This window comes from Salarias fasciatus, assembly GCF_902148845.1.
Source record: "Salarias fasciatus chromosome 7 unlocalized genomic scaffold, fSalaFa1.1 super_scaffold_4, whole genome shotgun sequence".
Classification (NCBI taxonomy): domain Eukaryota; kingdom Metazoa; phylum Chordata; class Actinopteri; order Blenniiformes; family Blenniidae; genus Salarias; species Salarias fasciatus.
The window spans coordinates 22,451,935-22,727,091 of record NW_021941229.1 but is presented as its reverse complement, the minus strand read 5'-3'; the positions used below and the strand labels follow the sequence as shown (position 1 = coordinate 22,727,091).

At 43.1% G+C, this 275,157-nt stretch overlaps 5 protein-coding genes across 6 annotated transcripts; 1 reads left to right on the top strand and 4 right to left on the bottom strand.

Moving 5' to 3' along the window:
- Window positions 1-30,728: 30,728 nt before the first annotated feature.
- Window positions 30,729-36,276, top strand: ptger4b (prostaglandin E receptor 4 (subtype EP4) b). The gene is made up of 2 exons (XM_030085491.1): window positions 30,729-31,854; window positions 32,957-36,276. Exons 1-2 carry the CDS (start codon window positions 31,042-31,044, stop codon window positions 33,497-33,499), a joined length of 1,356 nt encoding a protein of 451 aa, XP_029941351.1. The 5' UTR covers window positions 30,729-31,041; the 3' UTR covers window positions 33,500-36,276.
- A 1,314-nt stretch (window positions 36,277-37,590) lies between these two features.
- On the bottom strand, window positions 37,591-50,050 carry ttc33 (tetratricopeptide repeat domain 33). Of its 2 annotated transcripts, none has more exons than XM_030085500.1 (5): window positions 49,962-50,050; window positions 49,167-49,388; window positions 44,418-44,499; window positions 41,541-41,672; window positions 37,591-38,502 (listed from the first exon to the last, which is right to left on the bottom strand). In XM_030085500.1, the coding sequence occupies exons 1-5, from the start codon at window positions 50,009-50,011 to the stop codon at window positions 38,134-38,136; spliced, it is 855 nt and encodes a 284-aa protein (XP_029941360.1). In that variant the 5' UTR covers window positions 50,012-50,050; the 3' UTR covers window positions 37,591-38,133. The 2 variants fall into 2 exon arrangements, with proteins under 2 accessions (XP_029941360.1, XP_029941361.1); XM_030085501.1 differs by lacking the exon at window positions 49,962-50,050 and adding an exon at window positions 49,702-49,903.
- A 525-nt stretch (window positions 50,051-50,575) lies between these two features.
- On the bottom strand, window positions 50,576-62,576 carry prkaa1 (protein kinase, AMP-activated, alpha 1 catalytic subunit). The gene is made up of 9 exons (XM_030085488.1): window positions 62,398-62,576; window positions 59,880-60,021; window positions 57,517-57,610; window positions 57,132-57,276; window positions 56,054-56,141; window positions 55,735-55,959; window positions 55,134-55,647; window positions 54,930-55,056; window positions 50,576-53,382 (listed from the first exon to the last, which is right to left on the bottom strand). The coding sequence occupies exons 1-9, from the start codon at window positions 62,492-62,494 to the stop codon at window positions 53,099-53,101; spliced, it is 1,716 nt and encodes a 571-aa protein (XP_029941348.1). The 5' UTR covers window positions 62,495-62,576; the 3' UTR covers window positions 50,576-53,098.
- Window positions 62,577-69,224: 6,648 nt separating this feature from the next.
- Window positions 69,225-82,814, bottom strand: aif1l (allograft inflammatory factor 1-like). The gene is made up of 6 exons (XM_030085509.1): window positions 82,666-82,814; window positions 82,436-82,497; window positions 80,520-80,586; window positions 76,022-76,063; window positions 74,952-75,117; window positions 69,225-71,277 (listed from the first exon to the last, which is right to left on the bottom strand). The coding sequence occupies exons 1-6, from the start codon at window positions 82,682-82,684 to the stop codon at window positions 71,190-71,192; spliced, it is 444 nt and encodes a 147-aa protein (XP_029941369.1). The 5' UTR covers window positions 82,685-82,814; the 3' UTR covers window positions 69,225-71,189.
- Window positions 82,815-111,879: 29,065 nt separating this feature from the next.
- On the bottom strand, window positions 111,880-235,883 carry lamc3 (laminin, gamma 3). Its single transcript, XM_030085467.1, has 28 exons — window positions 235,357-235,883; window positions 222,142-222,446; window positions 207,353-207,483; window positions 205,026-205,192; window positions 188,461-188,649; window positions 186,893-187,010; window positions 181,063-181,161; window positions 179,092-179,228; window positions 178,306-178,425; window positions 167,334-167,532; window positions 150,761-150,870; window positions 147,296-147,523; window positions 135,069-135,257; window positions 133,451-133,696; window positions 131,656-131,809; window positions 131,391-131,533; window positions 131,039-131,217; window positions 128,540-128,720; window positions 127,384-127,628; window positions 124,745-124,821; window positions 124,405-124,539; window positions 120,365-120,575; window positions 119,690-119,836; window positions 117,820-117,922; window positions 117,280-117,482; window positions 116,026-116,166; window positions 115,811-115,910; window positions 111,880-113,756 (listed from the first exon to the last, which is right to left on the bottom strand). The coding sequence occupies exons 1-28, from the start codon at window positions 235,721-235,723 to the stop codon at window positions 113,512-113,514; spliced, it is 4,869 nt and encodes a 1,622-aa protein (XP_029941327.1). The 5' UTR covers window positions 235,724-235,883; the 3' UTR covers window positions 111,880-113,511.
- Window positions 235,884-275,157: the final 39,274 nt, after the last annotated feature.

Sequence of the window (275,157 nt, the reverse complement as noted above, 5' to 3'; positions counted from 1 at the left end):
CTCGCACATGAAAGAAACCCCACATCAGAAGGGCGGGGTCAAAGATGAGCGACTACAGATGAATATCAAATGAAAAGAAGCCAGATCACAAGTGGTGCAGTCTGTCGTGTTTCCTCAGAAACCAAGCGGGCCTCTCCGTGGACGTTAAACGCAGTTGGCAGCATCGAGTCGCTCCGTCTTGTGATATGAACATAAAAGATGTTCGGCTTTTTCTCTGAGGGATAATCCAACTGCCGAAACACTGATCTCCGCGCGAGCAGACAGATTTCAGACGTGTAGCCAACTGTAGCTGAAGTCGAGGTTTGAAAATGAGCGGAGACGGAAAGTGTTGCCTCACACACACACACACACACGTCCTGATCCATGGATTTCCCTCTGGCGACCCCCATCGACGCGCTGCAGTCTGGATGGGACCACTGCAGGTGTGTTATTGACTTTGGGAATGCAATCAGGAACACAGGTCCAGTCAGCAGCTCCTGGGTGTGAATATTTCAGCACCTCTGTGACCTGGCGGGGCGACTTAGTGGGGCGAGATCCACCCGGGGTCACGGGGGGTGGAATCAAACATTCATTATACACAGCTGGGAAAAGAAGGGAGACATTAAAAATACAACAGGGTGCCGCCAGACGCCTCTGCAATACAGAGAAGGATGAGACGGACACGTGTGTGTGTGTGTGGGTGTGTGTGTGTGTTTGGGGGGTTGTCACAGCTTTGGAGGGAGGATTGATGGACAGGTCTGGCAGGATTTGTGCTTGTCTTTTGAAGGGCAGAGTAAAAATGAACAAGGGCTCGTTTTAATAATTCACAAACCATAAACTCTGAGGGGGTTCCACAAAATATCAGAGCCGGCGTCGCCCCAAGGTCAGGGGCGGAGACATCGAGGGCCGGAAATTCTGTCTGTTTGGAAAAGAATGTCAGAATCAAAATATCAGATTTACTGAGAACAAAAACTAAAATGGCCCAGCAGCTAAAATGATTAAAATAGCTAATGTGGCTTAGAAACAGAGACGAAAACAAACCAGACCAAAAACAAGAAAGAAAAGTGAAAAAGGAAAAATAGCTAAAACAGCACAGAGGAAAAACACAGTCTGTTAAAATAGTTGCAATATGTAAAACGTCTATTCGTAGTTATGAAATACCATAAATGCAACATAATTTACTGTTTTGGTTTGAATATCAAAACTAATCAGTTCTTTTTGCTGTGGAGTCCTCATTTTATGGGTTAAAAATGTTAAATGGTTCCAAGCAAACTTTATTTAAAACATAAATGGCTCATTTTGGCATAAAGCTTTGCTTAAAGGACCGGCGTCAAACTCCAGCTTATCTGAACTTAAATGAAATATAAATAAAATCTTAAAGTCCACAGTATGAGATGGAAGATCCAACAGTCTTACTTGGGATTTGAAGAAGAGACCAGCTGGACAATGAAACCTCATGTGATTGGAAATGATTGTATTTAAACACGTAAAAACAGTCAGTGTCATTATGTTAAAGCCCAAGCAGGCTTCAGGAGAAAATATAAGAGACCAGTGAGACCGGTGAGGTTGGACCAAGCCTTTCTTTAGTCCTGCCAGAACCTGCACAGGTTCCTCCTGCTCTGGTTTTATCATATTACCCAAACTGCAGCAGAGATAAATAAATGTACCATCGAATTCGATCAAAAAGAACTAAAAGTACATGTTTGACTTTAATTAGCACGCATGCATTTTTCAAAAAACTTAAAATCAACTTGTAAAACATAGATTTTCTGTTTTTTCAATGAAAGCTGAACCAAACTGAGCAGCATCCTGCAGCTTTTCAAAACTGGCTCGAAGGCTGCAAAGTAGGAGTGTGGAGCTCAGTCACATGCACATCTGTGTACATGATACATACATGCAATGACTTATTTTGAATATGTTCATGTTTTTATTTCAGCAACAGTGTGACCCTGTTCATACCACGAAAAGACGGAAAAATGCAAGAAATGTTCACTTTTCACAGATGCATGAACCTCTGCTGAATAATTTAGCGATCTGAGAGGTGAAGCTGTGCACTTTCTGTGTTAGCTATAAAATATAAATCATCATTACCAGGCAAGAAAACAAAAACAAACTTTAAACTGATGCAGATCAGGAACAGTAGCTCGTAAAAAAACACGGTTTCCTATTAAAAATAGTTTAATGCTGCATGAAGCGCAGCATTCCCGATTCTCATGTTGCTCCTTGGGAAATGATCGTGTTCAGACTCACATCTTAATGCACCTGCCGCCAATTCTAAAATTAATATTTTCTCTGACTGCTCGCCAGCGTCTGTCTCTTCTCTGGGCCAACAAATATCCCTAAATCACATTTATCAATGACAAATATCCATAAAACAACAGGAGCTTTCTTTTCTTTTCTTTTTTTTTAAGTTTTGATAATTATCTTGGCATGAACACAACCATCTGCACTGAACTGGAACCGAGCCACGGTGGAGTTGCGAAGCGGCTGCTGGTTTGTGGGCTGAACATCTTTTTCGCAGGCTGCAGGTCGGAGGCTCCTCCTGTGCCGATCTGGCACAAAATGTCCCCACAGATGTCAATAATCTGGTGGGGGAGTTTGAGTGCCCACGTGATCCCAGGAGCTATGTTGTCCGGGGCTTTATGCCCCTGGTAGGGTCTCCCATGACAAACAGGTCCTGGGTGATGAGCCAGACCAAGGGCAGGTCAATAGCCCTTATGAATATATTACAATCGAGGCCCGTGACGTCGCCCGGTATGGCGCAGCCGGGGCCCCACCCTGGAGCCAGGCCTGGGGTTGGGGCTCGCAAGCGAGCGCCTGGTGGCCGGGCCTTTGCCCACGGGGCCCGGCCGGGCTCAGCCCGAAGGGGCGACGTGGGCCGACCCTCCGGTGGACCCACCACCCGCCGAGGGAATCGTAGGGGCTGGGTGCAATGTGGATTGGGTGGCAGCCGACGGCAGGGTGCCCGGCGACCCGATCCTCAGACACAGAGACTAGCTCTAGGGACATGGAATGTCACCTCGTTGGGGGGGAAGGAGCCCGAGCTTGTAAGAGAGGTTGAGAGATACCGGCTCGATATAGTCGGGCTCACCTCCACACATAGCCTGGGCTCTGGAACCCAACCTCTCGAGAAGGGCTGGACTCTCCACTTCTCTGGCGTTGCCCGCGGTGAGAGGCGGCGGGCTGGTGTGGGTTTGCTTATAGCCCCGCAGCTCAGCCGCCATGTGTTGGAGTTCACCCCAGTGAACGAGAGGGTCGTATCCTTGCGCCTTCGGGTCGGGGATAGGTGCCTCACTGTTGTTTCGGCTTATGGGCCGAACAGCAGTGCAGAGTACCCGGCCTTCTTGGAGTCCCTGGGAGGGGTGCTAGACAGTGCTCCGACTGGGGACTCCATTGTTCTACTGGGGGACTTCAACGCCCACGTGGGCAGCGACAGTGAGACCTGGAAGGGGGTGATTGGATCGCATGGCCTCTCTGATCTGAACCCGAGTGGTGTTCTGTTATTGGACTTCTGTGCTAGTCACAGTTTGTCCATAACGAACACCATGTTCGAGCACAGGGGTGTCCATAAGTGCACTTGGCACCAGGACACCCTAGGGCGGAGGTCGATGATCGACTTTGTTGTCGTGTCATCTGACCTTCGGCCGCGTGTTTTGGACACTCGGGCGAAGAGAGGAGCAGAGCTGTCGACCGATCACCACCTGGTGGTGAGTTGGATTCGCTGGCGGAGGAGAAAACCGGACAGACTTGGCAGACCCAAACGTGTTGTGAGGGTCTGTTGGGAACGTCTGGTGGAACCCTCTGTCAGCATGGTTTTCAACTCCCACCTCCGGGAGAGCTTCTCTCATGTCCCGAGGGAGGTTGGAGACATTGAGTCCGAGTGGACCATGTTCTCCACCTCCATTGTCGAAGCAGCTGCCCGGAGCTGTGGTCGTAAGGTCTCTGGTGCCTGTCGTGGTGGCAACCCCCGAACCCGGTGGTGGACACCGGAGGTGAGGGCTGCCGTCAAGCTGAAGAAGGAGTCCTATCGAGCCTTGCTGGCTCATGGGACTCCCGAAGCAGCTGACAGGTACCGGCAGGCCAAGCGAACTGCAGCCCGAGCGGTTGTGGAGGCAAAAACTCGGGTCTGGGAGGAGTTCGGGGAGGCCATGGAGGAGGACTATCGGTCAGCCTCGAAGAAATTCTGGCAAACCGTCCGGCGCCTCAGGAGGGGAAAGCAGGTCTCCGCCAACACTGTTTACAGTGGAGGTGGGGAGTTGCTGACCTCAACTGGGGATATCACAGGACGGTGGAAGGAATACTTCGAGGACCTCCTCAATCCCGTCGCCACGTCTTCCGTGGAGGAAGCAGAGGCTGAGGTCTCAGAGGTGGACTCATCCATCACCCAAGCTGAAGTCACCGAGGTGGTTGGTAAGCTTCTCGGTGGCAAGGCACCAGGGGTGGATGAGATTCGCCCTGAGTACCTCAAGTCTCTGGATGTGCAGGGACTGTCTTGGTTGACACGTCTCTGCAACATCGCGTGGCAGTCGGGGACAGTGCCTCTGGATTGGCAGACCGGGGTGGTGGTCCCCCTGTTTAAAAAGGGGGACCGGAGGGTGTGCTCCAACTATAGGGGGATCACACTCCTCAGCCTCCCCGGGAAAGTCTATTCCAGGGTACTGGAGAGGAGGATCCGACCGATAGTCGAACCTCGGATTCAGGAGGAACAATGCGGTTTTCGTCCTGGTCGTGGAACAGTGGACCAGCTCTATACCCTCCATAGGGTGCTCGAGGGTTCATGGGAGTTTGCCCAACCAGTCCACATGTGTTTTGTGGACTTGGAGAAGGCATTCGACCGTGTCCCTCGTGGTGTCTTGTGGGGGGTGCTCCGGGAATACGGAGTCCGGGGCCCCCTGTTAAGGGCCGTCCGTTCTTTGTATGACCGGAGTAGGAGTCTGGTCCGCATTGCCGGCAGTAAGTCGGACCTGTTCCCGGTGCATGTTGGACTCCGGCAGGGCTGCCCTTTGTCACCGGTTCTGTTCATCATTTTTATGGACAGAATTTCTAGGTGCAGCCAGGGGCCGGAGGGGGTCCGGTTCGGGGACCACAGGATTTCATCTCTGCTTTTTGCAGATGATGTTGTCCTGTTGGCTTCATCGAACCAGGACCTACAGCATGCACTGGGGCGGTTCGCAGCCGAGTGTGAAGCGACAGGAATGAGGATCAGCACCTCCAAATCCGAGGCCATGGTCCTCGACCGGAACAAGGTGGCTTGCCCTCTCCAGGTAGGTAGAGAGACCCTAGCCCAGGTGGAGGAGTTTAAGTATCTTGGGGTCTTGTTCACGAGTGGGGGACAGATGGAGCGTGAGATTGACAGGCAGATCGGTGCAGCGGCTGCCGTGATGCAGTCGTTGTATCGGTCCGTCGTGGTGAAGAAGGAGCTGAGCCGAAAGGCGAAGCTCTCGATTTACCGGTCAATCTACGTTCCCACCCTCACCTATGGTCATGAGCTTTGGGTCATGACCGAAAGGACAAGATCCCGGATACAAGCGGCCGAAATGAGCTTCCTCCGTAGGGTGGCTGGGCGCTCCCTTAGAGATAGGGTGAGGAGCTCAGTCACCAGGGAGGAGCTCGGAGTAGAGCCGCTTCTCCTCCACATCGAGAGGGGCCAGCTGAGGTGGCTCGGGCATCTGTTCAGGATGCCTCCTGGACGCCTCCCTGGGGAGGTTTTCCGGGCATGTCCCACCGGGAGGAGACCCCGGGGAAGACCCAGGACACGCTGGAGAGACTATGTCTCTCGGCTGGCCTGGGAACGCCTTGGGATCCTCCCGGAAGAGCTGGAGGAAGTGTCTGGGGACAGGGAAGTCTGGGCATCCCTGCTGAGACTGCTGCCCCCGCGACCCGGCCCCGGATAAGCGGCTGAAGATGGATGGATGGATGGATGGATGTCAATAATGCCACACTCATACGCATTTTAACATGAAATGCATCAAACGTGTTTGGCCTAATTCAGTCAGGTTCATTCCTCCAATCTCAACATCCGGTGCACTGCAGAAAAAAAAAAAGAAAAAAAAAACATGCAACGGAATGAAGTAAAGGCTGACGTGGATGGATGCTGCATGAGTGATCAATACGGTTCTTCCAGTAAATGTTAGATTTTATCCGTTGCAGGAACACACAGGTGCAGGCAGACCGCACTCCATCACAGAGGAGTCTCCGGCTGTCCACGCCTGCCATCTCCGTGGTTTATCTCTGGGCTCGTCTGCACCCTGCTGAGCTGACAACACCACTCTGTCACTCTGCAGTGAGTGTGTGAGTGTGTGTGTGTGTGTGTGTCTGGACATGCAATTGACCGAGAGAGCCAGACACCGAGAGGCAGTGGGAAGAGAGTTCAATCAATGCCGTTCATATGACTATAATGAGGTCTTTCTGCTTCCAGTTCAGCATCTGACACAAAGCGTTTTTAAAACCATCTTTCACTTTTTATTATCGCTATCATCACGTCCACACGTTTCATTAATTTCAAGATGTTTCCTTTGTCGTGCTTCACAAACAGAGGCTAAATAAGAGGAGGGTGTGTGTGTGTGTGTGTGTGTGTTTGCACGAGCCAGCTGAACCCTGTTGTGAGGACTGCTGTGCAGCCAACATGGCTGTTTAGAAGTGATGAGCCTGCAGTGCAGTGAGCACAGTGTGTGTGTTTGTTCACCACTTTCATCCTAACTAAAATATCTGCACTTTGAATCTTGGAGGAAACTCTTATCTCCGAAGGATAAATGCAGCGGTTCTGGAGGATTCCTGAGCAGATCAATAGTTTGACCTACGGATTTGGATTTACTATAAAACTGCAGCAGTTCATCCACTCAAACAGCTGGAAAGACAGATTTCTGTCATGTGATATTTTCTAGAACAATCACTTTATTCGATAAAATGGCTTAAAGATTTTGCCACTCAGTTATGGGTCTGCAGTGGTTATAGAATCACAGTTTTGCGTTGTGACTTATTTGATCTTATTTGCTGTGAATGAAGTCATTTCTGAACAAATTTGAAGGGTTCGGGCTACATTTGGAAAATGACCCCTGGTTACCAGAAACAGTCCCCGTGGGACTGTCTTCACCCATCAGGCTCTTCTTATGTATATTTACAACCACAATAACATCGAATTAAATAAATACATTTTAAAAATAGAATAAAGGTTTGGAATAACAATGAATTTTGACAGCATGAGAGAAACACGCAAAATTTAGCAAGAAGAAATATCTTCTCATTACAGCACCATTGATTTTTATCTATTGGATTCCTGATAATCATGTCTTGACACCAGTTCATCCATCAGGTTAGAATAGAACAGAAATGCTGATTTAATCCCAGAGGGAATTCTTTAAAGTTCTGCACTGAAAGGCGCCCAACAGACTCCACCTGGGGACACGGCAGACCACAACACCATAAAAAAGCAGGGCTCACTCTTGTATATTACACATCTGGCATGTTTTGTTACCTGTGCTCGTCACCCAGATGTGCTATATATGTATATTCGGCAGAATCCCACTGCTGCACCACGATCACTTCCCGTGTTGAGATCAATAAAGCGCCTCCATCCTCTGATCCCTGCTCTCCTGCTGCAGGATTTAAACCCTGTAAAATGCTGCTGCAGCCGTGTGGATTGTGCTTGACGCTGCGGAGGCTCTTTGTTCCTCCAGGTCGGAGCCTGCAGTGTTTTCCAGTGCCGAGCTCTCGGGGAGACGAGATGACAGGCAGTCACCGCAAAGTCAACAGCCTCCCTGCACGCTCCTCTAATCTGCACTCCACTAAGTGATATCCTGCCAGGACGGAGGGAGCAGGGCTATTATTGGCTGCAGGAAGGCGAAATGGCTTTTTGGTATTGATCCAGGGAGACATTATTTTTGATTTGAGGAAGCAGAGTAATAACCACGTGACACCGAGGTTTCTCCAGTGATGAACTGTGATAAACAAATATTGAGTAAACTATATATATATATAATGTTTGCATTGTAAGTCCACAGGTTTTGAAAACAACAACCGGATGTTTCCTGGTGAAGAATGGTTCAAAACTGAAACCCTGCAGCTGCACAGCACGTCTCTCTCTTTTCATCTCCTTTTCCTTCTACCTCTGACCCTTGTTTTTGGACTTTAGGGGGAAGTCACAGTAAAACCCAGGAGGAATAATCACAGAAGCCTGAACTCGAACTGGGGAATTTCTCACTGTGAGGCAAGAGAGGAACCCACTGCTCCCCTTTCACCTGTTTTTATAGACAAATGACTGATTTCACTGAGGTTTACAGGGTTTACAGCTGTTCAGGAGATTCCACTTCATGATTGGACTCACAGCGCCCTCTTGTGGTGATTTAATAGAAGACTGTTAAGATTTTTTTTACCCGCTTAATGAAAGTGGTTTTGGTTTGAATCATTATGTGGTTACTTTGATCATGCTGCAGAGGGAAAAAACAGAGTTCACTAAGATTTATTGTACATTTCATTGAATCAACGCGCAGATTGAAAATGAAATTGATTTTTACAATTTTCAATGTTTTTTTTTTTATTCATAATATTCTTTATTGAACTTTAGTGAATGTTATCTTACCTAAAACAACTGTAATAATGATTTAGGAACTAATATTTATGAGCTCTGGATTGCAAAAAAGTTGAGTAAACTTTTTCATTATTTAACTGAGACGCGCAATGTTTTGAATATAAAATAAACTGTGTCAGATTCAGTTGAGGTCACGTCACTAATAACCATGTTCACCCCACTTACATATGACTGAATTACTCACTGTTGATATTATCATTGTCTCTACAACCACTTCAGAAGTGCCAGTTCATCCTGTGTTTGTTTGGGTGTGGATCCTGATGACTAAACGTTGTGTAACCGAGAAGTTAATGTTGCTAAATCAGCATCTTTCTCCTGCTGCGGCCTCTTTCGGGGGGCGATGACCTTCCTGCTGCTCCTTACCGATGCAGAGAACATTTCAAAAGGTCGATCACGACTAAAGATCAGCTTATTATCTCTCCAAGTGACCACCACATCGCCACAGCTTGACCTCGGCGAGGCCTTTCCTGTTCCTCTCATCCTGAAGTATCTCAACTTGTCTCTGCCCGAAATTCACACACGGAGCGGCGACCTTTCATAGATTACAGGAGGCAGTGGAGCGCAGTCTGTGAGGTCTTGTTATTGTGCCACGCTCAGCTTTTATCATCAGCCAAACGTGTGTCAGCGGTTCTTTTACATTTTTTTCAACAGCAGCAAATTAAAAGAGATGAACTGCAAAGTCAGGCTGCTTATTATCTGGGTTTCTGTGGAGGGCTGCTAGTTCTAATGAGAGCTCGACCAGCGAGTGGAGCTGTAGCTCCGTGGCATGATGGGAAATGGAGGTTTGGGCGAGAGTCAGACTGCCGTGCATTCTTAAGTATCAGAGCAGTTAAAGGTTAAACGTCAGAGGACCACCCGGACGCTGAGAGCTCTTTGGCAGGTTCATCCCACATGCCCCGAACGCAGCTTCAATAAGTCCCTGGAAAAAGAAAATACTGTTAATGTTTGTCAAGACAGCAGGAAGTCACAGATCGGAGCCAAGCGGCAGCCCCGTCGAAAACATGATGGTATCTTTATCCGAGCAGCAGGCAGCGGCTGTTCGCCGGCGAGCAGCCGATCCCGGCACAAAGGCAGGACGCAGGAGCAGCTCTCGTCCAAAGATAATAAACACTGCCTACATGCAAATCAAACAACAAGTTAAGAGTTTTTCTTCGAGACCTGGAGAGATTCCAGCGTCTTGATATCTCATTGATCACCAAAAGATAGTTATTCCTTGCCGGTTAATATACAAATGTTTGAGATGAACACAGCTGAAGAGTACGTTTCCGTTTCCTCACTTAGCTTCCATGCTATATTTTTGGTTTTTCTCTGGATTTGTGAGAAGAACTCTGCTGTTCTGAGTAATTGACCGCTTTCTCAAACAACTGGAATTCGATGAATCGGCTCATCTGTCTGGTGCCGTCCAGCAGGGACGTTTCATCGTTTACCATACCTCCTTACTGGAAACACCATTAAATGGGAAATGCTCATTAAAATACCATTAAGTTACACATAAACAGTGACTGTAAAATAGAATTAGGACAACAGAAAGCAGACTGTTACAGGATTGGGAACATGTAACATAACCTACACTCCTTTCTGCTTCATATTGCAAGTTAATCCTTTACTGAAGCACCTAATGGACGCCAGTAAACTAAATAAAAGTGCTCTTCTGTCAGATGCTTCATTAAACCACAAAGCATCAAAGAGCTGAAGCAAAAGTCGAGGCGTTGCTGCTTCCAGCTGGTTACTGACACCCGCTGAAGGATCGCCCTGAAACATCCCCTCTTGGAGCGTGGCGTGTGAAACAGACCCCGCAAATAAACATTAAAGATATCGCCGTGACAAATGAGACTCGGCGATTTCCATAAAGGGAAATTATGGGAGCGACGACCTCAACGCTGAGCCGCAAGAAGCAAAATCAAGGGCCTGTCATCAATCAGCCCGGGCCTTCTCCGCTCTCAGCCCGGGTTCCGAGCGAGGAGACGCGACGTTCTGTTCAGATCAGGAAACGCTCACATGCTGGGCTGCCGTCTGCTCCGTGGGGCCCCGTCCGGTCCCCGGCCTGTCCCCGGCCCCGCCACTCCTGATCGGACTTCTTGGCTGTACGTTATCCGCCAGGAGGCCGACTGATGTCCGTCCAAAAGCATTTACACACACACACACACACACACACACACACGAAAACATGCATTCCTCTGGCTGACTTTCCATTGACCGGGCCATTAAGATAGCATTAATAGGAGTGGCATTGGCTTTTACCGCTGCACTACGGTATTAATAGCAATACTTTAAAAAAAAAAAAACAATCCCTCCACCTTTCTGGACTTTCCCTCTGGGTAAAAACACTTTGATGTTTTTACAGTCCAGGTTCAGGCCAGGTAACGTGTGTGTTATCATGTTATTGCAGCTTTAACGATTGTAATGTAACAGCATGAACTTCATCATGAAGATTCACAGTCGTTCAGGAACTTCATGTAAGAGTAGCTTCTTTTCTCTTTCAGCAGACAAGTTATTCAAAAATAGAAATTTTAGCTTTTTGCAGGATTTCACAGTGGTTTGCACTGTCACCTCACAACAAAAAAACTTGTTTGATTCCCGGAAAATGAACCTTTGTGTCCCGTTGGGGCGTGAACTGAAGGACACTGTGGCTGAATTCCACTTTCCTAATATGTGTGTGTGTGTGTGTGTGTGTGTGTTAGCCCCTTTGTTGAACCAACCTCGTGGGGATATGCACAGTATCTGTTTTTACCCTGCAGCCCTCTGATCGCAGCCCGACCCGGTGCCTGTCTGGCCAGCGTCGGGCCTCAGAGGAGACGTCAGTCCACTCAGATAATCTCCAGTCGAGGCTTCGAGCCGGTCAGCAGTCATGTGAACAGCCCAGTCAGTCCCTGCTGACCGTTCCTGAAGGCTCTGAATCACGACCGGGAGCTTAAACACGAGCCGTTCACGTTCTCCTCTCCCATTTTAAACTCCAACAGACAAAACCTTGCTGTTTTTGTGCCTTTAGGCGAGCGGCACACTGATCTGTTTGATCTGCTCTCCATGCATCTAATGCCGAGTTTCCAGGAGGATCGGACTGGAACTGCTGACGAAAAAGACAAGAAGAAAACCACAATTAGCATATTGCAGGGAAAAGACATTTGCAGTCACTCAAATGCATGTTTTTGGACTCATAGCTGGAGAAAACCTACACACACACACACACAGAGAACATGCAAACTCTACACAGATCCTGAACTCCAACCAGACTGATTCTAACTACAATCAAGATGTTTTTAGATGTAATTTTACAGATTTAAAACTCTGCTGCCAAGACTTCATAAAAATACAAAAACGTCTCTCTCACACAGAATGTTTCTCTTTTTTTTTAAACGTTACTGACAGTCCGCTTGATTACTTAATCAGTTTGGGTTTTATCTCCGTCTTTCTGTGTTTTCACTTCCTGCTTTCCCAGAAGAAACAGGAAGGATCGCTCTAAACTTTCTCATTTGCCAAGCAAAACTCTGCAATGACACTAAAGGAAAAGGAGCGGATGGTTGAACTTGTGACTCTGAATTGACTGAATAACTAATAAGATACGGACATATAAAGAGGATATAAATTAACTCTAACTTTGTTATTAGGAATAGAGACACAGTGAGCTAACACTACTGATAATACGTTTCTATATTTAGGTATAAGAGGCAGTTTAGGTTAAAGGTCAGTCTGTTTACCATTATCTGTGTTCTCTCTAAACTCTCTTTTTTCCACAGTGTGTGTGTTTATGGTATCTGGGTGTGTGTGTGGCAGCGGCGGTCGGGCCTGGCCAGCGTTTCTGTCCTCAGACAGCGACTAACTGCCTTCCAAAACCCGCAGTGTGTGTTTTTTTTTTTTTTATTGAAGCATGTTTACAAAACCGAGCGAGGTCGTCCTTTAAAAGACCAAAAAATAAAAAAAAAAAAATAAAAAAAAAAAATCAGGGAACCTTTGGGAATAATTCCTGATATAGAAACTGAACGGGCACAATTTATAAAACATGGGAGAAAACAGACGAGTAATTTGTCAAGCAAGCCGACACAACATTTATCAAAATCACTGTGTATTTTTTTAATTTTCTCCTGAAAGAAAACGTGAGCGATGAGCAAAATAGATTCACAGAAATGTTGAAAATTTTGACCACTGACTGGATCTTTTTTTCCTGTGATGAGTGAAAATCTTTAATGGGATTGAGATGTACATTTGTGACAGTAAAGGTGATTTCTATATGTATTATTCAAAATATTAAGCATAAGCAGGTGACCCTCCTACTCCATTTTTTTATGCTAATGTTCTCTGCAAGGAACTGCATGTAATCTTCATTTTCAAAGCATAAAATCCAACAATCTCATAGTTTAATAATAAGTGTGTAATGTGCACATCAGGAGCTTATATAACAGGAGCTTATTTCTCAATTTCTCCAATTAGATGATGAGATGTCAACAGCCCCATGACTGCTGGGTAATCTTTAACCGATGGTGTTAAACATGTGAGCCTCAAGCCAAACTGTCTGCAAGGAGGGATCTGCTGGGTCTGTCAGTCAATTCAAAAGTCAATAACGGCAGTTTTTCAGTAAAAATAACTTCTAGTAAAGTTCCAGTAAGAGAGGAATAATAATGAAATGATGAAATCCAATGAATACAGCCACGGGATTTCTGATAGAGCCACAAAATGGTTTACAACAAGCAAACAATTAGCGGTAATATGAGGATAAATTGAATTAAAAATTAATATTTTCACTATATACTCATATTTTTTTTTTTTTGCCTTAAAAAGCGAGTGCAAATTTTGGACAATGTGAGTTCTTCTGCTGCTTCACTCCTCTGGTCCAGGTGAGGACTAATTGAGCCATATTTGACCTCTGACCTCATGCTAGTTTTGCACTTCATCTTCATGAACACTGCAGAAATCAAGCAACATGCGACACAAACAGACATTTTTACAGTGAAAGGTCAAACATCCGACACGCCTGCGGCCGTTTTCACTCCACTGGCATTAGAGGAGCATTAGATGTTCTCTGGGAAAGCGCGTTTATCTCCAGCAGAGAGTTCCTGGTTCCTGATCGGCGGGTGGGGGGGACACCAGTCGCCGTCGCACGCGTGGTCCAGCCCGGCCCGGGTCAGCCAAAGTGTGTAGCTGCAACTCTTTTCCCACAGAAACGAGAAACAGCGGCTCCGAAGACGTCAGACAGGCTTTCTGCTGCTCGATTTCACAGTATTGGCTTTTTTTTTTTTTTTTTTTAAAAAGATCTTCGACGCGCAGCGTGGCATCTCATGAGGCGCCAGGCCGAAACAGTCATCGGTCTTCATATATGTGACTCTGGGTTAAATTTATTTACATCATGACATTATGCTTCCTTCCTCTCAGATATAAATGATCGGGCGCTATGTACTGCATTACTGACAGGTTCCGTCAGATAATTCAAGTTCATATCTAGTTCAACACAGATATATGTGTTATATATGTAGTAAATATATTAAATAGAAATGCAGAAATGATCTTTTCTGAGTTTTCCTATCAGAAGTGTAACACTTTTGTGAATAATGCCTCTTTCATCGGTTTGTCTTTGGAACAGCAGCACATGCCTTTCTCCTGATACAGCGTTACTTTGTTTCATAAATCCAACGTATAGCGCGCATTCTTCTCCGTGTCTCGACCGGTCGTAATGTCGTAAGACTGTTTTATCTGAGATATTGCACAAAGTGTCACAGTCGGAGTCATTTATCATCTCGACGGCACATGAACTGAGCCTTTTTTAAAAAATGGGAAACAATCCATGCTTGTATTCTTATCATTCAGTGAAATCTCTGTTTTCGTTCCAGTTTATCGGTTGATTGAATTTGTTGCCCAACATTAAAACTACACGGTCTTGAGTTTTCCTGTGCAAACGGACTTCGTTTTAAAAACGTTCTGGCGCCAACGCAAAACTGTTCTGGGTCGAAAACGACGCGTTTTCACTCGAAACATTGTTGTGTAATATAAACGGTGCTTGAGTTTGATAAAATGGTCTGAAAGACGATTGGACAGATGGAAAACAACAGGAAGACTCAGTTTTGACCTGGTTGTGATCATTCTGGTGTAACTCAGTGGAACAACGCGCCGGGACACCCCGGACTGTTGACAGGCTTGTTCAATCTTGAGTCGATTTGCTTCTTATCGCTTCTGCTGTGAAACTCTTCTCCCTTCAGCCCACGGTTGTTCTCAGCTCCGACTCGTTCCCTGGAATTTCCTCACACTTGCCGATGCCAGTTGAAATCGTGTTTTTGCTTTTGAAAACATCCCTTTCTCTGGAAGCGAAGCTTTTCCGTATAAAAAAAAAAGACGAGATCTGTAGTTTGGATCACATCCTCTGTTCAAGCAGTGATTCTTATCATCTGATAAGCACAAATAAAAGCACACTTCTCAGAACCAAGCTTTAATTGCTGCATGAATCCAGCGCTGTGGATGTTTTCCACATTTCTTTTCTCTGCATTAGAAACACTCAGGGTTGAAGTCATTAAAGCAAACACGCTGTAATGAGTTCTAGATAAAGCACAGAGTCCGGCTTATCAAATAATCTGCTCAATTCCCAACAGGGGAGCAGTTTTTTGCTTTTGTTTTTTCCATTCTAGACTTCTTAATAAACAAGCACATTCCTCGAACTCAGTGTGTCCCAAACGACGGATCGAGACCCAGCGTGGGTCACGGACTCATTTCTTTTTTCGGTCGTCTCATTGTAGTAAAATTCATAACGGCGTTTTGAATTTATATTCTAAATGTGCAATTAACGTGCGTTTTCCATTGCAAAGTCACCCTCTGGGCCCAATTCTGGGAAAAGTTTTTATACGCCTGCAGATCAGAGGTTTGTTGTTTCTGAGGAAAGATTCATTTTGCTCGATCCTTGTAAAAGTTTCTACAGTCTTTATACAAGAAAAAACACTAAAAGGTACATTTTTGTCACTTCCTAAGTGAAGTGAGCACACAGTCTCGAAATTCAAACATGAATCAAATAAAAAAAGATAAAGTATTGACATCAGGGAGTCAAAATGGAAAGTAACAACCCTCCTAATCTGTTTTTGATAGAGTTATCATTTTTATTGTTCTGTTCTCTGTCTGCACTGGAACACACCTCATTTCCACATGAGCAGGAAATGACACCTGTGGACGCGTCTGAAGGATTTAGTGGACACAAAGCAAATGAACTGCGGGAAAGTTCACAAGGTGGCGTTTGACTTGTGACCGTCGGTGTGTACCGGAGTGTATCGTCATCTCCGCCTTCTACAAATATGCCAAAGCAATAATTTACTGAAAAGGGGAAATTACATTCCGATATTAGAGCACAGGACATTCCTTGTTAAAGAAAAATAAAAATCTGACCTTCATTGGTTTGGCTCATGGGTCTCGTAAAGTAAAAGTGTGTTTATTTTTCGACACACAACAAGAAGTTGAGTCACAACCGTTCAATTGAACTTTTGGAAATGAATGAATGTGAAGCATTTTCAAATATGACAACTTCTGAGGTTATATATTTTAATTCCCACATTTGTAAATTTAAATCTGAACCAGTTACGGGTGGATTTAATCGTCGAATCTTTATCTTCCCCTTTTCCTTCTGGTTGTGCGCTTCAGCCGGTGTCATTCTTTAAATTATGATCCGTCTGAGACAAAAGATAAAACGTATCAGACAAAGCTCACATGATCCCTGCTGCAGCCACTTGATTGAGGAAGTTCGCTTCACAGTGTGAAGATCTGAACCAGGGGAGAAAACTGCAGCTGAATGAACCCAAACAATCATAAAAAAAACAAAAAAACAAAACACACATTTTTACAGTTTATCTCTCAAATGAAATAATGCATGAAGCACCTTCAGCTTCTGGTGTTGTTTAAATAAATGCAGAAACTGTTGATCTTTCAAATAAACAACAAGATTCTGAACATTAGAAATACATGTTACAACACATCGACGGGAGGAATATCAGTGTTTTGTCACTGTGGTTGAAAAATCCCAGTAATTGCACTCAATCAGCTGCATTAGTGCTGATCAGGGGGAAACAGGAAGTGGCTCTCGATGGAAAAGGTTCCCTGTTTACCAAAACATCCCAGGGTGAGTTTTTAGTGCATCACATTAGTGCTGTTTGTTTTCAGATAATGCATTGCACGGCGGTGTTAGTGCGTGTTAGAGAAGTCAAGAGAGAAACTTATTGAATTTAAAATGGATTTATTCAGCTAGGAAGGAATAAAAAACATTCTGGTGGCATGACTTCAAGATGAAAACGTTTTCAAGTGAAAACTCAATTTTTTTGGATGACGTTCATGCGCGTGTTCCATTTTCTACTAGAGGGAATCAGCGTGTTTCGTTGCGTCATGTCTGACAGAACCAGGGCGGCGGAGGGTTAATTTCTATTAATTACACACCAGGAAACATTTCTCGGTGCACCTGACTCCTCAGCATACTGATCATACTGTACAACCTGCTAACGACCGGTGTGTTCTGTACCATTAACTGATCCGGTAGAGGGCCAAAACAGGGTGTGTGTGTGTGTGTGTGTGTGTGTGTGTGTGTGTGTGTGGAGGGGAACTGGAGTGTGGAAAAGGTGAAAGTTAAAAGGACATGCTGGGAATTAACGGCTGTGCAGCCTGTTGCCTTCCAGCTGACAGTAACCGTTTTTTTTTTTTTAATGCTAATAAAGCAGCCGTTGAGAATAAATGTTAGTCTTTTATTGATGATAAATCAGATTCACCTCGCTCATCCTCATATCAGAGGGCATTTGATGGTGCTACAGTTTACGAGGAGCTGTGTGGGAACCCAAAACAAACACGCGTCCAAGTTTCAGTCTGTTGGCTTCGACTGCAACAGACGCACGTGAGCGAGGAGGAGAACACGCAGGTACAGTAGGTTCAGCCAAGTGGCGAGGCTTATTCAGAAACAAGGTCAGACCTGAACCGTCGGAACGCGGTTGGAAACATTTGCATACACGTGTAAACATTCGGCGGACGAAATGAGACGTGGCGTTGGGATCAGAGCGGGGACTCTGGCTGCTCGGCGATCCGTGGACAAACTGATACACATCGCACGGCCGCCGCCGCCCAGGCGAAACCTCACACTTTGTGTTTCGACGGCCTCCTCCCCTCACGCCTCCGCGATGAAGATGAGCGGCGTCCGGCCGGGCCTCGCCCTCTGGGTTCAGTCGGTTCTGAGAGCGACCCGGGTCGGGCCGGGCCGGGCCGGGCCGGTACCGCACTCAGGAAGCCGCCTACACGAGCGCCTCGCCTCAAAACGGGAAGTTCTTTGTTTTTGCTCTGCAAATATTTCAGCGCTCTGCCTGCAAGCCCCAACCGACCCCCGACACACTGAAGAGAACACACACACGCTCACACACACAAACACACATCTGCTGCATAATAATCCATCAGTCACCGGTCAAGGGTGTTTTCGGCAATCACTCCTCACCTAATTCCACAAACTCCACATTTTCTCACCAAATTCATTTAGATAATCTAGATTTTCTCAAATAATGCTGCACATCACAAGCTCAGTAATGTAGGTCAGTAAGTCACGGCGGAGGCTTGATTGCCGTTAATAGCCTGTTGTTGTGCCCCGTCTTCTTTTTAGGAAGTTGATATCAGGAAGTTAAAGTTATTTAAAGTCGGGGAGAGAACAAGCGGCGATTGTGTTGACAGTCACGTGGATTTTGTGCGACGCCGACTGTCGAAGCCGTTCGTGACGAAACTGGAATGAAGTTTTTATCAGAAAATCTTCAGTTAGATCCGAGACAAACTTTCAGAGTTTGACCGAAACTGAAACGTTTGAGGTTAGAATGCCTACAAAACGCGACACAAGTGGAAATGTACCCAACCACACAAGTGAGTGTGTGTGAGTGTGTGTGAGTGTGTGTGCACATTGCATCAGCTAATCAGCTCATGATCAGCTATTTTCTTCTTGCAGAACTTTAATTCAGCCTGTTGTGGTACAGATGTGCATGAACACTGCAGATATCAACAACCTGGGAAAAGATTTCAGGATATTAAAAAAAATAAATAAATAAACATGCTCAAAATCTGAACTTTTCATTTCTTTTTGGCACAAAGTTGAATTATTTCATTTCCTGAGAAAAACTCAGGACAAATGAAGTCAGGAGGTGATTTGTTTTTGAGCTTTCTGGATTTTCACTCCTACTTTACTTTCTCGTCCTCCCAAAGTGTGTTTCACCCCAAGTTTTCACTGATATCAGCCACAGATTTGATGGACTGCTCAGCAAAGCCGATAAGGGCTGCATGGATCATTTCTGCGGAAAGCTTTTCAAATGACAAAGCTTTTGGGAAGAGATCTTTAAAACTTTATTTGTTAAACGTGTGTCTAACCAAATGCATTTCATTGACTTATTATTTTGAAGCAAGAACAGGCGAATGTGTTCATTATACACAAACATTTCATCGAGTACATCGGCCACAAGGATTAAACAGAAATTCCAATCATTTATGTGTGAGTAACTGAATATACGTGCGCTTTACCATGCCACAAGAACGTTTTCTGAGTATTTAGTCTGGAAATCAACTTCCACGCACAGCTTTACGCCCACTCTTCTGCTCTCAAACCTTCAGTCATTCAGGCCCTGGACGTCAAATCGAATCCTCTCTGCCTACGGCGGTTTCCACAGTCCGTCCTCCCAGGTTGACACTTTTACCCCAGATGCTCTTCCTGGTGAAACCCGGTGCTTCACGCCTTTCAATACGGTAACAATGAATAAGACAATTTACACAGAAAGTCCTTGTAGCACAATGTTCTGCTTCCCTCATGCTGTCATTTCCTTTTCCGGGTGCCAGAAGTTAATGTCTGTCCAGAGCTTTGACACTTTGATTCAGGCAGGCAGGAGTCATACCTGTGTGTCGGGATGTGAGAGTCATTAAAAAAAAAGAAACACAGCGTTCATCGAGGCTCCAGAAAGCTTTCTATGACGATTCGGGGCAAAACTCACGGTACAGACACATCCTGTCCTCACACACACGCGTTGACCTCAAAGAGTCGGTGTTATGACGAGAAAAGTGTCAGTGATGTGGGATGATGCTCATTTGAGTTTCCCCACTTGTGTCTTTCAGCGCGCGTGGTAATTCAGCTCCTCTGTTCTCGTCGTCAGCAGCAGCAAACAGCTGGTTTCAGCCAAAGCGCTCAGATTTAACGACGGCTTTCAGCACCAAATGGAAGACTGTCAGAGTTAGAGACGAGCTGCTGAACGTAATGGACTCTTTCACACCTCCAGACCCAGATGCCTCCAGCGGGTCAAACTTCGCTCCACATGGAGCCAGAAAGAACAAATCCACTTCATCATTTCCCACACTTTGTTTTTGTAAATAACAAGATGTAGAGATTCTTTAATCCTTTCTGTTTCTGAAAAATCCACACAGGAAGTCACGATGAATATAGTTTTGTATTTTTTCATTTCCTTTGTGTTATAACTTCTGATTTGGAAACAAAACCAAAAAAAAAAAAAATCCACCCTTGCATCTTTATCCAGTTCAGGGTCTGAAACACAGACTTTTGGAGAGCTCGACCACAGTCGAGGGAAATGGTTCAAAAATGAGCTAAAGACAGAATTAGACATTAAGTGGACATGATCCAAATATTCTTTCCCATTTTAAAAGTAACGAAGGGGCTGGAGTATGTTTATCTTTAGAGCCTTTTCACTCAACCACGACTGTGACTGAAAAGAAAACAGGCCAAAAATCCCACATTGTCATTTTCAACATTTGGAGACTGTGTGAAAAGATGAGCGCCCGAGGGAACACAGTGGGGTAAGATGCTTATTAAAGTGATTATTTTCTGAGGTAAAACTGCAATTCAGATGTGTTCTGATTTGGACAAAGGCCTCTTTGTGTCTCTGCATTTAGTAACAGGTTTCTTTTATTGTTGTGTTGAGTTGTTTGACGGGCTGGGAATACAAAAAGAAAAAAGAACAAAATGTTTGCAGCTGTTCACATGTGTGAGATCTCGATACAGACAGGTGAGAATCTGCATGTGTGTGTGGAACTCGCAGATATTCTCACACACGTGTGCACACGCATACAAACACATACGTTTGTAAACAGCTCTGCAGTGAAGCCGTGATGATCTGAGCAGGTTGGAGGAATGCAGAAGAGGACAGGTGTGGCACTGCGGCATCCCGACTGGCAGCAGAACCACTGACATTCAATCCCGACCAGAAACACTGGAGAGCAAATCCTTCACTCTTTCTGAGAGTTGAGACACTAATCAATCAAGGACGATTCGTGAACATAACGTACAGAAAGCAGTCAGATTGCATTTCTGGGGATCTGAAAGCCCAAACATACAGAAACACAGACTGGAGAGCTCCTGACACAGAAACAGACACACAGGAAAAACCCAAACAACTGAAGACGTCCGATTTATAGCGCAAGCAGCAGGTGCAGACAATCACACACTCTGGCACAGGTGAAAGAAAGACGTCAGGCCAGAGCAGCAATCAGACACAAATCAAGGAGCTTGAAATGAGAGACAGACGTCGTGACGATATGATGTTTAAAGTGTCTTGAAGCCGATTATTGGTTTCTATCTTAAACATTTGAAACAAAATGAGCAAAAAAAACAAAAAAAAACAAAAAAAAAATCCGAAGGCAGGATCCAAAGCCATAATTCACTTGATTCATAGCTGCTGGGTTGAAGTTAGAAAAGCTGTTGGACTTAATCCAGCCTGGTTTAAAATTCATCCAGAACAAGCTGAAACCGAGTCTAAAACAGTGCAAAATTAGCATCAACTCACTCTGAGACAAGCTATTCTCAGTCATGTTACACAAAATAATAGATTGAAAACACTGGACTGTATTCATCACTGTGATCAATGTCAATAAAGTATTATTGATGAAATATGTTTATGATTTCTACATGAAAATTAGACACAAAATAGAAGTAAACACCTCAGCTAATCATTTATTAATAGAAAGAAAATCTACTTACTAATTACCCTCAAACTAATGTCTCTGTGAGTCATATGTCAGGTCATGTGTTTCCATTTTCTCAAATAAACTGGCTGAACATTCACCACCGACAGGATCACGACGAAGAGAAGGCGGCATTTAAGCTTCAATCACACCAGTTGATCCTTCATTTGTCCTTCAAAACAAAATCATTTCTTCATAACCGGGTCGGGTCATGCTCAGGGTAAGTCCTTGAGGCGACCGATCCCTCCCACCGCCGCCGCCGCCGCAGATACGTACGATCATCCCACTGATCCTTCTCTTGGACGCAGTTCAGCCTATGAGACTAGTCTACCACAATAAAAGCCCCACACACACCTGAATTCTATTTTAGACAGGAGTTATCTTCTATTTGTTGCTCAGAGCGACAGGCCTCACTCCTCTTAAGACACGCCAGGTGACGGGGAATAAACAGTGGGGTCAGCCGGGGTCGTGGCTCGCCGGTAGCCGGTGTCTGCCGAGGCCTGTTGGGCTGCGGGTCGTCCCAGGTGAAGCACCACGGTGACTCTTGCTGGCTTGTTTGTGTATAAAACGAAAGGTAGATGAGAGGTTTTGGCATGTGTTTTAATTTTGTAATTATATAATGCGCCTCTCTCGCTCTCGCTCTCTCTCTCTCTGAGGTTCACACTGAGCAGGCTGTGGGACATGAAGTACTTGAGGTTTGCTTCCCGGGCCGCCGCGGGGTAATACTTTGCAACTGTCGGGACTTGTTCCTCTAAAGCTTATGTTAAAACCGCACCTGAGCGGTGAACTGATGAACATAATTATAGCCGTAAGTGTCTGAAGATCTTTATGAATGTACTGATTGAGAGGGGAAAAACTGGGGCATATTAAAAAAAAAAAAAACAAGTTTAAAAGTGAGGAGAAGGAGAAGAAGGATCTCCATGCATGGCCAGAAGTCAGCTGTGTGACGGTTCAGCTTCCTTTGCAGCTCATATCGGTTCTCTCTCTCTCTCTCTCTCTCTTTCTGAAACACATGCGAACCCAGGCTGCTCCTCCATGCCACATGCAGCAGGAAGAGATAAACATGTCTGCAGTGTGCATCTGAGAGATAGAGCAGAACAAGCTGTATGTTCCCCGTGCAGTGAGTCACAGCTCAGAAACGTTGCATCTGCTCAGCGCTGGGAGGAACCGACAAGGATTCCTGTGTCTCCTACAGCGTTCTGGAGCAATGTGCTGTGCAGGGTGTTGAAAATGTGCATCATTGAGGTTCTTCTGTGGTTGTTCTTGCCTTATTTTTTCATTGATTATAACTTCTTAATCTTAACAGGAAGGTTTGTATGTCTGTGGGGGAGAGGAGAGTCTCTGTTCATCCTATGAGAAGTGCTTTTTAAATAAAGTTTGATTGATTGATTGGTTGGTTGGTCGCTCAGTCAGTTCAGTGTTTCCATTCCCTGTCGGGCTTCTCCATCCAGCTTGTCTGACATGTTTCCTTCTTCCAGCACATCTGATTCAAATGATCTGCTCCTCATCAAGCTCTGCAGAAAGTGCTGGAAGAGAGAAACATCTCAAACATGCTGGATGAGGAGCCCTGAGGACTGGAACTGGGAAACACTGATTCAGTTGGTTGGTTGGTCGATGTTTGATTGGAAGGTTTGTTTTGGTTGGTTGGTTAGTTTATTTAAAGTTTATTAGGTTAGTTTGGTTTGATTTAACTTGATTGGTTTGTTTGTTTGGTTGTTTGTTTGGTTGGTTGGTTGAAGCTTTGTGTTGGTTGGTTGGTTGGTTGAAGGTTTGTTTTTTTTTGGTTGGTTAGTTTATTTAAAGTTTGTTTGTTTGGTTGGTTGAAGGTTTGTTTTGGTTGGTTGGTTGGCTGGTTGGTTGATTGATCGGTTGGTTAAAGGTTTGTTTTGGTTGGTTGGTTAGTTTATTTAAAGTTTGTTAAGTTGTTTGCTTTGGTTTGATTTAACCTGATTGGTTTGCTTGGTTGGTCGGTCAGTTTCTATTAGTTATTTGTTTTGGTTGATTAATTGAAGGTTAGTTTTGGTTGTTTGGTTAGTTCAGTTTAGTTAGTTTTGTATTTGATTTAACTTGACTTTATTTGACTTGAATGATTGGTTGATCAGTTTAAATTGAGTTGGCTCACTGACTCTTAAAGTTATTGTAATTTTGATTTTAATGCTGAAAACATTTTGCATGATGAAAAAGTTAAAACATTTTTTTCCTTTTTTTCACCATTTTCACCTTCTCGTTTGACTTACATCATTCTGTCGCCCATAAATCTCTCATTCAGAAACTTTTTCTGTTTCGTAATGCAAACGAGGAGACGATGCAAGTAAGACAAGGAAAGAGAATAACTTGCATAAGGCTGGCTAAATCATGAGTAAATTAGGGGCTTTAAGAGGACGATCATGTAACCAAAAGTGATTAAACATTAACATCTCAAGGATTCTGCAAATGAGAAAAAAACCAAGGACATGCAACATGCAAATGGAAGGCCTCAAACCTGGGGCTGTCTCACCATGAGGCGAGTCAATATATCCCAGAATACCACTGTGCAGCTCTAAACAGATTCATGCTGAGATCAACAACGAATATAGAAGCGAACTGCTGAGGGAAAACTAAAAACCGGCCAAAGCCTCGAACCAGAACCAGGGATTTTCTTTCTCTGAGACCAGAGCAAATCTTTTGACTTTTTTGACTTCTTCTCTCTCTCATTGTTTTTGGATTCACTGATAATCTCTTTTAAAGAAACTAAGTCCACAGCGGATACAGATTTTATAGTTATTTATTGGGGTAAATCCAGGATGCCTCCCCATCTCGTGGGATCCACCTTTGACCCCGGCTGTTCCACAAAGAGCGGGGGAGTAACCTGCCTCTCCAGGGGGTTTCCTCCCTTCTGACCACATGGGAAATTCTAGCGAGATGTGCAATCAGCTGGACTTCTACTGGAACGATCGTGCAGAGAAACGCGATTTATGGCGCTTGGAAGTTTAAGAATTTCTGACTATCAATATTGAATTTGATGGAAGGGGCACAAGAACTGACAGGGGAGTATGAACATATCGCGGCTTTCTGTTCCAAAATCCGTTCCCATATTTAGAAAAAAAAGGTTTTCTTCTGTTGGCACTGTTCACCATGTTAGAAAAAAAAAAAACTTGCCTAGTCCAAAACCACAAGAGTAAAATAAACAGCAGAATGCAGATCTGCACCCATCGGAGAGAAACCGTGCAACAGCAGCGAGCACAAGTGCAAACATGATGCTCATAATTATTTCTTTGTGTTAAGCTGAAAATCTGTTATTATCGTTGCTCATGGCCGCCTTGTGAGCGTGGTCTCTTTGGGAAATGCTGCGAGTGCGCTTCACAAGCCATTAAACTCCTATTCAGTAAATGGTGCTTTCATTGGGTCTCTGGGGACGTCGGCAATTCCAGGGAATCTGCGGTTTGGAAATGTGACCTGATATAAACGTGACCCGCATCCCCGCAGCTGACCTGAGTGAAGACGACGAGGTGGAAGGTGGAGGGCGGGGGCAGGCGGTGCTGATCCGTCCCCGGGGAACGCAAACATTTCTCGAGGTTTTCCCAGGCTGGGACAGGGTATCTTTTTAGTGTTTTCTCATTGAAGTGCCAGCAGGTTTTTATTTATTTGAAGTTTTTTTCCCACGTAAACAGGCACCCACACTGATCCACACAGGTTTGGTAACTGGAGCCTGCTCACTGGTTATTGTTCTACATGTTTTTCGTTCGCTTCTCACTTCAACATCGCTCTAAAACGACTTTCAAATATCACAAATAATGTGTCTTTGTTCGTTTGTTTCAGGACAGCACTAATTTCTCTAATTAATACTTTGATTTTAAACATCTGATGATGAAACCTGAAAAAATGACGAGACTGTATTGAACCACAGGACCGGTTTAGCAACCTTTCCTTTTAAATAGCAATGAGAATAAGACTCGTCAACAAGATCAATTTCACATTTGTACACCCCATGAAGACGAGCTTCTAATCGATAAATTGTGAAAATATGAACATTTTTGTTCAGTTTTTTTAACTTCAAAAATAGATTTTATTCCATATAAATGGCAGGGCCTTTGGTAGCTCCGTTAAAAAGAAGGAATCCAAAAGTGATGTGTGAGAGCAAAAACGCTTCTCCTGCTGACGCCAGTGTTTTAAAGGAAAGGCTGCTCATTTTTCCTGCTTCTGCTTCAATACATTAATTCCAGTGTATTGATTCCATTGCCGGCACATATTAGATCACAGTTTATCTCCCGAATGAAGAGGATTTCGGGATTAACATGTCGAGAAGAACCTGTCTGCTTCTTCAGAAGACTGGAAAACATCCAGGCTCCTTATTTATACTACATTTACAATGGAAAGCAGAAAAAAAAGAAGAAGAATGAGAAGATGGATGCACTTGTTCTAATTGAAGATTCACTCCAATTCCTGGTCATGTCTGGTTCCGGGAAATGGACCACGAAGGTGAATCATGAGGATGGCCGTCTGTGTCTGTGATTTCATGGTTTGAAATTACATTTCCTCCTCTTCAAGCCATTCGGTGCACAATGCGCCCGAAAAGTAAATAGATTAGGTAGATTTACAATCAGCTACAAAGGGAAGAGAGGACAAAAAAAAAAAAAAAAAAAAAAAAAAAAAATCAATTATCCGTAATGTGCTCTGGTGAATAACTGTGCAGTTTTCAGAGGTGAGCAGCGTCACTAAATCTGCTTTCTAACTTCACAGCGTACAACAACACCAACGTGTGCTCTGTCAACCAGCCGGACTGGTTTCTATTCCTGTCGGTCCTTTAGGTTTGTGCCAGCTCGTCTTGTACAATAGTAACTCAGTCGGGTTCTGGTACATCCACCCACAAAATGTTTTGTTTTGTTTGGCTGCAACCTGCAAAAAGAAAAAAAGAGAGAGAGAAAACTGAAAAACAGTGTGAAAATGTCACAAAATCGAAGCTTTCTAGCAAGTTGAAGCTGTTTTTGCTTCCGTCATCACTTTCACGGAGCATTGTATTGGTAAATAGTAATTAAGAAGGAGCTCAAATAATCTACCGCTGTGATGAACTCTCGGTGCCGACCGACCATGAAAGATTTGTTCCACCTCAAATATTTGGCTCACGTCTCTGAAAGCCACAGCAGGCATGTCCCTGAGCTGACATCATTGTTCTTGTTTTGCACTTCGGTTTTGCACCCTTGGGTGTTTACGAATTTTATCTGCTGCCAGAAGTCATGCCTCAACAGTTTGGTGTTTGTTTGCCTCTTTATCGTTGTGCCAAAGCCACATGAAGAACGGCGCAGACTGCGCTACCTGCTCGGCCCCTCTTGTTTGGAAAGCCAGGTAGCTCCTGGCCCGCGGGCGGAAAACAAGCACAGCCCACAACGCCGCCATTATCTAGCAAGATGAAAAAAAAACTTGATTCAAACAAGTCTATAAATAGTCAAAACCTTCTTGTTTTCAATGTAAAAAGTTGGATTATTTTTGGATTGAAGTTTGATGTGATATGGATGACAGTTTAATATATAACAAGTTAAAGAGTACATGTTGGACATCTGAAATGTGATTGGTTTAAACTCTATTTCTCTAGTTTTGATCCATCTTGAGCATGAACAGAACCCTAACTCTGATCTAACTATGAACTAAAACCTTGACTGTTGCCCAACCCTGATCTTTTCTGAGCAATTCAAGGTGTTCTTGTTCGGTTCTGGTCTAACCCAGACTTCAAACCTGCAACCTTGAAAGCGCTCTTTCATTGACTCTGATCCTGAGCATCAGCAGGGTTGCTTAATGCTGACTGTGATTCTATCTGAGTATCAGTAGTTCTTGTTGGGAACCACAATTCAGATCTAAACAAACCTCTGGCAGCGGTTCTGAGAATCCATGTTCTCTCGTTCCGTCTTTCAAGTCGTGGTCACGTATTGAGTAAAATCTGACTACAAGACTTTTCAGATAAATAAACACAGGTCTGATTTGAGCATTCGGATTCACGGACAGTGCCAGGGAAGAAATGTTTTCCCTGGCAGTTATCAGAGAATCTTTTTTAACTCCTGAGAGGCTGCTGAGCAGATGAGTCAGACCTTAAAGGAGCTCTGAGGTGAAGATGTTTATTTACAGATGAGTCCATTTCCTCTTCAGCAAAATGCATTTCACAGCAATTCCAGAAACTCTTTGGTTTTGAGTTGTTTTTGTTGCTATATCAGCTGTGTAGCTGCTCTTATCTCAATAAAACATCAATGTAACCATTTATGTTTCTTGTAATTACCCAATCATCTGCTTTGTTTATCACAAAACGAACCGACGATGCGGGGATTTTTCTCTAATGCATCCAAAGAAGGCCGGTGTGCGTCTTTTTGTTCGATCGAATGCCACACTGAGGTCACAGGAAGTGGCGTGCTGGGTTTCAGACGTGTTTTGGCGGAGTACATTTGCTGGTTAGCCCAGAGAACATCACACCGCTGCTTTGCAGTCATATACAAACACAAACTTCCTGCTCTGAAACATGTCGACGATGAGTGGCATGATTTATTTCTTAGTCATTCTCCAAAATGAGTAAACACCATGAATAACCCGAAACGCATCTGAGATAAACATTGAGACATTTACAATAAAGTTCTTTACTTTAAGGTTTAGAAAAAAAATATGAAAAAAAAATTAAATATAGAAAGCATTAATACAAAATGGTTGTTTTTTTCAGAGTTTATGCTTCTCAGTTGCTTTTATTTTGTTTAATTCTCTAAAATGTGCTTTGCAGTTTTGCTAAATCTCAGCATGACTCAGTGTTAAAAACCAAATCTGAAGGACAGCACCATGAGACACAATCTGTAGCTACTATGAACCAAGTTTAAGATTTTTTTTTTTAAAGATAATCAGAACACATACAGTGCAGTAACTTCCTAACAGCAACAAGAAATGATGCTTTCGGGAGAACAGCATCGACATTTTCATTACATCAGCTGCATAACTAGTCAATGGAGGAGCGTATTTATAGAATTTAAAAAAAGAAATGAATGTGAAAGTGTACAAAAGTCTCCAGAGGCCGTTTTATTGCATTCAACAGAATGCCTATGAAAGTATATGTATCAACAAGTACAAGCGCAGACATCTGGCAAAATAACTGCTGCCTGAGAAAAGTTTCATTTGTTTTGCCCGTTTTGTGATTTCAAAAATGAAACGTAGGGAAAGAATACAGAATGTACTTAATCTGTCTCAATAAGATCAACCAGATTACATTAAATTAACAGATGTTAATACGGTAAAACAGAATTGATTCAAAGCAACATCCTCACAAACAAAGATCTCTAAATAATTATCCAATACAATAACTGTAAAAATCATTCAATTTGAATTGAACTGATTAAACTCAAAGATTAAGTAATTCTGATTAATTCCTCCATCTTGTGTTATGGGGAAATGAGAGGAAGCCTCTCAAAAGGCGGAGCGGTATTTCTGCTAGTCATCTGGAAATCAGTACCAATAATCAGCAGTAGGAAATAAAAATGATTTGTGTCGTTTAATTTTCTTTTGTTTAATTTTGTCAACTTATATTTTTCAGGAGCGTGGAAAGATAAAGACTAATTATTATCCTAAGACAACTTTTTAATGTACTGAGGAATTAAACTGACAGTAAAACTAAATTACTCAGAGAAGGGAAAACATGCAAACTCTTCGCAGAAAGGTCCTTAAGCCTGGACTCAGATCTGATATTTTCCCTTAAGAGGCCAAAGTGCAAAACCGCTTTTAGAGATGATGAGCATCGGCGTTGGGAATAACAGCAACATCCATTCTTCAGGCTGTAACATATTGATTATTGTTACAGTAGTTCCAATCAATTTTGTCATGGCCTGAAAGAAAAAACCTGTGGCACTAAGTGAATAGTGCACGTTATCATGCTCGCCGAAAAGATGCAAATCTCAGTGCATCCTGTTAATAGATCAGATTCCACAGTGTGTGTGTGCGTGCGTGCGTGCGTGTGTGTGTGTGCACAATATAGTGTTTGCACCAGGTTTTATTTGTGCTACCATCTCATTATCTTTGCATGCAACATCACTTAATATCCAACTCTTGGAAATTTGCTGATTTACACATCAGACTGACTCTCTCTCTCTCTCTCTCTCTCTCTCTCTCTCACACACACACACACACACACACACACACACACACACACACACACACACACACACACACACACACACAGTCTTGTATTTCTATCCTTGTGGGGACCGTCCATTGACTCCCATTCATGTCTAGCCCCTAACCCTGACCCTTACCCTAACCCTAACCCACACCACAACAAAGCCTAACCCTAAAGAAATGTTTTTGCACTTTTACTTTTTTCAGTAACAACAACATGGTCAAGAAAACACTGTTTCTCCTACTTAGGACCGGAAAAAGGTCCCCACAAGGCACGTCGTTCCACGTTTTGCTATCCTTGTGGGGACATTTGGCCCCAACAAGGATAGAAATACAAGAACACACACACACACACACACACACACACACACACACACTCACACACAGTGCTGACAGTTTCGCCAGCATCTTCACAGTAACACAGTACGCGCACGTCATCACTGGCACGTCCTGACAAAAGACAGCTCAGTCAAAGTAACATGAGTTCCTTTTGCAAAAAGTTACAGTTACTTTTTGATCTTCTGTAACTGCTGATGGTGTGACCACATGAGTCTGGGCCTTGTGTTTGCATGTTCTCCCTGAGCTTGCATTTCTCTCTCCCTCGTCGTGAATGAGATTAGATCTGAACTCAGGTTTGATAAAGCCTTGTAGAAGATAAATGGATCCTCAGATAAAGCTTCTGATCTTAAAGCATAAAAACTAACATGTTCATAGATGAACCAAATCCCCTGTAATTGTAGTGGAATAAAATATCTATTACATCTTCTAACTGTAATTTGTTAAAAAAAAAACCACACTGATTAATTAGTTTGGCATGTAGTTGAATAATATAATAATTATTATCATAATATTGTTGAGTAATTACAGTTTTTCCTCTGCAAAGTGGAGAAAAGTGACTGAAAGTGGAGACACGTCTTGCCTTTGGCCAGATTTGAAGGACATTTGATGCCATATTGCATGAAGCCCATTTATTTGGGAGCTGTTGAGACTTCTGCGGTGCAGAAGATGACTTCAGGTCCCCGGAGCTGCGTGTGCGCGCAGCAGCAGGTCGCAGGGAGCCGACCTGTGGAGGCTTTCCGCTGCGCGTCCGTGAAACGAGGAGGAGCCGCAGTCAGTGGCCTGAAGAGGAAACTCCCCTGTCAGCTCAGAGTGTCACAACAACGTGAAGCGCAGCCCTCGCGTGCACGGAGCATCTCCATCGGACCGAATACACAAGACTTAACTTTGTTTTTTTTTTTTAAACTCCTTTTAGTGGGTTTTTGTTTTTGAGAAGGATGTGAAGTTTGGACTTCGTGCGTAAAAGCGACATTTGGAGACTTTATGGATTCCACTTTAAAGAAACTCGGAGGACGTTAATGGAAACTGTTACTCCTTCAGAAATGAAAGAGAAGCCTTTACTCGGTGTGAAAGAGTGAAAGTTATCTTCTGCAGGCATGAACAACAGCAACAGCAGCAGCGGCGGCGGCGGCGGCGGCGGCGCGTCGGGGAGTTTCCAGCCGCCCACCATCCCGGTCATCATGTTCATTTTCGGGGTGGTGGGAAACGTAACCGCCATCGTGGTTCTGCGGATTTCACGAAAGGAGCAGAAGGAGACGACCTTCTACACGCTGGTGTGCGGCCTGGCGGTGACCGACCTGCTGGGCACCCTGCTCGCCAGCCCAGTCACCATCGCCACCTACATGAAGGGCGCGTGGCCGGGCGGGGAGCCGCTGTGCCAGTACTCCGGCTTCATCCTGCTCTTCTTCTTCTTGGTGCAGCTCAGCATCGTGTTCGCGATGTCAGTCGAGAGGTTCCTGGCTATAAACCACGCGTATTTCTACAACCGGTACGTGAACCAGAGACTGGCCGCACTGACTCTGCTGGCCATCTACATCTCCACCATCGTGTTTTGCGCGCTGCCCAGCCTGGGGCTCGGACAGGTGAGGCGCCAGAGGCCGGGCACCTGGTGCTTCATCGACTGGCACAACCACAACGACACGACCTTCAAGACCTTCAACCTGATGTACGCCGGCGTCAATGCAGTCGTCGTGCTCTCCACCGTCATCTGCAACGTGATGGTGTGCGGCGCTCTGATCCTCATGCACAAGCGCTTCATCCGGCGCACGTCGCTGGGCACGGACCAGAGGCGCATCGCGGAGCTGCGGCGCAGACGGAGTTTCAGGCGGTTGGCCGGAGCGGAGATCCAGATGGTGATCCTGCTTATAGCCACCTCCGCTGTCGTTCTCATCTGCTCCATTCCTTTAGTGGTAAGTACTGGAAAATCTATAGCGCGAGTATTACGCACGGGATTCGTGCGCACTAGAAGCCACCTCGAAATATAAAACCCAGAAGGCAGAGAAGTAAGCTCAATAGAGAAGTGGTTAAAAGTAGTCTGTGCATTGAAATTGACATTATTTGGATCCTAATTAGGGGAAAGACCTCGTAAAATGCGCTTTGGAATCAGAATCAGCAGATAGTGGGCGGGTGGCTGTCACTGGGACATGCCTGGTGAACTCTGTGTTCTGGTTTTAGTCATTAGCTTTTCAATGACGCATTTCTCTGAGAAAGTGAAGTTGATCACTGTGCTGCTCGTTCACACGCCATCCACTGTTTGCATTGTTGCAAACTGAAGGAGTCTGAAGTGGATTTTTCTGTCAGATCGTCCTCCTGCTCAAATCAGCTCCGATCATCAGCATTTAGATTTTTCAGTAAAGTTTTGGGGTTTTTTGGTACAAAGTTCCCTTTCTAAGTTACTGTCCCTAAAATTCTGCACCAAAATCAAAAATATTGATAAGATTAGCTAATTTATGCCATACACACTTTAGATCCATTTTGAGGGACTGTCCCATTTGGATCATTTCCACGAGAAATCATCTCATGGTCCCTGAAAACATGATCAGAGGAAGCAAAAACCAGATTTTAAATACATCAGAGCCCATCCTTCAGGGGCCCTCTTTTCAAAACTCTAAAAATAATAAACATCGAGGTGTTTACGAGTTTGGCTTGATAAGAAATCGACTGCTGATGAGACTTTGGGGAAGCCCAATAGCTGAAGGCTGACGTTTGATGACAGTTTGAACTGTTTCCTTTGGCCTCCTGCCATTCGGTGCTGCTGTGGTTCCACAGAAATCACACAGTCCGGCCTCTGTTTACATGTGACCGCTTTGTGCCAGCCATGTACAAATACGTCGAGTAAACAATTATCTGACTCTTGTAAAATGAAGTGCAGACAAGTCCGGGCTTGTAAGAAAACACGGAGAAATAATTTCAGCTCCTGAAATGTTGTTCCATGGTTCTTCCATGTGTCATTCAGCAATTTGTGAATGCTCATTAAGTTGTTTGTTTCTTTGATTTATTTATTTTCTTCAGTTGAGGATCTTTGTGAACCAGCTCGACAAAAACCAGACAGAAGAGCCTTTGGGGTTAAATAAAGACCTGCTGGCGATCCGCATGGCCTCCGTCAACGCCATCCTGGACCCCTGGATCTACATCCTGCTCAGAAAGACGGTGGTCCTCAAGCTCATGGAGAAGATCAAGTGTCTCTTCTGCAAAATGGGCGGACGGGGGCGGAGGGGGGGCGGCCAGTTCCGCTGCGCGGACGGCCCGCTGTCCTCCTCCATCGTGTCCCGGGATTCGCCGTCGCTGGTGACGCGGGGGCTGCGGGAAGTCGTCAGCACCTCGCAGACCTTCCTGTACCCGTCCGAGAGCACGGGGACGGTGCAGGCGGGGCCGCCGGGCGACTCCAGCCCACCGGCCGCCGTGGAGACGCCCCAGAGGGGGCTCCTGCAGCCCCAGGCGGAGGACGGCACGGCGAGCCGGGCGCTCCGGGGGCTTCCCATGTGCCCCAAGGACTCGTCTCTGCAGGTGACCTTCACGGCCGAGACCACAAACATCCTGGAGAGGTGCATCTAACCGCCGCCGGCATGACGGGACTGAGCAGCACAGGAGCGGCCATGTCTGTAGATACGGACCAACATTATCTATCATCTATGTTACAGCTCACAATACCACTATATACAGTTTAACCGAGGCCCCGTTTACACGACAACACTGCAGGTGAAAACGCGTCGATTTTACGTTTGCATGACGACGCTTTGGACATTCGCATGGACTGGGAGTCATGACCCTCCGGAGGAAAACACGGTTGTCATCCATCCTCTCACAGAAGCAGCGTTTCCACTGCAAACATGAAGCGTTTTCGAAAAGTTCCACCGTTTCCAGCGGCTCCGAGCTCCGCTGTCGTGTAAATGAAAATCTCTCATTACCGTGTAAACAAGGCCTCCACCACAAGAGTGATTTCTCTTCAGAAAAAAAACAAAAAACTCAAAAAACAAGTATAGGACTCCTCACTGGAGCTCTTCTGTTGCACTTTGTGAATTTTCAAACCACTTCTCGCCCATTTGTGTTGTCCTGTAAATAATCCATGTTGAGAATGTGAAACAGTATTCCACTTTATTAACTTATTTGAAGTGTACGTTTGTACGTCTATTCTCTTCTCCGTGAGAAGGTCCACATCCTCTGGAGCCATTTTAAATCGGTACAAGATGAATATGTTCACAGTCATTTCCCCCCCCGCCCTCCTTGGTATTCGGGACATTTGCAAACAATTTGGTCAGTTGGTGGACAAAGCAGTGCGATTTTACCGCCACCCTTGCATTTCATAACAAAAGGCAGCTATACTGATGCTTTCTCACCGCGCAGATGAAAAAAAATGCTCATTTACTCTGTTCAGAATGAATCCAAATTGATCTGATTCCTTCACAGAGAGGCTGAGACGATGAATAAAGTCGCTGTTTGCATTGATTTTCAAGTGGATCTCCTGGTTTAATATGACATTAATATGGTGCTGCTATAAACATTGGTATGAATATCAATGCATGTTCCAGTGTCAGATCTATTCATGTGAACAAAGTGTCGTGCCGATCTCATGAACTTAAAATAAAAGTTGGAAAACTTTGAAGAGTGATTCTGAACTTTTTGGGGATTCACACTGTGTCTGGTAAAGGAAACTGAATTAGAGAAAAAAGGGGAAAAAATAGTGTTGTGTTTCAGCTGTATTTTTTTTATTGTATAACTCCTAAACAGAGTCAATGCCACCTGATGAGAAAAATATAAAAAGTATACTGGAATATATGCACTTTAGAGACAAAAAACACACTAACAGTATCGATTTTAAACAAAACGTCTGTATAACTGTATAACTGACACATAATGATTGTATCAGTGTGTTTTAATTACAGAAAAAAATCTCCAAACAACACCTTACATTTAAAATGTTCACCACATATTCAACTGGGTGCCTTATAAAGCAGGAGTGTGTATTTTGTGCAAGTCAGAAGCGAATAAACAATTAAAACTGTACAGTTTTAGAAAGCGGAAAAGACTGAAAAGACTCAATGAAAACTGATGATGTGAAAAGCAGCAACGCCTGATCTTATCCAGTGGTGAAACTGAGCTAAAAATAAACATTTCAGTTCCACAAAAGCCAAAGTTTGCAGTTGAGTCGGTGACTTTATGCTGAACACTGCAAAAATCGTGCAGCCATGGCAGCAAAATGTTAGAAATACTGTGGCGGGGAAGGTGCCGAGGTGTCAAACTCATTTCAGTCCAGAGGCCACATTCAGCCTGATTCCAGCTTCATGTTTTGACCCACGGGCCTTATGTTTGACACCCTGGTTTAATTTTTGGTGGCTCATCCAATTAGGCTGTGGAAGTAACAGATGTTTGAGCTCTTGCTGTGAAGTACTGATCTAACTGGAGAAAGCCTGGAAATGAAATCCTGATCGTGAAGGATCCTCATTTTTAAGTGGCACTTTCAGAAATAACAGAGGCGATTGTTTATTTTTCTCGCAGGCCACCGATGTGCTGCCAGAAAACTATGTCACACATCATCCCCATCTCAGCCCTGAAGAGTGAAGCAGACGTCCAGTCACCCCGACGGCATGGCAGGGCTCACCTGCACTCACTGACACATGCTTTCCTCGGGTCCAGAGCCGGGAAAACGACCCCGGGAGAACAATAACCCCGTTAAAGAGGGAGCGGTGGCCTCATACCAGGAGATCTGCTAAAGCCGTGCAGTCTCGGGGGGGGGGGGGGGGGGGGGGGGGGGGAACGGTGACGGAGAAAGCAGCTGCGATCGGACTGTAGCTGAGGATGAAGAAGGGGGGAAACCACCCTTCTTTGGCAACTCGCCCTGGTCTTTCCCAACTGGGAATACTCTACTGATAACGGAACGCAGCAAAAAAGATCCATCAGAAACTGTCACTCAAAGAGGAGCGAGTCTTTAAACTGTCAGAGAAAGACAAGAAGCCACTGATGTGGAAAATACGGTCCAAACGTTCACGTGAAATGAAGCTTCGGCTAACGTCAGGTTTTGCTTCGCCAGAGAACAGAGGAAGCATCGCGCTGTGTTCTCCACCTGGACAGCCTCACGCGCCTAATAGATAAGATTTAATTACTGCGATATCCTGTTTTCCTGCACATGGAATTGAAGTTTAGCTCATTATCTTTCTTTGGAATACATTCAGGAAATACCAGAACGGTGTTTCTGCTGTTGCAGCGCTCACGTGAACGGGTGTGGAATCAGATTTACTGCTGAAGTCATTACTCAATCCAGTTCAGACTGACCGCTTCTGTCAATCTTCTGAGGAAATAATGAAAAAAAAAAAAAAAAAAAAAGGCGAGGGAGGTAGTTTTCTGACTGGAAGTGAGCCAGACGGAAGTGTCTGGGAAACCCGACCAATCTGGGTTTCTGAGCAAGAACACTTCACGCTTTAACAGGAAGAGCCTCCTCCGGAAAACGTGCAGATCAAACCTGCTGATTAGACCGTCCGACTCCGGAAAAGAGAGACAGACGTTTGTTCCCCCCCACATATAAATCTCATCTCGTAAATATTCTTGTAAAAACTTAAAAAAAAAGACTATTTACCCCCTTCGTGAATTTTAACACTTGTTTTGTCTTGTTCCACCAGGATTCATCAGTTTCAGTTTAAATTAGATGAAATATATCGTCATTGTCACATCCTTCCTAAAAGTGCAAAAAAGTTGCTTCATATTGTGCAAAACTCCAGTTTTTTTTCCCGCCTTATTCAAATGAACCTGAACTGCACAATGCATTCATTCTAAAATGATGTTGCACATAAAAATTAAAAACTCTGTACTTCACAATAAAAGCAGGCGTGTCTTCCTGAATAAACATGAAAGGTGTGTTAATTGTGTTTTTTTTATTTGTTTAGAGAAAAAAAACTTCTTTTCCACTGTGTGCTGTGGTTTTCATTTGCCAAATTAAGTCCTATTTTTTAATGTTTTGTTCCAATGTGAATGCTTTTACTTAACAGTGAAACATTTTCAAAAATTAAAAATGTTAAAACCTTTCTGTTGTTGCTTCGTGTCACAAACTAACTGGTTTCATGCTGTGAAGAGTTTCTAGTCCAGCAGTTTTTTTTTTTCCTGAGAAGACCGTTATAAACCTGAACTGAACATGATGTTCTGTATTAACAGAAAAAAACCTGAACATGATATCACACGAAACTTTAATGATCTACTAAACACGATCACACTCCCACTGAGTGTGTGTGTGTGTGTGTGTGTGTGTTGAGTCAAGCAGTCCATGATGCGGTTGTTAATTTTTGACTTGACAGTCCTGGTGCTGCTGAAGCAAATTGTTTATTTTTATTAAACAAGGTGAGAGACGGACGACAGGAATTTCTTTGTCTTGTGATTTTGACACAGACAGACGAGCCTGTGCAGAATGCACCTGCTCTATTTTCCATTTTGTCACGACTTCCTTCACGTTGTACCTGTGAGGCTCGGAGCAGTTTGAAGAAGTGGAGCAGAGGTCACGCAAAGGTGACGCTGGCGGCGCTGCGACGCTTCAAAGCATCGCAGCGGGAAGAGGCAGAACAAAGGCTATCGTCGGCAAGGGTCGCGACCTTTCAAACCCAGTTAACAATGGATTCCTATTAGAGCGAAAATCAAACACAATCAGCAGGAAACACGAAACAGAAACTTTAAACCAAGTTTATTTGTCAAATGTACAGTATTTACTGAGCGTTCCTGCTTTCTCCCAGCAGAAACATGATTCACGTCAAAACCTGATGATTGATGATCGAATTTTTCGAAATTAACTTTTATTCTTCTTATATTATTTTTGTTACATAAGACTCGACCGAGTCTCTACAATCCCACAAGCAGCTGCTGTGTGAGGTCCTTTTATTTTCATAAGAATTTAAAGAGTGGGAGTTTAATTGTGCTCCAGATGATTCATCCAAGTGTCCCTGACGTATCAAAAGCGTCCGTAAGCCACCGGCTGAAAGCCATTCTCCGAGCAGGAACTCGAGTCCGACTGGAGAAGCAGAGGAGTGACGACTGGTCTGGAAAAGAGAAAACCTCAACATGCTCATTTATCACAAACAGCAAAGAGATAAAACATTTAAACAACAACACAAGTCAAACGTCCTTTAATCCCCGACACACCGAGCAGGGCAGAAGTTCTCTCTTTCCTCTGATCGGAGGGTTTTAAGCACTCAGGCCTCCACGAGTCCGGTTTAAAGGCCTCTTGCTTTGACGAACTGCTCCTTGGCGGGCGCCGCTGCGTCTCCCGACCCCTCCGCCTCAGTCACTACGTTCCCCTCGGCGTCGACGATCACGGCGGTCCTCCTCATCTCCTCGTAGCGCGTCTGCCGCTCGGCGACCGCCACGCAGGCGGCCAGCACCTCGTCCGACTCGAAGTCATCGTAGTCCCGGCTGAGCTCGGGGGCGTTATCGATCTGCCTCTTGGTCTCCTCCTCTTGCCGGATCTTCTCCTTGGTCGCCGACTGCTGCCTCTGCAGCCTCCAGGCCCACCGCAGGTCCTCCTGCCACAGGGTTCGCTCTGACGGGCAGAGGTGGATGGCGACCTGGAAGGACCGCACGGCCTGCGGGGACAGAGCCGACATGAGCTCAGGACCGAACCGCTCACTCACCGCTGTCACGCGAACCGAAACTACTCTGATCAACGCCCCGATCCGACGATCATGGAAACACGTCTGTCTGATTGATTTGGCCCGATCCAAAGGAACGGACGGTCGGGTTGGGAAGAGGTGGCGTGACCCCGATCATGACCTGTGGTCAAAACTGCTCTAGAGCATATTGGAAGTTTTTAGAATAGTGAAAGAACTTGACGGCTGTAAAGTTTGCAGAAATAACCCGTCCATCTTCAACACTGATCCACTTCACCGAATCCCTCGACTGCTCTCGCAGCGATTAAACCAGCACGCCTGGCGGCTTCAGTCAGCCTCCATGTAAACAGGGCGAAAACAAATCTCTCGATCAGAAAGAATTCCGTCAGATTGGAAAAACGAAAGAGCGCTGATGAGAAGTTTATCATCTTCAAACACGGAGCAGAAAGCCCGACGTGATGCGATCCCGTCTGCCGGCGTCCCGTAATCCTCACATTACAGAGTCGTTAAACCGCCATCGGTACAAACGCCCAACACATGGCTGCATTATCACCACGTCAGCGAGCGACACCAGAGCGATCTCCAAGCCTGACTGATCTCTTTCATTATAAGGAGATCAATATCTTCCCGCTGAATGTGCACTCGCGCGTCGGACTGAAAGTTATAGGCCCACTGAGCAGAAGTACAAACGGCCTCGTGCGATCTTTACTGCGATCAGATGGCGGTCGTAAGATCTGACCCGTTGACGACTGCCGGCTGGTGAAAATAGGCGCAGCCGCCGCGGACCGGGGGAAATATGCTGAGAATATTCCAGAAAACTCTGCAGTGTGATTCAACAGCTGCATAACCTCTTGTGAGCCTCCGCAGGACTTTTGGTAAGTCTGACGAAAGACGTTGAGATGATTAAAAACGTGATTCTGGTGTTTGGATTACCTCCGGCTGCTTTGATTCTGGCTTATTTTTCAATTTTGACTCATGCGAGGCCGCTGGTTATTATGGAGTTTACAGATGTCCCCCGAGCCTTTCGGTCCAAACCCTGATCTAAACACTGAAATGCAGGCTCAGTTTTTCTCTTGATCCATATACAAGAGCTCCTAGGAGCAGCAAAAGGGTGAATTATTGACACGTCGGAAAGATTAACTGAAGAATGTGACTGTTTAAACCGATAAAGGTTGGACCTTGAGAGAAAACGTTAAAGATAAACTGACAAAGTGCAAATCTGCTCGCTCTTGTCAAAGACGGCGGCAAGGTGACCGGACTGGATTACTGACAAATAAACCATCTGTGCAGAAAAAAGGCCGATCGAGTTTCGTCTTCAACAGACTCGAACCTCATCAGCTCTTTATTTTTAAAGGAACGGCTCAACAAATGGCATGTCACAAGAGAAAATCCTGGCTAAACAAACCAAATGTTGACACAAGATGATGAATTGTGACAGAGTTGTCAAGCTGAGGCGGATTCCAATACGCTGAAAACAAAACCAAAAAGAAGAAAGAAGAGGAGACGAGAAAAGGTTAGGCTATCCGAGAGTTTATATGGGTGGTTTCCATTTCTGTCCAATGAGACAGAGAGGAATGAAAATTAAAGAAATTAAAGACGGGCAGGAGCAAAAACATGCAGCAAAAATGGGGAATCACTGGATTCACGTTCGCACAAACAGGCTCCACTCGAACAAGTCGGTGCAAATAACACTTAACAACTCGACCCAACAGGTCCGGCTATAAATAGATGTACTCTTTTTTTTTTTTTTTTTTTTTCTCGATCCGTCCCAAGAGGTGTGTCTATATTTGGTTAAGTTTGCGCTCCAGCGACTTTCAACACTTCCCTTTGTTGTGATCGGTGCCACAGGACAGGTCTTTAAGCTTCGGGGCTCGCATGGGTGACAACGGCAGACGGGTTTCTGCGTTCGGCCATGTTTGTTTGGTGCTGAAAGTGTTGTTGGGGGGGCTGCGACGAACTGTGCAACTGCGATCCGCAGGCTTTGCTACGCCCACACAGGTCCCGGCGTGTTCTGGGGGCAATTTAAGGCAATCGTCCGAGCCGCAGGCGGCTGGGCGTGCTTTGAAAGACGCGTTTTGTCTCAGAGGTAGGGAGTTCACAAAAAGTAGTAAACACAAATACACCGAGTATCCGTACGGCTCTTCAAAGGCCGAGATGATTTATAAGCACCTACGTAAACAGGCCAAGTTCATCGGGATATAAATCAAACACGAGTGAACTTTAAAGCGAAGTTCACCGGTGGCTGAATGGGAAACCGTGTCGACCAATCAGCGCGCTCGCGGACACCAAGTGACACCAGTGAAGCATTTAGCTGCAGTCACTGCAAATTGCTTCAACATTTTATTGTTTGTTTGCAGCTCTTGTGATTTTCCGGTCTTTGTCATTGTCTTTGTCTTAATTTGGTTTGGATTTTGCAGGTTTTAAGGCTGTGCAACGTTTTCTAGCAGAAAGGAAAATCTTTAAATTGTCTTTTGGGTGTTGTTGAAATGACAACGGTGCTCAGAGCCACTGAAAATGCAAGTTTTTTGAAAACCAACAGCATCAACTTGTAGCCTGACATGCTAAATATATCATTGTCAGTGTTTATGTGCAAACACGGAAACTTTCTGTAAAAAAAAAAAAAAAACCCAATATGTTTTCATGTGTTGTTGCATAAAAGGACTAAGTTTGCATGTTCTACCTGTTTTTTCACATTCCAAAAGCTTTTATTTATAAGTAAAACTTTCGATCAAGCACTTGTCCACAAATTTTTCATCGTTTATGGCTCCACTGCCAACAATGATGAGTTTTATTTTTTAAATGCAGAAAATGGAATTCAGAAAATGCACTTCTGGGTTTGGGAACCATTCATGAATTTGAGTTTAAAGCTATTCACATAGGTTCACTGTCGACGTGCCACTTGATTAAAATCTAAAATGCATTATTTGATTTGTTTTTTTGTCATGGATGGATGGATGGATGGACGGACGGATGGATGGATGGATGATGGACGGACGGACGGCAGCCAGACTCACCAGGTCCACCTCTCCCAGGTTGAGCTGCGCCCGGCCCAGAGTCTGCCAGCCCTCCCACCACAGAGGCCGGAACTTCACGGCCATCTCAGCGGCCTTCACAGCAGGAAACACCTCCTGCAGGATGGTCAGAACCTGCAGAGGAAGCAGGCAGAGTCAACACTTTTGGTTGCGAGTGTCTCGATATTGGTGAATTTTTATGTATGCTAAAGATCCTGAATGATCTACAAGTATGAATATTAGGGAGTGGATGTATGACATATGACGTTTTAGTATTTTCTGTTATTCTCAGAGGGAATTCGGTCCGGGTCCACAGCTCTGCAGTCACTCATCGCTGGAACACGTCGAGTGTCTGACGTGCCATCTCTCGGCGTGTAATTCACTTTCTCGCCGGAGCTCACATTGAGCAGCGTGGATCTGCGCTCATTAACCTCTCCGCCCTCAGCGAGCCTCACAGCTCATCTCCACTCAGATCCTGAGTGAGTGGAGGCAGCCTTCAATAAATCTCCTTCGCTGTCATGTCGGAAACGAGCTGCCAAGAGAATCAAAGTGTCTCCATTATACTCTCAGCAAAAGTTATTCTAATCACTGGCAGTGCTGGAAGGCGTTTATTGTCCAGTGCCAGTGTAGTTTTCCACAAGGAGAAGTAATTAAAAAAAAAAGAACCTGTCAAACTGCCTTTGCGAATGCTTCATTTATGGAAAAAGACGATGTTCTTTTGACTGAGCGTGTTTTAGGGAAAATACTCTTTGTTGTTAAACAAGAGATCAAAGACGGCCAACGTGGAGCAGCGCGGCCTCGGCTTTTCTCAGCTACACCTCAACAAGAGATAAAGACGCAGGAGCAGCGTCAGATAAAGCGGCTTTACTCTGCACCCGAACCATCGCTGCACAAGCTTTAGTATTACAGTCATCAGGCCACAACAATAACAACAAAAATAGCTTCAGATCTTTCAAATTACTCACACTTAGCGCTCAACGCGGGCCCTATAAGTTAGAAAAATGTGTTTATTACGGCAGCGGCTGCAAAGATATTGGATCGCCTCCAGACGGAGTTGGACGTATTCAACAGAATCCTGATCGAATTAAACAGGAAGAAAAGAGACGAGGGGAAGTGAGTGACCAGCGTCAGTGTAACTGCTCTCGTCACCGGGCGCAGTAATGAGGATCTGATGACAACAGGCCCATTTTCTGCGCAGTGATTGTGACTGACGACCACGCCGGTCATCGCTTGTTACAGGGTACTATCCGACGTGCGGCGTGGTTGGATCGCTGTAAATAAAAAAAAAATAAAACCTGGAAAACGTGTTTTTGAAAGAAAGTTTTGGTGTGGCGGTTTCACAGGCGCGGTGGTGCAGTGGTTAGCTCTCTCACCAGTTTGGGCCTGGATTCAGGGGAACTTTGCATGGTGGGTTTTTCCAAGGTACTCAGATTTCCTTCCTCAGTCAAAAACAAGCATTTGAGGTTAATTGTTGACTTTAATTGCGTGTAGGTGAGAGTGTGTGTGGTTGTTTGTCTGTAGAAGGACTGTTGACCTGCACTCTGCCCTCAGCAGGGGTCAATCCAGAGCCTAAGATCTTTATTTACCCCGAGGGGCAATTAAGAAGAGTAAAAATACCTCACAGCTGACAAGGCAGTCTGATTAATGCCATTTTTCTTATTTTTGAAGAGTATTACATCTTTTTCCCACCATTTAGATTCACTATTGGTAAAAATGTTTTGGCACACTCCACTTTTCACTGTTTTCTTGTGAGAACTATTCAGCGTATCACTGCACTATTAAATGAAAGCCCGGAACAAAGTTGAAAAAGAAACGACGCAGTGAATCTATGACCCAGAATGTATCCTAAACTGACCTTTCTTTAACCGCTGGCACTTGGCCTTTACCTCTTCCTCACTTCAAGCAATCCGTTGGACTTGATCGACTTGAATCGCAGTAAAGAACTGGAAAAACTGGGCTGTTCTGAAACTTTGCCCTCGTACTGTGAAAACACCTGTTATGTAGGAAAAAAAAACCCCAGGAAGATGTGTTTATCATGTCGGGAACATAAATTTTTAAGATGGTTGTTATTGCACTTGGGAGTTGCTGATTTGTTGAGTAATAAATAAAATGGAAGAGAGAAGATATTATCTATCATATGGTGAATAACTCGAAGATATTTTATTGATTTAGATTGGGATTCATGAATAAGAAATAAAACACAGAGCAACAATCAAAAGGCCTAAATTCCTCCCATATTATCACTGTTTAATTGAAACAAATATGACTTTTTTTTCTAAAGATATAGTGCATTTTTAAAAAAAAATACAAAGACGTCTCAAAGGGCCAAGAAAAGAACGAGCGAGAGAAACAAGCTGCTGAAACGTCGTGGAAATACTGTGTTCAAATCACCAGCTGAGCTGAAAGAATTCCGGAGCGACCGCAAAAGGAAAAGGAGCCTATATGGCCGCGATGAAAGGGAAAAACCGTTAAATAGGAGTTAAATATTTAAACCTGCTGAGGACTTTATCAACAAATGAACTGAAGCGATCCTCTGCGGCTGAGAGATAAACGCCTCCCCAGCATGTTTATTATGAAAGACTGAAGCCTCAAAGCAGAAGAAGGTGAGCTTCTTTGGTCTGCAGCAGCCACAAGACCTGATCTGATTGGCTGATGTGATTAGTGCACGTCTGACACCGATGAAAAGGATCTGCGCTCACTTAATGCACCTCAGATAAGATCCACACATCTGAATATGAATTCATTCAATAGAGAGAAACTGATTTTCTGTGGAACACGGAGAAGAAAAAACTATGATTTTATGACTTAAAACAAAAAACAAATTGACTCTGCACTTGAAAGGAAGCAGGCCTTTTGAAAAAAATCTGATCCCTGACATACCTGAGACTTCATCTCGTACAACACGGGGTCGTCAGGGGTCATCTGAATGGCCTCGTCCCACTTCTTCAGAGCCTCCCAGTGCCTGAGAGAAACACAGAGAACCCGTGAGCAGAGGAGAACTGGCGCGGAGGTGCGTCCATTGTCCGGCTTGTTTGTGAAGACATTCATCCACGTCCCGCTCAGACAAGACAAACACGGGACTTCGCATTGATCGCCGTCGAGACCGGATGATTCACCTCCAATCCACAATCAATTGAAAACGGTAAAGCACGCGGGACGGCGGTGAAACCGGACACCGGGGGCTTTGTCTGAACCCGCCGGGCCCATGCAGGTTACGTAACCTCCCACACTACTCAGTGTTTATTCAGAGGCTATCAGAGTGATGTTCCGCAGATTAGTTCTCTCGCCGCTTTTTATAGAAATGTATTTTATGTAACTGGAAAGTTTTGTGAGTTCCGCTTTTTCCGTTCGTTCAAAGGATTCCTCAAAAGATAAGAGGACATCTCGAAACATGACCAAGCGGTTTGGTTTCCTGAACTTTATGTGTTCGCTGTTTTGGGTGGAGTCAAGATTTTTCAATTAAAGTGATTTATTGAGGATCCACGAGGTTGGAGAGAAGCTTTTGGGTGACTCAGTGTTGAGGGGGAATATTAATGAAACTGAATGAAAAAAGAGAAATAGAATTTAAAAAAATACAACAGATTTATGAGTTTGAATGGAAACTGACAGGAAAAAGTGATAAGAAGTAAAATAATTTCATGCAATTTTAAAGAAAAGGAAAACGTTACAGCCATTAGGCGGAAAACAAACAAAATGACGTCTCCGCAGTCGAAGTGTCGTCCGACCCAGCGAGGAGCTGGAGTCGGCCGGGGGTCACTCTCAGGGAAACCCTCAGGATTTGCATACATTTGGGCAGAGTCTGCACCGGAGCCTCGCTCCACGCAGCTGTCATCACTTCAGTCCGACTCGTTTGCGTGAATTTGTCTGCCAGGATTCCCGGTTCTTTCAGGATTCCGTCCGGCAGACGAGATGTTACGACTGGAGACGGACTGAAGGAGGCGCTCTCCTGACAACCCGAACAATTCGGGCAGCAGTTAAAGGACAGGCGACCGCTTTCAAATAAGTGATGTTTAAGCTATTTATTTTCCTGCAATCTCTAATCTCAGTATATCTAAAGGAGGGGAAGTCAAAAATAAAAAGTCAAAAAATTCCAGCAGAATTTCAGGCATTTTAAGCAGAGCCAAGTAGATTAAAGAGACACGTTCAGGCTTTTATCAGCTGATTAACGACACACGGAAACTTCCAAACTTCTTTCAAAATTATTATTATTATTTTTTTTACTTGAAATTATGTTAAGAAAAACATCATGAAGACAACTGAGTTCAAGCAGGAATATGGCTTTTCTTCTTGATCATGTAGCCCATATTATCTCAAAACAAGCCATAAATACAGGCTTTCTCTGCATGTCAGACCATCTATGTTACATCTTCCAAACATTTCGAGCAAGAAAATCTTTTAATTTAAACATTTACATTACATCGGCTTTAAAAATCCTGCTCTTCAACTTTCAAAAGCCTCCAAAAAAACCCTCAAAACTCCTTCACTGCCTTCTGATTCGTCAGACATCTTTCACTTCCTCTTCAGAACCTCCAGACTCCGACATCTTGACCTGATTTCACATCATGTCTGAAAACACACCTGTCCAGGCTGAACTTCCCCTCATGATGCACTCGGCTCTCATTTCAATGAGCCTGATGTATTTTTACCGTTCTGTGTCCCGTTTTATTGATCCAGTCTGTATCTATGAGCTATTCTAATGAATGATGATCTAGTAGAGAGCCTGAAAAATGAGCCTGAAACTAAAATGCATCCTTATTATCCGCAGCAGGTGTTTTTATTGTGTTAAAGTTGTTTTCGACAGGTGGATCGATTAACTATTAACACTAATTACAAATTCATTTGACTTTTATGGGAAATTAGGCCCAATGGTTTGGTTTCATCAACATTTTGCCTGTTCTTTCTCTGATTGTAATAGAGTTAATTAAAAAAAAAAAAAAAACTAATGTAAATGAAAGAAAAGATTTCGGCAGACTATAAGAACAGACTGTCACTTTTTTTTTTTGCAGTAGCAGAAAGAGGACAGAGGAAATGCAACTGAAGCAATGTGGAAATTTCACCATCAAATGAGAAAAAAAAAAATCTGCAAACTCATGAGGAAATTAGGCAATAAGCCACACCGGGTGGAGCGCGACAGCTTAAAGTGACTTACAGCCTACTTTTACATAAATGAAGCCTGCTGGGAGCAAAGGGGAAAAGAACAATAACTAACAGCAAGGGATCAACTCAAATCAAACAGCACAAATGCTCCATCAGAGTTTGAGGGGAAAAAAAAAAACAGTATAAGAGCACGAAACAAGTAGAATTAAGAAAGAGTGAGACGCTTTCCAAAAGGACAGATAGAGCATGTTCAAAGCGCGCTCATTCTTAACTATGAAAAACTGATTTGGCTGCAATTTAGAGAAGTCTGCAAAAATATTCGTGGAACGAGGAGGATGATGTGAAGCGCAGGCCGCCACAACTCCCACGCCTTCGCAAAAAAAAAATAAAAAAAATACAACTTGACAGTTGAAACCATTGTAACTTTACAAAACAATATCAGCAGCTGTTTTCTAGAGTTAGTGTGACGCTTTTCCCGAAGCAATCAAAAACACAAACAAAACCTTATTTTCCTCGTCTTGAATCCAGTTTGCGAATAAATGCGGCGCTCAGACGAGTCGGGACACGACGACGGGACATCCGTCACCCTCCGTCGGCTCCCTGCACCTGCTCACGCCAATAAACACACTCCGGAGTGTGTGAGTCTCTCAGCCATATGGAAAACTCTTCAATCTGAATCAAAAAAAAGGCAACATCAGTGAGATCCAGTGAAGTTTTGAGAGAAAGTGGTTATATTTGACTTTAGGTCAGAGGTCATCGAAGAGTGGGTCAGATCTAATTTTAATATTGTCCAAATTCAGCACTGTGACTCAACATATTTACTGAAGCCTTAAACCAAGCAGGGTGATTCTTTTTTCACAGATTTTTCATGTCAGCGTCATGATGAGCTGCTTGATCTTCTCTGATCCCATTACAATATCTCTGCATAAACAGAGTCCAATCAGCCCCAGTGTGACAAACCATGTGGGGCAGTTAATATCTGAATGCTTGAGCTGAGTGTGATTCCAGGTAAGAGACTGCAAACCCGTTTTTTTCTGACGCGGCCCACATGCTGAACTGTTTTCACTCCCCAGGCCAAAGTACTGACAAACTCTTTAGAGCGACAGTAAACTGGTACACTGCTGAGATCAGGGCTCACGTAAAGAAGCCTGTATTCATATTGTCTGAATGACCGCAGCACAGTCTTGAAACTCAGCTATTTAAAATCAGTTCAGGTCAAGACGCTGCTTCAAAAGCTGCTCGTTTAACACCAGAAACCTTTGAAATGGCAATCTGACATCGGAGGTCGATGCGGTGACAAGAGCTCAAACCCTGACCTCCATCACGGACCAGGCACCATCTCAAACCTTTACAGACCATTACAGAGCAGCACGGCATCATTTCCCCGGCAAAATCCATTTTATTCCCCTAAACGCGATTACAGGCAGTCAGGGAGAGAAACGATACAAGCCGGACCAGAGAGCTTCCACAAAGTGACGCTTATTTAGATGAAAAGGTGAATCTTCATGAGGGAAATTTCATAGATTGCCTGTTTTATCGTTTTATACCACTACAGAAAGTGACACAATTCTGGATGTTTATGTGAAAGAAAAAAAGTGTGTGCGGAACTCATAATACATCAATAATATAACATAAACTCAGCACATGAGTTTACTCCATTAGCTCTTTCAAAAGCTTTAGAGCTTTTTAGCAGTTTAAACATTTAGAAATCGTCTTCCGCTGGAAAAGTTTACATAATGTTTCTTTGTTTATGTTTCCCAATCTAATATCAATAGTTACACTATTAGGCAATTCCAGTCATAACTTTAATTATAGTTATTTCCTTTATTGAGGGATCACAGCCTGAGAAGAACAAAAGCCTTTTTGCTTTTGAAATTAAAATACATTACAAACCCTGGCATGTCTGCAGACGCTGGAGCAAAGATTTACAACCAAAAAAGATTTAGACTTTTAATCCCTCTTGATTGTTTATCTTCATAAGCAAGGCATTATTAACCTTACAGTTACCACGGGACTGTGTGTGCTGTGCAATGGCGCCCTCCTCTGGAGAATCATGACAACACATGCACATACACACCACTTAAAGAACACAATGCTCTGACCACTGTGGGTCCAAACATTGTGCACTCCTGCAATTATGCAAATTTCAGCTAGTAATTCAGCTACTAATTTATTGAAAACGCCTAACTACATGTCTACAAGCTTATTCAACTCGGATATGTTTATTATTTTTGTATCATCACCTTTGAAAACATTTTTTTTTTTTTTTTTTTTTACTTTTGTAAATTCAGGTGCGGGTCATAAAATCGGACACGTGCAATCAGTCTCCTCGTTCACCTGCTTTATCCAGACTGATGTCGCACCACTGAGTGTCATTCCAATACTGTACGATCTTGTCAATAATTAATTTCCACTGACAAAAACTTTCGAGATATTTCATGAGCTTCTTTTAGAAAGCAGCATACCAAATCTGACCTGCTGATGGTTCCATGTGTTTTCAGTGTTGCCGCTGGCATGCTGCAGTATCCTCACCTGCCCTGCTCAGCCAGAGCTGCACCCTCATCCTTCAGCCTCTTGCTTCGGGTGGCACAGTCCTCCAGCAGGAGCTCCCTCCGGCGTTTGACTGCGTGCACCCAGTCCACCTCCTCATCTCCGGGGTCCTGTGCAGCTTTGTCCTCTTCTGCCTCAAACTTCTGCACCACCGACTTGGACACCTTCTCACCAGCTTTCCTCTTCCAGCCAAAAGAGGCCATCCTGGAAGAGAAGATGACTCAGTGATCTAAGGTTGCTTCTGAACACAGATTAATATTAAAGTCTGCATGACTTCCAACACATTACGATGCGTGTCTTATTCAACAGACATGTAAATATCATATCTATGGTAAATATCTTCCATATGAACCTCGTCTGTCAACATAAACAAATCATCAATGCTAACACGCGCTAGCTGTGACAGCTTAGCACATTGCTGTGAACATATTACTACATACGTTGTTTAAAAAAAAAACTGCATTTTATTAATGCTGAACACACGATATCCCTGTTTCTTTACAAAATATATACCCACACGCAGCAGCGGCTGTCCGTGACAAACAACGGAGAAGCTAACGGAAGCTAAACATTAGCCGTAAGTCCCAGCATTCATGACGCATTCACGGAAATTGGATATATAATTTCAAAGGGGTCTGAAAAGAATAAAAATGAATATTTGTCAGTTTTATCAACCTGTGTACTAGTTAAACGCGCTTTTTATCCGTTACAATCACAAATTTTAAATAGATGAATTTGTTTTATGTCTAAATTGGTATAAGTGATCTCCTCTCGTACATCTCACATATAAACTTTTTCCCATCCTGCGGAGAACACGAACGCAGCATGACTCGGAAGCTCTAAAACGTGTTTACATCTTTTCTTAAAGAGACACGAACCAAATTTTGGAGATTGGTTTATCGCTTTTTCTTTAATATATCCGATTACATATCGAATCTGTGCACGTGATTTAATTATTATAAATGATGTGATCCCACCACAAATCTATTGAAATTCCTCATGAGAGATGCATCTTTCCTGTTTATCTTTAAAAGATCTTTAAAAAATCCCCCACCTTCACCTTTTCCCTCTGAGTTGTCAAAATGGTATAAATATACAGACATGCTTGAGCAAAACTGTGCAGTTGAGCAGTTTATTAGGCAGTTGTGTATACAAATGATTCAACACTGTCCATTCAGATTTACACTGGTCCACCTGGTAGGGTCCCCACACACACCAGACAAATACAGAACAATGTTCCTTTAAAGCAGTTCAGATACTGAATTGAACACTCCACAAAAACATCATTCTGTAATCTGGCAAAAGGCTCACACTTTTGCAGACATTCATCTTTTCCTCCCAAAGAAATCCATCATGCAGACCATGGTTGGTTTTTCACAGCCAGAACTTACAACTGCCTTTTTAAAACTATATGTTTAGTTTTATAATGTTTTTTTCTTTTTTTTTTTTTCCAGGACCATAGTGTGCGTCAAACCATGAACATATATCATTCTAGTGAAATTGAGACATAAAGGTCAATTATCAACAAAATATTTCAGTCCAGAGATAAACAAGATGATCGAATGTGTCGTCACTCTTAACTTTTGCTGAAATATACCGATGAAATGTAAATTTAAACAAGACAGTTCATATTTTTAAAGCTGTGGAGAGCTCAACACTGGAAATCCAGGCTTCGGCTATAGACACCTTTTAGCAAAGAAAAAAAAAAATCAAAACTTTCAAGGTACAGTATGTGAGATTGGAGTAATGCCACTTTGATGCACTGGGTGGCAGTGGTGAGCCACTGTTGGTTAAACTTCCTTGTGGTACAAAGTGGTATTACAACACTGACTGCTTTGATGCTAGCTGGTTAGATTTATCCACATGATTATTTTCACTAATATTGCATACTGTAGCTTTAAGGCCTTTACAGTAAGAACATGCAAAGTTATGAAGATGACTTAAAGAGAAAGAGAGACCCAATTTACCTCAAAGTGTTGCTTTGGTTTTCATATCGCCATTATTGGAAATGGTCAAGTATCTGGTTTCAACAGTGGTTTGAAAACATAAGCACATATTTACTTCCACAATTAGGAATATTCATATTCTTTTCTGCAATCCCCAGTGACTGGAATATTAATGTAACTTAACACTGACGCTAAAACTTTGAGGATTTACACCTTTATAACTGCAAAAAAAAAGTGCAAAAGAAAATTATGAACCTTTTAAAATTTCCACTTTTACTAACATAAAAAACAAAAAAAAACAAACAGTACTGATAATGATAAGGCAGCCAGACAGACACCACTCAAAGGTTTTAAGACCGTAGACAGAAAACGGAGTGAGATGCATTATACTTACAAATAAGACATATATAAGACTTACTGGGCTTGCAAGTGTAATGTAACAGTTGGTTATAAAATATAAATCTGCCACACACTTAATGCTCGTGTGTGGTTTTCTACTGTTCTACCAGAGGTCTCAGCACATCCGTCTGTACCGCCTTTAATCACAGGTAAACCTTCACTTTAAGGTCAAAAACTCGGGGGAATGTGTGGCCATTCAAAACATAAACATGTCAAAAAATTGACAATCTCTGGGATGTATTCACCTGCCAACAGACTCTGTCCATGCACTGCATGTAATTGCTACTACTCACGTTCAAACTGAGCCCAGAGGACTGTACACGTGTGATGGATTGGCATTTAAGAAGTGAATGTAGGCAAAAGGCATTTCACAAAGTAATCATATCCAAACTCTAGATAATTAAATCTAATTAAAGAAATACAGGAAATATAACAAAAAAAAAAGTCAAAATCAACTTGTCATTTTAATATGTGACACTGAAAATGATATATTTCTAGGTTTTGACTTTCATGGCAAAGAAATTAAACGGTAAAATCAGTCTATAGTTATCTGGGGGGAAAAAAAACAATCAAGTATCAGAAGAATTGTGATTGAAGGAAACAAAAGTGTGATATTGGTTGAAAAACCAGACAGTTAAAAAAAGAAAGAAAGAAAAATACATAACCATCCAGCAATAGATCTCAATGCAAGACAGAAAAATTCAATTTCCATTAGAACCAACACTCCATCCACTGAACGCACTGATAAATATATTCATGTCTTTATATATAAAAATGCAGGGGACAGACAAATTCAAACAATTTTTACAACAAGGACAAAACCATGATTTTTTTTTGTTTGTTTTTCTTGACAAATTAAAAAAAAAGAAAGAAGAAATAAAACCATAAATGTGATGACGCATTCTTTTGTCCCTGACGGGCGACAGAGATAGCGGGGCCACCGCACTTCCTTCCTCAGTCCCGTGAATGTGACGGGAGCGACCGACGCCAAGTTGTGGCCCCGATACGTCTGCGCCGCCTCTCCGATCCCCACTGAGAGAATAAACAAGAGCAGCAGGAAATGAAAGAAACTTGTGCAAAAGTGCCTCCTGCGTCCTACAACTGCCACCCAGGTGTGTCTCCTGAGCTCCCGACGCGCGGCTTCCTTCTCTGCAGGCAGAAACGTGGTCTTGTTCTCTGTACTGGAAAAGCAGTGCTCACTGGCTACAGTACAGCAGGTTCAGTGTAATCACTTGCGCGCGTGTGTGTGTGTGTGTGTGTGTGTGTGTGTGTGTATACGTGGGACGTGGACATTTGTTATTAGATTGATCAGGAAACTGTAAAAACCCCCTCCTAGATGCAGTTCTGTCCTTGCTGATTAAGTCGCTTGTCATTCATCTTTCCCCAGTTATGGCCCCTCCCCCTCCCTTTACGTCGCCACTCAGCTCTCGGGGAAACGCCAACCTGCATCAGTGCCATGGAACAATCACTTCATCCTCAGCCGGGACGAACTGAGCCATGAATCGGTTGCATGCTTATTGCTATAAAGACACTCGGAGAGGAAATAAAGGCTAGCGATTGTTTTGCGAGCTATCGTGCAAGTAGCTTAATAAGATTCGCACACATCTCAAAGAATTCGATGGTGTGGCTTCCCGGCCGGGGGACGCACGCGATGTCCGCCCCGCCCGTCGAGTCGATGGATGAGGTCAACGACGAAGCTAAGGAGCCCTCTGCCGCCTTGGCAGGGTGCACAGTGCTGGAAGTGGCTGGAATGTCCGCCCCGTCTACATCGTTCTTAATAGTGGTGCGGTAGTTGCCCACGGACCCGGAGCGGAGCGGGGTCGCCGTTCCAGACTTAGCCTCCATCATGTCATCTGAAAAGACACAGCAGAAGCTCTCAATCGGTCACGCGTCAGGATTCAGCGCTCTCGAAGCACTTCACACTCACATTCACACATACAGGCAATGCTTCGGTGGACTGAGTGAGATCGAACCTGCAACCTCCCAACAGGAAGACGAGCCGCTCGGCCAGCTGAGCCAGAGCCGCATGCAGGGCGTTTCAGCCGTCACAAACCTGTCAGACGCACTGCAAAGTCTCTACAACAGCTCGATTCTTCCCTTTACTGCATTATCTGCTGGAACTTTTCAGACTTTTTTTTTTTTTTTTATCACAGTGGATTACTAAAATTAAAAAAAATAAAAAAAAGGAAAGGAAAGAATGTGTTCACTGTAGTCTGTCTAATCTGATCTGTCTAATCAGGTCTAGTTTTTGTTAAAGATAAATCTCATTTAGCTTCATAACGAGCATGTGACCATATTAAGGAAACTTGTGCAACATCAAGCTTTCTTGAAAACTAACAAAATGATATGAATACAAAAAAAAGTCTGCTGTGCTCATTGTCGGTGTTTTGTTTTTTTTTGTAGTATTTCTTGTATTTCACAATGTGGCTTCTTTGCTTGATGATTTGCTTGTGTCAGTTGGTGCACCAGATTGATCAATTTATCTTATTGAACATAATATTGAATATTGAACAAATGCACACTGGTTTGTATAATTGTTATAATATCTCTTTACACTGACTTTAAGGTCTTGGGACTCTACAAAAACCACCACCCTCAGAGTGGAAAAATTCAATGTAGACATTTTTAATGAGATTGGTCTAAACAGGTAAGATTTTATTTTTCTCCTGCTGTTTTTACTGGTCATAAAATGTTGAATATATCTGAAAATGATTAAAGTTGTACATGCAGATGATGCAAATGCACTACAATGCAGATCGTGTGGATGTTGGAAAGCCTGACAAAAGAAGAGGCATTTCACTTCTTTATGTGGCATTTCAACAATCGCAAAGTGCTAAGTTAAACCAATCAACACAGCAGGATCTGTTTATAACTTCACACCACTCATTAGTAATCAGCTTTTCATTTCACTGTGGAAAAAAAAATTAATCTTCCACTTCTCCTCTTCTCAGAGTCTCTACGCTTCAGATCCACAGGAGCTGACTCGGTTCCGGCCGGGAGTCACATTTTGGCCTCGCAGCTTTTGTACAGCATGCCTGCACAACATCAATGGCCCGGAACAACAGCCTTATCTCACATTTCCCCTTTGAGGTAGCGCGAAAGCACCTACGCAGACTTCCTAAGCTCTGAGTCAATCATTTATGAAGGCTGCACGGAGGCAAGCACACAGCAGGGCACAATCCTGACAAACAAAACCCGAGTCCAGACTTTCCACAGCGTGAGGCCGAGCTGGTCATGAACTTTACAGTCAGCGGGATGAGATACGACAGGATATGTGATCACAGTGAAAAAAGAAACAAAAAAAAGGATCAAAACTCCTGAAAAACAATGGAAATAGTTTCACACTAGATCAAGCTGCATGTGGGTCAAACCTTATCGGTTCAATCAGATTAAAACTCACCGTCTATGCTACGGAAGTCGAGGAGGTAGGTTCTACTGTCCACTTGGTAGAGTTGAAGGCTCATCTTGGTTTGCATCCCGGTGATCGGATTCTTCCTTCTCACGCGAAGATAATACGGATTGACCACCTTTGAGACAAAGACGGCTGTGATGAGGCCACATCTTCCGAGGCTGAATGAATCCGGGGCGTTCTTCTCTTTCTTACCTTCCACTCGTAATCCAGCTGCTTCATGGCGCGACACACTTCCGACATGATGTCGTTGGGTCGACTCTGGCTGCGGATGCCCAGGTGCCACTTGGCGCGTCTCACGCCCTGGTGCTTGGACTTCTGGGGGTTGAGTTCGTCCAGCGTGTGGCGGGGCCTGGGGGGCGTCTCGGCCACGAGGAAGGGCACCCGCTCGGGGTGAGGCTTGATGGCCACGGCGCCGCCGGACGAGGTCAGGTGCTGGTCGTCCAGGAAGGAGTCGGGCGGGCTGGACGCCAGGTAGAAGTCCTTGGCTTCGCTCATGATGCGGCGATTGTCAATGATGAGGTGGTAGGCCACGGCCAGCGGGTCCTGATGATTGCGGCTGTATATGCAGGCCAGGACCTCCTCCTCCGTGCACTCGAACTTGTCGCACACCTCCTTCAGGGCCTCGTCGTCGATCATGTTGTTGCTGTACGACGGGTCCTCGGGGAACAGGTACTTGGGGAGGTCCTGCTTGAACCACTCGTCCTCTCTACGGTCGAACAGACAGGCGCGGCTTTACACAGACGCCTTGAAAAATAAGAAACATTTACAGGAACGTTGTCGCCAGTTTCCTTACCGGATCTCTTTGATCGTGGCTCTTTTCATGGGGTCCACCTGCAGCATGTGTTTGAGGAGGCTTATTACAGAAGGGTTCAGATACTGAGGGGTGAAAAATATCCCGTCGCAGATCTTCTTGAAGAGCGTTGGCACGTGGTCGTCATCGAAGGGGAGCGTTCCGCACAGCAAGGCATAGAGGATGACCCCGCTGCTCCAGATGTCCACCTCTGGGCCAGCGTATAACCTTCAGGTGAGGGGAAAGAAGCAACATTACACCAGTTACAACTATAAACAGTGTAAGTTCTTGGTGCTGCTTCTAATAAGAAAGAAAAGATTACCTTCCTGAAATGACCTCAGGAGCAGCATAGTTTGGAGAACCACAACTTGTTCTCAGGAACTCTCCGTCTGACATCATGTTTGACAAACCTGAACAGGATTTCACATAATTAAAGAGCACATGTGTGGATTTTCAATACTTCAATGTCTACTTAACCACATTAAAAGCCTTTGTTGCTACGATTCCTCTTCATCCAGCTCACACTATGGGGTTGGGGCTGAACAGACTGCCTCGCATTTACCTCCCAAATACCATGACTCAAAGCATCCATCTATGATCAACTTTGATCTGCTCAGGAAGAGTTCTCCTCCTCGTTCTTCAGGAACCGGTGAGATTCGTCATGACAAAATGCGGATTTAGTCAGCTGCGTTTCAAAAACTACATTGTTGTGTTTATTTCACTTTTTTGGGCTCAGCCTCACAGCAAGGAGAAAATGTCTCTTCTCTGGTGGCCAAAGTAAAAATGAGTCACTGAGGAAAAAAACCAAATCCACAACAAAATGCAAATATATTCACTCAGGATTCACAGTCAGTTGGAAAAAAACGTGCTCGGATGGAGCAGTAAGAAAACCACAGTCGGTGTTTCAACAAAGCAAACTGTGATAAATGCTTTGAGTTTGAAAAACCAATCCTCGCGTTGAGTCATAATATATTTACACTCTGTTTTTAGGTATCAATGTATCTCATTCTACTTCCTCTAAACTTAATTAAAAAATTACCCATTGGTGTTTGGCTGCCATAAAAGCTGTTCACACACCAAAGTTCAGTGTTGCCCGAGGACACTCCAACACGTGGACAGGGCATGACGAGACACTGAACCACCAACCTTGGGATGACTCGCTCTCCCAGCTGAGCCACAGTTCCCCCTTAACCATCACAACCGTAACATAACCTGACAGTAATCTGATTGGACAGGGAGAGATGGAGAGGCCAAACCTACAACCTGGGACTGTATGGTAACTGTTGAACACGTGATAGGAAAATGTTGATATAAGGACAGAGTCATGCTAAAGTACACACGCAAATCATTTAAAACAAAAAACAAAAAAAAACGTGTTTTTAGACCAATTAAAAACTCACCGAAGTCTGCAATCTTGGCATTCATGTGTGCATCAAGCAGCACATTTTCTGGCTTGAGGTCTCGGTGCACCACCATGTGCCTGTGGCAGTAGTCTACAGCTGAAATAATCTGCTGGAACAGTCGCCGGCTCTCCTTTTCATCCAGCTGTCAAGGCAGAAATTATCCATTAGGTGTGATCTCTTCTCCGTGACTCAGTTAACACATCGCTGCTGACTGAGCAGCGCTTCATGTTCAATTCTCATATCTTTTCCAGCCACGGACAGCACAGTTTAGAGATCACCGCCTCTCCACAACAGGTTGGAAATATATAATATACTACATCTGTGGTGCAGGAAAAGATGGAGACGGTGAGAGAAAGTGTGGGAGATAAGTATGTGTGTTTACCTTTCCATTTTTGCAGATGTAGTCAAAGAGCTCTCCGCCTGAGACATACTCCATCACCATGAAGATGTCAGTCGGGGTGCTAATAACCTGATACCTGGTGTGAACACAGAGATGATGATTCCAGCATTTATTTCCTTTCTGCAACTGAACGCATCAAAGCTGAGAAAAGAGACAGGAATGTGCTCTGGGCGAGCAGCGCGGTTATACTGGTAATGTTTAAGCTTTCAGCGTCACACATGTACTTAGCGGGTCCCTCGGTGGGAATGACTCAGCAGAAATGCTGCAAATATGCAACAAGCACCGACACAAATCCACCATAGTCCCACATGATAATCCTGCCTTTCATTACACCATGTAAACAATGCCTGTACTGTCCCCCTGCACTCCAACGCCAATTAAACCACACGAGTGTCCATATATGAACGAACGAACCTGATGTCTCTTGGCTAAAGCAGGGCAGCGACTAACCTAGTTCCAACCCTGGTCAGGGATTGTGTGTAGAGCAAGCAAAAAAAACTGCATCCAGCTTAAAGAGTATGTTAAGAAGTGACCTCTTTTTCTCTAATGTGTGGCAGCAGAGAGAAATATATGTAAATGAAAACATGAAAATCCGCAAGAGAATCCCTTTCCTCTCCGTCTTTCCTGCAAACTATGAAAATCTAGTTTTCGCCGTGCGCGAGCGAAGTTGAAAATGAACTTCAAACGTCAAAGGTCAGAGTCACTGCTGGCATCACATTTGCATTTCAGAGGCGATGTTTGCACGGAGCCACATTGGCTCCTGTGGTAACCATGATCAACATTGAGTAACGAAACTTATCTGCATGCAGAAGTAACAGTGTTCTCTGGATACGACCTCTGGATAAACACAGGAGCAACAAAATAGCTGTGTCAGTCTAACCCTGAAAGCAACACTGATGGTCTGCAGAATGTAGAGTTGAGGCGTTAATAGAACCATAACAACCTTTAAATTTGAACTGCAAAGGCTTTTCTCTGTTGTGGCGTCAAGCATAAGTTTTGAGAAAGGTCTGCAAAATGTTGTGCAAATAGCAGCAAAAAGGACTAAGATCTCAACATTAAATTGTTTTTAATTCTTGCTGCAAAATTCATTAAAAAAAAAAAAAACTCCTTCATTTTGCATGCATGGTTTCGATGCCTTCACTGCAATTCTTACAGTTTGGTCGTATCCTGGTAAAGATCGGAGCCTCTCGCGGCCCGGTCTTGACAAACGGGCCTCATGTTTCACACTGCTGGCTTCCTCCATGCCAGACTAGCTTGAGTGTGGGCGGTTGGTATCGTGTGGTGCAGGTTTATATACAAATGCTTAAGTGGAACGTGATTGTTGTGTGTTGCTACAGTGGAGTGATTACACACTACCTTGTTTTTCTTGTCTCGATAAGCACTGCGCCAAACCAAGTTGGCACAGCCAGAAGACATCTCAAAATCTTTTCAAAATCTGACGAAATTTTATTGCAACACAATTCTAGGGGAAAAAAAAAAAACTGGACTTGTTATTATTGATATATTTAATGCACTGAAACAAAGGTTACATGCAGCTAAAATAACTTTGACACCTAGGATGGTTTCCTGTAGTCAACAGATGTTCAGCCAACTTTGCTGCAGACGTCTAATAAAGCAGCGTTCCGTCACATTTCCTAATCTGTTTTTATTCAGGCTGGACAAGTATTGAGATGAGCTTTGCCCCTGTGGTTTGTTCTCCCTGTCACAGATCGAATCTCTCTGTCTGAAATACCAGCTCCATGTCATGCATGCCCAAGAATGTAAACTCTGTGTGTGTGTGTGTGTGTGTGTGTCAATCTGCCACGCCCCCTGGTCAGTTTAATGACCCTGTAACTGTGCTGTTTGCCTTGTGGACATTTGCACGCCAGACAGGAAGTGCAGCCACCACCCCCCTTTCCCCCCAGTTTTCAGACAATATTTTTAGATCGCGGCACTAACGTAACACAACAGCACGTTAGGGCTTACTATGCGAGGTGTTCACCTCTGCTTGAGGGTGGCCGATATGGCATCCTGATTATTGTCAGCGTCAGGCCTGACAGCAAAGCTAAACAATGACGTGGCGCTCGAAAACATAAAAAAATAAAAACAGAGAATGCATATTTAGGAATTACATTTAAGACGATGTGGCCCCCCACTGCTATACACTGAGATGAAAGGCTGACAGAGAGGACAAACAAAACAGGCGCGGCTGGCGGCGGAACGGCCCGTGTCAGACACATATTGTCCTACATGGATGTAGTTTAAAACGCGTCTTTTTAAAAGCCTGGAAATAGCTGGGTGGGAGGCATTAAAGTGGCGGCGGGGGGGATTACGGAGCAGCGAGCAGGGTGTAATCTACGACTTACAGTTTAATTATGTGAGGGTGCCTGAAAAGCTTCAGGTTTTGGATCTCCCGGCGAATCTTTCCCACCACGTCCAAGCTGCGGATCTTCTGCCTGTTTAGGATCTTCACCGCCACTTGGTGCTTGGTAAGCTCATGTTGGCCCACTGCGGGATAAACAGGATGAGAGTGCATGAGTAATACCGACTACAAACCAAGGACGAAAAAACAGTGACAAACAGCACCGACTGAAGAGTGTTAAAGGTGCAAAACTATCATCAGAAAATCAGGTTTAATGAGTGATCACTTTTCAGGAATTACAAAAAGAAGCATCCAGTGGAAACAACATCCATGTAAAGTCATCAACCTGAGATATGAAAGTCCAAAATTCAGTCTGTGTTTACTTTAAAACAGTTTTTCTCAAAGCAGTAGTTTGTACAGTCCTTAAATCACTGATAGGGAAACAGACTAAAATAGACTAAATTACAACTTTATGCAAAGACCTGTTGCCTACTTAGGCAACCTACAGTTAGAGACAACAACACGAAAGCAAAGAGCTGGAAAAAAAAAAAAACACAAAATGTTCTGCCGAGAGGAAACGAACACAGGAGTTGAACATTAACCAACTTCACTGCGTTTGTCATTTTGTGGATTTCCTTTCTCAAACAGTCAATAAATCATTTGTGAATTAACCATTCATAACTCTAACAAATGGCCATTGATTTATATTGAGGGTGCGCTCATGGCAGTTCCTTAAAAAAAAAAAGAAAATTTCAAAGATTGTGCAAAAATACTTCTATGACAAAGAAGAGACCCTGCGCACAACTTTTTGGAAGGAGTGACACAAGGTTCAAAAACAGAAGTTAATAGTTAATTTTTACCACCTAACATGATGCCAAGTGACTCATATTTATATCCCTAGATTGCAAACATGAAGCCCGTGGGCCAAAACTGGCCCGCAGGAGGCATAAATCCAGCACAGCAAAAGGTTAAATAATTAATTTTTTTTTTTTTTAATTTCTTAAAAGTAGCAGACACAATACAACATTGAGACCCAAGCTGAGATATCCTTGATGGTGGTTGTAAAAGCTTCCATAATGCAATAGTTTTTAGACGGGATATTTTAATGCATTTTGCACCAGAAGGCATTAATAAAATCAGCTTTACATTGCCATTGTAGTAAGCTGCAAAAGTATTTTCATCATGCCACAGCAAAAATGGACATTATAGCACTATTTTATTGATCAGGCAAACTAAAAGTGGAATTGCGCTGTCCGTGGCCCCTGATCTAAAATGTGTTTGACAAACATGCTGACAGCAGCTTATTATTGTGATCATTGCACTCTGCTGATGAGTACACATGAAAACAATTATTCTGTCTTTATTGAGAATTGTATAATCTACAGCAGCATTTTTTTTTTCAAACAAGCATGCTACTTTAAATCCAAAACCCCAGCTGGCATGAAACATACCCTAACTTTTTAGGAATCATAAAAAAAAACTGAACTTTGAAGAAAGTAGCTCCCTGTTTACTCACATTGACAAGGGATGACTAAACAGCTGTGGTCTATGATATAACAATGTAACAAGACAAACAAAGTGTGGTGACTTAAAGCAAAACAGGAAAGTGAAAATAGCATATGTCAGTAAACAGCTGCGTTTGATTAGCTCGTTGTGTCCCTAATAAAGCCAACAAGCACTCAACAACTGGCCCAGTGCTTTTCCTCTCTACATCAACAAACACTGGAGCCCAGCAGTGACTCACAGGGAAATGGACTGACTGTAAACAGAGCTAGTGGCTGTCGGATTTTTTTCTTTTTTTTTTTTAAAGAGAGGCTGAGTGCTTCACTTCATTTGTATGCATTAGGACTTGATTGGAGGTTCCTAGGAAACGAAAGGTAACGCGAGGTGAACCAAGAGAAGAAATGTAAGAGATTTACAATAGGAAACAGCGAATAAATATGCTAGTTGATTTCATGTTAACGCATGCCAGGATGTGAGTTGACACAGGTTTGTGATCGCACCGCCCTCTGGACTGACAACACAGGGCGTAGATTGGTGCCCAACTCCCTCCTCACACACATCTAAAAGCAGTAATTGTTCCAACAGGAAAGCAAATATGGAAACAGCTCGGAACCAACACTATGCCCTGGCGCAGAACTTTCTAATATCATGCAAAAATGGAGGGAAAGCCGAGAAAAAAGTATCCATTAGTATGAACACTAGTCAAGACGGTTTACTTCCCGGTGTCTATCTTGACGAACGACTTGTGGCTCGCAGGCTAAGCTAACAACGCTAACTGTAATATATCTATGCTACGAGCTAATGTCATATAATTCAAGATGTGTCGCTGCCACTCGCGGCTACAGCGACGCAATTTAACACGTAGTATCGCGGACGACTTGAGGCAGCACCAGGACAACAAGTGTGCTGCCTTTGCAGCGGTTGCGACAGGCTAGCTTGGATGCTAAGTTAGCAGCTAGGCTAACAGCCTCCTCAGTTCATTCTGATGCACTAACAGCTCCGACAGTCCGCGCACGCACCTTTAACCTTCCCGAACGTTCCCACTCCGAGCGTGTCTCCCAGGATGTAATGTCCGATCTTAACTCTTCCTTCATGCTTCGGTTTTTCCGTCGCCATCTTCCCGCAGTGGCCTTGCTGCGGGGCGAGCTAGCTGCGGAGAGAGATGGAGCGGACTCCGCTGTGTGCGTCTCTCCACTCCGGCGGCTCCGCTTCTCACGGAGGGTGGGAGGCGACCCGGCTCCAGGGGGCGGAGCCCCGTATCCAGATGGGGCGGGGCGTCGGCTCCAGGGGGGAGGCGTCCCTGCGCTCGTGCCATTCGTCAAGGTACTCGGTGACGTCATGTGGTGCCTTCTGGCTCCCCGGGAAACCACAGAACTCCTCTGACATCAACCAACTTTCCGTAGTTCAGGAGGGTCAAACTCATTCCACTTCAGGGGACACAAACAGACGCAATTTCATCTTGAGAGGACCAGACCGATAAAATAGTATCATAATAGCCTTTAAAATTACATTCTAGAGTTCTTTGTTTTCGCACAAACTGTACATTTTACTAAACACTGAGTCCCTGAGCAAGACCCTTGACCCCCATCCCTGAAGCGCTCCAGTACATGGCTGTTCACTGTATCCAAAATAGGATGGGTCAATGCAAAAAAAAAAAAAAAGTAATTTCCACAAGGGATTTAATAAAGGATCCTTTCTTCTCCTAAAAAGTCCATATTGTTCCAAATGTTAACAATTGTTTCTCAAAATTGCTGCAATCTCTACATGAAGCCAATTATAATCATGTAAAATAGAGCGAAATGTGACCCCTGTTTGCCCTGTGATGAACTGGTGAGTGTTTGAATGGATTTGGATGGCTGTATAGAGCAGATGCTCTACAGCAGATGCATACAATTAAACCAGATATTTTGGTTTAATTGTATGGGAAAACTTGAAGTCTTACCTTGTAATGCATTTGAAATATACATGTGCATCATGTATTTTTTCAAATCATCATGCATAGCACACATGCCGAATGCCAATTTAAAATATATTTCTAAAATAGTTTTTCCATCGAGAGGCCAATATAGGGCCATTCCATTTCTGCAGTCACTGAAAAATAAAGTTGCATGTTGCTATGAAGTATAGAGACGATGTGGAAACTGGAGTTTAACCTTAACTGAACCCAAAACTCGTTGTCTCCATATATGGATACTATTTTACAGTCATGCATTCTTCTTTCAAATTTGCCATAAATACAGTCTGCAAAACATGACTATAAAAGACGGAGAGAGAATAACACAAACCAGAAGCCTTTACTACAGCTCAGCCAGTGCTTACACTGAACCTCGTATGTTCACACACACAATGTTCTTTATCTTCACTTTGATCAAAGGCAGGACTTGCAGTCACTGCTGATGAAATGACTCTGACGTGTGCAATGAGACTGTCTGCGTGGGGAGGTGGATACAGACATTTGTGGGTTGCAATAAAAAGCCACACATACGGCGATGCAAACATATTTTGGAACCACGGTTCTTCGTTTTGTTTCCGAACAGCATGCAGGCAGTTTGCGAGCAGAGCTGCAGCTCTTTATTAAGACGCTGCGGAAACACAACTGCTGCTGATTCATAATGCATGTGGTTCGAACTCCCTGCTAACAGCAAAAAGGAAAAGGCTAAACATTTTAGAAATGAGTCAGAGCCATAAAATCAGTGCATCACTTTATTTTAAACATCAAATTCTTTATAGATTGCATGGCATGGGTGAGGATGATATTTAATGTAGCTTTATGCATGAATGGATTCATGTTTTGTTGTGTACAGAGGTGGAAATGTGGCAGTCTTTTGGCAATCAATTTTAAATGGTAAGATTCTGAGTTTGAATCTCAGTATGAGTAAAACTGCATAACTGGAATTGGTGTAGCGGTCAGCTCTCTCACCCCACAGTGAGATTATCAAGGGTTCGAGTCTGGACTCAGAGTTTGCATGTGTTCCCTGTGCATGTGTTTTTCCTGAGATATCGGGCTCTCCCCATGCAGTCCAAAAGCATGTGTTTGCAGTTAATTGGTGACTCTAAATGAGCAGTAGACTGTATTACAGGTGACCTGTGCAGCTTGTATTCCACCTTCACCCAGTGGGCCGTGATCAATCTAACCCTGATCCTGAATTACATAAAGCTCTCTAGAAGAAGGTGGAAATAATCTCCTCTTTCCATAAATCATATGCTTCAATACTTAGATATGATGTACAATTTCAAGAAACTTTTCATAATAAAAGTGCACGTGACTCTCATGTAGAGGTGGAAACTGTATTCATTTCCAGTTCAAAATACCCAAATCATCACCATTTAGGAACATTTAAAAAGTGATTAGTGTGATGAATCCCATGATGATTGAGGTTTTCTATGCAGCCAAGAACAGATCAGATGAATTGATAAGAATTCACTGAAGTGCCAAATATCTAGACATAGACGTAGAACATTGCATTTTTTGGAGTTGCTTCAAGAATGTAATTTTGATTCTTGCTGTTTCAATATCTACATTTACCCTGAAGAAGTCAGGACAGGATGATATTCATGCACTTTATTGATCATTTATCTGATAGATTTGCTTGAAACTTTGATAGTCCTTCACAGGTAAATGAAATCGAACCAAATCTCTGCTCATGACACAATGCGAGGGGTTATTTGGTAGTCTAATTGGAGTCTATTTAATAACAGTATACTTTTAACTCAGTTTCATTCAGGCTATTTGACTAATTGTAATTTATCAACCAGCACGTAACTTTGTTACGTGTTGTTTGTCTCAGATAAGACAATGCTACTATTTAAAATGTAGATTATTTTTCAAAACTGTGCACAGCCCTGCTCTTGTATTAGTACATCAGACTGTGTTGTCAGATTTGGACTGAGATGATCTCATTCTAACAGCCCCACATATAAAAACATTAAAAAAAGTTCAACCTTGTGGTGCAGTTTCATGGTTGCTTCTTGACTCATCCAGGAAATTTGCTGAATTTTAAAGTGCTGCCACTACTGTACTCATCGACCCCCAAGACTGAGAGAACACATGCTCTGAATTACAATGACCTGCTGGGGATGGGATGAACGGCTCACTGGAAGTAAAGAGGACCAGATCTGAGCAGAAACATTAACTTTGCTACTAGTTCTCATGTACTTCTTAAAACAGACCTTGTTATCAATAGATTTTATTCATTATAGGTATAAATCATGGCCAAATCTACAGACCGAGGACACACAGGTTCCATTCAGGCCGCCAGTGAGCGATTATTAAACAATGAGTGACTTGGTGAACAGTTTCCATGGCTCCCCTGAGAAGTCCGCTAAGAATTAACCACATGTCCTCGTTGGTGACACTTTGCTGTATGTTTGTGTGAATGGTTTTCTCTGTACGTGCTCTGAAACGTATTGGGTAATTATTAATGGAAAACTGTTGTCTCTTACTCAGGAATGTTCAAGTTCACTGCAATGCAGTGCATTTATGGAGCGGAAATATTTTTTCATCCAGGTGAACTGGAGTTCTGCTGTACACCGGTTGATCTCCTCATGAAGATTTATTTAACTAAAACTTACACTTTTCAGTCACAAGCTAATATCAAATGCAGATTTGTGTACTGTGGGAGGAGATGATACCTGGAGAGCATGCACGCTCCACATGGAAAGGCCTCCAAGCTCAACTTAAACTGAGCAAAGTCTCAGTATGATGCAAGATTCCTAACTGGTACATGAGTGTGTAGCTCCAAGCAGTTTTATTGGGATGGAGAGGGGCCAACCAGGAGAACTGGATCAATGTCCAGAGGGCTCCAGAACAACACAGAGGCCAAAAAGTTGCAGTTTGACTTTCATATTACATTAATCTATCTTGTAAAATCATTGCAAAATTACAACAAAGAAGTTCTTTCTCATCTGTTTTCTCAGTCTTGCAGTGAACCGTGCATAAGTTTATAGTAAGATAATTTATGACTTCCTTTAAGTACACAGCAAAACACAAACATATTTCTTCTTTTGTTTTTTTAAACTTGTGCAAAGTTAATCAATTTTATAAATTACTCCAAATAGTGTACTGTAATATTTCTTCACACATTATTTGTTTGAAAAGAGACAGGATGTGTCCCACAAAGACTAAACGCAGGCTTAAAGTTCCATGTCCACAGTTCAATAGCCAATCACAGCTGCTGAAGTCTTTCAAAGGTAAGAGCATTGAGCTGCTGCACTCAGTAAAACCACAGAGTCAAGACATATTAATGTGACAGCAATAAGTTGCATATTGTAGATTTGCAATTTTGATAAGTAAAAGCAACACCAGTCTCAGCACAAGTTAACTATCTAATGACTTGTCATCTGCTTACTAATTTGAGTTTGAGAAAAACCGTCGCACAGCATTTAAAACAACCTACTTTCGTTTCGAAATGTTCATAAAATCTGACTCTAATCAGTGACACACAGCACTCTTCTTGTTAAAGAGGGACATCTGGAGGTGACATGGAAGTATTGCATCTATAATAATACAATTCTGATTTTAATTTTAGTAAAGCTCCTCATATTCCTTGATGAACATTGAAATACCTACAGAAGTTAGGATTTAATCATTTTTTAATGTGTCTTTATTTGAGATTATATTTATGTGGGTCCAAATTTTAGAGGTGTGTAACATAACATGATGAGACCATCTTCACTTGAACAGCTGCACATTATTGTAGATTACACTGATATGTATAATGAACAGAGTTTAAGTATGTCAGGAGCTTTGAGTGAAGGATCGACTGATCGCTGTCCTGCTTTATCTAACTGATAGTTGTGAGGACTATTTTGTTTTTATGCATTTAAATTGTTCAATTATTTATTCTACATTGTTTCAATCATTAATAAATGGTTGGATCAACAGACTGAGGAAAGCTAGAAACATTCTTTACTGATATCTTGTTAATCCAGGGGCGTCAAACTAATTTTCATTCCTGGGCCACACACACAGCCTGGTTTAATCTTGAGTGCATCGGAGCGGTAAAACAGTGTCATAAAAACCTTTACATTTTAAACTTCAAAGTTTTTTCTCAGATGGAAATATCTATATCTTACCAACACCAAATATTTACTACCAAAATGATGACAATCTCAACATAAAACCAACTTTAAATATATATTTTGCTACAAAATACAGTGAAAAGGCTCCGTGTGTGAAGAGGTTTGTTTAAAATAATCACAGTTTTCTTTGAAATTTTTACAATTTGCTTGACAATTTGGGAGTCCAGATTGGAGCATCTTGCAGACCGGTTTTGGCCCACGGGCCTTATGTTTGATACCCCTGGGTTAGACAATTAAAAGAAGATGAAACATATATTTCCATGAGCTCCTGACTGGCTCTGAGTGTCCAGCAGATGGCAGTGCTTGTACAGAGAGAGCTGCTGGATCTGATGCCTTCAGACTCAACACAGTGTGGCAATATTACTCCAACAACAGCAAAATATCATCTGCCTCCAGTGCAGGGTGATACAACTTTCAATTTACTGCTCTCCAAACAGGAATGACTGATGATACGATTACTGGAAAAATGCTGCTTTTGTAAAAAAAAAAAAACAAGTTATAAACACATTCATGAGACGGATCGACTCACAGCCTCAGCAGAAAGGAGATAGCTGGCGGGACAGAGAAAGTAAAGCACTGCAACAGCAAATGTAGATCACTGAATTTGAGATGTTAGACCTGAAACTAGGAGGAAAAACCCAGCAACAGGTTATGCATTTATATTCTTGGACCAACATGGGGACAAAGGAGGCAGATAAGGGAGTATTTTTTGTTCTATTAGTGAATTAATGTAGATGTGTCTGATATCTGCAGCCTTTTTAAGCATAAAGATGTATTTAGAACTTTTTCACATTCTTCAAACTGATCCATTCCTGGTTTTAACAGAGGTTCAGAGAAACCATGAAAACAGATCACAGTAACTGTTTTCCAGGCTGAAGCTGCAACATTTTAACCAATGAACATCAATGAAGTTACATCAGCAACAGATAAATGTCAAGACTTCCTGTTTCTGTTTCACTAAAAAAAAAAAAAAAAACTTGCCAAATGAAAAGATTTAAATGGAAATCATGAAGTTTGACTTTGGCTCCAATGTGGCTATTTATATTTTTTTTCCTTTTACACCTTATTGGTTAAAAATTTCAGCATCTAACTCAACACTATAAAGTGATATGAGCTGGATAAAAATTGAGCTTGTGCATCACTGACTAAGAGTGACAATAACACCAGTTAAAATGTGTATGTATGAGTTTATTTGTGTGTGTGTGTGTGTGTGTGTCCTCTCACAGACATTAAACTGGCTGGACCTTTTCTCCACCATGAATTCTAGTTCGAAGTATCCATCCTTTCACATTCTACAGCTTCGTTTAGGTACATTGCAGAACAGGTTTTACTTTCAAACCAAGTAATAAAGCTGATTTTGTACTCCTAAGTCTTCGTGTGTATTCTCCTTAAAGAAAAATAAGGTTCCCCCCTGAATGGAGGTTGTCTTTGACATTAACAGGATTTTTTTTGGGGCCATTCTCTCCTCCGACAGCGCCGGCGCCACAACACTCTTCCTCCTCCATTGTGCTTACATAAGCTGCGAGCAGTTTACTGCACGCTACAGCGGTTATCATTTTAATTACCGAGGTGCTTATTGTAATCCTACTGGGTCCGCCTGTTAGCGTGCTCGCCGGAGTCTTGCTTATTATTACACTCCCCGCTACAACACACACCAGCAGCCTCCCTCCTAAATGAGGAGCGACGTGGACAGATCTCATGAACCACACACACACACACACTCCCTTTGAAGGGAACGCTCACTTTGTTTTTTTATGAAAACACTTTATTGCTCGAGTGTTGTGCACGCATGTACATGAAGCAACATAAAAAGTTAATAAGGGAACAAATATAGAAAGAAAAGCATCAGTACACTGAAACAGTGACTCAGACAGTAGTGGAAACCAATGACTCACACACACTCACACACACACATCTTCATGTGGGAGGGGAAGGAGTGATACTCATGCAACATGGAGACATACAGGTTTATCAGTCACATCAGAGATCTGCTGCAGTGCCATCGTTTCACAACTCAATTTAAATCTTCGCAGGCTTAAAGGACGGCCGATCTGCACGAGGTCAAGGACGCTCGCCTCGAGATGAGGAGTAAATATTACTGCATCTGATCTCCCCGTGTGGCGCGACACCCTCCTCCTCCTACACTCATAAAACTCACTTCTTTTTTGTTTTTTCCTTCTAAATATCACAATTTTCTGAGATATCCCCGTTACCACAGTGAGCAATTTAAAAACCCTTAACAGGCCAGTGTAAAAACACATTTTAATTCCTTTGGTGTCGGCAGACGTTGTGCACCTTAAGAACACTAAAATAGGTAATAAGCCTCCCCGATGGAAAGCAGAAAACAACATAACTGCGTAAAACGTTGACAGTAAATGGGGTGAGTCATGAAGAAACTTTACACGGGAGAGATGAAAATGGAGGCACAAATTACAGAACTCAGAGGACAACAAAGACCGGCCAAACAAAGATGGATGGCCGGCCGATAAACAGCGCGAGGCGGGGAAGAATAAAACCGTGGGCAAGACAGATCACCCAATAAACAGAAGAAATGTTTGCGCTGACATAAAGGAATGGTCGGGGAACGAAAAGTGGGAGGAAAATACACAGAAATCTACATTTAAAAACTCCATCACTCGTGAATTTCACTCACTCAGATAATCGTGGAGATCCATAAGAAAAAAAACATCTCAATGCAACTGAAAAACATCATCAAAACGATTACCAGGACATCAAATCGTGGTTTTGTGGAATAGACCAGCGAAGACAACTGCACTCCCTTCTCCATCCAACTGCGTGTTTGAGCTCTACAGTATCTGCGTGTTGAGGCACTTGGAAAGAATATGATTGTACTGTGAGGAGGATATTATGTACATTTGCTCCGCTTGTGTGTGTGTGTGTGTGTGTCTGTAAATCACACTCCTTCCAATGTCAACTGGTGCTAAACCTCACAGATCGACCACGGAGTCGACGGTGCAGCTCTTCGATCCTCCTGCCGACGCTGAAAAGTCCCGCGGCCCACTTCCTCTGATTCTCCTTCCACCGCTGTGACCGAATATTCAAAAACGCAACCGAGTGTCGTCAGGGATTTAGACGGCGAGGCGGCGGCGGCAGCGGCCTTGCTGCCGGTTCCACAGAGGAAAAGAGGGCCGGGGCCTGTTTTCTCTGGCACCTGATCTAAAGCGAGACGTTTACCCAGATTAGCCTGGCGGGAATCCGCGCGAGACCGGAGGACAGTGCAAAAAACGTGTCTGGAAAAAAACAAACTGCTTCTTCTCCTTTGTGCTTCGTCAAAGAGCGTCCTACTCTCACGCCATTCAGCTACAAGCGCCTCTACAGTAAAACCAACAAACGAGGAATGAAAAGCGATCGGTGGAGAATTTCGAGTCTTCCCTTAAAAAAAAAAAAAAAAAGAAACCATGAAACCATCTAACTACAAAATTTAAGAACTACCACTGCTACATTTTCAACTGTGGAGGAGGAAAATAATAATAAAAAAAAAATAAAATAAAATAAGAGATGGATAAGAATATTCACAGTCAAACATCTTCTTCCGGGGGTTTTCGGGCTCAGACTTCCAAACAACAGAAACCTCGCACACATCTTAATATTCACAAGATCACATCCTCGATCACGGGTCCCACGACAACACAACACTCCACAGGTTTTTCCACGCGGCCGCTGGCGGTCCCTCTGCTTTGTGAGCGGTCTGGACGGCCCACGTCCGCGCTCAAGGCAGGCTGGCGATGTCCCGCTTCGGAGGGGGGCCTGCCGGTTTGCAGGGGGAGCCGCTGGCTTTGTCCTCGAAGATCAGAACTCTGTGGAGGGTTCAGAGAGAGGAAGAACACACTCAGCGCATGCTGATGAGACCGCAGGAAGATCCAATCTGAATAATCCAGCAGAATATGAAGAACGGCTTTCTCATCTGGCTTGTTAATTGTTTTGAACCTCTGTGACAGACGTGGGCATCATAAGGCCCGGGGGCCATACGTGGCCCTTCAGCGCTGCCTGACTGGTCCTCATGGTGCGACTGGAAAGGCCAGAAACCAAATTAAACTACTTAAGTTAAACTTAAGTCTTGGCCCTCAATAGTCATGTTGTAGTGTGATATTTCATGCGTCCTTTTGGGAAGGTGAGTTTCCCACCGCTGGTCTGAGCAGGACTCAGTTACAGGAAAAAGATCAAAGCAGCTGATGATCGCAGCCGACAACTGAAGTAATCAGGTTTCATTAAAGCCATTTCCAGTCCTTCCAAAAGCAAGATTTTAAAAAAGGATTCACAGCGTGTGACATAAGCTGCACCTCGAGCACATTTCTTGACTCAGGACTTTCACCAAAGGCCTTTTCAGACGAGCGTCTGTTCTCGGACTAAGTGAAGAATGTGAGGACTCCTGCCAAGTCCTGTGGTTCCCCAGCTGTACGGAGAACAGGAAGGACAGCAGCAGGCAGTGAGGGTCAGCTGTATCTGGAGGAATCCCACCCGCCCTAGACGCCCCCTCTTCTCCCTTCTGGAAGGCGTCTCTCCATGTACTGCAAAAACATCCTGAAATCCCCGAGGTTTTACCGCTTCTATTGTAATCTCAATGTTTAAAACATAATCATCACATCTCACCCATATCTCAGCTCCAGTCTCAGAGTTGTGTCCACGACTAAATGTTTGAAAATATTCTGTTTTCGTTGAAACTTTGACCATTTGTTGGTGGTTTGGTAGACCGGACTACAGCTTCGTGTGGGCTGCTTTTGGCCTGCAGGCCTTATGTTTAACATCTTTGTTCTGTGTTGTTGACTGAAAATAGAACTGGATAAAGTTTGTTTTATGAATTTACATCCCAGTTACTTTTGCAATATCTTTTTTTTAAATGCCTGGAAGTAAACAGAAAGCCTGTTACAGTTTCCCGAAGTTTAATGTCCATAAACGCTGTGCTTCTTATTAATCTGACAAGCCAAGCTAAACCGCAAATATTATTAAAAAAAAAAAAAAAAAGTGACACTTTTATCACAAACCAGGAAAGCAGCAACTAAACATAAGCGGGGAAACTAGAACAAGGTCACGTCTGAGACTTTAGATTGGATGAAAGTAGAAAATTAACTGTTGTTTGAGCCAATTAATTCACTAATGGTTTTGAGTTAAATGGATTTAAACAGGTACAAATACAGATGCCTGAGTCGAGGCCTTCAGCACCACGGAGAGAGGCCTGAAGGCAGTAAAACGCCAATTTACATGTAAATGAGGAAGACAGAGGGTAATTAAAGAGAGCAAAAAGATGTAAACAGAGTAGAAAGCAGAATAAAACAGCGAGCCACAGTTCCAGTCCAGTATGAAGCGGCTGAGCACTAAGTGAGAGAAAAGGAATGAAGGGAAACCACGGAAGGGCCGAGGGGAATAGTGGGTTTATGCCGCACGCAGCAGAGCAAGCGAGCGAGCGAGCGAGCGCGCTGACAGAAACTATTCAGAGTGAATGCCTGTCTTTAATTTCCTTTTTTGGAAAACTCTGCAAAGCTCCGCTAAGCTCATAAGGAGCAATGATCCTATCGACAGCAGCCACTCGGCAACTCAAACGCCTCCATATCTCTGGCAAACACGCTCACCTACTCTACGCTGCTCACGCTCGACTCTCCCCGACTCCTCCACGACTTACCGGGTCAATAACGACATCAATCGATTCAAAAGAATAGTAAAACCAATAAACATGCCGTTTCAAAATGTTACTGTACATGTGAATTATATGTGTGTTTCCAGGTATAGTTTATTATGAATCATTCTGGGTAAAAATAAGCGATTCATGCATATATTTCTATTGGGTCATGTGTTAGCTTTGTTCAACTTGACAAAAACAAGGGTAACCATTCTTGTATTAAACTTCAAAACAATAACACTTGCAGTAAATGAGCCTCCCAGCTGTTTCCACATCACATACCTGTCATTCAAAGGCTTGGCTGAGCAGACGACGCCCGCTGTGCGTGCTTTAGTACTCGTGTAATGCGGCCTAAGAGCTCGATTGTGAAGCCTGACCTCAATCATTTTCCTCTAATTGCAACAAAATCAATTGTTGTCCTGCCAAATGCTTTGAATAACACGATTCTGAAACCGCTCGGTGCCCTCAGCTCCCCCCTCCCGCCCTGCTCCTCACAACACAAACACAAAACAGCCAAGCACAACGGGGGAATTCGTGAGGCCTTGGCTGTTATCAGCAGGTCCAGGAGGCAGGCGGTTGAAGGAGAAGACTAAACCACATTCTGGAGACACAGATGTAGGCAGCTGTGGTCAGTTTCCACTCTGAAAGTTGGTTTAGTGTCCAAATCGTGCCCTGAACGTGTCTTGAACTCCAAGTTACTGGAGCACCTTGCATGGCAGCTGTCAGTGTTGGTGAGTGAGTGAATGTGTGCAAATGAGTGGATGAGTCTGATTATGTAACAAGAGGTGTTCATTTCAAGATCATTTCATTAACTAGTGCTGAGCAATTTCCTTGAAAATTGAGAATGACTACAGTTACAAATGAACGTAAAAAAGTACTTAACGGACTTAAAAACCATGAGGCATTTTTCTGAAAAGCACTCAATGAACACAATTTATCACAACAACAAACCACCTCTGCTTTTTCGTTCAAACAAAAAGTCAGATGTCTGCAGCCAGAACAAGCTCACTGACAATGAAGCGATGTTCTGACCCTCTGGATGGTCTCGGTGAAAGTAACACCAACATGAGCGAGCTATTTCTGGAATACCGAGACAATCCTGCTAAAATGCAAGATACATGAGACAGGAAGGGCGCGATCCAGTTTTAAACAGCGGGCTGTGGGATTATGGGGCACACTTTTTGAAAAATGGTTGAGGGTAAACAAGGAAAAGTTATGCGTTTCCTCGGCTCGGTGTTTCAGGGATTATGAGATTTGTCTGCTAAAGGGTCCAGCCAGCTTAGCACAGCAGAGCTGATGAGATGCAGCAGCCACTCTGGCTGCGGCTCCCTGCAGGCTCACCCGCTTTAAGGCTGCTTTAAAGGGCTTTCACTTTGCTGCGTTTAACAACAAATGGAAATAAATGCCAGTATCCACTGAAAAGCCACAGGAACGTCTCATGTTTGTGGTAGAAGATGAGTTTTCTTGGTAGACTGAGGCGGGTTTCGCAGGCCTACGTGCCTGTCAGCGGTTAATCAGCCTATAATCGGTTACCTAAGCCCATGATCCCAGCTAAAGATAAGGATGAATTGACTATGGACAGGCGACATTGATGGGTTTGGTTGCCATGGCGATTAATGACCAGTGCATCATGTGAGCAGTGACATCATGGCTAGTTATCCCCCGGGCCCCTCCCTCCTCTGAGGGGGGAAAACGATCGGCCGACACAGCACACGACACACATCCTCCCGCTCAGACTTATGGATACATGTGAAAACCAGCAGATGGCTCCCATACAGTGTGTGAAAAAATAACACCACACACACACACACACACACACACACACACACACACACACACACACGCGCGCTTACTTACAGCTTTAGCACGGCTGAGCGCTTGCCCAGCATCATCTTGACGAAGTCCCGGTAGTTGATGGTGTTGCTGCTGCTGCCGCCCGTCACCTCCACGATCATCTTCTTCAACTCCAAGTGGGTCTTGGGCACGCCGAGCTTCTCCATCATCCGCTTCAGGCCCATCAGATCTGAACACGGGCGACAGGAGGGAAGACGAGAGTCACTGCCATGTGTTTATCTTCCTGCCAGCCTGGTTTCCTCACAGAAACACATTAAAGCAAGGCAGTGTCAAAGCCATCCTGCGAGGAAAGGATGAAAAGGCGACGACGTTCCTGGAGTTCCATACTGATCAGGCTGACGAAGCAAGGTTAAAGAAATAACTGTAATACAACTAAAACTCCCAACCTGCTTCCCAACCAAACTCAGATTCCTTGTAACTTTTTTAAATATTTCAGGTGAAATATGGTATGAGTAGTAGTCATCTAAAATGAGCTCTGCAGACGCCACACCCAAAGTTTCTGTAAACCTTTAAAGACTCCTGAATCTGGGACTTATTGGGGAGGTAATAGAAAAAAAGACTGGAACTCAAGTTAAGTTCCTGGAATTCGACTTGTGGAAAGTTAAGAAACAAAAACATGCTTCAAAAAAGTAACGAATGATTGCATTCGGACATTTTACTGGAATTTGCACCAAGAGGCATGATTAAAAATGGCGAATTGTTGAAATTACACTAATCTTTCAAATGTTTTGTTGGTTTCATAAAAAATATTCAACGCCCTAGTGGTGATCGATCGTATGTTTTTAAAAAATCAGCAACATTATTTGAAGGATTTGTCGCAGCTTGCTGCCTGACCTGAAGACAATGCTCATATCTAGTGCTTGCCTCCCAGCTGCTCCATGACTGAATGTCTTTCACACTCTTGGGCCTGGCTCAATGCAGGACACGGCCGTGACACACGAGCCTGCTCAGGTCCTGTGTTCACGGCGGCCAGACGACACACGCCCAGTATTAATTACTGCTCCCTCGTGTCGACGCCGCACACGGGCCGCCTGACAGTCGCTATCGGGGCTGCAGCTGGTGTTATTACTCACCGATCTCTCCTTGGTCGTTCAGGTCAAACTCAGCATATTTATCTGCAAAACACAAGCGCAGAGGAGACGATTATGGACTATTTACTTTCAGCTCACACACACACCACATCCTGAGGAACAACGCGAGCCGTCTTGCATGTCAGCAGAACACTGAACAGTGTGTGTGTGTGTGTGTGTGTGTGTGTGTGTGTGTGGATTTCAGAGTCTTCCATTGTGCCGACAGCTGACCTGGCGAAAGGGAAAAGACACAAACAGCTGATAATGACAGGTGGGGGTTTCTGTGTGTGTGTGTGTGTGTGTGTGTGTGTGTGTGTGTGTGTGTGTGTGTGTGTGTGTGTGTGTGTGTGTGTGTGTGTGTGTGTGTGTGTGTGTGTAGCAGGCAAAGGGCAGCCGAGCAGAGCCGACAATGAGAGGTGGATTAACGGCACGGGGGTCAGGAAGTTAAAAGGCTACTTTAAGTTCAAATGCTGCAATCAGGAAGGAGAACAAAAAAAAAAATGTGAGGACTGAAAAGCTCAGATAAAGAGTTTTCCCTCCCAGTTATTACTCGCCCGAATTTAATCTGATCCGTTAAGCCGTGCGGCCACAGACGGATCGCTGGGACTCTCCAAGCAGATGACACATTTACTGAAGAGTTATGAGAGTTCACAGAAAGACATATCAGAGCTGATAAATACATTTAATATGAAAGAATAATCCGCCCATCTTCTTTACAGATTTATGCGACATAGAGGCGCAGGAGCAAATCCAGAATGGCAAAGGGCAAAACCAGGATACAAACAGCACATGTTCTGTGCGGGTGAGGAAGGCCAAATTATACAACAATTAATGTAAAACAAACATTTTTAGGCATGCAAACTGGACACAGCATCTTCAAACTCATGATCCAACCAGGATCCTCTAGTTAAAAGCTTTGGGAACTTTGGCCATGGGAACATGAAACTTTTCTGAAACGAAAACACGAAGATGCAACATTTTCACTGAAAATGTCATGTAAATGGCACAGAAATTGCCCGTGTGCCTGAATATGAGTCTGTGTGCACTGTGATGGTGACCTGTCTGTGGTGTATCCATCTGTCCTTCCATCCTGTTTCTCCAAGGAATTCGATTCTGGCCCAGCCAGCGTTTTGGGTACAGTAAAAACACGTCACAACACAAAACATCATCCACACAGACAATCTGGACTCACCCATCACCCTGACAAGCACATCTATAGAATCTGGGAGGAAGTACAAAACACTGGCACCAAAATAAAAGCACCCAATCAGCAAGCTCAAACCAGGCACATGGTTGTCTGAATATTGATAAAATCATACGTTTACATTAAAAAAGGACTGAAATATTAATGATGAAGAAAAAAGGGTATAACTTCAGGTTACACACATAAAACAAGAAGAAAATTAACTCCTGAGAGCCTGATAGGGACTTTTTTTATCATTTCAATCCACTGTGAACAGCCAGACTGTCTGAATACGACAACAAAACACACCATGTTGTGCTTTAGCAATAATACAGAAGAGGGTATTATCAGATTTTCATTCTCGTGAAATCTCTCTTTTCTTTCTTGGTTCTTTGAAAGTCAAAGAGATATTTCCCTGCTTCTCACTGAATTATTCCCCTCAATCTCTTTCCTCTGGAAGATCACTTTAGTCAGATTACACTTGCTATTTCTGTCCCACAATGGGAGCTCTGTACGTGTGTGTGTGTGTGTGTTGGGAGGGAGAAGAGAGGGGACTGTGTTAACTGTGTGAACCCCTTTGGGGAGTGGGACAGGACAATAGTAACCCTGTTCGTAAACTCTGAGGAGTGGGCCTCCCAACACACACACACACACACAAACACACACACAGAGCAGTTTTTTGAGAGGGCCACTTGTCGCCGTGCAGCCTGTTGATCATCTGCAGCCACAGAGAGCGTCTCAGCTCAACAAAACCAGCTCCTCGGTGTTTCCTCCTGACCTAGATTCCTTCAGCCAATCGCAAAACTGACAAATTCTAAACAAAGCATCAATTATATATGTCTGTCTATACATACACATATAGACAGATAGATACGAGTGTCAATGTAGGTTTCTGTTCATTTCCATTCTCCTCACAACTCCTTATTTGTGTCAGGCCTTTATAATCTAAGCTATACAGCCTACACCTGATGTATGAAAGGAATTTTCAGCCTGTCCCACTTTGGCTGAATGTGGCGATTAAAGGGAAAGTCTGGATTTCTAGACCTTTCCCACAGACTTGCTGCAAAACAAAAAGCGTCGAACATTCACTCACTAGCATCCCGATAGCGCAGCGGTCACCGTGTGTATGCTCTCCGACAGGAAATGCCTTCAGCGGCGCTAATTTGCCAAAACGTACACAAACACCCCAGCGGCATTTCATAAAGTTAGAAACATAATTATCCAGCAACCAGCAAGAAAAGCAGTGGATAATAACAGCGTGGCAAATCCATTAATCTGATCTTTTTTCATGCGTGTCGTGTTGAAAACATTTTCTTGACATTGCTGGGGCTCGGAGTGACCCGCTGACAAAGACGTGGCAGGGGGTGGCGGCGTGGGGCGGGGGTTTCATAAAAGCCCGCAGAGTGGGAGAGCTCGTCTTTATAATAAGTGTCAGAGTCATACAGGAGAGTCACGGCATCTCCTGCTTGGGAGGAAGAGACATAAAAAGTGTGAGTGTCGGTAAAAGGCCGGGAGCGTGGTTATCACCTCGTAAAGGCAGGCAGTTAGAAACTGAATAAACCCCGGGCCGGCGTTGATGCAGACAGATTTATGTCAGCTGCTCCGAGAACGAGGCCGTCAAACTCGGTAACAAACCACAATAAATCTACCAAACAAACTATTATTTTACTTCGTCACGAACATGATGAGGAAAAAAATGCACTCAGTTCTTTGATTTCAACATCAGAAACATGTAATAATAAAGCTTTTTTATAATGAATCTAATAATATGAGCAAATGCTGATGCTTAGTGACCTTTAGGTGAAATGATGATGATCATCATTTTCTTTATTGTGCAGTTTAACAACCCATTAATCACTTTTTTTAAGAACGTTCATACGAATATGGATACAAACGTGAAATATAGAGATCAGTATTTGTTTACCATGGTTTGATAGTGACTATGGATGAGTGTGACCGGTCATTTGAGGGTCCACCCACTCACTCTGTAGAACCAAATTCACAGTCACGGTCAATACTTTCATCAAGTACCAGAAGGAAAACTGGTTTGGAGTCCCTACACCAGAGCAGCTCATGTTCAACTGGACATTAACCTGCAACAGGGACTGCTGTTCACAGTTTTTAGTGTTTCTGAGTAAACAGACACCATTTTCAAAACCTGTAAACTGTGAAACTTTTCTGAAATGAAAACGCAGAAACAATGTGCTTCTTTCGAAATGCTGCTGTTTATCAGGGCCTGTTATTGTTTCTCAGTAAAGCACCACAAGTTTGCTTTCTTTTATAGAACATTATGCTGAAGTCAAAGATTTTAGAAAAATATAAAATCCCATGGTGCATCTGGTGATGAGCAACTTTTAGAGAAAATAATATTCCTTGTCAATTACTATGTGAATCCTCATCAGCTTACTGAGCGGAAAAAGCTGGATTTTACTTTACTATGCTATAACAGCACCAGTAAAGATCAGGACTGCTTATGTAGTTAAAAGAAACTACTTTGTGAGCTTCACAAAGATGAAGCAATAAACCAAAATTAACTTTCTCAGTATGCGCTTCAGTCCTGATGAGTGAACAAAATGCTTACTGAAGCCGTCACGCTCATGTTTCAGTGAGATCTATGAGCCTTGATGTGGAGTGGCTGGTAGTCAACGGCAGCGTAAAGATGCCGACCTCTGGGTCACTGGGACAGTATGGAAAGAGGAAAAAAAGTCTCCCAGGACCTGGGTGTCAGGTCGTCTTTCTGTTTATACATTGCTGCTCCATTTCCTCCAGCAAGCTCACAAACTAAGTAGGACATTGGAGGATATTCCTCACTTCAAGACGTGCGCGCGCTTATTGAAGTAAACAGTCGGAAGGTGAACACTCTGCAGCTGTCAGAAACACACAAGTGTAATTTCTGAGGACCGGGGACGAGGACTTTACTTCTCTTGCAATTTTATTACCGTAATCAGCAAGTACTGATGTTTTCAGTTTAGCTCCCAGGAGTTACGATTTCAGCCAGCAAAGTTCTGAAGATTGAAACAACAAGCAGAGAAACGCCCCGGCACATTCCTCCCGGGCCACCGAGGACTTGGCCTTGCAAATCTTTCAAAAAAACTTCAGCATTGAGGTTTTCCCACAGAGAAAAACAAAATGATGAGAGGCTAAAGTGTGTGTGTGTGTGTGTGTGTGTGTGTGTGTGTGTGTAGCCTGCCAAAAGACACAAAACACACATTGAGGATAAGATTGCGTCCCACCCTCGATATTTGGAGGGGAGGAAAAAGAAACAGTCGCAGTCAAAAACAGGAGATATGAAAACATCTGGGAGGAGGATGTGCTTACTTTTGAAGCGTTCCAGCTTCTCAGGCAGGTCGTCTTCGTCCCTGTATTTCTGGTCTTCCAGATATTCCTGAAAACAGGAAAACAAACCTGACATTGACATTCTACTTGAGAATGATGACTGATGGTGTTAAGGTCTTCTCCTGGTTTGTCATTATTCATCACTGTGCTCATTTAATGGGAACAGCTCACATGGGTACCAAACAGCCTGCAGGGAGCTGCTCTAATGAAACGATAATGATGCAATCTGCCACGTGGGAGTCGTTCTCCATCTTCTCTTGAAAGAAAAGAGCGCACGGGAGACGGGGAGTGAGGTTATTCTCCACGCTGACCCCTGTGTGTCTGCCCAGCTCCTAATTAAGGGAGAAAAAGATAAACGCCACAACTGGATGTTTACGGTGGAGGCCTGACTCACTCATGCTGCATCACGACCGCGACCCCACCATATAAGAACTGTCCACAAGTGATAAAATGTGTGTTCTTTGTTGCAATGTCTTGGAAATAAATCTCATTTCCTTCTCAATGAAATATTTCCCAAATCTCCTCTGCCAGCGCCACACAGCTTTTTTCTGCTGTTGGCTCGAGTTTTCAGCCTGTTGGACTTCTTCAAAGTGATGCTGATTGGCACCTTCCAATGCTGAAGATTTTCCACTTCCTGCCTAAATGTTTCTTTAGCCTTCATCATCGGCGATCACATCAGTGCATGAGCACAAGCACCAATGACAATGGATTGTTACTAGTTTCAATCTTACCTCATATGATTTAGTCTAACCAAATCATAGTTGTTTTTTTTTTTTCAAGAAGAAATTCACCATAATGAACATGAAAATGTTAATGTTTACAACATCAGTTGCATGGATTTGTCACTTTTCACTATAAAACGTGTATGTTTCAATGCAACTTCCACATGTGGACAGAGCGAGACGGGGGATCGAACTGCATTTCGACTGGAGGATGACCGGTTCCTCAAGAAATTGAAAACAATGCATCTTGCACAGGTCTGAGAGCTGCCCACTGGGCATCAGGCTTAAAAAAACAGAGTCTGGGAACCACTGCTGTCATATAAACATAAAAGCAGCAATGACTATGATAATTTAGACAATTCAACACACTGAACATCTGTATTTACACATCCTGAGCATTGGCCACAGCAGTCAAACTGTTCTGATGACGCCTCTGGGTGTCTGCATTTTTAAATCAAACTGCATCAGCTGTTCACACATGGATAACCCCAGTCATCCATATCACTGTGAGCATGTTTCTTTACATCAGGATGTAAATCCTCTCCGGTTAACCCCAGAAGAACTGCACAGGACATCAAGAAAAAAAAGGTGGAATTCGATCTGGGCTGTTATTTTTAGATGTTCACCTATCAGGAACAAAGGAGGGCTGTGAAACCACAGGATCAGAGACTGGAGCTGTGCTCAGAAATGTCAGAGGAGCTCCCTCCTGCAGGGCGCAGATGACAGGGGAGCGGAGGGAAACGCAGATTATGCAGACATGGAGGTAATCTGTGCAGACCGCTGCAGACATCTGACCAGACAGGGCCCGCGGAGGCTCAACAAAGCACCTGTCTGTGCAGAGCAGAGGCGTCGTATCGATCGACCATGGAGGAGGTCAGAGGGAGAGGCGGTGTGGCGGCATGCAACTCAACAAGTGTCGTGAGAGACCACGGGGCGCGGGATCAATGAAGTGACCGGGGCCATTTAGGGCCGTTTATTATTCACGGGCACTTCGGGAGTCAGTTAAACCTGAGCGCGGTGCACCAGCACCATCCTCCTCCTCCTCCTCCTCCTCCTCCCAGTCTCTCCCAGTGGTGCGTTCAAATGCAAGGCCAATGCCAAGTCAAGTGTATGCAGGCTCATTACATTCAAATTCAAATTCCCGTCAAGTGGAGATGAAGCGAGCGGCCACCTTACCTTGTTTATTTCTTCCAGCTTTTGCCTCTGCTGCTCCTTTAACAGCCCGAAGGCTTTCCCACCTGCAAAAACGGCACATTTAAAATAAATGAAAGAAAGAAATCGCGGGTTGATATCGACACGGGCTTAGCTGTCGGCCTCAGATGCTCTATTGTAGGGACTCTAATCTTGGCGACACACGCAGAGGCAGCGGGGAGAAAAGCTCGTTTTTTCATATCTATTTATTTTACCTTGGAAATTAGAAGGCATCCCGCAGCTGATGTGTGATGTGTAGATCCAGAAAAACAGAAGAAAAAGATCCGAGCCAGAGGCAGACGCTGCTGTTTTGGATCAGACTCCGGTTCAAATCGGGCTCAACGGGCCACTCGGCACCGGCGTGAAAGCTCCCGCAGCCATGAGAACAACATCCGCTCCGGCTTTTCAGAATAAAGGCACCGACCACCTTTTATTTTCTTAATGAACTCTTCAGAAAAACCGTTTTTCTTTTTATTTACATGCTATTATGACCCTTTTATACTGTAATCTACTGTAATGTGAATTGATTTCAATGCGACATAAACGTTTTTAAAATCCAATTCAGAAAAAAGAAGAGATAGTTTGATTTTTTTTTTTTCACCAAAAGGAAAGCTCAAATATCAGCATTCATCTTGACTTCGTGCCACGCAAAACAACAAATCAAGCCAGAAATTTGGGTGTAACTAATGACTCAGAGCTGAAATTCAAATTCCACAAAATCAGCCTTCAACCTGAGAAGTATCCCAATAATCAAATAGACGAATGGTTGGAAAATTCAGAACATCTTGTTCATGCATTTGTTTGAACTGGTTCTCATTTTCACAAACGTGGTGAGTCTTGCTTATGGATTAATTGTACATGTTTCTGGACACCTGAACTTCATCTGTTTTCTTGTCTTTAAAGCTTTGAATGGTCTCTGGCCTGAATGCATCTCAGATTGACTTGAAGAATAGGAAACATCCAGGCCCCTGAGCCCCTCAGGAAGAGGTTTACTCCCAGAAGCAGAAGTAAACAAGTTGAAGCAACTTTTAGTAAATATGCTCCTCACCTGTATTAAAAACTTCCTGAACATCTGAGGACTGTTGACACATATTTTACATCAGGAATGAAAATGTTATTTGTTCAGATTTTTCTTTGATCAATATTTTTTTTTTCTTATTTTATTCCCATTACCTGAACAAAGTTGTGGATTTATCCTTTAAATTCCTTTCTTTATCACTTTGTTTTAATGTTTTTCACAATCTTAACCGCTTCCGATTAAGAACCTCCATATTTTACCGTATTTCCTGTGCTTCCCTGTAAAGTCTTTGAATTGTCTTGTGTCTGAATGGTGCTACAGACATAAATACCCTGCGTTTCCTTTTAAACCATGGAAGTACATTGACTTTGCTATTGCAGGGGTCAACTCATGGCTATTTATGACCTTATGTAGTGCGGCAACGTTCAACTTTCACACTGATAAAAACATTACATCACAGTTCAAGCTGCAAAAGTGACTGAAATCAGATGAACTATCATTTTTGTATCCTGCGTTTAAAAACAGCAACTCTTGGAAAGGCGTTCTAAATAAAGGCCCCAAATAAAGAAACACCTTTTGCCTGTGTGTTTACGAAGTGCATAGAAATGAATAATTGCAAATCTTTTATGAAAGATTTTGATGGCTAAAATGAATAAAACTTTCTTGATCAATAAATTAAAGGAGCAAGCAGCATTGTAGTATGAGTTCTTGCATCCTTGCTCATCAGCAACTGGAAGCTTGTCCCCCAGGTGGCGCTGTGACTGCTGACAGTGTATTTTGGCCTGTGGAGAGAGAGGTTTGAGAGAAGAACTTGTCCTCTTGGTCTTTGTTTTCAATACATTTCTGCAGTTTGTTAAGCCTGACCTGGTTCTCCTCCACCTCGGCTGCCTTTATGAGGTTTTTAATCAACTTCTTTTGCAGGCTTTGGGTTTTTTGTTTGTTTGTTTGTTTGTTTCTGGTCATCATTGTTAGCAAGTATGGCCAAAAATTTGATCAGACCTTTATTGACAATGGCCTTGACTTCATGCATAGGAAAATGCATTTCATGATCAATGCTGAGATTGCAAGCTGCATTTTACTGTCTGTCCAATGGGTGAAAAATATAAATGACTAAAAATAAAAATAAGCAGATAAGCAGAATGCAGGGAGGTGCACATTGTGCACTCAAAATCTGCACATTGTTTTCTCCTTTTTTTCTGTCTTTTTTGTGTGGGACACAAACATTTTGCCACTCTATTCAAATCTGTGTTGTGTTTTTATTATGCTCACGTTGTCTTTATTTCTATATTTTCTCTCATTTGAACACAACCCCATGAACTCATTCATTCTTATTTTCACAAATCTAATATTAAGATTCATAACATCAACTGTTATCGCCCCTCCATCAATAAAATCAGAACGACCCTGTCTGCCCCACAAACCTCTTGGTAATCCCAGGACCAGATTATTCTCTCTGGCAAGCTGGTCTTTGACTTTCTGTTTGACATCCTTGCTTTATCCATAAAATGGTATAGTGATCGCACAGTTCAGAGCATCAGCATTATCTGGAGGCAGTTTTGAATTTTCCTCTGGAGAGCCAATAAACAAAGTCACTGATCTCAAAAATGTAGCTGCACACAATCTCCTCACCCACTGCAAGAACGACCCGCTCTTATGCTGAAGTGTGATCCCTCCACATTCCTGTGCGGCGGTGCTCAAACACCACCGACTGCACCTACTCACCACTGATGATGCTGGAGGAAAGAACTGGGACTTTCTGCTCACTCTCGCCATCACGTGGCAGGTGGGGGAACTGCACCCAGTGAGGGCGTGACCAAGACAATCCTCACCAACCCAGCTCCAGTGAATTAAAGGCATTTAAGTGTGTAATAATTCATCTCTAAAAAATAGAAAAAAACATCCTCCAAATTATAATTTATCATTTTTTGATAAATTAGCTTGTGTAAAACCCTGACTCCAGCAAATGTGTCCTCATCTTAGTTTAAATTCAGGATGGATTACCCCATTCATAAACACCTCAGAGATGTTTTATATTTCCAAAAATGAACAGCTTGGGAATTAAATCTAGTTGTCTCAGTTGGAAAATTGTCCAAAACATTTGAAGATAATTTTATGATTGCTGTGTTGATAAATCCAGCTGTCTGCATTTTCCAAACCTTTCACTTCTGAGTTTATTACCAAGACACACACACACACACACACACACACACACACACACAGTCTCGTATTTCTATCCTTGTGGGGACCTTCCATTGACTCCCATTCATGTCTAGCCCCTAACCCTGACCCTTACCCTAACCCTAACCCACACCACAACAAAGCCTAACCCTAAAGAAATGTTTTTGCACTTTTACTTTTTTCAGTAACAACAACATGGTCAAGAAAACACTGTTTCTCCTACTTAGGACCGGAAAAAGGTCCCCACAAGGCACGTCGTTCCACGTTTTGCTATCCTTGTGGGGACATTTGGCCCCAACAAGGATAGAAATACGAGAACACACACACACACACACACACACACACACACACACACACACACACACACACACACACACACACACACACACACACACACACACACACACACACACACACACACACACACACACACAGACTTTCTTTATCTTTAATCTCTCACCAGGGCGTCATATCATGACTGAAATGAAGATGTGTTAATTGCGTCTCTGGAGTTGTTAAAGCAGAAATTCTCCAGCTGCTAAATTCAGGCTCTGTTCAGTCAATGGAAGTAATTCTACCTGAGATTAAATGCATTCAAATTGGAAACATCATACCAATATTATACAACAATTCTTCCTATTAACCACACTCCTGTACCAGGTGATTAAACTTGGAACAGTCAGCTGATTCTTTTCTCTCCCAAAGTCAAAAACATGCATTTAGAAGCTAATTGGCATCTCTGACTTGCCTGAATGTGTGAATGTGAGTGTGTATCGCTGTTGTCTAGCTGCACCCTGCCTTCACGCAGAGTCAGATAGGTCTGTTTCCAGCAGCTTCCAGCAACCCTAAAGTTGGATAAAGTGGTATTGAAAATGAATGGATGAATTTTTAAGTATTTCAGGTTGGAGTCCATATGTACATATTGCTACTGATCTTCATATTTGAAGATCAGTACTTCATATGTAGCAACAGCATCAGCATGCACTGGCATTTATAATGGGTCAAGCTGATACAAATAAACCTAAATAAATCACCACATTTATTGCTATTAATAGAAACACAGAATACACGAATTTTACAAATACAATAAAAGAAAATGAGGGAATGACCATTTTTGATGCTGATTTTTTGACATTTCACCTTGAGACGGGTTTTTTACACTAAATAACTTTAGAGCATGAATGTTGGTTGAAGACATGACGAGTGAAGATTGTGTGCAAAGTGATGTTCTTCATCAATATTTTTGATGCTTCAGAACCAAAACGGCCGATGAACATTTCTACTGATCAAAGTCCAGGGAATCATCAAAAACACAAATAGTGCTGTTTTTGTGTTTTCCATATGTGTCGCCGTGTCTGATCATACATGTTTATTTTCTTTTTGTTTTCAAGGGCCTAATTGAGCTCTTTTGGTTACTTGAAGAAATTTGGGCTTCTGTGTCACTGTTTGACATTAAAACACACAATTTCGATGGACTCGTCCAGCCAATTCACACTTTTAAGGCAAACCTGTGTTAAGTTTTTTATTTTTAGAAATTTTGAAAACATTTTGTTCAAACTGACTAATTCCAAAGCAGTTTTCTTTATATGATAACGAGGGGGGAAATATCTGACCAGCACACTCCAGCATTCATTTTCTAAATGTTCCTGTAAAAATAGAGCTGTGGGCAAAAAAAAAAACTTTATCTGTATTCCAAACATTTCTAAGCCTTTTCCTGAAGTTTTGTGGAAATAAGTCGAGACCGAAACAAAACACAGCTGAGGGGGTGAGAGCAGCTCGTAGCAGCAGTCATTCCTGCTCGTTACAATGAAAACATTTATATTCACATGATGCTGGATTTTATTCTCTGTCAGAAAAGTAGCACAGAGTTTGGTTTTTTTTTCCTTCTTTTTCTCCCCTCTGCTGCTGTACAACCAAACAGAAATTTGCATAACTGACAAAACGTGTTTGGAGAGTTCTATGGGCCGCGCAGCTGAAAGTCAGTTTATCCACTTTCCCGCAGTGCGTCGGAGTTTTATTAGAGGAGACAATTTCAACACTTACTATTCTCATTTACATGAAAAGGTCTACTGGTCTCTCCTAATAACAGCGTGAGAGACCGGACCGCATCATATTAATGGAGGAGACGACTCTGGGAGCTTCTGTGTGATGTGTTTTCTTTTTTTTTTTCTCGTTCATTAATTCAGAGTTAGATCATAGGGCTGCTTGCTTCTAAATAAATTATGACCTTGGCAAGACCACAGTCTGCTGCTAAATCGAACAGACTGCTAAGCACTTTCAAATTATAATATGTTGCCCTCCCAGTGATTTTATGGCCGTTTTAAGCCTTTTTCTTTGTTTGTTTGTTTTTAATCTTATTTTAAATATATGTGTTTTTGATGTTTGGGGATAGGAAGCCTACAGATTGAGGCATTCTGGTTCAGACAGAAAAAAGCTCGATAAAATATAAAGTAATATTTAAAGCAAAGCAATAGGTAATCCATAATGCAAAACCTTCCATGCCCTGTTAGAAAAGCCAGTTCAGGGGCAGGAAGATTATTCTCCTCTGCATGATTCACCGAGGCTTTATCTCGCTGAGGCCTGTGGGCTGGAAATCGCCACAATGTAGCTTTATCAAAGGGAGAACTTTCAGAAAAATTCCATAAACAAGAAGAAAACACATTTATTCATTCGAGAATAAAGCCTGAGCTGTCGGTCAGGTTCACATAATTCACATGTCAACGTGTATAATGTGCTTCCAGCAGCTAAAAACGCGATCGTAAAGTCACAACAGGATTTCACACATTCAAAATATTAAAGTAATGGTGTCTTATAAACCTGAATCTGAAGGTCATGATGAAAAAAAATGTTCTGTAATCATTTGACTTTTTGGCTCTGATTGCAAACACAAAGTTTTTACAGTGGATAAACAGAATAACCATCTAAATGAACCAAGGCAGTTGTACTAATTTCATTCGGCATTTGTTATGGACTGCTGAGCGAAACATCGGGAGAAACCAGAGAGCTCGATTCGGCCTGTTGACCGCACTACGCCCAGGTCTGGCGTATCGAGGATACGTTTGGTACAGATGGTGTTGATGTGCGGACTGCAGATTGCACAGGTGCTGAAAATGTGACGACGCCAGACATTAGAAGCACGACGCAAAGACAAAGGTCAAAGCATATTTGTGCAAGCGTTCAGTAAATCGTGTTGAACTAATTGCATTTCCCAGTGGAAGTGACCAAATGCATGCATTCGATTCAATAAATTCAAATTACCACTACTTCATTTGCCCTTTATATTAATGCAGGAGCTCCAATTTTCATGCATGTATAAGTTTATTATAATTTGGCTTCCTAGTCAATGAAAATATGGAATTTTGTCCTTCTTACCATGACCAAAGCTGCCCATCAATGGATTCTATCAGACCAGAAATTATTTACGAGCTCCAGTCTGACTAACATTTGTGCTTGAAGCTTATAACCAGTGTTTCGTTCTTGTCATTTTGATCCCTTCAAGTTATTCGGTCTCATTAAGGTTCACCGTTCTCAAGTGCAAATACTCCGCTTCATGTGTTTTGCAAGAGGGATGCAATTTTCAGCAGTCATGCAGAATTTAGCTTAGCATCTGTACTTGGAATGAAGACACAAAAAAACAGCAAGTAAAACAGCTGAGATAAACAACCAGCACGCATCCTGCAGCAGACATCTTTTATAAAGGTGAGCTCGTGCTCTGATAGTGAAGATAAGCTGAAGTGTGCTAACGTTAATGTTGGAAAGGCTGTTGTGTGCAGCTAAAGAACCACAAACTGCAGCAGGAGGCCTGGATGCGCCCAGCGACCGACCTGCAGACGCTGACGACGAGCCGCGTTTGTCGGACTTTCCCCGCCTGGTGTGAGACGTTCGTGGTTCAGCTGAGGTCGGTCGTTGTGTGAACACCCAGGAATCTGAAGCTCTCTCCACCCTCCTCACTACTGCGAAGAACCCACTTTGATTCCCTGAAACCAACAATCGCTTCAGTGGTTCAGTTTTGTTCTGAAACAAACCAGTCCGTGTAATTTGCAATTTCGTAATACTCCTCAGTCGCTGCCAAAAGCGTTACAGTAACTTAACATGTGTATTATAAAATACAAGTAACACATGGCATGCATTGTTTAATTCTCTTTCAATTGAAAGGAACTTCAATTATCACCACTTCACAGCCTTGAAGCACTTTTAAGATGACACCATTTTAATGCGTAATGAGTCTCAAATGTTTAATTTAATGAAATTATATTCTGTGTCGTGCTGCTTTTCTTAATTGCCCCACTGGGATAAATAAAGTTCTTCTGATTCTGATGCCGTGTCAGTCACATTCAGCCATTCAAAGGCACACAAAAAATTGGACGCTATCCCAGCTGATATTGTGTGATACAGGAAGACAGAAAACCAGTCACACAAACACAACGACGCACAATTTAAAGTCATTAGTTAACCTAACAAGCATGCATTTGGACTGTGGGAGAGCTGAAGCAATAATAAAATGCTTTCAAAGGGGAATATTTGCTCCCTGTTCGAACACAGAGATGATTTAAAGGGCGGATGCAGGCTGCTTCTGTCTTATTTTCTGCAAAGTTTCCTTTGTTCCCTTTACATTGCTTTCCCCCCCTCTTCAGATTCATAGTTATTTCTCCCAACAGGACTCACACTGAAGGTTTTTATGTATGCTGAAGGGATATCGGCGGCTGTGTATCACTCACGTCGTAAAATGCCTCTTTCCCCAAACACACTTCCTGGAGCACTGAGGGAAAACTGTGGTCCTACACCAAACAATAATTCACCACATTTCTATGACTTTATAAAAGTAATTTGTGCAGTGCAGCACTACATTGGAAATTAATGATAAAAGGGACATATTTCAAGCTCTGTTCGTGGTGCTGTTTTTCTTTCTTTTTTTTTTTTTAAATCAGGAGAGTTTAAGAAAGAGCCAGAAACAGTGGAAACTGATTTTAGATTTTTACGTTTTTGGGACATTGTGGTTGCCAAAAAAAGGACATTTTTCAAATTGTCTTCTGCCAAATAATCCAGTGTATGACCCTGGAGTCCATAGTCTCCTAAACCTTTGATACACCTTGAAATTCCCCACATTTTGTTTCATTACAACATTACAAATATAAACACATTTTATTGGGATTTTTGTTCCCATTTTTTGAACAAATGAAAAACAATAGTGTGACATGTAAAACCTTTCATCCACCTCTAAACTGCAGCAAACAGCTGCAAGTCATTTGTCTCTGCCAGCTTTGCACATTCGCAGACTGGAATTTTTGCCCATTCTTCTTTGTGAAATAACTGAAGCTCAGTCAGACTGGATGAACAACATCTATCGACAACAAGTTTCAAGTCATGCCACAGATTTTCGATTGCATGAGAGTCTGGACTTCGACTTTTCCAACACACAAAAATGCTTTCATCTGAACTTTTCATTGCAGCTCTGAATGTTTCAGGTTGTTGTTTTGCCAGAAGGAGAATCTCCACCTTACTCTCGATTCTTTAGTAGACTTTTCCTCCGAGATTTCCCCACATTTAACTCCACCCATCTCCCCATCAACTCTGCAGCAGCTTCAATGTCCCTCCTGAAGAAGGGCATCCTCACAGCATGATGCTGCCACCGCCGTGCTTCTCAGTGAGGGTGGTGTGTTCGGGGTGATGTGCAGCGTTACTTTTCCGTCCAAAAAGTTCAATTTTAGTCTCAGACCAGAACACCTTCCTCCACTTATGGAGCGCAGATTGATCTGATGGGCAGATTGTCCCAGCTGAGCGTCTCTGGAGCTACCCCCGGTCTCTCTGCTGCCTCTCTGATCGACGCTCTCTCTGCCCAGCCTGTCACTTTCAGTGGACGGCCACGTCTTAGTTGTGCCAAACTCTTTCCGTTTTCAGATGACAGATTGCTTGGTGAGATGTTCAAAGCTTGGGATCTATTTTTTTTTTAATAACATAACCCTGCTTTAAATTTCTCCACGGCTTCGTCCCCGACCCGTTCGGTGCGTTCATCAGTCTTCATGATGCTGTTTGTTCACAAAGGTTCTGGAATGTCTGAGACCTTCACAGAGCTGCTGTGTTTATACCGAGATTAGATTGCACACAGGTGGACTCTGTTTACTAACTGGAGCACGTCTGGAGGCACTTGGCTGCTCTGGGTTTGTACTGAGGGATATCAGAGTAAACGGGTATGAAAAATGTCCCCCTGAAGATGTTTGAAACTTCACAGGATCCTTTTTCCCCCTCTTTCGACACAATGTGTGAACATGAGAAACATAAAACAGTGTTCTTTCTCCTGCTCCTAATCCACACCAGCTGTAAGCAGACCCCCTGTTTTCCTGTCTTTCCTCTGTTGATTTTTCTTTTGTGTTTGATTTCTGTGTTTCTTGATTTCTGCCATGTGGCCTCCAGGTACGAATTAATTAGGGCTGTCAATCCATATTTGTTTAAATTAGTTAATTGCACAATGAATCACGATGAATCAATGAATTATTCAGTCTTTTGCTATATTATTATGCATGTTGAGGGCATGATAAGAAATTCGCAGTGTATTGTGTACCTATAATGTGTTATCTGCAAAAAGCAGCATAAATATGACTTCATGGATGCAACAGGCGTGCATTTAATCAAATTTGGATTAAATAGGGCCACAGTTTCCTTATATGCAATGCAATGCATACTCTGTATAACATACAAAGTGCCTGTAATTTGTTGCAGTGGCATCAGCCTTAAATCTCCAGAGCGCAGAGTAATCACAGATCTATACTTTCCACATCTAGCAATATTCCCACGGGCGTTTGTTGTCGTTTCCCCTGAGAACAGCGGGTCAGCAATGAACATCTGTTAGGTCAAAGTGTCAGAAGTGACGGAGGGTGAGACCCACGGAGAGTCAAAGCACTCCTGCAGGGCGAGCAAACGTATGTGCAGAAGCATCTGTGTGAGAAGCAAATGAGAAAGTTGGTTTATTTGTGGAAACTGTAAACAGGGAGCGAAACTCCTCGACGCTGTAGAAGACACCAGAGTCAGAGAGACAGATGAGGAGAGACAGCAGACAGCAACTTGGAAATTAGCTTTTTTTTTTTTTTTTAAATGCCCGGAGACGTTATTTCGGAAGGATGTGTTAAAAAAAAATGAGGTTAGAAATGAAATGGGTTAAGGGTAAAGGGGTAAAAGGGTAATTGCATCCTTGGAGGAGGGTGTCCTTGAATGACTGCAGGGAACACAGGCAAAAAAAAAAAAAAAAGGTTTAATCAGCATCTGTAAAGTTAGAGAGAAAATCAGAGAAGATGGTATGAGTTTAAATAGGTTATGATTTAAAAAAAAAAAGTAGTGAAATGGCAAAGCAGATGACAGGGAAGTGGATGGTCCTCATTAGCTAACCAAATTAAGTCAAGAGAAAACAACACAAGGCAACGGCATACAGAAAACAAAGCTGTTAAATCATTACAGATTAAAGGAAATAGAAAACCAAACTGCTAAAACATAATTAGAACATTAAAAAAATAAATAAAAAACATTAAAAAAAACAACCCTATCCGAGTGTATCAAGTCCCTGTGACCCAAGGGCAGATGGAAACAAATTGAAACAAGGGAAATGAGTTTTGTGATACACTGACAGTCCAACCCAACCACGTGGGGGCAGCATTGATTCACAATGCTGCTGCATTGTGGTTTCAGTGTGTGTGTGTGTGTGTGTGTGTGTGTGTGTGTGTGTGTGTGCTGCATGGTTCCAACAGAAGGTGAAAGAAAAAAATCTGTCATGAAACATGTTGAAGAATCTCAACTCTGGCAGCACAAACTGTATCGATACTGACATGATAGAGACTCACATCCAGGCGCAATCCGTCAGTGTTTCAAGAAAAAAAAAATAAAAGGATCTGCAAAGTTGTGAATGGCTGCATGAGTCACGAGGAAAGAAAACGTTGAAGTGGAAGTAAGAGATGCGGCTGCAGAGCTGCTTAATCACCGGGAGAGGAAAGGCCAGCTCATGCCGCAGCGTTCAGCTCGGAGTCTCCGGCGCCCCAAAGAGACTTAATTTCATGTTTAGCCGTTGAGCTTAAAAAGATGAATGTCAGAGAAAACAGCCAAAATCCAGCCTCAACCATAACTGAGCATCCTTATCCGATGTGAATGGACTCAACATTAAAAAAAAAAAAAAAAAAGACATCTTGAGCTTTTAATGTTTGAGGGGTAGAAACTTAGAAGTTACACTTTGAAGTCCTCCTATAAAACATCTTCGCCTTATCGAGGTGCGGCTCTGAAATGGCCAACCTAAAGCGGCCCTGAATTAAGGTGTTAATTGATATGTGGTATATACAAAACGGATAATGAGGCAAATTGACTTGCATTAATGTCACGGTGCTCATTAAATCACCCAGTGTCAGTAAACAGTTTGGGAGATTATTAAATGGGGCTTGTGCTTGTTTTGTTGGGTTGCAATCAACCGCCAAACAAAGACTGATGCGCTGCATGGAAGTAACAATTAGTTTTACCAGTATTCATTAATCACATTCTTGATTGGATTATACAATCACTTTACATCTTAAGTGATAATTATCTTCAATTTTGTTTTTCATTAAAGGGAGACGGTGAATGTGTGACCGTGTTCTTAATGTCAGTCATAAAACATCGACCCGGCAGTCCCATCCATCATCCGTCCGTCCAATATTTTGTTTATCCAACATTCATCCATCCATCAACCGTCCACAAAGCATATCCCCATCTATCCATTGATTCTTCCATTCATCAATCCATCCGTCCTTCCGTCCATTGATCCATCCGGCCATCCATCCATCCATTGAGTCATCCATCCATCATCCATTCATCTATCGATCCATCATCTATGCATCCATCACCCATCCATCAACTGTCCACAAAGCCTATACCCATCCACCCATCCATTGATCCATCCATTGATCCATCCATCCACCCATTGATCTATTCATCCATTCTTCCATTCTTCCATCCATCCATCCATCGCTCCATCCATCTATCCATCCATCCATTGATCTATTCATCCATTCTTCCATCCATCCATTGATCTATTCATCCATTCTTCCATCCATCCATCCATCCATCCATCCCTCTCTCCATCCATCCATCATTCATCCATCAACTGTCCACAAAGCCTATACCCATCCACCCATCCATTGATCCATCTATTGATCCATCCATCCATCCATTGCTCCATCCATCCACCCATCCACCCATTGATCTATTCATCTATTCTTCCATCCATCCATCCATCCATCCATCCATCATTCATCCATCAACTGTCCACAAAGCCTATACCCATCCACCCATCCACTGGTCCATCCACTGATCCATTCATCCATCCATCCAATCTATTGCTCCATCCATCCACCCATTGATCTATTCACCCATTCTTCCATCAATCCATCCATTAATCCATTGATCCATCCATTGATCCAGTGATCCATTCATCCATCCATCCATTCATGACTCGATTCATCCATCCATCCATTGATCTAATTATCCATTCTTCCATCCATCCATCCATCCATTGAACCATCCCTCAATTCATCCATCCATCCATCTCTCCATCCATCCATTCATGTTTTTGAACAAAAGCAAAGTGATACCAGCTCAGCCGTGAAAGCTCCTCGATGTCAGCCGCTAAACAATAATTGTTTATTCTGGTTCAACATCATTTATTATGTCTTCATCTCTTTCCTCGGAGAACGCATTTTTCTGCCTCTCTGACAGGATTTCCCATATGGGAAATGTCTTTGTGGGTGTTCTGCACACACCACCAAATATTTGACAAATACAAAGCTATTGTTACCACTTTCACACACTTTCTTTTCTTCACTCATATGAATGCAGAGCGGGAGCTGGAGTCTTTTGGACGAGGGATGAAATTAGCCATTCAGAGGAAGATTCTCATTCTCCCCGCTTGTCGTTTGGTTGCCGTCCCAAAGCTTATTACCCAAGGCCAATGTCAGACTTAAGACTGACCAGTAAAGTGACTGTTCATCACCACACAAAGCCTGTATTTCTGCTTCCAATTCAATTAACTGATGTCAATCTTGTGATCCGTCTTAACAGCACTTGTGAATAAACAACTCTTACGTTAATTAATGTCCCCTGGATGGCGGTCTTATCGTGGCGGAGTGGGACTGTGTGCCTCGGTGACCCTGGGATCAGCTCCAGTTCGGGATACCTGAGGGAAAGTGCTATCAGATGGAGAGCCTGTAGTGAAACTCGTGTCCAGAATAAACACGGCGGGCCCGCTATCTGGATTCAGGCGGGGTAATAGCTGGGCTAATGACCCCTGAAGTTTCACGGCACACAAGGGCTACATCTGCTCTTTTTTTCCCGTTCTGCAATTTTGAGTCTTGCTCAGATTAAAGACTTTTGTTTGTGACCTTGATGAGCGCATCCCTTTGCTCATGTTTCAACTCCGATGCGTCAAACAGGACGAGGCTGGCGAGCTCTTGCTCAGCAGTAAAGCTAACTTGACCTTGCGTGTATGAATTAGTTAAATGGCTTTCGAGGAAACGCCGACATGTGAGACGCTGAAAAAAAGTGATTGTTCAATGCATTAAAACAGGAAGAAAAAAAAATCACGATGAAAGTAAAGCCCAAGGCAGCTTTTTTTCTTCTTCTTCTTCTACCGCTGCTCTTTTGAGGACTGTGCATGTGTAAATGTCTGTGTGCATGTGTGCGCTCGGTATGAGTGGTGCACTTTGTGCAGCAATGCATAAAAAGTTTGAATGTGGAGTTCCAGTCGGTCTCATTGTGGCTTCCCCGCCTCAGTATTTATTCATTCTTCGTGGGGGAACTGGAGCTTCAATTATTTTTGATCCTTTACTCCTCTCATAATGCAAATTTTTCATTTTCTTTCCCGAAATGAATCTTCTAGTTAGTACTCCAGTCTGCCGGCACAGACGCCGTCTCGACACAACACATAAGCATAACGCTGACTTATTAGACCTGATTCACCTCTTTCATTTCCAACCTTCAACTCTCGGTCTGAGTTTAATAAAACAACAGCACGTCATTTGCATTGTGGAAACATTGATTTTCTATTCAAGGATTAATGTTTCATTTCAAGATAAACACATTACACTGGTATACAGTGTGTCATCAGGAAGCAGAGGATGTACTGACAGCTATTTTTAAAATTCAACAAGAATACGTATAGCGCTGAGACACTCTGAGCTGCTGTGTGGTTCGCTGTGTAAGTCAAATTCATCTTTTGACTATCAGTAGCTGCATTTACATGGATCATAAATAATCCAATTAAATGCTGTTTTGATTGAAACACAGTCATTTAAACAGCACTGTCTGATTCGATGGGATGACAGGAAGTGGTGTAACCCTGATCAGTCCATGTGAAGGGCACTCCATGCTGCTTCCTTCCGTATTTTGAATTTTGTGCTTGTTTTGAGATGAATGAAGGTGGAAAAGCAGAACTGAGTCGACGCAGGAGACGACGCCACAACATATCGAAAGGACTTTGCAGGAGATGAAACTCCCGACAGAGTCGCGACAGCTTGCATTAGCGCTTTAACCGAGTCTATAAGAAGCGAACAGAGTCCTGAGCAAACAAATAATGAAATACCGGTGCGCTCCTGGAGACAGCTGGATGTGGGATCACGCATGTAGCGTCACGGTTCACGTCTCATTTCTTCTGGTCCTTTAGAGATTCTGACTTTGTGTCTCATTTCAGGCGGTTCATTTTAGGTATTTACCTTACAAATATTTTTTGCAAAAACAAAGTCGACCTTTTGCATATGTTAAGAAAAGAAGACTTAAAATTTCTGAGTGTAGAAAAGTAAAACGTGCTCTTGTCTGATAATGACGCCAGTAACTCACACTGAGTACTTGGTTTGGCCCAATTCAGCCGTCGCAGCAGGCGGTCTCTGACTGAAAGCCTTTAGAACCAGTATGGAGTGATCAGTGCAGAAACAGGTGCAACCTGTAATTCTCAGCTCCCCGTGAGGGTAGCGCTCTACAATCTTATTGTTGAGGAAAATGAAATGAGAAGGCCTGCAGTGTTCGCACAAGTTCAGTTCATCTCATCATAATAACCTGCCAATAATGGAATCAAACCGTTAGAAAAGAATTACAACTACAATTAAGAGCAGTACACAGTAAATGGACTTGTTTTACTTATGCAGTTTTAGATTGTTGACCCAATTAATACATTTTCTTTATTCAAATAGGTTTAAAAAAATCGAATTATCATTTTAGTCGGAGTTTAAATATTCATACATTTGAATTGGTTACTCTACATTTTCTCGAACAGTCATAACAAACCATCTATCTGAATTTTCAGTAAAAATATAAAAGCAAATACCCGCCAAACATCATGGGTAAGACTTTATTTTTCCCATGTGGAGAAATTTCGACCCTTATCGCTGTTACTGTACATGTGCAATAAACATTTCTTCTGCACATGCGTGACTTGATCGACTAATAAAAACAACAATCGCGGCTTCCAGAATGTCATGAATGTTTTTTGGTAATTTTATAGTTGAAAGTCACCCGTCATAACAATCCAACTACTTTTTTCATATGAACATCTTTGTATTCGCCACGGTTAATGTTCCCCGCATGAATGTGTGTGTAGTTTCATGCGAAAAATCAAATGACAGCACCTGCTACATTAAAACTATATGGTTTTCTGACATTTCCAGACATCATTTTCAAAACATATTTTTTAATAATTATTCAATAATCCAATAATCTACTCAAAATTGTGTAAGCTTGGTAGCTGTATTGTCTAGAAACAAAGAAAATACAGTGGAAAAGTGTATTTGTACTTTCGAGTTAAGTAGGTTACAGGCTCTTCTTACAGGAGAGACATCCTGGCATGACTCATGCATTCATTACACCTGTACGCTTGCTTTACAAGGACTGTAAAACTTTATCCCGCATTGGCTTTTAAATATAAGACTATTTGAAATCATCTTGATTCAGTCTGTGGAGGAATTGCGGCGGCAGTCAGCGGGACCGCCTGCGGAGACCCGAGCCCGGCTGAGCGCTTTGTAGGCCGTGTGCAGCAGGTGACGAGAGGAGGCGAGCAACGCCGTGTGGCTGTTTAAAACACTTGTATCGGTGACGAAAGACATGTGCTGGGCAAGGGTGCAGGCAGATATGGGCTCCTTTCTTTTCTCTATTCTCCCAGGTGAATAATCCCCCTCCTCTTCGTTTTTTTTTTTTTTTTTTCTGGTCTCTTGCTACTCTTAAGTAGTGAAGTCTGTTGCGGAAAGGCAGGCTGAGTGGGGAGTGTCAGCATCCTGCAGTCAGCGGTATCCTCTCACCGTGTGAAGCTGGAGAGCATGTGGGGATTAGTGGGGAGTGGCGTTTGAAGTGGGTATTACCCTTTTTTCATTCACCTTGTGTGCATCTATTCTTTATTTTTGCCTGGAGGGACCGACACACCGGGAAGCACCTGAGCAAGGACGCCGAGGCTATTTCCCTCTCGTAAATTATTTCAGCTGCATAATGGAACATTACCAGCATTTCCATAATGTGGCGCCATTAGTTGTGCTTTGACTGGAGCATATGAGAGCTAAAACTTTAACTTTAAACAAGATTATGCAGTTGCAATACTTTTTATTCACCCAAAGTTTTACATGTTTTAATTTTATATGAAATAAGATGTATACAACTTGGGAACCACCGGAAACATTAAAGAGTATAAATCTGTTCATCTGGAAAAGTGAAGCACGCAGACAGAAGTTCAGGCAATACATTAAGGTAATCAAAAAGCAAGCACGGCTCAGTTGCACTGTTGCATAGTAGCTAAATCCAAATCCCCAAAACAAACTCCGGAACTGGAAACTTCCAGCAAATAGCATGAAATTAGACGATAAACAGAAGAGGCCAATAAAAAGAGACAGGCCCGGAATGTGAAGGTAATGAGGCGCCGCACATCAATGAGCTGGAAACTACTGACACGAGACAAAGAAAAGACGCCAGCAACGACCATGAAAGTGGTGTTCAAATCAAACACGACAAAGGTGGAAGGATGCAAAGAAGTAAGGAAAGATAAAAGCAAACACAAAGCAAGCAGCAGAACAAAGAGGCCATAAGGAAGACGGGGTTTACCTGTAATTCCAGCAGCATTAGGAGTCGGGCCTTGTTTTCACGGCAGTGAAAACACTAAACTTTTAGTTTGTCTGTTTACTCACAACGCTGCTCGAAGTCACTGAGAACTGAAAATGGTTGTTTTAATTTGAAAGTGCTAAAAAAAACTCAATAAATTAATGAATAAAAACAAAAACAGTCAATGTTTTCAAAATTATTGAAACAGGAAAGATGCTGAGCCACCTTGTTGGCCTTCAGCCCAGCATGTGCTACTCCCCTACCGAACACACACACACACACACACACACACACACACACATAAAAAACAAAAAAACACCCAAAGCATCTACATATCAGTAAATACCTGATTGGTAGAAATAACCTGGCAGCCCAGCTCGGTGTGAGTGCTCTCCTATTGTGTCTTCTCCAGTTCCAACCAGCACCGGTGTCAAACTCACTTCAGTTCAGCGGCAACACGCAGTTTGATGTCAAAAAGAAGAAGAAGAACCAAACCAAACAATGAGTTCATCCTGAAAATGTGCACTTTTAATGCAGTTTGTACAAAACAATTTCTCGAGGGGGCAAAAAGGTGCAATCTTAAATTTTCTCTGTTCTCGGCATCAGTGTTTTTCTTCAGACTGATGTGGAGGAAAAAAAAATGTTGTTGCTTGTTTGTACACAGGATTCTTGCAGCCTTCAGGGTGTGTGTTTTCTCAAACGGTCGCCCCCTGCTGCTCGGTTTTGGGTTTTAGGATTGAAATGTGATCTTTAATCCATGAACCTCACAGCAGAAATAATTAACAGCAGATACTTTTACTGGGATTACAGTTAACTTTGGTCCAATGCAAGACTGCCAGGCTGGTTTACCCTTGTTTCCAGCAAAAAAGTCCAACTTAGCTTGTTTATAACAATTACAAGTAGTGCTGTTCTTTCCCACCGCTCACACTTTGCCTGATCGTAGTTTACCTCGGATCTGTAGCCTGCAGTTGGAGTCCAGTATTTCTGAATCACAGTCTTGAAAAGAAGCGTCTCCTTTCTTTCTGCAGCCTTCTCATTTGTTCCTCCTCCTCACTGCTTTAGATGTAATTTCACTTCTGTGGGCACAAGTCAGGAGGAGAAAAAGAAACAAGGCTGGAAAAGAAGAAACGAGACAAAAAATGGACATTTTTTTTTTCTTCGAAACGACGCGTGCCGAACCGCATCGTTCAAAACTATAGATTGATCAGTCCCTGTGTTTCCATGAAGAAGAGTTGACAACTGGTTTTTCCAGAGCTTTTCCTGTTAGAAACACGTGTTTGTTGTACTCGGCAGTCCACCTGTCACCAAACAGCTTTTGAAGAAATACATTCTCACGAATTTGCTGCCTCAAATAAAAGCTGTTGTATGATTATTTCTGTCCGGCTCCAAATATTGAAAGGCAAGTGCGCTCATTATTCTTGCAATATTTATTTAAATAAAGATGAAAACTCAGGGAGAAAGAAAAAAAAAAAAAAAGCTCTCATTCTCAAAGCTCTGGAGTAAACATGTCTGTTAGCTGTGTGAAACACATAATGAACCAGTCGGGCTTTTGTCTTTTCAAGCTTCAGACCTTCACAGCTCTGCATGGGCCGTTCTTTTCTCTGTTTTTTTTTTTTTCCTCCACAAGAAGTGGAGTTATTTGGTGCCCGACAAGCTCCCCCTGACAGCAATAGTCAGGCTAATAAATGCTGGATAACATAAACTGCACTTACCTGTCCGAGAGAAAAACAGCCCGGCTTCGGTCTCCATTCCTCGTCTTTCTCTCGGTTGCCTTCCTCTTTCCAACAGAGACTCGGCTGCGTCGTTGCTCACGAGCCGGCTCCATCACTGACGATTTCCCGGGCACATTGTGGATATTTGGCGAGTCGGCAGCAAAATGCTTTCGCCTTCATATTTTGCATTTCACACCTGACCTTGTGTTGGTGGTCGGGAGATTTTTTAATGGTGGAAACACACCAAAAAATACAGACATCTGCCAGACTGTCTCAGTTAGAACTTACCTCTCGAGTCCTCCCTTTTTTTTTTTTTTTTTCTTTTTTCAGGCCTGAAAAATTCCTTTCATCTCCCACCAAAGCCATTTGCATGGATAGATATCACGCTGAGTGAGGAAGGATATCTTTGAATTAACTCTGAAACAGAAAAATAATAATGTGGACAGATTCCTGTCATGGTCCAGCCTGCAGCGCCGCTCGGACCCGGCTCGCTCGGGGTGTCTAATGACCTCCGCTTGGCTGTAGATTCTGGTAATTACACCATATTATTGTGTCTGACCTACCTTGCCAGTGTTGACACATTGCAATATACTTTTTCTCGTCGCAGTGCCGCGAGCGTGTGTCATAGTTGGCTTCCGATTTAGGAGACAGATAATGGTGCAAACCGGAAACTTTTCCTCATTCCCGTCCCGCCGAGCTGCACTTCATTTCAAGACCAAGTTAATTCTTTTTTTTTTTTTTAATAAAGTCCCACCGGCTTCTTTTTTTACTGAAAACTTCTCAGCGTTCACTGGCAGCACGTACAGATGTAGTTTTATTGAACGCCGAGCAACGCTCGCAGGATTTTCACGATCTGAATGGTGAAGTCTTCAAACGGGCTTTCATTCTTTCTGTGTGTTCGTCTGGAGCCTCCACTCAGCGAAGTTCAGTCAAACGAAGCTCCTCGCTCCCAACTCCCAGTGAAAACCAGGGCCGCAGCCACGGAGGTCCACAGCGACACCATTTCCCTACTTAGAAAAGCATTAAAAAAGGTTTTCAACATGAGAAACTACACCCAAAACAAACAAAATCATAATTTCTTCTCCACTGTTTGCTACAAAGACGAAACCAAAGGACGATCACTTATCTAAAAACTTGAAATAAATGGATTCCAACCCTGGAAAAAGACAGATAGATTGCTTTAAAAGACTTATTGACAAAAATTACAAGGATAATAATATTGGTAAATGGACTACACTTGTATAGCGCTTTTTACCCTGCTTGACAGAGCCCAAAGCGCTTCACACTGCAATATCACATCAACCCTTTCACACCATACTGGGTGGTGGTAAGCTACTATTGTAGCCACAGCTGCCCTGGGGCAGACGGAAGCGAGGCTGCCAATCTGCGCCATCGGCCCCTCCGACCACCACCAACCATTCACTCTCACAACTTTCATAATAGGCAAGGTGGGTGAAGTGTCTTGCCCAAGGACACAACGCCAGTTTTACGCCTGCGGGAGCGGGGATCGAACCGCCAACCTTCCGGTTATGAGACGACCCGCTCTACCAACTGAGCTACTGTCGCCCCGTCAACACAATGACTCCACACTCAAAGCGGACTGGGGGAAAGTGGAGTCTCTGCCCTCGGACTGGCTTCCTATGGAGGCCCGAGACAGACGTGCACAAAAAAACATGTGATGCTATTAAAAAAAACAGTTAAACTTTTTCCGGGTTTCATTTGATGCAAGCTGCGTGACCCGGAAGTGCCCGAGAAGTGACCTTTAGTGAGAATGTGTCAATGTTAGTGCAGATTTTACACCTTTCGCTCTCGGAAGCGCGTCTGCTGCGGGAGCAAAAATGACCATTTTTGAACTTTTCAGTGAAACCAAGAGGGTGATTTTGAAACTAGAACACATACATAACACTGAAAAAGCACTATTTTCCAGGTGTATTGTCACGGTGCAGGGGTGGAAGGACCCAAGAACAGGCAGAACAGGTTGACTTGAAGCTCCTTTATTTTCCAAAACGTGAAGAAACAGGAACGAGAAAGCTCGGCACATGGACGGAACAGACAGACCAACAAGGAGCCGACAAGCCAAACAAGGGGAGCAGGACTTAAATAGAGGAGACACAGGTGCAACACATAAGGCCGGTAACGAGGCAGGAGAACACGAGGAGAAGCAGACAGAAACACCAGGTGAGACAGGGCATGCACAAAACAAACAGGCCGCGAGCGCCCCCACATGGCCACTGGGCGTAACATGTATTATTTATTTAAAACTATCAAACTATGGCACACAAACCACACACAGCTTCCTCATGGAAAGGTGGTCGACTTCACAGAAAGCGCAATATATCCCTGATGAATCTGCTCACGATGCCGCCTGCAGTTACGCAGGCTCTCTGTGTTGGTATATTAAGTTTATGAATGAATTTGAGGCCCACCTCGTCTCTCTCCATCTGTATCATGTCCTCGTTTGGATCGCACTCAAATGCAAGAGACGCTCCAGATGATGCTGTAAATACTAGAAGCTGCAAATTGGAGCCTCGAGATTAGATGAGACCTATTTCTCCCGCTCAGAGGTCAGCGACCCGCGACTTTAAAGCCACGTGTGGCTCTTTAGAGGCTCCTCACAAAATTTCACAAAATTTTATGCTAATAAACATTTATCTTCTACACAGCTTACAAATTTTCAAAGCAACTCTGATATCTTAACTGAAAAGGTAGTCCTTCCAAAAACAAACAGACAAAAAAACCTAAAATTGATAAACACAGCAACAAAGAATAGAAATTAGAATAAAAAGAACAGAACTGATAAAAATGGCTGAAAATTGCTCGAAGCCGCTAAAAAGAAAAGAGCCAAAACAAATAAATTTAGGAAATGGTGAAGCGGCCCAAATGGGCAAAACAGTTTAAATCCTAAAAAACTGAAAAGGATAAAAACATGCAGCTCCACCTGTCCTCCTTTCGGCAGAACCTCTGGTCGATCAGGTTTAGGACTGGAGATGTCGACGCCTCAAACCGGTTTGTTGTGTTAATAAAAGCTCATCATGGCGATTTGTCCCAGTGTGTCTGATTCAGAAACTGGAAGAAGAAACTCGGGCCTGAACCTGATTATCTCTGTGGAAAACGAAACATGACGGACTGTTCTGCAACTCTGCAGCCTCGTACAACAAACACTGATCCGCTGCGCAGTTTGACGCCTGTCAGTCAGAACCAGCGGCGGCGGCGCTCAGAACGCCGCCTGCTTCAAGGAGCCTCGGCTGCCTTTGACCCTGCCGGCTGCCGTCTCGCCGTTTTTTCCCTTCGTTTTGATAGAAACTTACCACAGAGTTTCAGATCGGGAGAAGATATTGGTTTGGCCCAGTAATCGATCTATCACAATCAAATTCAATTTGAAATCTTCTCCCTTGCTTTGGCAATCAGTTAGAGAGTTAAACCAAATTCTATATATTTTCTTTCTTTGTAATTTTGTTGTCTGGAGCTAGAACATGACTCTAAAGAAAGAAAAACGTCCGGGTCTCATACAAAGGTGTAATTATATCTGCGTGACTGCTCAACAACAGGGGAAAAACATCAAAAATATCAATTACATGTGGGAAAGAAAGCCACAGAGCGAAAATTAAATCATTTCTGAAAAAGAAAATGTGACTGAACACGTGATAAATGGAAGTAAACGTCAGGGTCATGTGTGTTTTTATCTCATCTGCTTTGAGAAGAAACAACACCAGACACAAAATTAGCCTGACTTGTTGAATTTCTTTGGCTTTTTCCAGGCACATTTATTTCCCAAACTGAACTGGAGCCAAGAATACGACAGCAGCATTGACGGCAGGCTGGAATCGGTATTATATGACAGCTTGACGGCTTTTCCAGGGAGTTCTGGGACCTGAAAATGCTCTCGGCGAGACAAAAGGTCGAGGAAATTACATGTAATTGCTTGATAAGTGCTTTGTTCATTAATTGAACCAGTGTTTCTCTCCTATTCTGGGTACTTTTACAGACACTTGAACAAAAATGTATTCTGTCTCTGCTCGCCATTTTATCAAAATTGGAAAAGCAATTATTATTATTTTTACTTTAAATCCACTGTCAGTGACTATAGCGAAGGTGATAGATGTTTTTTTTTTTCTTTTCATCAAGCTTACATGAAAACACAGCAAAGGCACGAGTCAAAACAGAAAAAGGTCATCAGGGTGTCAAATTATTGACAGGTCGTCTTTTTTCCTCCATGTGCCTCGATTCCCAGACTCATCCCTGGAATCACCTTGACTCCACATGCGATCGGTTTCCATACAGAATATTTGTTTTTGTTTTTGAAATGCTGATCCGAAGCGTCGTTGACATTCTCCACTGAACACAGACGGCCGCGCGTCGCTTTAGAATTCCCACCAGGACCTGCGGTGTCTGTTTCGTCTTCAATGGCGGGAAAAGGAGGAGACGTATACCGGAGACGCGGCGCTCGCCGTGACTGCAGAGGTTACAGTTATTTCATCACCTGTGACCCTTCTCTTTATAGTTTCCACCTGAATGATTCCACTTGTTGCAATGCAAAAAGAGCGGGCTTGTTTTCAACCGCGTCACGCCGCAGTCTGACTTCGCCGCCTTTAAAGCGACCACCGAGGTGAGAACGCACCGAATCCTCGAGTTTTAAACTCGCGATAAAGCATTCATTGAAGTTAACGCACACTGAGGGCGATCTGAGGATATTTCAATACTTCAAAGTCAGCGTGAAACGACTTTTATGTCCTATTTACACTTGATGAAATATGTTAAAAAGCATTAAACTGACTGAAATCAACATATTTCACCATTTTTTGGCTCGGATTTCTCCCAGACTGTGGATGAAATGACTCTGTGAACACGTCCTTTAGCTTTATTCCAGCAATACTTTGCATGAGCGCCGTCGTTCTGTGATATGCTAAACGATCTAAGCCATGCACACAAAGTGTTTACATTTGAGTTTCTTACATTATTTCTTGCAACAATGCCTATTAGCAATAAATCATATCACACGCTAAAGTCTGTTTGATTTAACAATCAGACTTTATTCTTTCTTTACTCATGAAGCACCTTTCATGAAAAAAATTGCCAAATCTTGTCTGCTAATGCCGAGCAGATTTTCAATTTTCTTTTTTCTCGCCTTTTGTTTGGTATTTTTTGGATTCGTTTCATGACTGAAGTAAGAAGAAAGAAACAAAACAAACTGGCAGATTAAATATTTATTCACTCAGCCAAAAGCTTCAGCATCGCATTCGGGAAACCATGTGTCTGAAATCAGGCTTTCAGAAATGGTAGAGTCATTTTTATTTGACACAAAACAACAACAGAGAAATTATCGACCAAACTGAAATTTCACTTTTCATGCAAAATGCATCACTAAAGCCGAGAGGCTTTAAAAGCTGCCACCGGCAGCGCTTATGGAAATGCCGAGCACAGCAGTTCTGCTGAGTTCAAACCATTGAAACATGAATTATATGAATAATGAACGATTATATGATCCTTTATGCCTGATTAACGCATGATGATTAGTGCGAAAGGAGCAGAATAAATTAGTGGACATGTAGATTGAATCCGAGTGTTTTCAGAAAGTTGCGTTTTCAGAGACTTCGGGCGAAAACGCAATGAAAGTTTTGCATTGTCGCTTGAAAACTTGTGCCGGTCTTCACTTTAACAAGCGCCCAGTGGAAAAACAGAGATAAACAATTCACTACAGCATGTGTCGAGCGCTTAATGGAAAAAAAATTGAGATATTAAAACACTTTTTCCTGTCATCGTGAGCAGAAGCGCGGAGCCGTTTCCGTGTTAAACGTTTCTATATTTACACAAACCGTGTTCATTTGATGCCAACATAAAAGCAGCTATCTGCACACATTTCCATGGATTCAAAAGGCGAAATGCCGATTCCTCACGCTGCACTTTTTTTTTTTTTTGTTTTGTTCTGTTTGTTCGATGATTTCTGACATATGTGACATTTTATTTTCCTCCCTGTTGTATGAGACTGAGTAATCTACAGAAAGCGCGCGCAGCGTGTTCACGTGCACGGCTGGAAGCGGTCTGGAAAAAAAAAAAAAAAAAAAAGAAAGGCAACGCTCTGCCTCCCGACAGCACGCGGGGCGTCGCAGCGAGAGTTTAGGGTTTAAAGAGTTCGGTGGCACAAACATGTTTAGCGTCCTTGAAGTGGGACAAGAGGCACAGCGGGGCTTTATTCTTTTTCTTTTTCTTTTTTTACAGGAACAATCTTTGATGTTGAGTATTTCCACTTGTGTTCCTGCTCAGACTCCGTTCTGTCGTTCCTTTCTTGATTTACTCGTCTTTTTCCAGATTTGAACAGGTTTTGTTTTCCACTCCAATGTCATTTTTTCATATGTTTTTTGAGGGGGATTTCATTCAGAAGGCACCTTGGACTTTGTTCCAGTAATCTATCCTCAGCACATGGTTGCGGCGTGAATCCCGTCCAGCGTGCGACGGCAGCGCCAACATGCTTCCCGACACACAACGGGAGGAATGTGAAGGCAGAAGCTCTCATCCTTCACTTGTAGATCAACGCTGCCAGTTCTTTTTTTTTTTTTCTTCCTGTTTTGCTTTTGAGCTCAACGCTCTGGGCGACGTTTCCACGTGCATCTTAATGAAACGCCGCCTCTCCTCTTCCAGTCAGCTGGCCATTGTCCGCTCGCAGTTCTTCAAACCTTGTTGGTTTTGCTGATTTTAAATGGATGGTTTTTTTTTTTTTTTTGCAATCTCCGAAGGGTTGTGGGAAGTCTTTATCAATATTACATTAGTGGCGTTCGGATGAAGGTCGGCACACCCCCAGAGTGAAAAAGGCTGGCGAGAAAAATTAAGCAACATAATGGAGAAAAAGGTCAGCGATGCAAAGCAATTTAGCCGACGATAAAAACGTTCGGCTCGAAAACCAACAGCGCCTTAAGTAACGCTGCGAGAGGAGACGTATGATGGCGCGGTGGTTCGCAGGCGCGCCGTACGAAGGTTCAGTTCCTGAATGAGGGGGTCTCCTCCTCCAGGGGTGGCTGACATGAAGCCAAACCGGGCCGGAAGAGGCTGCGATCCAGGAGCCAAACTACCAAGCAAGTGGGAGAAATTTCAAAGAAAGCATTGGTTTAAGAAATATCCTGAGAGTAGCGGACGCAACACAGACTTCAGTGTGAAAACACACTTCCTCACTGCTGTCAATGAGCCTCAAAGCCACATGAACAGGAACAGGATGGTTTAATGGCAGAGACGTCATTTGAAGCCAATATGGCCGCTGATGTCTCACACAGGCAGACTATCCGGTTTTTTTTTTGACAGGTCGTGTCGTCACTAATCATTTAATTCACGCATAAAGCCTCCCAGATGTTTCCAGTGTAGACATAAGCCTGAATATTACCAACACGCTGCTGCAGAAAATAACCAGGCGCTCGCTGTCTGGAGTTCATACCGACAACAGGTTTTCACCTGTTAGCTTTTCATCTCGGAGCGAGCACCGAGACGCACACACACACCGCCTGTGAAAGCAGCGTTGGGGCAGTCGGCAGCAGTAGGGAGGGAGGCGAGATCACAGAGCGGAGAGATTTATCCCGTGGCTCTTGTCACCTTTCCTGAACTTTTGCAACAACCAACTTTTCTCAAACTGTGCGATTCTGTAACGAGCACCTTCACTCCAGCGAGGCATTTCTTAACAACTCCATTAATAACTCCAAAGGAGACGGCATGGTGTGAAAAATGTATAAATGTTTCTCTGGCTTTGGAAAATTCCCCAGACCTGCAGGCTGCAGAGCGCAGACTGCAGCAGCCCCTGTCTGAGCATTTACCCTTTTATTTAAACAATTACTTCTTACAATAGTCCTGTATAATCAGTTGCGACTGAGAGGAGTCGATGTTGCAACATTACTGTGAAAATGTGAAGCGGCATGAATGGAAAATCAGCCACGTTTTGTGTAAGACTCAAAAACTGAAATTAAATTTCTTACAAGAAAGTAATTGGAGCAATGGTCTGTCTTCGGTTGGTAAATTAAGGAAACAGTTTTTTCCTTTCTCTTCCCAAGCTTGTCAAAGTGTTTACCTCCGCGAATGAATCCTATCTGGTGATTCCAGATTCTCAGCAACTGGGATTTTTCTCACTTTAAACAATCTAATCAGTTTATTGCATGATGTTCAGCGATGATCCCAAAAACTCAGCCATGACCGAATATTAACCTGCACCTGTTCAACTCCTCATGAAGGCTAAAAGATCATCACACGGACGAGACACAAAGACATCGCGTTCACACAACGCTTTGAGAAAGACGGCAGAAATGCTGAAAATTGTTGTTTTTGCATTGAAACCACACACCTGTATTTGTATCGGTGCTTCCCCATCGCACTCCAAGAGAATCTGCTCCAGAAGAGGAGGGGAGAAGCATCGCAATTCAACAATATGGACGCCTCCTAACCATCGTTTGCAGCAGCGTTTGTTTTGCCTGCCGCATCTCCGTTGCTTGGTAAGTGTGGGTCACGGCAGCGGCGGCGGCGGCGGCGGCGGCACATCCTGAATTCCCGAAGCCGTTGACGGGTAATCTCCGGCTGTCAACAAATGTCTCCCAGCGCTTACTTTGTTTTGTTTTGTTTTGTTTTTTTTCCCGCCACCATCTACATTTGCTCCCGACACGGCTCAGTCACAACACAAAGGAAGACGACACCGTGTGAAATATTCAAACAAACAACACTTTGATAAACAAACTGAATCTCTGCCATCGAAGATGGGACATGAGGATCAGTGGAGGGCGGTAAATGTGCCTAATGAAATAACTCACGCCATCTTTAGCCAAACAAGAGAGAGAGAGAGAGCCGACTGGCTCTGCTCAGGTGAGCTGAATTACTAAATGAGAGGAGTTGCTCGCGAGACGAGCCCGTTTCTTCCAGCTGGACGGACAGTCCTTAGTTTCAATCAGACCCAAACCGTGTAAAAGACCGTGTAAGTCCCTCCTTCAGTCTCCATTCAGGACAGACATGGTGGCTCACAGGCCTCATGAGTTCATTTCCCAGAACGATGCAGCAAAGTAGAAGGTGAAACAGCACATTTAAACCCAAACGTCGAGGACAATTATTCCTTCTAGACTCGACAGGAACTTCTAAACTTCTGCATTTTGATTCAATCAGCTTCATTTACAGCCTTTCAGTTCGTCCTTCACGATAAATTAGTTACTCTGCTGCACAGTCAAATGATCTGTTACAGTTTGGCCTTCCTGTAAAGACGACGAGGTTTTTGTGGCCTTCGATGTGATCTAAGCTGCACATTCCGGAGTCAGGCGTAAAATCAGGCTTGTCTAACAGATCACACCTCAATAATGATCACACTTTAGCTTCTGATCCACAAATCCTGCCAATATTTGATCAGCTGACTTTATTTATTTGTATTTTCCTTTTAGTTCAGGCCATCGTTTGGTAGTTTTTCCTCCTCTTATTGAGTTTGTGATTGATAATTTCTCAATGTTTTGGACTCTTTCTGCACCGGCTCTTCCAACTCCATGCTATCAGAATTTAACGCCGAACGAGGCAGCGACGCCCTGAGCCGAACACAGAGGTGATCACCTGTGAAACACATGCAAACTGACTCCGGTCCCGCTTACAGAATAAGATTTTAAAGTGTGCAAAACGACGTCCTCTTCAATGTTTTTGCGTAAACGTGAAACATAAAATCAATAACCGTAGTAGATCAGGCCCCGAGTTGGAAACCACTCCTCGAATTCATGCTTCAGTTTGATAAAAGTTCATAACTTTACACAAAACTCTGACAATTTACCATAATTAAAAAGCAGATAAGAGCAATAATTCACTATTCTTGAGTGAAGGGATTTTAGTCAGCCTGGTCATCACAAAAAAAATCATGATCGGAACTGATCTATGCTGAATAAACGTCTTCTTCCGAAATGTGCTTGTGCTTCTACTGTTATGGAAGAATTCAGAAATATGCACTACAATAGGAATTATTGCATGAATATTATAACAAAGTAATGACTTTAATCACTGAGTGCTATTCTCCATCTCCTCGATACCTCTCAGCAGTCATGAATTTAGATTTCATTTTCATATGCTAATGACGCTCATCTCTACTTAGCTGCCAAACTAGCTGAAAAATGAATATCCCTCATTCCTAAAGCAGAGTTGCATTTATCCCCAGGTTGAATTTCCGCGCATGTTCTGCCTTCCCGGCGCCGTCGGAAATCGCGCTCGTCGCTCCGAAATGAAAAATCACCAAACTGATTATCTCTTCAGACGGTTCATCAAAAACGCGGTTTATGTTTGCTTCGCGTTGAACGATCTCCAGCAACATCAACATAATGAAATCTAACATGCGCGACGGGCACGTTTAATTGCTCCGGAATCAAGAGTCGATCGCACGACTCTAACTATGAAATGATCTGAAAAAGGAAACTTTAAGAACAACAACAAAAAAAAAAAAGAACAAGAGACGGTTAAAATGACTGAAAAGCTGTTTTATTGTTGTCTTCCGAGCTCGTTGATGTATTCCACACACAGTTTACAATTTGGAGCGTTTTTGTCGACTGTGAGCGGCTCTTTTCATTTTCCCTTATGCATTGATGTACAATATTACACACCGTTGTACAACAGTGTCCACTAAAAACGCATTATGTAAAACGAGTTCCATTATGGAAAACAGCTCCTTCAAGTATACTTTGTTGCATAATGGATTCTACATGACGGCTTTACGCACTCAAACTGCGGGTTTAATCAGTGGCGCGGGAGGGCGGACGTGTGTGTGTGTGTGTGTGTGTGTGTGTGTGCGTGTGTGTGTGTGTGCTCAGAAATCCAAAAAAGGACGGAAACGTTGAAATCAGAGTTTTTAAACGATCGCGTTTCAGAAAGGCAGAGCTGGTTATTACAATTATCTGAACACATCTAAAGGAAACCGGCTCAGCAACTCCGCGGCAACCATCACGACGGCTGGTAAAACCACACGGAATCCCCACATCAGGGGTGTCAAACATAAGGCCCGCGGGCCAAAAGTGGCCCGCAAGAGGCTCCAAGGGAATTGTAAAAATTTCAAAGAAAACTGGAAAACTGGCCTCAAAGCCCGGCTGTGAGGGCGAGTGTGTAAAAACATGACATAATGCAACAATATGACAGAAACTTTTTGGATTTTTCACTGTATTTTGCACCAGAAAGTATCATGAAATTAGCATTGTGTTGGCATTTTAGTGATTTTTGGGAATAATTGTTTGGTTTTGAAAAAATATAGACATCTACGTTGCAATTTAAAGGTTATTAAGACACTATTTTATGGTAATAAATTGTGCTGTAGCTGAATGTGGCCCTGAAGCACAGAGTTTGACACCCCTGACCTACAGTACATAAGCCTGATCAGTGCTTGTTTGACTCCTATAATATGATACTACAAACATTCTTATTCTAGCAAATGTGTAAAATCAAAAAAGGGTGTGTTCACCACCGCTGCAGCTCCGACTGAAGAGTGGAATCTTCGATAAGACCTCTCACCAGGACCTGACCCTCGATCGGATTCAAACCCTTCCCACGTACCGGCATGTGATCAATTCGATTAATGTGACGATCAGAGGAGGAACAGGCTGTGACACGAAAACAAAAGATGAAACAAGGCAACAAAATGAAGAAACCACACACACACACACACACACACACACACTCGAAAACAAAACAAAACTGAGAGGTAGGCACTGTGATAATCCCCAAAACAGGTTATATGCTGCTGAAGCCTGACCCGAACCCCGCCGAGACCGGGAGGACTAATTGTTAATTAAGCCACGCTGATGAAAAAGAGCTCAAGTGTAAATGAATGTGTCAGCGAGGAGAAGCACTCAGACACACCTTTTACCCCCACCAAGGAAAATCAGCATTATTCTAAACCTGACGGAGCACTCCGGCAGTTCAGACCCGCCGGTTATTATTCAGGGCCGAGAGTGAAGTTTGCATGCCGTTGGTGACAAGTGAGGGAACGTGGATGAAGAGGAGGAGGAGGAGGAAGATTTTTTTTTTGAAGCTGAATAAAACACAAACACAGCTTCTTCTTAACAAACCCTTTCCCGCTGTCCTGTAATCGCCGCCGTCCGCGGCGCCTAGGCCTGCGGGCAGGACTCGGGCAGGTTGGAGGCGATGTCCCTGAGACTGTCTCTCTCCTCGGTGATCTCCTGGATGTCCTGCTCCATGGCGCTCAGGCGGCTCCGCTGCTCCCTGGCGGCCGAGTGCAGCCTCTGGATCTTGGCGCCGAGCGCCGGGCTCTCCACGCTGCCGCGCAGCGCGCTCAGCCGGCGGGCCGTCTCGTTCAAGATCCGGTCGAAGCGCTGCAGCGGCACGCCGCCGTCTGAGAAAAGCGGAAACAGAGGGAAGGAAGGCACTGAAACAGACGTGTTTCTCGGGCCGCGCTCCATTAGCGGCCGTCCGACGCCGACGATCGGCGTCGGCTCATTAAAGCGATCTGCCCGGTATCTTCTCAAGCAGAGGGCGGAATCCTGGTCTGCAGAGGGAATTCTACAAATTCTACCTTATTTTATTATAGCAACTGCACGAGCAACAGCAGGACAGATGTAAAATGTTAGATACCGTACGATAGAATTATTATTTTCTGATTGAAATAGACTAATCAAAATATTGAATTAGGTAGTGGTAGGACAAAATTCACAAAGACAAAAACATCAACTTATGCCAATGTATTCAATTAATTACATTTTAATCTCACCCCAATATTTCAATTTGAACCAATTTGGTTGGAAGCACTAATAAATTCATTATATTATTACACCTAATGCATAAAATTCAGCTCAAAATTCAGCTCAGCTCAATTCATAGAAGGAAAAAGTTGACAAATTTAATAACATCAGTTCATCATTAAAAGGTGACTTTAAGAGTAGCTTCAAACAAATAAAACTATAAAACAGACAAGAAGAATAGGAAAATAATAAAAATAAAAATCAAAATAAACATAAAATAAAGATCCAAAAGCAGACTAAGATTTATCACATGTTTAAATGAGACAGAAGAAACAGTTCAATAACAATGCTACTCTGATTTTTAGTCGTAACAGATGGTGCCTGGCGAACGTAATCTGGTAGAATTCCACATTTTGGATGTTTAAAAAACAAAAGAAGCCTCACTAGCGTTTGTGTGCTTTATGACAGGAAAATCCAACAAATCAGGAGATCTTAAAGCTCGGGTAGGCGATGTTGTCCAAAAGCACTTTTAGTCATACTGAGTGAAATGCTCCTTGTCCCCTGGGAGACGTCAATACATTATGTGGACGGAAAAAATCTGACAACAGTAGCGGCCAAAGGACAGTAAAAACTCCGACCAATCGTAAGGCGCGGACTGCTCTTAAGAAACCAATCAGATGCCGTGCTCCGCTGTCTGAGCAGCCCCGTCTGCTCCGCTCCGTCTGTGTGTGTGTGTGTGTGTGTGTGTCTGTGTGCGTGTGTGCGCGCACGGCGCAGATCGGCTCACAAGACCGCCTCTCGGTAATGACGTCGTGCAACAAAGTATCACAGTACTGTGTGCAAAGCGCTGGTCAGTTTACGTTTATGTGCTCTGAGAAACATGAACCCCGGACATTTCCTTGAATTTAAAAAAACCCGCCCGGACGCGACGGGCAGGACGTAAAAAGAGGACATGTCCGGGTAAAAGAGGACGTATGGTCACCCTAGGCTTGGAGCGGGGGTCCCATTGAAAACATGAGCTGAGATGCGCGGTCACATTGGTGGGGGTGTGGCGTCAAGCACTGATCGGAGTAGGAGGAGCTTAGGGGGGAGGGGTTGAGGTGTGCCACTTTCAAATCTTGCAGGCTCTTCAACATCGTCTACTCTAGCTTTAAAGCGTGACTTGGAAGCTCTTTTAAACAGACATATATATGTTTGCACAGCAAAATCATGTTAATTTGTTCATTTTTTTAGTTTTTAATTTGTAATATTAACAGTCAAGAACATCTGTGAATCAGATTGTGACTGGATTCTCCTGCCTATAGATCCCAACAGCTGTTAACAACAACATCTAACTGATCAAGTTTCTTTAAGTGATCCCTCTGGGCCAATTACCCCCGGTGCCGTGCGGCCCCTGAGGACAGTCCGGGGTCGTGGGTCATGTTTAGAGACCTACAGTAGTGAACCCTCAGCACTGACATTTAAATCTCCAGCCTCTCTGCGCGTCTTCATATGTGTAAAGGAAGAAAATCGTCTCACGGTTTGAAAATCCGTTTTCTGCTCCTCATCAGCGGCGGTTCTTTCTGTTTTCCAGGGACAGTTTCCGTGTTAAACGAGCCTTTAACAAGCAGCGAGCTGCTTAGCGATCTGGCATTTAGATTATTGGACTTTATGGATGCAGAGGCCGACAGAGAAGCGACAATAAAAATCATTCTGGAGAGCGGCTTACCGATCTTGCTGATTAGCTCGGTGAGAGCGGCGGAATAGGCCTCTAGCTGGAGCTGCGCTGCCTCCATATCGCGCTTGACGCCGGTCAGGGAGACCTCACCCTGGGAGCCAAGAAGAAATACTCTAGAACAGTCTTTTAAAAGTCGCGCACGAGGAAGAAGGGATCAATATGCATGGACCTGACGGCTGAAATGTGTGTATGACGGCGGTAAGTACCCCCGAGGCGAGCTGGGAGTTTGCTCTGGCAGTTCGCAGCTCCTGCTCAGACAGCTGCTGCAGAGCAGAGTCCAAATCGGAGCCCAGGTGGGCAGAGGCAGTCCTGGCGTGCTTGGCCTGGGTCAGGATCGATTTGGATTCCTGAGGAGGAGAAGAACAAAAAAAAAGAAAAGAAAAAAGAAAAAAGCTGGACGGTTAAACAGCAGATCGTGACTGACTGGTGGAAAATATGCTAAACCTGCTTCAGTCCTGTTGATCATTTATCTGTCTCATCTTACAGGCTACATTTATGTGAAATATCTTTCTTTTTCACCCCGATGATTCATTTCGCACTCAGGCTGAATTCTAATCCATCTGATCCATGGATTGCATTATTTTAAACAAGACTAATCCCTTGAGCAAGTTTTCCCATTTTTAGCTGCAAAGAAAGTCCTGCTATTCCACCTAATTAATTTAAGACCGTCCAGACCTGGAGCAGCACATGCACGCCTCTATTTTTAAATCTCTGGATTCAGAGTGAACAAATCTTTTCACAACCAACACCTCAGAAAATATACCGAAAGGTGAAATCTTGTTGCCTTTTACTCTAAACGCAGAGGAGTTTATTTACAAAGTGAATACAGGTTAGAAACGTGCAGGTGAGGTTTGGAAACTCTAATCCTAATGGAATAACCTCACCCTGACCTGAGAACAAAGCGAAGTAAAGAGTATTGACTGACATTTTCTGGAGGTACAGAGAATAAAATAAGGAATAAATACATTTTAGAGGTTAAATTCAGGGAAAAAAAAAAGAACAGCATAGAAAAAGAGTCACTTTCAATAAAGCTAAAGAGTTTGAGTCTGGTGAACGGAGTTTCAGTCAGCTCGCATCGACTGGACGGATTGATACGAACTCAGCCGCAGTTGATCCACATTTCCGACCCGCTGACTCAAAGAACTCTTCCTCCAAACACCACATGAGCCCTACAGCCGTCATTTTAGCTAAATCAGTACAAAAAAAACCATGAAAGGAAGGAAATGTGGTATGAAAAACACACAAGTCAAGAGGCAGAAGAAGGCTCTGAAAGGGGATTTGGCAGAAAATTACAATAAAATGAAGCGGATGTGTACTGCTCTGCTGTTTCAAGAGAAAGCGAGTCGAACAATCCGGTGGTACTCCATCTGAAAGTTGTTGAAACGTTTCTATTTATACTGGATTGTTGGAAGAGTCATCTTAACGATGGCCTCTGGCGGGTGAAAGCAGAGCACTCGTACCTCCGCCACGGCGCCCGCCGTCAGCTCTGCCTCCTTTGAAGTGTTGCCTGCCAAGCTGGCGTTCTCCAGGGCGGGTTTGATCATCTTCTCGATCTGGGAGACCTTCCTCCTGACGTCGGCTAAAACCTTTTCCTCCAGGGGCTTCTCTTTCTTCAGGGCCACCTTGGTCTGGCTCTGCCGCCTCGGCCACTCGGCCGCCATGTCTGAAGCAAGGTTTTAGGATTTATTTAATAAACTCCACAAATTATGACTCTAAATTTTCAAGGTTTGATGCTTTAACGCCTGCTGATGAACTTACCGTCACTCATCATATATAACATAAGCAGCCATTCGGTTTTCACTGGAATAACTTGATATTTTTCTATGCATAAGTACTCAAAACATGACACATTTATTATAGTGATACTTCAGTCTGCGGCGCTTATATATAAAATATATGTATTTTTCCATCCGTTTGAGCACTTGACATTTCAATTTAAGTAGAATAATTCAGTTGACATTCAACAAAAACAGAGACGCCAGACAAATAAATAGACTCACTTTCCAGCCGTCTGTGCAGGGCGATGGCTTCTGAGTCCACCTCTTTCCCCGTCACCACCGAGGACAAAGCCGCAACCTTCGCTTCGTCGGCGCGGGCTTGCAGCTTCACACACACACACACACACACACACACACACACACACACACACACACACACAGAAGTGAGATGAAATGCATTGTCAGTGTCACCGAACACATTCAAGACGTGGAACATTTAGCCAAAAACAAAAAGAGGCTTTTTCAAGTTCGCAGTCCAGAGAATGGCATCTGAAGACGAGCCTCAACAGCTGCTAATATTTGAAACATGACGACATTCATGCGATTATTCACGTTCTGAAATACTGAAATCATCTCAACAGGAAGTGTAAGCCTAAACTCCTTGGTTTCACTTGGCCGTTCTGCACTAAGTTTGCACGTTCTTCCTGTGGATGCGTCTTATTAACAACCATCTTTTTAGGTCAACTGGAGTTTCTAAATCACCAAAGCGTGATAATATCAAAACAATCACGCCATGAAACACTTGAATAATGTTTCACTTTGAGGACATTTCATGATTTTTTTTTTTTTTATATAAAAACCCTGAAATAAAAGCTGTGATGTTTTAATGTTTGTGATGCTGAAATAGTGTTCTTTCGCTTCTGTTGAATATGTGATGAATTACACTGAAGAGCAAGATATTGAAGAGAGCAGTGCAGCCGAGAGGACACACTCAAGCTGAGATAAATACCGACAGCGGGACATGAATAAGTCACATGCCGTCTCTGTAACGAAGAGAAAATTAGCCGAGGAAAAGAAAAACACTTCATTAAAGAACTTCATATTGTCTTCGTCATCAAGTTATTGGAAAGTAAGTGGCAGCCGTCGTTTCAATTATGAATTCAGGTTTAACAGTTGGATCCACACTCGACGTGTCTCAGGAAAAAAAACGTATTTATCCAACATCCATCTCAGGACTCGGGAGAGCTCCTGCCAAGCAGACGCGACAAAGAAGTACTCTGCATGAAAAATGTGTTTCGCATCTCGCTGAGATCAATGAGCATTTATAATATTATCTTTATTAAGACAGCACCTTGGTGCTTGGAGCAAATTGGTAATGGAGCTCATGATTCACGGCAGCAGAGCGAGATTCAACAGGATATTACAACAAAACAGCACGACTTTCATCACAGCGTCTCTGCCTTCAGGAGAAAATGAAGAGTGGACACTGAGCGTTCATTCACCAAGCAAAGATCTGCAATCTATAAGATCTCAGTCAAAAACAGGAAGCATTGTGGGTCAAATGTGGTGTTGGATGATGAGGAATCACACAGAATCGAAAATAAAATCGGACCTCACACTAAACCTTGCGGTACACCACATGTAGCTGATTTTTCAAGTGAAAAATGCAAAATATGTATTGCGTTTTGGGTGTCTACTTATAAGACAATTTTGCTCTGAGACACTGAAAATGGAACTTTTGAAAAGTTTTCATGCACATGCGTGAGTTGATGGACAACAACAACGTTTGCCCCCAGAGTGTCATGAGTGTCTATGTTCTCCAGACACTCTGTGGTTTTAAAGTTAACAATAGCCTGTAACAGCAACTTAACTTTGTCACAAACATTCGGTTACCAAAAACCCCAACAGCACCTACTAGTGGCCCTAAAGGAGAACAACGTCATTTTTCTGAAACAGAGGCACAAAAAGGACGAGTTTGCACCTGAAATGCCAAGTAAATGGTGTCAAAATATCAACTGTAGAAAAAATAAAAAGCATTATTTCTACCTGAGGTTTGCAAGTGCAACTCAAGAAAATCACACAGAAGGCAGAAAGATTTTTTTTTTTTATCATGAAGCTTTGAGGAAAAATTCAAACATGAGCTGGAATTCACCTTGCGGATGTCTTCCATGCTCTCCATGTTCTTGCTGGCCGTCTGGATCAAGGGTTGCGCCTCCTCTTTCAGTTTATCAACAATACTGTCTTTGGCCTGAATGTCCTGGTCCAGCTCCTCTGTCCGTCTCGCCAAGTCGCTGGTCCACTGGACAGAATGTCAAAGTGCACAAACCCAGTAAGAAAACCATAAATAAACCTTCATTTTTTATTACCTCCTTTATTTTTTCTGTAAAACCGCCGTGGTCTTTTACACATTAGCCTCTTTGTGTGTCATTTTACTGCGATTTGTCTGATCAGACATGCTGCAGTGGTTAAATGCCCTCCTCTGGTGCAACACACACACACGCGCACACACACACACACACACACACACTGAAAGACAAAATCTGCCAGAATGTGCTCTCCTGCGCCCACTCTCCCCTTCTCTCTGCTTGCCAAACGTTAAATCAAGACAAAAAAATGAATTGCAGCTAACTTCACACTCCACAAAACTGCGAAATACCTGTCTCCCTGTGTGAATGTAGCTTAATGAAGCACAGTCGTTTCTTATATAATCCGAGCAGCTATCGGGACGGCGCTAAGTGGGGACAAAACGATTCACTCGCCGGTCTACATCGGGAGATAACGCGGCCGCAGATTGGACTATCAGGCTGCAGGTAGTGTTTAAACTCGCCTCGGCCGTGCGGTTGGCTGCGTGCGTTTGCGTGCGGTTAGCCCCCGCTGACGGGCCGGCGTCCGCCAGAGCCAGCTGATGCAAGGATGATGTGATGTTTCTCAGGGCGAGCTCCAAACCGGCGCTCTCGTCCTTCAGGGCCGACTGTTTGGCGGCGGTGTGGTTCAGCTGCAGCGCCAGGCTCGCCTTCTGCTGCTGCATTTCTCTTATTCTGGAGCGGGAAAAAGAAGAAGCACGAAAACAAGCAAGTTGAAGGCAAAGCCGGTGTTTTAATTAAAATCCGAGTGTCTGGTGCTCATTTGATTTGTACGGGCCGCTCAAACTTAGCAGATGTGTCAAAAGTATGCAAATTCTCTATGTACAGTTAAAAAAAAAAGACTTTGGAAGAATGAAAAGTGAGTTTTCGCATCTTGAATAAAGTAGAAGCAGAGGCTGAAATGTACTCAGGCAACACTTCATTTCTTAAGTTTTGATTTGAGGGTATTTTTTGCACACACACACACACACACTCGAGAAGCGTATTTGGAATATATTTAATTATAAGCGTAAACTTCAGAAATCATTTAAGAATCTCAAATCTTTGCTCTTATTTTATTATTATTTTTTTTTTTAAATCAAGGCTAAACTGGAATGTAAAATCATATTTTTCCCCCCTCGAGAAAGTCAAATCGCTTCAAAATGCTAATCAAAGGAGCTGATGTACTGATTTTCACCAGAATCAGCTTTATTGGCCAAGTTTGAACAAGACAAGCAAGGTTTGAATTTCACTGTCTGTGCATAGAAAGAAAGAAAAAAAAAACCCAAAACAAGCAGCAACAGCAAAGAAAAAGAGCCTAAGGGCAAACATTAGGAAAAACAATGATAGTATGAATACAAATGTTGTAAAAATCACAATATATTCAATAAGATGAACATTCTAACTGCTCACAAATTACTACCAGACAAGTTATTTAATAGTGATTACACATCATGCTCCAAAAATCACTACAGCCTCTCGTGCGTGCGTGTGTGTGTGTGTGTGTGTGTGTGTGTGTGTGTGCGTTTTGCAGCAGGAGCCGTTCAATACGCTATAATAGACAATTCTAACTGCGCCACATCAGAGTCAATATAAGTCGCGGAAGCAGGCAGTGGAGCTTGTTATGAGTGAGTAAAGAGGAGTGAGGAGAAGTCGACACTGTAGAAAGAAAGCATGATGAATTCAGGAGAAAAAAAAAAGTGTTAGGCATGGTGCAATGGATGCTAAAGTGCCATTTTATCACCTCTCCAGCTGCAGCAATATTCAGTCTGTTTTCTTCAGCAGAACACACACACACGTACACACACACACAGAGTCACGTGATTGTTTTATTTTTCTTTCTTTCTTTCTCAGTTTGCGTGTGCGCAACGTGAACATGCGGTTCCGACTGGCTGCCGAACATCACTCATTCACACAATAACAGATTCAGCGTGTCTGGAGTGACGCTGTAAATCTGGAACATCGTGTTTTCAAGTGGGTTTGTGCTCGAAACCCGAAAAAAGAACTGGGTCGTCGTCGGCTTGCACTCACAGCCCCGACGCGCAAAACAATGTGTTTTACACTCTCGTCTGGTAATTAAACCGATAAATTACAGGGAGGAAAATCACAAATTTCAAAAGAAAGCAGGCCCAGAGTGGTGTGGCATCACTGGGCAGCTGGAATGTGTGCGATCATGTTCTACTTCTCAATAGAGACGCCTCCGGCCTGGGTAAATGTTGAACAAAGGTCCGTTTCAAGTCTCCAATTAAAGATGTAAATATATTCGGCTGACCCAAAGAACTTGAGAAGAATGACCAAGAATCCTTTCATAAATATCATAATTTCATATTTAGAAGGAAAGGAGCAGATCTTTCTGTTTTATGAAGCTTTGATGTGCTGTGATAAGGAATTCACTCCTGACAGGGTAGAAGCTTGGCGATTAGGAAACAGCCCAGGAACAAACTGTTAATACCAGAACGAAGTTATTCCAACAGAAGTGGTTAATGAGAACCTTTATTATGTTAAAAAAAACTATGGAAAAAAGTAAGAAAGACGCACGTCTGCACCTTCACCCTCATGTGTGGATATCTGAACGCTAAGAACGTCTTTCTCCTCGCTCTCTATTCTGCAGATTGAGCTGACCAACTCACCTTCAGCTCTTCTTAGAAAACAACACGAGCCTCCGTCAGTGTTCTCGACATTTCTCACAATGGCAAATGGATGAACCGCAGTAATTCAGCCTCCAGCGTTCCAACAAGAAGCTGACTCATAAGAGAACGAACTTTCCAAGGTTGGCTTCCTATAGGTTCCTGGAAGAATGGCCGAACACTTCATGTATCGCTCTCTGAGATGTGAAATGTCCATTAAATGAACGTCTGGGCTCCATAAAGCTGAAAGGGTTTGTCTGTGTGCATATGAACCAATCATCAGTCCGCCTGCATATGAAAATCATCACTGGGAGGAATTTAAATCGTTAAAACTGCATTTTTCACAACATTGTTCATCAAAAAAAAATATTATCCCGATGATTTAAGTGTGCAAATATACTTAAAAATACAGATAACCAAAATACACATGGCTTTCATACAGTGATCTGGTCGGGTATCATCCTCCATCTTTCATCACTGCCAAACCTGCACCACTCATTTTTGCAGGTTATGTGAGATTTTTTTTCATTTTCTTATAACTTATTTAAGCTTTTTTTTTCAGCTCTGTCTTTAAAGACCCATAAAATGGTGGAAATACGTTTTCTTGAAAAAAAAAAATAATAATAACAAAAAAAACTGTTTTATCAACTGCTGAATGCTAAAACAACCTGCCAGTGTGAAACTCTGCAAATACATCACTCAGCATAATAAAGGTCAAATGTCTACGTATTAAAAAGTTGAATGGAACTTTTTTAGAAGTTCAGAGAAACTTTTTTTTTTCTTCTTTTTTCGCTAACATGACCCGGGGCCTCAACTATACAGCTGCATTTTTATTAGTTTTCACAGGTTTAAAACAAAGGGGACCGATCCTTCAAAGGTAAACCCGTCTGAAAACGTTATTTTTTTTTCTTTTTACTGATTTAACTTTAACCGCAGTCGTAGGCAGGCGTCCTCTGAGGCTCCGGTGTGTGGAGCTGCCTGCATCAGCTCAAACACTGATCTACGAAGTAATCATATCTGTTAAACGCACTCGTCAGACACGCTTTGGAGTACTGGTGGCGTAAAGTAGATGAAAACTGTACTTGATGAGGTGTTCAAGAAGATGCGGCGCTTTACTTTCTTCCACTGCGTCGTAGCATAAACACAGATTGCGAGTCGAATGCAAACAAACACCGTTCGTAATTAGAGCTTCTGATGGAATATCGCTCCTCGGGCATCGTAATAAAGCCCTATTGTCAGGAACAGGTTGGATAGTTCCTTCCAATAAAAAATGCTCCTGATCTGCTTAAGTATGAATACATAGGGGGGAAATGTGTGGGAAATGCAATTTAATGCTGCCCATCTGTGCATAAACTGCTCAGTTTGCATCCTCCGAAGTGACACGTGCACACGCCGGCGCTCAGCGGCGCCGCGAAGATGAACAGAAGCCTCCTGAATCACGCCAGACTACAGTTAGAAGGGGTAATCAATTTTGAGCTGCTCGCTTCTTGCTCTCATCATGGCCACCGGAGGGCTTTTTGCATCATTCTGTCTAGCATTCAGGATAATCCTCAGAGCAATCACACGCTAGGAGATGCAGCGAGCGTGCGGCAAATCCGAGAAAGCAATAGGCTTACAGTGGAGAGGAGCTGTCCCCCTGTGGCTAAATGTCTTACTCCTTAACTCCAGTGTGCTTTAAAAGCCGGCTGCAAAGAGGAGGACCGCGAGCCGGAATGCTGGGAGAGGTGCTCTTTGTTAGAAATGCGCCGTCAAAACACCATAATCCAGGGACTCGTGCAACTTCTTGAGAATCAGTCATGAAAAAAAATGCTTTATGTGCATGTGGGAGTTCACATAAAGCATCCTGTCCTGTGTGTGTGTGTGTGTGTGTGTGTGTGTGTGTGTGTGTGTGAGCTTACTGCCTCGTCAGGTTCCTGATGTACTCCTCGGTGGAGTTGTCCTGCAGTAGATCCATCAGGAGGCCGAACGTCTGCTTGGAGGCCGTTAACGCCCGGGCGGCGACGGCCTCAATGTGGTCCGCCGCCTCCTCGTGGCTGAAAGAGCAGGTTCAGACAAAGCGGGAAAGTGAGCGTAATTCCCAGGGAGGCGAAACGGATTCGAGCACCGACGACCGTATGTCCAGTTCAGCCTCATGACAGCTGACGGCGCCGACTTAACGCGGTGTGACCGGGTCTGAAAAAAGGGGGAACGGCGGTCACCACGGTGGTCTGCCGCCTTCACGCCACCCGTCTGACTCACCTCTTCATCAGGACCTGAGATTCATTGACCATATTGCTCCACTTGTTCGGTCCTGACACCAACTCGAAAGGAATGATCTGTGAAATAAGGAACACAGCGAGGAGAGGAGCGAGAGAGAGAAGCACATGTCAGGCTCCTGTTTTGACAAGTTTAATTAAATCACATCAACTGAAGTCCCCATATAGTAATTAGGGGATTTTTCACACTCTGGCTGACTGGGTATTTACTTTTTTGACAGAACTGTTTGCTGTCAGAGCACTTTTTTTTTTTTTTTTTCTCATGTTGATACAATCTGTGAGCAATCCAGACAGAATACAAAAAAGACAGAAAGGAAAAAAAAGAAAAGAAACCCTCATGGGTCTCACTCAAAATAGGGATTTTGGCTTTGCAAGCAAACTATAAAACTAATATAATGAGTCTCTCCACATAAATATATGCAATCAAAAAAGGTTGAACGCAGGGCACAGACAGAGAGAAAAAGCCGACGTATCCCCCGAAGTTTGATTGGGATAAATGTAATGCGTATACAGCTGAGCCCGTCCCAAAGTGACATTTAATTTGACAAAATGCAAATAAAAGAGGAAAACTGAATCAACAATTGAAACACAAGCGTCATTTCTCCATTTTAGCCGGCTGCTCTGCTTATTAATACGGAATTAAATTGCCGCTGCTTCAGGCTCAGCCGAGCGATAAGGACGATGAAAACCGCCGCGTGTTCGCCTGGACACGTAATCAAAAAATAGGGAGCTATATATTGGAAACGCGGGGCCCTCTCATCTCGCCGTACCTAAATAACATGCCAGGAGTATCCATAATAGATTGGTGGAAGCATTGTGGGGAGACAGTGAGAAGCCTCCCGGCGTGTGAAGAACAAGTTGTTAATTTTAGCGTCCATCAAACGCCTCTTGGATTTTCTTTTTGCAGGCAGGCGTTTGCCTCTCAGTTAGACGGGGGTGCTGGTGTGAGTGAGTCGGGGAGGGGGGAGTGTGTGTGTGTGTGTGTGTGGGGGGGGGGAGATGAAATATTGTTTTGCTTTGGGGAATCTTTGCGGATCTATACGACGGAGCACCGCCAAGCGTAGTAAACTGCAGCATCCCGCTATAATGACAAGTAATCAATCATGTTACTTGCAATAACAGCGTGGTTTGTGCCCCCCCCCCCTACACACACACACCTCTTTTTGCTGTAATGACAGCGTGCATTCAAGCTGTGTGGACTCCTCTGTGCAAAAAAGCTGGTAACCTGCATTATCTCGGCGTGATCAGGCGACAACCCAGAGCTCGTCTTGAGTCAGAAGTGGACGGCCTTCTCCGTCTCCGGGCGTCCTCACGGAGGTCCGCCGCCGCCGAGGTCGAGTTTTATAGGGCTGAGTTCACGACTGCACTCCTCCCTACGTCTTCGAGTAGTTCTTATACAACTTTAAGAAGCGCTTGGGTTCATTATCCTTGTGCAGAGTGAATCATTTCCCATAAAGATGACAGAAACTTGTTGCAGTACAAGCGTCCAACTCCAGAACGGACTCACATGTGAATACATATTCACCGCAGTGCCATTCTTCCTTGTCAGTCTCCTTCCGTTCACCTCACTACCTCGCACTGGGTTCATAAGTAGGAGTTTTGCCAGTCATCCACTGTGATTTGGTGGCAGGCCTCAGCCCCAGCCGGTTTGCCCTTGTTTCTCCTTCAGCAGATCGATACAGAGATGGTCCTCGTGCTCTTCCACCAACTCCTTGACGACCTTCTATTGACCGACCGGACTCTGCTGATTATTAAGTTCTTTATTTAGCAAATTCAGTATTTGTTATAAAGTCACTTATCCATCGCTCAGTGAATAGAGCTTGATGTATTGATCTGCTGATGCGGCCTAAATGAAAGAGCAGAGATACAATTCAAGGAACGCTGACCTTGGTTTGAAAAGGAGTGGACATGGTCAATGCCACCAATCTGCTCTCACTTGATGCAGAACCTTAAAAGAGGGCTATTACGCCACATTCTGGTGTTTTCTAAAACATATGCTATAAATTCTAAAACTGCCAGGCAGGAACTTTCTGAGATGGAAAATTCAGATGTTCTCAAATCCTCCTTGTGCGACTTTTACTGAGAATTCTTGCTGCCAGTAAATCATGCAGAGTCAACTTCCCCAAAATCCCTGAAAACTCTCTTTTCATTCAACACTTTAAACTGCATTGAGCCTGCCGGCCTGCGGTGTCTGCTGCTTGTAATTTGACACCAGCATCATGCTGGTCTTGCCTAGAGCCAAGTTTTCAGCGATCTAAAATCTTACGACTGAAAGATAAAGTGAAGATCCATTATGTGTTATTTCACACACAATACACAGCACAAACTAATATAATATAGTTGCTTACTTTATATCAAAATCAGAATCACTTGTCAAATTCTCGAGATTATCTTTAAAGTAGACATATTTCTACATGTTTGGACTAACACGGATCACCTGAACTGATCGTGATATGAAGTGCGCCCCTGGTGGCCAAATGAGCTTACTGAAAAACATAATTTAAAGTTTTATCTTGTAAGCCTGATTGGACTTCCTGGTGGGCTGGGTTTGGTCCGCGGGCCATATGTTTGACATCCCCGCTCTACACAGCGTTGCGGCGACGGAGCGTGTGAGCGTCTCACCGTGCGGTGGAGGTCCAGCGTCGCCTGCTTCAGCTGCTTCTGAGACGCTGCGATCGTCAGGAGAGTTCCTGTGAAGGTCTGACACACGCCCCTGCCGCTTTCATCCTTCCTCGTCTCGTTCCCCTCTTCCTCCGCCGCGCTGATGCTGCAGTTCAAAGCAGACGTAATGTCGTGCAGCTGGGCTAAAAGCGTGCCTGAAGAAGCTTCCAGCAAAGAAAATTGTTTTATGAAGGCCTCCCGTGCCTCTGCAAGAACAAAGAAAATAAAACCACATTAAGTCTTTCACGGATTATTTCACCAGGAATGTTATTCTTCTGACTCTTTGTAGCTGGTAAGCCGCCGTCTGACACATCTCTCCGTCTCGACTCTTCCTTTTATTACGTGAATTCATGCGAGGACTCTCATCTGTCTTGTCTGTCGGTACTCAGGGGGGGAAAGAAAAAAAAAACAATACAAAAGCATTTGGGATTCCGTCCAGAGCCGAACACCTTTGTCTTTCTCATTTTCTAATCTGTGGTGTTTCTAATCTAAGCGGGTGCAGTTCAATACAATTAGAAGAACAAATCTGGGCTGCTGCGGCGTATGTGACACAATTTGCTGGGTTTTCTTCGGCGGCTCGCATAAAGGGAGATAATAAGTGTGTGCATGTGGCCCGACGTGAGCTGTTTGGCATCTGTGTGCCCACACAGTGACTCCGCCGCTCCCACATGCTCATTAAATCATTACAAGGCCACCCAGTGTCGAAAAGGAACATGGCTTCTCTGACGCCGTCTGCGTGTGGCGTGGGCGTCGGGAGACGGATAGTTAGACAACAGTCATCATGATTGCAACAATAATCATAATAAACCAGGGATTAGAGATGCACCGCCTGTCATATAAATGGGGATTAAGTTGGTCACACGGCGCCTTGTTCTATATTGTTATGATTTGTCTCCATTTGGCCTGTGCAGCTGAGCCTGTAAGCCTTTTCCCCTCCAAAGATAATGAGGATATATCAGCATTGTGTTAAAGTAATTGGGAGAGGTTTGTATTGTTGCCTGGTTCCTGATTTAATCGCTTCGTTACGTCGCATCTATAAAGGCGTCGCCGCACTGAGGAGACTCGGACTGAGGCGGCGGCCTCACGTCAAGGCCACACAGAAAACGTTATCTGTTACCTTGGAAGGCCAGGAAGTCCTCCAGCGCGTTGGGCAGGGTGTCTTCCCCCTGGTGCTCGTGCTCGGAGAGCCTGGCCATGTGATACTTCAGCAGGTGGGGATGCTTCCCGAATCGACCTCGGCAATCAAAGCGAGCCAGAAGCTTCTCCAAATCCTGCAGGCGAGTCCTTAGCTTCTCCGCCTGTAATAGCATCAGCGTTTGTCACTGGCGGTGTCATTGAGAAGACGGGTGTTGGTAGGGACCGGAAAAAGAAGCGCACGAGGCTGCGACAACAAACACAGCCACAGAGCATCCATCTATCCAGATTTGTATTTATTTATTTATTCAGATGCCGGGATTGAGATAGGACTCTGATTCTTGCTACACCAAAACATCAAAATGTAGTATTTCAACAAAAGCAATGAATAAATGAATATCAACAACAGGATAAGGACAGAATACGGTTTTCATATCCACATCCACTCGCTATTCTCCGCATAGCGTGAGGCCGAGGGAGAGCGTTTCGCAGGATAACTACATAAGACTTCTCGGAGAATGGGAGGCCACGTCGGGAAGATGTGAAGAAAGTGCCGTGATTGGCACCAATTTCTTGACCCTGGCAGTTAAATAGTTCGGATCCATAAAAAGAGAAGGTAATCAGGCTGTGATCACGCCTTGTTTCTCCGTGTGCTTTTCACGCGGCCGTGATTGTCAGGTGTGCTCTCTGTTGGCGGGAAAAAAAAATCCGACGCTCGCTGATTGCATAAGTACACAACCAAGGCTGTTAGTGAGGTTACAGCTTCAGCGAGTTCAACAATATGTGCTCATTCCTGCCTTTGAGAGCAAGTCCCGTATACTGTATGTTTTTCTTTTTAGTGACTGTATTTCAGGCTCTGAAGGACCCATATTATGCAAAATAAAAAATTCATTTTTCTAATAGTTTATAACAGTAAAATGCGTCCCCATAGTGTGTGTTATGAGGCCCCGGCAGTGAGGGAAATCCGTCACCTTCTTCACTTTCTTGCTTCACCTTTTAGCAAATGTGTGCTCAAAGAGACGATTCAGAGATTTCTCCTCCGTGAGGTCGAGTGGGGAAATAACCTTCCCCTCTGGTAGTGGATACTTCTTTTTTGACCCTCTGAAATTATGAGCCCGCGCCAAGTACGAGCCAAGTACGGCAGCTGCTCTGCTGTTGGCTGCATCGACGAGCGACGGGCGAAAACCTGGGGAGAGGCCGGGTTTGGAGCTATATACTTTTGAATACAATGTCGCTGGACCTCTGGCACCGATGTGAAATTGTTGAGAAACTGTACAATATGGGACCTTTAATCTGTAGCTCCTTCTTTGCGTTGCTCTTGCTCATCAATCACGCATCTGCCTTTTTCAACCCGAGCTCTTTCTGCTTGTAAATCTTTTTTCTTTCCGTATGTGAGCGCGAGAAAAATGTGAGCGGAAAGATAGAGAGTGCAGGAGACAGAAAGGGAGAGCGGGGGGGGGGGGGGGGGGGGAAGCTGAGGACAGCTGAGGACAGTGAGAGTAATTGCAGGTGTTCAGAGCAGACAAGGGTTGGGATGTTCGCTGAATTGCTAACACCGAGGAAAATCACAGCATGCATTCGCACGGGTACAAGCCCGTCCGGAGAGAACATGCAGCCACTTTAGCCAGAACAAGGAATATGTGCAGAGAGAAGACAGAACATGTCGGCGGTATTGGATTGTCCTCGGAAGGCGGATGCAGGTACACAGCGCCTTAGCATACAGACGCGGGCAGCAGCAAATCTAAAGGGACACAAAGAGGCGGCGCAGGGGATCATTAGGGCAAACGTCTCTTTCTGTTTCACTGCACATCCACTGTTTACTTGCGGTCTTCCAAATAAAAGGAGCCATGTGGCTGTCATGAGGGCCCACAAAGGCGGGCCGTGCTGGGAGAGCGTGCGGCTCCGGGAACAAATTGCGCCTCGTAAGAGAAGCGGCGCAAGAATATTCAGATGAATCGATGCGACAAGATAAGCTGTAAACAAACATGTGAAGCCTTCAGATGCAGCGTGGGATCCACCGCACGGCCTCACATCTTTCCGTCAAGAATACCTCCGACTTCAGCAGCAGATAGAAAATTGATGGCCTGTCGCCAGTTCATCACTTCCTTGGACCACTTTTGATAGATAATGACCACTTCTGACGGAGACCGGTCCACAGCAGCTGCAGATCTGGAGACGGTCCGACCGAGCCGTCTGGCCAACTCAATTTGGCTCAAATCCTTGAGTTTTTCTCATTTTTATCAACTCTGAGGACAAAATATTAACTTCATGAATAACAAAATCCATACCACTACCAGGTGCCATGATGAAGAGGCGATCAGTGTTGTTATCGGTATAAAATATATTCGAACGAATGTTAACTTTGAGTGTTTGATGCAGTTTCATTGCTGCCCTGCAGAAGTTTGCTTGCAACTCACAGATTCACAGCTTGTTTCTGAAACCACTGAGGACTGAACTGTTCCCAGGTGAACATCGGACTCACCTGTTTCTTGACGAGGCCGTAGCACGCGGGGCATTCCTCGCACTGGTGTGTCTCTCTGTCGTGGAAATAGTTCAACTCGCATTTGTCACACTTGTATCCCACAAAGCCCTGACGGCAGTGGCAGGTGCCATTGCTGTGACACTGCATCGAGACGGAGCCCATGGGGTCGCAGTCGCAGGCTGGGCCGGGTCGGAACGGAGGCAGGATGAGAGGGGATAACAGGGGAGGCGGCAGAAAATAAACATTTGAGGAATTAGAAATGCTTTCATGTGTGATCTGTATTAGAGGATGTATTAAAGGATTAGAGGATGGCACACAGTGCAGTTTTGATGCCTGAAGTAAAGCACTGTACCTCTGCAACCTCGTGACGAGAATCCAAAGAAGCCCACACGGCAAGAATCGCACAGGCTCCCCTCCACTCCTGCACGACACACACACTGCCCGCTGATTGGATGGCAGGCCATAGATGACGAGCCAATCGGGTTGCATTTGCACCTGAGGAAAGGCAGAGATACAATATCTCCAGGATGGATTCGGCTTCTGAGTGCAGCCGTCACATCTTTTCACTTTTTTTTTTTTTTTTTTTTTATGGGATCATCACTTTGCATGTTGTTTACATTTCGCATCCGATGCCCGGCTGGAGGTTGAAGAAGCCGACTTCGCAGCGGCCGCAGTCCCGTCCCGTCACGTGGCCGAGGCAGAGGCAATTTCCTGTCTGAGGGTGGCATTCGTCCGCACGCCCCGCAGTCCCTGCAGGACTGCAGCTGCACGCTGGAGAAGACAAATAAGCAATTTAACCCCTTAAATATGAAAGATATTGCATTGTTCCATGCTGAGGGGATAATGAGAGGAAATGAGAAACAGAGGGACGTATGGATTCTTCTTTCAAAACATTCAGGACATTCAGAAATACCACTGGGAATAAGTGCAGAAAGTGAATCAGTAAAGGCTAAGAAAAAAAAATCAAAGGACCAGCACACCACCGTTATTACTTCTTGAATCTACGTCTACCTTTGTAGCTTTGTTTGACTTTTATTCACTTAGACTCCTTTTGAATTGGCCCAACCCGAACACTTTTCGCCTTGCTTTTGGGGGTTATCGTTCCGACCCGCCGGCATTTGTTCGTCCCAAATCTTTTCCTTTCATGACTCAAGTGAGCTCCACCTGTCTGATGTGAACTGCTGAATACCAGTCAGATTGAAAGGCCTATTTCTGTATTCCTTCCTAAAGCTCAGCCCAAGGCCGGCCAGCCAGCCTCTAATGGAATTTCATCTATTAATTTTCAGCTTTTTGCCGTGATAAACAGAACAAGTTAAAAACCTAACAGAACATCCAACTGCATGTGGATCTCAAGTGGGAACACAAGTATTCCTAAAAAACCCCTCTAGCCATTTCACTTCTAAAATTAGCCTACTTTGAATCATAATTTCACTCGTTTTTGCACTCAACTGTTCAGTTTACGCCCTTAAAAACTCAGGTGATCTGTTTTTCCCTTCTTTTTCAAGCTTGTCTGGAGTTCGGCTGATTGCTGTAAATCACATGTTCAACAACTAATTGCATAATTGTGCGCATAATTTTAGAAAATAAACATTTTGGAGGTTTAAGGGAACTTCGCAATCACCTGTCCTCTATTCTGGCTTTACTTAACCTTGAGTCTGAGAGGCCTGGAGCTGATGTAAGCTGACGCTGTGTGATAAACAGATTCCCAGTTCATCACAGAGAGAACTCACACACACATTTAACATGTTTGACATCAAATATATTTAAACAGGTGGTTTAAAGAAGGGTTGAGGGAGACATTTTTTAGTTGTAAGACAAGTTATATAGAATTTTTTTGAGATCTTTTAATCATTACCTTTCCAGTTTTCATAAGCTTTCACAGTTAAAAAAATGCCAAGGTTGAATTTTTTTTCAGTTTCTAATTCAGTGAGTCTTATAAAGGGTGAAACACACGGAGTAACTAGTCTTGAAAGATGTCACTACAGGTGCGATAATTTCCCTCAAATTACAACAATTTTAAGTCCTTTATACTTTAAGTCTACATCTTCCACCTGGCAGTAGAGTTAAATCAGGAAATCATGATATTCCCAGGGAGAACATGCAGACTCCAAGTCAAAACGAAAACCTTCCATTGTGTTTTGTTTGTCCGTTTTCGGTAATGGTGCTCAGTGCCACTGAAAATGAAAACTGAAAATGATAAAAATGATGCATTTTCGCTTGAAACACTGCCATGTAGTCGAGGCCTGAAAGTCTCCAAAGCTGGGGCTCGAACCAGGGAACAGTACCAACCACTACACCACCGCGCGGTCATAAAATACAATATATATCGTCATCCTTCATCCTGCAAGAAGACCTGATCTCCTTCAGGCGGACTGGTTTTTTTTCCCCTCCCTGTCATTTTCGGTTACTCACGCCTGCACTTTGGCCCGGCTGTCCGGACCCGGGCGTCGCCGTAGAAACCCCGCCGGCAGCGCTGGCAGTCGTCCCCCTCCGTGTGTCCCAGGCACTTCAGGCAGCGGCCGGTGACGCGGTCGCACACTCCCACCGCGTTGAGGTCCACGTTGCCGTTGCAGTCGCATCTCGCGCACGGCCTCGCCGGCCCGGACTGTCCCAGCGGGTCGCCGTAGTAACCGTCTTCACACATCTGGCAGCGCGTCCCTACGCAAGGAGAAAGGTGAGGGGGGGGGGCGGGCAGGAGTCTGATGAATGACTGAGCCAGAACGCCGCTGGAGGTCATCCGCGGTGTCGCCTCAAAGTCTGTTATAATTAAATTAAGAACTCCCATTAAATGGGAGCGAATCACAGGTGGCGCCGTCGACTGACAGCCTCTACCAACGAGACGCTCTGAAGACACTGTTTTCTTTAGTATCAAGCTGTCTTCTGGAAATATTCTCCTTATTACGATCTTGACATAAAGCTCATTATTTACTCTGTTTACTGTCAATCAGTGTGCAATTTGCATCGAATAGGGGAATAAAAGAATCCCTCTGGTGTGTATGTCTCCTATCCTGTCGAATTATTTCCATCACAGGCGGGATGAAGTCTACACCCCCCCATAGCGATTTATGCCACTTCAACAGCAGACTGGACCATAAAAATTAAATAAATGAGGGACAGCTAACTGTACGGAAAGCACAACTTGGCTCTAAAGGATGACAATCACATTAAATGTTAATGAGACAAAAAAAGAAAAAGATTTAGACCAATTTCCTCTTGGAAAGATTCACTCATTAAGTTCCCGGAGAGGCTGGATCAGTCATTTTGAAGAACATCCTGGTGGCAGGTCGAAACATTACAGGCGTTTAAACTCAGTAAGCCAGTGTTGATTTAAGATCAGTAATTGACGGTAATGCGAACAGACTAGTGGTTAATTCCAGCAGGACGTCCTATGTGCTGCTATCTAGGACTGAGTTCATCCAGGAATAACGAGGCATTCACAAGTTTAGCGAGACAGTTTAATGTCGAAGACAACAACAACGGTGGCTAATGCTGAGAGACAGCAGCTCTGCAACTGAAACTTCAAGGACTGGAATGGCATGATCATGTAAACTCAATCGATTAGTCACACATTGATTTATGAGACATTATTATTCCTAACAATGGGGATGCGTTTGTAGCAACAGATATTGTTATTGTCATGATTAACTATGTGATAAATTGGAGCTTGTTGAATGTAATAAAGGTGACAACCACTTCCTTATTTGTTCAAGTAACCTTTATGTGCGTGAATATTTGAAAAAAAAAAAATGCAAAAAAAGCAACAATTTATTAATTAATCGTATTATTGACTCAAATGTTTCATGACACTATTGATAAGTTATGGAAATTTAAATAGTCAAGGTTATTAGCACTATTGACTATTATTACATTGCTGTATCAATATGATTCCCTCTGAAAACTCCTTCAGTTTATCATTCCTCCTTTTTTTAACATTTCCCAACCTTGGGAACGTCGTCATCTGTTTGCTTCTGACTGAAACCTGCACTGTGAACCCGCGGACGCGGTCTAAACCGCCGGCCCGTCACGTCACCTGTCTGTCCCGCGGGGCAGTCCGTGCAGACCACCTGTCCCGTCTCCGCAATCTGGGCGCAGCTGGTGCCGTCCGGGCAAGGGCAAGGCCGGCAGTCGCCGGGTGTGCCAATCAAAGCGTTGCCGTGGTAACCGCCCAGGCAGCGCTCGCAGGTCACCCCCGCGGTGAAGTGAGAGCACTCACACACACCTGAAACGCAGAGAGGGAGAGTCAGTCATTCACAAAACCTGCTCGTAAACATGATGGCGACGAATACAGGGCTTCCAGAGCATCTTTTTTTTCCTTTCTATTCAGTAAACAATAAACAGTGTAATAGATTGTAAAAGAAAAGATTTAGTAGTTTTTTTGCCCCACACCCCTCAATGAATGGAATTTCTGGCCTTTGCCAGCAAGAGCATAGAACCAGCTGTTTCCCTCATCTCCAGCAGAGGGCGCTGTGTCTCTGACAGTCACTTGGAGCAACCTCACACAAGCAGTCCAATCCAAAGCCCAATTCTCTGATATATATATATATATTAAAAAAAAAAAAAAAAAAAAAAAAGCCTTCCCCACAGCCCACCGAGGAGAGCAGAGCAGGAGACAACTAAATTCACCCCGACTATAATTGCTTTGGGAAATATACGAGCCAAATGCAGTTCGCAGGACCTTCAAGAACTAAAGCAATTCCCACACCAAGTGGGAGAGATTACCAATTCGATGACGTCTTAAAAACAAACTGTTGTTTTTGAAAACCTCAGGAAAAATAACCCGCAGCGTGCAAACGGCGTTGGAAAGGCCGTGCAACATGTGCGGACGTGGACGTACGTCCAGCGCGGATCCCCGGCGGAGTTCCCGCCTGTTTACCGAGGAGAGCCGCAGCCCCTCGCCCCGCGTCTCAATCCCATTAAGCTACAGGCAGTCTGAAATGATACGACACGATAATCAGAGGAAATATTCCCCGAAGGTGGAACCGCTGATATTATGTGTGAGTATTCTTTATAATAGGAAGGGGGGGAAAAAAAAAAGAGTAAAAACCAGCCTGCTGCAGTTCAGCGACCTGCAGCAGGCTTTGACGTCACAGAGCGAATTGATGGAACCCGCGCGCTCCCTCACAATCTACTTTGCGCGGGCAGAATTTGTGCTACAGCGACTTTGGAAATGAAACGGAGGGAGTCTGACGTGATACAATGTGGCATTTTAATTTAATAACTGAGTGGCTAAAACTTACAGAAAAAGTAATCAGCGTTAGCGCTCTTCGAAAATCCATAAAACGAAAAGTGCTAAGATGCTTACAAAGTTAAATTTGTCATTAAACGGCAATGAGCGCACATTTATGCGTTTCTTGCACAAAAATAATAGCTTCATTTGGGTTTCTGTGCATAACAGAGAAAATGATATTTACTCTTTTCTGCTTTTAGTATTCACCAGCTGTCTGAAAAATATGTTTGTTTTTTTTTTTTGTTAGTTAAATTGCAAAGTTCCAAATATGACTTTGGCTGATAACAATAATTGGGCTGATTTTATGGAGCACATAAATGAGATCTGGATGCATAGTAAATAATCTGCAGGCATGCGCAATTTTACAGGCTTCTCATTAAAATTTCCCATCACTCCCTCGTAGCCTACGGTGTGTTTCGGTGAGAAGCTCTTCGCTGTGCATTTTTTTAAAATCGGCTCACGCCGCTGAAAACTGGAGGAAATTCTCGCTTTCAGTCGCTGCCACCGGTGTCTCCCTTCGCTAAATAAAGCTCTGTTAACCGCAACCCCGTAAGACAAGAGATAGAATAACGTCAGCGCAGCTGAACTGATCACAAAGAAATTAGGAGGGGAACAATTATCTAATTGCCTGAAGAAGTGTGGACTTCTGGGTAAAAAAAAAAGGAAGAAGGTGAGTTGTAATGCCAGTCATTTAAGCAAAGTATTTAGTCGTAATGATTGTTCCCAGCATAAAGAAGTGAATCTTTCTTGGATTTCTCGGGGCATTATGACACTGATGGTGTGCGGTGTCAATCCCCAATGAGCCATAGTCGATTTAACGGCAGCAGAAATGTGCTGACTTTACTCAGTGTGAAGATGACTGAGCGTGATATGAGGCGGCGGAGCCGCCGAGGGCCTCTTCGGCGCCATTATCATTCCACCGGCTCCCCGGAAAAGCTAACGGCACGCACCACAAAACGTGGCTGAATGGCGAGATCCCGTCCCCACGTGAGCGCCCTCATCGTCATGCTCATCAGCGTCTCTCCGCGGCGTTCCCTTAAGAACAATTTTATCAATGAATCAATGACCGTTCATTCAGCCCCGAATGAATTGGGATTTCTGTGGAGCTCTCTTTTCGAGCTGCACACTTTGAATCCTTTGACAAATCCACACAATCCCTCTATTCTGCTCTCAGCCTCTCGTACGCCTCCCCTTTCAGCTATGGAGCACTGCACTTCACTGCTCCGCTCGCCGCCTCAGCCCTGCCTGTCTGCTCTCTGATGGCAAAGCAATATTTCTGTATGGGAAGCAAGTAGTCAGAGTATTTCATTTATTTATTTCTTTACTTGTAGAGGAGGCCTCCATCATGTACACCGCGCACACCAAAGGAGCTCTTTTTTTTTTTTTTCCCACTCTCGTGCACGCCGTCCCTCCTCATTGTATTCTCTCATACACACCTAAGGCTAATGCACTTCATTAATGGTAGCTACTTATGGAGGACGGGAATGCACTGGAATACATCAGTGTGAGATCGCAGCCAGGACACTGCTGAACAAATGGAAGGCGTGCGGCGCTCTTCGCAGCTCCCCATCTCCGCCGCGTTTACGCTCGAGCATCATTCAGTGTTCCTCTCAAACAAAGCGCAACCAGTGGCTCCTCCAAAGACGGTGGTTATCACTGCAAAAGCCTCGACGGCAGATGGAGGGAGGAAAGCCAGAGAGGATATCCAATCAGAAATGGATTTTAAACATGTTTTTGTTTCATGGGGGGGGGGGGAGGATCAGATCCCGGCTCTTCTCTGTCATCATAATCATTTATTTTCTGACCAAACTCAAGATTCTGGGGATCATCGCGTGCCGTCCTGCGCCGTCTTGGGAGGTCTCTCTCTCTGGAAACGAAGGGCAGCGTGTGGGGCCAGACACCCAAGTTAAACAAGGACCAGGAGTTCAAAGCAACATGTGGCTGAGCCAGTTTTGCGAGTTTCTGGGCTACATTCCACTCTGAGACTCAGAAAGAGAGACGGATCCATCCCGGTTGGACACGTCTCGTTTTCCTGTACAGTATAAAGCAGACTTGCAACGTTATGGCGCCGCGAACATGAGCTTTTCAGGACGTCTTGTCTCCGTCCCTCACAGGATCACTAAAAAGCTTCGGGCCGAGGAAATGTATTTACTAATGCATGCGGACACCATATTTTAATGAAGAAGAGGAAGAAATAAAACAGAAAGAGAATGAAAGAGAGAATTTTGTGTGTCTATGTGTGTGTGTGTGTGTGTGTGTGTGTGTGTGAGCAGCTCTGCAGCCTCATGGGTAGGAGCTGGGTTAAATCTGCTGCGGGACTCTTCGATGGTGATGTTGTTCTCTAATTTAACACAGATATGCTTCTAGTGCCTGCTGCTGCAGACGTGGCTTCCAAATGGGGCCTGAATAGCTGCAGTGGGAGGCGGGAGAGGAGGCACAGTATATTCTCTTCCATCCAACACATGCGGATGATGGAAGAAATATGTTTGGCCATACTGTGACTGAGGGAAAATAAATGCATCCATCCCTGTTTTGTGTGGAGGCTGTCAGCCAAATTGTTATGGCCAAGGCCCCCGGGTGTCAGGGATGGGACCTCTAACAATAGTGGCTGTAGCTCATGTTGTCTCACCGAAGCTCTGATTCACCTGGTCGCTACAGAGGAGCTGGATAAATGACTTACGGCGCATTTCAGCCCAATCAGTGTCAAGAAAATGTCAGAGCATCCGTGAAAAAGGTCGAACAAGCCGCCAAATAATTATAAGAAGGTGAGACATTCCTCCAAGACTTTAATCCGGGACGTTTTTGTGCCATCAGACGGTGGTACTTTCATCAGTTTGGGCCGTTTTTGGCGTCGTCCTTGGCTTTCTTTTAATTACGCTTAGTTTGCCTTCACAATTAGATTTTCAGGAATATATATTTAGAACAAATAATTGTCGAGTCCATTGATGATCACCGCAGAAGCTCCAACATCTGTGATAATAAGGCCCCACTATAGCCGAAAACACAAGTCATGCATCTGACTTGTTTTCTTAGTGAGTAAATACTCACTTACTTCGTGCAGGTAACTAGTCCATCACAAGGAACGCACATATACTCACACAATGCACCAAACACAGGTGTTTCAATCGTGGGGAAGATGAAGCTGATATTGATTGATATCATACACATTACAGCAGTAAAACCATATTGGGAAAAGAACAAAACTAATAACCTGATTTGCTAAAATCCTGCATAAATTTAATGCTCACACAAAAATATTGGACTGTTACAACAAATAAATCTGAATTTTCTTTCCTCATTCTCAAATACAAAATCAATTATTTATTTTTTTCTGATAACCTAATGCTATCTCATTACACGAGGCGTCGAAAAAAGCTGATCAATCCAATCAAGTTTGTCTTTGTTTGCGGTGAAAATCCACAGCCGAGAGGTTCTTTATAGGCTTTAAGGTAAATCAGGTATTTTAGCTGAGATTTAAGTCAGATTTGTCTCTAATCCAGTGGCTGGTACGAACGACGGCGGCAGTCGGCTTCCTCCCACTGTCCACACACACACACACACACACACACACACACACACACACACACACACACACACACACACACCTGGCCGCGGAGGGCGAATCTGCTCCACAAATAAAAAGTCTGCCTGCTCTTTGTTGTGTTTCAGAACAGCATATGCTTGTGTTTCACTTTGACATTTGCGCCGGGCCAAATTTTTTGAATAATGTGCAGCGGTTTTGCATAGCTAAATGTCACGCCCACTGCAGTCTGTCGCTGGAAAACCAACGCTTCCTTTCTCTTTTTTTTTCTGAGCTGTGGTCGAGGTCTGTGAAGGGGAACAAACCGCCGAGGTCTCCTGCAGCGAAAACGCATTGAAGTCGACCTCAGAAAGGCCGCTCTCCAGACTACCTGTCTCATTGCATCAATTAGGGCGCCGACGCTGAAATGACCAAACAGGCCGCTTATTGCGCCGCTCATTAGAATGCTCAGTAAAAATGGAGGCTACTGTGAGTCAGTGTTTACCAACAAAGGGGCACTTTGGCATGAGACGGAGGCAGCCGGGGCGTGCGTTTCCCAAATGTCTGCTTAAATGCCATCTCCAGCTCTCTGAGGTCATTAGTTAGAGAAATCTTTGGGAGAAAGTTGAGGCAGAAGAAGCGATAGAGAGTGAATCTGGCTCTGGCGCCGGTTTATTCAGTCCCCTAATCTCTCTGGTGGGCTGTATTTGTTGCAGGCTAAGCCCTAAGATGCCTGGCCTGTATCGGCTTGATGGGATATGAGGAGCGACAGTGAAGGGAAAAGGAACTGAGAAAGAGCGGAAAAAAAAAAGACTGATGTCGTCTGTTACAATAATTCTCTCTCTGTAATTTCTACTGCTGATCCTATTGGGCACGCTTTACTTATCTCCTCACAAGCAGCGCACTTATTTTCACACAGGGAAATAAACAGGAAGATAAACAATGTGCGCACTCCGTCTTGCCCGTCTTGGCTTCCAGTCATACTGTCAAGGGTTGCTGATTTGAAAAGGTTTTGACCTTTCCCTTGATAAAATTAGTTCAGACAAGGAAAACTTTCCACAACCTACGACGCGGCGCTCCGAAATACGTGAAAAGGAAAATGTTTTTCCAGATCTGCCTCAGCAACAAGACCGCCTGCCTGATGTTGTGTCCGTTCGCTGCGTCACGACTTTCACTTTGTCTTTTGGATAACATGTTCATGTCGTCACTCTTCAAGCGCCTCCATGACCTGATCACCAATTCATTTCTTCTCCTACTGTGGATCAATATAGAGAGATATTGATTACTGTAAGCCTTGAATACACTAAAAGATGAAATTTACCAGCTGTGAGCAATTCTGACATGGATTACTATTAGATATTATTATATACTGTTATGGATTACTAGTTATTTATAGATTCTAATGTTATTATTTACTGATCCGGCTCATTTGAGATGGAACTGTGCTGCGTGTGGCCCCTGAAGTAAAGCGAGTTTGACACCCTGCCCTATGAGAATCTCAGTTTTGAAGCTGTTCTGACTCCAGCCATCACAGTTCAGCCCTCGCTGAATAAATGTAGGACGCTGATTTCCAGAAAAGAGATGTACGAAAGTGTTCACTCATGAACACGGACTCTGAAGACATTGTGTTGACATTTTAAACCACTGACATTTTTCAGTTTTTGCATTTTGTCCAGACAGTGAAAACTTTTTAACAGGAAGGACTTTGCCATAATAAAATTTGACCAAATTGAGTGCAACTACTGGATGTGCCAGCTATTAAAATAACAATTTAAATAATAATTTCAAAAAAGCATGCTTGTGTCTTTAGTTTTAAGTTTAAAGCAGTTATTAAAAGTTAAAGGAAAAACCCAAAATAGAGCAAAATAAATCAGAAAAAAACTGAATTGCAGCCTAGTTTTTTCAAACTTGGAGGACAAGATGCTAACTTGCTGCCTCATGAATCCCGCTCGCTAACAGGCGCCAAGATAAAGCGAGGATCAGCATTATTCACCTGTCAGGAGCCAATACGTTCCGGTTGATCAGTGATTCCTTCAGAGAACTGTTAAACTGCTCGCTGCACTGTAACCGTTGTGACTTTGAAGAAGCGACCCCGAACAGTCGCTTTCAGGCCGCTCCGTCCACGCGGCAGGCGACTCTGCTCGGACGGCAATTTTCTCCGAGGATGTGAAACATAAACGGCGGGGCACCCTGAAGGACCGTCTGCAGAGAGGTGGCGCTAACAGGGGAGCCTGCTAATGCTCAATATCCAGCGGAGCGCCGAGAGCGTCGGGCATGTTTCATTTGCTTAAGGTGATTAATGAGCGCTTCCCTACGGTATCTGCTGCGGGGAAAACTGAGTATCTCCATTTTATCTTTACATTACAATCCTCTCCCCCCAAAAACACACAACACACACACACACACCTTTCAGCAACTGTATAGATGTTGTGTATCTGATGACCACAGTGGACACACTGCATGGAAGCATAACACACAGTGAAATAAAAGTAAGTTGGCACCTTTTTTTTTTTTGGGACGAGAAGGACATATGTTTGGCTCCGCCGGCCCCTGCAGCGCCGGAGCCCGGGAGGGATCGCAACTCGCTCGTTCCACCACAAATATTAACATTTCCAATCTGTTGTGTTGCGCAGGAGCAAATAGAACCGACACGACCCAGAGAGTGTTAATAAATCATGATTATGAAGCACCATTGGCTGCAGCTTCCCCCGACAGCCCAGCGAATAAATTCCATCCCAGTTTTGTCTTTGGGCACACCCTGCATGATGATGCAAGTCGTTAGGTAATTATACAGCAATTAAGATTCTGATAGAAGAAACAGCAGGTTGGTCCGCCCTCCTGGTGACAAATGATGAACAGGGTGATTCTAATCAACTCACTTTGATAGTTCCCCTTGACCCAAACTTACACATTCACGGAGAGATCATGCAAATTGTTTGCCTTTCTTCTTATTTTTCATTAGAAAAGAAAAGAAAAACCCCAGCAGGTCATCAGACTGCATCATTAATGTGGAAAAGGAAAGGCTCTGACCAGCTGACAGCTCGGCTAATGCCATTCAGCACACGGCTGTCAGTCCAGAGGACGCGACACGCGACGCAGGTTTGATCCGTGACTCCGAGGACACACTGTGTTCCATATTTAACACGCATTCTTCATTTGCATGCTGCGTGAGCCGTGCAGGTATCTCCAAAACATATTGAAATGCATGTGTGTGCAGGTCGAGAGCTACTCTGATTAGATTTCAATACTAAATGCTTGTGGATGACTTTGATTTTTAACCGCTAAGAATTGAGATCAAGTTTTCAAACTGTAATTCTGCATGAAAGCAGCTGGCGACTGAAACGGCTGCCTGTTTGGAAAGTTCCATTTCTCAGTTTGCAGCCTCCAGCATGGCGGTCGCTTCATTGTTGTGCAAAAACGAAACAAGCGAGCTTGTCATCTCATAAATCAACCAAGAGGGGCTCGAGATCAGGATCACGGGGCACTATTTAACGTCACGCCGCCACATTCATGCACATTTGCTGTACAGCTGCTGGGTTGTTTTCTGATGTTAACATATCGAACAGCTGCTACAACCACTGCCATAAAGTTTCGACCGAGTCTCATTATTTATGCCGGTAAGATGAAAATAACTTATTAGTGCGCAGAACAAGTGCATTTCATAACTTTCAGCAAACCACTGCCATTCTGAGTGACGCCAGAGCGGCGTTTCGGAAACGTCTGACGCTCCCGGAATTCTTCTACATGCATGTTTCCCAGTGTGAAGCGGGATTTTCCCAACCTCACAGTGACTTACGAACACACCTTAATCCCTCACGCTTCGTCATCCGCCGTCTTCCTTCCTGTTCAAGTCACATATGGCGTCAAACACATTATATGACAGTAACTGCAAGTGAGATATTCCTTTGGAAAATCTCAGTGATTGTAAAAAGGGCGTCAAGGATGCAACAACAACAACAACAAAAAGAGAAGGTGACTGGAGAGAGCAGGTGTCGTCAGGGCTGAGAGAAGGAGGGAGGCTGAAGCCTGCAACACGCTGGCGCGAGTCTGCTGAACGGGAGGATGAGTGTGTGAGTGTGTGAGTGTGTGTGTGAGCGAGACAGAGACGCTCGGATTGAGCAGAGACGTGAGAGACACAGGAAATCTGCAAGCAAATTAGACGTCATTAGCCGAGAGGCGGTTAACAAGTCTAATTAGGGAAGAGGCAGGCAAGGCAGTGATACCAGACTTGCTTCCGGACCTCAGACACACACACACACACACACACACACACACACACACACACACACACACACACACACACACACACACACACACACACACACTGACGCACAGATAGAGCCACATGCACTCACCAACACTACACACACTCTCAGCCAAAGCTTCAGGCTTCTCTTAACTGGGTCAGATCTTTGAGACTTTAAGTCGAAGGGTAGGAGGGAGAGGGAGAGAGAGAGAGAGAGAGAGAGAGAGAGAGAGAGAGAGAGAGAGAGAGAGAGAGAGAGAGAGAGAGAGAGAGAGAGAGAGAGAGAGAGAGAGAGAGGCAGACTGAGGAACGATAAAAGATTGAGGGTGGGACCTTGGATGGGATACTTGTCTGCTCTTGGAAAGAGGTGTTTCGAGCTGTGAGCGAGCGACAGCGTGGATACGACCACGGGAGAACGGGAAACAGCGCGTAATGTACACACTCCCAGACACACACACACATAAATAAGCAGAGTAGAGGTTGAGTTGTTTACACAGCCAACAGCTGCTGCTTCACTTCTGTCATTTACGGGACGCTGCGTTTGGGACATGAATCTGAAAGAACACCACGGCGGCCGTTATTATCTCCGATAAAAATGTCAGGCGCGTTAAATAGGAGGCTTCTAGTTTAGCTGCTATTATGAAGATTAGTTGTGCGAAATGAGGATATTTCTGTATTAGCACAGCCATCCAGTTCTCAGTTTGAGTGATAGCTTGCCAAAGCTCCTGGGGGATGACTGAGTTGCGTTCCCTTGAAGCGATGATGACTGAATGTCAGTTCTAGAAAGACAGAGAAAAATGCTTCAGTCAAACAGCCTGCATCTCTCTCTGTTCCCTCCGCTCTCTCAAAGGCACAGTGACAGAAAATATTGTCTCAACAACCTCTGATGATCCCTCATCTCATGTACTGTTGGCTGAGTGCTTCAGCATGGCTTCGTTTCTCCACCAGCGACTCGGGTGGCTTTCGTATCCCCTGAAATTAAACGCTGTTATTCGCTGTTCGATTAAACTGTCAATACGACAACTTGCTGTTGTCGGATTTCGCAATAGAAACCACTGTCTTTGACTCGTGACTCTCTCACTCTGTTAACAAGCATAACTGTTGAAGTTCACATGCGTTACAGCACATCTAGGGCTCTGTTATAAGTAGTTGCAATTTCTATTTGCGGTTTCCCCCTTGCAGCAAAAGTCATTTTAAAGTCATCCGCCATCGATTATGCAGTTTTCAAGGAAGGGGGAGTCTAATAATCTTATTAAATAAATAAAGATGAGCTTGTGAACGCATTGAGCTGGTTCTCATTTCCTGTCCCTCCGGAGTGGCACCATGCTCTTCCATCACATTTGTAAACTTTAAAGTTCCATGTTCTCCTGATGAGACTGAAGCATTTCTACTCTGTGGCAGGACACATTATCTGGATAAAGTAAGCCATTAACATCAGAGAATATCACTTTTTTTTTCCATATCTGCAACAATGCCGAGGTGGTACGTGTCATTTTTCCTCCCGTGGATCACTTATGATGGACCACTTCACGCTGAGAACGTCCCACCAGAGCGGCGGCTTCACACATGCTCTGATCCAGTTGTCGAGTTATCACAGCCCTTGTCAGGCGCGCTTGTCCGTTTTTTCCTGATTCTAACACATCAACCCTCGTCCTATCAGAATCAGTGTTATTCACTTCACCTGTCAGCGTTCACAATATTATGACTGATCACAGCAAATAGCCGTAATTACGGTGAGAATACTAGAGAGAAGACGAGGAATCATAATTACAATAATTCTGATGGACACGGTGGAGAGTTTTCTGAGTTTTATGAAAAAGATTTACCAGAGATATCATTAGTAGTCTTTTCTCAAATTCTATCAAGGTACAAGGGCCAACATTTAGCTGTAAATTAGATTAGAACTCTCTGACCATCACCCTCTTGCTGTATTTATCAACTTCTATTGAATCCCTCTGTCACAGCTTTTCAGAAAATGCACTAAATTAGCTGGAGAGCTGCGTCACTCTCAACCCAAGGTTCCTGATTTGTGTTTGTAGATTTACGATGTGGCACACAACCAATTTCCATTAATATGGTAAAGCGGAAGCCAGATGTAACACATCTAACCTCGCTGTCAACATCTTCTGTTGATTCCATCTTTTTGCTCGTGGAAATCAGTCCTTTATTGACTGAGTATCCTCAAGTAAGATACAGTGTGACTGCCAATACCTGCGGGATTTGTGTTCGTCCCTGGGGAATTCACATCGCACCCCTTATTGAAAAGTACTCCCCTGAACTGAAAGGGGTATGCGCCGTGGAATAAAATGATCCTCCCATCTATACGTCTTCGATATCACTTTATTAAACTTCGGGACTGATCTAATAAAGGTTTGTGCTCATAAAAAAACAGACTCGCTGCTGCACAGACACACATGTTAAAGCTCATCTGCTAAAAGAAAGCAGTGAAGATTGTATTTGATAGAAGTGTAAAATAACATGCAGTATCCATCTCACTGCATTGTTTTCATGAATAAGGAATTTCGGGCGTGTCTCCTCGGTGGCTCAGAGTCCTGAGAGGATTGCAGTGAAAACGCAACACTGTGGTTGTGTCCTGACTCCCGGTCCATATTCTGCTGCGTCTCTGCAGGTTTTCTCTTTGAGAGTCACCAGTAAAAGCAGTGAAACGTCACTGTCCGTCCACATGTGTGCTCGCCACACTTGCTATTCGAACTTTTCTTTTATTGTTGTCACTGCATGTTGCTCTTACAATAACAACCAACAGCTCCAACTGGTGGCCCGGCAGGCTAACTACATCACCTTCAGCATTTCTTCTGAACTCCCACTTTTAATATGTTCTCATATGAATGCAAAAAATGTACGTTTTCACTTGAAACAGGGCGTCAAATTCGCATTTATGACAATTTCACCGTTACCAGTTATCCTCACACCAATCCACTTTGGACTACCGGGAGAAAACACAGGCAGGAGGAATGTGCAAACTCCATCCAGCAATTTCCCTCAAGTCCAGACGCAAACACGGCTATGAGGTAAGAGTACTGAACGCTGAACCACTGCGCAGCCAAGGCATCCAAGAAGCCCCTATAATTAAACTGTTTGATCGTTTTTACATCAACCGGAGTCACTGAAACAGAAGCACTGTTGATGAGTTGTCACTGAAGTCGCACCAAAGTTGTTGTGGCTTCCTGACATTTTCTGGATTTATTATTTGAACACAGTTATGTGTACAAGTCAAAAACAATGCAAAAAACCTCCGCTCATTACCAGTCTCCGGATGGCAGCTTCCGTGCTGGTGGCAGTTGCAGGGGACGCACGGTGAGAGAGGCCCTCGGCTCGGGTCTTCCCTGGTGAACCCAGAGAGGCACCGCTCACAAAACTGGCCGGTAAATCCCAGGGGGCAGGAGCAGGACTCCACCCAGGGGGCAGCAGGACTGGCAGGACCAGAGGGGATGAAAGCAGAGGTCAGGGTCACCCCTGCGAGCTGCGATGTGTCTGTGGAGGAAGAGAGAAGAGACGAGTGGGTAACGGTGTGAAGCTGATGCTCGCCTAAAAACAGAAAAAAACAAAAAAGCCAAGTAGTAAACTAGTAATTTTTGTCTCAGGGGTTTGTTAAATTTTGTGGGATAGCTGCCTTTCCCAGGAACGAGGGACGTGTGCAAGTGTGTGTGTGTGTGTGTGTGTGTGTGTCTGTATCTTGTTAAGCAGCAGGTTATTAGCATTTGTTGCAGTGCTGTCCCTCCTTCCCTGTCTCATTACAGGTTCTGGCCTGTGTTTACAGTTTACTGTCTCTCTCCCTCTCTCTCTCTCTCTCACACACACACACACACACACACACACACACACAATAACAGATTCATCCACCCACATTCTCATAAATGCCACACTTAATGCTCACTTGCACACGCACACGCACACGCGCACGCGCACGCGCACGCGCACGCACACGCACACACACACACACACACACACACACACACACACACACACACACACACACACACACACACACACACACACACACACGCACACGCACACGCTTGTATGCCTGCACGTGCCCACACACGTACACCAGTCATCCAGGGACTCTTTGATATAGCAAATGAATAAATCACTGCAGCAGAGCAAGACGAGAAGAAAAGGAGACAGGAGACTCGGTGGAGGTATGTCAAACGTGCAGTTCCTGTGGGGTTTCCAGATCCCTCTCTCCTCTCATGAATAGTGATGGGGGCAGACCATCCTGAACCGAATCCCTCCCGCCGTACACTCCCTGAACCGCAGCGGCTCAACAGAAAATTACTTTTGTTCCTGGCCTGTTACCATGTCTACGATCACTGAAGACAGACTGGATGGAGGGATGGAGGGAGGGATGGAAAAGAGACAGGCAGAAGGTCGACAGAGGGAGAAAGGCTGGACAGACAGACGGACAGATCAGCGGACAGACAAACAGATGGACGGACGAAACGATGGACTGATCAACGGATGGATGGGCAAGCAAGCAGGCCAATGCAAGGACAGAAGGACAGGTCAATGACTGGACAAATGGACAACAGACAGAGTCCAATCAAAAGAGGGACGGATAGACGGATATAGACATGAAAAAATAATAGAAAATAAATTAAGCGAGTATGAATGTCCTGGGTGTGTAAAAACAGCAAGGTGTGGGAAGCAGCAGAGGATGGACCTCGACTCTCACCGAGTCCTGATCCAGCCGTTCCTTTGTGTGGTGATGAAACCGCGTTCATTTGCACCTCTGAGGAATAATCAGCAGGGAGGCTGAGCCCGTCCTCTTCCCTCTACATGCCTTGCCTTACCCTTCACTCCCCACGAACTCCCAAATTCCGTCAGCCCATTCAACGGGGGGAAATGTGCAATTAGAGCAGTTTTCAGACAGTGAAGCTCATATTTCAGTCGATTAGAAATGTTTTATTTCAGTTCACGCTGTGCGGGTTCACTCCATCAACCCTTTTTCGTGGGAATCCCTGGCAGACCAGTCACGATTTTGCTTGCCTTGAATGTTTTAACGCAGCCCGGCAGATTGGCGATTCAGGGCCCTTTAGGCACCTGTACATTAAGCCATTAACCATTGATTTCTCATCAACTTTTCATATCGCCACGCTCGCCGCTGAGAGAGTCATTCTTTGAGGTAGAGAAAATGAAAGATCTTCGCTGTGGCTGCTGTCAAAGCCTGCCTTCACAGCTTTAAGACAACGCTGTCATTAAATTCTGTTCTGAGAGAGTCTCGGCAGTGCAAAGAGAGATTTAAGGAGTAAAGGAGAACGTGAGAAGGAGAGCGTGGCGTGATGAGAGGACAGCTTTATGGGGTTTTGATATTAAAGTTTGGTGTGCAGCCTGCAGCGATGAGGCACTTCTAACACTGTTTGAGAATGAGCCTGAGACCTAACACAAATCATTAACGGAGTTTCTTCTCCCTTAATGTGCACTAGATGCGGCGTAAACTGTGTGCCTGACTCTGGCAGCACGTTCACGTGGGTGGGTGGATGCTCGGTGCAAAAAAAAGAAGTAGAAGTAGAAGAAGAAGAAGAAGAAGTAGAAGAAAAAAAAAACAACAGTTTGATATACTATGCATGACTGTGTCTCTGTGTTTGGACAAACTTGTGGTTTTGGAAGTGTGCACGGACGTGTGCACGAGTGTGTGTCAGAACGCCCGCACTGTGCAACTAATTAAAAATGGTGCAAGTAAGTGTGAGGGAGTTGGTGATTTTTGGGCCAGCTGTTCCGTCTTCTCAGTGCTTTAATCCACAGTAATGCCTCTCAGATCCCGCCTGTTCAATACAACGCAGACGATCACACAGTCGGAGAAGAAGGACGCGGAAAAACGAGGCAGGTTTCAAGAACTAGTTACAAACATCTGGGAATAAATGTCCCATTTTTTTCTTTTTTTTTTTTTTGAGTCAGATAAGAAACAACTGAAATATTCCCTGAACACAAACAATGAGCTCATTTTTTTTTTTTTCTGACATTTTGTGCAACTTCCTAGTTAAAATCTGCTTCTGGATTGAAGCGTATCCGTTAATGGCGACACGTTCAGCAACAATACATTATTTTTCTGTGTAATTTCACTGTTGCATTCATGCAAATACAGCTCACTGAATATATGCAGGTTTTCCACCATCCATCCATCCATCCATCCATCTGCGGCACCCTCAGCCAGCCTGCTGCTCCTCACAGCCTTCACAGGAGGGATATACCTCCCACCGGTTTATGTATCCTTCCTTCTACTTTATTATTTTGACCACTAGTGGGGTGAGATTTATCTCCCCTGCATGGTGATAAAAGTTACTTCCCCGGCAGACTGGACACATCATATAAATGTATTTTAAAATCTGAGTAAAGAGGAACTGTATTGGCAGTAAAATTTAAAAACAGGAAGTAGAGAACCTGGCTTTTTCAATAAAAAAAATATTTGACTTTTTTCCCTTTTTTTTTTTGGTTGTTTTTATGCCCTCAAACCGGAGCTCCGGCACCCCAAGCCTGCTGCTTTCATCACAAATCCCACCTTGTATGTAAACCCCTGCTTTTTGAAGTGGATTGAAGGCATTTGTGTATGTAAAAAAAAAAAAAAAAAACCTGCGAAGAATAAAGCGGGGACTGTGTTCGTTTGTCAGCGGGCTGTATATAAATGACAAGACGGTGCAGGTAGCAGACAGGCAGCCGTGAAATCCTGTGTTTTCGCGATGTGCGGACACACTAACAAACACCAACACTTACAGTTGTGCCCTCCGGCGTTGCTGATTTTGAGAGCTGTCAGGTTGTATAGGAGATGCTGGAACTCAAAGGCGGACAGCGAAGGTTTAAACCTCCCTTCAATTTCATGAAGTCTGTGAAATGAAAGGACAGAATAAAAAAAAAAAAAAAAAAAGGGAGAGAAAAGGAAAAACATCACTCACAGTATTCTGCAAAGTGCACGCACAAACTATGATTAAAAAAACCAGGGGAAAAGCATTTTTACTAAAATTTGTTTGTGTGGCAGGCTTATCAACAGCCAGAGAGGTTTGCACAGCAATTACAAGCAACTGCTAAGAAGATAAGGAATTCCCTGAATTCCCTGCCAAAGCACGGGTTTGATTTCTTTTTTCTCTGATTTCCCTGGTTGGCAATCTAAAGTGCTACCACATACTGTGCAGGGGGAGAGAGAGAGAGAGAGAGAGAGAGAAAAAAAAAGATGTAAATGTGCTGACTTCCACATAAATTCAGGTTCTTGATCACTGAGCTCTCCCAGCTGCTGGAGGATGTTGTGCAAAGCCAGACAGCACAGCTGACTTCTGCCTGCTTCACACCTGGTGTCACGCCGTTCCTTCCATCTTCATGACAGGTGCTGAGTCAGCTCCACACCAGGGATGTTGTCTTGGATTTTTTTTTTTTTTTTTTTTTATCTAACCCCCTTTCTTACCCATTGTATGAAACTCCCAGCGGTGAGCAGCAGGGCCTTATTGAGAAATACATCCATGTGTTGTTTGTGCACAAGCAGCCCTGTGAATATGCGCTGCCAGCCGCATGATTACAATGTGGCGAACCATTAATACGTTCCCGAAAGGCTTTCACTCGCTAATAAGCCATTATCTCTGGAGTAACAAAAGCTGTTAAGGTGTTAATGAAAAAATGGATTTTTTTTTTTCCTCCAGTTACCAGGTGATGTCGGATTTCACAGGGACATTCTTACAAATGAAATCCAGAGGAAATGACAAACAAGATGTTTTTCACTAACAAGGAAAACAATGGCAGACAAATTTAAAGGAAGTTCCAGACTATTCTTACCTGCACAGCTGAATATTAGGAATGTCTCGATCCAAATTTCTGCCCCTGATTTCATATTGATTTTTTTTAAACTTGAAAATTTCCTCCTGCAATTCTTCAATTTGTTCAGGATGTTGACCTGCAAAGCGGTTTATGGTCTATGAGAAACATGAATGTGTTCGTTCTTCTTTCCCAAATCATTTATTATAACCGGACAGCTGGGTTTACGTGGTCTGGCGTGAATGCAATGCAAAGAGTGTCTGAATCAAGTGAAACACACAAACACATCTCGATTCTTTTTGTTCATCATTGATCAAACTACAGGAGTCTTCTCAGAAGCAAACCTGGCATCTGTGCAGAATGCACCGCGATTGCTTTCAGACCAGAGTTTGGATTTGCTGTTACACTGGGACCCATGCACCGAACTTGAACCAAAAACCTCAACAAGATCGACTCAAATACGGCTGGTGTAACTTTTTGTATATAATATAATGAAGACAAATTAGAATTATATGTGTCAAAGGATCACAGATATTTCTAAAGATTATAATAGAATTTATGTTTTTTCATTGTCTGTGGATCTCAACAGGTCTTCACAATAGTTTATGATTCAAAATACATTAAAAACTCCAGCATTCAATGACAAATGACTGTTTTGGTCCAACAATGTGTCAGGGGAGAGTTGTGGGGGATTGGCAGATTATTTTCATGTTCGGTGAGGATGTATGCTGTATATATACACATTAGTAAATGTAGACCGACCTGCTTAGAGTTCTCAGAAAAGTTTTGCTTACATTTTGCACGATCATCAGACAATAAATCTGATTTTAAATTCTTTAAGTCGACATAGGAACAAACTAAAAAAAAGCAATATTTCCATTAGACAGACCAGACCTTCTTACTGGTAAAAATAACACATAAAATCATTTATATTTATCATAAAACGTTAAACTTGCATCGCCAAAATAAGTTCAGACTGTCTGCAGAGTTTCTGCTGATTCATGGTAAAAATTATACAAAAAAAAGCTTTTGTTCTGAACTGCAGACCTTGTTTAAAATAGGTACTTTAATTGAAAGAGGGACGCGATTATAAAACAGAAACCTCTATTTGTGTAAAAAGACCTGAGAAGAATAGCGTGGAACCTTGAGTTTGTTAACCATATCAGCGCACGTCAGGCCTTTCATGCCTGCGCGTTCACTGGCCTCTAATTTATTAGGTCAGCTCTTCTCAGCATGGCTTTAAGTCACTTGAAGAATGCTTTATTTCGCGCGCAGCTCGAGTTTCACACATCCCCGCTCACGCTGCGCCTGAAGTGTGTGTGTCTGTGTGTGAATGCCTGGCTTGCCACACGGTCTCCGTTGACGCGGCGGGTCCTTGTTCCCTGGCCTGACATGTAGGCACAGTAATAAAGAGAGGCAATTACAAACTGGGCCTCAAAGCCATGGTAATGGAGCTGGTCGGACAGCGATAAGCAGAGTGTGCATGAAAGTGAACAAACTCCCAGTCATGCTTTCCCTATGGAGCATCAGTGTCCCTTTTAATCAGCACCAAGCAGAGCGCGGAGAGCCGCGCTGTAATTAAGCCTGCTCCATGGAGGATGAGAGGAGATCATCAGGAGAGAAAAGCCCAAAAGCATACAGGACACACACACAGTCATACACACACACACACACACACACACACACACACACACACTGGACGGACAGAGGTACAAGGTAGAGCAAAAGGAGTGGGACGTGAACAGCATGGGAGATGATAAGATCTCCATAAGTTGAGCATGTAATGAGATAAATAAATAAAGCGTGCATTAATACATGTAAATGTATCAGTCTTAACACTAATTACACTTTGTGTTATTACATAATGTAAGAAAACAGAGGCTAAGGTGCCTTACTAATGACACAGTTAATGAATATTTGTTTTATATGGGGCTATTATGGTGGTGAAATGACTTGTGCATGCGTGTGGAAACCTGTGTGTATCTCTTTTAATTTGTATTTGTTTAATGAAATCTGTGCATTTGTAATTAGATTTCTATCTGCATGCCAAAATTATAATTACAACTGAAAGTGTGTGTAGTCAAATTTGTGCATGGAATGGCTATCTGTCTTCACGAGTTTTTTTTATTTATTTATTTATTATTTTTTCCTGCTATGGTAAAGATTTGTTCCTGAAGCAGACTCTTCTGTTCAAGCAAGGTCCAACTCGGTCCCCATGTTCTATCATAAAGGTGTAGCTGCTGCCGAGTAGAAACAGAGGAGACCAAAAACCACAAAGCCTTCAAGTCTACACTGAGGGCAGTGAAAGCCCAGAGTTATGGATCAACCTAAATCTGCTCATAAAAAGACTGAAAGATGAAAACACAGACTGCCCTGATCTTAGAATGCACACCAAACATATGACAAATGTGCAAACTGGACTGCACATGCACTAATCTAAATCACACACATTTTTTGATTTTATGTCCCGAGTACATATGTTACACCCCTGTGAAAGGGATAATAAAGTAAACACACAGTCACGCTGGACGGAAGCAGCGCGTTTCCCGCCACAGGGCTCAGGCATGAGCAATCAAACCCCGATCATAAACAATTCTCAAAGAAATAAGCTTGTAGGATCAAAAACACTGCAGAAAACATGATCAAATAAGACCCAAATGCATATTTCAAAACAATATCAGAAATCAATTATGTTCAACACAGATTAACCCTCTTTGGCTCAACACCGGATGTCTGCCTGGGAGAGCAGAGCAATAGATAACAGATAATTCGATCAACAGATCACTATGAATTTCACCTTAGATCTTTTTTTAACCTTTCATGAATTGTTATTTTTAACCAAATACTTTCATGAATTAACACAGTCTTACGATTTTAGCATATTCACATGTTCACATTGTTTTTAACAGCATTTTAACAGAACTTATAACACCATTTCATATACAGATATCATCGAGTACGAACAAATGCATACTTAGAACAGAGATTCAACTCTCCACATGTAAATGGATGGTTGCAATATAATAGTCATTGTGACGCTTTTGTAAAGTATTTCACAATAGCTTTTCATCATTCAGCGTTCTGGTACAAATCCTTTGAGATCTGTTTGGAACGCAGTTTCACCAAACACCTTAAAACAGGGGTGGGAAAATTATTTTCCCACAGGGTCACATGAAAATTTACCACTGTAAGTGTTGCTCTGCGCCATTCTTTCTCGGTCTGCCAGGAAATTGAGATTCATTTTTTTCCTCGCAATTTTAATTTCAGTAAATAAGTAAATATAATATATATCTTTTCCATTCAGCCTTTTTTTCCCAACTGTGAACAACTCATTTTTTAAGGACACTATTGTTCAGTTTATTGTTCAATTCCAAAAACGTGGAAAAATGTGACCATAGTAGATGTAATAAAGCCAATAATAAGTAATCTTCATTTGATTCAGCATTTCCCAGTAACACCCCGAGGGTGGGTCAAGCAGAGCTAAAGGCCGCCGTGCAAACAAAAGCTGAGGGGAGCCAGGTGAGGAAACGCACAGCAGCAGCTCAGCTGGAATCTGAGCCGGTCGCTCCTTTCAAGTGCAATAAAAACAGATGCAGCCATGCGATCGCCCACCGGGACGCAGTAAATCACATTCCAGATTGATTCATCGGCATAAACACACACACACACACACACACACACATACACAATCTTCCATCGTCATGAAGCCAAACGTCTCAAGGTGATCAATGGACGGTGTGTTCTGTTAGTAGATCAGCTTCCACATGTGTGTATGCAATATTTATAGACAGATATAGATGTATTGATTCATGGATTTGTGAGTTTAAAGTTCTCCATGCGCTTGGAGACAATAAGCTTTCGCATATTAACTCTAAATAGGCGGTCCTTAAGAGATTAAAACCAGAAATGCTCTTATTTTCGAAAATGTGCTGTACACCACAGAAATATAAAGTTTTCGGACTTGGACTGGAGGGATCTTTGTATCATAAATAAATCACAGGCTTAGCCGGGCACATAGGAGTTCCATGTTTCTCCTGGCTTTGCTCAGTGACCTATAGTAAATAAACAAAGAAATCTTCTTTCAATTGGTGGTGAACTCCTCTTTCTGTTGTCTGTATTTCGTGGGCACTGATCTCTGATCAAAGTCGGTGAATTTTCAAAACATGTCAAAAATGAGCCCGATGCCAGATGGACCACGTGCACAGTACTTCTTAGGCTCTGCTTACTGCTGCATATTGCCTTCCACCTTTTCTCAGCATTTTTCTTGAAAGGCTTCTTCTTCTTCTTCTGGCAATTTAAAACAGTGAAAATCAGCAGCACTACTGACCTACTATAAGTGGAATCTGTACCGTGCGGGTTTAATGTGGAGGGGAAGCGGGGCATCACACTGATTCTTTATGGCACACATATTTTGCTTGCGTGGTGCAGACTCACACAGCAACAAGCCGGGCAATAAAAGCTCCCCGCCCACTGATTTCAAGGGAACAGAGAAGGAACGGAGGGAACGTCAGAGAGGGGAACGGCTGCTGCCTTATAGAAGTCATTCACCTCCTCTCATCAATTCCCTTCCCTCTGGCTGAATCCCCAAGCTTCCATATGATTTTTCCTTCATCTGACTTTGCGATGATCTCCGCATCAGGTGGGAACACAAACCCACTTAACAGGTTAACATATTTACCGTCTATGAATGCAGATTCCGTCAGTCAAGAGAGACATGAGGAGCGAGCGTTTACACTCATGTTTATTTATGCTTCCGCGAGCCCTGAGCAAAGCACTTAGCGGCACGTATTTCCATTTTTTGCAACATTATTTTTAATGCCCATGCTGCATCTGATTGTTACTGTGAATTAAACCTCGTGTGCAAATGTGTGTGTGTGTGTGTGTGTGTGTGTGTGCGTATGACATTAAGCAGAAGAGAAGAAGAGCAGGAGCGCGGGGTAACGCTATAGATCATGCAGCACGGCGTATCCATGCATGTACCAGAAGTGCATAATGAGATCTGTGGAGAACTTCTCTTGAGAAGAACATTTAATGGCGCTCTCTGTCCCAGGGCTCTGGTGCATGTCAGAGAGGGAACCGATGGGCTCCCGGCGCCGAGGGAGGACTCATTACTGGAGCGCAGACACCAGAGCGCAAGCAGCGTGGAAGAAGCGGAGGGGACAGAAAGCCAGCGGCGGCGGCCCAGCCGAGGTGGGCCGGGTCCCGTGACGGGGGAGCAGGCTGGACCTCCACCGCCGCCCCCTCGCAAGATGATTCAGAGGAGATGAATTATTGATGCATTCAAAGCCTCCTTGTCAACTTAAGTAAAATATTCACAAGTTTATTTATTTTTTTTTTGCATCTGAAAGACGGCCTCAAATCAACAACAGTCAACAAAGTGCAAAAGCCCGCGGTGGAAGTGGGACGTGATTAATAATGATTTATACAAATCAGATTGTTTTCAACCAGAGCAGGCGGCTGCTTTTAACAATTTATGCTTAAAAAAAGAGTAAGGATGAAAAGTTTGAAGAAAACAAACACAGCTAAAAGGAGAATAAAACATAGAGCTGTCTCCAGCATCATGACAATTCTGCCCTGGATCTGGATACACTGCAAGAGATGATATAGGCCGATGGTGTCAAATATAAGGCCCGTGGGCCAAAACTGGCCTCCAGACCACCAAATCACTACGAAAATTATTAAAATTTCAAAGAAAACAGGTTTAAAATAAATCAATGTTTCGTAAAAGTATGCTCCAAACACCAGCCGACATCTAATTACTGAAGTTTTAAGAATTGATGGAAGTTTGGAGAAAAAGTCGATGATGAACAAATTCACGCTGCGGCGTGTGGTCGGGGTTGAAAAGCCATCGGATAAAACTGCACTGACGCAAAGCTTTACAACTTCATCACAAGCTTCAGTTTTAGTGTTAGTTGATGGAGCAACAGATAATGAACACAATACAAAATGCTATATCACAGTGACTGCTACAGGTCCAATGGTAGAGTCTACTTCACTAGGATTTCAAAACAAGAAAATAAATGAAGAACAACTGGAAGAAAATGGAAGAAAAACAGTTGAAGCAGTCTTTTTAAAAACTATGAGTTCTCTCTCTTTCCAAAATTACACTTCATGCAAATTGCAATGTGAATATGAATAAACAGGAGAGTTTAGTGTTTGGTTTCACCACCCTTTGTTTTCAAAGTAACATCTGTTTCATTCTGTATGCTTCTGCACAGTTTTTGACGGAGTGTGCACGGCCTCCGTTAGATTTCCTATATTGCTGTGAGTGTGGCTGGATTCAGATCCTGCTGTCTCAGGCGGACATGTTCGGCTCGGGGCTCTGTGGGGGCAGGTTGTTCTCAATAAACGCCGGCCGTACAGTGTGTCTGAGGCAGATTTTCTTTGCTGAACAATAATTTTGGAGACAATCACATTAGCACTGTATGTTAGATCCACCCTGCCTTTTCTTCCACACGACGCTCCACAGGAAGTGGACTAATCTGCATTTGAACATCACACAGATTTCAACAACTCTGACCGGCTTTTGTCAAAATTCTGTTTTTCGTTTTTTTCAAAGCCACTGCTGACATTACAAGCATACTCGCTCCCCGACCAAACTGCCAACAGCCATAGTGGGATTTTAGACAAGCGACCGCTGTGCACAGCCTCCACTGCAACCCCAAACCAACACTGTTAGTTTATATGGTGCAGCATCCATCAAATCAGCTCTCTGCTCACTGGAGGACTCTGGCCAGCTCCTTTTGCTCATGCTTTAATCATTTCCCATCTGAACTAGCATGGCTCCGTTCCCAAGCAAAGTGCAGCACTCTCGGAGGGCTCGAGGCCTGCTGCACCTCTTCTCCGGCTTCTTCCAAACTTTACATACAAACTGCTTTTGTTGATGCCTTTCAGGAGTATCCAACAGGCAGCTTTGCAATTGTCACAGAAGCTGTGAGGGAGTGTGATCCCCGGTGCACGTGGCGGCTCTGCAGGAGAGTTCTGAGCAACCGGTGTGGGACATGGTCAGGAGAGGACGCAGACGCCACAACGCAGAACTCCCCAGCTGCTTAACATGTTCATTTCCAAGTGGGTCCTCTAATTTGACTCTATTTGCGCCACTGGAGGACAAAGGAAATCAAATCCTCCTTTGAGAAGATGAGGGCTTCTCGGGCTAACCACAGAGGGGAAGTTAAGTTGGTCTGTGGGTGCCGAGGAGTAGAATTAAAGATAGAAACACAAGAGCCGAATTGAAGACAAATTGCAACAAAACAGTGTGAAGGAGGTGCTGAGTGGGATGAGAAGGATTACCGGCTTCCAGACAGTGGGCCAAGTGAGGGAAGAGAGCAAAAATAGAGCGGATGATTTCAGCCTGGTTTCGAACAGGTTCATTGTGGAGACCGGGCCAGCTGCACCCACCACCCCAGGTTGACAAGGCCTAATGAGATCTCTCCACAACAATATGAGTGATTGGGCTCATTCTTCCCTACAGGCTGTCACACCGGGGCTCGCCTCTCCAGCCCGGGTCTGCCTCCTCCCGTCAGTCCTGCCCACGGACTGACCACTTCACCGTGAACGACAGCAAGAAGGAGAGCAATGTGGTGCAAAGAGAACTGCAGACGGTTTAAGAGCGAGATTAAAGATCAGGCAAATGAATCTGTGAGGAAAAAACAGCAGCAGCAGTACATCTTTAAAACAGATGATGGTCAGTATGAACAAAAGATTTGGGATCATGTAATGTATGAGGCGAATACTTCCTTTTCTAACAGACTACATCCTCTGTTAAAGTCTGTGTTATGCAGGTGATGGAGACACGATGAACAAGCTTGGTCCAAAATGATCAAATCAGGAGAGGGTCACATTTTTTCCCCCTTTCATGCCTCTCCACACAAAACCCACACACTCATAGGTATGAGAAAAAAAAAAGCTTTCTGCTGGATTTAATTGCTCCTGCTGCAGATGCTAAGCATAAAAAAGAATCTCTTTCCAACAGAGTTTAGTGCAAGTAAAGGATGTGCGAGCATTACAATGCTGAAAAATGCGATTTAACATTAAAGCCAGAGCTAATATAAGTCTCCTGAAGGTTTGTTTAGTTGAATTAAGAGGTAATCTTCAGAAGTGACTTTTAAGTGCGATTCGCAGTGTCACTTTCTCTCCATTGTTGCTTCCAACGAGAACAGTTTCAAGCTGTTACTTTGTAAAATACCACTTCATCTGGCCAATCCAACCTGCTGGTGCCCACTCCCTAACTTAAAGTGTGTTCTCACTTGGCAGATTGAGTCTAATTAAAACAAACTTCACTTCGTGAGCATTTTGCTGGCACAATACATTTGCCAATGTACGCAACTTTTGTTTTTTTTTTTCTAAACAAGCCTTAGTCCACTTCCATCGGGGTCCAACAGGCCAAAGTCCTTGCTGGACACCTTAATAAATGTATGCATCAGAAGATGCTGCTTCTGTATAAAAATCACGAGCTTAGCTGGCAAATGGTGCCATCGAAGTAAAACGAGTGCATTAAGATCACCACGCTGTTGTTCTGGAACTTATAAGGAATAATAATACATCTTTATTTGTAATGTACTTTACATTTCAGGGAAAATCTCAAGGTGCTACCTATGAAATCAATAGTATAAAAAAGAGCACAGCATAATAAAAATAGAGGCAAGAAAAAGAAAAAAAGCCTTAAAGCAAGGTGAACTCTGTGGGATCAGAACAGGTGCTGTGTGTTTCGGAAAGGAGGAATTTCTTGTGCAGAGGACAGTCAATATTTATATTTTTGCATATTGAGAGCCGACTTCCTTGAAAAGTGCATAATTTGAGTTCAATGAATCTATCCAGTGGTAATATGTGACAAAGCCCAGACGTGCCGCTCAACGTCCTTTAACTCCCCTGGAGGGACTCGGAGTCGCTCCCAGATCAACCGGCAGACATAATCTCTCCAGAGGGTCTTGAGCCGACCTCTGGTTCTCCTTCCAGCTGGCTGTGAATGGTAAACCTCCAGTGGGAGGCGACCCAAGGCTGCCCTAATCAGATACTTGAACCTCAACTGGTTCCTCTCAATGTCGAAACCCAGCAGCTCTATTTAGAGTCTAGGAAAGGTATAGAAATGGGTGCAAACTTGATATTTTCTTCTCACATATGAGAAAACTGATCTACACACAGGGAACACTACTTCTCACAGATGGATAAAATACCTTCATAGATGTAGAATAAGAGGAGCGAACACCAGAGGGTGCAAAATACTGGATTTCATTCAAATAAAAATGCTGTTTTTAACTGTCTTGTATCTTTGACCACTTTAACCACTTTGACAAAGTTTTGTGTATGTCTGACTGTTACTGCATTAAAAACACGGAGGAGAGGATCTCCCATGCCAAACAGCTGATACCGCAGGTGATGGAGGGACTCGCAGTGTCTGGAAAATGCACGGCGATGGGCAGGTACCACGACAAGATCAGCAGGGTGGCAATGGAAAACATCAAAAAGTTGTACACTGAGACACAGCTGAGGTCTCTGGTCCAGTCCAGGGATTCGGCTGTTGACGGCGTGATAATCGAGAGTCTGAAGAAAGAATTCAAGGAGCTCATCGAGAGCCTTGAAAAAATGCCACACAGAGGCAGACGGAGGCTTAGATGGTCAAGTTTGACTGACTCAATCAATCTGAATCAAGCAATAATGGTTGGATTTTTCATTATACTCAATATAACACTGTTGATTGTTTCCCTGCTTTAACTTGACTATCAGGGAACATCAGCCGGACAGGCCGGTCCAGGGTTCTGCTGCTGTGGGGTTTTCTCCGAGTTGGTGCTCCGGTTGCCCCCCAACTTTAAAACAAGTAAAAACTTTCAAAACTAGAAGCTTGTCTTAAAGAAATAGAAAGCTGGATGATCCGTAATTTTCTGCTCCTAAATTCAGATAAAACAGAAGTTATTACATTTGGCCCAAAACATCTGAGAGAAAAATTATCTAAACATACACCGACTCTGGCTGGTGTTACTTTAATCTCCAGTAACACTGTGGCCTGCAGGACCTCCTTGTTTCACCTGCGTAATATTTCTAACAATTGCCTAAAAAGTCTAAAAAGAGATTCAAACTGCTTCAGCAAGAGTTCTGACAAGGCGAGAAGAGCTTTCTATGCCATCAAAACATTAAATTAGACATCCCAATTTCAATCTGGCTCAAAATTCAGAATTCGGTTATAGAACCAATTTCTCTTTGTGGTTGTGAAATCTGGGGTCCAATCACCAACTAAGATCATACAAAATGGGACAAACACCTAATCGGGACTCTGCGTGCAGAACTCTGCAAATCTATTCTATGCAGGATTGCATGCAGAGCAGAATTAGGAAAATACCCTCTAATTATCAGAATCCAGAAGGGAGCTCTTAAATTCTATGAACACCTTCAGGAGCGTGAACACAAGCAGAGCCACCAAACACACAGCCAATCAGACCCAACCAAATGATAAAGAAACATAAAAACAAATACCTGAACCACTGGACAGAATCAATTAATTGCCAGAGCAAACTGGAAACATTTGGCCCTGAACAGAAAATACATGGTGGCAGGATGCCTGAGCACTGTGACACTCAGGAGATCCTTGAAGTTCATGATCTGAAGCGATCTGGTCTACCTGCAGCGAGTGGAGCATTGCCGAGCTGGTTTCAGAGAATCAGCCTGGCTGTCCGTTCCATTTCTCTCTCTATTCCTCTCTCTCTCCTGATCTATCCCTATCTCTCTCCCTCCAGCTCTCTCTTCCCCTCTAATCCTAAAATAATAAAAACACATATAAACATTCTGAAAAGCAGGAAGTCCCAACATTTACAATCGTATGAACATTTTCTAAAGAAAAAAGAAGAGAACAGGAGAAAACAATATTTACAATAACATCTTCAATATTTACAGTGATGTGCAACAGGCAGGATTTTAAGTGGTAGTTCTGACAGTGGATCCTGAGACCGGGAGTTCATCAGGTTAATGGCCTGGGGGAAGAAACTGCCTCAGTGTCTGGCGGTGTTGGTGTGCAGTGCTCTGTCACGCCTACCAGAAGGAAGGAGTTTGAAGAGTTTATGAGCGGGGTGTGAGGGGGTCTGCAGAGATGTTGTCTGCCCGCTTCCTGGCCCTGGACAGGTACAGGTCTTGGATGGAGTGAAGGTCGGCTCCTATTATTCTCTCTGCAGACCTGGTTGTCCGTTGCAGCCTGTGCCTGTCCTGCTTGGTGGCCGATCCAAACCAGACAGTGATGGAGCTGCAGAGCACAGACTCAACAGTGGCGGTGCAGAATGTGATCGGCAGCTTTTGAGGCAGGTTAAACTTCCTGAGCTGTTGCAGGAAGTACAACCTCTGTTGTGGAACCCAGGAACTTGAAGCAGTCCACAGTCGACACTGTGTTGTTGATGGTGGGGGGAGCAGGTGTTGAGGAGTTTCTCCTGAAATCCACCATCATCTCCACAGTCTTGAGTGGGTTCAGGGTCCAGGTGGTTGTGGCTGCACCAGAGGACCAGTTGGTCAACTTCCTGTCTGTATGCAGATTTGTCTACTCGATCAGTCCGATTACGGTGGTGTCGTCCGCGTATTTCAGGAGTTTCACAGACAGGTGTGGTATGAAAGCTGACTGAGGCAGGAGGGGAACACACCGTCTGGTCCCAGTCTCTGAAAGAGTCGTCGCATCTCCTCCTCAGAGATCAGCACAGCTTCCGGAGGTTTGGTGTTTATGTTTGGCAGTTTATTGTTATTGTATGTGCAGACGGTCTTGGTCTGCACACACAAGTCCTCACAAAAGCTGATGGGGGATGTCACAGTGTCTGCTAGTTCGCTGAGGTCCATAGCTGCAGCTTCAAAGAAACAGCGGAACTGTTGGGTTTTCTTGGTAAAAGTGCCTGGAAATGACTCTGCTGCATTTGATGTTGTATAAATAAAGCTTAGTTGAACTGGATAACTCAGGTGGCTATAGTGCTGAGCTTGGAACACCAGTGTTTGGGAACTCTTGGCGATTCCCGAGCATATTCCTGGAAACTATCTTCCGTTAGCATTTATATGAAAGCGGTAGACTTCACAGAGGCTGTCCGACTGAGGAGCTCCATGGACGGAGGGCGGCTCAGCGGGGAGTCAAGACAAGGCCCGGGAGCGGCGCGTGGGCGCCAGGAGACTGACGCACTGGGCTAAGTGAAAGGAAAGCATACGGCTGAGACACCCGAGACCCCCCTCCCCGTTGGGTGCTGACATGCTGACATGCTGCCAGCACCCGATAGATGTGTAGGTTCAAACACTGTTAACTGTGTTTACAGTACAACTTAACCCCTACAATAAAGGTTTTCACTAATTCACCTCACTCAAAGCTCTGTGCCATCCTCTCCTTTTCCTGTCTCCTTACTGCTGCTCCTAAAACATCCAGAATGTCGTCAAACGTGCCACATGTGAGAACACTTCAATCCAGTCTACTTAAGTCTAGTATCAATTATACTTTTTTTCTGAAAATATTTCTTGAAAACTTGATCTCTGTATTGTGAGTAATTCCATAAGATCAACCTTTCAAAAGCACTCAAACAGAGAAACTTGCTCTTTTTCATGATGACAAACAAACAATAAAAGTGTCTCATCGTGGACTTTTGTGACGCTAACACAAACAAATTGTGGGTCGCAGCTCTCGTCCTGGCTGGCGGACAACATCTCAATCAGTCCCTATTCTCAGCTTCCAAATCGAGAAGCTAATCAAATGCAATGCAACACAAACAAACTATTACGGATGACACACGCACGACAGAATATAATCTCACAGAGAGACAGCGGGAAAACAAAAACAGCAGACTGCCAGCTACAAGTAATGTAAACACCATCAGCTCTGTGTGACGGAAACTGTGACACAGTTTGATTTTGATTGCTGCTATCTCTGTCTCCACATCCAAACCTCTGATTGCTGCTGCATTCAAAGAGGTGCTGTTTTCCTTCAATTAGACTAAAACCAAACCTATCTGCAGAGTCTAATAAAATTAAGATTTACCGTGAGGCAGACAAGCGGCCGGATTTCAAAACGCTGCGTGGATGTGTTCTCATTATTATTTGGAATGATTGTGAACGGGAATGCGATCTTGATTGCTACAAGCGCCAAGTGTGCCTCTATTTGCAGGTGTGGGAGGCTGGAATATGCATTATAGAGCGACCTGAGCGAGCGAGACTACTCAGACATTTAAAAGCGCAGCTGTTAACAGCAAAGTGCAGCAGCAGGTCACAGACGTTTTCACTGAGACTCATAGATAAAAAAAATACGGACAACATATTTAATTCAAATTTAACTTTGCTATTAAGTAAGAGAATCACACAGTTAAATGTGTCTCATGACATAAACTACACAGTGTGCGTGTGTCTGATTACCTGGATGGAAAAGAGAAGTATTCCCCTTTACTTGAACAACCTTTACATTTCTGGATGAGAAGATCAGAGTGAGTTCACACTATTCAGTTGCTACACAGCACATTCTGTGTGTGCTTGAGGTATATTTGGCTTCAATAAGAGGCTTTTATTAGGTGTAATTTTACACTTCCTGTGTCGATATCGGTTTTATTATTGTAATATTTTGCTCATATGCTGTTTATAGAAGCATTTTATCTTTTATGGCTAAATAAAAAAAGCTGAATTAAAGACTTTGAAATGGATGTTTGTCTGCCTGTCATGATTAGAGTTACTTCTTTACTAAATTGTGGGAAAGAAGGGTTACTTACTTAGTGATTAAAAGTTAATGTGACTTTTTACTTTGGAAACTAATGTGTGTTTCCTATAATTAATGAATCACTCTGCTTATTCTGTTGGCTGTTTAATTTCAGGGATATATTGTATCAGATAATGCGTATTTCAGTTTTTTAATCTTCTATTGTAAATCTTGTTGCATTCTTTTTCTTGGCAATATTCTCTATTTTCTTATTTTTATTCTATTTTGGGTCCTATATGCCTCCATTCGAGCAAGTATGTACAGCAGATTTGATCATGAAGCTCAATCTGAAACACTGTTGTGACACTTTAGCTGATAATGTTTTCATTCTTAAAGTTCTGCTGAAGTCTAACAATGTTTCACACATCTTTTTTCTTGGTCAGTTTGAGTTATTCAGCCTCCAAGTCTCACAAATGCTTTTTTGGCAGCGATTTTGGACTCGACATAACAACTGATTTTACAGAAATTAATCTTATGAACCAGAAAAAGTGGAAATAAACAGTTTGAACAAAGTACAAACAGATGGAAAGCCCCAAAAAGCTCTTACAAATGTTGATTTAGGGACGTAAATACATCACAGGTGCCGCTCTGGTGAGAGATAGCAACTTTACAACTTTGGTTCCTCCTAACACAGTAAAATAAAATCTCCTGGGTGAAACGATCGTTTTTCTCACAATGGGATTATTAGATGTCACTATGAGCCACAAACCCAAACACCACAGTGGTCAGCCCTAACATTATGGCCATGTGTGAAATTCATACTCTCATTAATATTGCACAATCAGGCCCAGGAAAATCCAAAAATCATGAAACCAGATGAGAGTAAAGTGTGTGACGTATCATGGCGGAAGCGACGGAGGTGCGCCCTCTCGGAGTGCCCTTCAAGTTTTTGAGCCGTTATTTGTTTGCGAACTTCCTCCTTTGCACTGTTAACAGCTCGGTTGTCTCCACGGAGAACAATAATGTCTTCATTTCATCGGCGAGCTGCAGCAGCTTGTAGGTAATTTCAAGCCCCACTGTTGGCAAAAAAACCACCAGCTCCCTCATATCGTAGCTCCGGGCCATGGATCCACCCTCCGCTCCATCTTGTGCTCTGCATGCCGCCGCTATAATCCACTTAGCTTTACTTTCCCTGCGACAGTCGAGTCATCCTCCCAGTCAAAGTCCCCCCCAGGAGCTGAACAGATGAGTGACCTCTGCACTCCGCTGAGAATCATCATTCCAGTGTCTCCTGTCAGACTTACCTCACATCACCTCTCCCCACTGAGAATCATCAACGAGGAGGCTTTTGTAAAATCAGGGACTGAAGTAATATCTCTCATGTTTTTTTATTGTCTGCTGTCCCTTTTTTTAGCTCTGTTTCAATCATTTTCGCTGCTCCGTCTCATCGTTATCTGCCTTCTGATCTTCCTCTCTCCGCTGCCGCACACACTTCATGTCACCCCAGGTAAGAGCATCAACTAAATGTCTCGAATGTAAAAAATGGAAATGTAACGGCACGGCTCTGCACCTGCCAGATCGACAAGACAGCCAGTGCATGAAAGAGCTGGCTCATCACTACATTCATATCCTGACGCTCTGCCGGGACCGCGACAGCCGAGTCAATGCGGCTGAGCTGTAATCAGCGCGCAGGCGTCCCGGATAGTCGCTACTCTGCGGACTCCAAACGTATATAGTGGGAAGAAACCGAGGGAGGTGCACAGACGCGGGGTAAAACAAACACTTCGACATCCAGGCGAAGGCTCCGGCGTGTTCCGGGGAGACGGCGGTGATATTAAAACAACATCAACAGCGATGCTGCGCGAGCGCGCTCTCCCGCAAACCGCCGGGCCCGCCCGCCCGCGCACGCCTCCGTCCGTGTACCTGACAACGAAGGAGCGCCGAGGCGCGTGGCCGGGGTCGGAGGGCAGCGCCGGCCGGGATGCGAGGTCGGCAGACAGCGCGATTCCGGCGCCTTGGAGGAGCAGGGAGACGTGGTCCGGGAGCAGCTCCGGGGTCTCCGAGGTGAAGGTGATGGAGAGCGGCTGGCCGTAGCTGTGGACTCGCTGACCCAGGAATTTCTCTACCAGGAAGAGAGCAGAGGTCGGGTGTCAGAGGTGAGGAGAGTCAGTGTTATCAGAGGAGTGTGAGCTGCCATCATGTAGAAAAGACCAAGATGTTATCTTTCATGGGTTCGACTGGAAACTCAACGTTTCTTTCACAAGACACACAACAAATGTGATACGGTACGGTTACACCAACAGTTTTCCATCACTGTCTATTTTGTTGCATTTGAATTACCTATTTTAATTGTATTTGATGATGAACATTCAGTTCTGGTTAGTTCGCTCTAGTTTAACTACTATATTATCATCCAATTTGCTCTCAAAACAAAAGATACTGGGCAATGGTAAACTGCTCCAATTCATCAATGATAAAAATAAGAATATAGAAATTAAAACCCTCCATCCAGGACTCTAAAGCTGAACAGATACAACACAATGGGACACAACTGTGGAAAAGAAGTGAAAACCAAAAACGTTCAGTGCCTTTTGGATGTCCGTTTACACGACAGAGGTACTCGGAATCTTTGAAAAGGGAACTTTTTTTGAAGACGCTCCGACGACAAAGAAACGTGGGAAAACAACTTTTACAAAATGTTGCTGCTGCACGTGCGAGGAGATGGACAATAACAACAAAGGCAGACTTCATCGTCAGTAAGTACAAACGTCCACGCAGTTGGCATTGTAAACATTTACGTGCATTGTGTTCAAACAGGACCTGAATTTGGTAAAATTGCAGCACCTCAAACACTGCTGAAGATCAAGAAACTATGTAATGTATGCTGAAGCTTTGGTGAAGCATTTTGAATTTCTTCAACGTAAATAAAGCTGCTCTTTCCTCACCTTGAAACACATCTCCTTAAATATCATTAAAATTTTCATCTCTCAGTGGTAAGGTCATAACAGCAATGTGTTTTCTTCGAAAAGCTGAGATATAAACTATATATGAGCATAACTAAGGATAATGCCTTGCTTCGTCAAACCCAGGGGTGCAAATGGTACGAATGTAATTTGTCAATTCCACTTTTTAGTTAAAAAAGAAGGACCGGTAATTAATGATATATTCTGAAGCAGATGAGTATTACTACAGCTTAATTTATTTCTTAAGTCGTTGAAAAATACCGTCTTTCATTTTGGATAAAAGACAAACAAAAAGAAAGGAAGACCAAATGTCCATCAGCTAATTAAAACGGAGTACTTGGTGAGAGCGTCACTGTGCAGCCAGAGTGTGAGCTTAGAGAGTGTGTGTATACAGGTGACATTTCCACTTTATTTAAATGAAATATTGATGACATTTCTTGGAAGTGTTCTGGTTTGGTCGACTTGGTGAAGCAGATTAAATCACTGAGCAGATGAAAAAATTTTTTTATTCTCCTGTGTTGGTTTACTCATGGTGAATAGGTTTTTTTTTGGATAAATGTTTATATTAAGGGGAAAAAGGAAGGTGACCATTTTTCTTGTGAGGTGTGTTCAGAGGGGAACGTATAAACACACAAAATGTCATCATGTCAAGTTAATTTTATTGATGTAACATTTCAATCCAGATTTTTTTGTTTACCTCTTATAAATCCAGGATCTGGAATGTCCTCCCTGCTTCACTCTGGACTCACCCATCCTGTCATAGTACTCATTTTCATTTTCTTGTGTTATTTTCAGATTCTGTTTCTCTTTTTCCAGGTTCCTTCGCTTCCCCTTCTGTGTCTGATTGCTGTTCCCTGCCGTGATGTGTTTCCTCTTCACCTCATGGTTTATATTGTGTTCCTGTGTCCTGCTTTCCAATCCTTCAGTGATAGTATAGGGTGATCTCCAGGATCAAATTTTGCTCATGGAGCTGCATAACAACTCTCACTGGATGTGAAATTAGCTAAAAAGAAACGTAAAAAATGAAAAATTACATTTTTGAAACAGTTTTTCGAGTGCAGAATGATTGATTTGTGCAGTTATTTCATGCTTGTCATGAGTGTGAAACTGGTTAAATGTCTTTTTTCTAACTTCCTGTTCCCTACAGAAAGAGGAAAATACTAATTTCACAGTATCTTTGTGCATATGAGGTTACTGGGGTCCAAGCTTTTTGAGCACATATGGAGCACAGCAGGAATCTGAGCAATTAGTGTAATTACCCCAAACCTCTCATCCCCCGGATCCTCGCCTGGATTTAACTGGACTTCAAAGATTTCAGCCGTCACCAGTTGACCTCCCACTCCTCTTACCTCCTAAACCGGCTGGAGGGTAGAGCCAAAAAAGATTAAAGTGTTGACCTCGCTCATCACTGGAATGTGTAAACTGGAAGGAACACGTGTTATTCAAATAGCTGAACGGAGGTTCATTAGAAAAAAAAAAAAAAAAAAAGCAAGCGTTCAGCTATTCTGCAGCAGATCTGGATGAGCGAGCGGGCAACGACTGACAGGTTGCACGCTCGGTTGCCATCTTGTTTTCGAGCGTAATCGTGTGTGAAGTACATCCTGAGCTCGTCTTGCGGGGTTGAGGAGGGCTGTGGACTTGAGTGGGTGATTTTTGCTTGCGAGGGGCTTCTGGCGTCATTCGGAGCAATTCGGCTGTCTGATCGTCTAATATCTGCTCAACCAGGAGCCGACTTTTTATGATCCGCTCGGTGCGCTCTCACATCCGCGGCCCGCTCTCACTTCTGACACCCGCAGCCGGTTTAATCTGTGTTTGAATGTGACCTGCCTCTGACCTGACTTTCTGACACCCTGAATTGAGGCATTGGGCTGCAGCGGGGTGATGCATCACTCTGCGAGGTGTCAATGCAACTTTGCAAATCCCCTTCCTTCTTGAATTATTTCTTTATTAAGCATAATAAGTCCTTGTTTTATGTTTTTTTTTTTTTCCCCAGCTGCAAGCAGCAGGGACTTTAATACAGCTCCACCACAACAAATTTAAATGAATACTTTTGTTATTTGAAGCGACAGATTATTTTCTTTCTAATAAGCCACGTACTTCGAACATAATAAAGCAAATTCAAAAGCCAAGCTGTTACAAATTATTTTATCTATACTACACAGGAGTGAACATCCTGCTTCCATCACAGTTGTTAGCTTTCAAGCCAATTTTGTGTTATTCATATTTCTCATTCGGCATTCAGCGGCAGAAACAACAACAACAAGGCGAAAAGCAGCAAAAAAAAAAAAAAAAAAACCAGACAGTAATGAAAAGGGAAAGACTTCAATTACATGACTAATCAATAGCACTTTCTGTTCTGAGCACAATAAAGCATCGTTTACGTCAATGTGAAAGCAGGAATCAATAAGAATAGTTTATAGCACCCAATCAGGAGGCGAGGAAGCGACTCGACAACCACCTGCCATCGCCGGCGAGGAGAACAATCCGAACGAGCCGCCTCTCGAGCAAGCGTTGTATCAGAATTAATATATTGATGACTGGAAAAGTCTGGAAAGCAGAGGCTCGAATGAATCCATCGCCAATTAGACATGAATTCCTTGAATGCGCCTTTCTCCCCCCCCCCCCCCCCCCCCCCCCCCCCCCACGTTCTAGACATCTCAACCAGGAGCAAAGCAACCAAAGCGTGAATGGAGACGAGTCTAAAAAGAAAAAAAAAAAATCAATACACATTTCTTAAGTCTGGCACCACCATCCAATCAATGCAAATCTAAACTGGTACACATGCATGACTCAATAGAGCGTTTGATAGGAGCCGAACAACATCTGCACGGCGAACTGTCGACTCTAAGGTTCGGATGATCAAGTGCAGCTCGCTGCGAGTTAACCCGGCTCTGCCTTCGCTTCTGTGACACAGTGTAGGAGGTTCTTTTAATAGTACACAATGTGTTTATAGATACTGTATGCGAGTGCGTTTGTTCCATCAGTGGAAATGCAACTCTGAATGTATGTAATTCCTCATATTTTCAGTTCATTTTCCTGCTGGTCACATGCATCGTGTACATTAAATGCAATGCAAAAGAAGGTATGTCCATTTCCAAATACACTGGAGGCCACTACTCTTAAAACTGTGTGTGCGCAGCCACTCATTTCCAGACACACATTGAGGTACTTTGGGGAAATGTCTCAGCTTGCTGATTGTTTTTGTCAATTTATTCCTTTCCAACAGATGAGATACAAACAAAACACACATTTTCAGCCTTGAAACATTTAGTCGCACTCTCGGGTTGAACTTGATTTTCAATCAGTGTCCCTGAAATGGCTAAAGCTCACCAGCAGACAAGAGAAAACATGTACGACACACACTTTGTGTCGAACACTAAGCCGAGCATATTTTGTTGTTAATTAAGTGATCGGCGTGTGAGTGTGTGTTGCAAAAAGTTATTTCTGTCTTAAATGCTCTCGATTAAAGTAAGAGCACTAATTTGTTTGCAATATATTCTCTAAAATGTATGTAAATGTTGATGATAATTACATTTTTATTCACAAAGGTGGCGAAACCGCACTCCTAAATGCAATCAATTCCATAAGGGTCACGCAACAAGTCGTAGTTACGAAGCACACTTACATTACAGCGGAATTTCTCAGCCCTGTATTCAAACGCATTTCCCAGCAATTTAGTTCATTCATTTACATATTCATATACAAGAACGCATCACTTTTGAAACTGCAAGAAAGAAAAACTAAATGAAACAACTACTTTATGAGAGCATAAATACTTTCAATGTTAACGCAATCTCATAAAACTTTAAATGGATTTCACTTAAAGTGCGCTTTCATAGCGATTCTGCAGTCCTCAAAGCTCTTTGCAGTGTTATTCACATTCACGCCCACACGTCCATATTAACAATATGTCCGCATGTGGTCTGGTTTCCAGGTGAATCAAAGGAATATTTAGCATGTTAATGCTAGCTGGATGCAATATGAAAAACAAAAAAGCTCCTTTTGTTTTACATTATATTGGATTGCAATGAGGTTTTTTTTAAGCTTACCATCAAGTGTGTGTAAAGAAACCTACAAAACAGCTGAAGTACATCGCAGAAATGTGACGTAAACTGTCATTGTTTCCTGACAAATACATAATCAACCCACAGTTTGTATTTAAAGTGTTTTTAATCAGAGTGACATTGCAAAGAATGACTTCATCTGTCGACTGTGGCGCTCGACACGATGGCGAAAAGCACTTTAGCAAAGCTAAAACTTTATGTGCCCTCTCTCCAACCTTCTTTCTGGATGAGAACATGTGCCATTTCATAAAATTTTAGCCTCTCCAGTCAGTCACTCGCATAAACACGACTCAAGTGGCACTCAAAAGAGAAGCATGCAGAGTAGCATTTGCAAGCAGATAATCATTGTTCCATTAGAGAACAGCCCCGGTAGGTAGACATCCTATTTTTGGGGAAACGGACAAGAGGTGATTGCTTCGATTTGGGGAGTGATGCACTGTAAAAATGACTAATGTGAGAAAGTGATGTTCGCGGGAAATAAAAGTCAACAGATATTACTTTTGAAATGATTAATATCAAATATATACAGCACATCCGTGGTGTAACGGTGGGTAATGAGCCCAGTAATACTATTGTGTGACTGAGTTAATATTCTCTCCTAAAGTGCTCCCTTATGCTTGTGAGCGGTTATATCTCAGATGTTGCTTGCTGGCCATTTCTCTGCCAGGGTCTGATTTGCATTGTGTGTGTGTGTGTGTGTGTGTGTGTGTGTGTGTGTGTTTCCTCTCTGTCTGTATGAACAGAGGTACCAAAGCATAATTACTCACATCCCTAATAGACCATCGAAGAATGGCCCCACTCGCAGGTCCCTCTCCAAAGTAATGAATCACCATAAAAAAAAAAAAAACAATGAAAGGATTACTCATGTGTAAGCGCGGTCTGCTGTCTGTGCATTGCTGTGGATTTATATTCATTACTTTATCTCACATGACAAATTGGATTGGATTTAAAAGTTTAGCGATCTCTAAATACCGCTGTCTGCCAACTGCACGCTTCTCGCTCTTCTCATTCCGATCGAACAATATTCGCATTAATTAGCAGAACAGCAAACAAAACGACCATTCAACATGAGTGTATTCCCACATGACTGACAAACTGTGTGTGTGTGTGTGTGTGTGTGTGTGTTCACATGTATATGAATGATCACTGTATATATGAGACGCGTTTGGTTCAGTCTGCTGGCGGTGCAGCTTTAATCACTCTGGGAGTGAGATCGATTTTTCCTTCCTCCTCTGAGATAAACAGTTGAAGGGGGAACGAGCGGACCTCCCACCATCCCTGACACCCAGGTCATCGGCACATCGGCGTGAATTTTAAAGCCACCCTAAGCTAACAGGCTGCAGGCTGCACTTTCACAGTGACGAAATGAGAGTATGATTTATTTTTTTGATCCAAATCTTGGTGAATAAACACATGTATATATCCAAAAACTGCCATCTTTTGGGGAAAAAAATATTATTATTGTATTTTAGGTTCTGAACTGTTAATCAGACAAAATATGGCATTTTCAGAAGTCGCTGGGAGCTCTGGGAACTGAAGGACAAAACAATAAACAGGAAAAAAATATATCAAACAAAGCAACAGCTAATAAAAATAATTGCTTCCTTGGTCAGTGTGAGTAAATGATGCATGGATTTCAGCGAGCAAGTCCAACAAATATAGAATGTAAATACAGCCAGCCTCCATCCTGTGCCACCTGACGCCCATTTTGTTTCTACGAGTCTGTCAGAATGATCTGAAGTCCACTGAGTGTGCCGCCGCTGACACCCTGCCAGAAACCCATAAAACCGCCATCACAACAAGTGATAGATGCCCATATAACTTTTAGGGAATGGTGAAGGCGCTCCCAATCAATCAAAGGGTTTAGACTTTGCTCCAACCAAATTAAATCAACTCTATTTCAATTAAATCACTGCCGCCTCACACAAACACGAGTCCCGCTGAGGCACTAACATCGACCAGCGTGCAGACAGTCGGAGGGCAAAGGCTGGGTGGACAAACTAAACTTTTAAACAGGTCCAATGCTGTCAGAGCGCTAACTCCAACATTAAACTGCACCGCCTGCAGGTGCGCTACGTGATCGGAAACCCGATCGCATGACAGAACCGAAGCTTTAACTCGAGGTATTGATGAAGGAGGACTCTACAAAATGTAGAACGATGCACCAGAACACGACCACAACTGTTTATGTGAATTATGATACAGCTAGAGGAAAAAAAAGGGTGTGTTTATGTGTTGTTACGCCACACCTGCAACAGCGCTGTGTACAATAGTTTTCATGCACTCTGTTCTTTACGAGTGTTTCAATGTATTTTATTCACTATTATAAAAAAAATCTGCATAATTGATTTCTTGAAGTGTTTTCAAAACACACTTGAGAGCCTAGGTTTTAATTCAGAGAATTGTATTTCTTTGCGCCTCATTACAGAGACTTAAACCTTCAAGATGGATTACAGTATGAAATAACTTAACAATTACACATACAAAGAAGTTCACTTTGCATATTTCATTCGATGCACAGCAAGCACGACTCTATTCAGCTACATTTTGAAAGTTGCACAATAGAATTGGAAAATTCTAAAGATCCCCTTTGTTCTATATTTGTTAGTCCAAACTGGTAGCAGAGTAAATCCATGTACTCCATGTGGGGGGAATATTGTGATTGAATTAAGGGTTCACACCTGGTTCAACTGGAATTATTGATGATTACCAACACTGACCTTGTCCCTTTGAGCAGATCAATAGAACGACGCTTGGTTGCGGGACGAACCGTATGGTGAATTTAAATGTCTGAATGTGAGTCTCCGGAAGCCCCGAGGTGGCAGAGAAAGGAAATCCTTAAAAATTCTGTACCTACATAGTTTTTTTTCCCCTCTGGATGCTCCTTTCAAACAGCCCTAAACCACCTGACTGGACTTCACTGTGACTCTAAAGTCAGTTTCTCTGTGTTTTCCTGGAATGGATCCCTCCCTTCCACCATCTGTACAGTCGGATAGAGCGGTATGGAGGATGGATATATGAATAGTGACTTCAGCCACCTCCAGGTAAACTCAGTGTGAAAAGGTCCGGGAGGTTTGTCGAGAATGATTTAAACTTTGCGAAAACCGCTGTAGTCTTGTGGAGCAAATAGAAGGAGTAGTAGTCCCAAAGTGTGCTTTTTGTGGGATTAATGGTGTTGCAGAGGATGGGCAGGTTCAGCAGGTAACTAAAGCACCGCAGTTCAGCATGTCACTTTGAATTTCTTTCAAGTGCTAGACCCTTCTGTCTCCAACTTGATTCTTATTCAATCATTTATTCTTCAAAGTTAGCTGATCCTCCCTCTGCTCTCTTTCTCCATTTCCTTTATTCGCTGTTTGCATTTGTTCTCACCCCTCTTTTGATATCTCCACTCAGTTTTCTCATTTCGTCTTGCTCCACTGCCTTTGTGTTTTGCATATATATATTTTTTTCCCCTCCCTCTCCAAACGACAAGGCTACCGGAGTGAATTACATGCCAGCCTGGTTGCAGGTAGCACTCGGCTTGCGTGAGGCCCTTCTCTGCAGCTGCAGCTCGAGTCGGAATGACAGGCAGCCCGGGGGCGGCACTCATGGATCTTCTCTCTCCCACTTTCACTCCTCAACCGAACACAAGCGCAACCATATGCTTCTCTCTTTCCTCCTACTGCAGGGTGATTTCATTAAAATTCTGTCTTCCTTTGCTCCATCCATTTTTTCTTTTTTTTTTTTCTTTCTTTGAGTCCCCACGCTGCTTCGGGCTTAACAGGTTGGCCTCCGCTGCAGATATGAAAAAGGACCAACATTGCGGGCTCCTCAGCAGATGGCTGTGAGGACTCGGGCCGGACGACGTCCCCTTCAGCACCAGGCGCAGCTCGGCCAAGAGAGTCACAGTCGCCGTCCAGCAGATTCGAGTGGCGGCGGCGGCGGCGGCGGCGGCTGGAGGCAGGTCAGAGCAACTGTTCGGGGAGGTGCTTCATGTTGGTCTATGATAGTTCCTGGCAGCGGCGCTCAAGTGTTCGGTCTGTCGAGTCACTGCGGGGACTTGAACTCCGCCTGTGTCGACTGTCAAGCAGATGTCCAGGATCAGGAGGAGGAAAAGTGGCAACGCTTCAGAGCAAGAGCGGCCTCCAGAACTCACACACACACACACACACACACACACGGATGCTGACTTACCTGCAGTCACTGTTTAACCACCAACACTGAGAGGAGCATAAACAGGAAGGACAATTTAAGCTGTTGACATGCGAATGAAAAGAGGGAGCCACTCCGACGTCCCACCTGGTGTAAAAGGCTCTGTTCTCCAGATTGCCACGGGGAGTCAAGCGAAATTCTTTTTCATTTATTTCCTCCTTTTGTGCCGCCTGAATCTCTTTCTGCCCGGTCAACAACTCCTTGTCAAACACAATTGGGGGAAATATTTATGACGCTTTGTCGCCGGCTTAGCGAGGGCCGATATTTCTGGAGCGGGGCGAGCTATGCAGATCTCAAACACTCCTCTGTCTTGCTCCAACAATTCAATAAAATGACAGGAGATTGAATCCTACTCTCCCCCCCCCACACTCTCTTTATGTGACAGCTCAAGCAAACTGTGGTGACAAACACATTCGTGGCAATCACAGAAATTGCGTTTCGTATGATGTTCAACTTGGAGTTGTCACTCAGAATTATCTTCTACTTTGGTGGAGAACACAGTGGGGGGGGGGGATTTGAGCACAAAAATACAAATTAAAAGTAAAAAGAAGCAGAAGACGGCGGCGAATTCCAGAGCCGCTCACGTCTAATCTTTAAAGTGACTGTACATATGTGCCAGTATGAGAACGGAAGGGGGGGGGGGGGAATGAGATCATTAATAGGGATGGCGAGGCAATAGATGTGTGCATTTATTATGAGGGGAAACAACATAAACAAGTGCTGTGAGGAGCAGATAAGTGGGCTGTCACAAAGCTTCTCTTGGCTAGTTGGGCCACTAATCTGTGAGCCGTGGCCGACAGAGACGTCGGTGGAGACTGAGCGAACAAGAAAACAACCAACAAAAAAGGAACACTATTATTGATGTACATTTTTAATTAAATACATGCATGTGAAAGAGCGAGAATGCACGCCTTTATTAGGCTTATGAAGATGTCACTTCCTGCACACGCGCGTGCGGAGACAGTCAAACTTGCACGTCCGTGACTCGCTAATGCATTTATAATGACATTTCTGGAAATTACGCCTGACCACCGGGCTTCGCCGCGTCCTCTTTTAGCCGGGAGCTTTTCATCTTTCTAAAAAAAGACGCCTCCAAATGGAGTCGTTCTCTGTGATCGCGCGTTTGGAGCATTAAACCTCCAGGATGCAGAGTTAATGGGATTGCTCCTGTTTTTTTGCTTCTGGCTGCGGACCGCTTCGGTGGCTGGAGGGGGCTGCGAGTCGACGCCTGGAACCGACTTAGCGGGGACGAGAAGAAACCAAGCCAATTTTCACTTTGTTGCTTCTCCAGCATGGCCAAGACGTCCAATTCCATCAGGCCCTCGCTGCCGGGGCGGCTGATAGAAGGGGGGGCCCTAAGTCCTGTAGCTAGGCCAGCTTATTCCCTTATCTTCTAATGGCTCCGATAAGGGATTGGAAGAAATGGTGTCAGAATAACCACCGGATGACCCGCCGCCAAAGACCCCCATTAATCTTGCCAGGAAACAACAGGAACACGCCACGGATATTATCTACCAACATGAATATCATTTACATATTTTGCCAGAGGAGCAACAACTGGAGGGTTGTGCAATGACTGTCAGCAATGCGAAACACGACCCTCCCGTTGAGCCGGGGTGATAATCTGACCTCACAGATGAGCGCAGCTCTCTTGTTAGCTTGATTATTCGGACTCACCGGGAGCTTTGTAGAAGCCGACGTCGTCCTCGGTGAGCGGCAGCAGGTAGACTTCGCCTTCCTTCCACTGCAGGGGGTACTCCATCCCGCCGGAGAACTGCCCCCACCAGCCGTCCTGGTCTGGAGGGAGGAGGCAGTTCACTTGTTTTTCTTCTAATTCAATTTATCACGTTCTTCATTATTTGTTCTTTCATGGTTGGTTACTTGAATTGCGACTGGTTTCATGAACTTGCAACAAACTGCAGCGGACCCGTTCCTTCCACCTCGGCAGAGGAAAGAGGAACTCGGAGATTGTAATCACGTTTCATAAAACTGCCAGCTTGTTGCAAAACAAGAAGCAATAAAATCTGTTCGGCATCTGTGCGTTTCTATTTTTGGGGGTACGCTCTGTTTTTGATTCAGTTTGAAGCTTCAGGATGTTTTGCTATGATGACCACATGTTTTTTTTTTTTTTTTTTTAAAGAGATGAATGTGTTTTTTTCTGCGTTTAATGCGTGCTTTCTCCATATGCTCTATATGTGCAGTCTCATTCAGTGTTTTTTTTTGTTTGTTCTTTCATTGTGTTGAGTTCATCTGAAACTTTTTTCGAAACAACTCGGTGTATCAGCAGAACACAGCTGTCAATAAATATCAACAAAATGAGGTTCTGTGGTTGGACAATTAGATGGGCGACAGGTCTGAGAGAAAACAGAGTAAACAACTGTTGGTGTTGGTAATTTCAGCTGACTAATAAAGTCCCGGGTTGGAGGAAAACCTCATTAATGGCCGCGGAGCCGCAGACAATACCTTCAAGGAAGTCAGAAGTGATGTTGACAGCAGCGTAGCGGTGAGACGAGCTGCAGGCCAGGGAGTGGCCGAAGCAGAAGCACGGCTGGCAGCCTGCTGGATTCACTTGTTGGAGATTGAAAAACCCCGGCCTGCATCTGTAGATACACACACACGCGCACACACACACACACATCCTCATGCATAAAAAGTTATTAACATGCAGATGCTGCGCACACGCCTGATTGCAGCTATTTACCACATCCTGGCCGCTGTGCTGCCCCTACTATCTTTCTAAGTTGTTTTCAGCTGCGGTGCCGAGGAGGGAGGGGGGAACAGGACGGGGCTCAGCTGCAGAGGCCCCGGAGTCTGACCTGCAGACACTTAGTGGCATATGGGTGGGACGGCAACACCGCTAAACATCAGCCAGTACACTGGTCACATTAGGCAGGAGAGAGGCTTGCTCAGTCAGCCATGAAATCAGCAGAAAAAAAAAAAAAACAGAAAGAAAAAAAAAAGTCAACAGTGAGCCCAGATTTATTCAATAGTTGGAGACCTGGGGCTGTGTGTACTGCTAATGTCACGGTGACTTTATCTGTCTGATCCTGTATCTCAGAGGTACAAGATAGAAATAGACAGCGAGAAGCGGAGAAACTTGGATATTGACATATTGTTGCGGTCGTTTACACTGTCCTTCTCAGAATGACATTTAGCCTGAAAACTTAAGATTACTTTTATCCCTTTATTGAGTGAGCGATGAGACTCTGCAATTTCCACATTTCTTCCAAACTAACCGTATATATATATATATATATATATTGTACCGATTAATGTAAATGTGAGTTACTTTTAGACTGTGTGGAAACTATGGCACTTTCGTTTCAGAAAAGTTGTGTTTTCCCTCATTTACACGGAGATGGAGTTTTCAAGAAGTTCCACCTTGAGAGTTATTTTCAAAATTTGTTTTCTGTTACTCCGGTCACTGTTGTCATGTAAACGGACACCCAAAACGCAACAGAAGCTTTTCATTTTCACTTCTGCATCTGTTGCTCCCAGTCGCTGCACCTGATGCATTCATTTTCCAGGAAAATATTAAAATTGCATGTACGGGTAAATCAAATTTTATTTCAGGGGCCACATCAGGGGCCGTCTGTGGGCCGGTTTTGACACAAGGGCCTTATGTTTGACACATCTTGACTTTCTTTACCTTCTACAAAAAAAAAAAAAATAAGAAAGAAATTGTTAAAGATAAACAACAAACATAGTATAATACAAGGCAACATGATTGCTTAGCTTTTTATGGAATTGTTTTCCATTTAGAGGTATTGTAAGCTATAAATGGAAATGACTTATGTTTTTACAAGTAATGATATGAGTAGCAAAGCAAAAAATATCTTTTGAATCAGTAAAAATCACAAAATTAAACAGACACACACAAGGGAAGTATTTATCAGAGAATTGGTGATATTTGGTGACTAAAAATGTTCCCGTATCGGAACACATGGACACTTTTGAGATGGATGGAGCTTGATTTGGGTTTTGAGAATTTCTGAAAATCATCATGAAATCTGTTCTCGGCTTCTCATAAACAAACAAACTGCTGCTTTTTCATCCTTTCGATTGACTTTAGTTTTTCTCATCTGCGAGGTTGAATATCAATAGAATCAAAAGAAGCTGACTGCTTTTTTTTTCCAAATAAGTAAGCCCTAATAAAATCCAGGAATAAAAACATTACATTTTCTAATGATACTTTTCAAAACCTCAAACTATCATCTATTATGAGCCTAAAATAGTGTTTTCCTGTGTTTCTGACAAGGAAACAACTGAAATGCAGACAACTTACTAATAAAATTAGAAGTGATGTACTATATAAGGTGTAAAAACTTAGATTATAACCATCATATGATGGCTTGAAACGGTCAGGAGTTGCCGTGGTAACCAGCAGCCCTGTGTGCACATATATGTGAGAGAAGCCGGGACCCCATCACCCACCTGTCGCAGCTCTGGCCCTCCACGTTGGGCTTGCAGAAGCAGCGGCCGTCCAGAGGAGAGCAGCTGTCCACACTCCCACTGGGGTCGCACTCGCACGGCCTGCAGACGACAGGAAATGACGGGAGGGGGAATTAGCGGAACATGCAGTGCAGAGAACAGAGGAACGAGGTCTGATCTTCAAGGCAGGCTCCAGTGAAGCTGGCGCAGCCGCTCGCTTTCGCACTCCGGATCATCGACGGTCCGTTGAGCAGCTGAAGCTCAGCGGGGCGTCGCGCTCCAGAGGCATTTACTGAAACGAACGCTCACCTTGGGACTAATAACCAAGTTTTCCTCGTGGCGCCGGCATAATTTCAGCATCTCTTTAAGGTCGTTTAAGAACCTAAGTGCCCTTGTATCAGCACTAAAAGTCCAGATCCGGCACACCATCCTTCACTTGGCTGTGAAAACTCCCCCCTGATAAAAATGAGCGATCGGATCGCCGGCGACGTCAAAATCACTTTGATCACACTCACTGATCGATTGCTTTTTGTTTGAGACTGTTACGCAGGATCTGCTATTAATGAGGCGATATTACGAATAATTCAATTATCCCAAGGCAGGCTGCCGCTCTCCGTTTCCGCTCTAGCGGTCTGGATAATTCGCACCTCAACTCAACAGCCGGAGTTTGTTGCATGAGTGGCAGGAAGCAGCGTTTCTGCGTGTGCACGAGCGCGTTGATAAAACTGCGACTGATCATCACCTTCTGTAAACAATCCGACGCTAAATGTACAACTCCGATTCCTGCACTTCTGAATACGGCTCGGTCGGGGTTCCACTCCCCATCTTGCCCCGATCGTGTGTTCAAATGAAAACTTCACATTCAGCAAACAGAGCAAAATCTGTTTTCATATGAAGGTCTGGATTTTTTTTTTTTTTTTTTTTTTTGTAAAGCGACTAAATGAATATCAATCGAACTTCACCAAATCCTGAGGGAAATTTTGGGCCAGTTAAGCCGATATCTGCCTCGCCGCGCTTGATGGCCGTTTGCTAACTTGGTCGTTTTAGATTTCGGTGATAGGTTGGTTCATGTACAGTAAGTTTCCGAAAACCTCATTTCAGACTCGCCCTTGGGTGAAGAGTTGCAAGCTGAAGAATTGAAACACTTTGATGGTCAATACTTAGAAAAAAAACTGACTTTATCAGGAAAAACCAGAGTTCGGCTGCCTCGTGACTGAGAGCATTTTAAATAACAGGATATATTATGTCATGTTGCTGTTGTGCCGGCACTCTCTGAATTAAAGGGCCAGGAACTGTTTACTTTTATGAAATTACTTACAAACTTACAAAAATGGAAGTTTTACAGAGTTCAACAGCTCAGAGGTTGCAGAGCTGCTGTCTCTCTCTGTCCAGTTGGGCAGATAAACAAGTGATAGAATAATTTTTAAATATAAATCTAATCTTTTTTTTTTATTATTGTAGTGCACAGTATGCATGATGAAAATGTTAAAAAAAAATTTAAACAAAAAACAATCACAACCAAAAATGACTAAAATCTCAACACAAAGCCAATTTTATTCATATTTTTTGGTGCAAAATACAGTGAAATGTCAGAATTATCCTATAGCCAGTGCCTTATGTATGTTTTTATACCCTGAAAGCTTTGTTTTGAGGCTGAGTACTGTAGTTACCCTGACATATATACTCTTATATATACGGTAGTAACATATACACTACCGGTCAAAAGTTTTAGAACACCCCAATTTTTCCAGTGTTTTTACTGAAAATTATGCCGTTTAATGTCTCATTGCACTCAGACATCAAAGCATAGTATAAACAAGCAATTGGAGTCAAAAAAGAAATGATGGAATCAATTTATAGACCAAAATCTATTCTAAACTGCTGACTCATCAAAGTAGCCACCTTTGGCAGATATAACAGCTGAACACACACCTGGCATTCTTTCTACAATAGAAATCAAATATTCTTCAGAAAGTTCTTCCCATGTCTGTTGCAGAAGTTGTGGCGCTTGTGGGCTGCTTTGCTTTCACTCTTCTGTCCTTTTCATCCCAAACCAGCTCAATGGGGTTTAAGTCTGGAGACTGTGCTGGACACTCCATGTTTTCAAGTTTCCCAGCTTCTTCTTTTTTCGCAAGATAGTTCTGGCATAGCTTGGACTTCTGTTTTGGGTCATTATCTTGCTGTAAGATGAACCCCTGACCAACTAGACGGATACCAGAGGGTATCGCGCGGCGCTGCAGGATGCTGTGGTAGCCGTTTTGGTTCAGGGTGCCTCTCACTCTGAACAAGTCACCAACCCTGGATCCAGCAGAACAACCCCAGACCATCACACTTCCTCCTCCATGTTTGACAGTTGAAGCCACACACTGTGGAAGCCTCCTTTCACCTGCTCTACGCCGTACAGAGATCCTGCGTGATGAACCGAAGATTTCAAATTTTGATTCATCAGTCCATAATACCTTTATCCAGTCTTCAGTAGTCCAATGGCAGTGTTTCTTGGCCCAGGCAAGCCTCTTTGTCTTATTCTGACGTCTTAGCAGTGGTTTTCTTGCTGCAACTCGTCCAGTCAAACCTGCAGCTCCAAGTCTTCTCTTCACAGTTGAAACAGAGACTTGCTCACTACGACCACTATTAAGCTGTGCTTGAAGCTGTTGTCCTGTGAGCCGCCGATCATGCAAACTGTTGACTCTCAGAAACTTGTCCTCTGATTCAAGTTGTGGCTTTGGGTCTGCCAGACCTCTTCCTGTCAAAGTTTGCCCCAGTTTCTGACTTCCTTTTGATGGTGAGGGAAACTGGACTCACTGACCGGTATTGTTCTGAAATGTCCTCTGTTTTTCAGTTTTGGGTAACCTTACTTTTTATTTTACCCTCTGGCAGTTCACCACTTACCGTTGTATCATTTCAAGCTACTGATTGGACTTGAGTGACTTGAATTGCAATAAATAACTGGAAAAATTGGGGTGTTCTAAAACTTTTGACCGGTAGTGTGCACTCTTCTATATTTGCAATTAAAACTATTCCAGTAGGTTTGATTAAATGTCTGAATACAGTGACAATAATTGAAAACAAAACATTGACTTACTATGATAAAAGTGGTGTTTATGTTGACAATTTAACTTCGCTGTTTCGTCGCTGCGTTTCCTCATTATCTTTATTTAATAAACGTCCATATTATCTCCCACCTTCCACCAAAAGCTGACTGTGCTGGAGCTCAGCCAACGCATCACAGCAGCACTAAAATAGCAGAGAGTAAAACCTCTTTTTTTGTGTTTGTTTGTTTGCATGGCTGATCATGCAAATTAAACCAAGATGTCTTTTTATTGAAATAGACTGTTGCGTACCATCTGTGACCACTTCGTGGCTCTGCAGCTGATGGAACAATGCTTCAATATCGCTGAAAGTCCTCCTACCATGTCTGACTGACAGCACGAGGTACGTGTTGCCAGAAAGACGGCAGAAAATACTAAAATACATTTCAAATTAGAATTTAAAAAAATACATAATTTTATGATTTAAATTCCTCACATGCATTTAAAATAAAATATAAATTTGGGATGTTTAGAGAAAATAAAAAACACCCCAAAAATGACATATAATGCTAAACCTGATTGATTGTTTTCTGTTTAACAGTCCTGCCGCCGCCTGTTTTCGTGCTTAGGCAGTATCGAAATAACCGTAACACAAAACAATCATTGATATGCTATTCAGCACTACTGCGATTTAGCATTCCTTTGGCAGGTAGAGGGGGGGGGGGGGGGTCAGGGGGAGCTAGGTTAGACTCACCGTGAATATAAACGCAACGTACTTCTCTATCTCTCACACACATGAACACACACGTACGCACCTTCATACACATTCACATGCGGGCTCATATATGCACATACTTAGTACGAGAGCTCTCAGGTCAGACAGAGTTGAAATGTGCTTTTCATCATCGGAACGTATGCGGCGGGTCAGTGCATCTTCACGCTGCAACAAAAGGTGCAGAAAAAAAAAAAAACACTGATTCTCCGAGTGTTGCAAAGTCTCAGAGGTAAATTGCTTGGCGATTTCATGAATAAAAGCAACAGTGCCTTTTCTTAAAATCAATTTCATTGGCCGAGTCCATTCTCGTTGAATTCAGGAGCAACCAAAGCCGAAACCCGAGTCCATCTAATAAATCTATTGCTTGCAGTCCAATGTTCCTGAATCTGATCCTAGTCAGCAGAGTGTTGTTTTCGTCACTTCAGAAAGAAGCATAAAGCACGACTGCCATAAAGAAGATTAGCAAGGAGTATTTTAAAGACCAAGGTCTGAAAATGAAATGTAACATCTTTTATAACTATACAACAGTCATCGCACTCAACATTTATTGAAAGAATCACACGTTGGACTACCTTTGGAGGAATCTTTTTTTCAGGCTAAGTTTCTCCATTCGGTTGCCCGCAATCGGAATCTTGCTTTGAAGTCTCTCAGTCAGAGAAGTGAGGCTTGATCCAGTCATAACGACACCAGAGAGAGAGAGAAGGCTGCTGGGTGCGTTGCTCGGTTCTAACAGGCCTTCAGGTACTGCTGATGATCAGGACGGCTGAGGTGGTCGAGCACGCCGACTTTCACAGACAGCAGGATGTGAATCGTGGCACCAAAGTGAACTTTACTGAACTGGAATCAGTCTCAAAACAAAAGATTATATCTTAAAAAAACGGATCATAAAATCTATGACATTATGTTTAGGTGCCGAGGAGTCACCAAACTTCTTGGTGAGAGTTGAAAAAGTTTGGGAACTCCTTCCGGCGACTCCGCTTTACCGGTTGTACTTTCAGCCGCTGCTGTTTCCCCTGTATTCCTGATCTGTGTCCTGAGTTGACTGATCCACTAAATGCTCCGCTATCTTCACCGGCGAGTTGCTAACTTTGTTTGCCGACTGTCTGCCGGGTAAACAGTGTGCAGGGGGAGTTTGTTAGAGTTTCAGTGCGGCGCGGAGCTGTCCGCTGTGGTAAACAGGATCGTATAGGGAACACCGACGCCTGGATCTGAATGAAATCACCGCTCGTCACGCCACCGTTTCACTTTACAGCGGAGACCCATATACATATGAACCAAGGCTTGAAGTTTGCAGTCATATAGGTATTTATTGTAATGAACACTGAAGTCATTTCGGCAGACATCTGCGGTTCTTCAGCTGCTGAGCTGCAGAATAAATGAAATGTAAACAATGCAGATTATGTTTGATGAAATCCAAGCAAAACTAGATTAAAAAAAAGAGCTCATCAGTCATTGCATGCTGCATGCATATATATATATAATACTGATCAAGCAACTCAGCCGACACGTATCGACCCAAAGCGGGAAACACGAGAACGCGCGTGAAAAGTGAAATGCATGAAACATCCAGGTCTGAGCAGGGTAGAGATGTTTGCAGTGATCTCGGCTGAAGCGAAAAGACTCATTTTTCTTCCCCTCATATTTCCGTGTGGAAAAAATAACAGCGCCCTGGGTGGCTCGGCTGTTGTTAGCGGTTTGACGGCGTGTTTGGCACATCCTGGTTCTCGCTGATAAGGAGGTCACTAATTCACAGCGGTGTCACAGAGAGAAGCTCAAATCCTCTTGTCCTGCCGCTTTGTAGTTTGACAAATTCAGGCTTAGGGGATCTTAGATGGTATTACTGCAAAACAGGCAAGAATATATTAAATAACGGCTCTACGATAATCTAATAACATATTTGAATTGCTGTTTTATTCAACTGAATTCATAGCAGCTGTGGCCATCTGGATTGTCTCATATATATTCATTACATTAGTTTTGTGTTTTTTTTTGTTTTTTGCGGGCTCGTCGTCGTGCTTCTGTTCCTCACCTGCAGCCGCCGGGGCCGAGCGAGTGAAAGCCGGCCCGGCACGTGTCGCACTTCTCCCCCGTCACGCCATCGCGGCACACACATCTCCCCTCGGCGTCACACTGCAGACTCACAGATCCTGGGAGGGACGACACACAGCGGAAGAGCAAACAAGGAGTGTTTTTCGACAAAGGAAGAAGCCCTAGCAAATCGAAGCGCTGGCCGGTAATGGCATGAGATCAATTAATATATTACAATCAGTTTGTCAGGACAGGGTTAATTGAAGAGATGTTATTGAGCTTTTTTTTTTTTTTTTTTTTTGCGGAGTGGGGAGGCGAGCTCAGACGAGCAGGATGTAACCTCGCAGCCGTTGCAGCGCAGATTTACTTAATGGAGAAAAAAGCGAGCCGGGCAGAGAAAAGAGGAGAAACGCAGGCTGGAGGAGCCGCCTGTAACCTTTGATCAATATAATGGACTCCAAAAGCTCCGTACAACCACCTTCCACCGTTTACAAAAAATAAATCTGCAGTTTCATTGTTGATTTTTCCACCAGTTTTTCTCTCTGTTTTTACTCTAATTTAGGATCCTGAAAGCTTAAAGGTGCGTTAAGGAGTTTGCACGTTTCATGCGAGACAACGACCTGCAGGCCTTGGACGTAACTGCAGCTTAGTGAAACACTTGTGCCTGTGGCTTATGTCCATGTGCGTGCACGGAAGAGGGGAACTCCTTCCTCGCTCTTTAAGTAGCGCTCGAGTAAAATTTAAAGGACCTATATCATGCAAAATCCACTTTTTTAAGGTTTTAAGCATGCTACAAAGCTGACTTCCCTTTAAAACCACCCCCAAAATGTTATTTGCCTTCATCCACGCATGTCTGAGTAATCTCTTTCAGTCTGCTGCCCTCTACAGCAGCCCCTCCCTTCGGGTGGAAAACAGCTCGTTTGAAATTCTTCAAACCTAAGTACGTCACAAAAGTTGAACTCCTCCCCACCACTCTTCTCCCACGCCACCCCCGCGCAGACAACACGCCCACTCTCCTCTGACCAGCACGCAGCTGATTCGCATTTTCCACTGAGGAGCGCCTCCCGCAGGCTGTGATAAAAAAAAAAAAAAAAAAAAGGCACTGATAATGTTCAACCGGTCAACTGGATCAATCCTCAACGGCACGGGCGAGTAAAGTAACGGATTTCTTTAATGATCATTTGAGAAGCGATGATCATTCTGATGAGATATGCAAGACAAGAGATGAATAAGACTGTATGAATTATAAATTAAAAAAAAAAAAAAAAAAGAATTTTACTCTTAAGGCAAGGTTTAGCAGATGAGAAGTGGAGGGAGTAAATATTGATGCGGCGTTATTAATGTTTCAGACACTGCCCATAAAATTTGAAGGAATTAATCCTTTTGGTCCGACTCTGAATCTCACACACGGCGCCTCGCTGCGCCACAGCGCAGCATTCCAGTTTAGCCGTAATTAAATTTCCTCACGCAAGACAGAACAAAAGTGGCGAGCAGTGATACGGGCGTGGATTAGGAGCGGGGTTTAAGTTATTATCAAAACAATTGGGGCGTCCTGTCCGCGTGGCGCACCGTTGACGTTGCAGTTGCAGGGGAGGCAGGGCTCTTCCGGAGAGTTCCGGTAGTGGTTCTCTCTGCAGCTCTCGCAGTGCGGCCCGTCCGTGTTGTCTCTGCAGCTCAGGCAGCGCCCCCCACTGCCGGTGCTGCGGTACTGCTCGGCGTCGAACACACACTCGTCCGATCTCCCGCTGCAGTTGCACTCTGCCGGAGGAGGGAAAGCGAGACGGAGAAAGAGGCGAGAGGTCAAGTGGGGAGAACGAGGGGAGAGAGGAGCCATGGGGGAAGAAGCAGAAAGAAAAAAGGTTTAAAAAAAAAAAAAAAAAAAGGCGAGATGACAGAAATAGATGAAGGGGAGAGACTTAAGGAGTGTATATGTGTGTGTGAGAGATTACGTGTTCTGGGATTGGATCATAATTTAGAGGCTCGTTGCTAATCTCATTTCACACACTCCTAATGAGGAGCCAATCGGCTGTCAGGGGGCACTTAGATAACAGTAATTCATGTTTATACAAGAGCAAATTACTCAGCTGATAACACACCATCCCAGCTCTCACACCCCTCACATCAAATCCCTCCTTCGTTTACCAGTTACCCTGAGGGGGGACTTAGGTGAAATTGCCCATTTGATTATGAATCAACCTCTCGGTTGTTGCTGGAAATAACCAGACCTCTTTGCCTTTTCAAAGAAATTCTCTGTGGTACTCACCCGTTTTTTTTTTTTTTTGTTTTTTTTTTAACCTTTCAAACCTCAAAATAAATCCTCCACATGGACTATGGGATCAGCACTGCAGAAGTTACCAAACATTTAGCAGCCCAGAGTCTGAGATTCAAGTAGATCCAACCGCTTCAAGGTAATACAGTTATCAAAAACGTAAGAAATAAAAATCACAGTGATTTCATGCACAGTAAAAATCAATCAAACTAATGCCAACTCTTGACAGAACGAGTGCGTTTATTTCTAATTATGTCACCCTGGTAGACATTTGGAAGAGAAAGCGGAGTTGCCAAAGGTACTATTTCAAGTTCTTCAGTGAAAATTTAAAAAGTTCAAAAGTAAATAATATTATTTTATCTTTAATGACACAAAATTCCTTTTATATGTCAAACGAGAATACATTTCTGCATATACGCACACAAAACATTGTTTTTGTGACTCATTGTTCGTCGTGAACTTTGGGTCAACCGGCTGAAAAGGGTTTTATCCACAGGGTGGCGGACGTCACTCCTCGTGATAAAATGAGGAACTCAGCCATTCGGGAGTGACTCAAAGTAGAACGTCGACTCTGCATGCCAGTTGAGGCGCTTCGCACGTCTAATGAGGAAGTCTAATGATCACCTCAAATCAGATGGACGGACGGTTTAGTTAGTTATTGGCTGCCCTGGAAAGTAGACAGGAGTCGCTTTGAGATGTTCATCACATAATTTATACGATTGTGTATGAATAGTCAAAACAGATGCTGTAAAATAGAAAATTAACTAAGAATATGCTGATTTTTGAAAATTTAAAAAGGCCAATACTTCTCAAAAAATGTTATTTATCTTGCTCTGTAAGCCAGGATGAGATCAGGTGCAGCATTTGCAGTAGGGACACAGAGTATTACATTGATTAACAGGGAATTTTCACGTGTGGCAAACAGTATACCATCAATGACCTGTGGGGGCAGTGTTGAGCAGCACAACTCGTGTAACCAGCGAGGAACGAAAAAGTCAATGTACTTTGGATGATTACTACTGCAACGACACATCATCAGTAGGGTAAAACTAACCTGTCTCACGACGGTCTAAACTCAGCTCACGTTGCCTATTAGTGGGTGAACAATCCAGCGCTTGGTGAATTCTGCTTCACAGTGGTAGGAAGAGCCGACATCGAAGGATCAAAAAGCGACGTCGCTATGAACGCTTGGCCGCCACGAGAAATGACGGATCCTTTGATTAAAAGATTGTGAATTTGAGCATGGATACAAGACTTCGCTTCTCCTGGACATTGTGACAAAAAACAGCTCAGATGACTTGTATCAGCAGTTTAAACTACAAGGCAAAACATTTTCCCCTTCAGACCAAATTTAAATTATACCAGACATACAAATGCTCATTTTTGCATTTTTAAACACGTTTTATCAATGTTAGGATGTATGCTAAACAACCACAACAACGTAAAGAACGCGCAACGACACTTGATCTGCACAACATACATTCGTAATGGGAGCTGATTGGGAACTCTGGACTGACTGTGGCAAAGAGCTGAGGGACAGAAAAGAGGCTCATGGTCTCACCTCAATGCTGGTTAGACACAGAACACACAATGATTCTTGTTTTCACACCAAAGTCTCCAAAAACACCAGAAAAACTGACGAGATTTATTTGCTTGTCACTGTTGACAAAAGTTGCTAAGAGGATTTTGGAAAATCTCAAGGTTTAACAAGAATCTTGCCAAGTTGGCACCGCTGGTAAAGCGAGCTCAAAGCGCTTGATTTTTTTCGACCATGGCTAATTAACGAGTGAGGTTTTCTTCTTTCTGGTGCGTTTTTTTATTTACTCCAAGGCAGGGTTTGTTTGTACCTACACAAGGTGAACCGAACCAAATGGAGGTGTTCCAGTTTTCATCGTCTGTTTACCTATTTTGTGTTTTATCCTGTGCAGGTTTTAATCCCAGGTAACTATGGGCAAGGGCAGTGTCTACAATCTGATCAGGTTACGAACACTCATATCCCTAGTTAGTGTGAGAGGAAACCCACATGCACACAGGGAGAACGTGCAAACTCCACATGTGACCGTCTCGCTTTGAGGTGAGAGCGCTAACCACTGCTTTCCCCTGAATTCCCAGAATACCCCGATGTGAAAACACCCTCAAACTTATCACCTTCTGCAGCCTCGGGTGGGTGAATGCTCACTGTTAACTGCCCTGATCGTTTTGCTGGAACTCTCAATCGCTCTGACAGAGGTTAAAAGCAAGAATAGGAAAGACTACAGAAAAAACAAACCCCCCAAAAAACACATTGAAGTATAAATACTTGTTTTGTACTCAAACTGCCTGAAAGAGATTTTATCCTCAGGATGTAAGGATGCACAGTTTGGTGGAAATAGTTATTTCACATAGCTTTGCCACTCAAGTCAACCATTGCTCATTTTAGTCTCTATTAAGAGGAATCTAAGCTTCTAAATGCTTCATAGTTGCTCTAGTTTTCTAAACATGGATATTTCCGCCCCAAATTACTCAGTAAAATGTCAGGAATATCAGATCCATCAATTCGTCTTTTATATTGCATCGTTCAGAGGCCGGAACCTTTCCCAGAGGACGACGGGGTAAAGCAGAGTATAATAGGAGGGAAAACACAAGACATTCACACTTTGGGCCAAATTAGAATCACAAATCAACCTAAAATACAGGCTGCAGAGAGAACAGAGACGAAACAAGACTTAAAGCAGGGATATTCCTGCTGTGAGGTGAAAGCTCACACACACACACACACACACACACACACACACACACACACACACACACACCACTGCAGTATGAGTCCGGCGATATGATAAGCCCTTTATAATGCGAGTAAAGATTTCAGCTGTTAACCTTGGTTCAGACTTGTTTACTTTTTTTCCTGGATCTCGATTCAAAGCTAAATTAATTTCCTGTCTGCGGTGGTGAAAAGACTGCGATGAAAAAATGTTTTGCAACCCCTCGGGGCGAAATGTTAGGTCAGAGAAGTTCCGCAGAAGCGCAACCGCCTGACACGTCTTCCACATAAACGTGCTAATCTTTGCCGTTTTAACCATTCATCCTCAAATTGTCGTCCCGACAGACAGAATGAGGCGGGAGGCGGCAGCAGCAGACGATCGAGAGCAACATGCATCGTTTTTGACAAACGCTCAGTTCCTTGTCATCACATCTTGCGGCGCCGCTGCCCGTGGTGCGAGAGAATGCCACGAAATTGCCCGCTTTCAATAGGGAAAGTTGCGACGGCATGACTCCGGTCTGATTGGCAGCGGTGGGCAGCTCCAGCACAAACACCACCAGCCGGCTCCAGCTTGTCACCTTTCATTCACTGTTTATCGCGGCGGCTAACAGCGCCGCCGCCGCCGTTGAGGCTCGCCGACAGCCAGGTGGCAGCACCATCGACGGCCGCCTGACGCCAACATGTTGGAGTTTCATTAAAAAAAAAATGCAATCATTGTCTGCTGTTACAGGAATTTCTCTCAGGCCGAGGTAATTATCTCTGAATTATGTTTTCCTCACGTCGCGGCGGGCCGGCCGTTCGCTCACATCAGGAGTTAATTCATGTGTGAAATAAATGGAGACGAATGAGTGCATTTAAACGTGGCCCTTCGCACCGCGCGGAGCTTGAGGGCAGCGTGAACATGCTACTTCTCATTCCTCTCAGCAGGCGCACGTTGCTTTTGTTTATGAGTTGTTTTCCACTTTATATTTTTATAATTTGTTCGTCGGCGTTTTGATTGCAGTATCTTCAACAAGCGAAAAAAAAAAAAAAAAACAACTTAAATTATTTTGGCTTGATGCCAACTGTTTCATCTTCTTCTGTGTGCAAAAAAATTATATATATGTATTTTTTTGTGCATTAATTGCTTTTGATGTTAATGCCATATTGGCCGTGCCAGCCCACTTTCCTGAACGCAACGAACGACATCAAGCCAATAAACACATTATCATAAGCGTGCAAAAAACACTGCAGCATGTTTTCCGCCTAGGTAAAGGGAGGGGAAATAAAGAGTGCAGCAAGAGTGCTTTAAAGGTGGCGTGTGGGATGAAGACCGCTGCGAGCGTCGCGCACATACAGTCGGGAGCGTGTTCAAGGAGACAAATCACTTGAAGCCGTTTCTCAACTAGTTTAGCGCCAATGTCTTGGCGCAGCGTGCCGCAGCCCGTTGTTTGGCCATCTTGACCACATTTATAGGTCTGCCCACCCACAAGCCACCTCTTCAACAAGATGTTTCTTTTTCCTCAATCCTGTCCCGGGGACCACGCAGCCGGAGCGTCACCGCCACTGTGGAGGCTTCGCACAAACAAGAAAAAAAAAAAAACTCTTTTTCCACGCTTTGTCTGAACAAAGTGTACACGGTGTCCGTTCCTGGCACTGACCACCTCCTCCAACACAGTGCTTTATATATCCTATGCTGCCAGTTACTGTGTCTGCAGCTACTGATGTCAACTTTTAGAAAGAAATGGCACTGCTAAATGCATTAAGGCACATGTGAAAACATGTTTTGATTGTAACTGAGTAGAGGTTCAAATGGGGTTTATTTTGTTTCCCATGAGAAAAAAAAAAAAAAGAGAAAAATCTACAGACATGCAGGAGAGGTTTTGTCGTGTCTTTACACAGAATGTGTGTATGGCTGCTTGTCTCTGTGTTGATCTTGAAGCGTCTCACCTCCTGCGATGGCCGAGATAAGCTCCGGCCCCCCGTGACTTCAGATTAGATAAAGAAGGTAAAACAGATATATGGACACAGGATAGAGGATATTTCAAAACAGCTCAAAAAAATACACACACACATGATGTTATAAGAAGTGCTGCAATTTTGTAGAAGGGAAAAGAAGGATTTTCCCCTCAAGATGCAGGAGGGGAGAAAATCTCCCCTGCATCGTCATCAATGCTAATTTACCAGCAAACTTGACCAAAAGACGTCAAATGGAAGTCTTTTTAGAATCTAACAGAAACCAAACCATCATCTCTCAGGCTTTGAATTAAATTCCCAATTAAAGCAAATTTAAATTCACCATTTGCCTCATACCCACCCATAAAAAAAAACCTACATTTGTTATCAGATACTATTTAGAAGCTTTTGAGAGTGCCTGCATCTCTTATGCCCAAATTTTCTATTTTCTTAAGATCTTACATTTTGTTTTTTAACAGTTGTCACTGAACACATTGCCAGTCAAAGAGCCTCCACAAAAACACCTGTTTTGCGTCAATCACAAATCCCTTTAGATCAGGGATATCAAACTCATCTTAAGTGGGACTGTAGGGGATACGTGCAGCACTTCTCCATCGCTGCAGTGAATTTCCAGCATAACAACCTGTTTTGTTTTTTTACTACCAGCACCTTAGTTTAATCACAAAAATGACATTACATTTTGAACATTTTCTTGACTTATTTATTTCAAAATGCTATCTGTTTAGAGATGTCTGGATTACAAGCTGCCACAGTGCTTCTCTCCACATTAAAGAGGGGGAAAAGGTGTTGCTATTCCACGGCAACAAAAGTGAATACGTGTACATTGACATGGACAGACGGCGAAATTGGATTACTCTTACGGGTGACTCTCAATCATAAAACTACCAAGACCCAAGAGAATATGGACTGGGAGTCAAGACACTCCTGAGGCCGCCGTTGTTAATACTGTCCACCTATTTACATTTTAGAAAAGTTGCATTTGTTGTTGTTATGTAAGCGAAGGCCCAGAATGCAGTGAGAGCTTCTCTATTTTCACTTGAAAACACAACCTATCAACCTTATAGGTTGTTTTTTTCCTCTGAAAATGTTTACTTGTTTGTATTTTGTTTTAAATCTTAACTATGTAGACATGTTTATCTCTGTTTTTGTGACAGAGATATCTAGAAAGATTTCATGAATCTCGAATGCAAGAAAAAAAGATAAAAAGTCACCAGACAGTGTTGGGAGTCCAGCCGCAGCGCTCGTCGCGATGTGTCAGTCACCGGCTCGTGAGCCTCATCTGCCGAAGCCAATATTCTGTAAATCTCCATCATACCACTCAAATAAAAGGGAGGGATGGATTTATTGATAAACCGTACAGCACAACTCTGTGATGAGAGTCGGCCAGACTCTCACAACCTTGTGATCCATGGAGAATGGCTCAACTGTGTGTGTGTGTGTGTGTGTGTGTGTGTGTGTGTGTGAGGGACTGCCGGGCCAGGTGATGTTGCTGTTGTGTTAAGAGTCTTTTCTCTTTGTGAATCATGTTTCTATACAAGAGAAAGAAAACAGCACACGCACCTTTTGAAAGAAATGCAATGCTGCCCAGCAGCCAGATTACTCTATTTTCTTTTTCCCAACACATAAAGAAAAGCATTTCTGATCTGGTTCTTACCGGGTCAGACAATGCTCGCTGACATTGTGTTTCATTGTAAACATTTTTTTTTTTAATATCTGCACGCAGCAATACAGTTATCGGGAACTAAAGCTTGAGTAATGACTTTCAGGATTGTTTTCTTCAGGTGTTCAAAGTGTGCAGCTTTATGAAAGATTGTGGTTACTGTGAAAGAGTAAAAGTCACAAATGTCTCAGTGTGCACGGTAAAAAATAGCTCACCGCCATTAAACTGCAGCCACAAAAGAGTAATTCGATGGCTGTTTGTATGTGGTGTAGCCTGACCTCGTATGAGACTCTTCATGTAAACTCACTGTTCTTGTGTTGCAGAAAAATCCAAGGATGATGTTGGTCCCCACTGTAACACATCGGTTTGAAGATTTGCTCTGAATGGATCCCTTCCCAACAGCCTCGTCCCTGCATCGCCACGTGACGGAAAAATAGAAGAAATAAGGATGGTCCAGTGTACTCAGCAGGATGAACCGGTGACACTAACTTCTCTTGAGATTCCAGTCCCGCGGCACTTCAGCCTTCTGCTGAAGGCTTCCAAGGACTTGTTCATTTGCATATCACGCCTGCATAGATGTGGACACGGCCCTCGCATGGCTCCGAGGGGCTTGTTCTCACAGAGATCATTCTGGACACACACTAAAAGCCATGTTTTCTTTTGCCTTTTTTTTTTTTTTTTTGCCATTCTTGAACTGCGCACAACCCCCCAGAATGAAATACTGCTGCTGCGCGGCATCACAGTGTGACACAGAACCAACCGTAATCAAAGCTGAGCTAAAACATGCGAAAATGTGTTATCAAGGGTGATTCGACACTCATTAGTCGCACAGTTCGTTTGATAGTCAAAACAACTTATGTCACCATCACTCCGGGTGTTAAGAGCTGTTTAATCAAGGACAGGCTTTGCTGTTTAAAGCAAAAGAAACAGTGTCTATTCTGTGAACAATCCCTGAACTACCCACCAAACGACGCGCACCACATGAAAAGAAACTAATTTCTGCAAAAAGATAAAATAAGAAAGGCAACCTGAGTAATGTAAGATTAATACTGAATCCAAAGAAGCGAGCTCGGGGAAACATCAACAACATGTTGATCATTTAAAAGTCAAATTGTCAATTAGAAGACATATTTTGTGAAATTTCGATTTTAAAATTGGTGACCAAATAATGTTGATGGAAATACAAGAAGAAGAAAAAAAAAAAAAAGGTTTGTTTGGTGAGTTATTGATGTAAACAAGCTCCTGCGGTCTAAAAAAACAAAAGAAACAAAAACATTATCCGTCGAGGTAATTGATAATGTTGTACTGTTGATTCAGTTCTGAGCTGCAGTCCCTTTGCCAGTGTTGAAGCAAGAGGAATAGGACCAGCATCTGTGTACAGATGATATTTATCGTCAACACAGCTGCTGAAAAAGAAATATGCGTGGCCTTGAGGTGAAAGTGGCTGGAAGGTTGGGATTCAAATCGCACTGATCTGGAATCTCCTCCAAGGTTTCATCAGTCAAACACATCAGTCACAAAACTTGTTCCAAGTCAAATCTGATCTATTGTGGAGACCTTGGAAAGCAGCAACCAGACAGATCATCGTGGAACAGGACCTCAAAACCATTCAGCGTTAATGTGTCCCTTTGCTTCAATTAAATCACATTCTATATAACTTTTTTCTTGGCGATCACCCCGTGGCTGGGAATCGATACGTCTACAAACGAAGAAAAGGAGTATTCTTCAAAAGCAGGTCTGGGTACGTTTGCAAACGCACTGTGGTGCAGTTGGATTAAAGCCCAACGGAAGAAGAACAGAGCTCGGACCGAGCAGATGATGAAACAGGTTTAGACAGCACAAAGGAATTTCAGTGGCTGTGAACCATTTCATACATTTCACAGGCTGTCCAGGAGTTCCTGGCTGGTAAAAAAAAAAAAAAAAAAAAAATCCCACCACAATAACACTTTGCTGTGGGAGTTAAGTCACAGATTATACATCTTATCTGTCAGCACACTGTTTAAAATGATAGTGGGAGTGTGTTTTAAACTGAACTATCGTGCTTTCTGCTCATTTTTTCTTTGTGAACTTTGACATGTTTTCTGTTTTTGATCGTTTCTTTAATTAACACTTTCAGCTCATCCAATTTCACGATGCACTTGTTGATTCTCAGTCTAAAAAGACAATCAATCCAGGGTTAACGCATGACAACAGTTAATCTCTGTTTCATGTAAACAGGGTCTTAAGCACACACACAGCTCCCTTTTTTAACACTCGCGAGATGTTATTTATGGTGTTACTCTGCGTTGAGTGCAAGCAAAATTAAATGCACAGCACATTTGCATGGCTGTGCGATATGGCGACCTTTCAACCTGATCTCGGTAAAACGGGGCACGTGGGAAGAATAGTTAATCAACAAGAGGGAGCCAAACAGGAGGAGATTTAATGGAGAAATATTAAAACGAAAACTGAAGATCACATGACACTAGTTTAAATAAACCTTAAAAGAACTTTAATGTGTTTTCTCTTTTTTTGCTTTATAAGGAAACTGAACCTGCCTCAGGTTTCGAAGACGTTTCACCTCCTTTCGAGAAGGTTTCATCAGATCCACCTTTTGAATGAGAGGTCTTCAGAACCTGGAGCAGGTTCCAGCTGCCTTTTCAGACAAGGATCAGGAACTCCACGGCACAGATGTTACAGAGTCTTCAAAGACGAGCTCCACCAGGGAATCCACAAGACACGAGATCAGAAGACCAGAACATTAGGAACAGGAAACACTCCAAACAAGCGCGGCAGTAACAAAATGGGAAGACCGATACCACAAAAGCAAAAAAAGAAGTTAAAAAAAAATACCAGCATACGCTGCTCCAGGCAGCATATGCAGCCAAACATGTTGATCTCTTTTGATGGGATGTCTTATTTAGCTCAACAGCAAAGTTAAAAGAGTGAATTTCTAATTATTGATGATGTGAAATGATAGTACAGCTTTATTTGAATTACTGAGGTCCACAGCTGAACGGAACATTCCTTTTTGAATCTCACATTAAATGGGTCCCGGTGGAATTTCCCCGTAAACAAACATCACGTTCACATTCAGCGCTGCTCTCCAAAATACATCCTGCATATGCTTTTGGCTAAAACAAACAAGATGAATGTGTTTTCTTCCTCATTAGTGGTATTGACTGTGTACAATATTGTCTTTTTTTTTTCTTTTTTTTTGGTCATGCCTAGTTTTATTCCACATAAGCAATAATCCTGCAGCAAAGTGTGGCTTTCGGGAAGAGAAAGGAGTTTCCCACCTGCACGAGCGGCAATGCAAACCACAAACCGACTGTCTCCTGCCCTGTATATGAATCATTTCTCGGTGCTGTTGCAGAGCACATTGCACGGAAACGCCACCATCCCTGCAGGCACCATGATTTCTCATTTTTACATTTAATTTGCTGGATGAATGAGATGTCGGATGAGCCAAGAGAGTATAAAAGCAGCAGTGATAAACCAGAGGAGGAGTCACGCCGCATTGTGCATCGACATGACCTTCAGTGTCGCCTCGCTAAAACAGGGACCTTCATCTGACCCGCGCAGTCTTCAGCCTTTTTATGTTATTTGTGTGCATCTGCATTGTTTAGCCTCGCTGTCGAGGTACTTGTAATGTAATCACAAACCCCACTAAGCTCTTTTCAGCGATACCGACCAAGCTGTGACAGGTGATTTAATATATTTCCTTGTTTCGATCTATTATCGCTATATTTTATATTTCATCCGTGCTGAGTGGCTGTAATCATATATTATATCAAAACAGGTTGAGGAAATATGCTTATGCATGTGCTTGGCAGGAGTTGGATGAAACATTGATATCCATCTCATGTCTGGAGGCTAAATATGGAGCTGCGGCTCACTGGAGCCAGCCGGAGCATAACTGCCCATTAATCCGCCCAGCCACTGCTTTTTTTTTCATAGTTTGATCGTGAATTGATTCAGGACAGACCTGGTCTGCTAATTAGCATTAATCAGCCTCGGTTTTACCTTTGAACGGAGTCAGTCTCACTGGTTTTATTCAAAACTAAGCTAATAGTCTGTTCGGCTTCAGCTCAGCTCTTTATTTCAAACACAGAACAGAAAGGTTTTAGACTTAAACAACTGAATAAATAGCACCAAGAATGCGATGTACAGCCATGGCCAGCTTTAAAAAAAGAAATAACTGCTGTAAGTATGAAGTAACGTAGTTATTTGTGGTTTTGTTGGTCAGTTGGGCCTTTGGAGTACTTAAGCATCACAGCCAAAAGCATCAATGCTTTGCTCCACACATTTTATTAACATCACTATTATTGAATATTATATCATCCCCAGCTGCTGCAAAAGATCTCAAACTGAAAAAATTGCAAACATTTATTTTTAGAGCAGGAAAAGGCAACTTCAATCACTGTGATGTTCACAAAAATATCAAGCACATGATGTTGCTGCTGCAAGTTTAATGAGTTGACCAACTATGTCTTTAATTCCAATCAACATGTGTGCATTTCATATTATGTGCTTAAAATGAACATTATCTTACTTGTAAAAGCAACAATTCAGTATTTTTTGGAAATGCGGGTGTAAGAAAACACTTTTACTCCCTTCAATTCAAGTTTTACAAAATTAAATGGCAACAGAGTTTGAAAAAGGGCTGAGAGCATTTCATCAATCTGCTCTGAGGTACAACAGGTTTTACTCGCGCCGTCTGAAAATGACAGTGACAGCTTCAAAGATTAGGAAGGGAAAAACTGCGTTCAGGGAATCGCAGTCAGGAAAATGGTGACAGTTACTGAAAGGGCAAAGTGATTTTAGCTTCACGAAACGATTCTCAAAGGTCCACATTAAAATAGCAAGAATACTAGATTGCAGTGGGGTGAAAAAAAAAAAGAAACAAATTTGATCATCTTTGCAGCCATCATGGCGTATGTGCCCAGAGGGGGTCCAGATAAGCGTGATAGACCACATTATTGACATGTAAATGATCACAGCCCCCCAGCTATGGCTGCAGACTTCACACACACACACACACACACACACGCACACATGAGTGGCAGAAAAGGATTTAAAGTGTGTACCGAACAGCCTCGGGCTAAGCCCATTACACCACGGAGCACACAATGAAAATCATGAACACCCGCGGTAACCTGCCTGGGTTGTAAATGACTCGGGTCTCAGAGGGGGGGAGAATCTTGATGAGTATGACTTCCCAGCGCACCGCCAGCACGCATTCACACAGACGCACGGGCGCACGTGCGCTCGCACGCACGAGGCCGTCAGGCCTTTCTTCATTTCTCCACACCTATTCCGAAACCACAAAGCAAACAGCCGGACGGGAAAAAACAAAAAAAAAAAAAAAAAAAAAAAAACAACAACAACCCAACTGATAGCGAAATGACTCGCGAGCGCACGCAGACACGTTCGCGTAATATTGAAACACTCACATGAACGGCCCCCTAAAACTTCCATTTACCACCTGCTACTGCCATTCCCCACAATAACAATCGCAAAGATAGCTGTAATAATCACACTCAATCCGTCTCTCCCTTTCTTTGTTTTCCTTCTTCTGGGGTCTTTAAACCAAGTTTTAAACATGAAGCTCTCTTCCTCATCTGTTTAATTGATGAATTAAGCTACAAAGGAAAACTGCAAATGAGGCGGCTGGTTTCGATAATGACCACAATAAATACAATTTCAGGCAATAATGAAAGCCTTCGTTATCGCAGGACGGAAATCTTTTCTTGTTTTTAAAACAAAAATTAAACACTTCAGCTCCTTATGCTTTGGTAACCACATTATTGACCTTATTTGAGTTTGTAAAAATGAATAGTTTATCTTTGAAACAGCAAGGGAATTGTGTTATAGAGTCTACTGCTTTATCCAACTCAGTGAAACCAATCCCGGCTGATAGGCACGGTGCATATAACACAGACTTTTTTATCATGTTTTCATTTATTTTTTACTTACTCCTACATACTGAATCTGTTGATGAAATCAGGCCACTTGTGTCTCTTTTTTTATGAGGCGTTTTCACATGAAAACACAACCTTTGCTGTGTTTTTGGGGTTCGTTTGCGCGACAACAGTGCTCAGAGCCGCTGAAAATGCGGCTTTGTGAAACAACAGTGGCCTCTAGTGGCTGGACGTGCTCACAACACCATTTTGTTTCCGCAGTTTCTGCGTAAATCATTTTCAAAACGCTAAAATATTGTGTCTTCATGTGAAAGCTTGTGTAAATGGGGCTTCAGTTTGGCTCGTTTGGTTGTTTTCTGGAAGGATTCTGTAATTTTAAAGACAACAAAGCTAATTTAGGGCCCGTCATTGATCGCTTTGGGAAAAGTGTGTCTCTGCATAGCCCATCCTGTTCAGCGTAACTACACATACGAGGAGACGTGGGTGTCCATAAGAACAGAGCTGTCTTTGGGGTCTTTCTCATTAAATCTAGCCAAGGCAGACCCTAAAGACTGAATTCGAACAGACAAATATCCAAACACAGACCACAATAACAGGAATAAGACATGAAGAATATGTAAACTTAAATTTGTTTGAATTGCTGGAATATATACTAAAACCATATTTAAAACACAATAAACATGATTTGAGAACTTTCGAATATTATAAACAGGGGAGGTGAGTACACTCACAATAAAAGTTCAAACTTTAGCAAATAAACTTACTTTATGTCTAGAATTGTTTAATAATATAAACTGGCATTGATTCATTTTTACACACCCAAATGTTTCTAGACAGTTTTTAATGTTGGCATTTCTAAATAAACATTAAGAAAACTGAAGCTCTGCAGAGAAAAATAACAATAACAGCCCATTTTGGGGAAATTTTGAGACGCTTACAATATATTATTCGACTTTTTTTTCCAGTCACAGCAATTAGTTTTCTTTGTAACTGTCACAATAGTTGCACACTAAAAAGAAAACAAGTGTCCGCGTTGAAGAGATAATCACAGCGTGAGACTTTCCACCCAATAAGAAACACATTATACTGCTTTTCCTTTGTTTTCTATAGACAACACAAATTCAATAACTAGTATTTCATCTAAGTCTTTGTGCTAACTAAACATTCCCTGTCATACAAAATAATGAAGATGATTTATCTTCGGTGTTAAAAAGGAAGGAAAACACATTGTTTATTAAGTGAGTCTCTTTTTGTTTGGTTTGTAAAGTTCAGGTTTAATCTTTATTACTGCAGCTTACATGGCGGTCTGAGCTGGGAAAGGTCAATAAACGCTTTATTCTGTCTGCTTAAAGATTATGTATGAAACCGTTGCTTGAAAGAGACGCTTGATTTCAAAGCGTAATGATCCTGCACGTCTTCAGCTTCACATGTTCCACTGGTTTTCTTTAATCGCATAAAGACTGAAATGAGAGCTGCAGAGTGTTTCTACTTGAGGTTTCTCAGTGTTGCTTCTTGGTTTTGTTCCGATCATCTTTCTCCCTAACTGCTCTGGGCAGATGCTCACCCACCTCCGAGCGTTTCCTCCTTCAATGGACTCGTTCATGGACACTGCTCCCCCAAGAGGGAATTGGAGATTTCTGTATTTTTCTCTCTTATTATATCTGAGGTTGTCAACTTGCCGCGGTACGACTCCGGCTGTGAGACTGAGCCGGACGAAGGGTGGGGGGGGAAAGATCAGCATTGTGGAGAAAAAATATGGCTCTGTGTGAAACACAATTAGCCTAGCTTAGCAGCAGTGGGGAAAGCGCAGGAGTCGTTGCTTCTCATCTGAACCTTCGTATAAATCAGTGTCAAGAAATGGAAATAAGGAAGGAAGAAGAGAGCAAAGCGGAGTTTTGAATTTTTTTTGTTCATGATCTCTTGCATACAGGTTTGCTATCTTAACATTAAAAAAAAGAAAGTTACCCAAACTACATTTTGTGCAGATTTTAAGTCAAGATGCTAAACTTCATTGTCTTTCAGCCCATCCATTATGAAAATGACCCGGCACTGCTCGAGTTTTCATTTGCAAATGTTAAACTTCCCAGTGTGTGTGTTTTTGTTTGTTTCTTCACAGATGAAACCGAATCCCATCTCAGCAGAGCTCAAGTACGCGACACAAAATAAGCAGTGTGCAGACTCCGTTCCTGCCTCATTCCTGAGTTTTAACCTCGCTAAGGTTATTTGTGAAGCTGAGGCTGTAGAAACAGTAGTACAGTGAGTCGCACCGTCACTCCTTGTAGTTCCTATGTTCTTCACATGCCTGTGTAGCCGTTCTCGCTTCCTGACAGTATGGACAAACCTGTTTGTGCAATCTGTGACTCCAAATTGGCCTTGAGCGTGAATTAATGTGTGCGATTGTCTGTCTGAACGCGTTCGCTCCGTGATTGACTGTCCATTGTGTCGCCTGTCTTTCACCGTGTGTGAGGAAAGGCTCAGGCCTGGTGTGACCCCAGTCTGGGTCAAGTTAGTGCTGCGTATTATTTATATGTTTCTGATGAGAGCTACAGATATAAATATTAACATTCAAATTTAAAAACTTCTATCAGAAATCTTTTGCTGTTTCTGTGATTTACTGTTTTATTGTGTGCAATGTAAATTTCCAGTGGAGCGGATGAAAAGCAGGTCTGCTCTTGGAGATGTTTTGCTCAGATAATGAGAGAAGAATGAAGCCTGTTCCGGTGTCTGACACGAAAATATGAAAGGTTGGCGAGGCAAACTGAGTCAAAATGAGCTTTGTGCCGGATAGAGATGTGCAATTACATCCAGCATTCAGTCCTACGCTTCCACATCCTGTGCCGCTTATACGGCGTGTTATTAATGCACGCCATTGATTAAGTTGGGTGCAGTAGTCTATTTAAGACGCCATCTGCTTGGAACCAACAGTATGAGTAATTAAAAGAAGCTTGCTGCTTAATAGAATTCAGCGAAAAAACAACAATGACAGAAAAAAAAAAAACATTTGTGAGCCACTCGTCTTTACGGCTTTTGTCCCTCAGCCAATTACAATTCACCCTTGACAGCGTTCGGGGTTCGGGGGGGGGGGGGGGTGCACGGCACGGTGAGCCAAACCTTATAATACTCAGCTAATTCATATAAGCACCGACTGGAAAACGCCTGCAAACATGTGCACACGTGAGGCAATTAAAATGTGTACAAATCTTCCCGCATCCTGTTACCAGCGCTTGCGAGTGCCATTAAACGCCTCACAATGCAACTCTTGAGAGAATACTTACGTGTTGTTTCACAGCTACAAAACAGTCTTTGCTGCGGCTGGTTTGAGCTGCGGTGGCGAACAAATTCCTAAATCCTGTGCGAAGCCGAGTTCAGTATCGTAAAATATGATTTAGTTTACGGCGCGGCGAAAATCGATGGAGTTCGGTTGGAACCGGTGCGGCCGAGGGTTGGATTTACTTGGAAATCAGATGTTTGAGGCACGTTGGAGATTGATATAAGATGGCACACTCAAGCATTTTACGAGACCTCTGACCGCTCCCGTCTTGTTGCTCGGATTTAACACCGCCCTGCAGATTTTGCGCATGGCTACACCCGCCGGGTACTCACTCAAACACTCGTTGGCCGAATCCCCCGTGGCCCTGGCCCAGGGTCTGTCCTGGTAAAAGGGGCGACATCTCTGGCAGTCGGCCCCCTCGGTGTTGTGCTGGCAGGCGCACGCCAGGCCTCCGTGCTCGCCCTCCGTGCACTCACTGGCGTGACCATTACACTTACATCTGAGGGAAACAAAGACAGACCGCTCAGCGGAGGCAGCGGGTTCGACCTGTGCCCTGCTCTCCCTCCCGGACGCAGTTAAGCACACAGTGAACGGTGCGAAAGGGTGGAGGGGAGGGGAGTGAGAAGGTATTTCCACCGTAAGGACTTGTCACTTCCTATTATCTCTCACCAGCATAAACATGCTCTGAGATGAGGTGGGGTTTTTTTTATTTTTTTTATTCCCCTTCAGCAGGTGCACTTTTCAACTGTGCTAATGTGCCAATGCTAATATACTCAAACGGTCCGGGAGAGCAAGAAACAGCAGCGAGCACGTACATTAGTCCTCCGCACGTTTTTGATTCCAACATATAAATATATTAAACAGACATTACAATAATACATTTCTGTTTTCCCAATGAGCTGTGCGACTATCCGAACGCCGGCCCAGTCACGTCAGATAAACATGCAATTTATTAATGCGGTTTTCACAAGACAGTTCTTATCTGCTAATTTCCTCTCTCTCCATGTGGAAAGCCTATCATTTCCTCTGAAGCGTAGTGGCAGCCATGTCTTCCTGTGTGTGTGTCTGCTCTTCCCTGGCAGTATCGCCGGTTTTGTCGAGTGGCTGCGATGGGGGACGGGGACTTGTCGCTGAGTGGCAAGCTCTGTCAAATTTAGCCAGCTGTCCCGGAACCAGATGCCTGCTTTTGCCTGAGGCTCAGGCCCGGTTATTTTTGTTGTCGCTGAGATGACAACATCCCGCTCACTCCAAAGTGCCTCCGATCCACATGTGAGACCTCTGCTTAACTCCGGGCGCGATAATTCAGACCGGGTATGTTACGAGGGGGTTGACCTGAAGTGCACGAGCAGTTCAAGGAGTGATATATATATATATAACTTTGTTGCTATCAGAACAAAATCTTGTACATTTGAAGCTTTGTTTGTGGAAGTTTAACAGTGGAAATCTCTGCTTCCTGATCATATTTTCAGAGTTTCACCAGGTTTCCACCCTACCTTGCAAATCAGCCGGCGTTAAGGACATCGGTTTTATGGTGGAGGAGGAATTACCGCGTTTCCCACTGCACAGTTTGGGGTCCCACATTAGAGACCTTGCAGCCACAAGCTAGTTTCTCTGACTCTTTAAGCCATTACGCCTTTTTTTATAGCAGTCTTCTTCAATTGGAAGAAAACAAAACCCGAGGAATCTCTCACGACGCCTGACTCACCTCGGCGGAGCGGCGTGAAGGTGGGTGTACTTGCGGGGGGGGGAAAAAGCGCCGGTATAAGGCTAACATGTCACCGCGTGGCTCGCTCCCTGAGGTGTTGTGACATCGGTGGGTATTCGCCACGCCACTGTAGCAGTGCTAAATGTTTGTGACAGGTGTCAGATCAAGTTTAGATGCCTTCTGAAGGCTTCATCTCAACTATTTAATCGGCCACTTCTTTCTGCAACGCCGAGGTGCGGCGGGGTCCTCGGTGCAATGTCCTCTCTCATTACTGTGAGTAATAAGCCAAAAGAAGTGGAAAGAGGATGGAGGATTATCTTGGTTGACTCTCATCTGATGGCGACTTGCCAGACAGCCAGCAGCCCGGAGTAAAGTCGTGATTGCTTGTCTCATCCATGCGTTGCATAACTTTGTGTCCTCACGTTCCCCTCGCGTACGATAAACTGCATTATAAATATGTTTTCAAATAAAAAAGGCGACGCTGTCCAGACATTTACATTAATTATTGGAAAGATAATGCCTGTGGAAAGTGTTTGCACAATGTTGATTGCAAACGCAGAATGTTCCTATTGCTGTAAAAATGAATGTGATTTTGGATTATTACTGGCCTAAAACACCAGATGGGATGCAATAAAACGTAATAAATATTTAATCAAACCCTGATTTTTTTTTCCTCTAACTCGACACCAAATATTTTTGGGAGGCTGAATCGCCCGGCGCGGTATATGTTGGACATCATCATCCCGAGGCTGGAGTGTCAAAATATGTGCTTTGTGTGCCTCGCCGCCCACTCATCCATCCTCGGGCCTCAATTGTGTTTCCTCCAAGACAAATTTAGCAAAGGCAGCCAATATCGTATAAATGAATTGGTGTGAGACAGAAATGAAAACAGGAAATACACCATGCAGTGACAAAAAAAAAAAAGAGTCAGAAGGAAGGCTGAGCGTCTCCTACCTGCCACCCACGGAGAAATCAGAGATGGCATAGAAGTACGAGCGCAACACTTTAGAGTCCTTGAAAAACTCGTCCCCGAAGGTGTTGAGTCGATCTAAAGAGATGAGCAGGTCGCTCGCCGTTACCCATTCCTGGAAAAAAAGAAAAAAACAAAAAGAGGAAAAGTAGGGAAGAAGAAAAGACCACCGAGGCGAGGAAACAAAAAAAACACCTTTTGATGAATAAAAAAGGTACGAAAGAAAACCGCAGGAGGGCAGTGTATTGGCTGCTGCTGCTGCTGGAGGTGTGAGGAGCAGGAAATGAGAAGGAGAAAACAAAGTGGATCGGAGTTAAAGGAGGCAGAAAAAGACTGGAAATGGTGAAATCTAAAGTTGATGGATCAAAAACAGAAGCAATAGAGGTGGAAAGAACAGATGTAATGCGGAGATAATGAGTATGGTGCGGGGAATTGAGTGAATGTCAAAGCGAGGTGGGGGGAGAAGAGAAGAGGATTAATGGAGACAAAAAGCTGAAATTTAAAAAAAGAGAGAGAGAGAAAAGAGACAACACAGCAGCACTGCTTCAGTATAATGGATGGCTCTTGGCGAAGCTCCCACCCCTGATATGATTCAAGCTCTTCTGTCCAAGCTGCCTGCAAAGGTAAAGACAGGCTGAAGCAGAAAGTGGGAGAAGAAAGTGGAAGGGGATAACACAGAAAAAAAATGGGAAGCACAACGGCGAGGAGGAAGATAAAAGGCAGGCCAGGTAAAGAGAGAACAAATGACAACGCTTGCCCGCGAACACATCCAACTTTAAAACAAATAGCTGGCGAGAAACTTTCTGTCTGTTTCTGGGCTGGCTTGTGGCAGTCTTGGGAAAAAAAAAAAAAAAAAGAAAGAAAAAAAAAAACTCCTGTAATGTTGTTCGTTTTGAAGCTTTTCCCAGGAGGTGTCTTTGAAGTGTGGCAATGGGAGACAAGGAGATTGCGGCGGATGGGCTTCAGACTACAAACACATGTGACGAGTTCATGCAGTATGTTTTTGTAGTACCGGAGTCGAGGAGACTTCACCCATCAGGGCTGAGTTTTACCCATTTTAGACTATTAGGAGCAAACAGCGTCTTCTTAAAAACCCAATTTGCCTCACCCTCTTATTATTTTCCAAAGTTCCTTTTTTTTTTTGCGATCTAGCGAGTCTTCATATGGGAGGCCATCAGTGTCGCAGTGCAGCGTCTCCAGTGTTTTAGACAAAGTTTGGAAGGTCTTCTACACGACGTATAGAACTGTTTCTCCAGTAAGTTTGGGCTGATTTCTAGACTAAGTCTGGTTCTGCTTCTAGATTAAGCTTGAACCTGTTTCTACATAAACTTTTAACTGGATTTTAGACGACATGGACCTGTTTCGACGTTGAATTTTAACCCTTTCAAAGACTTTTTGGACCCGTTTCTTGGCTAACTTTGGACCTCTTTCTTAACTAATGTTTTCTAGACTAATGGATTTTACCCATTCTAGATTACTGGAACAAACAGTTAAGAATCCTACTGAACTCATCCTCTTTTTGTTTTCTAAAGTGTGTATATTCTTGTCTGTCTTAGCTGTGTGGCACCTGAGTTTACATATTCAGTTATTCATAATGGGGAATTTCTGTTCAAGCTGGAGTAAATGAATTAAGGAGTTTAAGGAGTTCAGCGAGTGTTTAATGTCTTAGTGACGCCAACAAGAAAATAGAACTTTTCTGGAACAGAAAAGCAAAAACAGTACAATTTTCATTTGAACTGTTTTGTTAATGGGGCCTCAGTCGACACGGAGCTGAAAAAGCCTCGACCATCCTTATCCTACTTCTATATTGTAATACTGATATATAGTGATATATAATAAAAAATTACATTGATAATAAATGGAATAAAGCAGTGTTTTGTTTTTCTTTTTAAAACAAGGCACCATGTCGAATCGGGTTGAATTAATCAAACGGATTTAAGATGATCTCAAAATATCTTGCAGCAGTTCAGACCACATGCTTCAGAAATAATGAAAATATCTTGCACAGATGTTCAACCGCCAGAAATAATGACAACCTCTGTTTTACTGAACGAGCTTGAAATACATCTCGACTCCTCTGTCTCCTGGTTACTAAGTAAAACAAAACCATTTAGTGTTTCTCTCTGTTCTGCAAGAAGGAAAAAATGGCCTAATTGGTTGGATAGTTAGACTTGAAACAGAGATGACACTTCAGAGCCCGGAGAGGCTGCCTTCACAGGTGCCTACTGTGATCTCTCCCAGCTTAAAATAGCCCAAGCAGCAGTGGTTAAACTTTAGAAATAAATTATCTTTGAAGATCATCTTTTGAGGTGGGGGGGGGGGCTTTCTTGTGCTGTCAGCATGGCTGTCGTCCTCCTGGTTCAAAGGAGACGATCCCGGGAGTCGGACCACCTGCGTGGGCAGTTGCCTGCAGGTCCCACCGACATACTGGCGGGGCACCGAGAGGTCAGAGCCCCATTGGAAACATCTGGCGTGACTGTGCCACACATCTGGAGCCGATTGGTTTAACCCTTTGGATGAATGGCGTCAGCATGACGCAGCACTCCTGTGCCACCTGTGGTTTAGCTTGGTCAGTAAACTCTGACAACAAGACTGCGAGACATGCAAGATCTGCATTTTTTTTTTTTTAACAAGAAATGAGACAATTTTTTACATTTTAACTAGGCCATCTTGTGACTCATTCTCAGCAATTGACACAACAGTTAGGGCCATTCATTATACACTCAGTGGGCTGACCCAGAATGCCTTTGATCAACAAAGAAACACTTTAAACTTTAAATTTAAAGGTTATTATAGCACTGTTTAACCGGTCTGGCCCACTCAATGTGAAACCTGAACTAAAATGAGTTTGACACCCCTGGTTAACACCACTGATTGTCAAACCACAGTAGAAGTATCACCTGTGGAGCTGTCTTTAGTGGCACATGAAGAAAAGTAAGAATTTTATCATATAAAATCAATTGGAAAGTATTAAATATTTTTTTTTTATATTTATTATTTTTTTAAAAAAATAAGTGTTATGTTTCCTGGTGTTATTGTTCATGTTTTGGCCCGCTACATGGGCCGCGCTCCTCAGGTGGTGCGCACAGCAAACGCTTCAAAAACTGCCTTCGAACACGTTTGTTTTGCCATGTCCTTCCGGCTGCAGTGCATTTAAGGATACCCTTACGATTCTCCGGCTTCGCAGTCCGTTGAGGCCTCGACAGCAGCTATTTGGAGGGAACGGTTAACTACGGAGCGTGCTGGCTGACACTGTATTGTTCCAGCGCTTGCTTATCGACTTTGCCCCTGCTTGACATGCCTCTTACGGCTAATGGGGTTTGGACGACACCGGGCGACTCCGACGCTCTGGGAAAACAGATGCTCATTCTTCATTTTTTTTTTTCTGCTACGCTACCTGGGCGTGACACAATTTTCATCCGCGGTTTATGAAAGGAGCGGTCGGCGGCACAGAGGATCAGATGCAATTCTCCTGCTCACAGAATGTCTTCATATGCGCATTTTTCAACGTGGCGGTCCGTGCTGCGGTCCGTCTACTGTTGGGTGATCTCTGTCTGCTCAGCTGAAACATAATGAAAAGAGTGCGACGTCCTCATAACGTCCGCTTAATGACACAGTTGGTAAAGTAATTACATTAAAACCGTCTGAACTGTACCAGCTGGGTGATTTTTCTGTGGTACTTAATAGACGATCTGGACTTTGTCACGAAGGATTCCAGGCTCAAAACAAAAAAATGAAGTTGAGATTCTATGTAGTCTCTGTGAAGCTATGCAGCCAGAAACTTCAGTGCCAGATCCCTCTATGAGATATTTCTTTTGTTGTTTCATGAAAAATGGACTGTCTCACACCATTTGGATTTTCTCTTTCTGCTAAAATATTGAAATATTAAGTGGGATTTAATGTTTTCTTTTAAATAATGAGAAAATTGTAATAGCTACGTTTTCCCTTTTAATAAATAACATTTTACGACCCGTGCTTTAACTATTAAGAGGGGACACTGGTATTTCATTGGTAATAATTCCAGCCCCGGTTTGACAGAGGCATAGATCATAAAAAGGTTTAAAACTCTTGGTTTAAAAAAAAAAAAGAGAAAATCCCTGCAGACAATAAAACTGAATACTCCCTGCCATTTATCATAGAGTACAAGACCATTATCATATGAGGGAGTTATTAGTTATGCTTGGTAGAACAGTGCTAATTGTGTAAGGAAAAGCAGACATAGTTCCAAATATCACTTACTGCACTGAAAGGAAGTACTTTCTTAGGGTTAATTAGTAGGCAGCCCATTACTTATTATTTGTGCAAACCACAGCAAAAGCTTAATTAACTTTGATTCTCACTCCCTTGGAATCTGGACTCACAATGTTACAATGATGCTGACTTAGGAGTCGGCTGAGGCGTTGAAAGTGGCAACGAGCCAGTCTTTCGCCGGAGACAATAACCGTCCGAGGACTGAGAGAGCGGGTTCACACATGTATCAGGATTTTTTTGGGGGTTTTTTTGCCCCCCCCCCCCCCCCCCCCCCCCCCCCCCCCCCCCCCCCCCCCCCCCCCCCCCCCCCCACTCTTTTTGACGACACGGCGGACGTCTGAAGAGTGTCAGCTTCTGCTTTGGGGCTTGAAACATTCACCCACACCGCTCTCGGATCTCCCGTCCCTTCTCCCATGTCTCTCTTTTTCCCTGCTTCTCCTCCTGTTTCGGAGCGTTCCTCTGAACTCTGAAGCCTCTGGCTGCAGGCGCCGACAGGAAAGAGAGCAGTGTCCCTCATTCCAAAGTTAATAACTTTTTAATTTAATTGCTTAAGTTCACTGTGCCCTCAATATGTATTTTTTTTCCCCCCTTTTACTCATTGTCATTCACTGCTGGAGCTCCAATTTGCCACACAGCTTTCTAGAGAGAGAGAGAGAGAGAGAGAGAGGGAGAGAGAGAGAGGCGAAGGCAGAGCGAGAGAGGGAGGATGGACCGGTGGCAGGGGAGACAGACAAACCGTTTTAATGGATGACTGAACAAATTAAATTTGAATTCATACAGCAGCTTTCATCTTCTGCGCGATTATTGAAAGAAGAGAGCTTTACAAACCTGACAACAGAGCTGGCTTTGAAGTAAGCCATTACTTTAGAGAAAACATCTAAATGCCATGTTAGGAGGTGAGTGTTGTTTTTCCTAAATAAAAAAAACTAATTTGGCAACGATAACACAACATATTAGATCACCCATACAACAAACAACGCTGTATTTACCGAGCTGACATCTACTTGAGAGAGGAATATAACTTTCTTTCAAAGAATATGATTCAACTTTGACCTTTGAAAGGTTGGGAATATGTATTTAAAAGGCAGCAGATGAAGCGTGTGAAAGTTTCTATATTGAAACTACACACTTCTCAGACTGAGGCACAAGCAGCAAATCTGCTGGGGGATTAAAATGCTAATAAAACAGACAGGATGCAATTCCTGTTTTAAGCCTCATGAAAAATGCATGGCTCCGTATGAGCCATATGCAGAGGAAAAGGCACACTGACATGGGACACAGAGGAACAAGGATCATTTCATGCTCTGTTGACAAGCTCTATGTAAAGAGTGAGGATTTTAACCCCTGATGCAAATGTCAATTTTGCACTTCCGTGCAAGAAATCCTGAAGTGATTCGCCCGACATTCAGAAAATATGTTTTTAAGTGTAATGAAAGAGGTTTATTCAAATGCAAGTGTTACTATATATACAGAGTAACACTTTTCATGGATACTCGACTCCGCGTGGTTGTGTGGTTAGAGCTCCTGCCTCACATCTTTCTGCAATGATCTGTTGGGTTTTTTTTCTTGTTATTTTTTTTTGTTCTTCTTCACCAGTGAATCAATCACTTCCACATTTTCCCCCGCTGCATTGAAAAACCTTCTCACTGGCCTTCCTCCTCTTCTTCGTTAAGCCAACTGAGGGTCGACATGTCGAGGAACTCATTAAAAGTCTCCTAACTGTTGCTGATTGCTGCTCCTGTGCTCGCGCAGCTGCGCAACATGAGAAAAGTTCATCTGCTAAATGCAGCAACGTCAGGTCATCACATGTGGTCAAAAACATACAGCACAGGGTCTATAAATATGACAACGGCTTTATCCTCATTAGTCACAGAGATAGTTCCCAGACGGCTGACATCACTTCTAAATGCCAATTTAATCAGACTGACACCAAGTTCCACATAATGAAGAGGCATCTGGAGATGATGAACTTCGCCAGTTTCTGAAGAAGTGCAGTCGTAATCGATGACGGCAGATGTATTCTTGATAAGCAGTCTTGGATAATTAGAACTTACTTTTTCAATTGTCATTATTACTATAGCTATGCTCATTATGATTGCTATTTTTAAAGTTATTCTTCTCAATAATGATACTGTTTACCAAGCCTATATTCTCTATTATACTCTAATTAAACATAACGAAGAGCTGAGACCAACAGACGAAAACCCAGCAGTGAGGGGAAACGCTAAAAGTTTAGCGACACCATCCAGGTCCCTGGTGCATGTGTCGACGCAGACTTTGCCTTTTCCTGTGCATCTTGTACTTCTTTATCTGCGTGAACATGAACAGAACACGAGTAATAATAAAGATGAGCAACTGCTCATTAACATAGGAAAGAAATCAGATGTCTTATTCAGAAACTCGCTGACACGCCTGCTGGAGTGGATCGGCTTATTGTTTCTCACCGGAGTTGAAACAAAAACATACAACATCTTAATGTAATTCAACGCAGAGGCATATCGCCTCCAAACTGCACTTTTCCTCACTTCTAGAACTGACAATGTCCCTGTCAGCTAACAACACCAATAACAGAGACAATGGTCATGTTAAAAGCACTTTAGAAACGACTTCACTGCATCCTGAACGCATCCAGACACATAAACACACCAGAAGGGTGGGGTGACATAGAATATAGAATTTTACTAAAGTGTAAAATGTTAAACTTCAAGCTTTTAAACTAGAGGATCGTCGTTTTCATGCATCTCCATGGCTGTGGATAGAGTTTTTAATAGAAACGAAGGCGCCCTGGCTGGAATCCGGCAGAACAGGAATCTAAAATTTAAAATGACTCCGGGTGGCAAACCCTGTGAAAAGCAGCAGCCGGACCATCATGATGAAAATAACAATTAAGATGACTGTGTTTGCAAAATAATACAACTGAACTCTAGCAACTGTAGGGAAATGACTGCTTTTCTCATCATTTGCCTCAAAATAGCTTGATCTTTGTGAGCGCTAAGTACTGAGGTAAAACAAGTTCGCTCAACAGAAGAGGCACGCAGTTTTATTCATTCGCTGTTTTCAGTGAAAACCAGTGAATTAACAGATAACCAGGTCACATATTGAAGCTTAGTTATTTGACCTGGTAATAACTCCGTTACCTCAGAGTTAGATCAATTTTCTAATGAAACATTCCTTTTTGCCAATTAACTTTTACAGTGTAGTTTTTTTCCCTGTGGTAATTGCCACTGTCACCTTTTACAACTTCCTTTTTAAACAGAATCATGTTAAATTTAACTATCATATGCAATTAAAAAGTAATTTTAACATTTCGAGCTGTAAAATATTAACAGAATTATCAAGTCTCCATCGTGACATATTGGTGATCCCTCCAAAAATAGCATAAGACGTCTGAGGTTGCATGCAGACAAACAAGGCTTAATAAATCAAGTGAAAGTAATCGTTTGCGGTGGATCTAGAAGACATAAAGATGCTCATCGAGTCTGTGCCACAGAGCTGACCTGTTTATGTTTGCTCCATTAAACGCTGTGTATTGTTTTTGTTTCGTTTGTCTTAAAAAAAAAAAAAAAGGCATATTCAAGCCTTTAGAAAGGTGTGTTGACAGTGAGAGTGAGGACATAAAAGAGCTTTTTCATATTTCCATCATCGTGGGGAGAGAGGCTTTCTGCAGCTGTACTTATTGCTCATAACAAATAGCTGGCATGTCCTCCCCTCCCCGTTGCCTCCCCCTTCCCTCCTTCCTCCAGCCCTCGTCTCTTACATTCAGTAAATAGTGCTGTTGTGGGAAGGGCTGCTCCGGCTCACGTCCATTTCGGCTGCGGTGCCTGTTTTCTTTTTGTTTTCATAGTAGCTCAAGTGGGAACCAGTATGTCACCATTAAGGAGGAGTATGCCCCGCCGTCTTTATTGTGATGATTCACTGCGTGGAGAAAGGATACTCCTCTTCTTTCCACCAGCTTTGATTCTGCTTCAGAGAGGACGGCCTGTTTTTTTTTTTTGTCTTTTTGTTATGTTTTTTTTTTTTTATATCTCTTCTTACTACACCCATCTGTCCTTAAAAGAGAGAAAGAGTGAGAGATTTCATGAAAGAAATGGCGCAATTGATCCAGCTATTATTCTAATGGGAGGCACGGATCACAGCCAATTTACGGGTCCTCTCATCTCGTTGTTTAAAAGGAAACACAGAGGGAGAGGTGGAGTGGAGGAAAGAGTGCGTGTTTGGCAGGTCTGTTCCGAGATTTGTCACCCAATCTATGTATTCTTAGCTCGTATTGATCCGCCACAGCTTTATAACCAGTGGGTCGATGTCATCTGGAAGCATATTGAAATACAGCCAGCAACACCATTACTACTCAGTTTTTAATGCAACTGAGGCGTTCACCCACGCACCCAGGGCCTTAAGTCATTAAATGGTCTCTGCATTTAAATATTACATCTCCAGGATCAGAGGGTTAATAGGAAATAAGAGTAGTGGATGCTGTTAGAAAAGGGCATCGAAGTTGCATTCAAAGTTGTGTCAGGTAAGTGGGGAAAAAAATACTCCAATTACAGTCGATGAGGAAGGAAGGAAGGAAGGAAGGAAGGAAGGAAGGAAGGGGGAACTCAGTAAAAGCATTTCTGCACATTATTTATGATCAACAGGAGCAGTCAGATGCTTAAGTTGTGGGAATCAAAAGTCACACATCTACAGCTCATTAGAGAGAAACAAAGGTTAGTTTCTGCACTGCGGTGATCCTTAAATACTAGCAATAAAGAATATATTTTAACTCATGTGCCACAGTGTCAATATTTGATTCATCTCGGATCATTAAATGTAGCTGGTATATTCAGTATAGAGCCGACCCTTTCATTTCACACTTCTACTTAATTTTTATACAATTTCAATGCAGTTTGTCCTTCTGAATGAATACAATTGAAAAGATGATTGAGTCATACTGTATTTGACATTTTCCCACCAATCCTGAAGACGTATTTAATGTTCAAACATAGTGGCAGAAGAAAATCGGTGAGTCTTTCTGCTCGTAGAGCAGCTAGTAAAGTTCGAAGAACAAATTTATTGCCAGGTTGAAAACCCTCATCCATTTTACTCTAAGCTCTAATGATTTTATTTGTAAGGCCCTGGTTTCAAGTGAAAACGGAAAACTTTTATCGCATCTTCGGTGGCATTTACATGTTAACGGCGTTTGGAGCCACTGAAAATGCAACTTTTTGAAAACGCTCTGTCTGCTGCCCCCCAGAGGAGGCCTGGCTTGTACTCTGAAAGTCATTGCATTAGTTAGATTTTTTTTTTTTTTTTTTTTTTTTACCCCCAAGGAAATAACCCAAACTTTTCAGCGATATTGACATTTTGCCGTCCTATTCTCTCACTTCCGGGGCTCCGACCTGAGCCGGAGCCTTCACCCCTCCAGTCAGGAGAAAATAAGGCGAGGGTTTACCGATCTGACCACAATGCCCTTTCCGCCTATCACACCATTACTGCCTCCTAGACTACCTGTTTCCAATTCCTCGTTTATATAATCCTTCACTCCCTTAATTCCTTAATCCCACATAATCCTTTCACGGCAAGAAAAGTATTTCTCTCTTTGTTAACGCTTGGAGCCGACTTTTTTTTTTTTTTGGGCAGGAGACATCACGCTCACTTCAGGACACTTCAGGAGAGCCGGCTCAATCCTCAGTCCAGCGAAACGCCGACTGTCCCGTCCGGCCAGAGTCCAGAATCAGACAGAGGACAGACGGAGGGGCCCAAACAGCGCGCTGGTCGATAGCTACCGAGGGGGGATTAATCAGCAAAACGACAGTTTAATAATCTCTAAAGTTGAGAAGTGGGCTGCAGCAATGTTTTCTGGTAATCATTTTCAAATTGCTCTCATGCAAAACAAATTGTGGAATGAAGAGCACAAGAGGCGCAGCAGAGTAATACACACTGAAGAGGAATGGAAAGAGAAAGAGGCGAAGCAAAGAAGAATGGAGTCTGGAGAGAAGATGCTTGTGGAAACATTTTTTTTTTTTTTTTTTTTTTTACTTTGGGTTAAGAGACTATTGCAAAGCCGCAGACGTATTCATTTTTTCATTCACTCTCTTCTCATTGTCGCTCCGGCAGGACAGATGAAGCTGAATCTATAGAGCCAAATCCACTCCTGCATGCCGATCCCCCCCTACTCTTCTTTTTTTTTTCCCCTTTCATGCAGCTGTTTGTCATCTGACTGAGAGTAGCCCGTCGACACAATGTGCCAAACCCATATCGCACTGAAGCTAATCCAATACTGCATTTCATTTCTATTTTCACTGGCTGCAGATGCGAGGGAACCTCACACGGCCGAGTCGGCGGGAGGAAAGTGTCCTTATCCGGCTGCTCAGCGCGGCTTAGCGTGTGCTCGGGAGTCGGGGCGGCTTCAACGTGTGCCGCCGACCCGCCGCCGGATCCCGGTTTAGAATGGGACCGCTCTTGAGGAAAACTGCCTCTCTGGACTCAGCGGGGGGTTACGGAGGCATCGCCCATTCAAAGAGCTGCGGCTGATGAGAGGGGGAGGTCTTCATGAGGGGACGGAGGGGGTGTGAGTTTGAACACACACACACACACACACACACACGCCGTGAGTGGAGTGTCTGTCCCGGGTCGGGCCTTATGAATTTGAGTTACTTTTGGTTGAATGCCTAAAAAAATCTTTTAAACAGATTTGCTTTTGAATGAATCCAATAAAAGTTACACATCATTACAGTTTCAATCATAGCGATTCAATGTATTTCCCTGTGACTGGAACAGTGCGAACGACAGGAGGCTGGAGTTATTTTTGAAAGTAATATTCTTCTTCCATCTGTGAACCTCCAGAGTTATTCTTCGTCATCTTTTGATGCCATTTCGCAGAGCCAAATATTCCTTTTATAGCTTGATGTGGAGTCATTTGTGGAGGATTAAAGTAAATAAATTCCCCCGTTCTCGCGACTGCATGCTCACCGGTAGAATGAACCGAGGTTACAGGGGTAAATGGACTTCCCGGGCCTCAACACACTTAACATGAATGGCCATATGTTTGTGTGTGCGTTCATCCACACACACTCACACACACCAGCTGGAAGGCAGTTACTCAAGACTGGGAGCAGACTGAGGTTTAGTATCTGAGAGCAGGATGTCGGATCGAACCACAGACTGACCCACATTCCCAGCCGGGCTCAGCCGCCACGAGAGGCGATGACGCAGCTGGTGTTCAGGGAGTCTGTCAAATCTGAGCCTGTTCTCCTCATTGTTACCTGTGTGTGTGTGAGTGTGTGTGTCTGTGTGGCTTCATTATAAAAACAACCAGCAGCTCCCACTACTGGCCTAACATGAAAACTACATCGTTTTCAGTGTTTCTGCTGTTTCAGAACCATAAACTATCTTCTTTTTTAAAATTCCTCACTAAGACACTATGAACTCGCAGTATCCAGTAGCTGATATACATGTCACAATTTTCAGTAAAAAAATTTTCTGTGTAGCTTTTTCATTTGAGTAACATTTTGCTTGTGCTGTCAATCAAAAGCAGCATCAACAGAGGCTCTTTTGGTGGGATTATGGCAGCGTTGCGGTCTCATGTGGAACCTACCATAAATTTTGACATATGTATATGAATCTCTTGCACGCTTCGAGTGAGTATCGTGCACGCATGTTCACTTCAGGTGAAATCTGACCTTCCTGAAGTTTGTGCAACATTATTACAACATCATTGCAGCATATGTAAATCACCAGTTGAGTGTGATTCCAGTGGAAAACTTGTTTATTTTCTCATATTTTTGGTCTGGAACTACTCGTAATTGTCATAACTCGATCAGATCGGGGGCTTGATCTGCAGATGTGTTTATTTTTTGGGGGGTTGAATGTTGCGTGAGACGGCACATTTCACGGGTGGGCTTCAAAACTTTTGGAACGCATGAGGAATAAACATGGGGGTTTGGCCAAACTATAGCTAAGTCGTCTATAAATTGATTTGTGTGAGGTGCATGAGGTAAACAGAATATACTGGCATGCTGAGAAACACACACACACACACACACACACACACACATACAGCATGGCTTGTTCAGAGTTTCTTGAGTTTTAGGAGACCGCTTCCTTCAGCGGGGTTGGAGCAGGTTATGGTTATGCAAGGTTACACTGCATATCCTCCACACATCCACGCTTCCTCTTCCTATTTAATGATGTGGAGGAGGACAGCTTTCTTTACAGAGGTGGTAGTCCAGAATTGTCAGACATATTTTCAATCTAAAAATTTGGGGAAAAAGGTCAGAAAGAGCATTTATTATTATTATCATCATGGTTTTGAAGAACACTTCTGCACATGGAGGAAGAGAGTCAGGACCGTGGACTCATGAGAGCCATAATATCTTTAAAAAAAAAAAGTGAAATTTTCCGAGAGGATGCATGTCCACTCCACGGCAGGAGTTTTTGTTGATATTGTGGATATGGGGAATAAAAATAGCCACAAGCAGCCTATCAAACAGTGAAAAAAGAGAAAGTGCAGACTGAAAACAGAGGGCCAGTGGGAGTCCGGTGCAGCCTGTTCACATCACAGGAATCAGACTGTCGTAGGTGCTAATGAAGGATGGAAAAAAAGATCCAGTCGTCATGCAACTCACGCGGCGCCTGGTTGCTTCATTACTGAAGTGAGGCCTGCTTCATTGGCCGTTGCATCAGCTTTGAGTGACAGCAACAAGAAAAATGCAGTTTCTCCTGATAAGCAGGCAATTAAGAGATAATGTAACCGCACTGAGCAAGCCACACATTTACCCTGGTAATTTGCAAAGGAACTACTTATGAAATTAAAACCAACTTGATCTTTTTTTGTGAAGAAAAAAAAAAGCCAACAGCGATTGGGAATGTGCTTTTTTTCCTTTCCTTTTGTCATAAAAAGCACTTTCATAGCAACAACAGCAATGATCCATTTACTGTAGAGTTATGTCTGAACATTGTAATCAGTGGATTTAAATTACACAAAAACATTAAAGAAGTCTTAACGCACGCGACGGGTATTGTTTTCTTGAACGCTACAAAAGTGTTGCACTTACTCGATCCTATTTAACTTCATGCGCCTGTGATGATGTTTAAAAGTGAACATTTACCACGACTGCCGAGTGTAGGGTAGAGAACCGTTTCCTTTTTTTTCCCTCTTAAATATATTTAGCAAATGAGTTTTTAGCTGGATTTCTTGGGGGCACAATTAAACGAGGAGATCTTAAGGTACGTTTTTCCATCCTGCATTATTCATGAGCCTCTGACCAGCGGACCATTTGTGTTTATTCATCCCAGATGACGGATGCTGAACTATGAGGATGAAGTGGACGCGCCGCGTCCGTGTTTCTATTCTGCTCAGCTCCTGAGTGAACACATAACTCAGCCGAAACTACAGCTCCTTTTTCATTACCCTCCAGTTTGTATCTTTTTCTGTCTCGATAGAGATATATATATAAAGCCTCGGGTTTTGCATTATTTTTTCGCTCAAGTTGAAACACTTTCAGCTCACGCAGACGCGTCCCCGGATCAATTCAAGCTGATGTGTCTGAACACATTTTTTAAGGTTCAACTAAAGAAATAGAAATATCAGAAAACTGTCTCAGAGTCAGGCAAGAGAATCTATAGAAATCCTGGCTCAATGGTTTCTATTATGATCATTTATTAATCACACATTCATCTGACAATAAACAATCCATCTGTTGGGGGGAATGTATTTTTGTTAAACTGCTCTATGTTCTAATTATCCTGTTTAATTAGTGTGAAGAGCGTTACATTTTGGGAAAGTTGTTGTTAAACCAAGTGACGAGCGATGAGGACGGTCCCAAAGTGTTTCGGCGCAGTGATACGGTGCACATGCATGAACAGACGCGCCCTCGGCTCTGCGAGCGGGGAAAGGAGTGGCTGCAGTAAGTGCTTTATTTACTCGTTTTTAGCCACGCTTTGCTGTGCCCACCCTTCCCGGACTCGCCCTCGAGAGGCTGCCATTAATTCAGCACAACCCTCTCAAGGCTTCATCAATGTTAATCAGAGCTAAACATAACATTAGCTTCACTTCGGTTGCTTTGAAAAAAAAAAAAAAAAAAAAAAAAAAAAAGCAAGGCGTGAAGACATGCATATCCATGTGTGGCTACGGGATGTTTGTTTGTGTAAAAATGTGCGGCGTTTTGATGATAAAGTCAGAACTTCAAGCGGTGGATTGGAGCATATTATGCAATTCTGAACTTTACGTCGCGTTTGGCAGCGCTGCTGACAGGAGAAGCCGTCGTGTTTGAACAACGATGCCACGTTTCATTTGAAGAAAGATACCTGATGAATTAGCTGCGGTGATTATTAATGAGGCGATTTCCACAAAGAAAATCCCCAAAAAAGGTCAACAGCAGCAGAACTTAACATCTATTATGGATTCTCATCAAGGCTGTTTTTATTTATCACAACAACAAAAAAAGTGTTTTTATGATTCGCACCACATTCACTCCTGTATCAAACTGGCTCAAAAGGAAGAATGAGGAGTCCTGAAAGCTAAACAACGAGTCCTTCTCACCTGCAGCATCAGGCTTTTGTCAAAGTTGTAAGCGCTGGGCCGACCTTCCAGGGTGGAGAAGGCAACATTTCCGCCGGTGAGCGGGGAGATATCGCTGAACTCGTCGGTGCACACGGCGATCCTCTCATCGTCTCCTGGGCGAATGTAACCTTTCGCATCCTTTCCATAGGTCTTCCTACAAGAGGCGCTGTAATACTGGTAAGGCAGCCACGACCCGTCCTCCTCCGTGCGCTTGTATATGGCGAAGCTCTCCGGCCGGCTGGTGTAGAATTTCAATCGGATGTAGGTTATCTCGAAGGCTTTCCCTGTGGAAAACAGATATGATTAGCTCTGAATGGAATCATTAAAGGAATTAGTATTAAAACTAGATTTAGTGTAGTTATACTGGTAGATTACAGCTGTTATGTAAGAGATAAACACCGCGGACTGATAGTGTAGGGCCCAAGAGCAAAGGATAGGAAAAACACAGACATAATTGCATTACAGAAAGAAAGGAAACAATGAGGGCAGACTTAATTTCCTGGGTTTCTCTGAGGGTAAATGAATGTCATTCTTGCTGGAGGAAAATAATACCCCTAGATTATTTTTTTTTTCCCAATACCCACATCATAATGGACTCCAGTAGTGAAACATAGGTCAAAGGGAAAGACAGACACAAAAAGATATTCTACATGGAGGACTTCCTGATTGCACTGTCGAATCTGTGGCTGGAAAACAGCCTGATGGAAGGTGTGACGGGGAAGCAGCTAATCTCATCAATAGAAGGCTGATTGATCAAACAAACCGCTAATGAGCGTCATGAGAGGTGGGGTATGCCGCTGAATTAAACACATTGACTGAATGATATATCTGAAAGGATCCAAAGGGCTCATCGGTTGATTCTGTGGAGGCTGGAGTAGAAAAGAGCGAGAAAGAAGGACTTTTCACAGATTTGCATTCCCCTTGACTCAGCTTCAATCTGCAAAAAGGGAAAGTGTGTTTCGGAGCACGATCTTTGTGGATCCGAAAGAAATGTGGAGACTCACTCAGATTTCCATTAAGGATTATGTTGAGAGATTCAGCTGATCTATTGAAATTGCTCTGCAATTGCTGGGATTGTAAGTGCCACTAGGAGGTGCAGTGGATGGCACTCTCAGCTTACAGCAGGATGTTCCCAGGGTCGAATCTGTCTCAGGGGGCATTTATGAGCAGATTTAGCAGATTTTTTACAGATATTTATTTGAGGTTTGATGGAAACTCTTATAAATTGCCCAGAAGTGTGAAGGTGTGCCTGTCCTGTGAAGGATTACAGACCTATCCACAGTGTACCCCACTTTGGCCTGCATTAAATCAAGCTGTGCAGCAGGTGGACTGATGGAGAGACAGTAAAAGGAGTCTGACTGGTGCATTTTTGCTCAACGATGTGCAAGACTCAGAAGAGCTCTCTCTCTTTTCGTCTTCTGTACTGCACAGTCAGATCTGCATTAATGAAAATTTGTCCTTAGTTGGGTTTCATCTGTGGATAAATACAGAAGGACTGATCGATTGATGTTTTAGCGGCTGTCCTAATCAGCTTTCGTTGGAAAGCTGACATCTTCCTCCTCGATCCAAAAGCAAACAAAGAACCCGGGCGTCTTTTTCTTGATTGAGTGGTGTCATTTCCTGCTGTTGTTTACTTGCTGCAGACAGTTCTAACAATACCCTTGGAGCCATATCAGGGAGACTTATTTCCGAGATGTGAACACACATTTTGAAGTCTGCCAAATGCTGTACAACTTGAAGGGGGATTAACTGGGCAGACGCAAACCGAAGCTACATGGAGACCAGGGCGAGGAGCAACATGCAGACAGTCTCTTAACAGCTTTCTTCAGCACACTCTTGGGTATTGTTTTCTCCATCATTAGATACTAAGTCTCAGCTGGACCACGGATTCATAGAGCGATTGCATCCTCCACGACAGCCATAATGACATCTGTTGCTTTGCTTTGCCAAGTCAGAACAAGGCGACTCAGTCTCTCGTCTCTGCAGAAATCTCTAATGGTATCTTTCCTTTAGGAGCACTGAGATCGTTTAGGTTTCATTTACTCCCCACATGAGGTGAGTTTAGCCCTGCTGGGACAAAGGCAAAAGAGAAAACATAAAAGATCCAGAAACATTTGCAGCCTATCCCCTGTGAAGAAATGAAGACTAATTGCGAATGGTATTTGTATGTTTTTATGCTCAATATTCAACGATCCGTGTTCCGTCCTCTTTCAAAAGCGTGCTTATTTCAGATGGGCACAGCAGTCTGTATTCATTAGCTTATGTATGTGCACAGCAGAGGTTTTTTTTTTTTTTATTTTTACAATGCGTGTCAATCAGGCAGACGAAGTGTGACAACCAAATGCACAATACAAAGCTGGCTACAGGCGTTCTTTCGCTTTATTCTGCAAAACAAAAACTAGCCTGGAAGCTGGTGGGAAGTCAACAAAAAATATGAATCAACACATTTTATGAGTAAACTGGCATAAGGTGGACGAGAAGAGGGGTGGAAATGGTGGAGCTGTTGGGAGAAGGGTGATGTTATGGGAAGTGGGGGCAGGTGTACTGGGTGAGGAAGGAAAAAGACGACGTTCCATTTGAAGCTGCCTACTCAGTTAAACACCACATACAGCATGATCGGAGCTTAAGGTATTAGCCAAGGACGCACATGTAGATGGTGTACTGAAGTGCCAATGCAAGTCGACCAAGTTCTACCTAGTAATAAAGTTCTATTTTGAAAACAGACAAAAAAAAAAAAGAAATAAAGCTGTAACGGCTCAGGCACCTCAGACACAATTACTGCCCTCTTCAATCGTACTCGACTTGGAAACCTTTTGCAACAATGACAGCCATGAAAGAAGTCTTCGTAGCTCCTTAGAAGCTTCTTATATCTGTCTGCTGGTAGTTTCTTTCTCTGTTACAATGCAATTCAAACTCCTAATTTCTCTATATTCTTCCTGTTGCAGCAGATTTCAGCTCTCCCAAGACATTTCTCCCAAAATGTATTCAGAACACACAGTTTTTTTATTTCAAGCAGGTTTCTGTATTGCTGAGCATGACCTTTTGGTCATTTCTCTTCTGAAGAACCCAAAATCATCACTTTTTTTTTGTGTGAAACAATGTACGAAAAGTATCTTGTCATATTTCAGGTCTAAGTATTCCTTTAAAATGTTTTGGATATTCAGTAATTGGGGCAAAAAAGCAGCCACACATGTTTAATATCAGGTTGATGTTAGTCTTTCTTATGGGCTTCATTTTGTGCTGCAGAAGGAGAAATAATCACGCACACATGCTTGCACATTTTGGCGAGGTAAAAGAGACACCAATTAAGTTAAAAAGCACAAGTGTGGGAGGAAATTGGATGACACAGAGAGAAAATGCACAGAAAAGCTCTGAAGCCAGGACTCCATAGATATTTTACTGTAAGGCGACGTTGCTCACCTCTGCTCCACTATTATACCCCGACATTTTCACTGCCCAGAAACCCAATGTGTTCAATACTTGAGAAAACGAGGTTTATTTCTGTTACTGCTCTTTCTCAGAGTGAAAAAAAAAAAAAGCTACGAGTTTGCCATCGGAGCCAATTTATTAGGAAAGAGCTACATACATCTTTACTTGCCAAAAAATAAGCGAAAGGAAATTGTGGCACGAGAGGAGATAAACGAGGCACACCTGTGAGGCGGAGAAAGAGGAAAATAAAATGTTGACATCAGTGAGTGAGATGGACTTCCCCAAGGAGGAAGCAGGTAAGTCATCCTGCTTGTACACTGGCCTTCCTGCCTGTCAGGCAACCCTCTTTTACTGGCTCACACATGCATCAAAGCTTTACCTCCAACCTTGCTTCTGGAGATCCCCTGGCTGATAGTTTGGTTTTATTTACAAGCTTGGTGAAGGTTCAATCATTGCAATCAGTTGTGTTGAAAAGGAGACGCATTCAAAACAAGCAAACAGAGGAGTTCACTCACCAGGGTTGACGATCATCCCTCTAATATCTCCATTTGTGTTCACCCCCCTCTCTTTTGAACCACGAACCTAGTGTCTTGTGGTTTGCATTGACTGACAGCTACCTGCTGTGCCATTCCACTGAGCCGTTCAGTGTGATCGTACCTCTTTCACGGGCTGAGATAAATCCTCTGGAACTTCAGTGTCATTTCTGAACTTGTGTCCAACCGGATCATGATGACAAATCCAAAAGTGAAGTCTTCTGTTATGATTTATATCCATTTTTCTTCTCAAAACGTGTCAGCAACAACAATGGCCGCCATCTTGCTAACACCCGGAAGGAGCATGTCTGCCGTTTCCTGCCTTTTAAAACACTAAACAGTTTTATGTGCATTTGGGTTGTGCTCGACATTTTTTTTAATATAAATTGTTTGTAAATACTACTTACTGGAGTGTGAGATAGACTATGTATTTTTTCTAACTTGTAAAGAGTTGAAAAAACTTTTTTTTTGTTGTAAAAACTCCTATTCACTACTCTGTTGAATTTTATTGGGTTTATAAATTATGTCCGATTCAATTTCCAATTTATTTTTCCTTTTCTGTTCAAGGCGGAATTTACTATTTAAAGGTGCATTAAGGAGTTTGCACGTTTTATGCGAAACAGCGGCCCCTGCAGGCCTTGGGCGAAATGCAGCTTAGTGAAACACTGTGCCTGTGGCTCGTGTGCACAGAAGAGGGGAACTCCTTCCTAGCTCTTTTAGTAGTGCTCGAGTAAAATTTAAGTTTCTTTTACCTGGTGGAGTCTGTGCTGGAGTTGTGGCAGTGCTGGAAGCCGATCTTTTCTTACTTTCTGGAAGATCCTGCTCAGTTGTTGCTCACTAAACATCTGGCGGAGTAATGGCGGACAAAACGAAACCTAACTCAATCAGGCCAGCCGGAGCGTACATTACGTCGTTCCTCTCAAATTCTCCCCCAAAAAAATTCTAGTGCCAGACCGGTACTGCAACTTTCAAGTGACAATTTAGTACTGTTAGCGGTACTTACAATGAATATGTCAGGGCACAATGTACACGTCATTAAAAATGTGTAACATATTTATGGTGGAAAATAAGTATTTTTAAAGTTGAAAACTCTTTAATGCACCTTTAAACATTCAAGTGACATTCCAGCAGCTGACATTAAGATAGGCTAACATGTCCTGAAAAAAAAAAAAGTTTTACACATTATTCTGCATCACGATTCACGTTTTACAGGAATTTATACACATAAAGTCCAGACGCTCTGAAAATGGGGGAAAAAAATAAACACTACTAAAAATATATGAATAAATAACTCGTAAAATAAATTCTGATACTAAATTAAAGCTAAGTAATCTGGCACCATGCCAAGTGTTCACAACGAGCGACAACATGGCAAACCCGTGTTTCTCCTCTGAGTTAACCTGCAGCCAAAATTGCGAAATTCCCGAGGTTTTCTGAATGCAGCATCCAAGTGCGTGATTTTTTTTTTAAATTGAAGTCAGCCTGCTGTCGGGATGATGGAGCAAAATCATAAAGCCAGAAGAGGACGTCCTCAATCATGAATTGGGTTTAAAAAAAATGCTGGGCCTCAAGGGCGTCGCCAGACCCCATGGGGCCCGTAGTCCAGTATCTGGAGCAGACTGGGACGACCTGGAGTGGGCCTGAGGAGGGGATAAAACTTCAGCTCGGTGTTTCCCCACGAGTTCATTTATCATCGACCTGTTCTGAGGTGACTGACGAGAGCAGCAGGTGACACACACACACACACACACACACACACACACACACACACACACGAGGGTGAAATGGCTGGGTTTTTTTCCCCCAAGTTAAACATAAAGGTAAGGATTCTCAAAATTAAAAAAACATATGTGCTACGGATATTGCACAGCATATTCATTTTATTTTATCAGTTAAAATTAAAATCAGTATCCTGGATGTCAAAATATAAAAACACAACTTTCTCAAACACAAATGAAAATAAATTGGGGGGGGGGGGGGGGGGGGGGGGGGGGGGGGATAAAACCACAGTAATGGTAGTGTGAATCCAGTCTGTCAGATTTACTTTTAAATAAAACTCAAATATTTGTGTCTTTCTGTGGGTTATTGACACTGTGTAGTGAAAGATCAAGTTAAGTTACGCCGCTGTTCACCTCAAAGCTGACCACAAGGAGCACAGAGTGTAAAGTAGGATTTAAAACATGAAAACTGGAAGAAAGAAAAAGTATTTTCACTCAGCTTTCTAGAACAATTTTGCTCTCAAGAACTTCGCAGGCTGGTGGAGTCACCACAGAGAAACCAAGTTGTGTGAAAATGTATTGAATAGGCTACTGTGAAATCAATAAACACAACTGCAAGGCAAGCACACTTAAACATAAGGCACAAATGTTTTGATACTTTATTGTACTTTAGTTTGAGTATATCTTCATCTAAAGTTCACCTATAAGTATACCTATACTTTTCCGTGTAAGCCTAGTTAAGTTATTAATGAAGGTTGACCAGCGATTAATTGGTCACCAGACTCATGTAGGCAACAGCATTAGATGAAGAATGGAAAAGGAAAAGTCAAAAAAGGGAGGGGGGTGCTAAAGAGGGTGTCCGCCCAGGGCGCAAAACAAGCCCGGACCGCCGCTGGTGTTTGGGGACAGAATCTCTAAAAGGAAGTAGGACAGTCACCCTCAGGGAACATTTTTCGGGTTGTTGAAATATATACAATGAGACATATTTATACACAGCGTCAGTGCCAGTGTCAATCATTGACCCTGAGGTGAGCTGAACTTAGTTTTTCTATATTCATGAACACAGCTATGACTACTTCTAGGAGTGAAACATAAAATATGTTCACAGGTTTGGCCAAACATTGAATTGGATTTGATGTTAACGTGTGGGTAGTGATGTGTCTTTCTGTGTTTACAACTTGTGTCGAGTAATTTAGGTTGATTTTTTTTTTTTTTTTTGGTGCAGAGCGTATCAAGGTGTGTTTTCATGACGTGTGGTGACGTTCGAGACCTCATGAACCGACTGTACCGTATGACTGCTTCAGGAAGCGTTCATGGATTTGAGCATGACTTGAAATATAAGTGCCAGTGGATTTCCCCTTACATTTTGTATATTTGGAACCTTTAAAGTGTGAACCTATTGCTTATAGTTTTTTGTCATGGAGCCAGCGGGAAAGAGATTTCCTCCTGTCTGGAAGGCTCATGGCCTGAAGAAATTGACTGATCTGCTTTCTCCATTGCAACCAGGTCTTGCAACATGATTATGATCAAGGCCAAGTTAGCTGTCTGTTTAAAAATATAAGAGTCATGAATGAAAATACCGAGTGCAAACATGTGGTTTGATTGCTTGTTGATATTTTATCGTCACCCTCTAAACCACACTGTTACATAGGTTCAAACACATCCAGTCACATCCTGTCTGAGACTGAATAAATTAAATGGTTCACCTCAGACACAGTTCACCTCAGACATTGTTTCCCGAATCACTGATTACTTTTTTTTTTTTAGTATCGCTGGTGTGTTTTCAGACATTAGTCAAATGTGTTGAGTGGCGGTAGTGAAGAAAATCAAAGAAAAGGCATGCAGGGTCATGCCAGAATCCAGTTGCTGACAATTATAAGAAAAATGCTCCTTTAGGGAAAAGGTCACTGTGCTTTTATAGAAACTCAATCAGAAAAAGCCTCACTGCCACAGTGTCCATCTAAAATGCTGTTATCCCCCAAAATTAAATGAAACCTCCTGTTATTTTTGCAGACAGACTAATAAATTGACTAATGACATCTATTTGGGAAAAAAAAACCAGGACAGAGATCTGAGGAAGTGCAGCGTCTGACCTGCAGAGTCGCCCACGTCAAACTAACACAGCTGCACTCGTCGTCCCAGACTGAGACTAAACTCACAGCAAGTACTGCCGACTATTACCAATCTGTGTACTCTAGTGTTTACTCAACGATCCCACATTCACGCCATCAGCAAATAAACGGATGAGTGGATTTATCTCCTCGTCCTGCGACATGTGGCAGTCCCGATGGAAACGTTTGCGCTCCTACGGAATACTTCGCACCGCATGTGAACCTGATGGGAAGCGTCGTGCCCACTGTGGCAGACTTTTATCATTGTTTTACATCGGAGGCAGGATGTTGCTTTTCTTTGACGCCGCTGAATGAGAACCAGCTGCAGACATCAGTGTGTGCCGTTTAAGACGTGTGTGTGTGTGTGTGTGTGTGTGGGAAAAACCTGACCCCAATTCCTCACCAGCAAACCACCCGGCATTTTCTTCTTCTTCTTCTTCTTTTTTTCAAGCCCTTCTTCCTCATTATGTTTTGTTTACTCCCCTTGAAGCAGCCGGACTCCCCCCGCCTTTTTTCCTCCTACCCTCGCTCAGTCCCGCTCCGGCCTGGCTTCAGTGTGTGTCCCCCTACATCCTACCGCTGTGTTTATCATCCCGGCATTTGCCTGTATTCCCTTCAGAGGGGAGCTTGTTTTGTTTGGAGAGCCAAAAGAAAACATTAATGTCGAAGGCACCCCCCCACCGGCAACCCAGATGGATCAGAGAGCTCTCGTATGGGCGGAAAGGATGCCACACATGCAAAATGCAGGGACACTTAGTTACATGGAACTGCGCGCTGTGAAAAGTTAATCATCCTGCATTCAAGAACACTCAGTCCAGATGGAGACATCAGAGACACTAGGTGTAGGAAAACACCAGTTTTTTTTTTTTTTTTTTTTTTTTTTTTTAGGTAGTGCATTGGGAGCAAAGGTCAAATTGCTCTCAGGCTGGCAGGCTTGTGGGTGTTGGGATTGTCTGAAGAATAACAAACCCCACAAACAGAACATACCTCTGCAGCACCAAAGCCGCCTTGTTGCAGAAGAAGACGTAGCCCGAGAGGATAAACAACAAAACCCCGCAACAACACAGCCAGACATCTGGTAGCGATTGGAAATCAATAGTCTGCATTTGATTGAGGTACTTCCTGCTTTCGGGGCACGTGACGCCGCTGGACAGGGCGCCGCTGACATTTTCAGCCTCAGTCATCGTTTTGTTCTCGTTTGGCTTCTTTGAAACAAAGCTTCTGAAAGTGAGTGTTCACTCTCTCTGTAATAGCAGGAAGCGATCCGACCGACAAAGAACATTTTAAAACGTAAACACTGGTAAATGACAAAAAAACAAGAGGGTATGAGCAATGAATTACAAGATTTAGTCTTACTGTGATTAAGTAGTATCTTGTTCTTTTGAATTATTTTTTTTCCCCAAGGATAAACTTGCTCAAGTCAAGTTCAGTATGCAGGATATCATCGACTTAGCTTTTTTCAAAACATAAAAAATCCAGCTTCGTTCCCACATTTGTTTATTAAAACTGCGCTGTTGCACACTTTTTATTATGCCATTGTTTGCTGGAGGAACATGGAAACAACTGAGAATGTTTTCATATATTTAAATGATGTGTATATTGTTGATAATGCGACTGATATAAGTTTAGAAATGAACCATTTCCAGATGGATATTTTGACAATATTCATAGCAGAGAACCAGAAGCGGCACTCCAGTTCCACACTCATGACACTGTCGTTCATTTCCGCACCGACTGTCAACATCCACTTGCCAGTTAAAATGTGACAAAAAAAAAAAGTATTTTTGTTTTGTCGTCCTCATTTTTAGGCTTCCAATACAAACAAACTGTCAACAGTTTATCGTGAATTCACTGTCAATAATGTCACACAGTAATGACTTTCCCAAAAGTGAGAGGATTGATTTTGTGTTCTTCTACCTCGATGGATTGCCTCCAGCATCTAAGAAGCATCAATTTCTCCAAAGTTGATGTTTTTCTTTTTCTTTCTTTTTTTTTTTTTTGTGACTGTGAGTTTCTCAGGCACAATGCACATTATAATTTGAAAACTGGAAAAAAAAAAGTGTTTTCGCTCAGCTTTTTAGAACAATTTTACTCTCAGGAGCAACGCAGGCTGGTGGAGTCCCTGACTTGTTGTTGCAACCTGAAAATTTCACTCCAAGGGGTAAACCACGGATATTCTTCTGGTTATATATCATCACTGATAAGAATAACGGTTAAAATAGTGCTCATCATCGATGTTTTCATTTATTCTAAAGACAGATGCAGAGTTAAGAATGTCCAAGAAAAATTTCTTGATTCTATTCTGTTAGATTGACCCCCACAGTGCTGAGCTGACAGTTAATGGTTAATATTAAACCAGCATCACAATAATACGGCCAGTTGCACATTATTAGGATATGACAGACTATTAAAAAAGCAGTGCATGAGTTACTGACGAAGTTACTGTAATCAGGTACTAACCTTCAGTGACATGCAAAATGCTGCTGATAGGTGTGTGTGAGCACAACATAAAAGTAGGTTAATCGACATGGGAAATCCTGTGTCGAGAATCCGTGTTTAAACAGAGACAAAATCAAGTGCATTAAATCTAGTTACCACTAAAAAAAAAAAAAAAAACAGCAAAAAAAAAAAAAAAAAAACAACAAAAAAAAAACATGGTAATTAAAATGAGTTCAGCAATAAAGGGGGATCCAGAGCAATATTCTTCCACTTTGCCTGAAGTTCCTGTGTGTATGCCTTTGTTCATAGGAGACCTCTGGTACAGACACGGGGAGCAGAGCTCAGCAAATAAATGGATGTGGGAAAAGGTAATTGCACAGAAAGATTTGTATTAATGCTTTGTAACATTAATCGCCGCTGTTTAATTCAGTTATAGTGACAAATGTGGTCTGTTACGTATTTCAGCAGTTTTGCACAGCATGGTAATGGGATAATGATGGTAATGGCTCAAGCTGGTCCCATAATTTTTTTTTTCTTTTTTCCTTTCTTCTTTGTGAAATGAGAAACGTCTGAAATTGCAAATGTGTAGTACACAAAAAGTGTGTCAAATGCATTTCCTCAAAGCAGAAGCACATGAAGGAGGCTATCTTTAACTTTTTTTAATTCATTGCATTCAACTACTGGGATGAAACCTAATAAATTTGAGAATATGTGTTTTAAACTGTGAAGCCTTGAAGCGAGTGTGACTAATCTGTCGGAACAGTGTTTAGCAATCTTGTCTTGAACCCGAACTGTTAAGAGTCCAAGCGTTTTTTTTTTTTGTTTTTTTTTCCCCCTCCATGTTTGGATTCCATACTCTTGTGTGAATGTTAGCCGCCACAGGCCGAAGCCATACGTTTAGAGTAATTTTGCGACGTTGAATTGCTCCATGTGCGGCGTGTTTGCACGGCGGTGGCCTGTTGACCTGTCGGCCGTACCTGTCCCCAGCTGGGATCGGCTCCAGACCCCCCATGACCCCGTGGTGGATCGAGCACATATAGAAGATGAATGTATGGGCTAAACCACAATGTCTAGTATTTATCTTATCCTTCAGTAGTCGACACCTTTAATCACCAGATGTTTATTCTCGGTTTTGATACTATAGAGATAATTCGCTCCAGCTAAGAAAACTTCTTTATCACCCAATTCACTTTGCTGCGTTTTCATGGTTGCCTCTGAATTAAAATGTTTAATAGACCATATTTCAAAAATCCCGTGGACTAAATTTTGCTTTCAGTGCATATCTGAGATATTTCTCTCCCAAAGTTCTCTGAAAACTTTCATCAAAGTAAAGTGGAAATTAACATAATTTAAAGTGACAGCGCACTTGCTGACCAAGTCCCAGGCAATGCAAAAATGGCTCTAGCTGGGGGTTAATGAAATTTACCTCCCCTGAAAAGTAAGAGTGCCTTTTGAATTCCAAATGCACTTTATGTAAATGCTTGGCTAACTTCAGCTGGTCCTCCTCTCCTTATCGTCGACTCATTTCTGTCAGACTCAGGGTTTTTCTTTCAAATCTAAGCTGCTTATTGCTCCGAATTTCTTTCAGAAATATTGGTGTGCTTGTTTGACATTTACAGTCAGTTTCACTGTTTCCTGGTGTCAAACCTGCTGCAGAAGAAAGAGTCCCACATACAAACTAATTAATATAGCTTTAACTATAATTATTTTTGGTACTGGACACAATACTTTCAATGTTAGTTGTGTGTTGGTTCTCAAGAAAAATGAAGCCAATCAAATATCACTGTTGGTAATGTTGACCAAAAAAGTAAAGACACAATTTAAAAAAGCTAGTGCACAAAATTTCTGTCGTTTTTAGTTGGATATTTTGTTTTCACATTGGATAGATGTAACAGTACTAAACTGAGTAATATTCACAAAAGTGCATTTGTCAAATATTGAAGAATGAGTAGTAAAAAAATGCATGTTCCTTTATATTTGATTTTAACTTGAGCATTGATGATATTGTTCAGTCCTGCTGCAGAGCCGCTGTCTCTCTTAGCCCTATTAACCATGCAACTAGCAGCAGATTACTTCTGTTAAAATCACAAACTTCTGTAAACCTGAGGAATGAAGCAACTCAGATGATAATATCACCCCTGTGGGGCAGGAGAAGCCTTAAATAGGCTGCAGAAGACCTGATAACTGGATCGAGGTAAAGTAGCTCATCTCACCCAGTAAATGACTGCTTCTTGTTACAATTACTTGATGAATATATTTTCTATTAAGCAATTGTATCACAGCAGCATTACAGTAATACAGCTTTTATTTTGACCAAGTAAACCAATAGTTGATCACAAGCAGCCAGTCCTATTTTATCAGAATAACTGCACTAAAACTCTAGTTTCTAGCACAGGTCATCACTGAATAATCATTGATCTTCTATTAAACCTTGTGAAATCGGTTAATGTGTTCTTCTCAAACACTGTGAACCCCATCCAAAATCTCAGGCCTTCTGAGTGTGTGTTCACTCATTCTCAGAGTGTAAGAAGCTGCGTCTGGTGCCAATGTGTCGCTTTATGAAGACAGCTCAGACTCCAGGCTGCCTTGCACAAATCATGTGTTGTTCCGCACATCTGTTTTCTGTTATGTGCTTCTAACAGATCCAGACATTAGTGGCACGGTAGAGAAAGAGTGAAAAACAGAGGAGTCACAATACGAGAGAGGAAACCTGGCCTGGATTGACTCCAGAGTCTGGTATCAAAGAGTTGATTAGACTCAGATTGAGCTCATGAACACAATGGATGTTGTTGACCTTTCATGCACCAACCTGTATCAACAGAGACCCCAGCTGAACTCTGAGCACACGCATACTTGACCCAGATCACACAGTGTGACCGCAGAGCAAACTCCGAGCCGGGGAAAGTCGGGGCTGATAAATAAAGAGGGTCACGCCGAGGCGGGGACGCGCCGCTGCGCTCTTACCGAGGTGAAGGGTGAGGTTGACGGAGTTGGGGTGCTGGATGCCGTAGTACATGGACTGACTCTGCCACCACGTGGGCTCGTCGTTGCGGTTGAAGTCCGTCAGGAGGCTGACGTTGTGGCTCCGCTCGGGATCCGCCGCGTCACAAACGTGGCAGGAGCGCGTGGAGCCGGTCTGCATGCAGTAGTCCTCGGGCGGCGAGCCGCACACGTTGGACGCCACCACCGTGCGGTTGAAGGCGACGTTCTCGAACTTGGGCATGCAGCGGTTCGGCCTTCCCTCGTCGTCGTAGCAGGAGTCCATGGCAGCCCGGACGGCGAGGTGAAGGTGCAGCGAGAGGAGAAGCGAAAGCAGAAGAGACGCGTCCATTTCTACAAGCGGTCAGACGGTTCAGGTTGATGCTGACACACTAAAACATCGACTTTAATTAAAAGAAATAATCCAACATCAGGGGACCGGTCCAGCTAAAGAGAGCCTCTCTGTCTCTTCCCTCTGCTCTGCCTCTGCTGGCTCTCAAACATATGTTCTCCCTTTGTGGAGTGGAATGAAGTTTATGCAGGAACACTTCAGGAGCCACATGAGCCAGAGGAGGGACTGGGGAGGGGGCCGGAGGATCAAACCATCCCTTGAATCCCTCCATCTGCTGGTCAGCACGGACACTACACCGCCTTGCAATGTTTAAGGGACTTAGATTTTTTTTTTTTTTTTTTTAAGTCGTCTGACTGGAAAAAGTAATAAATCCTATAACTTAGCTGTTTAAATATTGCAGCGCGGTAGTTGGTACACCTCCGGGTATTGAGGCGCTGAGTAGCAAAGCACCTGCATTCACCACTTACGGAACACATAATATCATCGATATGGTGAAAAATGGAGTTGGCAGTCAGCCCACAGCAGGATATTCTGGTAAATGCTGACTGTGGAGATTCGCTGTGGAAGACTTGAGGTGCTAAAACTGTCTGGAATATTTCAGCAGGTCCGGGTCATCTCCATAAAGGGAGGCTCCTCTGGAGACTTGGTGTGACCTGAAAGGATGATTTATTAATAAAAATGAAAGAGTGAGAGGACTACATCGCTTTGTAAGTCCGGGGCCACTCAAGGTGAAGCCCTCACAACATATGCTCAGTTTTTTTTTTATTTATTTATTATTTTTTGTGTGTGTTTCTAGACATTGAGTTGCAAAATGCATACATTAACTACAACAAAAGGTGAGAGAGTGTACATGTGTACGTTAAGGTCTTTTCATCCATTACAGGTACATTGATTAAAGATTAATGTCATAATTACTTACAGCTGGATGTAGTTCATGTTGCAGTGAAGGACACTGGGGCTGTGTTCGAAACCGCATACTGTCTACTACATCCTTACATACTCATACTATCCATCCTGCATCCTGCTTACTCAGTCCATCAAACAGTATGCGAAGCGTTTACACTACAGCATACTACATAATAACCCACAATGCATTGCACTTCTTCCATGAGCAGAAATCGATCTGCTAAAGCTGATTTCACTTTAGCTCTAAACTCGTCAAATGTATAATTTCATCGAGATTTTTTTTAAAATTAGGCGACAAAGTGGTGGTTTAGAGCCCGAGTGTGTCGTTTATTTGTCCGAATATCAGCCGTTTAGGATTTTGTTCGGACGAATTCGGCGAAATTCAAGCCAGCCGCAGTGAGCAACGCACTTCCGGTTATTTTCACCAAAATAAACCACCCCTTTCCCTTTCTCATGCAAAACAACCTCAGTGATAAATCTGTGCTTTTACTTTGAAAACAAGAAGGCAACCTTTCAGCAATATATCTCGCTTAACATCGCCGTTTGGACCGGTGTCCCGTTAACGGACCACTTATTATGCCAATTATGATGCTTTACCGACGGAGAGTTTTTTCGGCTCTTCAACAAAGATTGGCTCGCCGTCTTCGGTACATCATGGTCGCTTTCAGCATGGACTTGTTCTCAGATGTAAGGTTTTTTTTTTGTTTTTTTGTTTTTTGTTTTTACTATTTTTAATCATTGTCAATCCAATCAAAAATCTGGTAACATAACATACCTACGAGCACAAACAATGGAGGGAAGATTAAATCTAGAACCATACTCAGCTTGCTAAATGTACATCATGAAGAAACAGTCATTGTGAACTGAATAAAGTTTATTCAAATGTCCGTCGCGTTGCATCTTGGGCAATTTCAGTATGAGTAGTGAACACACGATGTATACTCAACATTTCTGGCGAATGCAGTATGCATCCGGGGACTTCTCGCATACTCAAAATCGCATACTGCCAGTGTAAACACACTGCATACTCAATAAGTTAGTATGAGTAGTACGTAAGTATGCGGTTTCGAACACAGCCTCGATTCAAGATTAATGCATTAAACAGTGGTTTGGTAAACTAGCCATGGATGTGTAGTCAGAGTAGTTTATTAATTGATTAGCCGGTATCCGATAACCCATTCATGACAGCGTTGTTCTGCAGCAGGGGTGCCATAACGATCCCCGCAGACGTGATACCATTCCAAACTCAAAAACTCACAAAAGAGATAACAACTGCTATTTTTCTATTCAAACTAAATGCTCTTCACAACTGTCATCAAAGCCAGTGAGGTTAATTTATGGAAACATGCACAGTGAAGGTTCCAGAAACCATGCAGCCTCAAAATCAACAAACATTAGCCAGCTTGAGCCTAAAACAGCCCTATTGTTTTTTTAAAACTTACTGCAATTTGTCACAAATCACTAAGTATACAATTTTTTAAATGAATAGGAGTATTGAAAATATAGTCATTCAAAAAAAAAAAACCCATTGTCTCCCTTTGCTCGTCGTAAATTCACACATTGTTGTGGAGGAGAAGCTCATAAACTTTAGATGGCAGGAATGAGGAAGGTGGGCATGATACCACTGGAGGTGAGCGTCGGCGACTGGAGCTCTGCTGGCAGAGGTAACGGGAGCCTGCAGACCCTCATGAAGGGAGAGGAATGCCATGATCCGTCTCAGCTGTGGAGGACGACCAGTGCTGCTCCTGTGTTTTGGGCCCATTTGCAGGAGTTTTACTGCAAACACTCGGCCTGTTAAAAAAAGCCCCTAAGACCCTGTAATAAGCGTGGAACAGTTTTTTGAGGCCAGAGATGGCTTGTTGAAGGAGCTGTGCAGCATGCGCAGTTTAACAGGATCAAGTTGGCTTTTTTTTTTTTTTTTTTTTTTTTGCAGGCAAGAGTCACGAACATAGAGATATCAAAACAGAGTCAAGTGTGTGAATGCAGAGCTGAACCTGAGAGGCATTTAGAAGTGTGAAAGCAGACGCTGTGTGTCTTTTTTTGCAAGATGTTGCGCTCCAGTGGACGAAGGAAAACCTCTACAAATATCTTTTGGTACTCTAAATGTGAACCGTATTCGTTCTCTCCTCATATCTGCTTATTCGCAGATATCGCTATATGCTGCTGTTCACCCCAGTCATCTCTGCATGATCCAGCTTCATATCCAACACAAACAATTTCTAAAAAGGTTTGACGAGTGATAAAATATCCATAAAAACAGTAATATCACATTGGATGTTCAAAGAAAGACAATTTTGATTTCTTTTTTCAAAAATTGGTGCCTTTTCCAACCTAATTTGATTTGCATTTTACGTATAATTTCCTTCCACAGAGTTAAATTATGTGATTTAAATGATAAGCAAACAATTTAAGAAATGAAATTCAAGAATAGTAGCTTAATTTTATACAGGACTGAATTCATACTAAATATATTGAATCAAAATTTGAAAATGAGCTTCAAGCAAGAAATTTCAGATGATTTGTACAAAATGTGGGGAAAACACCACTCGACCACACTTTCACGAATTCGAAGGGAATGTTCCTGTAAGAATCTGTTCCATTATTGTGCCAAAAATCAGGCAATTACATGTCCAGGATGTAACAGGTATGCTGGTAAGACTGTGGAAATTGTGATGTGGACCATTCACATGTTTTTTAAGGAAATTTCAGGAAAAAAAAAAAAAAAAACACGTGTTTTGGGAAAGTGTTTTATGTACAATTCAAACAAATATTTGGAAATTAATTCCTCAAGACGTGTTTGGCCCTATATCTATGTCGAATCCCCAGAAGAGTTGTCCCACAGAATGAGAAACGTTGGATAAAGATATTGTTTATATATAAATCTGTCTTTAAGGCTGGTATAACGTGAACATATTTCCCAAGTGGCATCGATTCTTTAGGTCGTGTTTATGTTTGTATACGAAGACTTGTTTTGTAATGAAGATTTAAGGGGACAAAAAAAAATAAAGACAGTCCATATTTGTACACAGCTGAATCCACAGTGTCAAAGCGAAACAGCCAGATTCTCACAGCGCAACATGTGGCTTTGAGAAGCTATCACTGAATAATATGTAATGTTTTGCAATCCTGTTCTGTGAGTGATTAAGCGAGGGAACATTCAAGGAGCTGCAATTACAGATAAAAATACGAAATACCTTGTAAATGTTTGACAAGGGAGTGTTTGAATCCAAAAAGGAAACGGAGACAAAGATAACAACAAGAAAGCCGTCATTAGAGAGACGGCGTGAAATGCAGAGAGAGGCGGGTAGTGTGCACAGATGCGTTTGAGTTCGGCGCGTTTATGATCCCGCTGGGATTTATGGCAAAGTCTTCCTCATATCTTCTTGTGATTGCCTTGATTTATTGGGGCTCTGTCAGTATGCAGGCAGAAACACTGTAAAAGGGACCTGCATCAATTTGCAGTGAAATCCTCGACTGGATTTGGCTGCGAGAAGTCCTGGCTTGGAGACTGTTTGGCTCGTGTGTGGATCTGCCATTATGATGAGAAATCTAATGGCTTTGCAAGCAAACTTTTCATGCGTTCTCATGGATTCGTTATTGCACCACCCGTATGCAGAGTTCTGCGTGTGGCGAAGCAACAGCGTGTTTGACAACATGCGAACAGGGAATCGTATGGAGAAGCTAAAGAGGTGATGAAAATGTGATTGCAAGGAAGTAATTAGAAATGTTTTGCTTAGGACCAGATTCAGATGGCTTTTCCCATTAAGCTTTGTTGAATTAGGAAGAATAATGTCTTTGATTTTACCTGTGACACCTTTGGTACACTGAAAAAAAATCAGAAGATAGACGGTGCCTTATTATTGACTAAAATTGTGGTCAGTATTTGAGTTGTGTGGATAAACCCAGCATGTGTCTCGCTGGAACTAGTTGAAAAGTCTGCAAAGCACCCAAGGGTATATTATTGCCTTGGACCGCCGACTGTTTTTGTAACCATTCAGACAAGTCAGGCTCACGCTTCCCTGTGATTCAGTGGAGGAAGATAAACCACACACTCGGAGCATGAAACTCAGCTTGTCAAAATAACTCTCCCGACTTCATTCAAGCCACATCTGTTTGTAGGTTGCATGTCAAACACGAGTGGTAGGGTATAAAATGCAGACATGCGCGCTGTGTACACGCATTGTTTTACTCTTTTGGAGCGGCTGTGACAGTCTGCATCACCGAGGAGCTCGTGGAAAAAGCCCTTCTCTGTCACTTCTTTTTAGGAAACAAAAACAAAGACGCCACAATGTCATGAAGGAAACTGATACCTCTGTTGTTTTTGGGGGGATGGAGAGCATGTTGGGAAACTATTCAAATCTGTGGCAATCTGATTTGTTTGGGTAAGATTTGTTGATGATTAATTCTAGTGAATAATATGAGCATTGGGTATCTTTTCACTGAGCGCTAGTTCTCGTAACATACCTCCAATACAACCCAACAAAAGTAGGGCAGAATTTAGATTGTGTTCTGCCAAAATATCAAGAGAAGACAGCTGATACAACAATATCACTCATGAGTTTAACTGCCATGAGGCTTTTTCTCAAAGTTGTGCTACTTGCGCAAGAGTTTTGGGGTTCAAACACCTGCAATGCTCCATGCTAAACATGATCAAGGTATGAGTGATGGACCATTAGCAGTGAGCCATAGACACAGCTCTATCGTCTGCTCTCTATGCTTTGACCCCGTCCTGTTTTCCTCTATACTCTCGTTTTTATCCTTCATTTCTACGTAATGCTTCAGACTCCACTTTGCCCTCCCACATTCTCCACTCCGATCCCCCCTGCATCTTACCTCTGATTCCCGTCTCCCACTCCCCCGGCGCTGCAGATCCTTTAGCCTGCACCTGCCTCCCACCCCTTTCATGCAGCAGACTGGTGCAGCTGGCTGTCACCATGTGAGGCTTGTTGCGCCGACAGTAGCAGGTATGGCCTCCTTTTTATGATGACACAATGTCGTAGCGATGAGATACGCTTTCAAACAGAGATTTGATGTCGCAGCTGTCAGCGCTTCACTTAGCAATGCAGGAGGCGGCTGCCGTATCCCTGCAGGGAATACGTTATCTGACAAACTAATGAGCGCCGCACAACCGCCACGTCGTCTCACACACACACCCCACACAAAAAAAGGTAAAAATCCTGCCATCACACACGTTTATGAAAGTCCTTTCCAGCCCGACAAAACTGTAATGTGTTTATGTTATAGCAATTTTGTTCATACTGCTGTGTGACATTTTGGTCACGCCACGCAAATCTGAAATCTTCATGTACGTGTGACAAACGCACGTATATATCAAATGTTTCCGACTCACTGAAACGCCGTGACACTTTATGTAAGTACAGTAAACAGGAGGCGTTTTCTGATGTACACAAGCAGATGTTTTAGAGCCCCTTTGCGAGCGATTACCCATCGCCACAAACGATAGATCGCACCGAGGAGCTTGTTACTTTGGAAATGAGTCTCTCATTAGCTGATGGGTTTGTCTGGAAGATATTATGCAGCAGGATATTATTTCCTGCAGGGAAATCTATACCTCCTCACCTTCGATGAAAGCAGCAGGGTCGCAGACAACATTGATATTAATCAGTAATCAGTTGCAAACAAATACAGTAGCATAGCAGATTTAACATATTGTCTGAATTTTTATTAAAATTATTTCATTACTAGTGGACTTGATGCATCGTAGCACAAGCTTGACCCAGCTTAGTATGAAGTTTGTCATTTTTATGTAGATGATGCAAGATTCATCACATCGCTATTGTCTCTTCATCTGATGTCCTCCACCGAGTGTCGCCGTCCAGCATCGCTAATCACTTCAGCACCTTCTGCCTCCCTTTATGTAACTCATAAAGATATTTTAATGAGAGAGTCTTTCCAGAGTTTGAGTCGGTTTGATGTTTTTACTCGATTCAATTAATTTTGTTATTATCTAAAAACTCACCTGACCCACATCCAGGTCACACACTCCAACCGATCAAACATTACTGTAAAATCCAAAAAGCTATTCAACAAACAAAAGTCAGCTTGGCCACACTCTGAGGGTATCTGGTGTAAAATCTGTTCTTGGACTCACTCTCTTCACTGTAGTTCACCATGTGGAAGCTGTTCCCAGGCTGCTAGGCACTGTTCTGTTTGGTTTACTGCAAGTTCTTTGGCAGCAGTCAATCACTAGAGAAAGCTATTTATTTATTTAAAAAAAAAAAACACATAATAGGCTTGCACAGTGTAAGAAAAAATACTATGCAAGCAGTAAGCAATATTTCCTGTAATCATAGCAGAAATAAAAAAGTAAGACACCATAACAACATCAAATAAAAGCAAGTCAAGTATTCGTCCATTTGCTTCAGTGCTTTAGCTCTTTTTCTACTGACCCAGCACTCTGAATACTCACTTCTTGAAAGAATTGTTGACAGTGATCATCATTTGTCAACACTCTGCTGACCTGTTGCCTTTACACTCACACAAAGTCTCTGAGGTGACTTTGCAACCCTTTTCGGCGAGAAGAGCAGTTCTTGACGGAAGGTCTTCTGAAAGCTGCTTCTCGCGTCTTGTGAATATATAAAACCTAAAACGGTTCAGGGCTTCTAATAAGTCAGAGTACTTGGCTGGAGTGATGTGATTCCTGGTTTGCTGGCTCGTGGGTCCAATTACCTTCTTTTGGAGCTGTTAACCTCGGGGCGGGTGGCATGGCGGTGAACGACTCGCCTCACAACAGGAAGCTGAAATGCCGGAATGTGGAACGACGGGACCTTTTTGTATGTTGTTTACATGTTCTGTCTGGGCCGCAAGACGTTTTTGTTTTTGTTTCAGAGAAAATTAGAATTATTAAAAATTTGAAAATTAAAAACAGCAGAAATGGTGAAAATGATGTAGTTTTAATTTTGGGCCACTAGAGGACACTGTTGTTCATTTGTTTGTTTTTTTGCACAAAATACACTATAAACGCAGTTTTTTTTCTATTTTTTTTTTTTTTTTTTTTTAAGCTCTGAGCTCCATCGTGTACGCAACAAAAGTTTCCCAGTTTCCCTTGAAAACGTTGTGGTATAAACAGGGTCATAATGCACGCCACCTTCCTGTACCGATCCGAGGAGGAGGTGTGTGTGTTTTCTGACCGAACGCAGGTATTAACGTGAGCCTGGGTGATTATCTGTCTCTGTGGCGGAGACTCGAAAAGGCAGGTGTGGAAGATGGATCGACAGACAAAAGGTCCATTTACTTTTCCCATCAGCGCTCCGAATGTCTTATGGCTGTGTTCAATCAAGACATGACAGATCGCACCTATTATTAACGTAGCGTCAGGGTTAGGTTAAGAAGGTTATGTTCATTTATGACTTTGACCGTTTCATGAAGAAAGAAGTATTTATATAGTCGCCTTTTTTTTTTCTTTTTAGATGTACAAGCAATCAATGATCAGAACTAATTTGAATTATACATTTTGGTAGGGGAACAATAAGTGCTGCTGCCAGCCTTGTTGTCTGTCATGTCGTGTCTGAAGCAGATAATAATAAAAATGTATCTCATTTGGATTTCAATTCATACATAAAAAGCAGACAAAAAACATTTTTCTCACGAGAGGACTGAATGGGGTGAAACACGGGAAAGCTTTCAAGCTGTCACACCGAGAAGTCCTTCCTTTTGCATTTTTTTCCCTTCTTTTCTGAAATAAAAGTGTGTCATGTGAAACAGGGCTGAACACACACGAGAGGTCGAAGCCCGGGAATGATGGAAATAGGCCTCACTGCTATTTAAAGACATGCAGCTGCATCTTTTTGAATGTGATGGCCGTGAGTTGAAAAAAGAAAAAAAAAAAAACTACTTCTTCCTTGAGATCCCCCTCAGATTTTCCAAAATACTACAGCAGGGGTGTAAAACACATTTCTAGTTGAGGGACTACATGCAAACCAATTTCATATTGAGTGGGCTGGACCGGTAAAACAGAACCACGATAATCTTTAAATTTAAATGATACCTTGTGGTGTGGGCTATATTTTCACAAGACCAAACAATTACGATCGAAAATCACTAAAAATATCGTACATAACGCCAAATTTAATTAAATCTTCTGGTTCAACAGTTTGTAGCAAGGTAGCCAACTCTGAAGGCAGCATCACCGATGACTACTTCGAGTCTCAGAGTTGTGTTTCTAATGAAATTTGTTGGAAAAATGCCCTTTATTTAAAATTTTCTACAATTTGCACAGTGCGTTGGCGACACGAATTGGAGCCTCTGGTTTCGGTCCACGGTTTGACTCCCTGGCACTGCAGTGAAGCCAAGCGCGGTTATAGGACGATAATAGAAATGATCTCCCCTACATTCTAGAAGGTATATCATTAAGGTTTCTTTGAAATGTGCCAATGTGAATTTAATCCCCTCAGTGTAAGCGAGGCGTCGGGTCCTCTTGTGATCTGCTGCACCAACACTAAGTGGAAAAAGAAGTCACAATTTGGAAAACCTGTTAAAGATGAGTCATCAGGAAGTAGGAAATGTCAAATTTGTTAAATAGCCTTTAATGGGAGACATTTATAGTGTTGCACGTAAGAACAGTGAGTGGAAAGTTGCAACCCCGGTTTCTACACGATCAATCCCAGAGTGAGGTGGGCGTGAATGTCAAATTGCCGGATTGGTCCGAAAAGCGGCTTCTGCGGCCGGGATGTTGGAAAGGTGTGGGCGTTGGGGTTTTGGAGGCTCGCTCGACCATTTGACAAGCAGCTCTGATGAAGAATCAGTTCACACCGGCTCAGAGGAGGACTTTGACGTGTGGGGGGAGAGAAAATAGGCATAAAGAATTACATTAATGACGGGGGGAAATCTGTTTCCGGTGCTGGAGTGTTTTCACTACAGCTCATGGCAATGTTAGAGGGGCATTGCATCAACCCCCCTGGATTTCTATCATTTTAGGGAAGAAATATGTCCTTTAAAAAAATGACCGAGTGGCGATGATGAGGAGGGAAAAATGGGCCGAAGTGACTGAACAGGTTAGTAATGAATGTCAGTGACAGTGAGGTGAGCATCAGGTTATTTATACACAGCGGGGTATTTACAAAACGGATATTTCCACCTCTATTTTTTAAAAAAAAGATGACATGATTAAAAAATAAATGAATCATTTTCACAAATGTAACGTCAGAGAGTACAAACTGAGTAAAATACAAGAAAATATTGACTGAGGAATGTGTCAATCAAGGCGTAGGGACATATTGGCATTGTGGTAACCAATGGGAATCACTGCTCTAAAAGATCACTCCTTTAACGTAAACTGTGATGACATATTTTGTATTTTTTCCAACAACCGTATTACTTTGACTCAAACTGTAACTTGATAATGTGTTGATGTGTTTAATGAGCTCTGTCAAGCTGTGAAACTCCAACGCCCAGACCTCCATTAGCAGAGCAGTGGACAGAATTTTAAGTTTCTCGTCAGACTTCCTCCCTCCTTGTCTTTGGACTCCTGAATACGCTGCAAACCCTTCTACGCATTGTCTAAATTCTATTAATCTCTCCATTTATCTGAAACTTTTTTTTTTTTTTTTTTGTTACAATACAAGTTATATATTCAGTGTGAAGAGAAAGTTGTTCTCAGTCTGTCTTGTGTTCCTCCGCAGTGCCGCTCCGAAGCCGGCCGTATCATTGCAGCAGTGGGAACAATGAAACGAATAAAGACATTGATTCAGAAAACTGTTCTTTAAAACTAGTTTCAGAGTTTCTCAGGATCTGCAAGCACAGTGATATGACACTCTTGCACAGGGGCGCAGTTTAAGGGAGAGGGCTTTTTAATGATTTAAAGGACACCGGCGGGGCGGGAGGCCCTGCAACAGACCGACGCTTGTTGATATTTATTGTATCTTATGTTAAGCTCTTGTCAGACGACCAGAAATTGTGGCTTCGGCCCCCGCGCCGGCATCCTTCAGAGTTCCTCTCTGTTTTTCCACAGAAAACATACATTTTTCGAGTGAATGACAGGGAGGACCACATCTCTTTTTTGCTCTCTGTCCACCCGGCTCCTTGGAACCAACAGCTTTCCTTTCATAACATCCATCGGTTCAGTAATTAGTTGACTGTTGATTAAAAAGGGCTTTAGAGTGAAAGAAGAGATCTGGCAATTACCCAGCATATTAATCCCCTTCAATGGCTCCATTAGAATGCTACACGCACTCTGGCTTCAAGTTTTACATTTAAATTTGACTCTGAATTTTTTTTTTTTTTTTTTACACTGCAATTTGCTCTTTTAATTTGCTCCTCCCATAATTGGACATAGCTGCTTCGTGCTTGAGTTGCTTTGTAAGTGGAACCGATGTTCTGCCCTCCCATTTGTGTGACTGACAAAAAGGAGCCCCAAAGGTTTGGAAGCGAAGAGGAAGGCAAACATCTTAAATCCACTTCTTTTTTTTCTTCTTAATTTCCTTCTTCTCTTCCATTCACTGCTGCTGTACGACTGTCCTCGGTCGTGTGGTGATATAAAGGAGAAACAGAGTTGAGTGGATATTGGTGTTTTTTTTATATGTGTGTATACTTGGATATAGATTATTTATGTAGTGTATATGTAAATTAAATATGAACAAAATACAGTTTTGAACACATTTGTTTCATGGTCACAACATAATTTGGAACTTAAGACAGATACTCAGGAATAACGAGTCAAAGAACACTCGGTGGTAAAACTCTTTTCTCTTGATCAAAATGTTTGTTCTGCAGTGAGGAAGGTGTTTCAGCCTTGAGATGACTTTCTGAAGATCACGCCTCAAGAAGACAAAACCGTGTGAATTATTATGTGTTGTTATTGTGCATCAGACAAATTAGTCAACTGGTTAAAGGGAAGAGTGATGCTTTGTTAATGAAGTGAAGGAATCCACGAAGAAAATCAAAACTGGGGCCTTATTACTACAGCTTATTTATTTAGATGACTACAGCTAAGCTGCCAAATGTACTTTTGATGCAACATTGTATTGTGCGAGGAAAAATCTCAGTTATTATTCGGAATAATGCAACACTCTGTAACCGATGCTTCCCGCCTGGAGAGCAGCAGCCACTGTCAAACCAGGCTCCTCGATTGAGATAAAAAGTCAGGTGGTACCTCTGATATTGATTCCCGACGCATCGAGTAATGCAAGACTGAACAGTGAGAAGTCCCGTCCCGTCCCGTCGCCGCGGAGTCGTATTATTGGAGCTTCTTCAAGAATATAAAAGCAATATGTACTCGGATTTCCCAGGAGACCCAGCGAAAACACACGAAACTGATTATCGTCCAGTGCCGCACCTCTAACTAATGGAGCGTGTCAGTGGTGACAGATAAACATGATTCATTCATGCTTAAAAGCTACACCGAGGGCTGTTTTGAGGCATTCTATAAATCATGCATTGTACAATTTGGTCTTTTTTCTTTTTTTTTTCTCTCGCAGATTTACTTCTGTCTGTTTTTCCTATATTCCTTCTCATCATTCAAATGAGATTTCCTCTTATTTTAGCTTCTCGTTTTCCTGCAACCGCACGCATTATTTACACCTACACTTACATTCACACATAGAGACCAGGCCATTAATTTAATGGCCATTCCGCCTTAGATGAATGGAATCTGGGAGCGCGGGTGCTTATGTTCAATCTCTGCAAATTTGACCTCAGTGGTACGTGACTGCAGCCCGCCCACACATACATCCACACATAAACACACACCGTTGCACTCTCATTACCTCCGTTTTTTCTTTTTTTTTTTTTGCCCTCGTCCTTCCTCTCTCACCGTATGCATTTATACACAGGGGCATGCATGCACACGCCAACACACATGTGCATGCAACACATGTACGCCGATCCCAAAGCGTGGCCGCTCCGGCTTAATGGAGTTAGTGATATAGCTGTTGGGTGAATTGATAGTTTAAAAGTCGGTGAAGAGGGGGGAGAGCGAGCAGGTCGGAGGAGGAGGCGGGGACGCCGAAAGAAGCTGGAGGCCGCTGAGAAAACCGCAACGCGAGGGGACAGGACATATGGATGGAGTGGAAGAGGTGTGGGGAGTGTGTGAGTGCAAATGACAACATTAATCCCAGATCAGGGCTATCACTGAAGGGGGGGTGGCTGTGTGTGTGTGTGTGTGTGTGTGTGTGTGTGTGTGTGTGTGTGTGTGTGTGTGTATGAGTAAACAAGGCCACCGAGGTGCCCTGAATAATGTGCAGATCTCACTGGGTCTTTCCAGGCCAAAGCTGTTTTTCAGAATTTTATTTGTCTTCTCCGGTGCTATTATGACACAATTCCCATAAAGGAAACCTGATGAAGTGAGAGAGGGAAAAGATTTTGCCTGCTAGTGGCTTTTTCAGAATGACTGGCCCCCCTCTTAGTACCTGTTTTTTTTTTTTTTTTTTTTTTTGCTTGAACAGCGAAAAGGACCGAGACTTTTGAAGCATAAATATAAACTAAAACATTTCCTGTCTGTCTCGGTAGCGCAACCTAATGATCATTTCAAAGAAAGAAGCAAGCGATTATCACATGCAAGCATTAGTTTTAATGTCCAGGCCGTTGTTTTTCCCTTTTCATGTGCTGATACGCGCCCTGCGATTCCTATAGGCCCACTTCATAATGACATTATAGCGACGGTCATTTGTCAGCTAATGGTTTTTCCTTATTGACCTCTCCTAGGCTTATCTCAGTGTGGTGGCTGTGATCACTCCCGGGGCTAAGAACAAGGGTGTCCACTCGCTAATTTTCTCCTCTCCCTCTGATAACTCCTCTGTTTTTTCTCCTTTCATCCTCCTGAAATTTTCTTCCTGCACGCCCGACCTGACGCGACGCCGTCTCCTTCCTCCGGTCTCCAGTCGTCCTCGGTCTGAGCGAGAGAATAAGCGTGTGCGGCCATGCATGCGGCATGTCTGTGTCTACATGTGTCGCGCTACAGATACGTACGTTTTTCAAAGTGCCCGGCGCGTGTGATGAATAGCTCCAAGGTGATAATGCATGCAGATGCTCCTGCATGCTGGTGTAATTACACTACACGTGTCTGCTCTTTCTTTTTGCCATTGAAGTAATGTGTTTGTGTGTGTGTGTGTGTGTGTGTGTGTGTGTGTGTGTGTGTCAGGGAATGGGCAGTAAAGTACTTCATGTGCTATCAGCTAGTGGTTCATGATCACTGGCCCGCTTTACATTCAACTAGAAAGAAAAAAAACTAACCTATTTATCTCTGTGACCACTCTATGCCTCCCAGCTCCCAACATTTATTCTAATGTGCTCGACTATTATCCCATCTTTTTTTTTTTATATAGCTAGCACAGCATAGCGGACGCATGAAACATCTCGTCTGACCCTGGAAACATTTTAGCATATTTCTCGTTTCGGTTCTTTGATTCAGTTTTGAGTCACCTCCTTTTAATATAAATGACTTTACCCTGCAGTCGGTCTTTGGAAGTTTCCATTATGATAAAGCGGAGAAACATGCACAAATGCAGGAAACGGAGTTTTTGCTCATATTTAACTTGAAGCTATTAGTGCATACTGTCTTATATCATTTTTCAGGCCATGCTAGTTTTCTGTGCTGCTTGTACAAACGCGTTATTATTACTCACATTTATAGAAGACCTCAGATGATATCATTAAAAGTATGAATTTTTTTTTTTTTTTTTTTTATGAAATACCCTTATGTATATAAAAAAAAGGCACAAACTGTTTTGAACTGATCAGTTTTCTCCAAAACTTCTGTAATTGCAATTGTTTTTTTGTTTTTTTGCATTAATTGCTGAAGTTTAGGTAAATGTACATTATTGGTTATTTGGAGCTAGGGTGTCAAAAATAAGGTCTGTTGGCCAAAACTGGCCTGTCGGAGGCTCCAATTAGGTCCACCAAACCTCCAGATATATTGAACACATTTCAAAGAAAGCAATAGTGGACACAACACTGCATTGAGACCTGAGCTGAGAGATCGGCTTCGCTGCCATGAAAGCTTGCTATCTCAGCTACAGGAGACGTCTTGGGAAATGTCACTGTATTTTGCATTAAAATTGCTTTTATATTGATATTGTAGTGATTTTCTTCAGTAAATCTTCAGTTTTATGAATATGTCAACATTTCCATCACGTATACGCTGCACCACAACAAAGAGAAACTTTAAAAGTCTAAACTTAAAAGTTATTATGACACTATTTCACCGGTCCGTCACACTCGGGATGAAATTGGGCCGTATGCGTCCCCTCAACTGAAATGTGTTTGACACCTCTGCTATTGAATCTCTTAAGAGAGACACATTTGTACAGAAATCAGCAACACAGTGGCAAAGATAAAGTACAGGCATCCATACAGCAGATTGAGATGATGAAGATAGACCATGTATTTCACCTGCTTTATTGATCCAACTGTCATACTGGGTAACCTTTGCATTCGGTCTTCTTTAGTGACAAATGACAAATGTTTCAAATGTCGATACAGCTAAAAAGTCAAATTTAGGCTCCTGTGTTGCATAGAGCATACAATGCAACGAAAAATGCAGTGAAGAATTATCACATTTTTTTTAGGCTACAAGTTATAAACTATGAGTGGCATCGTTTCTACATGCACACATTTTAATAGTGATTATTCAATGTAATGGATATACAGTATAACAACAATTTAGAGTCAGTTTCCGCAACTTTTAGGAAGGCTTGAGGAAGGCTTCGCTTAAAGTGTCATGCTAATGTTTTGTTAACAAACATCTCTTGGCAGTTGTCCCTCTAAAACAAACTCCTATAATTTCATTAAACTCCTATAAACAGGAGTTTTAATGAAATCGCAACAGACCTGACACATTGCTTGGATAACCTTAACGCTAACCATTGTCAAATAGCAGAACAGTGATCAACAGCTGCTTCTCTTTTTTTTTTTTTTTTTTTGATTAACGGCCAAGCTACAAATCTAACAACTAACAAACCTTAACCTGCTAACCTGCTGATGAGAAAGCTGGCTCCGTTTCAAAGAATTCCATTAAGAAACTATTCAAACATGTAATACCTGGATCTGATGTGGATGTGGACATGTTGATGATGCACTCACACACAAGCACCATTTGATCAATACGACGAGGGCCCATATCAGCACGACCTCATCCTCGGATTAATAGCGATGGTGGCTGCAAGGTTAGCGAGTGTGATGACTGAGGCAATAGAGAAGAGTGAGTAACACCAGGCTGACAACGACCTTGTGGTGTGAAAGACCAGCATCTCTCAGCTGTGGCTAATATATACATACTGTAGGTTTAACATGGGAGAATCCAGATTCTCTTCAAATGACTGAAAAAAAAAAACATCTTTTAGCCAAATGTTGACCATCCACAATGGCAACCATGGGTTTTTTTTTTTTTTTTTTTTTTTTGTTAGATTAGATTACATTGGAACAAACTTTATTGATCTGTTTGTGGAAAAAAAATCCCCTCAAGGAAATTAAAAATGAGTTTCTATGTGAAAAATCATGCGAAAGTCCTGTTTGCGTTCACTGCATGTTACTCTTGGGAGAAGTGAAAGAGGTTGTTTTTGTGTACAGGTATGAGGATAAGCTTCTTGTTTGTGTGACAGGTAAGGTAGAGGCGGTGTTGGATTGATTTATGTAAAGAACTGCATTACTGCATGTCTATTTAACTCCCTTTGGTGACTAATCAATGTGACTATGTACCCTGGACATATGTGTGGGCGAAAAGCTCCCACTCCCATTTATTGGTATTGACTTCTCCTCCTAACATGCACTTGTTGTTTTCTCTTTTTTTTTTTATTTGAATCTTTTTTTTAAGACATTATGGTTAATGCATGCATCTCTGCACAGATTCTGAACAAACGCACCTTGTGTCAGCTCTACAGAGATCAATGCATCATTTAAAGAAAACATGATTAACAAGCATACGTCTTCTGTGCAGCTTTATCCAACTTGTAGGCCGTCCCAACGGACACCCTACACAAGTCACGGGGCAAACAGACAATGGCAAACACACCTTCGAGCTGTTTGGAGTCTCCAATTAATCTTAAATGCATGTTTTCTGACTAAAGCTTTGTAAGTCGAAGCTTAAAAGAACAGTTGTATCAAACATTTTCTCAAGCACACAGTGATTTATGCTGTAATTTCTTTAATATGTGTGATAATTGTTTGGCGTGATTGGCCTCGTCTCAGTTCTTGATCTTCAGTGTGTGTAATTTGTTTTCAGGTCTCTCTTGCAAGAGAGATCTTGATCTTGAGGAGAGCCCCTGCATAAATAAAGGCTTAGCAAGGAATCAACAAGAAGGAACCTTTAACCTGGCAATCCGGGCTGAAACTGCATTTACATATGCTCCATGATGAACTCTGAAATCTATAAACAAGCACAGCTGTCTCCCAGAATTAGAACAAACTGCATTAATTAAAGCGCCGTTAGGAGGACTGATGTTTACCCAAATCCTGAAGTTGTGCACTTTGCAAAAGTGCAATAAAACTCCATATGTGGAGTTTTATGAAAGAAAACTTTATCCGTGCATTTGACAAATATTTGATCTGAATATTTACCTGGTTTATAGGAAAAAATGTGATGTGAAGGGAAACTTCAACAAACCTAAAGTCATTTGCATTTAAAAAGGCATATTTTTGCCAGTGTCTCACTGAAGCTAATTTTACACATTTTCAACTAACAGAAAACTTTTGTTGCGTTTTGGATGTCCCTTTACTTGCCAATGGTGCTCAGAGCCACTGAAAATTGAACTTTGTTTGAAAACTGCTCCAGCTCAGTTTCCGTGTAAACAGGGAAAAACACAACTTTTTGAAAATAATAATGATATTCTACCTCTGTGGAAATTGGATAAAACACGTTTTTAATTGTTTCCAAATACTCTGACTCTGTCTTCATGAAAAAGGGGTAAATTGCAACTTTTTGAAAACACTTCCTCTCTCTCTTTCAGAACTTTTCTGAAATTAAATGCAAAACATGTTTCCATAGAAACGGGGCATTTAGCACTGTCAAAACATTATTTGTGGCGTGCGGCGTGACAGAATTTGCATCGACTTTTCTTGATAATTTAGATTTTTTAGCACCAACTCTGCAAATTATTTGCAGTGACAAATTTAAAGAACTACAATTAAAAAAAAACCAAAATGTTTTGTAACTTTTGTTCATCTGTTGGAGCGCCGCCCTCAGCTGGCTCCCCTCATCTTGTGTTTAACTGTCATCAGCTGTGTAAAAAGTTTGACACACATCATCAGTGGAAGAGAAACCTCGGCGGAGAAGCAGACCAGCTGATTGGTGTGTCGTGGACCTGGGTGACAGCTGAGAAGCATCAGAGGCTGATTGACTGCCTTCTTAAAGCCCCTGGAAGCGACACACTGAGCAGAAAGGGTTGGCGGTTTGGTCCGAGAGCTGTTTGTAGCGGAAGCTTGTGATAGTTGCCCTGTTTTGTTAAAGTTGAACAATAATTTGTAGGGAGCCCCGTGTGTTTGACACTCCCTCCTTCCTGTTTGTTCCACGTTGAATGAAAATGTGAATTCGTCTCCAAAAACATTTCTCTTTCTGGAGTCTCACCGGCGGCTGGGGTCAGACAGTCAACATTCACGAGAAAGGCTACTTTGAAAGACTTACAACAGTTTCTACTTTCAGATAAATCGCCCTGGCTATTACCTGTCAAGAATCGTCTTCATTTTGAAAAAAACAAACAAATGCTTGGCACTGAAACACAATTTACAACTTGGTGTAAAGTGAACGTTGTTCAGCACGAGTGTCGGTTTAGCGTTGCTCGTTCCACTCTCAATGCGCGAGGAGTGTTTTTAAGACTCTGCATATTTTAATGACTGGCAGAGGTGATGCGGAGGACTTTGTATAAGCCCCCTGGGCCTCTTTTCTCTCCTGCACCTAATTTTGTTATTCAGATTTTGTGCTTTGTAGTTACTCTGTCAACTTTTGCGCAAAAAAAAAAAGGATTCAAAGAAACAAGATAAAGAAAGATGAAGTGACCGCTCGGTTTAACCTGCATTTTAAATGAATTTAATTTGATGTGTTTTCACTGGAGTGCTGGTGAAATATGCTTGATCACTATACAGGGGAAATAAATGTTTATCCCTCCCTGTGGTAGAAACGATTAAACGGAACATGGGCTGAACCCCATCCCCCACTGCAAATAGCATCTCGGAAACTGCTGATATTTCATAGATGTTTTTAGCTTTTTATCCCTTATCATTTGCTTGCATTTCTCTCCATGCATAAAACATACAGATAAACCCAGCATTGGAGTTAACCCCGTATTTCCCCTCAAAAACTTACTTTAGCATATCGGGGAAACCCAACGTTGAGTCAAAGCCGCTGTGCAGGTGAGGATGTGGTGCATGGCTTGGTTGCAAAAGTACAAAAAGTCACAGCTGTTATAATAAACTGCAACAAAAGGCCCCGTACACAGCAATTAAAAGAATAGTTAAAAAATGTGGGTATGGCATAAGTGCACAGGAGGCTGTAGTTTGCATGCCAGGCCACTAGTTGGTGCCGTGGTTTTTGTAATGCAACAGAACCAAGTATCATAGCATTAGACGGAGGTCCTTCAAACTGCTTTTCTTGATGTGTTTCCATGTGTGATTCAGCTGGAAGTGAACTAAATGTAAGTTTGAGTCCAGAATAAAGAGGGTGGCGCAGTGGTTCGTACCTCCATCTCAAACTGAGAAAGTTCATCACTTTCAGTATGTTTTCCGCAATGTCATGTTCCCTCTCACAGTCCAAAAAAGGATTACAGGTTACTGATTTGCCAAATGCACGGTACTGTGCGTTTAGAAAAAAGTTGTATTTTTTCTTTGTGTATAAATATATATCAGTGCCTTTTAAGAATGTGGCACATGTTAAGTAATTTTCACAAAGTGCTGTTTACAGCGGCCCCCAAGACCTACTGCAAACATGGCCTTTAAAAGGTTGTGTGATATACAGACAAAAATAAAAATGTGTTAATGTGCATGTTATTCTGTGAAAGCTCCGGGGAGCCACAAGTGAGCGGCCTTTTTCTGGCTGCAGGTAGATGTGAGGCAAAATAAGTTAATATCTTGGCAGTGAAATACTTCATTACAGATACTGACATTTCACGAACCACCTCAGAGGGTTTTTTTTTTTTTTTTTTTGCTCCCCTCGTGTGGTCCGTGGGTGTTGTGGGTGTTATTAGCTGGTGCAAAGTTTGTATGAGTGTGTTGAATAAAAGCACTCTTGTGATGATCTAAGCACTTCTGTTTGAATCATTAGGGATGCTGAAGTGTGCCATAGGAAAAAGTCATTGTGAGCTCAGCTGGAGGACGGCACATGCCTCAGCATATATCAGCCCAGCGTCCAGATTCTGGGCCATCTATCTCATTATTATTTCAGCCTTCCCCCCTCCCTTTATTCTGCCCAGCTTTACCTCATCAGTCTCTTTCCTGCTAATCAGATTGTATACCCTCACCTTGTCTTTAATTCAGGACTTTACCTCTTATGTAAATTACGTCCAGCGCTGTGTAAATTTCGCCCGTCCAAATATTGCACACTAAGAACTCTGACCCTGATAACGCATCCTCACTGTTGAAACTGAGATTGATTTATTTTTTTCTTTCTCTTTGATGTGCAAAAGATTTAAGTGTCAATCAAAGTGTGCGAGTGGAGGGTTAAAAAAAGAAGAAGCCATTGATGTTTGTGGTAAGAATTGCACAATCATTAATTCTAGCTCTGGGGTTAATAGTGCACCATAACATGGTGTTGCACCATATTTTCACACCTGATAGGAAAGTTAACATTCATGTTGCATTTCTACTGGGATTAATATCTGATATTCTCCCACCGAAGGCCGCCTTGGCTGGCGACTCCACGCTCCTGTTGGACGGCCGTTCCTCCTGTTTTCCGTCCCCAAGTCAAGCCAAGTCAAGGCAGTTTTATTTATACAGCCCAGTATCACAAAAAACACATTTGCCTCCAGAGACCTCACAATCTGCGCTGCACACCCCCCCTATTCTTAGCCCTTCAATTTAGATAAAAGCTGTTTAACAGGGAGAAAAACGGAAGAAACCTCAGGAGGAGCAACAGAGGAGACGTCCTCCTTCTAGAACTGGGGAAATATGGAGAAAATAATCCAAAATAGCCAATTTTAAAACACGGAGGGGAAAAGATACACACGCGTACTTTCCTCCTCCTCCTCCTCATGAAACTCAGCAGTTCACTGTTTTAACTTTGAAGTGCAATGAAGAAGAGCGATCGTCATCTCCAACAGTCATCCGCTCGCCCCTCGGTGCATCCATGATGAATCAGCTGATAACCAGGTACAGCAATCTCTGGAGGAGGCAGAGGAACAAAGCCACTTAAAGCAGGTTGAATCAAAGCAGATTTGTTCGGTACGCCCCGTCTCTGTTGAGAATTTATAGCTAACTAACACTGACGTAAATACCCGACAGCGAGAGCCAGCCTCCTACCGCGCGATACCTGTTTTCTTTGATTCTGCATGTGAGAGTTTACCTTTCAGTGCTTTGGGTTCAAGGTGTTTGTCTATAAATAACGCCTCTTTCCGTCATCTGGGTTGCTATGTGAAAAGGTCTGCATTATAAACATTGCATTTTGAATAATAGTTTGAAGAATATGCACTATTAAAGCAGAGAATATCAGTAAGATAAGGGAATTAAAGTGGTGTGAGAGGGGTGTGATAATTCAGGGACAATCTAAAATCATGTGCATTAATGTCTATTTTCTCAGACGTCTTTCATTTATCTAACTTTTTCTGAAACAATAAAATAGGAAACAGGTTTGAGACACAGATTGTGTTCATTTTATTTATTCTGACAAAATCACACAAATACTGCTGTGTGTTTTTTATTTTACATCATCTACTAGTAAACCCAGATAGAATAGAATCCAAAACACTTCATTATCCCGGAGTAAATTCCTTAAATCCCAGAGGGAGATTCTTAAACGGATGGAAGGATTACTGAAAATGCATTCTGCATTACCTGAATTGAACTCAAATCAGAGGATGAAGCGCTGTTGTCAGAAATGCTCAACTGTAACACACTTATCTAGAAATCTGCTTTGATCATATTAACTTTGATTATCAATACCAATTAAGCACATAAAAAATACCATTAAGCATTAAAAAAAAAACTCTTTTGGTCGAACTTATTGAAGCAGGTTTTCTGTTTAAAATAGAAAGTTATGGTAGTCAAAAGGTACATTTAAATTTGTAAGCAAAGTTTAAAAGTATTAACCTGGATTGCATTGGACAAACTGTGCTTAAGTATACAGCATATGTTAAAATACAGTACAATATGACCAGATTAGTGCAATGACTATTTTTAGATCTTAAGTTAAATTTACATCCACATTTGAAAAGATATGAGTTTGTGTCATTTGCTGCATCCATCTGTGGATCAACCTCGATATTAAAATAATAACCATCTGCATTGGTGCCAAGCCGAGGAAAAAGTACAATTAGAAGCAGTGAGACACAGAAACGCTTCGTGTTCATCCAGGACTTTTTGCATCCAGAGTCGCCCGCTTTGAATGTTCTTTCTGCTGTATTTGACAGATACAGATGCCGGAACATTGTGGGATTTTGTCTATTGTGCTCTTGTCATTTTCAAACTGCGCATTGATGGATGAGGAAAACTTGCTTTTTGACATAAATGTCATGCCTCAAAGACTTAAAATGTGACTCAGACTAACCCTTGAAAGGATGGGGACTTCGCTGAGTTCAAAAGTAAAGAAACAACACGCATCGTATACAAGGAGGAATAAACTCTCCGCACTGCGGGTGTGTTGTGCGAGCTCATAATCTGCATGAGCAGAATCAGGAATCGCTGGAAATGCTGCGGAGGTCTGCAGAGCGCCAGAGGAGAGGGGATCTGGGAAAAAACCCTCCGCTATATCTGCTTCCCTCATGGTGGTTTGGGAGCATCATGGATGACTTAACTCAAGGCCAACATCTCAAGTGGGCAGCTCTGTGGATGACTGGCATTTCTCTCCTTCATTCAGTCCCGACATGAACTCTGCTCATGCTTGACTGGAGTAATTCGGCACTCACAAGGCCGCCCTTGGCTTTGACTCTGACTTTCCTGATTTCCCAAACATCGTGACTGACTTCCCTGCACAACTCAAATTGAACTACCTCAGACCAGGTACTGGAGCTAAATCGGGTCCTGAATGGGAAGCTGGACGTGGTGGGGAATAATATGCGACGATGATAAGTGATAACTTTTACACATGAAGTACAGGGAATCTGGAAGCTCTCCAACTTTTACAACGGTGTAAAACATTGTGCAATGAGTTCAGTGTTAATCGAGAGTTTCGTTCTCGACGTGTGAAAGGTGACAACTTTGCTTTTCCTCGATTCCATTAAAAATTCATTTGAAGTGTTTTTCGTGCGGCGTGCTGCTGAAGAAGCTTTGATTATTATGCAGGTGAGATCAGTTTTATTCCCACCTGCATTAGAAACAAGCAGAAGCAGGGATCCGCAGACCAGTTTGACGGTACATAATAAACACAGGTATAATTTTGGTTTTAAAATTGGTTTTAGAAGAAATGTAATACATTTAATTAATTTGCATATTTTCACATATCCTCCAAGCAATCTTATCATTAAAATAAATGACGCCATAAATAGTATATCTGGATATGTGCACCTCGCAATTAACAAAGATGAGCTTCTATTTCATTTTTAAGGCTCTTTTTTTACAATGACCTTGTTGTTACACATGTAAAATGCGAGGGTTTCCTCCATGGACGGCATCCTAATTGAATCCCAGGTGTTGTGCATTTGAATGCGGGCCAGAGACTCCACTGCGTCGGGCCTGGATTGGAATTCGGAGCACACCGGATCACTCTTTGTGCAGCAATGGCGCCGTGCATTAATTGCATATTGGGACTTTAAAATAGTTTGCATTATCATAGTGCCGAATAGTTCAACTGTTGTAAAGTTCAAGTGAGACAATTAGCTGCCATATGTTGCTGAATGATATATTGCAGGATAGAGATAATGTATTCATTTCTTCTTCTTCTTCTTCTCCTCTCTTTCTTTTCCAATTCCCGGTGAGTCTGAGAGGGTAAAGGAGTTGAAGGACAGAACGCTTACCCAGGATTAAAGAAGCTCTGTGTGTCTTCACTGATATTGCTCTCTTTTCACACACTCGGGCTTTATAGCATATTTTCACTCCTGCCCTGCTCTTCCTCTAATGATTCCAATCCTATCATCTTTCTCTCTGCTCCACCAAGGCCTCACTGTCTCGGTCCAACAGTCCCTGCCTTCCTTTTCGTACACAATCTCGCCGTGTCGTCTTTAATGTTTTCCTTTCCTCTGCTCTTATTTCAGGTTTTTCTTTCTTCCTTCACTCTTAATTTCTCTCCTCTCATTTCCCACTTAAGACCCCCACTGCTCCTCTGCTCTCAGGTTGTCAGATAAAGGTGAGGAGTTCCTTTAGACTCCTTGGATCAGCTTTCTCCTTTTAGGGAGCACTTTTTTCTTTCTTCATCCATCCCATCCTCCAACTATAGAATTTTCTTTTTGAGCTCTGGCAGTGGCATTTCTGATTGGGCTGGTGTGAGGAGGGAGATCTTTACAGTGAGTGACCTTTGTGGATTTCTAAAGCTCATTATTCCTCATTGGGCTCAGTTGTGGCGCTGTGGGGAGTGGCACAAGTCTGGTGACAGCTACTGCTGGGCCAGTGCAAATCCGGCTGAATCTTTCTTCTTTTTCTGAAAATCCACCCCCCCCCCCCCCCCCCCCACCCCTCATTCATTCTTATTCTCATTGCCTCTGCTTCCATTTCTGACCTTTTTCAGCAATTTCACCAACTTTCTCACGATTTCCATTTCCACCAAAGCCCTTTTATGTCATTGCTTTGCTTTGTTCTTGTTTTCCTCTAAGCCCGGGTTACTCAGACAAGAAGTGTCAAAATTAGTTATTCCATTCAGACGCTGGAATCACAAAATGCTACGCACCTTGATTGCACCTTGAGAAGCTACTATGAAGACATCGCATTATGCCTTGACAACTTTAATATACTGCTTTGCTAAACAGATTAAACTTTGTATAGAATTGAAATGGTGTGCGATGGGGGTTCTTGTCTGGTTTTCTCCTCCATCTGAGAGGTGAGACGATGGTGCTAACTTTCCTCTAGGTGTGAATGCATGCATTTGTCTATTTGGTTAATAGCTCCAGTGCAGTGTGAGTCTGAAGATGGATGAATGGAAAAGTAAACCTGTTACAGCAATTCATCCTCCTTCATCGAGTAGGACGATACATTCTTGAGAAATTGAACTGACGATTTGGCAACAAAGGTGAAGATACAAACTGTAATCAAGCAGTATCAAAAAAAAAATCAGGTTAAATTAGTGAACAGTTACATCATCTCCTGTACTCTGTGATCCAATTCAGGGTTGTTGGTAGCTGGAACTGATTCCACCATCACAGGAAAAACACAAAGACACAGACAGATACTCTTTTTTTTCCCACAGGACAAAACAAGAATACTAGCAGAGACCCAGACCCACACCGGGGATACTCCTGCTGTAACGTGAGTTCAAACCACCTCGCAAGTCAAACTTTCGATTGTTTTGTTGAACTATTTTCCTAAGTCAGTTCAACTTGTCAAAGGCGTTGGATAATTCTTGCAATGCAAGACTGTGTATTGGGCTATTAGGAATAGTGACTGAAGTGACAGCAATGGCTGAATGACTCCCTTCTACCTGTATATCCACTATTCGCCCGTGTACCGGGAACACTGCAACTACCAACCGAAGAGAAAATCCAAAACTCTGGAATTTTATCTGTAAAAAGAGCCAGTATCACCTCCGAAGTGTACGACAGGTTCATGACTTCTTTTCTTCACACAGTTCCCCTTAAACACAGCCATCCCCCATGCTCACATGTGAATTTGAAGACAGCAGTGATATATTCCTTCCTCGAGGGATATCCTATGTTCTCTATATCTAGTATGCCCTTTCAGAACTAATTCATTTCTGTCACAGTGCTGACAAAATATGGATGCATATAGAAACATTTCATATGGTAGCGCGGTTCTTGTCTTGCACGCATATCAGCGAGGATATATGATTAATAACGTGTGTGCATTGAAAACAGGTCTCCGATCAACCATCGGCAAAAGGCAAACAATGTGTTTTCCGCACAAAGTGTGTGTTTGGAATCGTGATTGGCCATTCGAAGCAAATCTGCATTATGGGCACAAACATCTTTTTCTCACAGGCTGAACAGGAGGTGTGTTTTCTCTGATAAATGCATGAAAATATTTAAACTGTCTTATTCTGATGGATCAGATTAAGTTGAGTCTACGTCACAGGCGCGTTTTATGTTGGGGGGGGAAAAAAATGTAATTGTTTCGAAGCTACATGCTATGAAATTGAACCAGTATATTCAACAAGTCCAAGCAGAATTAATTTGCCCCATTTTTATGCTGTATTGACTTTTGTGGTCAAATAACACAACATGAAATGAGACAGACTCCGATGCATCAGATATATTTCTATTTTCCATCACGATCAAAGGACACAGCTTGATGCACTCTGTTTTACCGGAAAAACAAAGTTGAGAAGAGAAAATGTGTACACATTTTATATAACCCTTTTTCTGCGATTAATCGTGATTAAAAAAAATTGATCTTTTGACAGCCCTACACTGATTAATAGTGAATAACAGGTTTAACACTGACAGCTCTAAAATAAAATGATTGAATTGAACTACAGATTGGATCAGATTTAATTTAGATTTCAAATTAATTAGGTTGGCCTCCTTTAGGTATTGAAATTATTAAAAAACAAATGCATTTATACTATTAATTGTTTTTGCTTGGCCCCAAACTCAGCTGGGAGCCATTTCCTTACAAAAGACCGTTTCTGATTACGACACTCGCGTCCATGGAAACGGACGATCTGCTCTAACAGATGTACATTCATCTTCAAGAATTGCAGCTGTTGTGATCTTGCGACCGCGTTAAAGGGAGACTGACAATCCTCATGAATTGACAGCTCCCGTCCTCGTTACTGATCCGGGCGGCCGCGCGGGTGGACTTCTTAACGCGTGGCGGGCAGTAATGAGGAGGATGACATTCTCTGATGTGCGAATATGAGGAATCTGTCGCCGCGACACGACGGGCCGTTAGTCCAGGTGCAGTCCGACACGGATTCAAAGCCTCGTTTAAACCCCATTCTGATGAAGACGGCGCAAATCGCACACCTGCGTACGTTGGCGCACGCGTCAGCCCGCGCCATCTCGGGGACGAAATCGAACGGCGCCGCGGCTGACGCCGAGATAACAGAGCTAAATGTTGCCTTGTTGCTTCCATTCACTCGATATCCAAGCAACAAGAAACCTTCGGTTCTGCTGGCTGTAACTGACCTCCGTCAGCAGCCTATATAATATAGGGTGCCGTATAGGGTCAGTGCTATTGTGAGAAGCCTAATCATATTTTCATTGTCAGCCGATTCGGCCCATTCGGATGAAATGATCAGGGGGATAGTAATTTAAAGGTCAGCAGGACAGCTGTGCCGGAGCATACGTGAATAAATAATTCATGTTGTATTCAAAAGGTAAGTGCAGTCACTCTGGACAGACACGGCTGATTAAATTTTCTCATAGTTTGTCGAAGACACCTCTCGGATCCTTGTTCCAGATGGTTGAGATGCAGGTTTTAATAGAGAAGCTGTTTTCTAGCCACTCCACACGACACAGCCCCGCACCTGTGAGAGGCTCTCACATTGCAAGCAGGGACAGCAGCGGCGGCGGCGGATTTTCCTTTCTCCTCGACATGCTCGGCGGTTTCTGTCGTGTAACTAACAGTGGCTGTAATTGCAAGTCATTGAGTTTCATTAGCCGGTTTCCTTCCACAACAGCACAAAATCCATACAGAACTGCCCTTTGGGTGATTGTGCCTTTTCTGCCGAGAGTGACTTTGATGGATGAACATGTTGGGGGTTCACACATGAAGTGTCAATTAGGCATGCGCGTCCTGTCCCGCTGAAGGATGAGCGCGGTCCTCGGACGCTCTCTTCAACATAATGTTGTCAGCTCCGATTGCGACGCGAGCGTCCGCATGACAGCGCCGATACGGATGAGACGCTCGGGCATTGTTAATAAAATTAACAAGAAGGGTAGATTTAAATTAACTGGGTGATGATATTTACATACACTCCCTTTCCCAGCTAATTTCCCCTGGACAATAAGGCAGCGTATGTTAACACTCGGAACTGTTCACAAGATAAGAGGTGTGAGCTGCGGGCAGCAAGAAGTTGGAAATAGCTCTGCACAAGCTTCACGTCAGCACCAAAGTCAAAGAACCATTATTTTCACAGCTGCCCTGCTGAGACCTGCTTCTTTACTCGATTTATACAATTTACAGGGGCCCTCTATCTCTCCACATAAAGTGTCATTTATATCAGATTAATTAGCATGTCTATTTGCTTGTGGCAAATCCAATTTGTTTCTCAAATCTGACCTTTCGGACTGACCGTCCGTACTGTAATTTGCAAGCAATCAAGCTGAATTGTGTGTCAAGGCATCATTGGCATTTTGTTGCTGTGGTAACAACAAAGACATCTCCGTGTGTGGCGTGTCAGTGGAGAGAGGGGGAAAAGGTGTCGCCAAGTGTCAAGAAACAACCTTACATACATCTATAAATATCTCTCCAGCTGAGAAATCAGTGTGTCATGTGGTCTCATCTTTTTTTTTTTTTAATGAGATTTTTTAATTTGATTGTATAAATATAATTTAAAAAAAAAGAAACATTTTGATTACACTAATCAACAACTTTAACTTTCATCCACATATTACAAAAGATAATTGTCCAAAGATAACTAATTTAGTATTGTTGAATTAAATATTTGATATTCCTTGATGCAATGAACACATACATCTTGAGACTGCACTGTGTATTACCGGGCACTTTACCATGAATCGACAAAATGGAAAATATTTTAATATTACGAAGCAAAATATCAAACACCTTTTTTAATAAGGAGCCTGAATGTAACATGTAATCAATTTTCATGCATTTTGTGAGATATTGCTAGAATTTACAGTCATTAATACAAAAGCTTAACAGTCTAAAGCCGTTTACACAACGTTCGCAGGTGAAAATAGAGAAAACGGAATATCATGATTCCAAATCCATATTCTTCTGGGACTTGGTAGTTTTATAGTAAAGTCACTCATAACAGTCCTACTTGGTCGTATGTCCATGTCAGTATCTGTGCCCATATCATTGTTGTTCATGGTGAACACTTTTCAAAACGTTGCTGTGCAAACATGAAACTTTTCTTTAACTAAACTGCATTCAGATTATTACAAAATGCTGCAGATTCTAAACAAGTGTGGATGTTACTACATAGTGGCATTATCATGTCATGTAAAGTACTTCTGTGTTACACATGTTTTCAAAAGAAATAAGCAATCTCTTGCATTAGAAAGCCACATTAAAGCTCACTACAAACAAAACTGGTGACAAATGACAAATTACTTTATTTTAGCAGACTTACCTGTTGTTTTTTTAGCACGTCTCTGATTTTCCTGAAATACAGGAAACCAATTTTATCATAAGACACACACTTTAACCTAAAGGGGCTGTATCATGCAAAATTCACTTTTTGTATGTTTTAACCTTGCTATATAGTTATGTACTCACCAAAAACACCCCCAAAGGGTTTTTTTTCCTTTGTGCCTGTGCGTTTGAGCTTTCCTCGTTGTTGTGCTGCTCAGAGAGGCAGCCCCTCCCGCACTCGTGAAAACGCTCTGTTTCCCACGTTGACGTCACACGGAGAAGATGGCTCCCCTGAGCCCCCCTCCCACAGGCCCTCGGCAATCAGCGTTGCTGCTTTTTTCTAAGTCCGATTACGGAGATAAACTTTAACCATCGTCTGAAAGCAACAGTCAAGCAAGAGCAAGAGTCTGAAGGGTCTGAAGAGTCTGGAGGGTCTGAAGAGTCTGGAGGGTCTGCGCTTGGTGAGTTTCTAACAGGAAAAGACGTTTTTGTGTGTCTTTGTGTGTAGAGAAGCTAGAGCTAAAGAGCTAAAGCTAGCTAGCGTATTTGTTTTGAAGCTCTGATTGGTTGAAGTTCGCTGTCAGTCAAAGTCCACAGGGGGAGAGGCGGGATTTCAGTGAAACGGAGCGTTTTCTCTTCCGGGTTTCAGAATTAGCCCCAGAAAATCTTTTATTTGACACAAAATTACTTTTCCTTAGCGCCAAAAATAAACTATTACCATGTTAATGCCATTTCTAGGGTTTGGGTTTGGACTAGCTAAAAAAGCATGATACAGCCCCTTTAATACTCATTTAAGCTCGAAATTAGGTACCGATACGCAGGCAGCCATCTTCCCATACTTCCGTCATCTTACAGGTGCAAACCAAACATTGCAGTCCAAAACAGAAACTACTTTATTCATTATAATTCTAATATTCAACAACATGATGCGTTTGACTGCACCTATTTGTCAACATCAGTGTGAAGTTTCCTTCTTCACACTCTAAAACAAACAAAACTTTCTTTTCTCTTTGCATTTGTCCACTATAATATATTATTGTGTTGCTCTCTGATGGATTAATTGCTACAGTCATTCTAACACAGTTGTCACATGGAAGTATAAAGGCGCTGATGTTTACATTGTTTGATTAAAAAAGAGCCTTTATCACATCAAGGCTACAAAGGACGTCTGTGTTTGGTGTAATTACATTATTTCCAGCATCTGTAGTTACTATTATATTGCAGTTAGCATTGTAAAATGTGTTGAAGCTTGCAGAATATATGTGATTTATGTAAGCGTTTTGCCTGTGATGTCTTAGAAATAGACTTTTTTTTTCTTTTTCAAATATTGTAGCGGTTTTTCTGGTTTTAAGATGATATAAAGCATGAACCTGGGTTTGTGTTCACCACTAACCTCATTCAGTCTTTTGGCCTCCTTCCCGTGGCCCTCTAGAAACACACTGGAGCATGTTAATGCGGTTCGATATAACCTGCTAAACAACACAGGCTTTGCATCTGAGACTGTATTAGCATGCGGACATTAGTATTTAGCTCGGCGCTCCTCTGCGCCTCCCGCGCAGAGTGCAGCTAGCATGGCTCTAGATGTCTTTGTCCCTCAGCAGTTCCCATCCCATTGTCTTTCCCGCCAATCTCACAGCCTCAGCTTCACAGACTTGGCGAATGCAACTAAATAATCCATATAGCATTGTTAATACGAGTCACTGAGAGGTTGTGCTGAAAGGCAGAAAGAAGAGCACAGAGGTTACTTTGTGTTGCGTTGGGTTCGGGGCAGGTTTATTGTCGTGAGAGCGGGAAGGAAAAACGTGCGCACGTTTTACACGCGAAGCAATAAAACACACTCGGGCTGCAGTGGTCTTTAGGCTACTTGTGTTTTGTTTAGGCAGACTGGTGTCTTTGTGTTCTCTGAACTGGCAGCGCAGACGACGGATGCGAGGGAAATAAAGATTAGAAGGAGAGAGACTCAGAGGGGGGAAAGCAGAAAGGGTTGTGGAGATAGGGCAAGGGAAGTAAACAAAGGAACATGGGGAGATGAAGGGAGGAAGAAGAAGCGAGCGAGGGAGCGAGAGAGGCAGGCAGAGAGGGATGTGAATGGTAACTGCGAGGAAGAATGGCAGAGCCTTGAATTTACGCACGCTGGGTGTCTGCTCTTCTTTATTGTGCATGTATATCCCGCCACATTTCTCTAATGGAGGAGTCATTTTGGGATGCACTATAACAAACAGAAATTATATGGCGCTGCCGCTGATTACCAGCAGTAGCCAGGTCCTTTCAGGAGGCTGTTTAAGCCGTACTCTCTGTGCCTTACTCCTGTATGTCTCTAACTCTGACAAATTGCCCTGTTTGGGCCTTTCTCGGCACACCAGATCATATTTCATGCGGCGCAGCCTAGAAGGAGGGAGACGCACAGCCCAAAGGTAAGAACTAGGTCTGAGAGGAATGTGCGAAAGCAGAGGAAAGAGTGGAGCTGGAGCAGAAGAAATGGGAAGGAACAAGGTTCACATGGGTGATGTTGATCAATTGTCTCTGGAGGGAGCGTTTTGGGGCTGAAGTCAAGCAGCAACAGCAGGTGCTTTTGCCTCTGAAGTCTTCAGCAGGCACCATCTCCACCGTCCTGAGAGCCAAACCTGAGTCATGTACACCTACAAGTAACTGCCATGCAGACCCGATGTGCTGTGGGCTGTCACCGAACAAACAAATCCTTCACATCAGTGTATAGGAAGTGTATATCAAATTGCAGCTGTTTCTATATTTATAGTGTTTTCTTCCCGGGATGTGAGCCTAATGAATATCTTTGAGTGGGTGAGTATTAGATCTGAGCACTCATAAGTGTTGGCAGTGGTCTCCGCTGTCTTTCATTTGCAGGATGTCTTCATTTGGTGTGGGACGACAGAGGCACATCTGCTATCGGCTGCTATTTATGATCGCCAATAAAAGCCCATAATTTATGTTCCTCTGACTTGATCCACCAATTTTATTTTTCATTTGCAAAGCGAGTGACTTAGCTGCTCCAACGCAGCTGGTTGAAACCACCACGGCGTGTTTGGATGAAGACGAATCTCTTAAAAAGCAATGTTGCATTGATTGAAAGCTTCAGCCTCAATCAGGGTAGTTTGCCGTTGGCACAGCAGCAGAAAAACATTAAGAACTGAAAAACATTTACAAATATGCGTGTCTTGACCCTTCAGTGTGGATGAACTCGTTAAAATGAAGTAGATCTTTTCCCTTTTCCCCTTGGCTTGTTAAACAACACACATATGGTTTGCATGTTCTTCCATTGTGTTGTCTGGGTACAATGCTTCTTCCCACAATGTGAAAACCTGTATGATCGTTTGCCTCCTGGTAAACTATGCAGGTCTAACCTGTTTTGAACACTTTTAATGATATCGCAGTTTCATCTCGATGCACCTGCGTGTATTTGGATTTTCAAAGAGCTGATCCTGTCTAAAACAGCGTTTTCTACTTTTAAAATAGTTTACCTCCATGCAAGTTGCCCGTGTTTTTCTGTCACTTGCATCTGTCAGTCTATTCTCTCATGCGTAACGGGGGCCTGCTGAGCCGTCACTTACGCAAAAATGGCTGCCTATAATACACAGAGGGGGGGCGGGCATGGCTGCAGGCTCAACAATTTCACTCTTATGTCTTTTCAGCATGCGAATATAAAACAGATATAATTGACTGGCCTCGTAGTAAATAAAGAGAGGAGAACGTTCACTTATATCTCCAGCCAGATAAAGGCTGAATTTGACAGAGCATTTGTTGGAGATAGCTTCAGAATGAGAAGCAGTTGGAGGGGGGTAAGAAAATAACTATGTAATTCTGATCGTTCGGGGAGGGAGCGAGATAGGCCGGGTTTGTGGGGTGCAAAGTGATAGAGGGAAAGGAGAATAAAATAGTGGGAAAGATGCAAATGTCCCGCGTCGATAAGCGGAGAGCCAATCTCGGGCGACATATGGAGCGGTGTGGAGAAGGAACTCCTTCAGCACGAGCCTTATCTGCAAAAAGACTTCTCTTCAGCCTGATTGAATGACTAATCTCCTGTTCTGACAGAATAACAAGGCTGAGAGTGCACAAAGACACAGAGCCCGAGGAGATGGGAGGCGCCGGCCAACCTGGGAGCACTGCAGGGCGTTTAGCCGCGGGATACAGCCGGAGAGTCGGGGAGACCGAGAAGAGGAGTTTTGGAGTAAAATGATTGACAGTATATAAAGACAAGGAGCATGTGAGTAGATACTATCGTGCTACATGGGCGTACACAATGATTGGACATTTTCTCAGAGTATGGATAAGTGAACATGGACCTTGAGTCATTTGTCATGCAAATTTCCCAGAGGAGAGTTACCTGCAGCTACCCCCTCCTTACCCGCCACTGCCCGCCACTGATTTTCTCATTTAGACCTCCACAAGTAATTACAGTTCATTATGAGCATTCCTGATGCAATTATTTAGCTAATGAAATCTAATTAAAAACCTGCAGTCAACTGCCCCCATTGTTTTTGTTTCCTGGAATCGTGTTCATACCTGTTATTATCGAGAACTTTAAACCTCTGCTGGATGAACAGAACGGAGATAACAATCAGCTGGGGAAAGAAATCCCCCACTGCTTTATTTTGTCTGCTTTTTTTTTTAATAGCGTCACCATTGTGATGCTAATTGCGGCGTACAAAGGCAGCTTTTTACCGACTAAACAATAGCTAATACCTACTATTGTGACTGCCCGATGGCACATTTCAAAGAACTTGTCAGTTGTTTCTAAATGGATTTTATCACATCCCTGGCAGATAAAAAATACACCGGCCATTGTGGATTACATCAACTTGGGAAACTGTAAAAGAATGTTTAACAGCAATTCAGTTGTGGTTTTAGGTATATCGGTGTTAATCAGCCTCTTAAACTGTCACCAAAATACTTCACAGCATTAACATTTCAACTCTCTAAAAATGTCCCAATATGGAATAAAATTGATTGAAAATCATCAAATTGACCATAACGACACAGAAACTTCAGTTTCCCAGAGGGGATGTGATTCTCACGACACACTACTGAGTATCGCTGCCTTTTAAAATGACATTACAGCAGAGCAGTGGGGGGAGTGATGGCAACGACGCAGTCGGAGAGTGGAGCTGCGTTTAGTCTGTGATTATGTGCCCCACACGGAGCATGACATTAGGAATCCTGCCACACACATACACACACACACAGTGAAGGTCAATAAGTACATTAACAGTCACTAGTAAGAGTGGTTTTAATTAAAAAAAGAAGCTATAACTCCAGAACACTGAACAGTTGGCAAAACAACGCTCTGTAATAATTAGTCTTTTGCTGAGTTATTCTGAGAAATTCCACCTTCTATTACCCAACATAATACAAGATATTATTTCTGAGATATAACACTTAATATGATTTCCAACAGTCATTGGATGTATGTCTGAACAATGGGTATAGCATTGTTGTCTCGTGCTGAAGCCAGGTTTTCCTAAACGCCGCTGCTGTGCATTCTCACCACAGATGGAGTCATAATTTCTGCCATTTCCATGTAAACGGACATTGTTTTCAAAACCTTTCAGTGGAAATATGGAGCTTTTCTCAAACCAAGATGCAACAGTGATGCCTTTTCACTTTAAAAGTTGTCATGTAAAACAAGTCTTGAGGCTGCTGCAGCATGCTGGGTAGAAGCTTTCACTTTGAAAGCGACAGCCACACTAAATCAATACAACCAGCAGTCATTGCACATTTATTATGGTCTTGCATTTTATTTGTCTGTGTTACATCACTACATTCATTCAGAAACTTTGTTTTATTAAGATTGATGTCGCATTCACACTCACTGTGTATCGTAATTTACATGGGGCCTGAAGAAACTCAAACAACAACAACAACAACAGCACAAGCTAATATAGTTATTAAAAAGTAAAACTATATGCAGGTCAAACAGGACGGGGTGTGAGCGACATCTGAATGTGTGTGTGTGTGTGTGTGTATATGCGTGTGTGGCACTCGGGCTGGTGCGACGTGAGCGCGATGAGGGACTTTATTACATTTTGAAAACATGGCCGGTGGCGTGTTACTGAGACAGCTGAATAAGAAATAAACCCGAGTTCTTTAAAAGTGATCCAATTCAAGTAAAGAAAAACAACAAGAGTGACATACGGGCCAGAAGAGGAGTGACTGTGGAGTTACATCATGTTGCTGCCAGATCCCGACGCATAAGAGCAATGTTTCATCTGAGGCTTAAGCTTTTCCCCGTCGAGAGATAAGGAGCCACGTGGTGATGCATGTTTATAACCTTTGATTTGAGCATATTCATATTCAGGAGCGCTGCTACAAAGTCAGCCAGGCAAGACGCATCGACTTTCTGTACAGGCCTGTATCGCGTTTTGACAGACACACATGAATCATATTGATTTCTGGACAGGAGCAATATTAAAAGATCATAAAATGAGTCCAGTTGTGGCGTCCATTTCAATGAACGGAGCTAATATGTTTGCTTACCATTGTGCTGTGTCCAATTGCTCTCATAAAAGTTCTCGAATCTGCTCGGTGACACACATTCTTCAACTTTCTGTATTATATTGGAAATGTTCAAAAGCAGATTCACAGTGAAGACTTTGAAAATTTAGAAAGTTATTTTTTATTATTATATGAAGAGACAGGCAAAGACAGCGAGCCCTCATCCTGTGTAGCTGTTTCCCTCAGAGAGAAAGAATAAGGTTCCCCATACCTAAAGCTGCTGATCATAAAAACGAATCCCACATATGAGAATCGTATTTCTAAAAGCACTCTGGGTGAATTATTCATTTTCAGACCTTACTTTCATTTCCTGAACAATATGTCTGTTTTATGAAGACTTCCAGCAGAAGTCACAAAACTGCATTACACATATGACATTTTTTAATCAATAAAAATACCATTAAATTTACTTTTGAAGCAAGCCACAGTAACTTTTACCGTTATCCCCGGCCACACTTCGACCCTGTGTCTTCAGTTATAAACGCGATGCTGGTGAATTGGCCGCAGTGCCGCAGACTGCACGGCAGATTTAAACGGTAGTTTATTAAATCTGCGGTTCATCTTGATCATGTCGTGAAAAATGTAGTCAAACACCACAAAGATACACCGCTGATGCCCCTTTAAAATGGTAGAGATTTGTTTTTTGCCACCATATAATAGATTCACTAAGAGATTGTGAACCGTTTTCCTCCACCCAACATTTATAATTGAAAGTGATTCATGGGAAATAAATATTCATAGCAGTTACAAGAATGCAACTGTTCATGTGAAGACGGGCTGATTAAAACACTGCATGTGTAGCACATAATAAAATAAATGGAGCACTTGGTTGAATATTTAGGGATGATTTGGTGGTTAATGTTTTCACAGCCAGATAAACCTGCTCACTGGTCTTTTATTTAAGGAGTTTGCATGTTTAACCTACATGATGCTTGGTTTGGGTTTGTCTGTGACTTTAATCTTTTTGGGTGAATATGTGTTGTCTAATTTCTTATTTTCCTCTGATGTCAGTGTTATCCTGCCTGTCATCTGGTTTTATCAGAGATAAACTCACCGCAACAAAAGCCTGGAAGGGATTCTGTCACACTTTTAAATAAATTACTCCAGATCTGACCATTTCTTGGCTGTTATTTAATCACTGGGTTATTGCAACAAGAAACAATTGTCTTTTTACTTCCAAATGTTGGCCTAAAGCAAGTGGTAAATGTATCAAGCTCTGCTCTAAGGCACGAATCCAGGGGCAGAGCTTTGATTTGACGGGCGTGCCATGAGGCCAATGGCGTGCAATCACAGACAAGGACGGCATCATTTGGTGAAAGCAGGAAGGCGAACGTCCAAGTTGACTCCGCTGAGCGTCGGCCGGTTTCTGGGCGCAGGCTTTGCCCCTGGACTTTTTCAAGATATTGAAAATAGACTTTGTGTGTGTTTTAACTTTCTCCAGGATTTCCTGCCACAGTACAAAAACAGGTGTTTTCGGTTAATTGGTGACATCCATCGCCTGTAGGTAAGCGTGTGTGTGTGTGTATGTGCTTGCTTCTCTGTGTTTGCTTTGTGATTTGCCGGCGATCTGTCCAGGGCGCAGCCTCTTATCGTCCACAGTCGGCTGGGATTGCCTCCAGCACCCCGTTACCCTGAGTTTTAAAAAAAAAAAAAGAAGACGCGTAGAAGATAAATGGACGGCTGGAAACAAGAGAGCAGGATGCCTTCTCTCCAAAATGAAGAGATTATTCAGAGCAGGTTCCAACACAGGCCTGCATGGACACATGAAGGTCTGGGGAAGGAGAAGACGATGTGGCTGTTCCGGCCTCTTCTCAAAAAGAAATAACAGTTCTGTACTGAATTAAAACCTTTTTATACCGAGACTGACGATAGAGTATGACTAACTTCATCACCAGAGACATTTGGACCAGCAGAGTTCGGCAACATGTATGGATATGTTTAAGATCTTAACACGTTTCGGTGAAGATGGAAGAAAAGAACTGAGATGGGACAAAAATCTGTTCGTAGAAAAAGAGACAGGGCAGGAGAGAGCAAGCAAAAATATACAAGCATAACCTTAGAAAATTCAAATAAAAATCTGTAATAATGCCGAGCCATTTGTGAAGGAATGAAACTCCTCCTTCAAGATAATTGTAATCATGTCCTGCCTGCACCAAAGGCTAAAAATATCCCATAATCGAGCTTTGTTTTTGTTGCACTGACAGAAATTATGGCTGGCGTCATTCAGGACAAAGGAGGAAAGCGCGATGATGTTATTATAGAGTAACAACAAGTTATTACAGAGAAAAGGTTTTGGAAAGGGCATCGTCTGGAAAGCTGCAACGCATCAAAACAAAGTATGTGAGAGTAAAAAGAAATGAAATCCTGGATGACCTACAGTTTTACTGGTCACAGTGAGAGTGGACAATAAGTTAAGCCAGGACTCAAACAAACAGAAGAGATGCTGTACATAACAGACCATGGAGATAGAATCACAGCCAGACCCTTTTTCATCTGCCGTTAAATCCACTGCAACCACTATAAACCTTTCAACCGCTTCCATTGTGCCTAATGGTGATCAAGTGCTTTTTCAGTTTCATTGAAGACGCCTGCCTTTAGCTGCTATGTCTTTACTTCAGGAATGTTCCAATTTGAAGTTTGTAGTTTTAAATCTCAATCAGCAAATATGTTTTAGTATTTATTGTGTATTTTTTAATTTTATAAGATAGTGTCCATGTTTATTCTGTTTATTGTCATGCTTGTATTTGTCATTGGAAACCTTAAATATATCAACCCCATCGGTGAAGACGTTGATATCCGAGCAATTTAACAGCAGTACAGAGTTTGAGTAATATTTCTCCAATTGCACATCGCTGTTAACAGGGGATGGAGCTTGCTGTGTGATGAATACTCTGACAGGGGAGATGGAGATAGGGGGTGCACTTGATAATGAGGCATTGCATTAGACAGCTACAGGCATGGTGCACTTTAAAACAAGCGTGAGAAGTGCGAGGCCTGTGAGAAGAGAAGGGTAGGGGAGTATAAAATAGAACATGACAAGACTGTTGGATCTCCACTTATTCTCTCCAGCTGAGCTGTGGTTTGATCGCAGCACTGGGACTAATTTCTTGGCAGTTTTCAGGCAGCGTGCCTTTGTAGGCGGGCAAAGGTTTAGATGGAATAACTCGAACATATTTCCCAGCAGTCCCCGGGCATAAGAATTGGGACAGTGCGATTGCTAATTGAGTCAATTAGAAGGGTGTGTGTGAAGGACGGCGTAAACCCTTGTTGAACAAGGAAGTCCAAAACGCATCAGAGAGGCGACTTTAGCGTCTTCTGTAGGAGTGTGTGTCGGCTGAGGCTTTGTCCAGGAACCAAATTGCTAACTTATCCGGTTCTTAACGTCTCAGAGAGACGTGTACACAACAGGCTTAACCACAAGCCCTATCATCCATCTGGTCCACCTATGCACACAAAGTGTGTGTGTGGGGATGAGGGTATTTTTATTTTCTTCTTTTTTTTTCCGCTGTCTAGTGACACTGCTCGCGTGGCCTTGCTCGCAATTTTTGGAAAATATTAAG

Coding starts and splice junctions, on each gene's coding strand:
- lamc3 (XM_030085467.1), bottom strand. CDS start 235,723: ATGGACGCGTCTCTTCTGCTTTCGCTTCTCCTCTCGCTGCACCTTCAC. Junction 207,484..222,141: donor ACAAAAGCCTGATGCTGCAG/GTGAGAAGGACT, acceptor CTTTTTTTCCAG/GAATGGGTAACGGCGAGCGA. Junction 131,218..131,390: donor CTCGTCACGAGGTTGCAGAG/GTACAGTGCTTT, acceptor GACCCGGCCCAG/CCTGCGACTGCGACCCCATG.
- ptger4b (XM_030085491.1), top strand. CDS start 31,042: ATGAACAACAGCAACAGCAGCAGCGGCGGCGGCGGCGGCGGCGGCGCG. Junction 31,855..32,956: donor TCTGCTCCATTCCTTTAGTG/GTAAGTACTGGA, acceptor TATTTTCTTCAG/TTGAGGATCTTTGTGAACCA.
- prkaa1 (XM_030085488.1), bottom strand. CDS start 62,494: ATGGCGACGGAAAAACCGAAGCATGAAGGAAGAGTTAAGATCGGACAT. Junction 55,648..55,734: donor GCCACGATCAAAGAGATCCG/GTAAGGAAACTG, acceptor GTTCGACCGTAG/AGAGGACGAGTGGTTCAAGC. Junction 55,057..55,133: donor AGCTGGATTACGAGTGGAAG/GTAAGAAAGAGA, acceptor TTTGTCTCAAAG/GTGGTCAATCCGTATTATCT.
- ttc33 (XM_030085500.1), bottom strand. CDS start 50,011: ATGCTGCGTTCGTGTTCTCCGCAGGATGGGAAAAAGTTTATATGTGAG. Junction 44,500..49,166: donor GCTCTGGCTGAGCAGGGCAG/GTGAGGATACTG, acceptor TGTTTCTCTCAG/GCACTGGGAGGCTCTGAAGA. Junction 41,673..44,417: donor TGTACGAGATGAAGTCTCAG/GTATGTCAGGGA, acceptor CTTCCTCTGCAG/GTTCTGACCATCCTGCAGGA.
- aif1l (XM_030085509.1), bottom strand. Junction 80,587..82,435: donor AGCTGGAAGAAATAAACAAG/GTAAGGTGGCCG, acceptor TCCTGTTTTCAG/GAATATCTGGAAGACCAGAA. Junction 76,064..80,519: donor GAAGCTGGAACGCTTCAAAA/GTAAGCACATCC, acceptor TGTGTTTTGCAG/ATAAATATGCTGAGTTTGAC.